This window comes from Homo sapiens, chromosome 1 (assembly GCF_000001405.40).
Source record: "Homo sapiens chromosome 1, GRCh38.p14 Primary Assembly".
NCBI lineage: Eukaryota > Metazoa > Chordata > Mammalia > Primates > Hominidae > Homo > Homo sapiens.
Window position 1 is genome coordinate 110,999,958 of NC_000001.11, and position 271,825 is coordinate 111,271,782.

Consider the following 271,825-nt stretch of genomic DNA (forward strand, 5'->3'; position numbering starts at 1 on the left):
ATTTTTGTGTATATGTTGTATGTTTTTTTATTTGAGGTTACCATTAGGCTTGCAAATACTATCTGGTAACCCATTATTTTAAACTGATGACAACTTAACATTTATTGCATAAACAAACAAACATGCAAAAAGAAAACTAATACAAACTCTACACTTTAATTTAATACTCCCACTTTTTAACTTTTTGTTGTTTCTCTTTATGTCTTATTGTATTGTCTATGACTTGAAAAGTTGTTGTAGCTATTTTTCATTGGTTAATGATTTAGTTTTTCTACTTAAAAGCAGTTTGCAACCGCAGTTAGTGTTATACTGTTCTGCATTTTTCTGTGTGCTTACTATTCCTAGTGAGTTTTGTACCTTAAGAGGATTTCTTTTTTTTTTTTTGATGGAGCCTCGCTCTGTCGCCCAGGGTGGAGTGCAGTGGCAGGATCCCGGCTCACTGCAAGCTCCGCTTCCTGGGTTCATGCCATTCTCCTGCCTCAGCCTCCTGAGTAGCTGGGACTACAGGCACCCACCACCATGCCCAGCTTTTTTTTTTTTTTTTTTTTGTATTTTTAGTAGAGATGGGGTTTCACCGTGTTAGCCATGATGATCTCGATCTCCTGACCTCGTGATCCACCAGCCTCGGCCTCCCAAAGTGCTGGGATTACAGGCATGAGCCACTGTGCCCCGCCTACCTTAAGAGGATTTCTAATGTCGTTTGCTTTCTGACTGAAGTACTCCCCTTAGCGTTTCTTGTAGGACAGCTCTGGTGTTGGTGAAATCCCTCAGCTTTGTTTGTCTGGAAAAGTCTTTATATCTCCTTCACGTTTGAAAAATATTTTTGGTAAATATACTATTCTAGGGTAAGTTTTTTTTTTTTTCCTTAAGCACTTTGAATATGTCATGTGATTCTCTTTTGGCCTGTAAGGTTTCCATGGAAAAGTCTGCTGCCAGACATATTGATACGCCATTGTATGTTATTTGTTCTTTTCTCTTTCTGCTTTTTTCTTTATCTTTGACCTTTAGAAGTTTGATAATTAGATGCCTTGAGGCAGTCTTCTTTGGGGTGAATATACTTGGTGTTTGATATGGTTTGGCTGTGTCCCCACCAAAATCTCATCTTAAATTGAAACTCCCACAATTCCCACGTGTCACTGGAGAAACCCAGTGGGAGGTGATTGAATTATGGGGGTGGGTCTTTCCTGTGCTGTTCTCTTGATAGTGAATGAGTCTCATGAGATCTGATGATTTTAAAAATGGGAGTTTCCCTGCACAAGCTCTCTATTTTGCCTGCCACCATCCATGTAAGACGTGACTTTCTCCTCCTTGCTCCTCCTTACCTTCCATCATGATTGTGAGGCCTCCCCAGCCACTTGGAACTGTAAGTCCATAAAACTTCTTTTTCTTCCCAGTCGTGGATATGTCTTTATCAGCAGCATGAAAACAGACTAATACAATGTTCTATAACCTTCTTGTATATGGATATTGATATCGACATCTTTCTCTAGGATTTCTCTATTATTATCCCTTTGAATAGGCTTTCTATTCCTTTCTCTCTCTCTCTACTTTCTCTTTAAGGCCAACAACTTAAATTTGCCCTTTTGAGGCTATTTTGTAGATCTTGTAGGCATGCTTTATTGTTTGTTATTCTTTTTTCTTTTATCTATCTCCTCTGACAGTATTTTCAAATAGCCTGTCTTCAGGCTCACTAATGCTTTCTTCTGCCTGATCAGTTCTGCTATTAAAAGACTCTGATGGATTCTTCAGTATGCCATTTGCATTTTTTTTTCAGAGTCTCACTCTCTCACCCAGGCTGGAGTGCAATGGCATGATCTCAGCTCACTGCAACCTCCGCCTCCTGGGTTCAAGCAATTCTCCTGCCTCAGCCTCCCAAGTAGCTGGGATTACAGGTGCCTGCTATCATGCCTGGCTAATTTTTTGTAATTTTTAATAGAGATGGGGTTTTGCCATGTTGGACAGACTGGTCTCAAACTCCTGACCTCAAGTGATCCACCCGCCTTGGCCTCCCAAAGTGCTGGGATTACAGGCATAAGCCACTGTGCCCAGCCTGCCATTTGTGATTTTTTTTTTTTTTTAGACGGAGCCTTACTCTGTCGCCAGGCTGGAGTGCGGTGGCATAATCTTGGCTCACTGCAACCTCTGACTCCTGGTTCAAGCAATTCTCTTGCCTTAGTCTCCTGAGTAGCTGGGATTACAGGCACGTGCCATCACGCCCAGCTAATTTTTGTATTTTGGTAGAGACGGGGTTTCACCATGTTGGCCAGGATGGTCTCGATCTCCTGACCTCAGGTGATCTGCCCGTCTCAGCCTCCCACAGTTCTGGGTTTACAGGCGTGAGCCACCGTGTCTGGCCACCATTTGCATTTTTTAGCTCCAGAATTTCTCCTAAAAAATGTGATTTTTAAAAATTATTTCAATCTCTTTGTTAAATTTATCTGATAAAATTCTGAATTCCTTCTCTGTGCCATATTGAATTTCTTTTAGTTTCCTGAAAACAGCTATTTTGAATTCTGTCTGAAGGGTCACATATCTCTGTTTCTTCAGGATTGGTCCTTGGTGCCTTATTAAGTTAGTTTGGTGAGGTCATGTTTTCCTGGATATCTTGATGTTTGTAAATATTCATCAGTGTCTGGGCATTGAAGAGTTAAGCATTTATTGTAGTCTTCACAGTCTGGGCATGTTTGTGCCCATCCTGTTTGAGAAAGTTTTCCAGGTATTCAAAGGAACTTGGGCCCTAAGTCCAGTAATACTCTTGTTGATGAAGACTTGCAGAGGTACTGCCTTAGTGGTCTTGGATAATATCCAGAATACTTATCTATATTACCAGGCAGAGACTTTTGTTCTTTTCCCTTACTTTCTTCCAAATAAACAGAATCTCTGTGTGTACTGAGCTGCCTGAAACTAAGGGAGTGGTAATGCAAGCCCTCTGTGGCCACCCATCACTGGGACTGTACTGGGTCAGACCTTGATATGGTTTAGGTGTGTCCCCAATCAAATCACATCTTAAATTGTAACTCCCATAATCCCCATGTGTCATGGGAGGGATGCAGTGGGAGGTAACTGGATCATGGGGGTGGGTTTTCCCATGCTGTTCTCATGATAGTGAATAAGTTTCATGAGATCTGATGGTTTTATAAAGGGGAGGTCCCCTGTACATGCTCTCTTGCCTGCCACCATGTAAGATGTGACTTTGCTCCTCTTTTGCCTTTCAACATGATTGTGAGGCCATTACTGGATATATACCCAAAGAATTATAAATCATTCTACTATAATGACACATGCACATGTATGTTTATTGCAGCACTATTTACAATAGAAAAGACTTGGAACCAACCCAAATGCCCATCAATTATTGAATTTGAAAAATGTGGCACATATACATCATGAAATACTATGCAGCCATAAAAAGGAATGAGATCATGTCCTTTGCAGGGACATAGATGGAGCTGGAAGCCATCATTCAAGCAAACTAACACAGGAACAGAAAACCAAACCCCGCATATTCTCACTCATAAGTGGGAGTTGAACAATGAGAACACATGGACACAAGGAGAGGAACATCACAACCCGGGACCTGTCGGGAGGTGGAGGGGCAAGGGGAGGGAAAGCATTAGGGCGAATACCTAATGCATGTGGGGCTTAAAACCTAGATGACAGGTTGATAAGTGCAGCAAATCACCATGGCACATGTATACCTTTGTAACAGACCTGCATGTTCTGCACATGTATCCCAGAACTTAAAGTAAAATAAAGAAAAATAATTAAAATAAATGTGTTTTTCCTGTGAGGGGGATGAATGATGTAAGATTCTATTCTGCCATTTTGCTCCATCCTCTTCTAAACTTTGTATTAAGACAGCTCGCATAAACTTTTACCTTTAATAACTTCTCCCTTGCATAACTAACCTCCTCACATATGCCTATGATCAATGATAGCATGCATATCCCACATTATAACCTCCTGCTTATTCCCAAATAAATTTTTTCTTTGGAGAGCCACTCTCTGTTGTTACTTTAGGTTAACATAATGTGGTGTCAGAAGTGAGATCCAAGCAAGCTCACCTTGCAAGAATCGGCACCCCCTGGAATTGTGTACAGTATCCACCTGAACTTCTTAGGCTCTGTGCATCTGTTGAGTTGCCTTTTCACCTTAGTGAATCTCCTCTTGGATTCTTGAACTTCCTCCTTTTGATTAGGTTTTTTTTCTTTATTTGGTATCTGATTTAGATAAGGCTGCTTTAGTAAAGGACCTTAAATCCCTCTTGGGACTGTAAAAGACTTTTATGTCTTTTCTGGTAAATCTTTTCTAGTATAAGGTTGGTTTATCTTTCTGGTAAGTACACTTGGTTTAAGTTTTGGTTATTTATGCAGGTCTGTAAATGATTTTGTCCTTTTACTTTTCTTCTCTCTTTCCTCACATGTTTCTGAACATCTTTCAAAAGCAAAGATAAGCATATTAAGCTGATAAGATTTTCTTTTGGCACATGAGTGATTAATAAGAAATGAAATGAGATTCTTCAATTCTAAAGCATATGATGCTTTCAGGAACTCCAACTGATTATATGTTCAAACATTACGGCCCTTCTTAGTGCACATTTTTAAAGCAATGAACAAATTACACCAAAAATAACTCAGAATTTCCACGTCCATATGAAAAATCATTCAAACTTTTCAAAATTGTTTTTCTTAGAGCTATATTAGAAAATTATGTCTATAAAGTTAAACAGTCCAAATGAGATATACATTTTTAATTGTCATCCTGAGGTTTCAAAATGCATTTAGAACACAAGCATTACTTCACTGCAAAATACTGTCTCAAAGCTGACTGAGTCTCTTTCTTCTCCAAAGACTTCCTCTTCTCTTCCTACAACTCCTCCTCTTCTTTTTTCTTCTCTGGCAGAAATCTTATTTTTTTCAAAACTTCTCAGGTACTAACACAATTCTCTTCACAGCCACCAACTCAGATTTGTATATGTGAAATTTCTAAGACGTTAAAATATGCTGTTCTGGCATATTGACTATTTCAGTTAAAGACACTTGAGGGCTAGGTGTGGTGACTCATGCCTGTAATCCTAGTACTTGGGAGGCCAAGGTGGGAGGATCACTTGGACCCAGGAGTTCAAGAACAGCTAGGGCAACATGGAGAGACCCCATCTCTATTAAAAAAAAAAAAAAGAGAGAGAGAGAGACTTGAAAAACAGCAGGTACATAAAGATCACTTTGACCTTCACTCTTTTTTTAAAAAAGCAGAAGATAAACTTCCCATGTGAAAGTCAGCCTCCCTATACTGGAAGAAAAGGCAAAATCCTTATCTTCAAAAAGAACACATATACACCTTATTAGAATGACACAACTTTTAAGCCTCCTTATATTATTTAGTCACATTTTTAGAGTTTACTATTCTTTATCCAATCCAGCACATTGGTAACTGACTCTAGCTGCTTCTTTGGGGCCTTTACTTCCTTATGTGGGCTCCCACGCCACATAAAATTTATATTGGGTTTTTCTCCTGTTAATATATCTTATGTTAATTTAATTTTTGGACCTAATTGTGACCCTAAAGGCTGGGACATTTCACTCACTCTAGAGCCCTCACATGAGATTCGGGAGCCAGTTACAGAGGCTCATACTTGGCTTACTCTTTTTAGACTTTCTCCAAGCTACTCAGAAGACTGAAGCAGAAGGATCACTTGAGGCCAGGAGTTCAAGATCAGCCTGAGCAACATAGTGAAACCCTATCTCTAAAAATACAAAAAAAAAAAAAAATGTGATCCTGAGAAAAGGAAACAAAAAGTAAGAATTCAACATTCTTGAATCTTTATCCATAATGCCTGGTTGAGAGAAAAAAAGTTGTTTAAAGTTTTGTCTTTATTTTTCTAAATTTGGAATAAGAAGAAAGAAATACATTTGTAGAATTTTTTTTAAATTTTGACTGCTGTTAATAGGATTTTGGGTGTCCATTGGTTATTGATGAACAGCCTCCCAGACATAGTCCTTGTTTTCCTTGTCTCTATTTTTTGTGTGATTTTTTTTCTAAAGAAAAATTATAGTATACCTATTACCATATTGTAGCCCCGTTTATTGTTTTTGAGTTTTTGTTATTTTACAATCTGAACCAAATCCCAAACTCTTCTAGTTCCCTCTAATTTCTCACTACCATAGGTCTCACCCAGTTCTCCATGGCCATTCAATTTGTTTAGTTGGTTGCCTGTAAACCTAGATCCATAGTTCAGAACCATTATACAAACTTGAGTTATCATACTGTGGTTGTATTATTCTTTTAAAACTTTGTACCTGTTGTTGGTCAAATTTCTACAGACATACAACACCTAACAGAGTAATGTTGTCAAGCGCTTCAGAAGAATACTTTCAACACCTATGGAATTGACAAAATTGAACTTGCCAGGGAACTCCAGGAAAACTTAGCCTGACAGCCACTCCTTTAGACCTCCTTGTTGCTCAAATGTGACCAGAAGAATCTTGACATTGACTCGGAATTGTTAGCTATCACCCCTCCCTCCCAATGTGGGACCAGACCAACCAGGACAGGTCGATTCCAGCACTGAAGGACAATTAAAACCTAACTGCAGATTGATTTAGCAGCAATGCTTTCAGAGAAAGGTCTTGATCAAAAGGGGAAAATATAAAAGCTGCCTATGGCAAAATTGAGTCACTTATATTAGACCCAAGGCTGCACAGCTGGCAGGTCATGAAGGAGGGGTCCTCATGCTTGTATGTCTGAGATAAGAACTATTACCAAGACTCTCTGAAGGCCTGAGGCACATATGCCCATGGTAAGAACTATTATAAGAACTCTCTGAAAGCACAAAAAATTCCAGATAAATTGCTTCTATGAAGACATCTTCCCAACGGCAATTAGTGTTACCAATGAGTAATCACCAGTCCCTGCAATGGGCTTCTGTGACTGATCAACTTTAAGACAGCTTGCATGAACTTCCCCCTTTTGCCTTAATAGCTTCTCCTTGTCCTAACATCTTTGAATATGCCTATGATCTGTTCTAGCACTCATATCCCAGATTATAATTCCCTGCTTGTTCCTGAATAAATGTATGTCTTTGAAGAACCACTCTCTCTGTTGCTCTTTTAGGTAGACAAAACTTATAAATGAATTAAGTAAAGTTTCAGAATACAAAATTAATGTTAAAATATCACTTGCATTTCTTGCATCAATAACAAACTATCTGAAAAAGAAATAAAGAAACAAACCTATTCATGAAAGCTTCAAAAAGAATAAAATACCTAGGAATAAATTTAACCAAGGAAGTGAAACACCTGCACATTGAAAAAAATCCATAAAGATCCAGTGTTTATGGATTAGAAGAATTAAAATTGTCAAAATGTCTATACTACCCCAAAAGATCTACAGATTCAACACAATCTTTATCAAAATTCCAAATGCATTTTTTTTTACAAAAATAGAAAAAAAAGTCTAAAATTTTTGTGGAATCATAAGATACCTAGAGTAGTCAAAACAATCAAGAGAAAGAAAAACATTGTTGGAGAAATCATACTTCTTGATTTCAAATTATATTATAAAGCAATAGTAATCAAAACAGTATGGTTCTGGCACAAAAACAGACACATAGCCCAATGAAGCAGAATAAACAGTGCAGATATAAATTCCAACCTTACACGTCAACTAATTTTCCACAAGGACAGCTCTTCTTTATTGGTGCTTTTATCAGTATGTGGTACTAAAATCCATAATTTCAGTCCTGCACATTAAGATCAAGAGTTTCTAGCTTACATTTTTTTTCTATATTTATCTGAAGATATTTTCTAAGGAATTATTCTAAGTGTAGCAGAAATTGGCCCATGGTGTTTACTGCTGCCCGCTTTATGAGTATAGTCTTGCTTAATAGAAGAATGATTAGAAATTTTGTCAGGTCTGTGATGTAATCCTGAATGCAGTAATATAGAAGGTCCTTGTTGTAAATTGATGTAGTACTGGCTACTAGACAAAAATATCTCCTGCTTCTGTGAATATATCTGTTCTGTCCTTGCTGATTCTTGATGTTGAGGCCATTCCTTGTGTGATGGCAAATGTATGAGATATTTGACATTCCTGTTGCTAACATTGACAAATTATCAGTATATGACTGTCTTTTACAGAAATATTGCCTGAATTTAGAAGTACTAGCCTAGCCTGACCCTGACCCATCCTTCCTCACTGGACAGGGCCTTCCTGCAGGAACTCCACCAACTCCAGCCAGAGGCTCAGGAACAAAACCCTGATCTCCTAGGGCCTGAGCCCCTAGGGGGAGAGGTGGCCACAGTCTCTGCAGACCAGCAGACTTAGCCTTTCCTGCTGGTAGTTCTGAGGAATCCAGGCAGCCCAGATGAGCGGGTTTCCCCCCAGCGAAGCACACCCCCTCCACTAAGGGACAGTCAAGTGCTTCATTAAATGGGTCCTGTTCCCCCTGCCACCCAGCTGGTTGAGGACCTCCAACAGGGGTTGTCAGACACTTTATACAGGAGCAATGCTACTGGCATCAGGTTGGTGCCCCTTGAGGTCAGAGATCCCAGAAGGAGCAGGCACCCATTTTTGCTGTTATCCAGCCTCCTTGAGTGACAACTCCAGGCATGGGAGTGAACCAGATGAATAGGGCCTGAAGTGAACCCCAGCAAATCGCAGCAGCCCTACAGAACAGGCACCTGACCATTGAAAGAAAACCAAACAGAAAGCAACAACAACAGCATCATCAACAACAAAAAAACTCCACAAAAACCCCATCCAATGGTCAGCAACCTCAAAGATCAAAACTAGACAAACTCATGTAGATGAGAAACAATCGATGAAAAAATGCTGAAAACTGAAAAGGCCAGAGTGCCTCTTCTTCTCCAAATGATCACAACATCTCTCCAGCAAGGACACAGAAATGGACAGAGGATGAGATGGATGAATTGACAAAGATAGGCTTCAGAAGATGGGTAATAAAAAAAACTTTGGTGAGCTAAAGGAGCATGTTCTAACCCAATGCAAAGAAGCTAAGAACCTTGATAAAAGGTTAGAGGAGCTGCTAACTAGAATCACCAGCTTAGAGGGGGACATAAATGACCTGATAGAGCTGAAAAACACAGCATGAGAACTTTGTGAAGCATACACAAGTATCAATAGCCAAATCGACCAAGCAGAAGAAAGGATATCAGAATTTGAAGACCACTTTGAGTTTGAAACAAAGCATACAGACAAGGTTCGAGAAAAAAGAATGACAAAAAAACAAACAAACAAAGCCTCCAGAAATATGGGACTACGTAGAAAGACCAAACCTATGATTGATTGGAGTACCTGAAGGAGACGAGGAGAATGGGAACAAGCTGGAAAACACACTTCAGGATATTACTCAAGACAACTTCCCCAACCTATCAAGATGGCCAACATGCAAATTCCCAAAATGCAGAGGACACCACTAAGATACTCCACGAGAAGGACAACTCCAGGACATATAATCACCAGATTCTCCAAGGTCAAAATGAAGGAAAAAGTGTTAAGGGCAGCCAGAGAGAAAGGCCAGGTCACCTACAAAGGGAAGACCATCAGACTAATAGTGGACCTCTCAGCAGAAACTCTACAACCCAGAAGAGATTAAGGGTCAATATTCGACATTCTTAAAGAAAAGAATTTTCAACCCAGAATTTCATATCCCACCAAACTAAGCTTCATAAGCAAAGGAGAAATAAAATATTTTTCAGATAAGCAGATGCTGAGGGATTTTATTACCACCAGGCCTGTCTTGCAAGAGCTCTTGAAGGAAGCACTAAATATAGAAAGGAAAATCTGGTACCAGCCACTGCAAAAATACACCAAAATAAGAAGATCAATGACACTATGAAGCAACCGCATCAACTAGTGTGCAAAATAACCAGATAGCATCACGATGACATGATCAAATTCACACATAACAATACTTACAAATGGGATAACTACCCCAATTAAGAGACACAGACTGGGAAATTGGATAAAAAGTCAAGACCCACCAGTGTGCTGTATTCAGGAGATTCATCTCACGTGCAAATACACACATAGGCTCAAAATAAAGGGATGAAGGAAAATTTACCAAGCAAATAAAAAGCAAAAAAAAAAAAAACCAACGAAAAACAAACCATGGGGTTCAACCCTAGTCCCTGACAAAACAGACTTTAAACCAACACATTTCAAAAAAGACAAAGAACGGCATTGCATAATGGCAACAGGATCAATTCAATGAAAAGAGCTAACTATCCTAAATATACAGGCACCCGATACAGGAGGATCCAGATTCATAAAACAAGTTCTTAGAGACCTACAAAGAGACTTAGACTCTCACACGATAATAGTGAGAGACTTTAGCACCCCACTGTCAATATTAGACAGATCAATAGACAGAAGATTAACAAGAATATTCAGGACTTGAACTCAGCTCTGGATCAAGTGGACCTAAGAGACATCTACAGAACTCTCCATCCCAAATCAACAGAATACACATTCTTATCAGTGCCACATGGCACTTATTCTAAAATCGACCACATAATTGGAAGTAAAACACTCCTCAGCAAATGCAAAAGAACTAAATCATAACAAACAGTATCTCAGACCACAGTGCAATCAAATTAGAACTCGGGATTAAGGAACTCACTCAAAACCACATGATTAACCACCCTGGCTAACACGGTGGAACCCCGTCTCTACTAAAAATACAAAAAATTAGCCCGACGTAGTGGCGGGCGCCTGTAGTCCCAGCTACTCCGGAGGCTGAGGCAGGAGAATGGCGTGAACCCGGGAGGCGGAGCTTGCAGTGAGCTGAGATTGCACCACTGCACTCCAGCCTGGGTGACAGAGCCAGACTCCGTCTCAAAAAAAAAAAAAAAAAACAAAAAAAAAACCACATGATTACATGGAAATTGAAAAACCTGCTCCTAAATGACTGCTGGGTAAATAATGAAATTAAGGCAGAAATCAAGAAGTTCTTTGAAACCAATGAGAACAAAGAGACAATGTACCGGAATCATTGGGATACAGATAAAGCAGTGTGTAGAGAAAAATTTATAGCACTAAATACCTACATCAGAAAGTCAGAAATAACTCAAATCGACACCCTAACATCACTATTAAAAGAGCTAGAGAACCAAGAGCAAACGAATCCAAAAGCTAGCAGAAGACAAGAAATAACTAAGTTTAGAGCATAACTGAAAGAGATAGAGACACAAAAAACCCTCCAAAAAATCAGAGTCCAGAAGTTGTTTTTTTGAAAAAATTAACAGGATAGACTACTAGCTAGACTAATAAAGAAGAAAAGAGAGATGAATTAAATGACACAATAAAAAATAATAAAGGGGATATCACCACTGATCCCTACAGAAATACAAACTACCATCAGAGAATACTATAAACATCTATACGCAAATAAACTAGAAAATCTAGGAAAAATTGACAAATTCCTGGACACATACAGCCTCCCAAGACTAAACCAGGAAGAAGTCAATCCCTGAATAGATAAACAAAAAGTTCTGAAATTGAGGCAGTAATTAATACCCTACCAACCAAAAAAAAAAAAAAAATCCCAGGACCAGATGGTTTCCCAGCTGAATTCTACCAGAGGTACAAAGAGGTGATGATACCATTGCTTCTGAAACTATTCCAAACAGGTGAAAAGGAGGGACTCCTCCCTAACTCATTTTATGAAGCCAGCCTCATCCTGATATCAAAACCTGCCAGAGACAAAACAACAAAAAAAGAAAACTTCAGGCCAATATCCCTGGTGAGCATCAATGTGAAAATCGTCAATAAAATATTTGCAGACCAAATTCAGCAGCACATCAAAGAACTTATCTACCATGATCAAGTCAGCTTCATCCCTGTGATGCAAGTCTGGTTCATCATATGCAAATAAATAAATGTAACCCATCGCATAAACAGAACCAAATACAAAAACCACATGATTGTCTCAATAGATGCAGAAAAGGTCTTCAATAAAATTCAACGTCCCTTTATGCTAAAAACTCCCAATGAACTAGGTACTGATAGAACATGTCTCAAAATAATAAGAGCCATTTATGACAAACCCACAGCCAGTAGCATATTGAATGGGCAAAAGCTGGAAGCATTCCCTTGGAAAACCATTACAAGAAAAGGATGCCCTCTCTCACCACTCCTATTCAACATATTATTGGAAGTTCTGGCCAGGGCAATCAGGCAAGAGAAAGAAATAAAGGGTATTCAAACAGAAAGAGAGGAAGTCAAATTGTCTCTGTTTGCAGATGACATGATTCTATATTTGGAAAATCCCAATATGTCAGACCAAAACTCCTCAAGCTGATAAGCAACTTCAGCAGATTCTCAGGATACAAAATCAATATGCAAAAATCACAAGCATTCCTTGACATCAACAATAGACAAGCAAAGAGACAAATCACGAATGAACTCCCATCCACAATTGCTACAAAGAGAAGAAAATACCTAGAAATACAGCTAACAAGGAATGTGAAGGACCTCTTCAAAGAGAATTACAAACCACTGCTCAAGGAAATAAGAGAGGGCACAAATGGAAAAACATTCCATCCTCATGGATAGGAAGAATCAATATCATTAAAATGGCCATACTGCCCAAAGTAATTTGTAGATTCAATGCTATTGAATTGAATGCATCAAACTACCATTGATATTCTTCACAGACTTAGAAAAAAACTACTTTAAATTTCATATGGAATCAAAGAAACCCCCATATAGCCAAGACAATCCTAAGCAAAAAGAACAAAGCTGGAGGTATCACACTACTGACTTCAAACTATACTAGAAGGCTACAATAACCAAAACAGCAAGGTACTTGTATCAAAACTGACATATAGACCAACGGAACAAAACAGAGACCTCAGAAGTAACACCACACATCTAAAACCATCTGATCTTTGACAAATCTGACAAAAAAGAAGCAACAGGGAAAGGATCTCTTATTCAATAAATGGTGTAAATAGTGCTGGAAAAACTGGCTAGGCATATGGAGAAACTGGACCCCTTCTTTACACCTTATACAAAAATTAACTCGAGATGGATGAAAGACTTAAATGTAAAACCCAAAACCATAAAAACCCTAGAAGAAAACCTAGGCCATACCATTCAGGACATAGGCATGGGCAAGACTTCATGAATAAAACACCAAAAACAATTGCAACAAAAGCAAAAATTGACAAATGGGATCTAATTAAACTAAAGAGCTTCTGCACAGCCAAAGAAACTAACATACCTGCAGAATGGGAGAAAATTTTTGCACTCTACCCATCTGACAAAGGTCTAATATCCAGAATTTACAAGGAACTTAAACAAATTTACAAGAAAAAAATAAACAATCCTATCAAAAAGTGGGCAAAGGATATGAACAGACACTTCTCAAAAGAAGACATTTATGTGACCAAAAAACAGGAAAAGAAGCTCAACATCACTGATCACTAGAGAAATACAAATCAAAACCACAATGAGATACAATCTCACACCAATCAGAATAGTGATTATTAAAATGTCAAGAAACAATAGATGCTGGTGAGGCTGTGGAGGGAATGTAAATTAGTCCAACCATTGTGGAAGACAGTATGGTGATTCCTCAAGGATCTAGAACCAGAAGTACCATTTGACCCAACAATCTCATTACTGAGTATATAACCAAAGGAACAAAAATCATTCTACCATAAAGATACATGCACATGTATGTTTATTGCAGCACTATTTACAATAGAAAAGTCACAGAACCAACCCAAATGTCCATCAATGATAGACTGAATAAAGAAAATGTGGTACATACACACTGTGGAATACTATGCAGTCATAAAGAAGAATGAGATCACGTCCTTTGGAGTGACATGGATGAAGCTGGAAGTCATAATCCTCAGCAAACTGACACAGGAACAGAAAACCAAACACCACATGTTCTTACTCATAAGTGGGAGTTGAACAATGAGAACACATGGACGCAGGGAGGGAAACAACACACACCAGAGCCTGTTGGGGGATTGGGGGTGACAGGAGGGAATTTAGAGGTTGGGTCAATAGGTGCAGCAAACCACCATGGCACATGTATACCTAAGTAACAAACCTGCACATTCTGCACATGTATCCCGGAACTTAAAGTAAAATAAAATGAATTTAAATTTTCTTAAAAAAGAAAATGTGGTACATATACACCATGGAATACTATGCAGCTGTGAAAAAGAATGAGTTTATGTCCTTTGCAGAGACATGGATGAAGCTGGAAGCCGTCATCTTCAGCAAATTAACACAGGAACAAAAAGCCAAACACCACATGTTCTCACTCATAAGTGGGAGTTGAACCATGAAAACACATGGACACAGAAAGGGAAACAATGCACACCAGGGCCTGTTGGGGGGCTGGGGAGGGTGAGGGGAGGGAACTTAGAGGATGGGTCAATAGGTGCAGCAAACCACCATGGCACACGTATACCTACATAACAAACCTGCACGTTCTACACATGTATTCTGAAACTCAATTTAAAAAAAAAAAAGAAAAGAAGTGGCCTAGGGAATGCCAATGTAGATCATTTCTGAAAACGTGGGTTTATAGGTACATCAGTGTTACTATCTATTAAAATGGAATTCTGGACCAAAGATAAAGAAATGGTGTCTCTGATAAATATCATCTATTTTTGGTTTATTAAATGCCTGATTGGTCTTTGAGCTTCTAATCCTTTTCAACTTTAGAAACTCATATTTTAGCTCATCTAATAATTCTAGAGTAACTGTAGAATCCACATATTACCACCAAGGCTTTCCATCAATTGATGCAGGAATCTCTCAATGGGATCATTTGCAAGTCAAATGAATGTATACATATGCTATCACTGTTGGTTTGTACTGAAGAGAGAAGGTTGTGAGATGCAGACTGTTTATAGCCATCAAATAAGATGTCTGTGTCAAATCCTTGCTTGCCCTTACTAACTTGGTATGTTTTACCACATCTGATTGTGGATGTTCAATGCTGATCTCAAAATCTGGTGTTTGTAGGGTTATGGTTTCAATTAAAACCAGTTCTTGAGTCTGTTGAAAGTAAGTACCACATTTAGTATCCAGCACTGTAGGGAGTGAAGACAAGCATGTGCTACTTTAATAACATGTTCAAGTTTCTGAGCCTGTTCCTCCCCTTTCACTGCCAAAGAATTACATGGTTGACAGTATTACCCACACTCCTCACAGAAGTATTTGTTTCCTCTAAAGAGAGCTCAATTTTCATCTTCCTTTAGTGCAACACTGATACCCAGCACTCTTCCAAAGTTTCTGGTGAAATCCACTAATTCATTCACATTGCCTCCTAGTCAGTCTGCAGACATTTTACTCCATCAAGGATTCCTACTGAATTTAGTGAAAGAATAGTACATACAAACAATTGCAGTGTTTACTGTAAGCTGAGAGACATTGAGATGCTATCCAATGTCTTGGATGAGGTTGGCCACCTGCTGGCAGTATGGGACCTCTTTATCGACCTGCACTTCACAGTGGCTACTTGGCCTGCTTTCCAGCTGTTCCCTAGTAAGAGCCAATGAGAAGAAGCTCCACGCCTGGCACCATGACACTTCTTCCTCCCCACAAATTATATCTTTTTCTTTTAACTGGCATACAATAATCGTACACATTCATGGGGTACATAGTGATATTTCAATACATATAATGTACAGTGAGCAGATAAAGGTAATTAGCATAGCATATTCACCATCTTGAACATTTATTATTTCTTGAACATTCAGTTCTTGAACATCTTGAACATTCAGTTTTTTTATTCTAGCTGTTTGAAGCTATATAATATATTATTGTTAACTATAGTAATTCTACAGGGCTATAGAACACTAGAATTTATTCCTCCTATCTAACTACAATTTTGTATCCTTTAGGAAATTTTCTCTATTCTCCTCTTTCCCCTACCTTTACCAACTTCTAGTATCTTCTGTTCTACTTTTCACTTCTATGAGATCAGCATTTTTAGCTTCCATTATATGAGTAAGAATATGCAGTGTTTTACTTTCTATTCCTGGATTACTTCACTTAATATAATGTCTTCTAGTTCCATCCATGTCATGGCAAATGATGGAATTTTATTCTTTCTATGACTGAATAATATTCCATTGTGTGTATATATACCACATTTGCTTTATCCATTAATCTTTTGTTGGAAATCTAGGTTGATTTCATGTCTTGGTTATTGTGAATAGTGCTGCAATAAACATGGGGGTGCAAATGTCTCTTCAGTATTCTGATTTCCCTTCCTTTGGATAAATGCCCAGTAGTGAGACTGCTAGATCATATGGTAGTCCTATCTGTAGTTGTTTGAGAACCCTCCATACTGTTCTTTATGGAAGCTGTAGTAGTTCACATCCACACCAATAGTGTACAAGAGTTCTATTTTTTCTGCATCTTCACCAGCACTTGTTATTTTTTGTCTTTTTGATAATAGCCATCCTAACTGGGGTGAAATGATACCTCACTGTATTTTTGTTTTTGTTTTCCTGAGATGGAGTCTCACTCTGTCACCCAGGCTGGAGTGCAGTGTGGCACGATCTGAGCTCATTGCAGCCTCCGCGTTTTGGGTTCAAGCAATTGTCCTGTTTCAGTTTCCCAAGTAGCTGGGACTACAGGCACGCACCACCATGCCCAGTTAATTTTTTTTATTTTTAGTAGAGATGAGGTTTCATCATGCTGGCCAGGCTGGTCATGAACTCCTGACCTCAGTGGATCCACCTGCCTCGACCTCCCAAAGTGCTGGGATTGCGGGCGTGAGCCACCGCGCCCAGCCCTCACTGTGGTTTTGACTTGCATTTCTCTGATGCGTAGCGATGTTGAGTGTTTTTGTATATTGATTTATTAGCCATTTGTATGTCTTCTTTTGAGAAATGTCCGTTCATATTATTTGCCCCCTTTTTATTGAATTGTTTGTTCTTTTGCTGTTGAGATATTTGAGTTTCTTGTGTATTCTGGATATTAATCCCCTATTGGGTGAATAGTTTGAAAATATTTTCTCCCATTTTGTAGGCTGTCTTTTCTTTATGTTGATTATTTTCTTTGTTATATAGAGCTTTTTTAGTTTTATATAGCCCCATTTGTTTTTGCTTTTGTTACCTGTGTGTTTGAAGTCTTATTCATAAAATCTTTTCCCAGACCAATGTCCTGAAGTGTTTCTACTATTGTTTTTTCTAGTGGTCTTACAGTTTGAGGTCTTAGATTTGGTTATTTGTCCCATTTGGAGCTTATTGTTGAATAGGGTGAGAGGTGGGAGTTTAGTTTCATTCTTCTGCACATAGGTATCCAGTTTTCCCAGCACCATATATTAAAGAGACTATCCTTTCTCCAATGAGTGTTCTTGGTGCCTTTAATTCAAAATTCAAAAATCAATTGGCTGGAGATACATGGATTACTTTCTGAATTCTCCATTCTCTTCCATTAGTCTATGTGTCTGTTTATATGCTGATACCATGCTCCTTTTTGTTGTTCTTGTTACTACAGCTTTGTAGTACATTTTGAAGTCTGGTAGTGTGGCACCTACAGCTTTGTTCTTTTTGCTCAGTATTCCTTTAGCTGTTTGAGGTCTTTTGTGATTCCATACAATTTTTTTAAATTTTCTAATTATGTGAAGAATGTCATTAGTATTTTAATATGGATTGCATTGAATCTATAGATTGCTTTGGGTAGCATGGTCATTTTAACAGGATTAATTACTTTGGTCCATGAGCATGGAATCAGTGTTTTGTAGTTTTCCTTGTAGAGGTCTTGTATCTGCTTGGTAACATTTATTTCTAGGTATTTTTCTTTTGTATCTATTATATGTGAGATTTCCTTCTTGATTTCTTTTTCAGGTAGTTTGTTGTTCATGTATTGAAACACTACTGAGTTTTGTATCTTTATTGTGTATTCTGCAAGGTTACTGAATTCATTTATTACTTGTAAGAGTTTTTTGATAAAGTCTGTAAGTTTTTCTATATACAAAATCATGCTCTCTGAAAACAAGGACATATAGATATCTTCCTTTCCAATTTGGATGCCCTTTATTTCTCTCTCTTGGCTAATTGCTCTAGCTAGGACTTCCAGGACTATGTTGAATAAGAGTAGTGACAGGTGGCACCTTTGTCTTATTCCAGTGCTTAGAGGAAAAGCTCTCAGCTTTTCCCCATTTACTATGATGTTAGCCGTGGGTTTGTCACATGGCCTTTATTGTGTTGAGTTACTTTCCCTCTAAACATAATTTATTGAGAGTTTTTATCATGAAGGGATGTTGAATTTTATCAAATACATTTTTTTCTTCTATTTCTGTGACAAATGTCTGTGGTATTTTGAAAGGGATCATATGGGTTTGTCATTCGTTTTGTTGATATAATGTATCCTGTTTATTGATTTTCACATGTTGAACCATCTTTGCATTCATGGGATAAATCCCACTTGATCATAGTGCATTACCTTTTTTGATGCAGTGTTGGATTCAGTTTGTTAGTACTTTCTTAAGGATTTTTGCATCTATGTTCATCGGGACATTGACCTGCAGTTTTCTTTTTTTATTGGGCCCTTGTATCTCACTGAGTTTCCTGAAGATTGCTATTTCAAATTCTTTTTCTGGCATTTTGTATTTTTCCTTATGATTGGGGTCTGTTATTGGAGAATTGTACGTTACTTTGGAAGTGTCATGTGTCCTTTTTTCACATTTTACCTATTCCTATGTTGATAACTATGCATCCGATGAAACAGTCACCACTTCCAATTTTATGAAATAGGTTTTATAGAGAAATATTTATTTGTTTAGGTGGGTCTTGGGATGTTGATTCTGTAAGGTGCATTGGCTTTGGTTCTAGGTGGATGTAGTAGTGTGGTCTCTGTGTAGTTTCTTTAGCTGTAACCCATGTTAGTGACATTTACAGGTGTCTCAGTGGCCCATGCTGAAAAGAGTGTGGCAGTGGTGGTATGGCTTTGCTGGGGGTGGACTTATTGGTCTGTTTCTCAGATTAAGGGTGCATGCATGTACACAGCGGACTGGCCAACTTGATGTCTGGCTCACTGGGGTTGGAACCATGAGGCTATTATTCTAGTCAGGGGTACCATGTGTGATTGCTCACCTGGCCTGGGGACATGTCTGCCAGGGATGGTCCTCAGGGCTGCTTCTCAGGCCCAGACCATGGGCACATAGCTGCTTGGTGGCCTAGGGAAATATCTACTGAGGGTGGCCCACAGGGCAATTTTGCAGGCCTGGGACATGGCCACATGCCTTTTTGGCAGGCCTGGATGTGTGTCTGCTGGGGTTGGCCCTCAGGGCTGTTTCTCAGGTCTGGGATGGAGGAGCCCATACTCAAAAAAAATTGAGAGGGTTTAATTGCACAGGTGAACAGGCTAGTGTGAGACCTAGGTTGGACAGGTTGGTCCAGTAAGGATGTAGCATCAGAGAGGGCTCCCCCAAAGCCCATCGGCAGACCTGGTGAGGGAGTGATCTCTCTCATCCTTAAACCACAGTACACAACTGCAAATGCAAAGATGCACAAAGGAGCCATGTGGCTGAGTAAGAGCTTATCTACTGCTCATCACCGTCAACTGCCATATACTAAAACACAGCCCAAACTACAAAGTCAAAAATCACTTTACTAATTTTACCCCCTATGAAACCAAGAGCAAGAATTCTACAACAAAGAAAGACCCTGTACAGAGCCTTAGTCCTCTGAAAACTTCCAGAAATGAAGTCAACAGATGAAACTCAATTTACACCTCAATTAAAGGAATATCAGCCCTCCCAGATGAGCAAGAATCAGCACAAGAACTCTGGCAATTCAAAAAGCCAGAGTGATCCCTTACCTACAAATGAGCCCACTGGCACCCCAGCAATGGTTCTTAACCAGTTTGAATTGTCTGAAATGACAGACAAGGAATTCTGAATCTGGATGGCAAGGAAGTTCATTGAGATTGAGGAGAAAATTGAAACTCAATCCAAGGAAGCCAAGCAATCCAGTAAACCAATTCAAGGCTGAAAGATAAAATTCCCATTTTAAGACTAAACCAAACTGAGCATGAGTGAAATATTGGCTACAAGAATTTCATAATACAATTGGAAGTATTGACAGCATAATAGACCAAGCTGAGAATGAATCTCTGAGCTAAAGTATGAGTTCTTTGAGTCAGCACAGTCAGACAAAAATAAAAATAAATAAGAAAAATGAAAAAATTCTATGAGAAATATGGGATTATATAAAGAGACCAAATGACTTAGCATCATTTCTGAGAGAGAAGGAGAGAGAATAAGCTACATGGAAAATATATTTTAGGATACAGTTCATAAAAATTTCCCTGTTCTCACTAGAGAGGTCAATATGCAAATCTAAGAAATACGGAGAACCCCAGCCAGATACTATACAAGATGACCATTCCCAAGGCACATAGTCATTAGATTCACCAAGGTCAATGCAAAACAAAAAACTATAAAAACAACTAGAGAGAATGGGGCAGGTCACCTACAGAAAAAAAACCCATCAGGCTAGCAGCAGATTTCTCAGCAGAAATCTTACAAACCAGATAAGATTAGAGGCCTATTTTTAGTGTCCTTAAAGAAATTCCAACCAAGAATTTCATGTCCTGCCAAACTAAGCTTCATAAGTAAAAGAGAAGTAAAATCTTTCTGTAACAAGCACGTGCTGAGGGAATACATTTCAACCAGACCAGCCATACAAGAGGTCCTTAAGGGAATACTAAATATGGATTCAAAAGAATGACACCTGCTATCACAGAAGCACACCTAAGCCCATAGCCCACAGGCCCTATAAGGCAGCTATGCAATCAAGTTTATATAACAACCAGCTAACAACACCATGACAGGATCAAAATCACACATATCAATACTAATCTTGAATGTGAATGGGCTAAATGTCTCACTTAAAAGACAGAGAGTGGCAATCTGGATTAAAAGACAAGACCCAATCATCTGTTATCTTCAAGAGATCCATGTCACATGTGGCAATACCCACCAGCTCAAAGTAAAAGGGTGGAGTAAGAACTACCATGCAAACAGAAAACAAACAAACAAAAGCAGGAGTCACTATTTTTACATCAGATAAAATGGACTTTAAACTAATAAAAATTACAGACCGTAAAGGGCTTACATAATGATAAAGGATACACTCCAACAAAAAGTTTAACTATCCTAAATATATACACGTCCAATATTGGAGCACCCAGATTCATAAAACAAGTTCTTTTAGACCTACAAAAATACTTACACAACCACACGACAATAGTGGGAGACTTCAACACCCCACTGTCAGCATTACATATGGATCACATCAAAGCAAAAATCTAAAAAAGAAACTCTGAGGTTGGGCACAGTGGTTCACACCTGTAATCTCAGCCCTTCAGAAGGCTGAGGTGGGTGGATCATTTGAGCCCAGGGGTTTGAGACCAACCTGGACAACATAACAAAGCCCTGTCTCTACAAAAAATACAAAAATTAGCAGGGCATGGTGGCATGCACCTGTAATCCCAGCTGTTGAGGAGGCTGAGGCAGGAGGATCAATTGAGCCTGGGAGGTCAAGGCTTCAGTGAACTGTCATCAGGCCACTGCTCTCCTGCCTGGGCAGAAGAGTGACACCCCAGCTCAAAAATAAATATATAAATAAATAAAATAAACAAATAAATAAGAAACTTTGGACTTAAACTCAACACTTGCCCAATTGGATCTAATAGACATATACAGAACACTCCACCCAACAAACACAGAATATACAGTCTTCTCTTCTGCACATTGAATATATTCTAAGATTGACCATATGCTTGGTCATAAAGCAAGCCTCAATACATTCAAAAAAATTCAAATCATACAAAGCACACTCTCAGACCACAGTGCAATAAAAATAGAAATCAATACCAAGAATATTTCTCAAAACTACACAAATACATGGAAATTAAACAACTTACTAATGAATAACTCCTGGGGAAACATGAAAATCAAGGAAGAAATAAAAAAAAATTCTTTTAAATCAATGAAAATAAGGACACAAAAATACAAAAAAATCTGTGGGATGCAGCCAAAGCTGTGTTAACAGGAAAGTTTATAGAGCTAAATGCCTTCATCAAGAAGTTAGAAAGGTGCAATCTAATTTTGCACCTTAAGGAAATATTTTTTTAAAAAAAGAGCAAACCAATCCCAAAGCAACCAGAGGAAAAGAAATAACTAAAATTAGATAATAACGTAATGAAATTGAGATGCAAAAATCCATACAAAAGATCAATGAAACCAACAGCTGGGTCTTGAAAAAATAAATAATATCGATAAACCCCTAACTAGATCAACAAAGAAAAAGAAAATCCAAATAAGCACAATCAGATGTAACACATGTGATATTATAACTGATCCCACAAAAATACAAAAGATCCTCAGAGAAACTATGAACCACTCTATGCAGACAAATTAGAAAATCTAGAGAAAATAATAAATTCCTTGAGGCACACAATCTCCCAAGATTGAATCTGGAAGAGATTGAAACCCTGATTAGACCAAAGTCAACTTTTGAAATTGAATCAGTAATAAAGAACATGACAACAGCAACAAAAAAGCCCCATACTGGATGGATCCACAACCAAATTCCACCAGATGTACAAAGAAGAACTGATACCAATTATACTAAAACTATTTCGAAAGAATGAGGAGGAGGTCCTCCTCCCTAATTTATTCTATGAAGCCAGCATCACCCTGATACCAAAATCTGGCAGAGATGCAACGAAAAAATAAAACTCTAGACCAACATCCCTCAGGAACACAGATGCAAAAGTCCTCATCAAAATACTAGCCAGTCAAATTCAGCAGCACATTAAAAAGTTAATCCAGCAAATAAATTGGCTTTATTCCTGGGATGCAAGCTAGTTTAATATACACAAATCAATAAATGCCAGTTACCACATAAACAGAATCAAAAGCAAAAGCCACATGATCATCTCAATAGAAGCAGAGAAAGCTCTTGATAATATCCAACATCTCTTTATGATAAAAAGCCTCAATAAACTAGACATTGACAGAACATACGTCAAAATACTAAGAGCCATCTATAACAAACCCACAGCCAACCTTATCCTGAATGAGCAAAAGCTCAAATCATTCCCCTAGAGAACTGGAACAAGACAATGATGCCCACTCTCACCACTCCTATTTAACATATTACTGAAAGTCCTAGTCAGAGCAATCAGACAAAAGAAAGAAAAAGCATCCAATTAGGAAAAGAAGAAGTCAAACTATCTCTCTTCACTGATATTATTGTATACCTAGAAAATCCTAAAGACTCTACCAAAAAGCTTCTAGAGTTGATAAAAAGTTTCAGGATACAAAATCAATGTACAAAAATTAGTAGCATTTCTATATACCAACAACACCCAGGCTGAGAGCCAAATCAAGGACAAAATTTCACTTGCGATAGCCACACAAAAAAGAAATACCTAGAAATACACCTAACAAAGGGAGTGAAAGATCTCTAAAAGGAGAACTACAAAACACGCATGAAAGAAATCAGAGAGGCCAGTGGCTCCCACCTGTAATCCCAGCACTTTGGGAGGCCAAGGCGGGCAGATCACGAGGTCAGGAGATCGAGACCATCCTGGCTAACACAGTGAAAACCCGTCTCTACTAAAATTACAAAAAAACTAGCTGGGCGTGGTGGCGGGTGCCTGTAGTCCCAGCTACTCGGGAGCCTGAGGCAGAAGAATGGCGTGAACCCGGGAAGCGGAGCTTGCAGTGAGCCGAGATCAGGCCACTGCACTGCAGCCTGGGCGACAGAGAGAGACTCCATCTCAAAAACAAAACAAAACAAAACAAAACAGAAATCAGAGATAATGATGCAAATAAATGGAATAACATTTCATGCTCATAGATTGGAAGAATCAATATCATTAAAATGGTCATTCTGCCCAATTTACAGATTCAATGATATTCTTAACAAACTACCAATATTATTCTTGACAAAATTAGAAAAACTATTCTAAAATTTATATGGATCCACAAGAGCCTAAATAGATAGAGCAATCCTAAGCAAAAAGAGTAAAGCCAGAGACATAACATTACCTGACTTTATACTATAAAGCCACAGTTACCAAAACTGCTTGGTAGTAGTACAAACACAGACATAATGGGACAAAATAGAAAATGAGAAATAATGCTGCACACCTACAGCTATCTGATCTTCAACAAGGCCAACAAAAACAAGCAAAGGGGAAGGGACTCCAAGTCAATAAATGGTGCTTGGATAACTGGCTAGCAGAAGATTGAAAATGGATCCATATCTTTTCCCTTTCACCAGATACAAAAATTAATTAAAAATAGATTAAGAATGTAAATGCAAGACTTCAAACCATAAATATCCTAGAAGAAAATCTAGGAAATACTCTTTTCAACATTAGCCTTGGGAAAGAATTTCTGGCTAAGTCCCCAAAAGCTACTGCAACAAAATAAAGCAAAAAAGACAAGTGGGACCTAATTAAACTAAAGAGCCTTTTCACATCGAAAGAAACTATAAACAGAGTAAAAAGACAATCTGCAGAATGAGAGAAAATATTTGCAAGCTATGCATCCAAATAAGGTTTAATGTGTAGAATCTATAAGGAACTTAACAACTGATTAAAAAAAAATTAACCCCATTAGAAAGTGGGCAAAGGACATTAACAGACACCTCAAAAGTGGCCAAGAAACATGAAAAAATGCTCAGCATCACTAGTCACCAGAAAAAAATGCAAATCAAAACCACAAGAGATGCCATCTCTCACCAGTAGAAAAACTATTATTTAAAAGGCAAAAAATAACAGGTCTTGTTAAGGTTGCAGGGAAAAGGGAACGCTTATACACTGCTGTTGGGAATGTATATTAGTTCAGCCACTGTGGAAAGCAATGCGGTGATTTTTCACAGAACATAAAACAGAATTACCATTCAATGCAGCAATCACATTATTGGGCATATACCCAAAGGTATATATAAATTGTTCTACCATAAAGATACATGCACCCATATGTTAATTGCTGCAACATTCATAATAGCAAAGACATGGAATCAACGCAGATGCTCATCAATGGTAGACTGGATAAAGAAAATGTGGTAAAAGACATAGGGTGGGGCAAGATGGTGAAACAGAAGGCCCCACTGACCATCACCCTGCAGGAACGCCAAATTAAACAACCATCTACACAAAAAAAGCACCCTTCATAAGAACAAAAAATCAGGTGAGCACTCACAGTACCTGATTTTAACTTCACGTCACTAAAGGCACTGAAGATGGTAAACAAGGTAGTCTTGAATTGTCCATTCCACCCCTCCCCCACTCCTCCTGCAGAGGCCGCAGGTCATGGAGAAAGCTGTGCATGGGGGAGATAAAGAGTGCAGTAATCGAGACTTTGCATTCAACTCAGTGCTGCCCTGTCACAGGGGAAAGTAAAACCATGCTGATCTAAGCTGATACTTGCCCATGGAGAAAGAACTTAAACCAGCTCTAGCCAGGGGGATATCACCCATCCCAGTAGTCAGAACTTAAATTCTGGCATGCCTCACTACCATGAGCTGAAATGCTCTGGGGCTGTAAATGAACTTAAAGGGCAGTCTATGGCACAAAATTTGCAATTCCTGGGCAAGTCCTACTGCAGAGAAAAGCTCAAAGCCAGCGGACTTCTGAGGCATATGATTTACTGAGACACCAAAGAGAACAGCTAAAGGAGTGCTTTCACCACTCATCCCCACAACCCAGGCAGCACAGCTCATGGCTCCAAAGAGAAGGGTCCAATTCAGCAAAAAAAGCTAACTATCCTAAATATATATGCACCCAATACAGGAGCACTGAGATTCATAAAGCAAATTCTTAGATACCTACAAAGAGACTTACACTCCTACACAATAATAGTGGGAGATTTTAACACCCCACTGTCAATATTAGACAGGTAACTGAGACAGAAACTTAACAAAGATATCAAGGCCCGAACTCAGCTCTGGATCAAGTGGACCTGATAGATATCTACAGAACTCTTCACACAAAAACGACAAAATATGCATTCCTCTCATCACCACATGGCACTTACTCTAAAACTGATCACATAATCATAAGTAAAACACTCCTCAGCAAATGTAAAAGAACTGAAATCATAACAAATAGTCCCTCAGACCACAGCACAATCAAATTAGAACTCAAAATTAAGAAATTCACTCAAAACCACACAACTACATGGAAATTGAGTAATCTGCTCCTGAATGACTATTGGGTAAACAATGAAATTAAGGTAGAAATCAAGTTCTTTAATACTAATGAGAACAAAGAGACAACATATCAGAATCACTGGGACACAGCTAAAGCAGTATTAAGGAGAAAATTTATAGCACTAAATGCCACATCACAAAGCTAAAAAGATCTTAAGTTAACAACCTAACATCACAACTAAAAGAACTAGAGAACAAAGAGCAAACAAACCCAAAGCCAGCAGAAGTCAAGAAATAACCAAGATTAGAGCTGAACTGAAAGCGATGGAGACACAAAAAGCCCTTCAAAAAATCAACAAATCGAGGAGCTGCTTAATAATTTTAAAAATTAATAAGATAGACTTCTAGCTAGACTAATAAAGAAGACAAGAGAGAATGATCAAATAAACACAATCAGAAATGATAAAGGGGATAGTACCACTGACCCCACAGAAATATAAACAACCATCAGAGAATAAAATAAACACCTCTATGAACATCAACTGGAAAATCTAGGAGAAATGGATGAATTCCTGAACACATAAACTCTCCCAAGACTGAACCAGGAAGAAATTTAATCCCTGTATAGACCAATAATGAGTTCTGAAGTCGAGGCAGTAATAAACAACCTGCCAACCAAAAACACCCAAGACCAGACAGATTCACAGCAGAATTCTACCAGAGGTACAAAGAAGAGCTGATATTATTTCTACTGAAACTATTCCAAAAAACTGAAAAGGAGGGACTCCTCCCTAACTCATTCTATGAAGTGAGCATCATCCTGATACCAAAACCTGGCAAAGATACAAGAACAAAAAAAGAATACTTCAGGCCAATATCCTTGATGAACATTGATGCAAAAATCTTTAATAAAATACTGGCAAACTTAATCCAGCAGTATATCAAAAAGGTTATACGCCATGATCAAGTTGGCTTCATCCCTGGGATGCAAGGCTGGTTCAGTATATGCAAATTAATAAATGTGATTCATCGCATTAACAGAACTAAAGAAAAATAAACAACACATGATTGTTTCAACAGATGCAGAAAAGGCCTTCAACATCCCTTCATGTTAAAACTCTCAATAAACTAGGTATTGAAGAAACATACCCCAAAATAATGAAAGTCATATATGACAAACCCACACCCAATATCATACTGAATGGGCAAAAGCTGGAAGCATTCCTCTTGAAAACCGGCACAAGATAAGGATGCCCTTTCTCACCACTCCTGTTCAACATAGTATTGGAAGTTCTGCCCAGGACAATAAGGCAAGAGGAATAAATAAAAGTGTTCAAATAGAAACAGAAAAAGTGAAATTATCTTTGTTTGCAGATGACATGACCTACGTGATCATGTTTGGCTCTGTGTCTCCACCCAAATCTCATCTTGTAGCTCCCATAATTCCCACGTGTTGTGGGAGGGACCTGCTAGGAGATGACTGAATTATGGGGGCAGGTCTTTCCCGTGCTGTTCTCCTGATAGTGAATGGGTCTCATGAGATCTGATGGTTTTAAAAAATGGGAGCTGCCCTGCACAAGCCTTCTCTTTGCTTGCCGCCATCCATGGAAGACATGAGTTGCTCCTCCTTGCCTTCCACCATGATTGTAAGGCCTCCCCAGCCATGTGGAACTGTAAGTCCAATTAATACAGGATTTATTAAGAAATAATTTCTAGGCAGCTAGAAAGGGTAAAGGTTCTTGGTGGAAATTTTCCTGTGATAAGAACCTCCGAATCATTTATTTTCTAACAGAAAGGTGGCTTAAAGAGCTAGGCTGACAAGCTTTGATATGCAAATGCCAGCCATTAAAAACTGGGTTCACCCAATATGGCAATTCCTGCCTTCTTCTTGTCACCAGGTGTGCCAAGTGTTATGGCCACCTCCAGATAACACCATGTGTTCAGAATATCATGGTGGCCTGCATTTGCATATTAAAAGGCTAAGGTGGGAGGGTGAGGGTTTTCATGGGCTACACGAATGACACCCCTAGTCAAACCAATCCCCTGGGCCCTATGCAAATCAGACAACGCCTTCTCCAGCCTCCAATATAACCTACCATTTTTCTGCCACACATGGGGTTCCCTTTCTTGGCTTGGAGCCCCCCTCCTTCTGTCTCTGTACAGGGGAGCTTCTTCATTCTTTCTTGCCTATTAAATACTCTCCACTCCTTAAAACCACTCCACATGTGTCCATGCCATTTTATCTAAATCAGTGCAACTCCAAGAACCCTGGTATTCCTCCAGTCATTGGAGCCATATCATTTTGATGCATTGGCTGGGAATTTATTCATCAGAATGGTGAGTATTAGGAGTGAATCTTAACCTCAAATCTGTCCTTTACTCTTGACCCTCTCTTCCTGCTATCTTGTTGCCAAACTTTCTTTCTCTTTCTATCTGTGCTCTCTTACTCTCTCTGTATGACATGTATGGAATTTTTACAGTTCAGGGAAACAGGTCTGTTAGGAAAGATCGCAAATTGTGGCAGGCAGTAACTCAATAAACATCTCTCTCTCTCTCTATGTTTTCTCTGTCAAGAACATGGTATTTCTAAGCCAACAGTGCCTAAATTAATTCATTAGTAAGGAGATTTTAAGTATGGAAGTTAACCGGAACCATGTTTCTAAGGGTAAATGCTTTAGCATGGGCCATAATAAGCAGCCAATCTAGCACATTGCCACATTAAAGGAGCCTTGCCCAAAAGTGACACAGTCTCTCTGGAGATCTGTTTTTCAGGGAGCCAGGCAGATCACACAGGTTTAGGAATTCAAAGGGGAATCACATGAGGCAGATAAACTAAGGCTGCATGGGTAAAGCGTGGTTAGTCTCATCACTCAGTTCATCCAGTTCCATGGCTTGGCGGACCACGCCTTCAACCATGGGCAGCACATTTAACATGGTGCTGGAATCCAGGAACCAGGGAGGGAAAACAGTTGGAGGATGCTCCCACAGTCTCCTTTTCTACCCTGGGTCATATGGAAAGGAAGGAGACTAAGAGGACACTTTTATTCTTGCTTCTTTTTCTAGATGGGTAACAGATTATCTTCAGCTTTCACCCCTCTGGAGTGCACTCTGAAACACTGTAACTTCCTTATCATCAGGACTTTGAAGAGAAAAGCAACTCATTTTCTTTTGCACAAGGGCATGGTATTTTTACTAAACCTTTTCAAGCATTGTAAGATCAACCCAGCTCTTTTAGCAATCATATAGGGCAGACCTGGGGAAAATAGTTCCCCAAAAGTTAGGGAAGCAACTTTCTTGGGAGCCATCTGAGGATCCCCCTTATTTGGGGCCCCTTCAAGTTCCCTTCTCATTACAGAACCTTAGGCAAATAAAGCAAAAACTTAGGCTGATTTTCTGATGACCCCAATAGGTATATAAGAAGTTCTCCAAAATTTAATTCAGGTAGCAATATATCTCCTATAATACACCAAGAAGAAAGAAAGCAGATAGGGAAAGCAAAGAAAAAGCAGGAACACCATTCCCAATTGGGAAGGAAGCAGTTCCCCTTAACAACCCTAAATGGAACCCCAATAACTCAGGAGATGAATGGAAAAGGAAGTATTTTTTAATATGAATTTTAGAAGGCCTACAAAAAACAGGGCCAAACCTCTCAATTATTCTAAATTGTCTATAATAAACCAAAATCCAGATGAGAATACTGTAGCCTTTATGGAAAGGCTGAGAGAGGCGCTAATGGAGCACACCTCTTCAACTCCTGATGCAGCTGAGGGACAGCTCATCCTGAGGGACAAGTTTATTACACAGGCAGCTCCTGATATTAGGAAGAAACTACAGAAGCAAGCTATAGGACCAAATAGCACCTTAGAAAACCTCCTGAAGGTGGCCATTACAGTCTTTTATAATAGGGACCAGGAGGAGACCCAAAAGAAAAAGAGAATGCTCAGGAGAAGGACAAAGTCTCTAGCAGCAGCTTTGCAGGTCTGCAAAGTCCAGGATCCCCAAGGTGCATCCACCAGTTGCTATCGTTGTGGCAATCCAGGGCATTTTAAAAAGGAATGCCCACGCAGCAAGATGAAGCCACCTCAACCCTGTCCAGCCTGTAATGGAAACCACTGGAGATGGAACTATCCCCAGAGATGGAGGTCACTGGGTGCAAGACCAGTCTCACAGATGATCCAGCAGGACTGACGGGTCCCAGGGCTCAAACCCCAGCTCCAGTGGCTCAAACTGCCATTATAACACTGGAGTACTGGGTTATTCTAGAAATTAAAGGAAGGAAAGTAATCCTCCTGCTAAACACTAGAGCCAGTCTCTCTCTTTTCTCCTCTCTAATCAGGCCTCCACTCTTCCCATAGCACGACCCTAAGGGGCATCTCAGGAATAACTCTAATCCAATATTTTTCTCAACCTTAGTTGCAGCTAGGAGGACCTATTGTTTACACATGCTTCGAAGCCATTGTCATGATAGCTTTACTAGTCAGAAAAGCCTCCAAGTCAACCCTAGGAAATAATTTCACTGTTTACACTCCACATGATGTGGCAGGATCACTGTCCTCTAGGGGGAGCTCTTAGCAAACAGCCAATAGAGCAAGAAGTACATAAGGCAGGATAAGTAGTAAGTCACTTTCTCCAAACACAGTGCTCAATTAGCTCAGCTAATAGCTCTTACAAGACCACATGAATTAAGCAAGGGAAAGAAAGCTAACATTTATACTAACTCCAAGTACGCTTTCTAAGTTCTCCATGCTCATGCTGCCATTTAAAAGAAAAAATATTTTCTTACCACCAATGGATCTCCTATAAAATATCACCAGAAAATTAACAGGTTATTATCCTCAGTTTTTGTTCCATGACAGATAGCAGGGATGCGTTGTAAGGAATATCGAAAGGGAACAAATGAGGTAGCCAAAGAAAATAGGTTAGGCTAATCAGGCAGCTAAGTTAAAGGCAAGGAAGCCTTAAGTCATCAACGCACCTCAAGCCCCTTCTAATCTAGGAAGGCTCCATAAAAGAAATTAAACCTTAGTATTCCCCTGCAAAAATAAAATAGGCCACTTGTCGAGGGCATTCTTCCCAGCCCTCAGAATGGCTAGTCAAAGGATGGCAAACTCCATTTGCCAGGCTCCAGCCAATGAAAAGTCCTTAAAATCCTTCACCAAACTTTACACTTGGGAAAGGACAAAACTTATCAATGTGTTCAAAGGTTGTTTTCAGGCAGGAAATCTCTAAATTGGTTAAGCATGTAACCTCTCTAGCTCACTTCCAACAGGAATTAGCACAACTGGCAGAAGCCCAACCCCAGGAAATAGAACAAACTTTATTTAACCCAGGAAATTTGGTATTAGGAAAAATTCTCATCTCTGTCTCCTTCCCTAAGCCAAGCTGGGAAGGGCCCTGAACTGTTCTTCTTTCAACCCCCTAGGCAGTAAAAGTTACAGGAATCAACTCCTGGATACATCGCACTCAAGTCAAAGCCTGAAGAGCTAAGGGAACAACCCCTGACAGCCCAGAGGAACGTCCTGAATATCAATGTTAAGAAATAGAAGATCTTAAGCTGAAAATTATAAAAGGTAAGTAACTGGGTGAGATGTACTCATCTTATTCAGTCCCACTCCTACCTCACCAGATACCTTTTATTATTTCTACCCTTTCCTCTCAAAATTTGCCACTAAATAGTAAACCTTCTTTTTAACTCATATTTGCAGGGAGATTTAATTATACATGGAATTTCATTTGTAACTTTGTAGATCCCCAAAGGGAAATGTTATATCTTGGCAAGTAAAGTTTTAAACAGAAATTATTTACTATGCCACTTTTGTGGTATAGTAGGATTAATAATTGCAAGAAAAATTTAGTAAAGGTTGTTTTGCTATAGCAGGAGTAATAGTTATGGATAAGAAGCAAGCATAAAAGTTTTACTATCATTAAGTTTAATAAGACTTTTTATTGAAAATTAATAATATAATGCACTCTAAATTATGGAAAGAAGGTTATAAAGAAAAAGATTTTATATAGGAAAGAATTTTTTACGGTAAACGCTTGTCCTAAAAGGAAATAACTGGTTGTTTAAAGGATGGATGTTTAGGACAAGTCAAAAAGTTTAAGTGTGTTGTTAGAGGGTCTGTGAAAGTCATAAAAGATTTTAATAATTAAAGGAAAGGAATTGTCCAGATTAACGCTAAAGGTATTTTAGCCACCCAATGACGTATCTCTCCCAAGCATATTGCAAGTTATAAAAATGGCTAAGCCTAAAGTTATTCTCTAATGGCAAGCCAAGGAGAAATGTATGCTTTTCTCAAGGAAAATGTTACTTTTATGTTAACGTTTCTGGTAATGTACAGCGACATCTAGTGGAGGAAAACCGGTATTGCAATTCATTGGTGCAACTAACAGGTGTCAAACTCTACTGTCAGTTATGGCCTATGGGACACCCACTAGCAGTGGTCATCTTAATGCTCACCTTCTAACCCTATCTTTAAACCTTCTTGTGAAATTTATCTCTTTTTGCCTAGAAGCAATAAAAGTCCAAACAGTGCTGCACGCAGAGCCATACATGGACATGCCATTCTTCCAAAAACCCTTAAATCAACCTAAGAGAAGGCCCGACTGCTGTTCCCCTACATGACACCCCTTTTCAGCAGGAAGTAGCCAGAAAGAATCATCATCCAACACCCCCTAAAAGCGATTAGGTTTGCTTCTCTTGAGGGAGGGAATAAGACAGGAGTAATTACGAAATAATTTTTAGGCAGCTAGAAAGGGCAAAGATTCTTGGTGGAAATGTTCCTGTAATAAGAAGCAACCTCCGAACCATTTCATTTCTAACAGAAAGGTGGCTTAAAGAGCTAGGCTGGCAAGCCTTGATATGCAAATGCTGACCATTAAAAACTGGGTTCACCCAATATGGCCATTCCTGCCTTCTTCTTCTTGTCACCAGGTGTGCCAAGTGTCATGGCCACCTCCAGATAACACTATGTGTTCAAAACATCATGGCCCCCTGCGTTTGCATATTAAAAGGCTAAGGTGGGAGGGCCAGGTTTTTCACAGGCTACGTAAATGACACACCTAGTCAAACCAATCCCCTGGGCACTATGCAAATCAGACACTGCCTCCGAAGCCTCCAATATAACCGACAATTTTCCACCCCTCCTTCTGTCTCTATACAGGTGAGCTGCTTTATTCTATCTTGCCTGTTAAACACTCTCCACTTCTTAAAACCACTCCACGTGTGTCCATGTCATTTTATCTAAATCAGTGGAAGACCAAGAACCCTGGTGTTCCTCCAGTCATCAGAGCCATATCACAATTGAGCCGCTTTCTTTTGTAAATGGCCTGGTCTGAGGTATGTCTTTATCAGCAATGTGAAAATGGACTAATAAGTAAACAGTACCAGTAGAGTGGGGTGTTGCTGAAAAGATACCTGAAAATGTGGAAGCAACTTTGGAACTGGGTAACAGGCAGAGGTTGGAACAGTTTGGAGGGCTCAGAAGAAGACACGAAAATGTGGGAAAGTTTGGAACTTTCTAGAGGCTTGTTGAATGGCTTTGACAAAAATCTTGACAGTGATATGAACAATAAGGTCCAGGCTGAGGTGGTCTCAGGTGGAGATGATAAACTTGTTGGGAACTGGAGCAAAGGTGACTCTTGTTATATTTTAGCAAAGAGATTGACAGCATTTTTGCCCCTGCCCTAAAGATTTGTGGAACTTTGAACTTGAGAGAGATGATTTAGGTTATCTGGCAGAAGAAATTTGTAAGCAGCAAAGCATTTCAGAGATGACTTGGGTGCTGTTAAAGGCATTCAGTTTTAAAAGGGAAACAGAGCATTAAAGTTTGAAAAATTAGCAGCCTGACAATGCAATAGAAAAGAAAATCCTATTTTCTGAGGAGAAATTCAAGTCTGCTGCAAAAATTTGCATAAGTAACAAGGAGCCAAGTGTTAATCACTAAGACAATGGGAAAAATGTCTCCAGGCCATGTCAGAGACCTTTGTGGCAGACCCTTCCATCACAGGACCATTGGTTTAACAGGAAAAAAGTGGTTTCATAGGCTGAGCCCAGGGTCCCTGTGCTGTGTGCAGCCTGGGGATTTGGTGCCCTGTGTCACAACCACTCCAGCCATGGCTGAATGAGGCTGATGCAGAGCTTGGGCCATGGCTTCACAGGTGCAAGCCTCAAGCCTTGGCACCTTCCATGTGGTGTTGAGCCTGTGAGTGCACAGAAGTCAAAAATTGAGGTTTGGAAACCTCTGCCTAGATTTCAGAAGATGTATGGGAATGCCTGGATGCCCAGGCAGAAGTTTGCTGTAGGGGTGGGGTCCTCATGGAGAACCTCTGCTAGAGCAATGCAGAAGGGAAATGTGGGGTGGGAAATCCCACACAGAGTCCCTACTGGGGCACCACCTAGTGGAGCTGTGAGAAGAGGGCCACCATCCTCCAGACCCCAGAATGGCAGATCCACTGACAGCTTGCACTGTGTGCCTGGAAAAGCTGCAGACACTCAACACCAGCCCATGAAGGCAGCAGGGAGGGAGGCTGTACCCTGCAAAGCCACAGGGCTGGAGCTGCCCAAGACTATGGAAACCTACCTCTTGCATCAGTGTGACCTGGATGTGAGACATGGAGTCAAAGGAGATCATTTTGGAGCTTTAAGATTTGACTGCCCTGCTGGATTTCAAACTTGCATGGGGCCTGTAGTCCCTTTGTTTTGGCCAATTTCTCCCATTTGGAATGGCTGTATCTACCCAATACCTGTATCCCCATTGTATCTAAAAAGCAAGCAACTTGCTTTTGATTTTACAGGCTCATAGGTGGAAGGGACTTGCCTTGTCTTGGATGAGACTTTGGACTGTGGTCTTTTGAGTTAATGACTTCGGGGGACTGTTGAGAAGGCATGATTGGTTTTGAAATGTGAAGATATGAGATTTGGGAGGTGCCAGGTGGAATGATATGGTTTGACTCTGTGTTCCCACCCAAATCTCATCTTGTAGCTCCCATAATTCCCACATGTTGTGGGAGGGACCTGGTGGGAGATGATTGAATTATGGGGGCAGGTCTTTCCCATGCTGTTTTCATGATACTAAAGGGGTCTCATGAGGTCTGGTGGTTTTAAAAAATGGGAGTTGCCCTGCACAAACTTTCTCTTTGCCTGCCGCCATCCATGTAAGACGTGACTCACTTCTCCTTGCCTTCTGCCATGATTGTGAGGCCTCGCCAGCCATGTGGAATTGCAAGTCCAATTAAACCTCTTTCTTTTGTAAATTGCCCAGTCTTAGGTACGTCTTTATCAGTAGCATGAAAACAGACTAATACACTATATCTAGAAAACCTTATAGTCTCAGCCCAAAAGCTTCTTAAGCTGATAAGCAACTTCAGCAATCTCAGAATACAAAGTCAATGTATAAAAATTGCCAGCGTTCCTATACACCAACAACAGGCAAGCAGGGAGCCAAATCATAAATGAACTTCCATTCACAATTGCTACAAAAAGAATAAAATACCTAGGAATACAGTTAACAAGGGAAGTGAAGGACCTCTTCAAAGAGAACTACAAATCATTGCTCAAAGAAATCAGAGAGGACACGAACAAATGGAAAAACATTCCAGGCTCATGGATAGGAAGAATTAATATTGTGAAAATGGCCATAATGCTTAAAGTAATTTATAGATTCAATGCTATTCCTATCAAATTACCAATTACATTCTTCACAGAATTAGAGGAAAAGTATTTAAAAATTCACGTGGAACAAACAAATAGCCCCAATAGCCAAGACAATCCTAAGCAAAAAGAGCAAAGCTGGAGGCATCATGCTTTCCAACTTCAAACTATACTACAAGGCTACAGTAACCAGAACAGCATGGTACTGGTACAAGAACAGACACACTGACCAATGGAACAGAATAGAGAACTCAGAAACAAGACCAAACACTTACAACCATCTGATCCTGGACAAACCTGACAAAAATAAGCAATGGGGAAAGTATGCCCTATCTAATAAACGGTGCTGGGAGAACTGGCTAGCCGTATGCAGAAAACTGAAACTGGACCCCCTTCTTACACCATATACAAAAATTAACACAAGATGGATTAAAGACTTAAATGTAAAACCCAAAATTATAAAAGCCCTAGGAGAAAATATGGGCAATACAATTCAGGACATAGGCACGGGCAAAGATTTCATGACAAAAAATGCCAAAAGCAATCGTAACACAAGCAAAAATTGACAAATTGGATCTAATTAAAATAAAAAGCTCCTGCACAGCAAAAGAAACTATCACAGTGAACAGACAACCTACAGCATGGGAGGAAATTTTTGCAATTTATTCATCTGACCAAGGTCTAATATCCAGAGCCTAAAAGGAAATTAAACAAATATACAAGAAACAAACAAACCCATTAAAAAGTGGGCAAATGACTAGAACAGACACTTCTCAAAATAAGATATACATGCAGCCAGCAATCATATGAAGAAAAGCCCAACATCATTGATCATTATTTGCAAATCAAAATCACAATGAGATACCATCTCATGCCAGTCAGAATGGTGATTATTGAAAAGCCAAAAGCAACAGATGCTGCTGACATTGTGCAGAAAAAGGAATGCTTTAATGCTGTTGGTGGGAGTGTACATTAGTTTAACCATTGTGGAAGACAGTGTGGTGATTCCTCAAAGAAATAGAGGCAGAAATACCATTTGACCCTGCAATCCCATTACTGGGCATATACCCAAAGGAGTATAAATCATTCGATCATAAAGATACGTGCATGTGTATGTTCATGGCAGCATTATTCACAACAGCAAAGTCATGGTATCTACCCAAATGTCCATTAATAATAGACTGGATAAAGAAAATGTGGTACATATATACTGTGAAATACTATGCAGCCATAAAAAGGAATGAGTTTATGTCCTTTGCAGGAACATGGATGGAGTTGAAAGTCATTATCCTCAGCAAACTAATGCAGGAATAGAAAACGAAACACTGCACGTTCTCACTTATAAGTGGGAACTGAATGATGAGAACACATGGACACATAGAGGGGAACAACTCACACTGGAGTCTGGGTAGGGAGGGTTGGAGAAGGAAGAACATCAGGAAGAACAGCTAATGGATGCTGGACTTAATACCTAGGTGATGGGATGATCTGTGCAGCAAACCAACATGGCACACATTTACCTATGTAACAAACCTGCACATCCTGCACATATACCGCTGAACTTAAAATAAAAGTTGAAGAAAAAAAAAGAAAGAAAATGTACATATGCATAATGGAGTGCTATTCAGCCATAAAAAAGAATGAGATCCTCTCATTTACAACAAAAGGATGAAACTGAAGATCATTTTGTTAGGTGAAATAAGCTAGGCACAGAAAGACAAACTTCATGTTCTCACTTATGTGTGGAAGCTAAAAATTAAAGCAATTGAGCTCACGGAGATAGAGAGTAGAAGAATAGTTACCAGAGGCTGGGAAGAGTAGTGGAGGTGAGGGTGGAGGTGGAGTGACTAATGAATATAAAATTAGTTAGAAAGAATAAATAATACCTAGTATTTTCTAGTGCAACAGTGTGATTATTGTCAAAAATAATTTAGGCTGGGCACGGTGGCTCATGCCTGTAATCCTAGCACTTTGGGAGGCCGAGGCGGGCAGATCACGAGGTCAGGAGATAGAGACCCTCCTGGCTAACACGGTGAAACCCCATCTCTACTAAAATTACAAAAAAATTAGCCGGGCGTGGTGGAGGGCACCTGCAATCCCAGCTACTCAGGAGGCTGAGGCAGGAGAATTGCTTGAAATGGGGAGGCGGAGATTGCAGTGAGCCAAGATCGTGCCACTCACTGCACTCCAGCCTGGGCGACAAGAGTGAGACTCCATCTCAAAAAAAATTAATAATAATAATTTAATTCTACATTTAAAAATAATGCAGAGTATATAGAATTGGATTATTTGTAACACAAAGGATAAATGCTTGAGGTGATGGGTACTACATTTACCCTGATGTGATTAGTATGCATTCCATGCCTATATAAAAATATTTCATGTAACATACAAATGTCTACACCTACATTTGTACCCACAAAAATTATAAATAAAAATTAACTTAAAAAGTTAAACACACATACAAAGAAAATGTGGTACATATACACCATGGAATACTATGCAGCCATAAATAGTATGAAATCATGTCTTTTGCAACAACATGGATGCAGCTGGAGGCCATTATCCTAAGCAAAGTAATGCAGAAAGAGAAAACCAAATACCACATCCTCTCACTTATAAGTGGGAACGAAGCATTGTGCACACATGGACAATGAAATCGAGGGCAAAAACTATATCATTATTTCAAAAGACTCAGAAAAAGCACTTGATGAAATTTAACATCTTTCATGATAAAAACTCTGAACGCATTAAGTTAAAGATTGCACAGGGGGAAAAAACCCTATTCGAGCTAACAAACAAATTTGGTAAAGTTGAAGGGTACACAATCAACATACAAAAATTAGTAGTATTTCTATATGCTAATAATGTACGATCTGAAAAAGAAATTATGAAAACAATTCCACTTTTAATAGTTACCCCAAAATACCTAGTAATAAATTTAACCAAGGAGGTTAAGATATCTGCAATGAAAAAGATAAAACATTGATGAAAGGCATTGAGAAAGATACAAATAAATGGAAAGATATACCATGTTCATGGTTGGAAAAATATTTTTAAAATATCCATACTATCCAAAGCGATCTACAGATTTAATGCAATATGTATAAAAATACCAATTACATTCTTCACATAAATTTAAAAAATGTAAAATATATATGGAACTATAAAAGACCCCAAATTGTCAAAAAGATCTTAAGCAAAAAATACAAAGTTGGGGGCAAAACCTCAAAATATTCTACAAAATTATAGTAATTAAAACAGCATGATACCAGCATATAAACAGACACATGACCACTGGGACAAAATAGAGAACCCAGAAATAAATCCATGCATTCATAGTCAAATAATTTTTGACAAAGGCACCAATAAGACACATTGGGGAAAGGGACAGCCTCTTTAATAAATGGTGCTAAGAAAACTGAGTGCAAACTACGTGCAGAAAAATGAAACTAGATTCCTATCTCTAACTACATACGAAAAAAGAACTCAAATGGATTAAATACTTAAATGTAAGACCAAAAACTATGAAAATACTAGAAGAAAACATAACAGAATTGCTTCATGACATTGGTCTGGGCAATAATGTTTTGGATAAGAACTCAAAATCACAGGCAAAAGCAAAAATAGACAAATGGGTTCATATACTAAAAAGCTTCTGCACAGCAAAGAAAAAAATCAACAGAGTGAAGAGACAATCTATAGAATGAGAGAAAATATTTGCAAAGCAAGTCAGTAACTAAAAAACAAAAAATCTTATTACACATGGGCAAAAGATCTGAATAAATATTTCTCAAAAGAAGCACACAAATTGCTAATAGGCTTATTTTTTACGTGTTCAACATCACTATCATCAGAGAAATGCAAAACAAAATAAAAAGTCACAGTGAGTGTCACCTCACCTCACTTAGAATGGCTAACCAAAAAAACCCACCAAATGCTGGCAAGGATGTGGAGAAAGGACGCACCGTTGGTGGAAACATAAATTAATACAGCCATTATGAACCATAGTATGGAAATTCCTAAATATTAGAAATCAAACTACCATATGATCCAGCAATCCCACTTCTGAGTCATTCCTTCTGAGTATATATCCAGAGGAAATGAAATCAGTATGTCAAAAAAAAAATCTGTAATCCCTTGTTTATTGTAGCACTATTCTCAATAGCCAAGATATGTAATAAACCTAAGTGTCCATCAATGGATAAATGGGTACAAAAAACGTGGTAGTTATACACAAATAAATACTATTTGGCCATAAAAAAATAAAATGTTATTTGCAACAACATGGATGAACCTGAAGCCATTATATTAAATGAAATAAGCCAAGCATAGAAGGACAAATACCACATGTTCTCACTCATATGTGGAATTGAAAAAAGTTGACATTGAACAAGTAGAGAGTAGAATAGTAGTTACCCGGGTCTTGGGAGTGTGAGAGAGGAGGATGAGAAGGAATTGGTAAATGCGTAGAAAGTTGCAGTTGGCCGGGCGCGGTGGCTCATGCCTGTAATCCCAGCACTTTGGGAGGCCAAGGCGGGCGGATCACGAGGTCAGGAGATCGAGACCCTCCTGGCTAACACGGTGAAACCCCGTCTCTACTAAGAATACAAAAAATTAGCCGGGCGCGGTGGTGGGCGCCTTTAGTCCCATCTACTCAGGAGGCTGAGGCAGGAGAATGGCAAGAACCCGGGAGGCGGAGCTTGCATTGAGCCGAGATTACGCCGCTGCACTCCCGCTGGGGCGGCAGAGCGAGACTCCGTCTCAAAAAAAAAAAAAAAAAAGTTGCAGTTAGGCGGCATAAGTTCTAGAGTCCCATTGAACGGTAGGGTGAATATAGTTAACAATAATATATTGTATATTAAAAATTGCTAGAAGAGGTGTTTTTTTTTTCTTTGAGACGGAATTTCGCTCTTGTTGCCCAGGCGGGAGTGCAATGGCGCGATCTCGGCTCACCGCAACCTCCGCCTCCCGGGTTCAAGCGATTCTCCTACTCAGTCTGCAGAGTAGCTGGGATTACAGGCATGCACAACCATACCTGTCTAATTTTGTGTTTTTAGTAGAGATGGGGGTTTCTCCATGTTGATTAGGCTGGTCTCAAACTCCTGACCTCAGATGATTCGCCCGCCTCGGCCTCCCAAAGTGCTGGGATTACAGGCGTGAGCCACCGCGCCTGGCCAGTGATTTTTAAATATTTCACCACAAAGAAATGGCAAATGTTTCAGGTGAGGAAATATGCAGTTAATCTGATTTTATCGTTACACGATGTTTGCATGTATCAAAACATCACACTTTATTCCATAAATATGTAAAATTATTATGTATCAATTAAAAATAAAATAAAACTTTAAAAAGATGTGGCTAGAATAGAAACTCCTTGGTACTCTTTCCCTAGTTTAGCCTTCAGAGAAAAAGCTTCACATAAATTGAAACATACAACTATATTAGCTCTTGCTTGTTTAGCTCAAAATTACTTTGTTAGATTCACCCTTGTGGTTCCATGTAGCTCTAATTTATTTGTTTTCATTTCTATATAAAAAATTCCATTGTGCAAATTATTGGTAGTACTGGATGGTTTTAAATTTTTTGTTGTTTTGAAGTGTGCTATTGTGAGCATTCCTACACATATATCCTGCTGCACAGGTACATGAGTTTCTCTGCATATATAGCTAGGAATAAAATTGCTCAGGTTTAAAATATACGTATGTTCAGCTTTACTAAATAATGCCAAACAATTTTTCAAAGTTATTATACCAATTTCTACTCTGCCAGCAGTGAAATAGTTCTTGTTATTCCACATTACCAACCCTGATATTGTCAGACTTATAATTTTTAATCCATTGATGTGTAATAATATCTCATTATGGTTTTAACTTTCAAATCTCTGATTACTAATAAGGATGAGCACTTTTAATGCATTTTTGGCCATTTAAATTCCTATTTTATAAAATGTTCATTTTTCTGTTTCTTCCTATTGAGTAGCCTGTATTTTTAAAATTGATTTGTAGAAATTCTATGTCAGTGTCATTTGTCAGATACGTGTTGCAGTCTACAGTCATACCACCCTGAACACACCTGACCTTGTCTGATCTAGGAAGCTGAGCAGGGTTGGGCCTGGTTAATCCTTGAACGAGAGATATGTGTTACAAATATATTCTATCATTTCACAACTGACCTTTTTCTTAAATATGTCTTTTAATGAAGTATGTACTTAAAATTAATGTGGTTGAATATATCAGTCTTTTCCTTTATAATTAATGCTTTTTGTGTGTTATGCAGTAAATTCTTTCCTATCCTGAGGTCTTGAGGATAGTCTTCTATGTTATCTTCTAAAACGTTTGTAGTTATTTTTCACAGGACTTGGTGAAACCTGAAATTTTATTTTTGTGTATAGTGCGAAGGAAATGTAAATTTCCAAATTATCTATGTGAATACTCATCTGCTGTAAAATAATTTATTGAATAAAGAATATTTTTACAGTATTCTGCAATGCCTCCTCCAGCATACAGCACTAATCCATGTGTTCACATGTCAAATTCTAGATCTCTATTTTTTCTTTTGGTCTGTTTTGTTTATTCCTATTTTAATAACACTGCCTTAAATACATAGCTTCATTTAAAATTTTGATATCTGAAATAGCAGATACTAATACATCTTGTTTTTCTTTTTCAAAACATCTTGGTTATTCCTAACTCTTTGTACTTTTACATATATTTTTGGCAAGTTCACAACATACTCTCGACATTTTTATTTGGATAATATTAGCTCTACAAATCAATTGGAAGAGGATCATCATCTTTACAACACTATGTCTTCCAATTCGTCAACATCCTATTTCTTTTGATTTATTTAGGTATCTAGTAAGGTTTTACAATTTTTTCCATGAAGATATTTGCATTAGTTCATTCTTGCAGTGCTATAAAGCAATTTTTAATATAAAATATATTATTGTTAACTATATTCACCCTACCGTTCAATGGGACTCTAGAACTTATGCCGCCTAACTGCTCTTTTTTTTTTTTTTTGAGACGGAGTCTCGCTCTGCCGCCCCAGCGGGAGTGCAGCGGCGTAATCTCGGCTCTGAGGCTGAGTAATTTATAAAGAAATTTAATTGGCTCGTGGTTCTACAGGCTGTACAGAAAGCATAGCGGCTTCTCCCTCAGAGAGGCCTCAGGAAACTTCCAATCATGGCAGAAAGGGGGAGCAGGCATGTTACATGGCCAGACCAGGAGCAAGAGAGAGAGTGAGAGGGGAGGTGCTACACACTTTTTTTGAGACGGAGTTGCTCTCTGTCACTCAGGCTGGAGTGCAGTGGCGCGATCTCGGCTCACTGCAACTTCCGCCTCCCGGGTTCAAGCCATTCTCCTGCCTCAGCCACCCGAGTAGCTGGGATTACAAGCATGCACGACCACGCCTGGCTAATTTTTGTATTTTTAGAAGAGACAGTGTTTCACCATGTTGGCAAGGCTGGTCTCGAACTCCTGGCCTCAAGCCATCCACCTGCCTCGGCCTCCCAAAATGCTGGGATTACAGGCGTGAGCCACCATGCCCTGCCATTGCTACACACTTTTAAACAACCACATCTTGTGAGAACAGCACTACATATTCATGAATGGTGCTAAACTCTTCATGAAGAATCCACCCCCATGTTCCAATCACCACCCATCTTGCCCCATCTTCAACACTGGGAATTACAATTCGGTGTGATACTTAGGTGGGGACACAAATCCAAACCATACCAATATTGAATTTTTTTTTCATTTATTACTGAGTATTTTTAATTTGCCACTATTAAACAAAAGTGAAATAATTTTTGAATTTGGAAAACTTCCTAAATTTTTTTAGTTCTAATAATTTGGCTATAAAGACCTTTGGATTTTCTATTATGATGACATAATTTGTGAATAATGACAGTTTTGAGTCTTTCTAGTCCTTAGACCCAACATTCTACTTGTACCAATATGATAGCAGATATTGTTGTCTTGTTCTTGATTTTTAAAAGCTTGTTTCACCATTAAATATGTTATGGTTATAGTTCTACTTTTGTTTTTTATACATATCTTGAAATTTTCCACCTGTGGTTTATTCAGGTTCAACTATTCCATTTTAAAAACTGTGCCACTGTGCTTTGATGAAGACTCATGTGGCTGGCAACAGCTCTTGCCTTTTGTCTCTGGGGTCCTGGCCTGGCTAGGATTCCTGGGTGTTCTGTTGGCTCATTTGGGGCCATCAAGTCACTTTGGACCACTCACTGTCTGCTCTGCCTCCACCAATCAGAAACTCTTCCCAGGAACAGTGAGAGCCAAAGCCAAAAGAAGACTTGTTCCATATTTGGTGATTGAGTGACAATGGGTGAAATATTCTCTCAAACAGAACTAGAGAGAATTCAGTACTTGTACTCCACAGTGAGTAATGTCAGGGCTGACCCATCCTAAAGCCTATCTTGCCATGCTCTTACAGTGTTGGAGGCTTCTACATTTGGTACTGGCAGTCAGTAAATTTTAATGATGACTGTATATTGGCTGTGAGTTTATAAAGCAATGGAACATAAGAAAAGCAATTGTACTTAACTATGCCATATGTATGTATCCACTGACCAAAAATAAAACCAACCAACCAAAAAACAAAACAAAACAAAACAATCACAGTTAATCCTTAGATTTACTCAAAAGGATATGGACAAGCATCACAGCTTGCCTGACGTTTATCTCCTATAAAAGTAGACCCCTACAGCAGTCCCTGCAGTAGTCCCACAGCCACATAGGAGTTATTTTTTTCTGACTCTCCAAGTAACAGATCAGTTTCGAAGTAATAAGATTCACATTGAACAAAATGTGAAAGCTGCAATGGCTTAAAAGCCTCATGCTCCTTAGAAGCTTAATATAACTCCATAGGCATACCTTCCAGGGTTCTCACAAGGGACTTGCTGAGTTACAAGAAGTCCACACAAACGATATCTGAAAGATACGACTTCTTGTGAGGTATTTCTAGCTCTCTAAGTCCAGATGGAATTTACCAATCAGAGTTCATTTTAACCGTAGTAAATATTGCTTAATTATATGATTGACACATGTAATCTTTATTTCCAGAGCTGGTAAGCTAACTGAAGGTAAAAGTCTCATTCAGAAAATAATTTATCCCCAGTCTACCTTCCCATGACCTTTCATTAACATCTTCAATATAGTAAAAACCAAATTAATACATTTTATAATCACCAGAATTTTAATCATTTAATGAGACTTATTTGATATCCTTTCTTGTCCCTTAGCCAATTGGACTTTTCTTTGGCCAGTTAGTTTTCAGAGTGATCAGGGATCTTTGTATCCTCAAGATCAAATGTAAGTTTACTTCAAAAAATACAACAGAACATTTAATAGAGCAAACATGGTACAGTGTCATTTAAGTGTTCCTTTTATATACCATCAGTAAATTAGGAATTTTATTCATTTTGAAAGTACCTTCTTAGTCACTCAAAAATAAGGGTTTGTACATATCCTTTGGCTTAGATTTAAAAAAAAAAAAACTTAGTCAATTGAAGTCTAAGATATGTTTGCATTCCTCTCAGACCAATGCCAGCAGAGGACTTTGGTCAGACTCCAGTAGAAGGTCATGCTATGCCAACATGCACAGGCTGACTTCGTTGGAATGTTGTTTCCAGCCTGGCTATGGTTACCCACTCCCACACATACTGGAAATTTTGTGAAGCTTTTTGCTTGTGACTGTGTCTTTAAGCTGCTATAAGTATGTCTTGCCAACACACAGCAAGGGCTACCCTTGCCAGGGATTTACTCAGAAAGATATATAGCAGGAGCCACAGCTGCCAGCGAGACAACCAAATGTATACCTCTTCTGTGTGAGTAGAGCTTACAGTAGTCCTTGCAGTAGCTCACACTGCCAGATAGGAGCTAGTTTCTCTGGTTCCTCTGGTGTCCATGCAGGTGTGAAAAAAAAGAAAACCAGTCTCATATCAGGTGTATCTAGGAACCATCCTAGTTTAAAAACTTCATGCCCTTCAGAGCAAATATCACTTTAGAGATGTCATTTTTTATTGTAGATATTAAAAATTTATGTTTTCTCTCTCCTTGTTTCCTAAATAAGGCTTGCTAGGTGATTAATTTAAACTTTTCAAAGAACAAGCTTTTATTTTTTCCACTGTGTTTCTTTTTTCTGTTCACTAATTTCTGCTCTTGTCTTTATAACCTCCTTTAGTCTATTTTTCTTGGGGTCTAATTGACTTTCTAGTTTTCTTAAGGTTTAATTCACTTTCCTACTTTTCTTATTACCTATGTACTTAAAGCTTTACATTTCCCTCTTTAGATGTGTTCCAGAAATTTAAATTTTTTTATTATATTAAATTTAAAATATTTTCTATTTTCTACTGTGAGGTCTTCTTGGACCCATGGTCATTAGAGCATGTTGTTTAATTTCCAAATGTTTAAGTATTTTTAGGAGCTTTATTGGGGGTGGGGAAAGGACAAAGACCAAATGTATTTTTTATTGTACCACAAATCGCTATGGTATTGTAGTGAACATATTCATTTATTTGCTTCCCCTTCTGGACTGTGAACTTCTTGAGGACAGTTTCTTATATGTTTTTCTTTTTGCCTCCTGATTCACAAAACAGATACTCAAAATTTTTAAATAAATGAGTAACTGCCTGAATGAAGCAAGCAAGTTGCAGTTTATTAGCCCATAACATTGCTCAGTAATAAAAATTTGATAGAACTAGACATTTCAGTAAAAAGAAAACTATCATAAATTTGGGGGTACAGATGCAGGTTTGCTATACAGGTAAATTGTGTGTCACAAGAGTTTGGTATACAAATTATTTTGTCACCTAGATGATAAGCATGGTACCTGCTGGGTAGTTTTTAGAATCACATCCTCCTTCCACCCTCCACCCTCAGGTAGGCCACAGTGTCTGTTGCTCCCTTTTTTGTGTCCATGTGTACTTAATGTTAAGCTCCCACTTATAAGTGACAACATGCAGTATTTGATTTTCTGTTTCTGTGTTAGTTCACTTAGGATAATGACCTCCAGTACCATTTATGTTGCTGCAAAGGATATAATCTTGTTTTTTATGGCTGTATAGTATTCTGTGGTGTATTATGGCTATCTAGTATTCCATGATGTATATATTCCATGGTGTATATTCCATGCTATATAATATTCCATGGTGTATATAGTATTCCATGTCGGTCTATTCAGCCTACTTTTGATGAGCATTTTGGTTGATTCCATGTCTTTTCTAGTGTAAATAGTACCACAATAAACATACACGTGCATTTGTCTTCATGGTAAAACAATTTATATTCCTTTGGTTATATACTCAATAATGGGACTGCAGGGTTGAAAGGTTACTCTGTTTTAAGTTTCTTGAGAAAGTGCCAAACTGCTTTCCAAACTGAATTAACTAATTTACATTGCCACTAGCATTGATTAAGTCTCTTTTCTCTGCAAACTCACAAGTATCTGTTATGTTTTGACTGTTCATTTGAATTTCTCTAATGATTAATGATGTTGAGGATTTTTTTTTATTATTATACTTTAAGTTCTGGGGTACATGTACAGAGTGTGCAGGTTTATTACATAGGTATACATGTGCCATGGTGGTTTGCTGCACCCGTCAACCTGTCATGTACATTAGGTGTTTCTCTTAATGTTGTCCCTCCACTAGCCCCTCACCCCCTGACAGGCCCCAGTGTGTGGTGTTCACTTCCCTGTGTCCATGTGTTCTCATTGTTCAACTCCCACTTATGAGTGAGAACATGTGGTGTTTGGTTTTCTGTTCTTGTGTTAGTTTGCTGAGAATGATGGTTTCCAACTTCATCCATGTCCCTGCAAAGGACATGAACTTATCCTTTTTTATGGCTGCATAGTATTTCATGGTGTATATGTGCCACATTTTCTTTATCCAGTCTATCAGTGATGGGCATTTGGGTTGGTTCCAAGTCTTTGCTATTGTGAACAGTGCCACAATAAACATACGTGTGCATGTGTTTTTATAGTAGAATGATTTATAATCCTTCGGGGATATACCCCATAATAAGATTGCTGGGTCAAATGGTATTTCTGGTTCTAGATCCTTAAGGAGTGGCCACACCGTCTTCCACAATGGTTGAACTAATTTATACTCCCACCAACTATGTAAAAGCATTCCTATTTCTCCACATCCTCTCCAGCATCTGTTGTTTCCTGATTTTTTAATGATCGCTGTTCTAACTGGCGTGAGATGGTATCTCATTGTGGTTTTGATTTGCGTTTCTCTAATGACTAGTGATGATGAGCTTTTTTCATATGTTTGTTGGCTGCTTAAATGTCTTCTTTTGAGAAGTGTCTGCTCATATCCTTCACCCACTTTTTGATGGGGTTGTTTTTTTCTTGTAAATTTGTTTAAGTTCTTTGTAGATTCTGGATATTAGCCCTTTGTCAGATGGATAGGTTGCAACAATTTTCTCCCATTCTGTAGGTTGCCTATTCACACTGAACATATTTTCATGTGCTCTGCAGAAGCTCTTTAGTTTAATTAGATCCCATTTGTCAATTTTTGCTTTTGTTGCCATTGCTTTTGGTGTTTTAGTCATTAAGTCTTTGCCCATGCCTATGTCCTAAATTGTATTGCTGATGGTGAGGATTTTTATATGCTTTTTGACCACATGTTTGTCTTCTTTTGAGAAGTGTCTGTTCATACTATTTGCCCACTTTTTTATAGGGTTGTTTGTTTTCCAGTTGTTAATTTTTTTAAGCTCCTTATACATTGTGGATATTAGACCTTTGTCAGATGCACAGTTTGCAAATATTTTCTCCCGTTCTGTGAATTCTCTGTTTACTCTGTTGGCAGTTTATTTTGCTGTGCAAAAGCTCTTTACTTTAATAAGGTCCCATTAATTAATTTTTGTTTTTATTGCATTTGCTTTCGGCATCCTCATCATGAAATATTTGCTAGGACCTGTATCCAGAATGGCATTTCCTAGCTTTTCTTCTAGAGTTTTTATATTTTTAGGTTTTACATTTAGGTATTTAATCCACCTTTAAGTTGATTTTTGTATATGGTGTAAGGAAGGGGTCCAGTTTCAATCTTTTACATATGACTAGCCAGTTAACTCAGCATTAATTATTGAATAGGGAGACCTTTCCTCCTTGTTTGTTTTTGTTGATTTTGTTGAAGATCAGATGGTTATAGGTGTGTAGCATGATCTCTGGGCTCTCTATTCTGTTGCATTGGTCTAGGTGTCTGTTTTTGTACTAGTACCATGCTATATTCATTACTGTAGCCTTGTAATATAGTTTAAAGTTGAGTAATGTGATGCCACCAGCTTTTTTCTTTTTGCTTACGATTACTTTGGCTGTTAGGGCTTTTGTTGTTGTTGTTGTTGTTGTTCCAAATGAATTTTAGAATAGTTCATTCTAATTCTGTGAAAAATGTTGGTAGTTTGATAGGAATAGCATGTAACCTATAAATTGCTTTGGACAGTGTTGCCATTTTAACAAAATGTATTCTTTCCATTCATGAGCATGGGATATTTCTCCATTTGTGAGTGTCATTTCTAATTTCTTCCAGCAGTGTTTTGTAATTCTCATTATACAGATCTTTCGCTTTCTTGGTTAGCTATATTTGTAGTATTTTATTCATTTTGGGGCTATTGTGGATGGGATTGCATTCTTGATTTGGCTCTCAGCTTGGTTATTATTGGTGTATGGGAATGCTACTGATTTTTGCACATTTACTTTGTATCCTGAGACTTTGCTGAAGTTGTTTTATCAGATCTAGGAGCTTTGGGGCAGAGATTATAGGGTTTCCTAAGTATAAAATTATATTGTCTGCTAACAGAGATAGTTTTGCTTCTTCTCTGGTTGTTTGGATGCCTTTTCTTTCTTTCTCTTGCTTCATTACTCTGGATAGGACTTCCAGTACTATGTTGAATAGGAGTGGTGAGAGTAAGTATCCTTTTCTAATTCCAGTTTTCAAGAGGAATGTTTCCAGCTTTTTCCCATTCAGTACGATATTGGCTGTGGGACTGTCATAGATGGCCCTTATTATTTTGAGGTATGTTTCTTCAATGCCTAATTTGTTGAGGGTTTTTATCATGATGGGTAGTTGAAATTTATCAAAAGTATTTCTGCATCTATGGAGTTGATTATGTGGTTTTTTAGTTTAGTTCTGTTTATGTGATGAATCACATATATGGATTTGCATATGTTGAATCAAACTTGCATCCCAGGGACAAAGCCTACTTGATCTTGGTGGGTTAGCTTTATGATGTGCTGCTGGATTTGGTTTGTTAGCATTTTGCTAAGGATTTTTGCATTTATATTCATCAAGAGTATTGAACTGAAGTTTTATTTTTTAGTTGTGTCTCTGCCAGATTTTGGTATCAGGCTGACACTGGCCTCATAAAATGAGTTAAGGAGAAGTCCCTTTTTCTCAATATTTTGAAATATTTTCAGTAGGATTGGTACCAGCTCTTCATAAATCTGGTAGAATTTGGCTGTGAATCTCTCTTGTACAGGGCTTTTCCTGGATGGTAGAATTTTGTTACTGATTCAATTTTGGAACTCATTCATCTGTTCAGGGTTTCACTTTTTTTCCTGGTTCAGTCTTGGGAAGTTGTATGTTTCCAGAATTTATGAATTTCTTGTAGGTTTTTTATTTTGTATGCACAGAGGTGTTTGTAATCGTGTCTGAGGCTTTTTTTTTTTCTCCTGTGGGGTGAGTGGTAATGTTACCTTTCTTATTTCTGATTGTGTTTATGTCGATCTTCTCTCCTTTTCTCTTTATTAGTCTAGCTAATGGTCTACCAATCTTATTTTACAGAACAAATTTCTGGTTTCATTTATCTTTTGTATGATGATAGGATCAAATCCACACATATTATTATTAACCTTGAACATAAATGGGCTAAATACCATACTTAAAAGACACATAGTGGCAAGTTGGATAAAGAAGCAAGACCCAACTCTATGTCTTCAAGAGACCCATCTCACATTCAAGGACACACATAGCCTCAAAGTAAAGGTATGGAGAAAAATCTGTTTCAATACTCAATTTCTTTCAGTTCCACTCTGATATGGTTATCTATTGTCTTCTGCTGGCTTCAGGGCTGGTTTGCTCTTGCTTTTCTAGTTCTTGTAGGTGTCATGGTCAGTTATTAATTTGAGATCTTTCTAATTTTTTCATGTGGGCATTTAATGCTATAAACTTCTCTCTTAACACTGCTTTATCTCTTTTTCAGGGATTCTGGTATGTTGTGTCTTTGCTTTTATTAATTCCAAAGAATGTCTTGATTTTTGTCTTAATTTCATTATTTACCCAAAAATCATTCTGGAGCAAGGTTTTAAATTTCTATGTAATTGTATGGTTTTGAGCAAACTTTTTAGCCTTGGTGTTCATTTTTATTGCACTGTGTTCTGTTAGTGTGGTTGGTATGATTTTGGTTTTTCTGAATTTGCTGAGAATTATTATATGGCCAATTGTGTAGTTAATTTTAGAGTATGTGCCATGCACAGATGAGATGTATATTCTGTTGCTTTTGGATGGAGAGTTCTGTAGATGTCTGTTAGATCCATTTAGTCAAGTGTCAAATTCAGGGCCTGAATATCTGTCTTAGTTTTCTGCCTTGATGATTTGTCCAATCCTGTCAGTGGGGTGTTGAAGTCTCCCACTATTGTTTTGTGGTTATCTAGTCTCATTGAAGGTCTCTAAGAACTTTCTTTATGAATCTGGGTGATCCTGTGTTAGGTGCATATATATTTAGGATAGTTAAGTTCTTCTTCTTGAACTGAACCCTTTACTATTATATAATACCCTTCTTTATCTTTTTTGATCATTGTTGTTGTAAAGTCTGTTTTCTCTGAAATTAGAATAGCAACTGTACTTTCTTTTTTGTTTTTCATTTCCTTGGTAGATTTTTCTCCATACCTGTACTTTGAGGCTATGTGTGTCCTTGCATGTGAGATTGGTCTCTTGAAGACAACATAGATTTGGGTCTTGCTTCTTTATCCATTTGCCACTATGTGGCTTTTAAGTGGGGTATTTAGTCCATTTATGTTCAAGGGTAATAATGATATGTGTGGATTCGATCCTGTCATCATGGTGGTATTCAGACTTGTTTGTGTAGTTGCTTTTTATTGTCAGTGGTCTATGTACTTAAGTGTGTTTTTGTGGTGGTCACTAATGGTCTTTTGTTTTCACATTGAGCACTCTCTTAAGAACCTCTTGAAAGCAGGTCTGGTGTTAATGAATTTCCTTAGCATTTGCTTGTCTGAAAAGGATCTTATTTCTCCTTTGCTTATAAAGTTTTGTTTGGCTGCATATGAAATTCTTTGTTGGAATTAAAAAAAAATACTGAATATAGGCCTCCAGTCTCATCTGGCTTGAAGGGTTTCTGCTGAAAGGTTCACTATTAGCCTAATATGGGTCCCTTTGTAGGTGACCTTACCCTTCTCTCTAGCTGCCTTTAACGTTTTTTCTTTCATTTTGACCTTGGAGAATCTGAAGAGTCTGTGTCTTGAGGTAGTCTTCCTGTGTAGTAAAGTTCTCTGCATTTCCTGAATTTAAATGTTGGCCTCCCTAATGAGGTTGGAAAAATTTTCATGAACTATATATCCTCAAATATGTTTTCCAAGTTGCTTCCTTTCTCTCACTGTCTTGCAAGAATGCCAATGAGTCATAGATTTGGTCTCCTTACATAATCTCATATTTCTCAGAGGTTTTGTTCATTCTCTTTTTCTTTATTTTTGTCTGACTAAAATGATTCAAAGAATCAGTTTTCAATATTTTAGATTCTTTTCTCAGCTTGTTTTATTCTGTTATTAATACTTTTGATTGTATTATGAAATTCTTGTAGTGACTGTTTCAGCTCTATAGCTCAGCTTGGTTCTTTCTTAAAGAAGAAAGCAAGTCTGAATACATTCAAAGTCTTTAAGCAAGTCTGAATACATTCAAAGCAAGTCTTTAAGCAAGTCTGAATACATTCAAAGGGCCAAAATTTTGAAAGATACTCACTTTGACAACAGTAAAATTAAGCTATTTGCCATTACTTTCAATGCCAAAAACAGCAATTTATTTTGCACCAGTCTAATAGAAATCAGTGACAAAAAAATTAACTTAAAAAATACTCTAGGTGCACACACTCTTCCACACTGCTGCTGCTGCTAATGCTCCATCTTTCCATCTTTCTCATTTCACCTCTTGTATCATTTTATTGAATTCTTAGGTTGTGTTTCAACTTTCTCCTGAATCTTGATAATATTTGTTTCTATCCAGATTCTGAATTCTATGTTTGTCATTTCAGCCTGGTTAAGAATCATTGCTGGGGAACTAATCTGATCATTTGTAGGTAAGAAGACATGCTGACATGTTTTTATTATTATTCAATTTTATTTGAAGTTTGGGAATACATGTGCAGGATGTGCAGGTTTGTTACATAGGTAAACATGTGCCATGGTGGTTTGCTGCACCTATCAACCCATCACCTAGGTATTAAGCCCCACATGTATTAGCTATTTATCCTGATGCTTTCCCTCCCACTACACTCCCAACAGGCCTTGGTGTGTGTTGTTCCCCTCCCTGTGTCCATGTGTTCTCATCATTCATCTCCCACATATAAGTGAGAACATGTGGTGTTTGGTTTTTTGTTCCTGTGTTAGTTTGCTGAGGATAATGGCTTCTAGCTACATCCATGTCCCTGCAAAGGTTGCACTGAGCCAAGATCACACCAATGAACTCCAGCCTGGGCAACACAGTAAGATTCTGTCTCAAAAAAAAAAAAAAAACAAAAAACAAACAAACAAAAAAACTGTAGTCTTTATCTCTGATAATACTTCATATCTTAAAATCTGTTTTCCCTCAAAATAATATTGTCCCACTGGCTTTTCTATAATTAACATTTTTATCATGCATCATTTTATCCTTTTTTGAAAATCTATGTCCTTATGTTTAAAGTGCATTTTTTAAAAACACAATATAATTGTCTTATATTTTTGATACAAGAAAAAAGTCACAAATTTTTAATAGGTACTCTGATCAATAAATTATGCATATTTCCCCACTTTTTTCTACTAGGATAAATTTTATTAAACATTACAAGAAAAAAGTTTCAAATATGCACATCTTTATTCACACAATAAAGTACTTTTGCTCTGATGCACAATTGTATACATAATTTTAAATCCTCCCAAAGTTAACATACTTACCAGTATTAAAAATAATTACCTTGTGCCCTACAATCTCTTTTGAGCTATAAGTGTGTGTGGCTGTGTGTGTGTAATTTAGGCTAAATTCTAAGAGTAGTCAGTAACCCTGATCAGAAATTCACTTTCCCATTTTTGTCAATTAACATTTGATCAGAAAGGTTGCATTCCACAAGCAGTTTCGGCAAGGCTTTAACTAACTTTATCTTAGATAAACACAAAACATTTGTTTAATTAGCATAATGAATAGTAGAAGTATTTTTCAAATAATGACTTGTTAGCATAATAGATGATAGAAGTATGGATCAAATGGTAGATCTACTTTTAGTTTCATAAGGAATCAACATACTGTTTTCCATAGTGGTTGTAATAGTTTATATTCCCACCAGCAGTGTAAAAGTGTTCCCTTTTCACCACTTCCATGCCAAAATCTATTATTTTTTGAGTTTTTAATTATGGCTATTCTTGCAGGAGTAAGGCAGCATTGCATTGTGGTTTTGATTTGCATTTCCCTGATAATTAGTGATGTTGAGCATTTTTTCATGTTTGTTGGCCATGTGTATATCTTCTTTTGAGTATTGTCTATTCATGTTCTTAGCCCACTTTTTGATGGGATTTTTTTTTTCTTGCTGATTTATTTGAGTTACTTGTAGATTCTGAATATTAGTTCTCTGTAGAATGCATAGTTTATGAAAATTTTCTCCCAGTTAATGGGTTGTCTGTTTGCTCTGCTGATATTTACTTTGCTGTGCAGAAATTTTTTAGCTTAATTGAGTCCCATCTATTCATCTTTGTTTCCGTTGCATTTGCTTTTGGGTTCTTCGTCATGAAATCCTTGCCTAAGCCAATGTCTACAAGGGTTTTTCTGATGTTATCTTCCAGGATTTTAATGGCTTCAGGTGTTAGATTTAAGTCTTTGGTTCATCTTGAGTTGATTTTTGAGTTGATTTTGTTGAGAGATGAGGATCCAGTTTCATTCTTCTACATGTGGCTTGCCAACCATCCCAGCACCATCTGTTGAATAGGGTGTCCTTTCCCTACTTTATGTTTTTGTTTGCTTTGTTGAAGATCAGTTGGCTGTAAGTATTTGGGCTTACTTCTGCATTCTCTATTCTGTTGCACTGGTCTATGTGCCTATTTTTATACCAATACCATGCTGTTTTAGTGACTAAAGACTTATAGTATAGTTTGAATTCGGGTAATGTGATGTCTCCAGATTTATTCTTTTTGCTTAGTCTTGCTTTGGCTATGCAGGCTCTTTTGTGGTACCATATAAATTTTAGGATTTTTTTTTTTTTAGTTCTGTGAAGAATGATGATGATATTTTGATGAGAATTGCATTGAATTTGTAGATTGCTTTTGGCAGTATGGTCATTTTCACAATATTGATTCTACCCATCCATGAGGATGGGATGTATTTCCCTTTGTTTGTGTCATCTATGATTTCTTCAGGCAGTGTTTTGTAGTCTTCCTTGTAGAGGTCTTTCACCTCCTTGGTTAGGTGTATTCCTAAGTATTTTAATTTTTTAGCAGCTATTGTAAAAGGGGTTGAGTTCTTGATTTCATTCTCAGGTTGGTCACTGCTGTCGTATAGCAGTGCTACTAATTTGTATACATTTATTTCCTATCCTAAAACTTCACTGAATTCATTTATTAGATCTAGGAGCTTTTGGATGAGTCTTTAGGGTTTTCTAGGTATACAATTTTATCATCAGCCAACAGTGACAACTTGACTTCCTCTTTACTGATTTGAATGCCCTTTATTTCTTTCTCTTGTCTGATTGCTCTGGCTAGAACTTTTAGTACTATGTTGAATAGAAGTGGCAAAAGTGGGCGTCCTTCTTTTGTTCCAGTTCTCGGAGGGAATTCTTCCAACTTTTTCCCATTCAGTAGAATGTTGGCTGTGGGTTTGTTATAGATGGCTTTTTTTTTTTTTTACCTTAAGTTATGTCCCCTTTATGCTGATTTTGCTGAGGGTGTTAATTATAAAGTGATGCTGGATTTTGTCAAATGCTTTCTCTGTGTCTGTTGAGATGATCATGTGATTTTTGTTTTTAATTCTGTTTATGTGGTGTATCATTATTTATTTACTTGCTTATGTTAAACCATCCTTGCCTCCCTGATATGAAACCCACTTAATCATGGTGTATTATTTTTTTCAGTGTGCTGTTGGATTCAGTTAGCTAGTATTTTGTTGAGGATTTTTACATCTATGTTCATCAAAGATATTAGTCTGTAATTTCTTTTTTTATTATGTCCTTTCTTGGTTTTGGTATTAGGGTGACACTGGCTTCACAGAATGATTTAGGGAGTATTCCATCTTTCTCTATCTTTTGGAATAGTTTCAGGAGGATTAGTACCAATTCTTCTTTGAATATCTTATAAAATTCAGCTGTAAATCCATATGGTCCTGGACTTTTCTTTTGTTGGCAATTTTTATATTATCATTCCAATCTTGCTGCTTGTTATTGGTCTGTTCAGTTTCTATTTCTATTTCTTCCTGGTTTAATCTAGGAGGGTTTTATATTTCCAGGAATTTATCCATCTCCTCTAGGTGTTCTAGTTTGTGTACATAAAGTTGTTCATAGTAGCCTTGAATAGTCTTTTGTGTTTCTGTGGTATCAACTGTAATATTTCCCATTTTGTTTCTAATTGAGTTTATTTGGAATTTCTCTCTTGTTTTCTTGGTTAATCTCACTAATCGTCTATCGATTTTGTTTATCTTTCAAAGAACCAGATTTTTGTTTCATTTATCTTTTGTAACTTTTTTATTTTAATTTCATTTAGTTCTTCTCCAATCTTTGTTATTTCTTTTCTTCTGCTGGGTTTGGGTTTGGTTTGTTTTTGTTTCCCTAGTTACTTGAGGTGTGACCTTAGATTGTTTATCTGTGCTCTTTCAGACTTTTCGATGTAGGCATTTAATGTTATAAACTTTCCTCTTAGCACCACTTTTGCTATATCCCAGGGGTATTGATAGGTTATGTCACTATTATCACTCAGTTCAAATAATTCTTTAATTTTCATATTGATTTTATTATTGACCCAGTAATCATTCAGGAGCAGATTATTTAAGTTCCATGTATTTCCATGGTTTTGAAGGTTCTTTTTGGAGCTGATTTTTAATTTTATTCTGCTCTGGTTTGAAAGAGTAGTTGATACAATTTTGATTTCCTTAAATGTATTGAGACTTGTTTTGTGGCCTATCATATGGTCTATCATGAAGAATGTCCCATGCGCTGATGAATAGAATGTATATTCTGAAGTTGTTGGGTAGAATGTTTTGTAAATATGTGTTAAGTCCACTTGTTCTAGGGTATAGTTTAAGTCTGTTGTTTCTTTGTTGATGTTCTGTCTTGATGACCTGTCTAGTGGTATCAGTGGAGTATTGAAGTCCCCCACTATTATTGTGTTGCCATCTATCTCATTTCTTAGGTTTAGTAGTAATTGTTTCATAAGTTTGGGAGCGCTAATGTTAGGTGTATATATATTTAAGACTGTGATGTTTTCCTGTTGGACTGTTCTTTTTATCATTATATGATGTCCCTGTTTGTCTTTTTTTATTATCTGTTTTTGCTTTAAAATCTGTCTTGTCTGATAGAATAGCTACTCCTGCTTGCTTTTGTTTTTTTATTTTATTTTATTATTATTATACTTTAAGTTTTAGGGTACATGTGCACAATGTACAGGTTAGTTACATATGTATACATGTGCCATGCTGGTGTGCTGCACCCATAACTCGTCATTTAGCATTAGGTATATCTCCTAAAGCTATCCCTCCCCCCTCCCCCCACCCCACAACAGTCCCCAGAGTGTGACGTTCCCCTTCCTGTGTCCATGTGTTCTCATTGTTCAATTCCCACCTATGAGTGAGAAGATGCAGTGTTTGGTTTTTTGTTCTTGTGATAGTTTACTGAGAATGATGATTTCCAACTTCATCCATGTCCCTACAAAGGACATGAACTCATCATTTTTTATGGCTGCATAGTATTACATGGTGTATATGTGCCATATTTTCTTAATCCAGTCTATCATTGTTGGACATTTGGCTTGGTTCCAAGTCTTTGCTATTGTGAATAGTGCCGCAATAAACATATGTGTGCATGTGTCTTTATAGCAGCATGATTTATAATCCTTTGGGTATATACCCAGTAATGGGATGGCTGGGTCAAATGGTATTTCTAGTTCTAGATCCCTGAGGAATCACCACACTGACTTCCACAATGGTTGAACTACTTTACAGTCCCACCAACAGTGTAAAAGTGTTCCTATTTCTCCACATCCTTTCCAGCACCTGTTGTTTCCTGACTTTTTAATGATTGCCATTCTAACTGGTGTGAGATGGTATCTCATTGTGGTTTTGATTTGCATTTCTCTGATAGCCAGTGATGGTGAGCATTTTTTCATGTGTTTTTTGGCTGCATAAATGTCTTCTTTTGAGAAGTGTCTGTTCATGTCCTTCGCCCACTTTTTGATGGGGTTGTTTGTTTTTTTCTTGTAAATTTGTTTGAGTTCATTGTAGATTCTGGATATTAGCCCTTTGTCAGATGAGTAGGTTGCGAAAATTTTCTCCCATTTTGTAGGTTGCCTGTTCATTCTGATGGTAGTTTCTTTTGCTGTGCAGAAGCTCTTTCGTTTAATTAGATCCCATTTGTCAATTTTGGCTTTTGTTGGCTTTGCTTTTGGTGTTTTAGACATGAAGTCCTTGCCCATGCCTATGTCCTGAATGGTAATGCCTAGGTTTTCTTCTAGGGTTTTTATGGTTTTAGGTCTAATGTTTAAGTCTTTAATCCATCTTGAATTAATTTTTGTATAAGGTGTAAGGAAGGGATCCAGTTTCAGCTTTCTACATATGGCTAGCCAGTTTTCCCAGCACCATTTATTAAATAGGGAATCCTTTCCCCACTGCTTGTTTTTCTCAGGTTTGTCAAAGATCAGATAGTTGTAGATATGTGGCGTTATTTCTGAGGGCTCTGTTCTGTTCCATTGATCTATATCTCTGTTTTGGTACCAGTACCATGCTGTTTTGGTTACTGTAGCCTTGTAGTATAGTTTGAAGTCAGGTAGCGTGATGCTTCCAGCTTTGTTCTTTTGGCTTAGGATTGACTTGGCGAAGCAGGCTCTTGTTTGATGCCATATGAACTTTAAAGTAGTTTTTTCCAATTCTGTGAAGAAAGTCATTGGTAGCTTTATGGGGATGGCATTGAATCTATAAATTACCTTGGGCGAGCTGGTACCATTCCTTCTGAAACTATTCCAATCAATAGAAAAAGAGGGAATCCTCCCTAACTCATTTTATGCGGCCAGCATCATCCTGATACCAAAGCTGGGCAGAGACACAACCAAAAAAGAGAATTTTAGACTGATATCCTTGATGAACATTGATGCAAAAATCCTCAGTAAAATACTGGCAAACCGAATCCAGCAGCACATCAAAAAGCTTATCCACCATGATCAAGTGGGCTTCATCCCTGGGATGCAAGGCTGGTTCAATATACGCAAATCAATAAATGTAATCCAGCATATAAACAGAACCAAAGACAAAAACCACATGACTATCTCAATAGATGCAGAAAAGGCCTTTGACAAAATTCAACAACCCTTCATGCTAAAAACTCTCAATAAATTAGGTATTGATGGGACGTATCTCAAAATAATAAGAGCTATCTATGACAAACCCACAGCCAATATCATACTGAATGGGCAAAAACTGGAAGCATTCCCTTTGAAAACTGGCACAAGACAGGGATGCCCTCTCTCACCACTCCTATTCAACATAGTGTTGGAAGTTCTGGCCAGGGCAATTAGGCAGGAGAAGGAAATAAAGGGTATTCAATTAGGAAAAGAGGAAGTCAAATTGTCCCTGTTTGCAGATGACATGATTGTATATCAGAAAACCCCATTGTCTCAGCCCCAAATCTCCTTAAGCTGATGAGCAACTTCAGCAAAGTCTCAGGATACAAAATCAATGTACAAAAATTACAAGCATTCTTATACACCAATAACAGACAGAGAGCCAAATCATGAGTGAACCCCCCCTTCACAATTGCTTCAAAGAGAATAAAATACCTAGGAATCCAACTCACAAGGGATGTGAAGGACCTCTTCAAGGAGAACTACAAACCACTGCTCAATGAAATAAAAGAGGATACAAACAAATGGAAGAACATTCCATGCTCATGGGTAGGAAGAATCAATATCCTGCTTGCTTTTGATGTCCATTTCCATTGAATATTTTTTCCCACTCCTTTTCCTTAAATTTATGTGAGTCCTCATGTGTTAGATGACTCTCTTGAAGACAGCAGATACTTACTTGGTTGATGATTTCTTACTCATTCTGCCATTCCATATCTTGTAAGTGGAGCAATTAGGCCATTTATATTCAACATTAGTATAGAGATGTGATGTACTATTCTATTCATGGTGCTAGTTGTTGCCTTAATACCTTGGTTCTCTCTCTCTCTCTCTCTCTCTCTCTGTATTATTGTTTTATAGGCCCTATGAGATTTATGCTTTAATGAGGGTCTATTTTGTTGTATTTTGAGGTTTATTTCAAGATTTAGAACTCCTTTTAGAAGTTCTTGTAGTGCTGGCTTGGTAGTGGTGCACTCTCAGCATTTACTTTTCTAAAAAAGACTTTATCTTTCCTTCATTTACAAGGCTTAGTTTCACTGGATACAAAATTCTTGGCTGATAGTTGTTTTGCTTAGGGAAGTTAAAGATAGGACCCCAAATCCCTTCTAGTTTGTAGGGTTTCTGCTGAGAAATCTGTTAATTTGATAGGTTTTCCTTTACAGGTTACCTGATGCTTTTGCCTCACAGCTCTTAAGACTCTTTCCTTTGTCTTGACTTTAGATAACCTGATGATTACATGCCTAGGTGATTATCTTTTTGTGATGAATTTCGTGGGTGTTCTTTGAGCTCCTTTTATTTCAATATCTAGATCTGTAGCAAGGCCAGGGAAGTTTTCCTCAATTATTCCCTCAAATAAGTTTCTAAACTTTTAGATTTGTCTTCTTCCTTGGGAACGCCAATTATTCTTAGGTTTGGTCATTTAACATAATCCCAAACTTCTTGGAGGCATTGTTCATTTCTTTTATTCTTTTTTCTTTGTCTTTGTTGGATCGGGTTAATTAAAAAGCCTTGTCTTCAAGCTCTGAAATTCTTCCTTCTACTTGTTCAATTCTATTGTTGAAACTTTCCAGTGTATTTTGCATTTCTCTAAGTGTGTCTTTCATTTCCAGAAGTTGTGATTGTTTTTTATTTGTGCTATCTATTTCTCTGTATAATTTTTCACCCATATTCTGTATTATTTTAAAAAATGTTTTAAAGTTGAATTTCATGTTTTTCTGGTGCCTCCTTCAGTAGCTTAATAATCAGTCTTCTGAATTCTCTTTCTGGCAATTCAGAGATTCCTTCTTGGTTTGGATCCATTGCTGGTGAGCTAGTGTGATCTTTTCAGGATGTTAAAGAACCTTGTTTTATCATATTACCAGAATTTATTTTCTGGTTTCTTCTCATTTGGTTAGACTATGTCAGAGGAAAGATCTGGGGTTCAAGCACTGCTATTCAGATCCTTTTGTCCCATAGGGTGATCACTTGATGTGGTGCTCTCTTTCTTCCTCTAGGGATGGGGCTTCCTGAGAGCAAGACTGCAGTGATTGTTATTGCTTTTCTGGGTCAAGCCACCCAGCAGAGCTACCAGGCTCTGGGCTGGTATGGGGGAGTGTCTGCAAAGAGTCCTGTGATGTGATCCATCTTCAGGTCTCTCAGCCATGGATACTGGCACCTGCTTCAGTGGAGGAAGCAGGGGAGTGAGTGGGCTCTGTGAGGGTCCTTGGTTGTAGTTTTGTTTAGTGTGCTGGTTTCCTCGCATGCTGGTTGTGCTAGCAGAGAAGTGGTCATGTAGACAGACTCAGGACTTCTGGTTAGCCAGGATGTTACAGACAGTGAAATTAGCTGTTGTTTTCTCCTTTCTTTGAGCTGGGTTGTTTTTTCATAAGTTGCTGTAATGGCTTGAGTAGGTTGGCCTCCAGCCAGGAGGATGTACTTTCAAGAGAGGATCAGCTGCCATAGTATGGGGGCATATAAGCTTGCCCTAAGGTCACCTAGATAAGTATTCAGGTTTCCCAGATGATGGGCAGGGCCATAGAACTCCCAAGAGATTCTGTCTTTTGTCTTCAGCTAGCAGGGTAGGTAGAGAAAGACCATCAGGTGGGGGCAGGGTTAGGCATGTCTGAGCTCAGACTCTCCTTGGGCAGGGCTTGCTGCAGCTGGTGTGGGGAATGGGGGTGTGAGCCTCAGGCCAATGGAGTTATGTTTCCAGGGAGATTATGGCTACCTTTGCTACATCATACAGTCACCAGGAAAGTGGGAAAAAGTTGGCAGTGACAGGACTCACCCTGCTCCCACTCAGCCAGCAAGGCCAGTCTCACTCCCACCATGCCTCACCAGCAGCACAAAGCCTATATCCAGGAAGTTGGTAAGCAGGGCTGAGAGCTTGTTCCAGGCTATAAGCCTCCCTATTGAGAATGCAAGCAGGGCTTTCAGGTCCCACCCGTCCCCACCTGCCATGGCTTCTGTGCTCATATCTGCACTTCCTGTTCATCCCCCCCAACCCCAGATTCAGCCCAGAAAAATTCATGCTCAGTCAAAATTATTACAAAGTTCAGCTGGGAGTTTTCTTCTTTCTGTGGTCCTTCCCCAATTCCACTGGCAGCCCTCCCCCGAAACTCAAGTGAGATAAAGCCAGAAATGTCTTCCTTGGGCTTCCCTAGGGATTAGTTCTCACAGGGCCCTTCCCACTGTTTCTTTTACTTTTATATTTCACTCGGGTTTCTAAAGTTATTTCAGCTCTAGGTGAGGTTACATCCCTGTGATCTGGATTTTCAGGTTCCCCAGGGAGGATGTGTGTTCAGAGGTGAAATTTCCCCCTCTCACACTTTGGGCACTCACAGTTTTTTGGCTGTCTCATGGAGTTTGCAGTGGCAAGCCACTTATCTCAAAGGGTCCATGAATTCTTTTGTTTTCCTGGTATGTTCCTGCAGTAGTTCTTGGAGCAAAAGTTCACAATGTGAGTCTCCGCATGCTGTTCTGTCCATCTGAGTGGGAGCTGCAAGTTAGTTCTGCCTCCTGTCTGCCATTTTTTTCTCCCCCTAAAACACTTTCTGAATCTGGGCCACTATCCTTTGTTCAATATAGTGTGTCAAAAGTGAAATATTGAATTTTCAAGCCTTGGCTTCAAGATGCCTTGCAGGTTATGCTCTTGCATTTTGGAATACATAGAGCTATAAAAAGAAGCTAGATAACTTCAGCTGCATGAAAGAACCCGTTGAGATCAGTGCAAGAATATTCCAACTAATCTTCATACAAACTAATGACCCACAGAACTTTTGAGGATATAAAATTTTTGTTGTTTCAAGCTAAATTTGGGAGTCATTTGCTATGCAGACAAAGATAACTGAATCAGAAAATGATATCTGGAAATTGGGTGCTGCACAACAAAAAGTAAAATGTTTCACGGGCTTTGGGACTAGGCAATAGGTAGAGGCCAAAATGTAGTGAGGAAAATGCTATTGGGACTGGGAAAATAGTGACTCATATATGTAATATGAAACAATTGGCAAAACTGGGCATCTGAGTCAAGTGCAAATTGTTACATCACAAAATTGTAATCATATAAAATAACTGCTTTTTGAAGCCATTAAGTTTGGGATGGTTTGTTATATAGCAATAAAAAACTAAGACTCATTTTGACATTATCTTTTAATTGGCATATTTAGTCCATTTACATTTAATGTAATTACTAATTTGGCTGGGTTTCTATCATCTTGTAACTTTTTAATTTATCCAATCTATACTTTGTTACTTTTTTTCTGCCTTTCTTGTTTTCTTTTGGATTAATGAGTTTGTTTAGCTTTTCATTTTATTCCCTCCATTGGGTTTTTTAGTTCTACTTCTTTGTGTGAGTGGGTAGAGAAATGAAGAGAGGTTTTTTTTCTGTTGCCTACAAAATCTTGGAAAATAGAAAATACACCTAATAATTTGTGAATCTAGGAGGATTTATAGAAAGACCATTGCAAGAATCAACTGGCTTCTTACATCTTCACAAAAGGTACAGAAACAGAGAGATGAACTAAGAAAAGAATTATTTTGTTTTCAAGGAGAAATCAGAGAAAATATAGAGTTCCAAGGACTTACTGTGCTGGAAAATAAAGTAATTTCTTATCTTTTATCTATTCAGCTGGTAAACTCTTCTCAAAGTGAGAAATAGACTCAGGATACATATTCAATCAAGAGTGTGATCCTTTGCTAGAACCTCTGAGAGATTAAGCCAGTTCTTAGTAGATGTTTTTGGCCACTCAAAGTGTTCCTAAGAATTTAAGGTCATGTTTCAACAGCAACCTGATATACCTACACTAAAGAGTAGTCTGTCTCAGAAAAAAAAGTATGGTTATTGCTATTGGGGTATAGAATAAACCTAGTATGACTCATTGCAATCTACTAAAAATTTTTTTTAGACACACTACTAGAAAAGACATTATCAGTTTAGATTAAAAGGGACTAAGATGGTTCAAAATGAAAAAGGGATCTCAGACCCCCACATTTGTATGAACAGAAAGCAAACTAAGAAAACTATTTAGCTGCAAATATAGTCAATTTCTTCTAGAAAAAATGTCTCAGATGACAGAGCCCAGAACCCAGATAAGAGAACCAGGTTCCACAGAGAGCTATGGAATAAGGAACCACTCCAGAAGCAGAACCAGACCCCAGTGACAGAACATCTCTGGCTCAGTGTAGGGAAACCTGACAGTATTTGCCTAGTGGAATTTCAGAATAGCTATGGGACAGCAACTGCTATAGTTTTCTCATTTTATTGGCAAGTGTCTATTGCAGTTATCATCTCCCTGTCTCACTATTGTAAATTGGTAGTGTGTATGGCACATAAGTTGTCTTTTTAGTTCAAAATTCCTGTAATTGAGAAGAGCCACACTTGAGGAGTTATGCCCAAAAAGGCTCAATGATATCTAGACTCAGTGCGAATCACTAGATCATGGATTTTGAGCCTGATGCCATAATCAGATGACACCTTGTGTTTACTTGGACCAAATATGCATATTTTGCATGTGGGATATAGAAATTATTTGTAGCCAGAGTACAGACTGTTACAGTTTGCAAATGGCTACAAATTCTTTGTAGCATCTCCTATCAATAGATGGAACATATTTCTCTACTTTTTAAAGCTGAGATTTTTTTCTTTAAGACGTGGTCTTGCCCTGTCACCCAGGCTGGAGTGCAGTGGCACAAACAACCACTGCAGCTTTGACCTCCAGGGCTCAAGCAATCCTTCTGTCTCAGCTTCCCAAGTAGATGGAACTACAGATGAACACCATTAAACCCAGCTTTTTTTTTTTTTTTTTTTTTTGGTAGTGATGAGGGTCTCACCATGTTGTTCAGGCTAGGCTTGAACTCCTGGGCTCAGCAATTCTCCTGCCTCATCCTCTCAAAGTGCTGAGATTACAGGCATGAGCCACTGAACCTGGCAAAAGCTGAAATAATCTTATGATTTGCCTTGACCAAGAGAAAGTGATATACGTGACATGGTTAGACTCCTAAGCCTACTTCTCAAGAGGCCTTGTGGCTCTTGTCTATTTTGAATAATTCTGCATTTCAAAGCAGCGTGAGTCTCAGAAAGATATAGCCCAATTGACAGCACCAACTGCCAGATATGTAAGTCAGTCCATATTAACTCATATAGTCCTAGCTCAGGTGTGAAATGTCTGCAGCTACATGAATGTCCACAAGTGAGACCAGTATAAGAACCAACCATCTGAACCCAGTACAAATTGTTAAGTCACAGAATTGTAAGCATATAAAATAATTGCTTTAGAAGCCACTAAGTTTGATGTGGTTTGCTATATACAGCAATAGACACCTAAGACTCATTCTGACAATATCTGTCCTGTAATTGGCATACTCAGTGTATTTATATTGAATGTAGTTATTAATTTGGCTGGGTTTGTGTCTATTAGCTGTTTGTTTATTTAAAAAAAAATTGTTCCACCTGTATTACTTTATCTTTCCTTAATGATTTTTAAAATTATTTTATTTTATCACCCTCTATTGGATGTTTTTAGTTCTAGTTCATTGTGAAATGGACAGAAGGCAAGAAAATACTGGGTAGAAGAGGGCGGTTCCCTGGCAAAGGCCCCATCCTCAAGCCTGAAAACCCGTGGCCCTAAATGGGAAGAGGCATTCCTGTTTTCATGCCCAAAAGTTGCCTTTTGGCCTACCTATCCTGTACACAGATAAACCCCAAACCCTTTTCTGTTCATTTCCATGAGATATGAACAGAAGAACAGAAGAGCAGAGGAGCAGAAGAACAACATGGCAGAGAAGAAAAGAAAAGGAGCATCTAAACGTTGAGAGGAGTTCAGCTGGGGACAATCAGAGAGGAGATTGGCCTCAGGATGGCCAAACTCCAGGGGAAGATCAACTTTCCATTCCATCCCCTTTCAAGCTTCCCATCCATCCCACTGAGAGCCACCTCCACCACTCAATAAAGCCCCCACATTCATCATCCTTCAAGTCAATGTGTGACCTGATTCTTCCTGGATGTCAGACAAGAGCCCAGGTGCCAAGAGGGCACTGAGCTGGTTAACACCTAAGCCATCGGCAGGTGGCAAAGCTAAAAGAGCTCGCTTTAACACATGCCTACTTAGGCTTTGGGAGTTGCCGGTACCCACCCCTAGATGTTGCCATGGGGACAGAGCCCATAAGTGCTCGCCCTGGTTCCTGCACCTGCCATCTGCGTGCTCCCCCTCTCATAAGGGGTTTGAGTGCAAGGCAGTTGAGCAGATGAGCCACACCCCTGTCATACATCCTGAGAGGGGGATCAGGGAACTTTCCTGTTTCAACTGTATTTTTAAAAAAATTTATTGATACATTATATTGGTACATATCTATAGGGTACATGTGAAATTTTGTTACATACTTGAAATGTGTAATGATCAAGTTAAGGTATTTAGGGTATCCATACATCAAGTATTTATCATTTATATTTGCTGGAAAGACTGCAAGTTATCTCTTTTAGCTACTTTGAAATATATAATACACTCTTGTTAACTATAGTCACCCTTCTCTGCTATCAAACATTAGAACTTATTCCTTCTATTTTATTGCATATTTGTACTCATTAATCAATCTCTCTTCATCTCCTTACCCATGCATCCTTTCCAGTCCCTGCTATCAATTATTCCATTCACTATATCCATGTGATCAACTTTTTTATCTCCCATACATGAGTGCAAACATGTATTTGTCTTTCTGTGCCTGAGTTATTTTACTCAACATAATAACTTCCAGTTCCATCTATCTTGATGCAAATGACATGATTTCATTCCTTTTTATGGATGAATAGTAATGCACTGTGTATATACATGACATTTTGTTTATCCATTTGTCCATTGGTGAGCACTTAGTTTGGTTCCATGTCTTGGCTATTATGAATGGTGTTGTAACAAACATAGGGGTGCTGGTATGCCTTTGATATGCTGATTTCTTTTTCTTTGGATAAATACCCAGTAGTGGAGTTGTTGAGTCACATGGTAATTCTATTTTTAGTTTTTTGAGAAATCTCCATACTGCCTTTCTTTCTTTCTCTCTCTTTCCTTCCTTCCTTCCTTCCTTCCTTCCTTCCTTCCTTCCTTCCTTCCTTCCTTCCTTCCTTCCTTTCTTCTCTTTCTTTCTTTCTGAGACAGTCTCGCTCTTGTCGCCCAGGCTGGAGCGCAATGGCGCAATCTCGGCTCACTGCAACCTCCACCTCCCTGGTTCAAGCAATTCTCCTTCCCCAGCCTCCCAAGTAGCTGGGATTACAGGTGCCTGCCACCATGCCTGGCTAATTTTTTGTATTTTTAAAAGAGATGGGGTTTCACCATGTTGGTCAGGCTGGTCTTGAACTCCTGAACTCAGGTGATCCACTCACCTCAGCCTCCCAGAGTGCTGGGATTACAGGTGTGAGCCACCAAACCTGGCCCTCCATACTGTTTTCTATAGTGGTTGTACTAATTTACTAATTTACATTCCAAACAACAGTGTATAAGAAAGAGTTCTCTTTTGCCTGTATCTTCACCACAACCTGTTTTACTTTGTCTTTTTAATATTAGCCATTCTAACTGGGGTAGGATAATATCTCATTATGGTTTTTATTTGCAGTTTTGATTATTAATGATGATGAGCATTTTTTCATATATCTGTTAGCCATTTGTATGTCTTTTGAGAAATGTCTATTTATGCCCTTTGATTATTTGTTTTTTTATTTGTATAAATTGAAGGCAGTACAGGTGTTGCTTTGTTACATGTATAAATTGCATGGTGGTGAGGTCAGGGCTTTTATGGGATCCGTAACTCAATGTACATTGTACCCATTAAGTAATTTCTCAATCATACCCCATTCATCTGCTCACCATTCCAATTCTCTTACTATCATTGCACATTCTACCTGCATGTGTGCTCATTATTTAGCTCCCAGTCATAAGTGAGGATATGTGATATTTATTTTTATGCATGTGAATCTTTCACTTAAGATAATGGCCTTCACTTTGGGAGGCCGAGGCGGGCGGATCATGAGGTCAGGAGATCGAGACCATCCCGGCTAAAACGGTGAAACCCCGTCTCTACTAAAAATACAAAAAATTAGCCGGGCGTAGTGGCGGGCGCCTGTAGTCCCAGCTACTTGGGAGGCTGAGGCAGGAGAATGGCGTGAACCCGGGAGGCGGAGCTTGCAGTGAGCCGAGATCCCGCCACTGCACTCCAGCCTGGGCGACAGAGCGAGACTCCATCTCACAAAAAAAAAAAAAAAAAAAAAAAAAGATAATGGCCTTGAGTTCCATCCATGTTGCTGCAAAAAGCATGATTTCATTCTTTTTTATGGCTGAATAGTATATCATTGTCGATATCACATTTTTTAATCCAATCATCTTTTTAAAAAACTTTTATTTTAGGTTCAGGGGGTACATGTGCAGATTTGCTATATAGGTAAATTGCATGTCATAGGAATTTGGTGTACAAATTATTTCATCACTCAGGTAAATAAGCATAGTATCTGATAGGTAGTTTTTCAATCTTCACCATCCTCCTACCCTCAATGATATCTAGACTTGCTGCAAAGGCCATGATCTCATTCTTCTTTATGGCTGCACAGTATTCCATGGTGTATATTTACCAAATTTTCTTTATCCGTAGTACCATTGGTTAGCATTTAGGTTGAATCCATGTTTTTGTTATTGCAAATAGTTCCACCATGAACATACACATGCATGTGTCCTTATGGTAGAATGATTTAGATTCCTTTGGGTACATTTCCAATGGGATTACTGAATCAAATAATTCTGTTTTAAATTTTTTGAGGAATCACAAAATTGCTTTCCACAATGGCTGAACTATCTTACATTTCCACCAGCAGTGCATAAGCATTCCCTTTTCTCCATAAGCTCACTAGCATCTGTTATTTTTTGACTTTTGAAACAGTAGCCATTCTGACTGGTGTGAGATGATATCTCATTGTAGTTTTTATTTGCATTTATCTCATAATTAATGACATTGAGCATTTTGTCATGTACTTGTTCGTTGCATGAATGTCTTCCTTGGAAAAATGTCTGCTCATGTCCTTTGCCCACTTTCTAATGGGGTTGTTTGTTTTCTGCTTGTAATTTAAGTTTCCTATAGTCTGGATTTTACACCTCTGTTGAATGCATACTTTCCAAATATTTTCTCCCATGATGTAGGTTGTTTACTCTATTGATAGTTTCTTTTGCTGTGCACAAGCTCTTTAGTTTAATTAGATCCCATTTGTTAATTGTTGTTTTTGCTGCAATTGCTTTTGGCATCTTCATCATAAAGTCTTTACCAGGTCCTACAGCCAGAAATCTATTTCCTAGGTTATCTTCCAGCATTTTTATAGATTTTGATTTTTGATTTAAGCCTTTACTCCATCATGAGTTATTTTTTGTATATGATGTAAGGAAAGGGTCCAGGTTCAATCTCCTGCATATGGCTAGCCAGTTATCACAGCACCATTTATGGAATAGGGAGTCTTTTCCACATTGCTTGTTTTTGGTAAATTTTATGAAATATCAGATGGTTGTGTGTGGCATTATTTCTGGGCTCTTTATTCTGTTCCTTTGATCTATGTGTCTGTTTTGTACCAGTACTGTGCTGTTTTGTGTATTGTAGCTTTGTAGTATAGTCTAATAATGTGATGCCTGCAGCTTTGTTCTTTTTGGTTAGGATTCTCTTGGCTATTCAGGCTCTTTTTTGGTTCCATATGAATTTTTAAATAGTTTTTTTATACTTTTGTGAAAAATGTTGGTACTTTGATACAAATAGCATTGAACCTATGAATTGCTCTGGGCCATATGGCCATTTTAACAATATTGATTTTTCCTATACATGAGCATGGAATGTTTCTCCATTTGTTTGTGTTGTCTCTAATTTCTTTTATCAGTGTTTTGTAATTGTTATAGAGGTCTTTCACTTATTTGGTTAGCTATATTCCTAAATATTTTATTCATTTTGAGGCTATTGTGAATGGGACTGCATTCTTGATTTGGCTCTTAGCTTGGATCTTGTTGGTGTATAAAAATACTACTAATTTTTTTTTTCTAAATGAAGTCTCGATTTTTTGCCCAGGCTGGTGTGCAGTGGCATGATCTTGGTTCACCACAACCTCCACCTCCTGGGTTCAAGTGATTCTCTTGCCTCAGCCTCCTGAGTAGCTGGGATTACAGGTGTGTGCCACCACACTTGGCTAACTTTTTTTGTATTTTTAGTAGAGACAGGGTTTCACCAGACTGGCCAGGCTGGTCTTGAAATCCTGACCTCAAATGATCCGCTGACCTCAGCCTCCCAAACTGCTGGGATTATAGGTGTGAGCCGCTGCGCCTGGTGTATGCATTACTGATTTTTGTACACTGATTTTGTATGCCAAAACTTTGCGGAAGTTGTTTATCAGATCAAGTAGCTTTGGGGCATAAACTATGGAATTTTCTAGGTATTTAATTATATCATCTTCAAACAGAAATAGTTTGTTCTCCTGGCTTACTATGTGGATGCCTTTTATTTCTTTCTCTTGCTTGACTGTTCTGGCTAAGACTTCCAGTACTATGTTGAATAGGAGTGGTGAGAGAGGGTATCCTTGTCTTGTTTCAGTTTTCAAGGAGAATGCTTCCAGCTTTTTTTCATTCAATATGATGTTTGCTGTCAGATAGTCATAAATGGCCCTTACTATTCTGAGGTATGTTCCTTCAATGTCTAGTTTGTTGAGGGCTTTTAACATAAAGAGATATTGAATTTTATAGAAAGTACCTTCTGCATCTATTCAGATTATCGTGTGTTTTTTCTTCTGTTTATGTGGAATAACATTTATTGATTAACGTGTGTTGAGCCAACCTTACATTCATGGGTAAAGCCTACTTGATCATGGTGGGTTAGCTTTTTGATGTGCTGCTGGATTTGGTTTGCTAGTAGTTAAAGATTTTTTGCATTTGTGTTCATTAAGGATCTTGGCCTAAAGTTGTTTTGGAGCTGTTGTGTCTCTGCCAGGTTTTAGTATCAGGATGAGTACTCATAGAATGAGTTAGGAAGGATTCCCTCCTCCTCAATGTTTTTTTAATAGTTTCAGCAGAAATGGTACCAGCTCTTCCTTATATATCTAGTAGAATTTGGCTGTGAATCTGTCACTTCCCGGGCTTCCTCTGATTGGTAGAACTTTAATTACTGATTCAACTTTAAAACTCACTATTGGTCTGTTCAGGGATTCAATCTCTTTCTCGTTCAATCTTGGGAGGTTGTATGCATCCAGGAATTTATCAATTTCTTTTAGGTTTTCTAGCTCGTGTTCATAGACAAAACCTTATTTTCATTATTGCCTTTCTAAGCCTTTCATGGTAGTTTTTTTCTAATCACTCAAGTGAATTTTAATACCACAAATATACTGTACTTTGTTTATATAGTGTATGTATATTTTTGACGCCTAAGAACCAATTATTTCCTGAGTGGTGGCAATATCATTTCCATTGATAATGCATATAAATATGTGATTTTTATATTAATGACATTGGAGCTGATGGAATCTTTGATACTTTCACTATTTTAGGACACTTGGTAATCTTTAAATAACATTTAATTTTGTATGTTTTTTACAATTTGGTGTGACTTAGGGTCACAGCTTATAGCATTGTTAATTCTACTCCTTACATCTTGAGGTATAAAGTGCCTTCTGATTGATGTATTTATGTATCCCATTTATGTATTCTTTTAAAATAAAATAATTGAATTCACAGTCATAGCATGACTAACAAAATTGAATTATAACAAAAATATTCTAGTTAACTTTATTAAAGTTATGCAATTATATTTGCAGAATGACAAGTTTCTATGTAACCTTGGCCAATCCTACACTTTACCCTCTTGCTTGCAAGTCTTGTGTAGGATGTACCAAGAATGCAACATCGAGTGATAAGGAGGAACTGTACAGAACAGCCCAGTCATTGTCCTCATCTCTCCTAGAATAGGATGTCCACAAAGCTTTAGCACAGCAATCCCAGTTACACCCAGAATATAAAACCCAGAGCAAAATGCTTTTGGGGTCTCTCACCTGTGGTACAATGTGGCACACAAAGACAAGACCCTATCCATCCTGGGCAGCTTCCTTGATCCATGGGGCACTGGCTCAACTTATTTTCATTCTTACTGCCTACCAGGGAGTAATGGCTGCGTGACTTGTGAGAGTATTCGGTTTTAAAAGACTAGGCTTCAGAAGGAAAGTGGTAGCAGTGTGACTACTATGCATCTGGGTCTTCTATGAGCCCCCTGCCAGAGTCAAGAACACTTGCAGATCTCCGGCAGATTGTTTTGTACAAAATTTTCTGCCAAACATAAGAATCTTAGAAGAAATTAGTGAGGTATTTAGAGTCCTTTCCTCAGATTAGTGACTGCTATATGGTGCCTCTATCCCAGAGGTGGATACCAGTGCATGGTATTCTGCTTAACAATGTTTAGTGCTTCTCTCTTTCTCTCTGTTTTATTCATTTATTTATTTTTGTATATTTCAATAGAGACTCGTGTATTTTCAATATATTTTAATCAACCACAATCAAGTTTTCTTCTTTTGATGCTCAAATGGTAAAAGCTGGTCACTTAGAATTTCCTTTAGGTTAGGTCTTGTTTTGTTTAGACATCACTTAAATTACTGTTTTTCTTTCTATCACAAAAATTATTTAAGGGTCTTCTTGTTCCTTCCTGGTCCAGACATAAAATCAGAAATTTCTTAAAGTAGCCATCCTTTCAGTAGAAAAACAAAGTATTAGAAATCATGATTTGGGCAACTTTAATGTTTATTAAAGATGACAATTTGCTCTACACCAGTTCGAAATTAAGAGCTATAAAATAAATACTGTGAAATTTATATTTTAAGGTCATAAATTTATATTGACATTTCCAATTTACTTTTAACATTGTAATGTTACCAGTTAAATTTTTTGATCCAATATTATTCCTTTTTTTTATTATACTTTAAGTTCTAGGGTACATGTGCACAACGTGCAGGTTTGCTACATATGTATACATGCGCCATGTTGGTGTGCTGCAACCATTAACTCGTCATTTATATTAAGTATATCTCCTAATGCTATCCCTCCCCATTCCCCCACCCCATGACAGGCCCTGGTGTGTGATGTTCCCCTTCCTGTGTCCAAATGTTCTCATTGTTCAATTCCTACCTATGAGTGAGAACATGCAGTGTTTGGTTTTTTGTCCTTGTGATAGTTTGCTAAGAATGATGGTTTCCAGCTTCATCCATGTCCCTACAAAGGACATGAACTCATCATTTTTTATGGCTGCATAGTATTACATGGTGTATACATGTGCCACATTTTCTTAATCCAGTCTATCATTGATGGACATTTGGGTTGGTTCCAAGTCTTTGCTATTGTGAATAGTGCCACAATAAACATATGTGTGCATGTGTCTTTATAGCAGCATGATTTATAATCCTTTGGGTATATACCCAGTAATGGGATGGCTGGGTCAAATGGTATTTCTAGTTCTAGATCCTTGAGGAATTGCCACACTGACTTCCACAATGGTTGAACTAGTTTACAGTCCCACCAACAGTGTAAAAGTGTTCCTATTTCTCCACATCCTCTCCAGCACCTCTTGTTTCCTGACTTTTTAATGATTGCCATTCTAACTGGTGTGAGATGGTATCTCATTGTGGTTTTGATTTGCATTTCTCTGATAGCCAGTGATGGTGAGCATTTTTTCATGTGTTTTTTGGCTGCATAAATGTCTTCTTTTGAGAAGTGTCTGTTCATATCCTTTGCCCACTTTTTGATGGGGTTGTTTTTTTCTTGTAAATTTGTTCGAGTTCTTTGTAGATTCTGGATATTAGCCCTTTGTCAGATAAGTAGATTGCAAAGATTTTCTCCCATTCTATAGGTTGCCTGTTCAATCTGATGGTAGTTTCTTTTGCTGTGTAGAAGCTCTTTAGTTTAATTAGATCCCATTTGTCTATTTTGGCTTTTGTTGCCATTGCTTTTGGTGTTTTAGACATGAAGTCCTTGCCCATGCCTATGTCCTGAATGATATTGCCTAGGTTTTCTTCTAGGGTTTTTATGGTTTTACATCTAACATTTAAGGCTTTAATCCATCTTGAATTAATGTTTGTATAAGGTGTAAGGAAGGGATCCAGTTTCAGCTTTCTACATATGGCTAGCCAGTTTTTCCAGTACCATTTATTGAATAGGGAATCCTTTCCCCATTTCTTGTTTTTGTCAGGTTTGTCAAAGATCAGATGGTTGTAGATGTGTGGCATTATTTCTGAGGGCTCTGTTCTGTTCCATTGGTCTATATCTCTGTTTTGGTACCAGTACCATGCTGTTTTGGTTACTATAGCCTTGTAGTATAGTTTGAAGTCAGGTAGCATGATGTCTCCAGCTTTGTTCTTTTGGCTTAGGATTGTCTTGGCAATGTGAGCCCTTTTTTGGTTCCATATGAACTTTAAAGTAGTTTTTTCCAATTCTGTGAAGAATGTCATTGGTAGCTTGATGGGGATGGCATTGAATCTATAAATTACCTTGGGCAGTATGGCCATTTTCATGATATTGATTCTTCCTATCCATGAGCATGGTGTGTTCTTCCATCTGTTTGTTGTCCTCTTTTATTTCATTGAGCAGTGGTTTGTAGTTCTCCTTGAAGAGGTCCTTCACATCCACTTGTAAGTTGGTTTCCTAGGTATTTTATTCTCTTTGAAGCAATTGTGAATGCGAGTTCAGTCATGATTTGACTCTCCGTTTGTCTGTTATTGGTGTATAAGAATGCTTGTGATTTTTGCACATTGATTTTGCATCCTGAGACTGCTGAAGTTGCTCATCAGCTTAAGGAGATTTTGGGATGAGATGATGGATTTTTCTAAATATACACTCATGTCATCTGCAAACAGGGACAATTTGACTTCCTCTTTTCCTAATTGAATACCCTTTATTTCTTTCTCCTGCCTGATTGCCCTGGCCAGAACTTCCAACACTATGTTGAATAGGAGCGGTGAGAGAAGGCATCCCTGTCTTGTGCCACTTTTCAAAGGGAATGCTTCCAGTTTTTGCCCATTCAGTATGATATTGGCTGTGGGTTTGTCATAAATAGCTCTTATTATTTTGAGATACGTCCCATCAATACCTAATTTGTTGAGAGTTTTTAGCATGAATGGCTGTTGAATTTTGTCAAAGGCCTTTTCTGCATCTATTGAGATAGTCATGTGGTTTTTGTCTTTGGTTCTGTTTATATGCTGGATTACGTTTATTGATTTGTGTATATTGAACGAGCCTTGCATCCCAGGGATGAAGCCCACTTGGTCATGGTGGATAAGCGTTTTGATGTGCTGCTGGATTCAGTTTGCCAGTATTTTATTAAGGATTTTTGCATCAATGTTCATCGGGGATATTGGTCTAAAATTCTCTTTTTTTGTTGTCTCTGTCAGGCTTTGGTATCAAGATGATGATGGCCTCATAAAATGAGTCAGGGATGATTCTCTCTTTTTCTGTTGGTTGGAATAGTTTCAGAAGGAATGGTACCAGCTCCTCCTTGTACCTCTGGTAGAATTTGGCTGTGAATCCGTCTGGTCCTGGACTTTTTTTGGTTGGTAGGCTATTAATTATTGCCTCAATTTCAGAGCCCGTTATTGGTCTATTCAGGGATTCAACTTCTTCCTGGTTTAGTCTTGGGAGGGTGTATGCGTCCAGGAATTTATCCATTTCTTCTAGATTTTCTAGTTTATTTGCATAGAGGTGTTTATAGTATTCTCTGATGGTAGTTTGTATTTCTGTGGGATCAGTGGTGATATCCCCTTTATCATTTTTTTGCATCTATTTGATTCTTCTCTCTTTTCTTATTAGTCTTGCTAGCAGTCTATCAATTTTGTTGATCTTTTCAAAAAACCATCTCCTGGATTCATTGATTTTTTTGAAGGGTTTTTTGTGTGTCTATCTCCTTCAGTTCTACTCTCATCTTAGTTATTTCTTGCCTTCTGCTAGCTTTTGAATGTGTTTGCTCTTGCTTCTCTAGTTCTTTTAATTGTTATGTTAGGGTGTTAATTTTAGATCTTTCTTGCTTTCTCTTGTGGGCATTTAGTGCTATAAATTTCCCTCTACACACTGCTTTAAATGTGTCCCACAGATTCTGGTATGTTGTGTCTTTGTTCTTATTGGTTTCAAAGAACATCTTTATTTCTGCCTTCATTTCGTTATGTACCCAGTAGTCATTCAGGAGCAGGTTGTTCAGTTTCCATGTAGTTGAGTGGTTTTGAGTGAGTTCCTTAATCCTGAGTTCTAGTTTGATTGCACTGTGGTCTGAGAGACAGTTTGTTACAATTTCTGTTCTTTTACATTTGCCGAGGAGTGCTTTACTTCCAACTATGTGGTCAGTTTTGGAATAAGTGTGATGTGGTGCTGAGAAGAATGTATATTCTGTTGATTTGGAGTGGAGAGTTCTGTAGATGTCTATTAGGTCCGCTTGGTGCAGAGCTGAGTTCAATTCCTGGATATCCTTGTTAATTTTCTGTCTCATTGATCTGTCTAATGTTGACAGTGGGGTGTTAAAGTCTCCCATTATTATTGTGTGGGAGTCTAAGTCTCTTCCTAGGTCTCTAAGGACTTGCTTTATGAATCTGGGTGCTCCTGTATTGGATTCATATATGTTTAGGATAGTTAGCTCTTGTTGAATTGATCCCTTTACCATTATGTAATGGCCTTCTTTGTCTCTTTTGATCTTTGTTGGTTTAAAGTCTGTTTTATCAGAGACTAGGATTGCAACCCCTGCCTCTTTTTCTTTTCTGTTTGCTTGGTAGATCTTCCTCCATCCCTTTATTTTGAGCCTATGTGTGTCCCTGCATGTGAGATGGGTCTCCTGAATACAGCACGGTGATGGTTCTTGACGCTTTATCCAATTTGCTAGTCTGTGTCTTTTAATTGGAGCATTTAGCCCATTTACATTTAAGGTTAATATTGTTATGTGTGAATTTGATCCTGTCATTATGATGTTAGCTGGTTATTTTGCTCGTTAGTTGATGCAGTTTCTTCCTAGCATCGATGGTCTTTACAATTTGTCATGTTTTTGCAGTGGCTGGTACCAGATGTTCTTTTCCATGTTTAGTGCTTTCTTCAGGAGCTCTTTTAGGGCAGGCCCTGTGGTGACAAAATCTCTCAGCATTTGCTTGTCTGTAAAGTATTTTATTTCTCTTTCACTTATGAAGCTTAGTTTGGCTGGATATGAAATTCTGGGTTGAAAATTTTCTTTAAGAATGTTGAATATTGGTCCCCACTCTCTTCTGGCTTGTAGAGTTTATGCTGAGAGATCAGCTGTTAGTCTGATGGGCTTCCCTTTGTGGGTAACCCGACCTTTCTCTCTGGCTGCCCTTAACATTTTTTCTTTCATTTCAGCTTTGGTGAATCTGACAATTATGTGTCTTGGAGTTGCTCTTCTCAAGGAGTATCTTTGTGGCATTCTCTGTATTTCCTGAATTTGAATGTTGGCCTGCTTTGCTAGGTTGGGGAATTTCTCCTGGATAATATCCTGCAGAGTGTTTTCCAACTTGGTTCCACTCTCCGGGTCACTTTCAGATACACCAATCCGATGTAGATTTGGTCTTTTCACATAGTCCCATATTTCTTGGAGGCTTTGTTCATTTCTTTTTACTCTTTTTTCTCTAAACTTCTCTTCTCACTTCATTTCATTCATTTGATCTTCAATCACTGATACTCTTTCTCCTAGTTGATCGAATCGGCTACTGAAGCTTATGCATTCATCACGTAGTTCTTGTGTCATGTTTTTCAGCTCCATCAGGTCATTTAAGGACTTCTCTACATTGATTATTTTAGTTAGCTATTCATCTAATCTATTTTCAAGGTTTTTAACTTCTTTGCAATGGGTTCAAATTTCCTCTTTTAGCTTGGAGAAGTTTGATCGTTTGAAGCCTTCTCTCAACTCATCAAAGTCATTCTCCATCCAGCTATGTTCCATTGCTGGCGAGGAGTTGCGTTCCTTTGGAGCGGGAGAGGCGCTCTGATTTTTAGAATTTTCAGGTTTTCTGCTCTGTTTTTTCCCCATCTTTGTGGTTTTATCTACCTTTAGTCTTTGATGATGGTGACGTACAGATGGGATTTTGGTGTGGATGTCCTTTCTGTTTGTTAGTTTTCCTTCTAACAGTCAGGACCCTCAGCTGCAGGTCTGTTGGAGTTTGCTGGAGGTCCACTCCAGACCCTGTTTGCCTGGGTGTCAGCAGCAGAGGCTGCCAAACAGTGAATATTGCTGAACAGCAAATGTTGCTGCCTGATCGTTCCTCTGGAAGTTTTGTCTCAGAGGGGTACCCGGCCGTGTGAGGTGTCAGTCTGCCCCTACTGGGGGGTGCCTCCCAGTTAGGCTACTTGGGGGTCAGGGACCCACTTGAGGGGGCAGTCTGTCCATTCTCAGATCTCAAACTGCATGCTGGGAGAACCACTACTCACTTCAAAGCTGTCAGACAGGGAAAGTCTGCAGAGGTTTCTGCTGCCTTTTGTTCTGCTATGCCCTGCCCCCAGAGGTGGAGTCTACAGAGGCAGGCAGGCCTCCTTGAGCTGCAGTGGGCTCCACCCAGTTTGAGCTTCCTGGCCACTTTGTTTACCTACTCAAGCCTCAGCAATGGCGGGCGCCCCTCCCCCAGCCTCACTGCCACCTTGCAGATCGATCTCAGACTGCTGTGCTAGCAATGAGTGAGGCTCTGTGGGCGTGGGACCCTCTGAACCAGGCACGGGATATAATCTCCTGGTGTACCATTTGCTAAGACCGTTGGAAAAGCGCAGTATTAGGGTGGGAGTGACCCAATTTTCCGGGTGCCATCCTTCACCGCTTCCCTTGGCTAGGAAAGGGAATTCCCTGATCCCTTGTGTTTCCTGGGTGAGGCGATGCCTTGCCCTGCTTCGGGTCACACTCGGTGGGCTGCACCCACTGTCCTGCCCCCACTGTCCCACAAGCCCCAGTGAGATGAACCTGGTGCCTCAGTTGGGAATGCAGAAATCACCTGTCTTCTGCGTCGCTCACGCTGGGAGCTGTAGACTGGAGCTGTTCCTATTCGGCCATCTTGGAACCACCTCCATATTATTCGTTTTTAAAAATAAAAGCCTTTATTCTTAACTAATTTTTTATTTGATAAATGTTTCAAAAACATGATGTTTTTAAAATTTATGTCTTATTTTTAACTAACAAATAATAATATACATTTATGGGGTACAATGTAATATTTTGAAATATGTATAATACACTGTGGAAAAATTAAATCAAGCTAATTAATATATCCATCACCTCATCTAGTAATCTTTTTTTCTGGTGAGAACATTAAAAATCTACTCTTTTATCAACTGAAATGTATAATACATTAACTATGATCAATATGCTGTGCAATAGATCTCTAAAAGTTATTCCTACTGTCCAACTGGGACTTTGTATCCTTTCATTAACATTTCCCCTTTCCTCCTTCTCCCCCTTTCCACTAGCCCCCACCCGTGCCAGCCTCTGTAAACCACCATTCTTGTAAAAAGTTGATTGGCTTTAAACACGTGGGTTTATTTCTGAGCTTTTATCCTGTTTCAATAGTTAACATCTTTTTTTTTGCCAGTACCATTCTGTATTTATTACAACAGCTTTATAATATATTTTGATATCAAAGAGTGTTATGTCTGCAGCTTTTTTTCCCTCAAGATTACTTTGGCTATTTGGGCTTTTATCTTTCTGTGCACATTTTAAGATTATTTCTTCTATTTCTGTGACAAATGCCATTGGAATTTTGATAGGGATGATGTTAAATCTGTAGATTGCTTTGGGTAGTATGAACATTGTAACAATATTAATTCTCTCAATCCACGAACATAAAATACCTTTCCATCTATTTGTGTCTTTTTCAATGACGTCGTCAATGTTTTACAGTTTTCAGTGCGGAGGTCTTTCACCTCCTTTATCAAATTTATTCCTAAGCATTTTGTAGCTATCATAATGAGATTGTTTTCTTGATTTCTTTTTCAAATATTTTATTGTTAGTGTATACAAACACTACTAATGTTTGAATGTTGATTTTGTATCCTGCAACTTTACTGAATTCATTTATAAACTTCATTTCTAACTTTTTGTTGGAGCCTTTAGGGTTTTCTATATACAAGGTCATGTCATTAGTAAACAGAGACAATTTCACTTCTTCCTTTCCTGTTTGGGCACCTTTTCTTTCTCTTGTCTAACAACTCTAGCTAGGTCTTCTAATGCTATACCTTGAATAGAGTGGGCATTTTTGTCTTGTTCCTGATCTTAGAGAAAAGTCTTCCAACTTTCTACAATTGGAGTGTAGTGTAAGATGTGGGCTTATCATATATAGTCTTTATTCTGTTTGGGTATGTTTCTTCTTTTTTCTTCCCAGCATTTATTTTCAGTTCAAGGTGTACATGTGGTTTGTTTGTACATGCAGATTTGTTACATGGGTAAATTGCATTTCTTGGGGATTTGGTGTACAGATAATTTTGTCACCCAGCTATTGACATCATACCCAATAGGTAGTTCTTCAGTCCTCACTCTCCTCCCAGCCTCCACACTCAAGTAGGACCCAGTGTCTATTGTTCTCTTCTTTTTGCCCATGTGTGCTCAATGTTTAAGCTCCCACTTATGAGTTAGAATATGTGATATTCGGTTTTCTATTCCTGCATTAACTTGCTTAGGATAATGGCCTCCCACTCCATCCATGTTGCTGCAAAGGACAAGATCTCATTATTTTTTATGACTGTGTAGTATTCCATAGTGTATATGTACCACATTTGCTTTATCCAATCTACAATTCGTGTGCATCTGGGTTGATTCTACATCTTTGCTATTGTGAATAGTGCTATTTAGTAAAGACACATATGTCTTTATGGTAGAATAATTTATATTCCTTTGGGTATATTCCCAGTAATGGGATTGCTGAGTCAAATGGTACTTCTATTTTAAGTTCTTTGAGAAATATCCAGACTACCTTCCACATTGGTTGACCTAATTTACTTTGTCATCAGCAATGTATAAGTATTCCCTTTTCTCTGTAACTTTGCCTGCTATTTTTTGACTTTTAATTAATAGCCATTTTGACTAGTGTGAGATGCTATCTCACTGTGTTTTTGATGTGCATTTCCCTAATGATTCATGATATTGAGCATTTTAAAATATGCTTATTGGCCACGTGTATATCTTCTTGTAAGAAGTGTCTGTCCATGTCCTTTTCTCACTTTTTAAATGAAGTTGTTTGTTTTTGGCTTCTTAAGTTCCTTATACATTCTGGATATTAGACCTTTGTCAGATGCATAGTTTGCAAATATTTTTTCCCATTCTGCAAGTTGTCTGTTTACTCTGTTAATAGTTTCTTTTGCTATGCAGAAGCTCTTTAGTTTAATTAGGTCCCCTTTATCAAATTTTGTTTTTGTTGTAATTGCTTTTGGGCTCTTTATCATGAAGTCTTTGCTAGGGCCTATTTCCAGAATGGTATTTCCTAGTTTTTCTTCTAGGGTTTCTATAGTTTTAGGGTTTACATTTATGTCTTTAATCCATCCTGAGTTTATTTTTGTATATGGAGAAAGGTAGGGGAGAGATCCAATACTCTGCTTATGGCTAGCCCATTATCCTAGCACCATTTATTGAATAGGAAGTCTGTTCACCACTGCTTGTAATTGTCAGTTTTGTTGAAGATCTGATGATTGTAGGTGTCTGGCTTTATTTGTAGGTTCTTTGACCTGTTCCATGGGTCTATCTGTCTGTCTTTGTACTAGTGACATGTTATTTTTATTACTGTAGGCTACCAGTATACTTTTAAAGTCGAGTAATGTGATTCCTCCACCTGTCTTTATTTTCCTTTGGATTGATTTGGCTATTCAGGCTTTTTTTGTTTCCATAAAAATTTCAAATAGTTTTTTCTAATTCTGTGAAAAACATTGTTGGTAATTTGGTAGGAATAACAATGAATCTATAAATTGCTTTGGGCAGTATGGCCATTTTAGCAATACAGATTCTTCCTGTTCATGAGCATGGAATGTTTTTCTATTGTGTCATCTCCAACTGCTTTCAGCAGTGTTTTGTAATTCTTATTGTAGAGATCTTTCACTTTCCTGGTTGGCTGTATTCCTAAGTATTTTACTTATTTTGTGGCTAGGAAAATAATAATGTGAATAGGATTGCATTCTTGATTTGGATCTCAGCTTGGAAGTTATTGGTGTATAGGAATGCTAATAATTTTTATGCATTGATTTGTATCCTGAAACCTTACTGAAGTTGATTACCAGTATCTGGAGACTTTGGGCAGAGACGATGGGGATTTTAGGTATAGAATTAAATTTGTGAAGAGATATAGTTTCACATCCTCTCTTCATGTTTGGTTGCCTTTTATTTTCTTCTCTTTACTGGTTGTCTTGGCTAGCACTTCCAGTACTATGTTGAATAGGAGTGGTGAGAGTGGTCATACTTATCTTGTTCTGTATCTCAAGGGAAATGCTTCCAGGTTTTACTCATTCATTATGATACTGACTGTGTGTCTGTCATGAATGGCCTTTATTATTTTGAGGTGTATATCTCCAATGGTTAGTTTGTTAAGAGTTTTTATCCGGAAGGTATGTTGAGTTTTTATTTAAAAACTTTCTGTGTCTATTGAGATGATTAGGTGCTTTTTGTTCTTAGTTCCTTTTATGTGATTAGCCAAATTTTTGCTTTGTGTATGTTGAACAAACCTTGCATTTCAGGAATAATACTTAGTTGATCATGGAAGATTAGCTAATAATGTGCTGCTGGATTTGATTTGCTTATAGTTTATTGAGAATTTTTGTATCTATGTTCATCAGGGATATTGGCCTGAAGTTTTCCTTTTTATTGCGTCTCTGCTGGGTTTTGGTATCAGAATGATGCTGACTTCATAGAAGAGTTAGAGAGGAGTCCTTCCTCCTTGACTTTTTGCAATAGTTTCAGTAGAATTCATACCAGCTCTTCTTTATACATCTGGTAGAATTCAGCTGTGAATCTCTCTGGTCAGGGATTTTTCTCATTGGTAGGTTTTTTATTGCTGATTCAATTTCAGAACTTGTTATTGTTCTGTTCAGGGTTTCAAAAGTCTTCCTGGTTCAGTCTTTGGAGTTTGTAAGTTTATATGCAATCAGGAATTTATCCGTTTCTTCTAGATTTTCTAGTTTGTGTGCATAGAAGTTTTTATAATAGTCTCTGAGGGTTTTTTTTGTATTTCTGTATGGTTGATGGTAATGTTTCTTTTGTCATTTCTGATAGTGTTTATTTAGATCCTCTCCCTTTTTTCCTGTATTAGTCTAGCAAGTCATCTATCACTCTTATTCATTCATTCAAAGAAAAACCTCTGATTTTCTTGAGATTTTGTGTGGTGATATGGTTTGGCTCTGTGTCCCCACCCAAATCTCATCTCGAATTGTAATCCCCAAAATCCCCATGTGTCAAGGAAGGGACCTAGTGGGAGGTGATTGGATCATGGGGCCAGTTTCCTTCACGCTGTTCTCATGATAGTGCGTTCTCACAAGATCTGATTGTCTTATAAGGGGCTCCTCCCCCTTCATGCTTCTCTCTCTCCTGTCAGCTTGTGAAGAAGATGTTGGCTTCCCCTTCTGCCGTAATTGTAAGTTTCCTGAGGCCTCCCCAGCCATGTAGAACTGAGTCAACTAACTATCTTTCATTTATAACCCCAGCCATGTAGAACTGAGTCAACTAACTATCTTTCATTCATAAATTAGTATCTCACAGAGGTTCTTTGAATTTCCTGAATTTGAGTGTCAACCTGTCTAGTGAGGTGGGAAAATTTTTTGTAGGCAACATCCTCAAATATGTTTTCCAAGTTGCTTACTCTCTCTCCCTTTTCATTATGCCAATGAATCATGGACTCAGTGTCCTTACATAATCCCATATTTATCAGAGGTTTTGTTCATTTAAAAAATTCTTTTCTCTTTATTTTTGTCTCACTCAGTTAATTCAATGAACCAGGCTTTGAGCTCTGAGATTCCTTTCTGAGCTTGGTCTATTCTGCTCTTAATACTTCTGATTGTTTTATGAAATTCTTGTAGTGAGTTTTTCAGCTCTATCAGATCAGTTTGGTTCTTTCTTAAAATGGCTATTTTGTCTTTAATCTATGAAATCATTTTTACTGCATTCTTTAGATGCTTTACATTCGGTTTCAACTTTTCCTGAATCTCGATGATCTTAATTGCAAGGCGGATTTGAATTCTACACTATTTCAGCCATTCCATTCTGGTTGAAAACCATTATTCAGGTACTATGATCATTTGGAAGTAAGAATACACTCTGGCTTTTAGAGTTGTCAGAGTTCTTGTGCTGGTTCTTTCTCATCTGTGTGCAATAATGTTCCCTTAAGAGTGGTATAATTTGAGTATAGACAGTTGGCTTCATTTTTGCAGGTTTTTGGAGGCCTGGGGCTTTTTTTGTGGCTGAAATCTTGTCCTTGGTTTCACAGGGGAGTATATTCATAAAGTATTTTTGGTATTGAAGTTTGGGCTGTGATCCAGTAGATGGTGCTTAATGCAATGGCCAGTGATAGGCTCTTATTCAGCCATATGAGTCCTCTATATTTCCTCGCACTTGGAGCTGTGCTCCCTCTCAGTGCTTTAAGAGTTTGAGCTCCTTTCCCACTTAAGTGCTGTTTACAGATCTTCACTTGGCACTCCCAGGGTGCACACCACAGCACTGGAGAGTTCAGGCTTTTTATTGTCAACTCAGCTTGGAGGCAGCAGGTCCAGGCACCTTGGTAGTGGCAATGGCAGAAGGCCTTTCACTTGTCTCTTGGGGCTCCACCCCAGAGAAACGTAGAGCCATTGCCAATCAGAATAATCAGCCCAGGTTGGGGTGTCTGCATATCAGGCCCAAGCTGGGAGGCCCTGCCTGGTGAAGGGCAAGGGGGACAGGGGGAACATGGGGAAGATAGTATGTCCTCTTCTCCACAGGGCAGCAATGGCATGCTGGAGGTGTGAGTAAAGCACTCAGGCTCTTTGTTCCTTCCCCAGCCTGATGGCGGCAAGGGCATACACTGCAGCAGCAGCTGTGACAGAGGGGCTGTTAGTTGCCTATGTGAACTCCATCTCAAAGAGACACAAAGCCACTGCCAATGGGAATGTTCAGCCAGGGATAAAATGGCTGTGCTGTGGGCCCAAGGCAGAGGTCCTGCCTGGTAAAGAGTAGGAAGTGGGGGCTTACAGGGTAGACAGATTGGGTTCCTCTCTTTATGGCAGCTGTGGAGTGCTAGAGGTGCAAGCAAACATCAGAGGCTTTACTCTTTCCCCAGCCTGAGGATAAAAGGGGAAGTACTGCTGCAGCAGCAATGACAGAGATCCTGTGGGTTGTCTCTGGGATTTCTTACACAGAGAAGCAAAGAGCCCCTACTGACTGATCAGGATGGGGCAGGGCAATTGTCCTGTCTGGGGTCCCAGATCAGGAGTTCCTACCCAGTGAGAAGTGGCATGGTCAGGGAACCACATGGAAAACATTCTGACAGCTTTTCCTTAAGGCAGCTGCAGTGTGATATAGGCCGGTGATAGTTCTTTAAAAATGTTTTGGCTGGATGCAGTGGTTCACGCCTGTAATCCCAGCACTTTGGGAGGCCGAGGCGGGTGGATCACCTGAGGTCGGGAATTCAAAACCAGCCTGATCAACATGGTGAAACCCCATCTCTACTAAAAAAAAAAAAAAAAATTAGCCAGGCGTAGTGGCGCATACCTGTAATCCCAGCTACTTGGGAGGCTGAGGCAGGAGAATCACTTGAACCCGGGAAGCAGAGGTTGTGGTGAGCTGAGATCGTGCCACTGCACTCCAGCCTGGCCAACAAGGGCAAAACTCCATCTCAAAAAAAAAATTTTTTTATATTTAATTTTTGTGGCATATATATATATATATATATATATATACACACATATATACAGAGAGAATGTGTGTGTGTGTGTGTGTGTGTGTGTATATATACACACACACACATATATGGGTTACATGAGCTATTTTGATACAGGCATGCAATGTATAATAATCACATCACTCACATTCTGTGTTGTCTTTTCAACTTGCTGATCATTTCCTTTGTTTTACAGAAGCTTTTTAACTTGCCGTGATCTCATTTGTTCATTTTTGCTTCAGTTTTCTGTGCTTATGGCATATTACTCAAAAAATCTTTGCTCAATCCAATGTCCTGGGGAGTTTTTCCAATAATTTCTTTTAGTGGTTTCATAGTTTGAAGTGTTAACATTTAAGGCTTCAATCAATTTTGATTTTTTATTCAAACTTTTTTTTGGGTCTTTTTTCTTTTGGTGGTCTTCCTATGTTACCCAAGTAGGTCTTGAACTCCTGGGCTCAAGCTATCCTCCCACCTCTGACTACGTAAGTAGTGAAATTACAGGCATGAGAAACCACACTCAGCCTGATTTTTTTATATGGCAAAAAATAAGTGTCCAGTTTCCTTCTTTTACGTATAGATATCCAGCTTTCCAAGCACCATTTATTGAAGAGACTGTCCTTTCACTAACACATGTGGCATCATTGTCAACAAATAAAAGTTCACCGTAGATTTATTTCCGGGTTCTCTAGTCTGCTTCACAGTTCTATGTGACTGTTTTTATGCTATTATTATGATGTTTTGGTTACTATAACTCTGTGGTATAATTTGAAGTCAGGTAAAGTGATTCCTCAAGTTCTGGGGTTTTTTGCTTAGTTTAGCTTTAGCTATTGTGAGTTTTTTATGGTCCCATATACATTTTAAAACTTTTTTTTCTATTTTTATGAAGAATGTCACTGGTATTTTTGATAGAAATGGCATTGAATGTGTAGATTGCTTTGGGTAGTATGAACATTTTAACAACGTTGATTCTTTTAATTCATGAAAATGGAACATCTTTCCATTTTATTGTGTCCTCTTCAACTTCTTTCATCGATGTTTTATACTTTTTATTGTAGAAATCCTTCATTTCTTTGGCTAATCCCTAGGTATTTAATTTTATTTGCAGCTATTGTAAATCGGATTACTTACTTGATTTTTCAGACTACTCACTATTGGCATATAGAAATGTTACTAATTTTTGTATGTTGATTTTGTAACCTGCAACTAAACTGAATTTAGTTTATCAGTTCTAATAGTTTTTTTGGTAGAGTCTTTAGTTTTTTCCACCTGTAAGATCATATCATCTGAAAACAAGGATAATTTGACTTCTTCTTTTCCATTTTGGATGCCCTTTATTTCTTTCTCTTGTCTGATTGCTCTAGTGAAGACTTCCAGTAATATCAACATTGTACAACAGTGGTGAAAGTGGGCATTCTGGTTGTGTTCCAGATCTTAGAGAAAAGACTTTCAGTTTCCCCATTCAGCATGATACTAGCTGTGGGTCTGTTGTATATGGTCTTTATGTTCATCAGGAATATTGGCCTGTAGTTTTCTCTTTTTTTAAAAAAAAAATGTGTCTTTGGTTTTGGAAACAGAGTAACAATGACATCATAGAATTAGTTTGGAAGTATTCCCTCCTCCTCTATTTTTCAGAATAGTTTGAGTACGATTGGTATTAGTTCTTCTTCAAATATATGGAAGAATCCAGCAGTAAAGTCATCGGGTCCTGAGCTTTTTTTTACTGGGAAACTTTTTATTATAGCTTCAATCTCATTACTTGTTAATGATCTGTTCAGGTTTTGAATTTCTTCATGGTTCAAGCCTGGTGCATTGTATGTGTGCAGAAATTTATCCCTTTCTTCTAGATTTTCCAATTTATTGCCACATAGTTGCTCATAGTAGCCACTAATGATCCTTTACATTTCTGTGTTATCAGTTGTAATGTCTCCTTTTTCATCTCCGACTTTATTTGGGTCTTGTCCCTTTTTTTCTAAGTTAGTTTGGCTAGAGGTTTTTCAATTTTATCTTTTCCAATAGCTAACTTTTTTGTTTATTTTTTGTATAATTTTCCTCATTTCAATTTCATTCATTTCTGCTCTGATCTTTATTATTTCTTTTCTTCTACTAATTTTCATTTTGGTCCTCTCTTGGTTTTCTACTTCCTTAAGATGCATTGTTTGGTTATTTATTTGAGGCTTTTAAAAAAATATATAGGCACTTATAGCTATAAAGTTCCATTTAGTACTTCTTTTGCTGTATTCCATAAGTTTTGCTATGTTGTGTTGCATTATCATTTGTTTCAAGAAAGTTTTCAATGTTCTTCTTAATTTCATTGACCTAAGAGTACATTGTTTAATTTCTATGTGTCTGTATATTTTCTGAAATGCCTCGTTATTTTTAGATTTATTCCACTATTGTCAGAGAAGATGCTTGATACTATTTCAATTTTTTGAATGTTTTAAGACTTGATTTGTGACCTAACATATGTTCAATCCCTGAAAATGACCCCTGTGCTGAGATAAAAGTGTTCTGCAGCTGTTGAAAAAAATGTTCTGTACATATATATCACATCCATTTATTCTATAGTGCAGATTAATTCAGGTGTTTCTTTATCTTCTGTCTGGGTGCTCTAATGCTGAAAGTGGGGTGCTGAAGTCTTCAGCTACTATTGTATTAGGATCTATCTCTCTCATGGTCTCTAATAATGTTTGCTCTATATATCTGGGTGCTACAGTGTTGAGTGCATATATATTTAGAACTGTTATATTCTCTTGCTGAATTGATCCCTTTATCATTACAAAATAACCCTGTCTCCTTTTATAGTTTTTGTCTTGAAATCTATTATTTCTACAAATACACAAAAAACTCTAATAACACAATTAAAAAAACTGTTTAAAAAATGGATGAAAGACCTAAAGAAGCAGCACATCAGAGAAAGTACACATAGTAGAAAAACCATCTGAAAAGATGCTTGACATCATGTGTCTTTAGGAAATTACAAATTAAAATGATGAGATTCCACTACTACTACACAACTATTATAATAACCAAATCCAAAAATACTGACATCAAATACTGTGAGAACGTGGACCAACAAGAACTCCCATTCACTATTGGTGGAAATGGAAAATGGTACAGCCAATTTGGAAGACAGTTTAGCAGTTTCTTATAAAACTGAACACACTTTGACCATAACATTCAGCAATTGTGCTCCTTGGTTTTTACCTAAAGGACTTGAAAACCATGTGCACATAAAAACATCCACATGTATGTTTATAGCTCTTTTATTTATAATTGACAAATTTTGAAGGGTAACATGATGTCCTTCAGTAGATAAAAGGCTGAACTCTAGTACATCCACACAATGAAATATTATTCATTTCTAAAGAGAAATGAGGAAGCAAGTCATGACATGAATAACCTTAAAAACATATTACTAAGTGAGAGAACCTGATCTGAAAAGGCTACATACTGTATGATTCCAAATATAGGACATTCTGGAAAAGGCAAAATTATGGAGACAGTAAAAAATTGAGTGGTTGCCATGGTTTAGAGGAGAGGAGAAATGAATAGACAGAGCAGAGAATATTTAGGGCTGAAGAAGTATTCTCTATGGCAAGGGTCCCCAACCCACAGGCCACAAACTGGTACTGGTCCATGGCCTGTTAGGAACCAGGCCACAGGGCAAGAGGTGAGCTGCTGGGGAGTGAGCATTACTGTCTGAGCTCCACGCCCTGTCAGATCAGTGGTGGCATTAGATTCTCATAGGAGTGTGAATCTTATTGTGAACTGTGCATGTAAGGGATCTACATTGCGAGCTCCTAATGAAAATCTAATGCCTGATGATCAGAGATGGAACAGTTTCATCCTGAAACCATGCCCCACCCTAGTCCATGGAAAAATTGTCTTCCACAAAACCAGTCCCTGGTGCCAAAATGGTTAAGAACTGCTGCTCTATGGTACTATAATGATAGATACATGTCATGCATTTGTCAAACCCCACCGAATAAATACCAAGAGTGAAACCTAATGTAAACTATTGACTTTGGGTAATAAAGACGTGTTAGAGTAGGTTCGTCGATTTTAACATAGATATCATTCTGGTTAGAGGTGTTGATAAATAACAGGGCAAGCTCTAAAGGTGTGAGGACAGGGAGTATATGGGAAATATCCGTACTTACCATTTATTTTGTTGTGAACCTATAACCACTCTAAAACATAAAATATATTATTTTTTAAAAGCCAGTTAACAAGTGTTGGTGGGCACATGGAGATAACAGAACATTCACACACCACAGAATGTAAAATGGCCTAGCTGACTTGGAAAACAGTCTTACATTTCATCAAATAATTAATATAAATTTACTATATGATCTAGTAGTCCCTCTCTTAGGTAAATACTTCAGAAAAATGAAAATGTATATCCACATAGAAACTTACACACAAATGTTTATAGTACTACTATTCATTATATCTAAAAAGTAGAAATAACCCACATGTCCCTGAAGTGATGAATAAATTTAAAAAGAAGTGGTATAACTTATAACCATGCAATTAATTATTCAGCCATAAAAAGGAAAGAAGTACTGATGCATACTACAGCTTGGATAAACTTTGAAATATTATGCTAACGAAAAGAAGCCATTCAGAAAACACCACACACTGTATGATTAAACTCATATAAAAGTCCAGAATAAATAAATCTAAAGAGACAGAAAGTAAATTAATGGTTACTTAAGGCTGAAGTGGAGGTAAAGGAAATGAGATGTAATTGTTAAAAGATACAGAGTTACTTCCTCAGGTAATAAAGTGTTCTAAAATTGTAATTCCTTACATACTATCTCCAATATACATTTAATAATTACAAGACGGCCAGGTGTGGTGGCTCACATCTGTAATCCCAGCACTTTGGTAGGCCTAGGCGGGTGGATCATGAGGTCAGGAGTTCGAGATCAGCCTGGCCAACATAGTGAAACCCCATCTCTATTAAAAATACAAAAAATTAGCCAGGCATGGTGGCAGGTGCCTGTAATCCCAGCTAATCGGGAGGCTGAGGCAGGAGAATAGCTTGAACCTGGGAGGCAGAGGTTGCAGTGAGCCAAGATCACACCACTGCACTCAAGCCCAGGCAAAAGTGTGAGACTCTGTCTCAAAAAAAAAAAAAAAAAAAAGAAATTACAAGACATTCTAAGAAAAAAGACAATGTCACCAATAGTTCAGGAAAAAATAGACAATATAAACAGATACACAGTTGATAAAGATGTTGAAAACAGGAACGATAAAATAAATATTATAAACACAGTAAGAGAATAAGAGATGGATAACATGGATGAAATATGTAAAGACTGAACCAAGGTGAATCTTACACATATTAATTAATGTATTATGTCTACCTAAAATATTTAAAAGCAAGCTGTATCCTGAACATTTGGGCACATGTTGTCAGGACCTCCTGAGGCTGTGTTAAAGGTGAGTCCTTAACCTTGCCAAAATAAACTTTGTAAATTGAATGAGACCTGTGTCAGATATTTTGGCTCACATAATAAAGGTACACTTGAGACTACATAATTTATAAAGAAAATAGGTTTATTTGGCTCATGGTTCTGCAGGCTGTACAAGCCCATCTCACGTGCAAAGATGCAGATAGGCTCAAAATAAAGGGATGGAGGAAGATCTACCAAGCAAAGGGAAAGCAAAAAAAAAAAGCAGGCATTGCAATCCTAGTCTCTGATAAAACAGACTTTAAACCAACAAAGATCAAAAGAGACAAAGAAGGCCATTACGTAATGATAAAGGGATCAATTCAACAAGAAGAGCTAACTATCCTAAATATATATGCACCCAATACAGGAGCACCCAGATTCATAAAGCAAGTCCTTAGAGACCTACAAAGAGACTTAGACTCCCACACAATAATAATGGGAGACTTTAACACCCCACTATCAATACTAGACAGATCAATGAGACAGAAATTTAACAAGGATATCCAGGGCCTGAACTCAGCTCTGCAACAAGCAGACCTAATAGACATCTACAGAACTCTCCACCCCATATCAACAGAATGTACATTCTTCTCAGCACCACATCACACTTATTCTATAATTGACCACATAATTGGAAGTAAAGCAGTCCTCAGCAAATGTAAAAGAGCAGAAATCACAACAAACTGTCTCTCAGACCACAGTGCAATCAAATTAGAACTCAGGATTAAGAAACTCACTCAAAACTGCACAACTACATGGAAACTGAACAACTTGCTCCCGAATGACTACTGGGTAAATAACAAAATGAAGGCAGAAATAAAGATGTTCTTTGAAACCAGTAAGAACAAAGACACAACATACCAGAATCTCTGGAACACATTTTAACACTGCTTTAAAAGCAGTGTGTAGACAGAAATTTATAGCATTAAATACCCACAAGAGAAAGCAGGAAAGATCTAAAATCGACACCCTAACATCACAATTAAAAGAACTAGAGATGCAAGAGCAAACACATTCAAAAGCTAGCAGAAGGCAAGAAATAACTAAGATCAGAGCAGAACTGAAAGACATAGAGACACAAAAAACCCTTCAAAAAAATCAATGAATCCAGGAGCTGGTTTTTGAAAAGATCAACAAAATTGATAGACCACTAGCAAGACTAGCAAAGAAGAAAAAAGAGAAGAATCAAATAGATGCAATAAAAAATGATAAAGGGGATATCACCACTGATCCCACAGAAATACAAACTACCATCAGAGAATACTATAACCCCTCTATGCAAATAAACTAGAAAATCTAGAAGAAATGGATAAATTCCTGGACACATACACTCTCCCAAGACTAAACCAGGAAGAAGTTGAATCTCTGAATAGACCAATAACGGGCTCTGAAATTGAGGCAATAATTAATAGCCTAATAACCACAAAAAGTCCAGGACCAGACGGATTCACAGCCGAATTCTACCAGAGGTACAAAGACGAGCTGGTACCATTCCTTCTGAAACTATTCCAATCAATAGAAAAAGAGGGAATCATCCCTAACTCATTTATGAAGCCAATATCATCCTGATACCACAGCCTGGCAGAGACACAACAAAAAAATAAAATTTTACACCAATATGCCTGATAAACATTGGTGCGAAAATCCTCAATAAAATACAGGCAAACCGAATCCAGCAGCACATCAAAAAGCTTATCCACCACGATCAAGTTGGCTTCATCCCTGGGATGCAAGGCTGGTTCAACATATGAAAATCAATAAATGTAATCCATCACATAAACAAAACCAATGACAAAAATGACACGATTATCTCAACAGACACAGAAAAGACCTTCGACAAAATTCAACCGCCCTTCATGCTAAAAACTCTCAATAAACTAGGTATTGATTGAATGTATCTCAAAATAATAGCTATTTATGACAAACCCACAGCCAATATCATACTGAATGGGCAAAAACTGGAAGCATTCCCTTTGAAAACCGGCACAAGACAAGGATGCCTTCTCTCACCACTCCCATTCAACATAGTTCTGGAAGTTCTGGCCAGGGCAATCAGGCAAGAGAAATAAATAAAGGGTATTCAATTAGGGAATGAGGAAGTCAAATTGTCCCTGTTTGCAGATGACATGATTGTATATTTAGAAAACCCCATCATCGCAGCCCAAAATCTCCTTAAGCTGATAAGCAAATTCAGCAAAGTCTCAGGATACAAAATCAATGTGCAAAAATCACAAGTGTTCCTATACACCATTAACAGACAAACAGAGACCCAAATCATGAGTGAACTCGCATTCACAATTGTTACAAAGAGAATAAAATACCTAGGAATCCAACTTACAAGGAATGTGAAGGACCTCCGCAAGGAGAACTACAAACCACTGCTCAGTGAAATAAAAGAGGACACAAACAAATGAAAGAATATTCCATGCTCATGGTTAGGAAGAATCAATATTGTGAAAATGGCCATACTGCCCAAAGTAATTTATAGATTCAATGCCATCTCCATCAAGCTACAAATGACTTTCTTCACAGAATTGGAAAAAAACTACTTTAAAGTTCATATGGATCCAAAAAAGAGCCCACATCACCAAGACAATCCTAAGGAAAAAGAACAAAGCTGGAGGCATCATGCTACCTGACTTCAAACTATACTAAAAGGCTATAGTAACCAAAACAGCATGGTACTGGTACCAAAACAGAGATATAGACCAATGGAACAGAACAGAGGCCTCAAAATAACACCACACATCTACAACCATCTGATCTTTGACAAACCTGACAAAAACAAGAAATGCGGAAAGGATTCCCTATTTAATAAATGGTGCTGGGAAAACTGGCTAGCCATATGTAGAAAGCTGAAACTGGATCCCTTCCTTACACCTTATACAAAGATTAATTCAAGATGGATTAAAGACTTAAATGTTAGACCTAAAACCATGAAAACCCTAGAAGAAAACCTAGGCAATACCATTCAGGACACAGGAATGGGCAAGGACTTCATGACTAAAACACCAAAAGCAATGGCAACAGAAGCCAAAATAGAAAAATGGGAACTAATTAAACTAAAGAGCTTCTGCATGGCAAAAGAAACTACCAACAGAGTGAACAGGCAACCTACAGAATAGGAAAAAAATTTTGCAATCTACCCATCTGACAAAGGGCTAATGCCCAGAATCTACAAAGAACTCAAACAAATTTACAAGAAAAAAACAAACAACCCCAACAAAAAGTGGGCAAAGGATATGAACAGACACTTCTCAAAAGAAGACATCTATGCAGCAAACAGACACGTGAAAAAATGCTCATCATCACTGGTCATCAGAGAAATGCAAATCAAAACCACAATGAGATAGCATCTCACACCAGTTAGAATGGCAATCATTAAAAAGTCAGGAAACAACAGATGCTGGAGAAGATGTGGAGAAATAGGAATGTTTTACACTGTTGGTGGGAGTGTAAATTGGTTCAACCATTGTGGAAGACAGTGTGGCGATTGCTCAAGGATCTAGAACTATAATTACCATTTGACCCAGCAATCCCATTACGTGGTATACACCCAAAGGATTATAAATAATGCTACTATAAAGACACATGCACATGTATGTTTATTGCAGTGCTACTCAAAATAGCAAAGACTTTTAACCAACCCAAATGTGCAGCAATGATAGGCTGGATTAAGAAAATGTGGCACATATACACCATGGAATACTATGCAGCCATAAAAAAGGATGAGTTCATGTTCTTTGCAGGGACATGGATGAAGCTGGAAACCATCATTCTCAGCAAAGTATCACAAGGACAGAAAACCAAACACTGCATGTTGTCACTCATAGGTGGGAATTGAACAACGAGATCACTTGGATACAGAGCGGGGAACATCACACACTGGGGCCTTTCAGGGGCTGGGGGGCTGGGGGAGGGATAGCATTAGGAGAAATACCTAATGTAAATGATGAGTTGATGCTGCAGCAAATCAACATGGTACATGTATACCTACCTATCAAACCTGCACTTTGTGCACATGTACCCCAGAACTTAAAGTATAATTAACAAAAAAAAAAAAAAGAAAGAAAGGTGAAGGGGGAGCAGGCATGTCACATGTCAAGTGAGGGAGTAAGAAAGTTTAGAGGAAGGGCAAGTCTGCTTTTTATTTGTATTTATTTATTTTTTGAGACGGAGTCTCACTCTGTCACCCAGGCTGAAGTGCAGTGGCACAATCTCGCCTCAGTGCAACCTCTGCCTCCTGGGTTGAAGCAATTCTCCTGCCTCAGCCTCCCGAGTAGCTGGGACTACAGGCACGTGCCACCATGCCTGGCTAATTTTTTGTATTTTTTTTTAGTAGAGATGGGGTTTCACTGTGTCAGCCAGGATGGTCTGGATCTCCTGACCTCACGATCTGCTTGCCTTGGCCTCCCAAAGTGCTGGGATTACAGGTGTGAGCAACCATGCCCTACCGGGCAATACTCTTTTTAACAATCAGATCTTGTGGTAACTAATGGAGTGAGAACTCACAGATTACCACAAGGATGGAACCAAGGCATTCATGAGGGATCCACCCCCATGACCAAAACATCTCCCACTAGCGCCCACCTCCAACAATGGTGATTAAATTTCAGCATGAGATTTGGAAGGGACAAACATCCAAACTGTATCATTCCACCCCTGGCCTCCCCAAATCTCATGCCCTTTTCACACTGCAAATTCACACTGGGGGACTATTCTCAATAGTCCCCTAGTTTTAACTCATCCCAGCATCAACTCCAAAGTCCAAAGTCCAGTCTTATCTGAGACTCAAGGCAAGTTGCTTCCACCTATGAGTCTGTAAAGTCAAAAACCAGTTATTTCAGTTATTTACTTCCAAGATACAATGGTGCTACAGGCATTGGGTAAACATTCCCATTCCAAAAGAGAGAAATTGGCCAAATAAAACTAGCAATAGGCCCCACAGAAGTCCCAAACCCAGCAGGGCAGACACTAAACCTTAAAGCTCTAATAAAATCCTTGACTCTATGTCCCACATCCAGAGCACTCTGGTGCAAGGTGTGAGTTCCCAAAGCCTTGGGCAGCTCTGCCCCTGTGGCTTTACAGGGTGCAGCCCTTGTAGCTGCTGTCACCACAGGGTTGGAGTTGAGTGCCTTTAGCTTTTCCAGGCTCAGGATGCAAGCTGCCGGTGCTGGATCATTCTCAGGTCTAAAGGGCAGTGATCCTCTTCCCACAGCTTCACTAGGCAGTGCCCTGGTGGGTACTCTGTGTGCTGACTCCTTGGGGAAATGGAAATGTGGAATTGGAGCCCCCACACAGAGAAGCTGTGTAGAGACACAGCAGAGGCTCTCTTGCAGCAGGCTTCTGCCTGGGCATCCAGACTTTCCGATACATCCTCTGAAATCTAGGTGGAAGCTGCCAAGACTCCACCACTCTTGTGCATGCTTGCATTCTGCACCCCTGCAGATACCACCACATGGAAGCTGCCAAAGCATAAAATGTGTGCCCTCTGATGCAGCAGCCCAAGCTGTATCTGGGGCCGTATAGCTATCACTGGAGCTGGAGTGGCCTGGATTCAAGGAGCAGTGCCCTGAGGCTGTGCAGGGCAGCAGGGTGCTAGGCCTGGCCCCTGAAACCATTCTTTTTTCATAGGCCTCTGGGCCTGTGATGGGAGGAGCTGCCTGAAAGACTTCTGAAATGACTTCAAGGCCTTTTTCCCACTGTCTTGAATGTTAGAATGTGGGTCCCTTTTAGTCATGCAAATCTCTCTAGTGAGATCTTCCTCTGCAGCCACTTACATTCTGAAAATACTCTTTCCTTCTCTAACACACAGACTGGAAACTTTCCAAACTTTTATGCTCTGCTTCCCTTTCAATTCTAAGTTCCAACTTTAAGTCATTCCTTCACTCCCAGATCTGATCATAGGCTGTTAGAAGCAGCCACACTACTTCTTGCATGCTTCACTGCTTAGACATTTTTTCTGCCAGTTACCCTTTGTCATCACGCTTAAGTTCAACCTTCCACAAATTACTACAGCATGGACATAATGCAGCCAAGTTCTTGGCTAATGGGTAACAAGGGTGACCTTCATTTCAGTTCCCAGTAAGTTCTTAATTTCCATCTGAGACCTCATCAGCATGGCCTTCACTTTGCATATTTCTATTAGCATTGTAGTTACATTTAACCAGTCTCTAAGAAATTCTAGACTTTCTGTCGTTTTCCTGTCTTCTTCTGAGCCCTCCAAACTCTTCCAACCTCTGTCCATTACCCAGATCCAAAGCAGTTTCCACATTTTCAGGTATCTTTATAATAATGTCCCATGCTTTGGGACCAATTTTCCACATAAGTCCATTTTGGACTGCCAGGAAGAAACACATGAGACTGGGTAATTTATAAAGAGGTATATTTGGCTCACAGTTCTGCAGGCTATACAAGTGCAGCACCAGCAACTGCTTCCTGTCAGGACCTCAAAAAGCTTCCACTAACAGTAGATGGTGATGGAAAAACACACATTTTACAGGGCAAGAGAGGGAGTGACAGGGTGAAGAAATGGTGCCAGGCTCTTTTTAACAATAAGATCCTCCACTACCACAACAATGGCACAAATCCGTGCACAAGGGATCTTCCCCCATGGCCCAACACTTCCCACAAGGCCCCACCTCCACCACTGGGGAAGGTTATGATTCTACTTATATTACATTCTTGAAATGACAAAGGACATGGAGAAAAAAATAGTGTTTTCAAGTATGAATTGTATTGCATTTATGAAACAAGTTGTTCAAATATTCTGTACTTTTTTGTCCACTTGACATATCATTAACTAATATTGAATCTATGTAAAGCAGCTCACTTTTCCAATCTGTTGTTCCATCTCAGGCAAGCGATGTTAAAAGTTTTGCTTATGTCCCATCTACTCAATAGAGTCCCTTTGTGTGAGACAAACCTTATGATCAGTTCATGACCAGAATCAGTGAATAACCCACAGGGTACAAAATGGCAATTACAAGGTCACTCTCTTTCTGGAATTCCAATTGTTTCAAAATCCATTGTCTTGACAACTTTCCAATTTATTTAAAAACATAATTTTTGAAATTTTTATTTTTTAAGTTGTTGATGTGGGAGCATTGGGCTCCCATGGTCTAAAAGATTATACTCAGAAATGTAAGTTTATGATCTATGACATCGACATTTTTAAGAAACAGTGCCAGTTGTTTTGCTTAATATACCAAATTAAGAATTTTTCTGTTATCTCATGGTCATTTAACTTTTTTCTCTAACTTCAATATTTTTGGTAAAGTGAAATTTAGTATAGAGTGGTGGGAGAAACTATAGAAAAAGGAGCAGGCCTTCTGAAAGGTCAGAAGGCTCTGCATAGCTTTGGGGGATAATAGCTGAAGGCAGCTGTTTTCTGACCCTGAGGCAGAGGGCAAGGAGTAGGTACAATGGAGTGTAGGGGAACTTATCCTGATCAAGCTTGTTTACTTATATTGACCAGGAAATGACCTGTGTGTGACATTTCCTGAAAGGGGAACAATAAATGTTAATTACCTGCAGGTTGTGTTGGCTTCAGGTTTTTGGCATTGTGCCTGCACTGAATAAAAGCAAACAGCGCTAGCTTCTCAGGGCTGCATTTTGACCACTTGAGCCAGGCAGTCCCCTAGCTGCTCTTACACTGCATACCTGTGTCTGAGTACTCCTTTCAGTCTTTTTGATGTCACTGTTTAGGGCTATGAACTTTCCTCTTAGCACCACCTTTGCTGCATCCCAGAGGTTTTGATAGATTGTGTCATTATTGTTGTTAAGTTTGAAGAATTTTTAAATTTCCATCTTGATTTTGTTTTTCACCCAATGCTCATTCAGGAGCAGGTTATTTAATTTCCATGTATTTGCATGGTTTTGAAGATTCCTTTTGGAGTTGATTTCCAGTTTTATTTCACTGTGGTCTGAGAGAGTGCTTGATATAATTTAAACTGTCTTAAATTTATTGAGGCTCGTTTTATGATCTACCATATCGTCTATCTTGAAGAAAGTTCCATGTGCTGTTGAATAGAATGTGTATTCCATGGTTGTTGGATGAAATGTTCTGTATATATCTGTTTAGTCCATTTGTTCCAAGGTATAGTTTAAATCCATTGTTTCTTTATTGACTTTCTGTCTTGATGACCTGTCTAGTGCTGTCAGTGTTCCTATTATTAATTGTTTTATAAATTGGGGAGTTCCACTGTTAGGTGCATATATGTTTAAGATTGTGGTGTTTTCTGTTGGACAAGGTCTTTTACCATTATATAATGTCCCTCTTTGTCTCTCTTAACTGCTGTTGCTTTAAAGTTTGTTTTGTCTAATAGAAGAATAGCTACCCCTGCTCACTTTTGGTGTCCTTTTGCATGAAATACTTTTTTCATCCCTTTACTTTATGTGAGTCCTATGTGTTAGGTAAGTCTCCTGAAGGCAGCAGATGGTTGGTTGGTGAGTTCTTAGCCATTCTGCAGTTCTGTACCTTTTAAGTGGAGCATTTAGGCCATTTACATTCAATGTTAGTATTGAGATGTGAGGTACCATTGCATTCATTGTGCTATTTGTTGCCTGGGTACTTTGGTTTTTTTGTTGCTTGTTTTTGCTTTTTAACTCATATTTTTGTTTTATAGGTCCCATGTGATTTACGCTTTAAAGAGGTGTTTCTGCTTTGATGAGTTTCCAGGATTTGTTTCAAGATTTAGAGCTCCTTTTAGCAGTTCTTGTAGTGGTGGCTTTGTAGTGGTGAGTTCTCTCAGCATTTGATTGTATGAAAAAGACTGTATCTTTCTGTCTTATATAATGCTTAGTTTCGCTGGATATAAAATTGTTGGCTGATAATTGTTTTGTTTGAGGAGGCTGAAGGTAGAGCTCCAATCCCTTCTTGCTTGTAGGGTTTCTGCTTAGAAAACTGCTGTTAATCTGATAGGTTTTCCTTTATAAATTACCTGGTGCATCTGTCTCACAGCTCTTAAGATTCTTTCCTTCATCTTAACTTTGGATAATCTGATGACAATGTGCCTCGGTGGTGATTTTCCCAGGTGTTCTTTGTGATTCTTATATTTAAATGTCTAGATCTCCAGCAAGGTCAAGGATGGTTTCCTCAATTATTCCCCCAAATATGTTTTCCAAGCTTATAGAATTCTCTTCTTCCTAAGGAACACTGATTATTCTTAGGTTTGCTTATTTAACATAATCCCAGACTTTTTGGAGGCTTTGTTCATAATTTCTTTTTCTTCTTTCTTTGTCTTTGTTGAATTGGGTTAATTCGAAGACCTTGTCTTCAAGCTCTGAATTTATTTCTTCTACTTGTTCAATTGTATTGCTGAGACTTTCCAGAGCATTTTGCATTTCTATAAGTGTGTCCAATGTTTCCTGAATTTTTTATTATTCTTTAAGCTATTTCCTGGAATATTTCTCCATTCATTTCTTATATCATTTTTTTAGACTTCCTTGCATTGGGCTTCACCTTTCTTTGGTGCCTGATCAGCTTAATAATCTCCTGAATTCTTTTTCAGGTAAATCGTGGATTTCTTCTTGGTTTGGATCAATTGCTGGTGAACTAGCGTGATTTTGGGGGTGGGTGTTAAAGAGGCTTGTTGGTTTTCTGATTCCTTCTCATTTGGGTAGGCTGTCAGAGAGAAGGCCCAGGACTGAAGGCTGTTGTTCAGATTCTTTTGTCCCACAGCATGTTCCCTTGATGTAGCACTCTTCCCCTTTTCCTATGGATGTGGCTTCCTGTGAGCAGTACGGTGATTGTCTCTTTTCTGGGTCTAGCCACCCAGCAAGTCTACCCAGCTCTGGGCTGGTACTGGGGGTTCTCCGCACAGAGTCCTGTGATATGAACTATCTATGGATCGCTCAGCCATGGATACCAATGCCTGTTCTGGTGGAGGTGGCAGGGAGTGCAATGGACTCCATGAAGGTTCTTAGCTTGGTGGTCTAATGCTCTTTTTGTGCTGGTTGGCCTCCTGCCAGGAGGTGGTGCTTTCCAGACAGCATCAGCTGTGGTAGTATGGAGAGGAACCCATGGTGGGTGGGGCCCTAGAACTCCCAAGGTTATATGACCTTTGTCTCCAGCTACCAGGGTAAGCAGGGAAGGACCATCAAGTGGGGGCAGGGCTAGGTGTGTCTGAGCTCAGACTCTCCTTGGGTGGGTCTTGTTGCAGCTGCTGTGGGGGATGGGAGTGAGGTTCCCAGGTCAATGGAGTTGTTTCCTAGAATTATGGCTGCTTCTGCTGAGTCATCCAGGTTGTCAGGGAAGTGGGGGAAGGCCAGCAGTCACAGGCCTCACCCAGCTTCCATGCAAACCAAAGTGCCGATCTCACTCCCACCATGCACCCCCTAACAGCCCCGAGTCTGTTACCAGGTGGTAGGCAAGCCAGGCTTGAGAACTTGCTCCAGGCTACCTGCCTCCCAGTTGCGAAAGGGCTTGGTTCTTCCCCTGCCTGTGGAGTCTGCACACTGGATTCACACCCTTCCCCCGAGTTCTGGCCAGGAAACTTCTCAATCCATTCAAATTATTACAAAGTTCAGCTGGAAACTGCCTTCTCCCTATGGTGCTTATCTCCCCACCTCGCCCCACTCCTCTGGCCACCCTCCTGATGGATTCCTGTGGTGCCAGGTAGGACTGGCCTGCTTGGGAACCTGGCAAGCTCCCAGGGCCTTTCTGCTGCTTCCTCTACCCCTGTATTTTGTTCAGCTAAGTTGACTCACCCCCAGGTTAAGGTAGGAAACCTTCTGCAAACAGACCTTCAGTTTCTCCAGTGGGGGTGTGTGTTCAGAAGAGGAGACTCTCCCTTTCCCACTTCCACAGTTGGGGCACTCACAAGATCTGGAGTGTCTTGTGGGTCTTGCAGGAGCAGTCTGCTTCCTTCAGAGGTTCTGTGGGTCCTCTCAGGATTGCTGGTTCATTCTTGCAGTCAATCTGGCACTAAAATTCACAATGTGAGCCTCTGCACACTGTTCTGTCCATCCGAGTCAGAGCTGCAATCTAGTCCTACCTCCTGTCCGCCATGATGACCTGCCTCTCCCTTGCAATTTTTAGACCCAAAAATGTCTTCCTATATATTTGACTTACAGATTTAAGTTGGCAATATCTTCTTTTAGGTCTCTGAATGAATCACTACCTTCATTACCTTCTACTTTCTGCTATTTCCGTTAGGAAATCACTTTTGAGTCTTATTTTCCTCTCTTAATGATAATGTATCTCTTCTTCCATTATTTTAAAGAATTTCTCCTTGACATTGATTTTTAGTAATTTTAGTATGCTGTAACTCAGTATGGTTGACTTTCATTGACATTACTTTATAACATTTTTTTGAATTTTGGGATTTCTTTCTTTGGTCTTGTATCATTCTTTAGCCAGTATTTCTTTAAGTACTGTTTTACCCTATTCTGTCTCCACCATCCTTCTTCACTCCACTTCTTCAAATTTTATATTCAATTAAATATTCTTCAAATATTATAATGAGAAATAAAATATTTCTCATTATATCCAATGCATCTCTTATAATGCTTCATTTAAAATCATTTTTTTGTCTCTCTGCAACTCCACCTAAATATTTTCCCCAACAAATCTTTCACTTTACTACTACTCTTTCCTCTATGTCTAATGTGTTTTCAAATGGATACACTAGTTTCTTAATTTTAATTGCCAAATTTTATTTCTAGAATATCCATTTGATCGTTTGTACGACCTCCAGTTCTCTGCAAAACGTATTTGTCAATCTTGTTATTTCATTTTAACATCCATGTTTATTAATTCCATTATTTGGGTTTCCTTGGGGGTATAAAATGGTTCTTTGGGTAAGTCTTGTTTTCCCATATACTCAAGTGGTTGCCAGATATTTTATTATCAGATGAAATGCAAAAACGTATAGATCAACTCTAGATGACTTTATCTTCCACCAGAGATAATTTACTCATGCTTCTGTTAGGCAGATGGGCTACAGAAACTAGAAATCCAGGAGTACATTGATTTATTCAAGAAATAATATCTGAAGTTGGAATTCATACTCTATGAAGAAATAATATACAACCACTTCAGCCTTACACTTGTTAGGAGTCCCAGCTGAAAGTTGGGCTTGTTTGCCAAAGTCTCATCTCCTTCCCAATCATTTCAACATTTGTAATTCTACCATGAGTCTTCTGAAAGTGGTGCATGGTTTTGCATCCTCTTAGCATCTGCTTTCAAAACTGGCATTGCCACAAGTTGAGAAAAAAGCTGCATCAATGATAGGCTCACTTCTTTGGGCTTCATTTATTTGTAAAGGTTGGCCTCACGATTCACCAGTACCTGTGTAGCTCTTTGATGCCTTCTAAAAGACTTTTATATTTCAACACAAAGCTAATTAAAATAAAACTCACAAAAAAAGCATCTATCATAAGTAGAGTTACATTTTTTCTTACAATACGAAAATGTAAGCACTATCACAATCAAGAAGTAAAAGCAAGCCATAACTCCAAAAATTTCCTTTGCAGTCACTTCCCCCATTCCCAGGCACAAACACTGTTTTACCTTGTATAATTACAGATATTTTTGCCTTTTCTAAAATATCATAGGAATGAAATTACATATATAATTTCTAGCTACATTCATTACATTTTAAAATTTCATCCATGTTTTTAAAATTTCATTTTACTTTTTAATGTTTAATTCTTATGAATACTTTTGATATAAGCATACAATATGTTATAATCAAATTTGGGTGATTAGGATATCCACCACCCAAAACATTTATTTCTTTGTGCTGGGAATATTCCAAATCTTCTCTTATAGTTATTTAAAAATATACAATAAATTATTGTTAACTATTTCACCTTGTTGTGCTATGAAACACTAGAAATTATTCCTTTTAATTGTTCTTTTCTACCCATTAACTGACCTGTCTTCATTCAACCCCCCCCACTACTACTCCTAGCTTCTGGTAACCACCGTTCTATTCAGTGCCTCCATGAAATCAGTTGTGTTAGCACCCACATGAGTGAGAACATGCAATATTTGTCTTTCCGTGCCTGGCTTATTTCACTTAACTTAGCGTCATCGAGGCTCATCCCTATTGCTGCAAATAACAGTTTTTTTGTTTTGTGTGTGTGTTTTTTTTTTTTTCCCAAGACCAGATCTCACTGTTGTCACACAGGCTAGGGTGAAGTGAGTTAATCATGGCTCACTGCAGCTTCGACCTCCTAGGCTCAAACAATTCTCCCACTTAAGCCTCCCAAATAGCTAGGACTACTGGAACATGCCACCATGCCCGACTAATAATTAACTTTTTGTAGACACAGGATCTCACTGTGTTGCCCAAGTTGGTCCTGAGCTCCTGGGGTCAAGTGATGCTCCCATCTCAGCCTCCCAAAATATTGAGATTACAGGAAAGAGCCACCAAGCCAGAACAATTTTTCTTTTTAAGGCTGAATAATATCCCATTGTGTATATATACTGCCTTTTCTTTCTTCATTCATCCACTGATGGAACACACAGGTTGATTCTATATCTTAGCTATTATGAATAGTGCTACAATTAACATAGTGGTGCAGGTATCTCTTCGGTATGCTGATTTCCTTTCTTTCAAATATACACCCACCAGTAATATTGTTGGATAGTATAGTAGTTCTATTTTCAGTATTTTGAGGAAGCTTCATAGTATTTTCCATAGTGACTGTACTAATTTACGTTTTCAACAGTGTATAAGCATTTTCTTTCTCCACATTCTTGGCAGCATTTATTTTGTTTTTGATAAAAGCCATTTAACTAGGGTGAGGTGATATCTTATGGTGGTTTTGATTTGCATGTCAAATCAAATTGATTTCATTTGATTTGATTATAAGTGATGTTGAGCATTTCTTCATGTATCTGTTGACAATTTGTGTTTTCTTTTTACAAATGTCTATTGAAATCTTTTGCCTATTTTATATAGAAATATTTGTTTTTTATTGCTATTGAGTTATTTAAAATCCTTATATATTCTGGTTATTAATCCCTTTTTGGATGACTAGTTTTCAAATATTTCCTTCCATTCTGTAGGTTGTCTATTCACGTTGTTTCTTTCTGTGCAGTTTTTTAGCTTGATGTTATCCCATTTTTAAATTTTGGCTTTGGTTGCCTGTCAGGTCTTACTCAAGAAATCTTTGCCCAGACAAATGTTCTGAAACATTTGCCCAGTTTTCTTCTAGTAGTTTCGTATCTTATGTTTAAGCACCATCCTTTCCCTAATGTATGGTCTTGGCTTGTTTGTCAAAAGAGCTGACTGTAAATGTATGAATTTATTTCTGGACTCTCTATTCTATTCTACTGGTTTATGTGTCTGTTTTTGCTCCAGTACTATGCTATTTTGTTTACTATAGCCTTGTAGTATATTTTGAGGTAACATAATGTGATACATCTGACTTTGTTACTTTGTTACATCTGACTTTTGTGACTTTTGTTCACAATTGCTTTGGCTATTCAGGTCTTCTGTGAGTCCATACAAATTTAAGGATTGTTTTCCCACTATAAAGAATGACACTGGTTTCATTAAATCTGTTGATCACTTTGGTTAGTATAAACATTTTAACAATATTAATTCTTCTAATGCATGAACATGTGATATCGTTCAATTTCTTTGGTATCTGCTTCAATCTCTTTCATCAGTATTTTATAGTTTTCATTGTAAATTCTGTTAACCTCCTTGGTTAAATTTATTCCAAAGTATTTAATTTTTTGGAGCTATTATAAATGGGACTGCTTCCTTAGTTTTTCAGATAGCTCTTTATTGAAATATAGAAATGCCATTACATTATTCACGGACATGCATGTTGATTTTGTATCCTGCAACTTTATTGAATTTATCAGTTCTAACAGATTTTTGTCAGAATCTTTGTTTTTCTGAAAATAACATCATCTGTGAATAATGAAAATTTAAGACCTTCCTTTTTAATTCTGATGTCCTTTCTTTCTTCTCCCTCAATAATTACCCTGGCTAGAATTTCTGGTGTGATACTGAATACAATTGTTAAAAGTGGGTATCTTGTCTTGTTTCAGATCTTGGAACAAAAGGCTTCCAATTTTTCTGTTTGTCAATATCATGCTGTGAGTTTCTCATACATGGCCTTTACTGTGTTTAAGTATGTTCCTTCTCTACCCAGTTTGCTGTTTTTATCATGAAGGAATGTAGAATTACATCAAATGCTTTTTTTTTTGGCATCTATTGACATGATCTATGGTTTTTGTCCTTGATAACGTTAATATGATATTCAATTTTATTGACTGGGCCAGGCATGGTGGCTCACACCTGTAATCCTAGCACTTTGGGAGGCCGAGGTGATCAATTGGGGTCAGGAGTTTGAGACCAGCCTGGCCAACATGGTGAAACCCTGTCTCCACTAAAAATACAAAATTTAGCCAGGCATGGTGGCACATGCCTGTAATCCTAGCTACTCAGGAGGCTGAGGCAGAATTGCTTGAACCCGGGAGGTGGAGGTTGCAGTGAGCCGAGATCATACCACTCCACTCCAGCCTGTTCTTGCTTGTCTAGTTCTTCAAGGTATACCATTAGGTTATTTATTTGGAGTCTTTATTGATTTGGCATTTATTATTATAAATTTCCTTCTTAGTACTGTTCTGCTGTATCCTCATAGTTTTGGTATGTTGTGTTTCCATCATCATTGGTCTCAACAGATTTTTAAACTTCATTTAAAATTTCTTCACTGACCTATTGGTTGTTAGGAACATGTTTAATTTTGATGTATTTGTATAGTTTCCAATGTTTCTCTTGTTATTGCTTTCTAGTTTTATTCCAGTGTGGTCAGATACTTGATATTAGTTTGATTTTTTAAAAATTTGTTAAGGTTTGTGTCATAACATATAGTCTGCAGAATTCTGCTTGTGCTGATGAGAATGTGTATTCTGCAGCTATTAGAAAAAATGTTCTATAAATGTCTGCTAGTTCCATTAGGTCTAGAGTGTAGTTTACTGTTTCTTTTTGTCCTAATGACATGTACATTGCTGAAAATGGGACACTGCAGTCGCCTTTTATTATACTGCAGTCTACCTCTCCCTTTAAACCAATTAATATATGTTTTATATGTTTAATTACTCCAATAATGGTTGCATATATATTTACAGTTGCTAATTCCTCTTGGTAAATTGGCCACTTTATCCTTACATTGATGTTGTCTCTAATTTTTAGTTTTTGACTTGAAGCCTAATTTATCTAAGCATAGTAGCTACTTCTGAGATTTTTGATTTCCTATTGCATGAAATATCTTTTTTCAACCATTCACTTTCAGTCTATGTGTGTCCTTATAGATGGAGTGAGTTTCTAGCAGGCAGCATATACCTGGGTCTTTAAAAAAAAAATTCAGCCACTCCATTTCTTTCAAATCGAGAATTTAGTCCCTTTAAATTCAATTCTAATATTATTAGGAAAAATTTACACCTGCCATTTTGTTGCTTTCTGGTTGTCTTGTAAATCATTTCTTCCTTTCTTACTATCTTTTCTGTGTAAAAGTGATTTTGTCAAGTAATATATTTTAATTCTTTGGCTTTGATATTAATGTATTATGAGTTTTTGCTTTGTGGTTATAAGGCTTTAAAAAAGTGTTTTATAATAAGTTACTTTAAACTGATTACACCTTAACTTTGGTCAGTACAAGGAAATACTAAAAAACTCTAAGCTCTAAGTTTATTACCCCTACTCTTAGACTTTTTGTTGTCTCTGTATCTTTTTATATTGCCTATTTCTTAAGCAATATTACTTTTGGTAGGTTTATGTTTTAGTTTTCATGCTAAACTTTCTAGCATCTTATACACAATTACAGCATTAGAGTGCTCTGAATGTTGTGTGCTTAGATTTACCAGTGAGTTTTCCATCTTCAGATGATTTCTTGTTGCACATTAGAGCCCTTTTCTTTCAGAGTAAAAAAATCTTTAGGTTGTCTTGTAAGATAGGTCTAGTGGTGACAAATATCTTTCAGCTTCTGTTTGTCTGGAAAGTCTAGTTCTTTATGATTGAAGGATATCTTTGCTGGATACAGTATTCTCAGTGGAAGTTTTTTTGTTGTCCTTCAGCACTTTAAATATGTCTTCCCACTTCCTCCTGATTGATAAGGTTTCTGTTGAGAAGTCTGCTTCCAGATGTATAGGAGTTCCCTTATACATTATTTACTTCTTTTCTCTTCCTGCTTTTAGGATCCCTTTTTTTGTCCCTGAAACAGAGTTTAACTATATGCCTTGTGGTATTCTTATTCAGGCTTAATTCTCTTGGTGTTCTCTGATCTTCTTGTATCTGAAGATTCATATCTTTATCTAGGTTTGGAAAGTTCTCTATTATGTCTGAATAAACTTTCTACCCCAATTGCTTTCTCTATATCCCCTTTAAGACCAATAACTTGTATTTGCTTTTTGATGCTGTTTTCTACATCTTATAAACATCTTTTTTTTCCATTTTTCTCTCCTCTGTGTATTTTTAAATAGCCTGAGCTCATTAATTTTCTCTTCTGTTTGATCAATTCTGCTGTTGAGACATAGAGGCATTTTTCTGATGGTCAACTGAATTTTTAGCTCCAAGATTTGTTTAGTTTTTGATAATTATTTCAAACTTTTTTACAGTTCTCTGAAAGAATCCTTATTTCCTTCTGTTTTATTGTAGTTTACTGAGTTTCCAAAAAAATATATGTATATTGAATTCTCAGTCTGGAAGGTCACATATCTCTGTCACTCTAGGATTGATCACTGGTGCCTCATTTAGTACATTTGGTGAGGCCATATTTTCCTGGATGTCTGTGATGCTTTTGGACATTCCTAAATGTCTGCGCATGCACTGCAGATTTATGTATTTATTCCAGTCTTCACAGTCTGACCTTGCTTATAACTTCTTTTTCAGAGGGCTCTCCAAGAGTTCAAAGTGGCTGTTAACTGCATCCACTTCAGCAGTAGAGGGTACCCTAAACCTAAGTGTGCTGTGACACTTGCAGACTCCTAGCCCTAATGAATTTAGAAATGAGGGAGAATTCCTTGGGTTCTCAGAGAAATCCTTACTCTCTTCTGTCTTTCCTCCAAGCCAAATGAGTCCCTCTCTAGGCCTGGCTTCTTGGTGTTGGGGGAGGGTTAATGCAAGCACTGTCAGGGCCACCAAAGCTGATACTGCATAACAACCGAGGTCCAGTCTGCCAGACCAGTACAGTACCTGGGTTTGTGCAAGGCCAACAGCTGCTACTGTCTGATTGCCACTGAATTTTATTCAAAACCCAAGGATAATTTAGTCAAAGGAAGGTGAAGCATGGAGGGACTTGGGTCCCATCAGGGCAGTAGATTCTCTTCTGGCCTCAGATGAGTGTAGAAGCACCATCCAGGAGTAATGGTCTGGAATCAGAAGCTTCAGGATTTCTGCCATTGCTTTATTTTACTGAGGCTGGGCTGTCACTCTCCTTCCCCAAAGCAGGAGTCTCTCTCCTGTGCTGCACTTCCTGGAGTTGGAGGATGGGTGATCCATGTACTCCCATGGTCACTGCAGCTGGTCCCTTGCTGAATCAAGCCAAAGTAAACAGCCTCTGAAAGCAGTACAGCACCAGGGCTTGCTCAAGAACTGCAGTTAACATGGCCTAGCTGTCAGAGAAATTTATCCAGGGCCTCAGGGAACTTTAGTCAGTTGGTGGCAAAGCAGACCAAGTCTTGGGTTCCTGCTACTGGGGTAGTGAATTCTCCTCTAGCCCAGGGCTATTTTAAGTGCTCCCTCCATGGGCATTGGTAGAATTTTGCCTGGTGCCGTTTCATTATTACAAGGCAGCACTGAGTTATTATGCAAAGTTCCACTCATGTCACTCTCCCCCAAGCACAGAGATTCTCTCTTCCTGCTATGCTGCCTGAGTCTGGGGAAGCAGTGTTATAGGCAATGTTAAGAACATCCTTCCTACCTTCTTCAATGCATTTTTCCTCATTATTATGCTAAAACTGTGATCCATCACCTCAATTATTGCTGGTGAGGTACTGGTGAACTCCCTCACTTGAATTTCTCGTTCTTATGAAGGTGCTTTCTTGCTTGGATAGTTGTTCAGTGTGACATTCCTGCAGGGTGAACAATTGCTAGAGGGTTCTATTCAGCCATCTTTCTCCACCTCACATCCATGTTTTTGCATGTTATTTCTTTCCTTTTATTGATTAGCATTTGATTCCATGAATATAGCACAATGTATATAACCACTATTCTTTTCTGGAAAACTTATGTCCAGGTTGGGGTTATTATGAATAAGGCTATGAAATTTCAGGTACATGTCTTTGTGTGAATTTCTGTTTTCATTTCTCTTAGGTAAAAACATATCCTATGGAATTGCAGTTAATTTGGTAATTCTAGATTTATAGTTTTTAAAAAAAAAAAAAAAAAAAACCCTGTCAATTTTTCAGAGTGACTCTATGACTTTACCAACCAGAAATGTATACAAATTCCAATTTCAAGTCATGTTTTTAAAAAAGACGATCAATTGACTATATGCATTTGTCTATTTCAGGACTCTATTGTGCTATTGGTCTATTTGTCTATCTATGTTAATACTATATTATCTCTTTTACTGCAACATTATAATACATCTTGAAACCAGGTACAGTAAGTCCTCCACCTGTTTGAAGATTCCTTTGGCTATTCTAAATGCTTTGAATTTCCAGATTTTAGAAACAACTTGTCAATTTATTTAAAATATACTGTTGGAATTTTGCTTGGGGTTACAATGAATTCATAAACCACCAAGCAGAAATTGAAAATCCTAACAATATTGAGTCGTCCAATATATTTAGTGACATATCTTTCCATTTATTTAGGTATTTTAAATTTCTTCTCAACAGTGTTTTGTAACTTGTAGTGTAAAGGTCTTACAGGTCTTACATGTGTGTCACTGAATGGTTCCTAAGTATATGGCTGTTTTATGCTATTGTAAATATGTTATGTTTCATTTTCCAATTATTCATTAATATAGAAATGCATATTATCAATTGTCAAATTACTTTTTTATATCTGTTGACAATAATCACATGGTTTTTCTCATTTTGCTATGTGGTGAATTATATTGCTGGGTTAAGCCTAACATATATACAACCTTTTACACTGCTAAATTCTATTTCTTTTTAAGTATTTTTTGCATCCATATTCACATGAAATACTGATTTTTAAATTTCTTTTATTGTACTATTTTGTCAAGTCTTGTAGTGGGATTGATATGGTTTGGATTTGTGTCCCCATCCAAATCTCATGTTCAATTGTAATCCCCAGTGTTGGAGGCTGGTCCTGGTGGGAGGTGACTTGTTCACGGGGGTGGATCCTTCACGACTGGTTTAACACCATTCCTTTGGTGCTGTTCTTGTGAGAGAGTTCTCATGAGATCTTGTCGTTTAAGAGTGTGCAGCACATCCCTTCTCTCTCTTCCTCCTGCTCCAGCCATGTAACATGTAACTGTTTCCCCTCCGCCTTCCACCAGGATTGTAAGTTTCCTGAAGCTTCCCCAGAAGCAGAAGCCGCTATGCTTCCTGTACAGCCTGCAGCATCAGGAGCCAATTAAACTCCTTTTCTTTATAAATTGCCCAGTCTGTTATTTCTTTATAGCAATGTAAGAATGGATTAATACAGGGGTTATACTGGCCTCATAAATTCAAAATTGTTTTGTTTTCTAATGTTTGAAAGAATCTCTGTAGAGTTTAATATTATCTCTAACCTACACATTTGATGTAATTCTCCATTGGAGCAATCAGGAGTTGGTGTTTTCTTTTTGGTAACATTTATGTTTACCAATTCACTTTAATAAATATGGAGCTTTTTTCATATTTTGTATCCTGCATCATTTTTGAGAAGTGTGTTTCAAAAGGCATTTGTCCATCTAAGTTATTCAATTATTGGCATAAAGCTGTTCATAACATGCAATTATCTTTAATGTTAATAGACTAATGTCCTTTCTATTCTAAACATTATTAATTTGTGTTTCCTCTTTTTAATTTGATCAGGTTGTTTCCTAGGCTGCTATAACATCGTAAACTAGATGGCTTGAAACGAGAGAAATTTATTCTCTCACAGTTGTGTAGACTAGAAGTCTGAAATCAAGCCTCCCTCTCAAGGCTCTAGAGAAGGGGTCTTCTTTGCCTCTTCCTTACTTCTGGTTGCAGGCAATCTTTGGCTTAAAGTTGGCATCACTCCAATGTCTGCCTTTATTTTCACATGGACTTTGTATCTCTGCCAAGGCCTTCTTATAAGGAAACTAGTCATTGAATTTCGGGATACCCTAACCTAGTATGATTTCGTCATAACTAATTACATCTGCAAAGACCCTATTTTGAAATAAGGTCACATCTGAAGTTTCAAGTGAACACGAATTTTGGAGTGATATTATTCAGCCCAGTATATGTCTTACCAGGTGTTTATCAATCTTATTTCAAAAAACTCACTTTCAACTTGATTTTGTGTGTGAATTTCCATCAACTTTGAAAAAGTTCTTAGTAAATATCTCTTCAAATATTTGTTCTGTATCATTCTTTCAATCTTCCCTTTCTGAGACTCAATTACAAGGATGGTAAGCCATTTCACTTTCCTTCAAATTTCACACACTCTATAATTTTACTCCCCTTTTCTTTGCTTTTCCATTTGTATATTTTCAATTGCTTTGTCTTTATTGATTTTTTCTCTGTGTACTTAGATCATATTCATTTCTAGATTTCTGTGTTTTGTTGTTTCCATATTTCTGCTGAAATTCTCTATCTCTTCATGTATGTTTTCCACTTTGTTTTACTAGATCTTTAGGCACTTTTATTGTTATGATCACCCTCTGATAATGCAAACATATGGACAATTTCAATTTGCTTCTACTGACTGATTCCTCTCTGGATCAAACTTTTTTCCTCCTTTGCATGTCTTATAATTTTTAACTGTGTGCTGTATATTTTTTATAAAAGGACAGTAAGTATGAAAAGAAGTAATAGTTAACACCAGAAAACAGCATGCTCCTTTTGTTAGGTTCAGAATATGACACTGAATCAATCTGATGTACAGTTGAGAGCAGCTGGGCTTTGTTGCAGCTGTAGTTTGATTCACTTCCTCCCTCCTTTCAATTATATATATAAAATTGTATTTTATATATGTGTGTTATATATATATACACACACACACACACACATATATGAGACAAGGGCTCACTCTGTTGTCCAGACTGCAGTGCAGTGGTGTGATCACAGTCCTGGGTGAAGGGATCCTCCTGCCTCAGCCTCCCAGGCAGCTGGGACAACATGCATACACCACCATGTCCTGCTAATTTTTAGTATTTTTTTTTGTAGAGATGCAGGTCTTGCTATTTTGCCCAGGCTGGTCTCTAACTCCTGGCCTCAAGCGATCCTCCTGCCTTGGCTTCCCAAAGCCCTGGAATTACAGGTATGAGCCACTGTGACTGGCCATTTCAAATATTTTGAGTGAACAAAGTTTCCTTTTAACAGAAATCTGGATATCAGCCCTGGTAAGATTCTAGTGTTTCTGTTTTTTTGTTTTGTTTTGTTTGCTTTTCAGCTAAGCTGCCAGTTATTGAAAGAACAGATTTTTCTTTGCACTAATCACAATAGCGTATTTTAGAATTTCTGGGGCATTTTACTTGTAATCTGTTGATGTCCGTGGCTTTCTGTGCCTCAGGTGAACTCTCAGTCATATTATCATTCCCTTTGGAGGACACAGTTCTTAAACCATAATGCCTCAGAATGACTTTTCCTTTGTTTCAGGTCTGTTATTTTTCTTAGCTTCCCAATAAATGAACACACCCTTTCTAAAATCAGCACACTGGTTGTTTAAAACCAAGAAATATTTTCAACACTAGACTTACAAGGGTACTAATAAGCCACTATTTACTGAACTTTCATTTTCCAGCAAGTCTTTACTGGACAATGAAAGATAAAAGTTATCTTCCTCTTTCACAAATTCATTGAGCACTTAAAATATATGACATCTTACTATAAAATACAATATAATCTTAGTAACTTGGATGAACGAATATCAAGTTCCTAAATTATATTAGATTTCAGGTTTGATTTTCTAAAATCTTATTAAAAGTAGACTCGTTCAGGGTCCTTCTACCTTGTGATTCCACCTTTTTTTTTTTTTTTTTTTGAGACGGAGTCTTGCTCTGTCGCCCAGGCTGGAATGCAATGGCACGATCTCAGTTCACTGCAACCTCCGCCCCCCCGGGTTCAAGTGATTCTTCTGCCTCAGCCTCCTGAGTAGCTGGGATTACAGGCACACACCACCACGCCTGGCTAATTTTTGTATTTGTAGTACAGACAGGGTTTCACCATGTTGGCCAGACTGGTCTTGAATTCCTGACCTCAGGTGATCTGCCCACCTCAGCCTACCAAAGCGCTGGGACTACAGGTGTGAGCCACTGTGCCCGGCTGATTCCACCATCTCTTACAAGCTTGTAATCAATATCCAATTGGTACAAAGAGAAAAAACTGGGAGAAAACATTATGAATTCTCAAAACCTTAATATAAAAATAGCAAATACATCCACTCCACTTTCTAAAATTCAGTTTTGCATCTACATCTAACTGCACATGAGGCTAGGAAATATAGTCTTGCAGTATACCCAGGACAAAAAGGAAACAGATTTTTCACTATCGGTTCACAGTATCTGCCAATTTTGTTAGCTTAAGACCTCTTACTTTAAAAGTTAAATATTCAACTCAAAAATGTTGATGGAATTGAAGAGAAATGCCTTATCTGTTCAATCAAGCTATTGTATCTGACAATGGAGGCAAGGTATATTTTGATGGTATGATTGTCTTCTGTCACTTCAGCATTACAGTTAGGGATGAACACACATTCCAAATTCTCTTATAATCCCTCCACAAGCCTACAGCAGTGTCCGCTTATCAGTAGGGATATATTCCAAGACCTCCAGCGGATTATTTGAAACTACAGATAGTACTAAACCCTCTATATACTGTTTTTCCCTATACATACATATATACTTATGATAAAGTTTAATATATATATATCTATGATAAAGTTTAACATATACATTAGCCATAGTAAGACGTGAACAACAATAATAAAATAGAACAATTATAATAATATGCCAGCATACTACCCTTGTGCTTTTGGGGCATTAAATAAAATATGGGCTACTTGAACACAAGGACTGAGATACTGCAACAGTCCATCTGATAACTGAGATGGCTACAAAGTGACTAATGAATGGGTAGTGTCTACAGCACAGATATGCAGAAAAAAGAGATGATTTACATCCTGGGCAGGAGGGCAACAAGATTTCATCACACTACTCTGAAGAGCCTATAATTTGAAAATTATGAATTGTTTATTTCTGAAATTATCTTAATATTTTCAGACCATGGTTGTCTGCGAATAACTGAAAATGCAGAAAGCTAAGCCATGGATAATGCAAGCCAACTGTATTAACATTTTTAGCCTATGTTATTTCTAAGGGTAAAAGTTAACTAATGGGATTCAAATATTATGAAAGTATTTTTTTGTCTTAAAATAATTTATTTAATATGTTGGTATGTATCGCTAAGCCTCGTGTTCTAGGAATGGACAAAGTCTATGTTTTTCCCTGAGCCACTTTCCCCATACAAATTTTATAATTTTATAAACTTTGACTCTGTCAATTTCCTTCTCCCCATACTATCATGCTTCATAACTTAAATAATAGTTTCCTTGATACGGGAATCAGGACTAAATGACATTTTGCAGGTGTGTTACACCGTGCTTTTCAAAGGCATGATACTTTTTTATGGTTTGTATCCAAATTATTTCTAGCAATGTCAGCATTTAGTCAATCAATGCTTATGGAAATGTCTCCCAGGTTTATTGCTGTTTAATATAGGCATAGTATTTTATTCCCTTTCTGTCTTATTAGTCCAGAAGACTTCAGAAATATTATTTACTGATTCTTGTATCTAGCAACTAATTTATAATTGAGGTCTCCATCACATAAGCATTATTCCTTGAATTGCTCCAACTGACAGTTTAAATGTTTTCTCCCCACCTTTTCTTCTGGCCAGGGAACCATCTCTTCTAAAAAGATAAAAACCTGATTAATCTTCTTCAAAGATTATTCTGCAAACCAGTTCATCACTGGGCACTTTCCAAATGAGCATTTTTTTCTTTTTAATTTCAGCAGGGATCTGTAAACTATTCTTTACCTGTACATACAGAGATCCAAGGAGAAACAATCCAATCATTTGCATACCCAGAAAAAATGAGAACACTGTTTTTGTAGATGCATGTATCACACTTATTTTGCATGTAGTTTAATTGGATTGCCAATTTTGTTCTTTAGAATTTGGGCTCTACAAAGGTTACATCCTATTAAAAAGGCTCAATATTTACCTGTTCAAGACTACTTTTACATGTAATTATAACTTGCCATAAATGAAAATCTAAGAAGCTCTTGAGTATGGTTATGACTTTTATTAATCATATCTGCTGTTATTCCCAAACTTCTCAATGTTACATGAATACTAACCCTTGTTTTATATAAAATATGACTAAAGTAAATTTACCTACAGGTGCCTCTCTCCTTCATTGGTGATTAAAATTTCACGCCAGAGACTAAACTTCATGAAACTACTGCAAGCATGTGTATGATAGACCAATTAGCTTAGTATCTGGCATTGTGGCCAGAAAAAAAAAAATCGTTACCTACAAAATCTCTTGGGCAACACTTAAGCCATGGAAGAGCCCACATGAATCCAGGTCTACTTTCCTTTACAGGTAGATTCCAGAACAACAACAAAAAATGTAAGACTACAAGAAATGATTTAATATGATAAAACTCCCATTTCAAAACCCAGTTCTAAAGGATTTACTGACTAATGCTGATTATTTAGTCATGGAAAATGTCTCTCATAAAAGTGCTCCTAACAAAACATGATCTACAATAATTTATAAAATGTGAAGGGTTGGGATGTGCAGACTGATTGGTGCACGTCAGGTTGTTTCTCTTAAATAAGGTATAAAAAACTATGATATCATAGTCTTTTGACTTTATTTTCTGAGATAAAAAAGTATAGGCATAGGTGTTTTTAATAGTCTTCTTGATGATATCCTTTAGAATAATCTATCAAATGGCTTCTTTCATGTTTCCTGATTATCAGCATTCATCAGTGTTACTGTCAGCCTTGATTAAGTGGTTGAAAATTTCAGAGAAGAATAAGCAACTTCTGTGAACCTTTCCCCAATCCCTGAGAATCATAATCATTACAGAAATATTTTATCCTTTCATCAAATATCTCTGGAAAGTAGCCGTGTTCGTTCATTGTTAATAGGGCAAGGTGCAGTGTCATAGAGGGTTAATCCATGTAAATTGGCTTCCACCCGTAAAGAAATTTTCTGGAACAGAAAAGAAAATTATATATAGAAGTTTGCTCCTTAAAGAGAGATCACTCCTTCAATATGTTCTATAGGCTACCTTGTGATTATGAATGTAAATCAATTCTAATGGTAGTGAGACAGCTGTTTTACTGTCAAAGGTATCCTCTTTGTACCAATTAAAATCTGGAAAAACCAAGCTTCTCAATTCATAAAGTTCCCTGTTTTTCTTTGGTTTCTACTAAGAATCAGTAAAACTAAATGTTGAGAATGACCTATGTAAAAGTACACAGAATCGATAACAAATTCTATGTAAGAATTTCTGAAATTTATTTTATAGCCCCATTTTCAAGGCTAAATCTTGCTAGCAATACACTACTTCTTTAAACACAGAAACAATTCACCTGAAAAGTTACATCACTTGTTTATGATACCAAATCACAAACAGTTAATTTTCAAAAAGGCGGGAGAGTTGCCTATGGAAAGTTCTCTTAGTCTACCTTCCTGGACTAAGAGAAGGAAGTCTGACTGAATAAATCTAATATTGTGCCTTCTTACCTGAAAATCACGAATGTAAGTCAGGAAAAAACCAAAGAAGGAAAATGACATAGACCATTCTGCTGCAGTAGTGATCATGTGAAGCACATAACCCTGAGTGATGGGAAAAAAAGAATAGTTTTGTGAAATTTCATTTAAACGATCTATATACTATGTTTCAAATAAAAAACACACAATTCTTATAAAATAATGGAGCTTCTGAAAATCAACCCTTGACTTACCAGGCATATAATATCTCTAGAATTAAAGAGCCAGCATTAGGAAATCCTCCTAAATGACACTCTATTTGTTTCACTGGGAGCGAATAAAATTTCCAATTAAATAGCTAAGATAGAACAGGATCATTTTTACTCTACAATCGAGAAATTACTATTGCCTTACCCAAAGCCATAAGATTCATAATATGCAACTAAGAAAAGTTTAACAATGCTCAGAATAAACTTAGTAAGTGCTGTGTTTACGATATTAAATAATATATGGGTTACAATTGGGAAAATCTAGTAAATTATTTCATTCATTCATTTTCACAAACATGCCCAATTTGGGGCTAATTCTTATATAAAACACCACCAAGTGGTTTGTGAAAACAGATGAACTCATTTTATTCTTTAGTATATGTTCCTCTTCCTCTATTCTCAGAGTCCCAGATGTTATATCTACATTCAGATATCCACTATATTGAATCCTAAATGCAGAGTCCATAATCAATTTCCAGATAACAAAAAGTGGGAGAAGATGTCTTTTCAATTCAGAAAACAAGTATTCAAAACATAAATGATCTCGGTTGGCTATATTATATACTATACCCACATTTAGGGGAGTCAATTTCTCAGAAAACTCTTCTGCCATCGCAATGCTCTTCATATTTTGACAATATCTACAGATCACAGGTGACAGGAGAATATGGAAGGTTCTACATAAACCCTACCATATCAAGAAAATAATTTTAATACAGAACTGATTATTCTACCAGAAGACTTTCATTGTTACTGATGAAATGAAAAACATATCAAGATCAATCAAAATAACCATCTTTAATATAAAACTAAGTTTATAGACTGTAAGTTCTTACTTTGTCCTCGGGGTTCCAATGGAGTTTCTGTTCTAAATCAGTCCCAAAATTGCCACTGTGCAAAACTGATGAGCAAGTCAGCACTATAAAAACATAAGTCAAGGAAGAATCTCAGAGACGATCTCAGAGAACAAAAATCACTTTACAGTCTAAAAGGATTACTCACACATTTATTGCTAAGGTCTAAACCCATTTTCTTAAAGACTTAATGTTACACAGCAGTGGTACTGTAAAACTAAAAATGTGCTGCTCAGAGGGTCACAACAAAATGGTTCTCACAGTCAAACCCCACCTCTTTGCTCAGAAAATTAGCAGTTCTATCATAATCTTTAACTAGATAATGGTTCTCAGAAAGGGCATTTACTCATCCCTCATTTCTTTGAAGTGAGTATGATCAGGCTCAACATTTTTGTTCCTAGCTCAATTACTGAGGCACTATGTACAATCTGAATTCCATATTTCAAATTCTTTAGTTTAGGATTGTGAACCTAAGAATCTCTCCTACAAAAAAAAAAAAAAAAAAAAAAAAAAAAAAAAAAAAAAGACAAAAAGGCTTCTTATACTGCACCAATAGTGTTTACTTAAATCTTGTCATTCAATTCCTTTCCAAGTGTAGCCACATTGTACAGTGAAGGATACTGCTAAGTGCACTTACTCCACACCAGATAACCAACAACAGTCTGATCCAGAAGACTTGTTTGCCATGGATTTTGGGCTGCATTTGGTAGGAAAGGATGGTCTGAACAAACATATATAATGAGCCCATACCAAAGGTAAGCACAGCTCCACTTACATGTGCAGCAAAAAGGGTTGTTTTCTGAGAGATAGAGAGAAGAAATACGTCAATAAAAGAAACTCAGAACACATTGGCAACACAACATTTAAAAGCACAACCCAGAGATTTCAATAGGACATTCACTGAGTAGAGAAGCTCGGCCAATTCTACAAACAAATTACTTTCTGAAGTAATTTTCTCTCATAATACTCAGTTTAAACCTAAGGATTATAGTAATACCAAACTATTTCATATACCTCCACTGAAAATATAATAGGAATTATTCATTTATTATTTTCTTCATTTAATAATATGTTTACTTGGTGCCTATTAGGTGCTAGGCACTGTTCTAAATCTTCAGATCCATTAGAGAACAAAACAGGCAAAAATCCAGCTCTGAGTTTAGTAAAGGTACATAAACAATAAATATAAACTTCAGAAATAAGGAAATTCCAGTGTGTCTGATGGTGAAAAGGGTCATAGGAAAAGCATAGTGCAATAAGAAAAGATTAGGATGGACTGCAGTGCTGGGAATAGGGAGTTTCCATTTAAATTCAATTTAACTGTAAATAAAATTTAAAGACTCAAGAAATTAAAATATTCTCCCTTGGCTCTAGCTTGATTGGTTATATATAGTTACACTGCTATAAGCCAAGGAACACCAAGGATTACTGGTAATCACCAGAAGCCAGGAACAGATTCTCCCTCTGAGCCTCCAATAAGAGAATCAACCCTACCAACACCCTGATTTCAGACTTCTGGCCTCCCGAACTTTGACAGAATAAATTTCTATTCAGTCACCCAGTTTGATATTTTATTATGGCAGCACTAGAAAATTAATACAGATTTCTGCTTACTAAAGTTTTACTACTCTCCTTTGATAAATTTCGTATGAAGAAAAAAATTCCTCTAAGTAGGTAGTGAAGACACTTACCATGTAGTTATTTTTCTGAACAACATATACAAATTTGTTTTAAAAGAAATTCAATTTTTATTTTTTAAGTTAGATTTTTCAAATACCATCTTATAGCAATTATTAGGCATCTCTTTAAATGCAGGCAACCACAGCAATAAGAGAATTTTTTCCAATCCTGCATAGTCCCTTTAACCTCTCTCAATAAGTTACTAAATAATTAATGAAAGCATGTTTGTCTTAAGTACTAAGCTAGGTGCTGGAGATACAATGGTGAACGTTTCGAAACCATTGTGCTTATAATTAATAAAGAAATACATCAACTAAAAAATAAAAATAATAAATTTACAACCATGGATATAAAGGGCGTTATGGCCTACCAAACAGAGGAAACAGTATGTGAGAGGAAATTAAATAAGCTTGTCCTATTTAAGGAGCACAAAAAGGCTAGTGATATATATAATGGAGATATTAAGAAGGGGGACAATGCAAAATTAGGCTTGAAAGGTAGACATCAGCCAGATTATACAAGATCTTTGAGTTAGTTAGGCAGTTTGGTGGTTTAGCAAATTATTTTTTTCTCTCTTGAATTGTATCTCTTTTCACATAATTTTTAAACCTGTAGAACTTTAAGCAAGGACACAGGGATGCAAAATGAGATGTATATACGTTTCCAAAAGATCACTTTTACTGCAATATGAAGAAATGATTCAAGGAATGTAAGAGTGAATGCACAGGAACCATTGAGGAGGCTATGGCAGTAGTTCAGATGAGAGATGATGAAATCTAAGCTAGTTGAGAAGAAGACAGTAAGGAGGGAAGTAAAGACAGAAATGGAAAGAAGTGAATGTCTTCAAAAAATATTCAAGAAGTAAAACCATTAAGTCCTGACTCCATTTAAAACACAGTGCTAGCCTCTCTTCCAAGCCAATACCTGCAAGGGTAAAACCATTTATAGACCTGGTTTTGTAAAATTTTTCCCGTATAAATCACCTAGAGTTTGTCTCCATAAAAGAAAAGGGGGAAGTGGAGGAGGAAGCAGTGCACTCACCACTTTAATTAAGTAGTAAACGTTTACTCTGGAAAGGAAGGAGATCCTCATTAGTATAGCAGTGGGTAAAAAAAAAAAAAAAAGAAAGGAAAGAGAATTGTTTGATATTTGGGTAATGCTACAAGGTCTGGTTATAAACAGGGCCCAGCAATAAAGCCGTCAGTGAAAGATGAAGAGGGCATCTAAAGTTGCATGAAGAGATGTTAACAAAAGAGAAAAAGTAATTTAGTCAAAATTACACGGCCATAAGTACTCTTGTGAAGGTAAATTAGAATAAAAGCTAAAAGCAAAACAATAAAGAAAGTATATAGGCTACCTTAAGTAATTGAGATAAAAGTGGAAAGGCGGCTTGTGTGGGTGCTATCAAGAACTGCTATTGGAATTTGCTGGGCTGTGTAAACAAATACTGGAGATTCATGTTTACCATAAAAGTGATGAGAAACATTGTTAAATTGACCAAGAGACAGACAATCACCATCCTCACACTGAAATTCTCCAAAACATTTTTTAATAATGAGCTACAGAAACTGATTAGGGAAGGCAGAACTCTATTTGTGGCACAGACAGCTAGCTAGTTGTCCACCCAAATTGTTGTTATCCTTTCATAGTATAAAGTGGCTGCTGGGAACTAATGTCCAGCAAAACTAAATTTTCTCCAGGGTCCATTTTTTCTGACCTGTGCACACCCGCTGCACCCCCATATCTAGCAAACATGAATGTCAGTGGAATTACATGAGTTACTGTCAGGTGACAAAAATTCTGTCCTTCACCAAACCCAGCTCAGGTTCCTCTGAACTTTCTTGTCAACTAGGTCCTGACTTCTGGGTTGCCATGTTCATCTCTGCATTGTCCAATTTTAGCAAGAATCTTGTTCAGTTTAGCCGTAATCATCCATTCTCAGTATCTGATCACCATAAATATATCACCTCTACCATCCCTCAAGTGATGTCTAATCACCCTGGCCTGCCTTCACCAAGAATCCTATTAGGTCAGTGCTATGGTTTTGACTATTTGACCCCTCCAAATCTCAAGTTGCAATTTGATCCTCAATGTTGGAAATGGGGCCTAATGGCAGGTGTCTGGGTCACAGGGGTGGATCCCTCATGAATAGACTGATGTGGGGGGTTGGGGGTGGTGAATGAGTTCTCACTCTATTCATTCCTGTGAGAGCTGGTTGTTAAAAAGAGACTGGCACCACCACCCCCTTGCTTCCTCCCTTGCCATGTGAGCTCTGCACACACCAGCTCCTGCTTTGCTTTCCATCATGTGTAAGCTTCTTGAAGTCCTCATCATAACCAGATGCTGGCATCATGCTTCTTGTACAACCTGCAGAACTATGAGCCAAATAAACCCCTTTTCCTATAAATCACCCTGCCTGAAGTATTCTTTTATAGCACACAAAACAAACCAAGGCAGTTTAACCAGAATCCCTTCTTAACCCTTACGTTTCCAGCTTAGTAATTTTCCATCCACTAACCACTACACCCTGCTCCACAGCTATGAATTCCCACTTTTACTTGTATTCAGAGTTGAGCCCAATGTTTCTTTCCTACTGCTCTCTCTGTGGAGAATTGAAAAATATTTGATAAAGGTTGACCACTACTTTAACATTAAGTATTTGACATTATTTTTCCTGAGAAAAAGCTAGAAGACCTACAGTTCTTCCTTTCATTTCCTCATATACAAGGCAGGACACCTAGGAATGCAGGCAATCAATGAAAACATCCAAACAAGTAGATAAAATAGGTAAATGATTATAAATTGTTAGGCATATTAAAAACAAAACTTTTAAAATCTGTAATTGTGTCACTTCTAATTTATATCAATTTTGTTTCAGTAGTGAGTTGAAGTAATCTCCAACTAAGTAGTAATGAAGACTCTAATAATTGTCCTGTGGATCCTAAAAAAGTTAAAATAATTTGTATTTGTTCAGACTTTTAAATATGAATTTTTCTAGTTGTGCAAGTAGCTATTTCTAATAGGGTCAAATAATTTAAAGGAAGTGATTTCTATTTTGCTAAGGTAAAGAAATAACAACAGCATGTAACTGAATGCTTCAGGTTTCCCTTTTAATATATATATTTATGTACTTAAGGAAAATACCTATGCTGGGCTAAAACACAAACCTGGAAGTTTGCCACAATAGAAAGTCCTAAACAACTCAGTATTCCAAGTACAAGGCCAGCCTTGTTTAATTTGATGATAACGTTCTCTTCAGGACTCAGAGCATGAACTTGCTTATAACGAACATAAATGGTAGCAATGCCTGGGAAAAGATAATCCAAAAAACAACAAAGTAATAAATAATCAAGAAATAAAGTTGCCAATGAAGAGTTCACAAAGGTCACTGCTATCCAGAATCACAGATTTTCCTTTTAAAATTAATCAGAGAGAATAAAAAGAAAAAAAAAAACAAAATAGCTGTAGTTTTGTTTTTGCTTTTAAAAAATGGGGTCTCTCTATGTTGCACAGGCTGGACTCCAACTCCTGACCTCAAGTGATCCATTAGCCTCAGCCTCCCAGATAGCTGGGACTGTAGGCACATACCTGTGTGCCTGGCTCATGCTGTGGATGTTGGAGAACCTTAAGGTTGTATTATGGAACTACTGATCCCTCCAGTGACTAAGCAAATCATTTGCCTTCCATGGGTCTCATATTTACAAACAGTTATATAAAACACAAAATGTTTTTATGATTAGCATCAGAATCAGCACTAGTTATAGAATATAGATAAAATGGGCGTAGGCAAAAAACCCAAAAGCTTATTTGTGTCACTCTCATATCATTTTATTTCAAATTACAACTTGGCTCAGTAAGACATAGTAGCCAATTACACAGGGGGAAAAGCCCACCTTACCATATTTATCAGTCAAGAACTAGCTAAATCAAATTTTCCACTGCAGAAATATTGCCAGACAATTCAACAGTGTAGAAAGCAATACAAGAGATATGCTTGTAAAGACATGTTTCTGAAGAGTTTGGTCATGAAATGAACTTCTTTAAGTTGAATTATCTTCCTGATTTCTATTTTTGACCTAAGCAAATAATAAACATACAGAAGAATGCAAATATTTAAAACAATCACACTTGATGGAAAAATATTATGTGAGTAAACCATTAATAAAAATTTGGTTCAAAATAAACAGGGATATGAAATACTTCAGTAGCAACTCTATCCCTTTAGCATTAGAATGTTGCTCAAAAATCAAAACATGGTTCCATCTTTATTCTCAAACATCTAAACTGTTTATCCCAAAGGAATTTAGTTAGGATTAGCGGTGGTCAGCTGCATCCACAACTCTTTGTTCCTTACTGGTTGCTTAAGAAGTCCACTACAGTCCTCAAGGAATATCTGGTTAGACTTAACAACTTCCATTTGAATGAATAGTAGAATAATCCGACACATATTTTTTTAAAGGTTTATTCCCATAAGTCCGCATTTCTAGAAAAGTGTTTTTCTTTTAAAAGGAGCATAATTATGATCAATTATTTAGTGATAACATACTCTCAAGTATAACTAGAAAGTAAAACAAGTAACACTCCAGTGTTGAAAGAAGAAAATACTGTAGCAATTTGGCTATTATCATGTTAAAATCACTTTCATTACTTACATAAAACTGCCGCAATATTTAGCATTGCCCCAAATAAGCATTTTTCTGGAGCTACTGTACCAGTGTCACTGAAAGAAAAAAAGGAAGGTATGTGGATTTCTCATACTAGATAAACACATATATTTCTTCTAAGGGATAAGAATATCAGGAGTTAATTCAAACCTCTTATCTTTTATAAATCCATGAGTTCAACTCATATCATTTTATACAGAGAACATGACAATTTGAGTTCACAAATATCTGCCTACTTCACCTTTTACTCACATCATTTTAAGATTATTTCTCTTCCACATAGTAGAAATCAATATATATTGATTTTTAAAAAGCTGTCCTTGGTATGTTAAGACTATGTTATTGACCTACCATCATTCAGGCAGATGGATTTATCTGTCCCACCAGAATATTCCCTAAACACCACAGGCTTTTCACAACTGCCTTTTTGCACCTTTTGTTGACTATGTCTGTATTCAATTAACGCCTATTCACCTACTGATCAATTTTTAAAAGTATTATCAAGCACTTACCATGTGCCAGACACCATTTCAGAAACGGGAACACAGTGATAAGTAAAATAGACAAAGCCCCTGCCCTCGCGGAGCTTACATTCAAGACAGTTTTGAGTCTCTTCCTCTCTATAACCTTGGATAACTCCTCTAGCAGATAGTGACTCACATAGCATGCTTTCTGAACTTCTATAAACTCACTTACCACACAGCATTGCAATGTATCCACCTGCATGCCTGTCTTTCAGGGCAGTATGCAACACACCGGGGCAGATTAAAACCCCACCATTTACTTACTGCAGGACCTTAGGTTCATCCTTTTATCTCCCTAAAACTGTTCCCTTAATTTGCAAAATGGAGCTATTCATTCCCTCCCAGCTCATCATATCACTGTAAGGATGAAATGTAATGGTAATGCATGTTAAGTATCTAGCACAGTAGCAGGCTAATGGGAGATACCCATTAAATATTAGTTCTTTCCCCTTCTTAAAACTACTACAAAGATTAAAAAGACAGTGTCTTTGGCCTTGAATTGACATACTACAGGAAAGAGATAATTAGGGTCTCAACTAAGACAATGCATGGGGATAAAAAAGAAGTAGAAAGTTATAGCTGGTAAGAATCCATAACATATAGTAAACATTTAGATTAGGGGTGTTAGGAAATGGAAAGTATTAAACATGAATTGTAAGGATTGCTCCTTCTAACTTTCCAATTCCATGAGTCTTTCTCTTAAAAAAAAAAAATCTGCAGTGAAAATAGAGAAACAAAAAATAATGTATTTGTAAAGAAACAATTATAAAATAATAAATTTATCTTTTACATACAAAAGATTTTGGTACTCTTTGACCATCTTCAGGAGGAGGGAATAAAGGGTTTTTTGTTCCTGCTACTTTTCAAATTTTCCACAATGTATATGTATTATTCTTAGAAAAATCCATAATTTTCATAGCTATACTTCAAATGATACATGTAAGTTAACAAAGGCATGCATTTCCAAGATGGTTGGCTAAGAGTGTTCCTTCCTTTGGCTCAGGAGAGAATGACATACACTGGCCTACAAATGAAAACAGCCATGCCCATCACCTCATTATCATAGCACTTCATCTCAGTGGTCACAGCATCACCAAAAAATATCTGATCATCTAACATCAAAATATATGTTATCATTATTCTGTACGTTAAATATTGGCAAAGTTTAAATGTTTTTAGATTAAAAATATACATAGATGTTGTAATATTTCTTCTCTTACCCCAGTGGCTAGTCACTCCCTTGGGCATCCACTACTTGAACCAACTAAGAGAACACCTGAAGCACACTTATAGCAAAATTGTCTTTGAAGTGAAATTTACATTTGGTTATGTCCACTGGGGCTGTTAACAGCTAAACCATTTTCTTCGTTTCTTTTTTTTTTTTTTTTTTTTTTGACAGAGTCTCGCTCTGTTGCCCAGGCTAACAGCTAAACCTTTTGGATAGGATCTAGGAACTGAAAAGAATTTTGCAGACTTGCTAGTTTAACTTAATCATTTTGCAGATGAAGGAAATGAGCCTACAAGAAATAAAAATAAGTACTAGAGTTTAAATATGTATGTCAGAATGTTGGAGAAAGACCTCAGGGTAATACTAAGTTCATTAGCAGAAAAATCAAAAAGCAGAAGAGGCAGAACAGAAAAGGAAGTGTCTAGGGTGCTTTTTAAAGAAAATCACATGCAGTACCACCAAGGAAGTGAAACTCAGAAAAAGAACTAAGTGGCCTCTTATATTACAGTAGTCCCTCGGTATCTGTGGGGGACTGGTTCCAGGACCTCCATCAGATAACAAAACCTGGGGATGCCCAAGTCTCTTAACATAAAATGGTGTAGTATTTGCATATAACCTATGCACATTTTCCAATATGCTTTAAATCATCTCTAGATTACTTATAATATCTAATACACATCACTTCATTCCTGTGGATTCAACGAAGTACTTGGCACCTGGCAAACTCAAGTTTTGGAACTTGATGGAATTTCTTTCCCCAGAACATTTTCAATCTGTGGTTGATTGGATGTATAGAAGTGGAACCCATGAATATAGGGGGCTGGCTGTATTAAAAGTTTTTCAAAACGAAAGCAGACAAGTTCTCAGATGGAGAAAAAAAATACTGTGAAAGACCCTCATGAATCTTAAATATGTACCTTCCGGAGTTACTAAAGAATGGTGTGGCTCCTTAGGCTACATATTCCACTAGCAGAGTGGTAATTATTTATCAAATTATTTCTCGAATTGGAACCTTAAATTCTAAAACATTTTTGGGTTCTGTAAATCTTCCCAAACTGCATCCAATTTGTTTATATCTTTTGTGCCACGCCATACCACTGTGGAAACAACATGTAGATAGTAATGCCCAGATCTTTTCTTGACATTTTTAAAAGATAAATTTAATCTTCCAATTTATCATTCTTTAAAAGATTACTATTTTCTGTGTTGGAAAGGTTATTTTTCTGAAGGTAAACAAATGAATAAATGAAACAACCACAACAGCAACAAAACAAAAAATATTACTCAACAATAGCAACAAAATTTGGCATCTCTGTGAAGAGACAGATGTTTCAAAAGCATCATATAGAGGCTGAATACTTTCAGGGGTGGACCTAACTATATTCCAGGTGAAATCATCTAGATTAAAACACTAGTAGTTGCTTAATCATATTTAATAATAACGTTTTAATAATTATGTTTCCTTCATCTCCCTGCCCTATGTAATTTATTTAACTTTTATAGAGAAGTTTAAGTCTCAATAGCTCAGAAACCATTCATATAATTATGATTTCCTCATATCCTTTTTGTGAATGCATAAACTGATGCAACAATTCTAAAGATACATTTGGAAATGTCAAATGAAAAATGTAGATGCCCTATTACCTATCTAGCAATCTCACTTCTAGAAATCTACCTCATATCAACATCAGTATGTAAAGTTGTATGTAATGAAACCTTCATTATAGTACTGTTTGTAACAGCCAAAAAAAAGGGAAGGAAGAATAAGTAAGCAATTTCTTTATCAACATCCTATCACTTTTTATAAATGAAACAAAATAAAAAACCCAAAAAAGTGAGAAAGAACGAGAAAAAAAGAGAAAGAGTTTTGTACATACATGATAACAAGATAAACCAAACTCTGGAAGGAAATCTACCAAACTATGAATTGTCTCTAGGGTGTAGAAACTGGAAGGTGTCAGGAAGGGATTTTTGCTTTTCATTTTTATAATCACTCTAGTATTGTTTAAAATTTGTTGTAATAATTACGTTTTGCTATTGCAATTTTAAAAAAAGAGGGTTATTATAGCTTCTTGGCCTTTTGGCTAAGATCAAGTGTAAAAAAAGAGGGTTATGAACATAGTATATGCAACTGACTACCCATTCTTCATTCGTTGTGAGATTTCAAAAATGTTATCAATAAATTTTGATACTTAATACGTCAAAAATATCTAGGCAGCATAAAAAGTAAGAGCCTAGCTTCTAGAGTCAAACTGTCCAGGTTTAATTCTTGGTTCCAACACTGAGTTATTTGCCCATGAGCAAATAACTTGACCTCCCTGGACCTCATTTCCTTCTCTCTCAAATGAGGATCATAGTTTCTACCTTATCCAGTTGTTGTAAGGATTCAACTATTTAGGACATGAAGAATGCTTAGTAAATTACTTTCTACGAGGCTGGGCACAGTGGCTCACGCCTGTAATTCCAGCACTTTGGGAGGCCAAGGCGGGCAGATCACGAGGTCAGAAGTTCAAGACTAGCCTCACCAACATGGTGAAACCCCATCTCTACTAAAAATACAAAAATTAGGCGTGGTGGTGTGCGCCTGTAATTCTAGTGACTCAGGAGGCTGAGGCAGGAGAATCACTTGAACCTGGGAGGCGGAAGTTGCAGTGAGCCGAGATTGTGCCACTGCACTCCAGCCTGGGCGATAGAGTGAGATTCCATCTCAAAAAAAAAAAAAAGTTTGGGTGCAGTGGCTCACACCTGTTAATTCCAGCACTTTGGGAGGCTGAGGTGGGCAGATCACAAAGTCAGGAGTTCAAGAGCAGCCTGACCAACATGGTGAAACCCCATCTCTACTAAAAATGCAAAAAAAAAAAAAGAAATCAGCTGGGCGTAGTGATGCACGCCTGTAATCCCAGCTACTCGGCAGGCTGAGGCAGAAGAATCGCTTGAACTCGGGAGGCGGAGGTTGCAGTGAGGTGAGCTGAGATCATGCCACTGCACTCCAGCCTGGGTGACAGAGCTAGACTCCATCTCCAAAAAAAAAAAGAAAATTACTTCGTACGCAGTAAGCATATTAAGACATGTTTGTCATTTCCATTATCTTTTCATATCATTATTATTGTTTGTAGCATTTATTTTTTAATTTTAAGCGGCGAATAATTCCAATTCTATATTCTGAAACAACTTCAAATACTTACTTAGAAAACAAGGCACTAAAGAGTCACAGTTCAAGAACCAGTTCACAAACTGAATCTTATTGGGCTGTCTCTACATTTCTCTATCACAAAGAAAAAGCCAAATTCAAGTTCCTTTTTATATTCCCTTTATTGTTGTAATGCCAATGTAAAATCTGATTTTTAAAAGGTTGACATTAAATGTTGACTTCAATGTTAAAATAAGAATGAGACATAAAGAGTCTCCTATACAAAGAATACATTTCACTTACCTGATATAAGGTAAAGCCGGGTCTATATGGTGGAGTGTTACTGCAGTAATGTATGAAAATATGAAAGCAGCAGATGTCCAAATTACAAGGGCTGAAGGAAGGAAACTGAGGCCTTGCTGAAACCACCACATTTCTAACAGGTTTTCTGAAATAGAGAAAACATATTAGAAAAGATAATTCACAAGAGTTTCCTCATCCTACTTTAGCCATCCATGCCCACAGCCTTGTACTTACCACCCCAAGCTGTTTCACCTCTGAAATCATCCCTCATGCCATACCCCAATACTCGCTCTCCTTCCCTTTCTTAGTGAGCGCAACCAAGATTCACCCACGTGACAGAGCTAGAAACTTGCTTTCTTGTCCCATCTTCCCATGGAAAGTACCAAGTACTGTTTATACTACCTCCCAAATTTATTTCAAATCTACCCTTTTTCTCCATCTTCACTGTCACTACTTTACCCAAACCACCATCATCTCTTGGTCAATTATAACTTCCTAAGGGGTACCTGTGATATTGTGAAATACATATGTATTTGGTCTTCATCCCATTTCCTGGCAAAAAGCTCTTAAAACGCTTGGAATCTCCAGGGTAATAGGAGTGTCTTTTATATGCTAATAAGGCTTGCAGTCCATATAGTTTTAGGATGGGAGCTGGTCACAGGAAAGACCAAGGCATAATTAGAGGGTTGGACGTTCAGTCCTCCATCCCCAATTCCAGGAAGGCAGAGAGAGAGGATGAAACTTAAGTTGATCATGCCTGTGTAATGAGGCACCCATAAAAACCCAAATGGACTGGGTTCAGAGAGCTTCTAGATAGCCAAACATGCGGAGGTTCCTGAAGGATGGCATACCCAGAGAGGGCACAGAAGCTCCGTGCCCCTTTCCATATCCCTTGCCTTATGCATCTGGTAAATATAAGCATTTCCCTGAGTTCTGTGAGCCACTCTAGCAAATTAATCAAACACAAGGATGGGGTAGTGAGAACCTTAGTTTATAGCCAGTCAGTTAGAAACATGGGTAAGACAACCCCAGCTGGTGATTGGTGTCAGAAGTTGGGAGGTAGTCTAGTGGGACTGAGCCCTCAACCAGTGCGATCTGATGCTATCTCTAGGTAGATACCATCAGAATTGAATTAGGGGATATCCAATTGGTGTCAGCTGGTGGAGAGAAATCTCCATACTTCTTGATGATCAGAGAAGTATTGTGTTGATTATTGAGTGAGAGAACAGGAAAAACACTTTGGGTGGTTTTTCTTCCTCTTTTTTTTTTTTTTTTTGAGACAAGGCCTCACTCTGTTGCCCAGGCTGGAGTGCAGTGGTGCAATCACAGCTAACAGCAGCCTTGACCTCCCTGGCTCAAGTGATCCTCCCACCTCAGCCTCCCAAGTAGCTGGGACCACAAGTAACGCACCACCATGCCCAGCTAACTTTATTATTTGTAGAGATGAGGTCTCATTATGTTGCCCAGGCTGGTATCAAACTCCTGGGCTCAAGAAATCCTCCCACTTCAGCCTCCCAAATTGCTGGAATTATAGGTATGAGCCACCCAGCCAGCCTAGTTTTTCTATTATTACTCAATCCTCCTCCAGTCTTGACCAAACCAATCTAGACTCCACTCTAAAACCAAAGTAATCCTTCTAACTTCAAAATACCAATCTGATCCCCTTATTCTCCTACAATGGTTTCCCCTATACCCTTAGTCTTTGCTCCTTAACGTGGTCCATAAGGTCCTTGCATTGTCTTGTCTTTACTTACCTTTTTTTTTTTTTTTTTGAGACAGAGTGTCACTGTGACACCCAGGCTGGACTGCAGTGGCACAATCTCGGCTCGCTGCAACCTCAGCCTCCCAGGTTCAAGAGATTCTCCTGCCTCAGCCTCCTGAGTAGCTGGGATTACAGGCATCTGCCACCACGTCCGGCTAATCTTTGTATTTTTAGTAGAGATGGGATTTCACCACGTTGGCCAGGCTGGTCTCGAATTCCTCACCTCAAGTGATCCACCTGCCTTGGCCTCCCAAAGTGCTGGGATTATAGGCGTGAGCTACCATGCCCGGTCTGTCTTTACTTATCTTTCTATATTCACCTCTGGGCCATGCTTGGTTCTCAATTCTTTGCTCTAGCTATCATTATCTCATCATTACAAAAGCAAACACCTAGCATTTACTATGCCTTAGCAGTGTTTACTAAACACCTTAAATACATGAAATAATGTACTTTCCTCAACAGAATTAGAGGTTAAGACAATTGCCCAAGGTCATAGAGCTGGATGTGGTGGAGATACGATTCAAACTCAAGCAATTTGATTCTAGTGCCCAATCAACTATGCCACAGTGCCAGAGCATATTTCTTATAGATCTTCAAATGTGTCATGCTCTCTAGCACACCTTCAGACATTCATGGTGACTAGAACACTACCTACCCAGTTAACTTTTATGTTTTTCAAGGCTCAATCTTTCCAGCTTCAGCTGAGTGTCCCTGCTTTGTTTTTAACAGCACCCTTTACTTCCCCAACCAGGGCACTCATTACATTTAACTTGCTTGTTTGGTTTTCTCATCCTCACTAAACTTTAAGTTCTGTGAGAACAGGAAACAACTGTTCTGTTCACTATTATATTTCCAGCTCCTACATTGGGGCAGCAGGAGCAGGGGCGGAGACAGAGGGCCTAAATACACTCATACCCCACATCACCACTTTCTTCCTTGAATTCCAGATTAAGGATGTTGTTAAGTAATAATGAGTCAATAATGTGAATTAAGAAACATTGGTACAAATTCATGCTTTTAATTTTTTTAATTTTTAAAAATATAAGAATACTTTTAAATTAGAATACTCCTATGAATGTGAGAATAATTTCATGTTTGAAGGAGTATCTTCTCATATTTTTTTGATGACCTAAAGAAATTTAGTGTTTTCCATGAACTTTGTGAATACTTACAGCTTCCTCATCTGAGACTGACTTTCCAAAGAATGAAATCTCAGCCATTTTTTATTGGTATTTGTCATTTACTCTGGCCATCTGATTTGTTGCTAAATATACACATTTGCATTTCATAATCTTCTCTTTTCTCTTCCTTTTTCCTTGTCAGTCCTTAACATCCCATCAATATCTTTTTTCTTCATCTATTCAGTTAATCATGACAAGTCCTTGCCAAATCCTATTGGTGCTTTCCCCAGCATAGGTTTCCAGGACAAGAGTTCTTAATTTACATAATTTTGAATCATTTCTAAGATCTTTAATTTTTTCATTTTTCATCTCTTTAAATGTTAATTTGTTTCTGATCATTCCTATAAGTCCTTAGGAGTCTATGTCAGTTTAGCTGTCCCTTACACATATGTTTTACAGTTTTTGACTCTGAGCCTATATTGGACAATCTTAAAATCTGGGAGTATTTTAAAAGGCTTAACTAAGGGTGAGTCATTACAGAGAGGATCCGTATTTGTTTTTTCCAGACAGTATGGCACATTACCAACCCGGGCCAACTTTATGTTAATTTCTTGGCTTCTGGTTTTTTAGATCATGTAGATATGTAAATTTGAACCTTGAATGAGTGATGGCAGACCCTCCAGTTTCAAGTTTTCAGGTGGTATCTTTATTCCCCCACCTGGAGCTGTGATGAAAAGGAACAAATTTCTCTGTGATCTCCCTTTGCCAGGAGGGAGACATTTTTCTGGCCCACCTATGACTGACTGTGTAGACTTTTGTGGGTCCTGGCTGAATGTGGGGCAAGGTGCTTCTCCAATACCATGAGTTGTACAATTTCAAGTGGAAATACTTAAACTTTATTCTATGAAAACATCACCCCCTGAAACACAGGTACCATTTACCTCAACTACCATGGAATGGCACCCATTGACATTGAAGCATGTGCCTGGGAGGTTACAGGGATATGAATTCTATCTCTCTGCTTTGGGTAGAGAGCAGCCTGTCACCTGTCCCTGATTGTGCTCTACTTCTGCTATCAGCCAAATGCCCCCAAAGGAAACACACTGCTAGTATACTACTCTAGTTTCAGCTTTTTTATTGTTGTTGTTTAACTTTTTAGCCCTGGAGATTTCCCTGTCTTTCGTAGAAGACCTGTCATGAATTTAATGAGCTAATGTAATTTATTCAGCATTTAGGTGTATTGGTAAAAGAGATTTTCAAATATTTTGTCCACCTCATTGCTAGTAGCAAAACCTCCTCCCCCTTTGTTTTACATGTCTAAATCCTTCTTTTTCTTCAAAAGCTCAAATGCTATCTTCCACAGATAACTTTACCTAAGCCCTTTGTATGTAGAAATAAGCACCCCTTTCTCTGAGAACACTTGACTTTCACATCTTTTAGAGCTCATTGTCTCTACAGTATGAAAATTGAGGACGGTGTCTTTAGGGAATAAGATCCTTCCACTTCTCTACCTAAGCATAGCAGAGGACCTTACCCATAGTAATCACTCAATTATTTGTTGAATGAACAGCCAAAGCAAAATCCTTTTATTTCCCAAAACTATTCATGATTTTTCTATTTCAGTAAACAACATTACCATTTTTTTCAGGTTATGAGGATTCTAAGACTTCAGAGGAATCTTAGGTTCTCTCTTATAAAGTCCTCACATGCTGTCACCAAGTGATGGCAATTCTATTTCTACAAGTCATTTAAACCATTCTTCTTCCCAGTTCACACTGTAACCATGTGATTCTGACTTTCAATTCTCTTGGCCTATCTGCTTTTCCTTCCCCTTCACCCATTCCACCTGCATTACCTAATTAACATTCCTAAAGTATTCCTCTGCTCAAAACTTTTTTTTTAATAAAATTGTGTGAACTTCAGCAAGCTTCATAACTTCTCTGAACCAGTTTCTCCTTTGAAAAATGGAATAATGTGAGGCTGGGTGCGGTGGCTCAGGCCTGTAATCCAGCACTTTGGGAGGCCGAGGCAGGCGGATCACGAGGTCAGGAGTTCTGAGACCAGCCTGGCCAGCACGGTGAAACCCAGTCTCTACTAAAAATACAAAAATTAGCCAGGCATGGTGGCGTGCGCCTGTAATTCCAGCTACTCGGGAGGTTGAAGTAGGAGAATGGAGGCTGAGGTAGGAGAATCGCTTGACCCAGGGAGGCAGAGGTTGCAATGAGCTGAGATTGTGCCACTGCACTCCAGCCTGGGCAACAGAGCAAGACTCCATCTCAAAAACAAAAAAACAAAAAAAAACAAAGAAAAATGGAATAATGTTATCAACACAGATTGTACCATCTGCTATAGCAACCACTGCTACATGTAACTATTTAAATTAAAATCTCGATAGATTAAAATTAAATAAAATTTTTAATTCCTCAGTCACACTACCCACATTTCAAATGCTCAAAAGCCACGTGTCACCATCCTGGCCAACACGGTGAAACCCCGTTTCTACTAGAAATACAAAAAATTAGCCGGGGGTGATGGCAGGCGCCTGTAGTCTCAGCTACTTGGGAGGCTGAGGCAGAAGAATCACTTGAATCTGGGAGGCGGAGGTTGCAGTGAGCTGAGATCGTGCCACTGCACTCCAGTAAAAATTTAGAACATTTCCATGATTGGCCGGGCACGGTGGCTCGCGCCTGTAATCCTAGCACTTTGGGAGGTCGAGGCAGGCGGATCACGAGGTCAGGAGATCGAGACCATCCTGGCTAACACGGTGAAACCCCGTCTCTACTAAAAATACAAAAAATTAGCCGGGCGAGGTGGTGGGCGCCTGTAGTCCCAGCTACTCGGGACGCTGAGGCAGGAGAATGGTGTGAACCCCGGGGGGCGGAGCCTGCAGTGAGCCGAGATCGCGCCACTGCACTCCAACCTGGGCGACAGCGAGATTCCATCTCAAAAAAAAAAAAAAAAAAAAAAATTTCCATGATTGTGGAAAAGTTCTATTGGACTGTGCTGAGTAGTCTTTGTACAGCTTATACTGATAGCACAAGCAAAGAACCTAACAGATTGCTGGTGCATAATAAATGGTAGCTTTTAGTATTATCTGTTAAATAGTATAAAATAATACCCATTTCATAGAGGTTTATTCAAGGATTAAATAAGATACTTATTTTCAGAGATGATCAGTATGTACTTGTTCCTCTTATAATGTGAAAAATGAATTACCTGTTTTACAACTTCACAAAATGTTAGTCTTCAGACCTGCTCATACCTGCACCTTTTGTAAATCCTAAAACCGACACAAAGAAAATAAGAAGTTTTTCTCTCAATCCACACAATTTTAAACATGTACAGTTTTAAGTCAACACGCCAATATTGTTCATGGGCAGAATACTAGGCTACAGCATTGTTAACAGGTTATTTTTCTTTGATGAGTTGACACTTGAGTTTTTTACAATGATGTTGTACCATCTGGAATTAAATAATGTTTTAATTCCAGGATATAAATTTTCATATGCATTCTCACATCCAACACCTTCACTATCTTAAAGAGGAAAAAAGAAATATCATTGCGTCTTCTCCTATAGAGAGACATGAGGAAAAAAATAATAGATTATTAAGCAAAATAAAGCAATTGCAAGTCCATGTGATGTAAAGAACACAGCTGTGAGATGAGATATCTCTAAACACAAGTCCTACCTTTACTACTACCCAACTCTATGATTTCAGGCAATTTACTTAGCTTCTGAGTTACAGTACTCAAACAGTTGTTCCTTGGAGTGGAGTAGAATAAGCATACAATATAATAATGATAGCTGATTTATTAATTATGTAGTCATAAGGCCACAGGTATGGAGTACAACTTTATGTATGATTTTTTTCTATGTACGAATTATCTTGGATTCGTATCTCCTTAGGCTTTGAGAGTCCCAGTTGTTTAAACTGACAGTTTATAGAAGCAGGGCTTGAAATGGTTTACCAGTTTGCGAATGACAACTGAGGAATTTAAATGCATGGACTAGGTGAGGAAGACTAATTGTCAATGTGTTTTTGCCTTTGAAACCTGAAAGCATTGCTGAGTAATTGCCAAACCAACAAAATTAGAATTTCAATGATTCATAATTCAAAAAGCCTTTCAAAATAATTGAGAGTATGCAGGAATAAATTTCACAGGGCAGTAAGAATGTTTATAAAAATGTTCTTGCAGGCCGGGGGCGGTGGCTCTCGCCTGTAATCCCAGCACTTTGGGAGGCCCAGGCGGGCGGATCACGAGGTCAGGAGATTGAGACTATCCTGGCCAACATGGTGACACCCTGTCTCTACTAAAAATACAAAAATTAGCTGGGCGTGGTGGCGGGCGCCTGTAATCCCAGCTACTCAGGAGACTGAGGCAGGAGAATCACTTGAACGCGGGAGGCGGAGGTTGCAGAGAGCCAAGGTCGTGCCACTGCACTCCAGCCTGGCAACAGAGCGATACTCCATTAAAAAAAAAGAAAAGAAAAAGTCTTGCATCTCTAACCTAACCTATCTTCTCTGCTCTCTTTGAAGTTCTATGAATCAAAACTGTGATTACAATTTTTTAACAAATATTTAAATACCCGTGGTAATAAAATGAATTCCTCATGCTGTCTTCGCCAAGTGGTGAATGCTAAGAAATAAGAAAGGAAATTCTGGAAGTTCCAAGTGAACGGTCAGAAAGCCCTAAGCTGCTTTTAGAGATGCACAGAACCATCAGGCTCAAATCAAAATATAATTTAAAAATACTTACTTTTCTAAACTCTAACTTGGCCTCCTGACAAACATAATATTCTCCTAATGGTTAAATCCTAAAGAGTCTAGAAAATTAAGTTTTTTTATAAGCTGCATCAAATGTTACATTAAGAGAAATGAGGACAATCCGATAATGCAATGCAAAATACAGAGTTGCATTTGGTTACTGATTTATAAATTAAAATTTGGGAGAACTGGAAAGATTATTTCTACAGTGTTTTGTGTTTTTCAGATGTATCCTACTTGAAAGCACGGTTGTGAAGATACCCAGGACCAGCAATTTCCTTTCTGTGTGGGACCCACCCGCTGCGATAGAATTGAGTGCAGAAGACTGAGCTTCGTGTAAACACAAGGTCACCAGGGATCGTAATTTCAAACTCTCCCCTCCCCCTCGCTCCCTCCAGCCACCAAAGTATCTGAACCCAGAACTCACAACAGGAACGTGTACTCAACAGGAACGTGTACTCAATTAGCTTTTGTGGGAAAGGGTTGAAGATTCTTGGTAACTGCTTCAACAAACCAGAGGAATTAATTAGACCGCTGATTTTCTCCGGAAGCGCGAAGCACTAGGCCGTTTGAGGATCTCCGCTCCGCTTTGCCTGGGACCAGGAAAAGACGCGAGAGACGGAACTCGGCATCAGGCACTGCTTGGGGCAGGAGGAGAGTAGGGGAAACCAAGGAAGAGAACAGAAAGGTAGGGCACGGGGAGCTGAGCCCAGCTGCACTCATCCCCGCCCCCGGAAACCCCCGCAGCTCCCGCCCCAACCAGCCCCCCTCTGGCGCCTGGCATAAGGTAGCCCCCGGAGGCAATGAGGGCCAGCAGGAGTCTCGCGCGCCTGCGACGCGGGTAAGGGGGCTCCAGGCTGCGCCCACTTCCCCGAGCTGCCAGATCCCACCCTCTGACGCACCCTTCTAGAGGGAGCGGGCTGCAAGCGCTGGGGCCTGTCCCTTCTCCCCTACTTCGACTTACCTTACCAGACCGACTAGCGCTGGCCGCTGGCGCCGAAGCCCCTATGCTAAAAGGAGACAGGGCTGGGCCACGGGGCGCGCTCCCGAGCAGACCGGCCGGCCCCGGGGCGCGCTCACGGCACCGAGGAGCGCGCCTGCGGCGCTGCTCGTTCAAACCTTGTTCCCCTTTACGGCAATCGCGAAAGTGTCGTGAACGTGCTGCCGCCGATCAGTCACCCAGTCGGCTGGAGTCGGAGGCGATATTTCTAGGGGTGTACTTGTTGGGGTCAGGGTAAGGCTGCGGAGCGCGGTCACCGGACGTGAAGGATTTGAAGGGCGTTGTAGGGGCCAGTGGAGAGAGGACTGGATGCTCTGGGGCGGGTCATTAGGATATAGCTGTGTATGGACTCGCGCGAGGCGAACGCCGTCCTTCTTCCTGGCGCAGGGTGGCCTCGCGCGCGGGGTTGTGGGGAGGCGAGGGGCGACTGCCCCCTTGCCCCTCTGTGGAGACTGCCCCCTTGCCCCTCTGTGGAGACATTGGGGTGGCGGAGCGCCGGCGCGGGAGCCGGGGGGCTGTTGTGTGGGAGCCCAAGGTAGGGGTGGGAAGAACCGTGGAGGGCCAGCGCTGAGCGGGCCGAGGGCTGGGAGCGCTACCCGTGCCGAACGGACCTTGCTTGTCAGGTCCACACCCTCCTGCCCGAATGCTGGCAAGTCCACACACCGTGTGGCATCCTCTGCCGGGTTTGTCTCCCCTTAGGAATGCGGTGCTGATGTTTGTGGCTGGGACGCGCTTCTGGTCAGCAACTTTTCTGGAAATTTCAGCCTATATTGATAAGCTGTGAGATTGCTAGCTGGCGTTTATTTCAGCAGCATTCTTGCAAGGAGAAATAACCAAAAGAGTTGCTGGTGTTTGCCAGTATTCCCAGAAACACTGCATGAACGGGATCTTTAGCCATGTTTAACTTGTTTTCTCCAATTCAGTGCTTGGCATTTTGGTGTCATTTTTGCCATTTTGCATCATTAGTATTGAATATATAATTTTGCTTGAAGTCTTTTAATCAGTAAATCCATAGTATGACAGTAGGCAAATTCATAGTTGTCTTTCAACAAATGTTAGTGTCTCGTCTTGTATGTGGACAAAGAATAAAGATTTATTTCCTACTCGAACTATTAGGAATATGTCCAGTCCGTAGATGTTGAGTTGAACGACTTATAACACAAGTTAGACTTTGGTAAGGGCATTTAGAGCATTACTAATTTAGAGCCATTGCCATTCACATAAAATTCGAGATTGAGGTTCTAAAAGCATTTAGTTTCCTCTTCGTTTTATGCTGAGAAAAACTAGTTAAGGCCCCCTGCACAACTTGTCTTTCCAACACATTTAAGAAATAAGTTAGTAAATCTACCTTATATTAACACCAATTACATTTTATTGCACAATTTCTTTGTTTTCTAGGCTTTAGATTTGTTTTTTAAGCTGGTTAAAGGTGCTGATGTTCTTTTTGAGGGTCATGCTGTGTTTATTTTTAAGGGGCTAGAAAAATAACCTATAAAATACCAAGCTTTTGCTGATTTTTATGTTGTGTGTGTGTGTTTTTTTAAGGGGGAAGAAAGTGATTTCCTCTTTTAAGGAGTGCAATATTTCACTTCAGCAAAACGCTAAATCTAAGTTGTGTTACACAGCCCTGTTTTTGCTTCCAAGTCTGCTGAAAAGGCTTTTGTTTTTGTAAACTTGCTCTATGTATCACTTGTTAAATAATGCTGAACTTAATCCTGTGATCCTATTAGTTTTCTTTTTCTTTTTTTTCTTCCTTTCTTTCCTTGTTCTTTATAATTTGCCCTTCCTTTCTGCTAGTGTAGCCATGAGTATTTTTCTTTAGGTAGCCAATTACCTGTGAAAAGACTGTAAACATACTGCTGAATCAGTGCAGATCAAAACTTGGCACCCTTAGACATGGCGGGGATGGAAATTCTGGAATTTCACACAACAGGTTGTGTATTGTGTAAGCTTACCTTATGCACTGCTCAGGAGTTAGAGATTTTTTTTTTTAATGTGATACTTGTCAGACATTCCCCATGCTAAAGTCCACACAGGAATAATGTAGCCCATATGCCATTATCCTCAGCTGATATAAATGCAGCCGTTTTGCATGATAGACTTTTTTAGTAAAGGTATTAATTAAATATCTCTGATTATACTTTTTCTACCTTTGTTGGATTTTCCACATAAATATTTATGCTTGCACAAAGAAAATTCTTTGTCAGACCGTATGTGTTTTCCTAGTTCTCCTCTGGACTTACAAAACAGTTTGTTGATAGCATTCATAACTTAGCTGTTTCTGAGACCCCACCCTCCCCTTTTTGAGTTTCTTAAAGGTATGGAATGTTATATTTCAGCCTTTCTGTTTCATCAGAGTCTGGAACCACTAAGTGTTTATTAAATACTAGACGAATAATATTTGTTAATTGTTCAGTAAGTACTGATTACCTACTAGCAGGGTGTGGTGGCACATGCTCGTAATCCTAGCTTCTCTGTGGCTGAGACACAGGAATCGCTTGAACCCAGGAGGAGGGGTTTGTAGTGAGGCAAGATCTGGTACTGCCTCCAGCCTGTGCTACAGAGCGAGATCCTGTCTCACTAAATTAAATTAAATTAAAATAAGTATTGATTATCTACTTAGTGCTAAGTATGGTATGAGCTTGTGGGAAAAGAATGTTAACAAGACAGGCTTGGCCCATGCACTTGTAGAGTATACACAACAGTCTGGGGGAAAGACCAAAAAAACACAAACAAACAAAAAAAGTTCAAAGTGTGATGAGTGCTTTAAAGGGAGCAGAGCACTAGAGCCAGATTTTAACAGAGGAACGGAGTTACTGATTACAAGTGAAAAGGCTACAATAGCTATAGGACTGTGACAGTATTATAGGACTTTGACAGTATTATTATGAACTGACAGCATTACAGCTGATGGGAATTTTATACAGTTTAAAATATTCACTTTTACTATTATGGTACATGAAAACGTATTCTCAGTTAACAAATAATTTTGGCTGTGTTCTAAAGTTACAGGTTTCTTTATAAGCACATCAGTTGCTTTCCATTACATCCAAGTAAAATGACAACTCTGCGTTAATTCTCCAAACTTCATTTTATCCCATTCTTCCATCTGGTTTACTCCTATCCATCCATGGTGATCTCTCTCGTACCTGAGCAAGACAAACTCTTTACTATCTCAGGGCGTGTTCCATTTTCTTGGATTATTCTTCCTCCTCCCCTAAAACGTCTGGCTCCTTCTTTTCCTCTGAGCTTGGTATAGAAGCTACTTGAAGACTTCACCCTGTTTAAAATGTGTAACCCCAGCTATTTTCTAGCTTAGCACTTTGTTTTCCTCATTGTGCCTATCACAGTGTGTAATTTTTTTATTTGCTTGTTTACTAGTTTTTATTTCTTTTCCCACTGGACATAGGAGCTGGGATCATGTCAGCCTCATTCACTGCATTTATATGTTGGCTGAATGCATTGGAAACTGGTAATCTATTTTCTTATAACTGTTAAGACTGGTGGCTAGGTTTCTAAGCCAGCAATAATTTTAATTTCTTACTTTTTTTTTTCTTTTTGTTACTTGTACTGTGGTAAGAAAAGGACATTTTCTGCTCATCCTTTTGGTCATAGGCCTGATTCCATATAAAAATTTCAGGTGGCTACAATAACTTTTGGGTTTTTTTGTTTGTTCCTTTTTGAGACATGGTTTTGCTCTGTTGCCTGGGCTGGAGTACAGTGGCGTGATCATGGCTCACTGCAGCCTCAACCTCCCGGGCTCAAGCAATCCTCCCAACTCAGCCTCCCAAGTAGCTGGGAATGCATGACAGGCCAGCATGCTAAGCTAATTTTTTTGTATAGATGTGGTTTTGCTATGTTTCCTAGGCTGGTCTTAAACTCCTGAGCTCAGGTGATCCACCTGCCTCAGCCTTCCAAAGTGCTGAGATTACAGGCAATGAGCCACTGTTCCCAACATAGAATAATTTTTTAATATTCTACCTCCTTTCTGTATTCCCACCCCACATCCATTTTTCCTTTCTCGCCACATTGTCCTGATCTTCCTGTTGTAGCCACCTACCCTATGCGGCTCCATTGAGATATGCTTGCTTTTCATTTGCTAAAATTCAGAAGTTCCTGTCTTTTCTGTAATGGTTTTCATGGTCATAGCCCCTGGATCTCAGATATGATGGAAGGAAGAGTAGAGATGAACCTGTGGTAGTGACTGCAAACTCTGTATCTATATGAATGTGTTGAAAGTAAAGTAGCCATCTGTAGGTCAGAGACTACATGTATCTGAATTTATATTTGCAGTGTTGTTGCTAATAGCTTCACAGAGACATTGTTGCTGCAATGTTGGCAAAGAAAGCCTTCAAAAACTCATTGCCTCTTTTCATGTATAAATTTGTACCGTGGGCTAGATCTGGAAAGGTTTGTCAAAATGTAGATGTTTATAAAAGAGAAATAGAAGGTTAAAAAACAATCTAGGTCGCAGAGGGGAAAAACTGAGAGGGAAAGTATCAGTTTATCAACTAGTCCTGCCAAATGCTCAGACTTAAAACCATTAGGATCAGTTGCTTATAGCTATTTAGTGCCAAAAGCAGGCTAGCACTCATCTTTTTTTCTTTACAGTAAGAGAATAGAATACTGCAACAGTAAAATACAAATGGAATTGACTGAATTTTTAATTCCCATTTCAAGTGGAATTCCGTAAGAGCTATCATTTACCAAATACGAAAATATATCATTGCTCGACTATAGAAAATTTGGCTACTATGAAGCTAAGTGTATTCGTGGTTATTGGTCTCTCATTTGATCTAAAGTGATCTCGTCACCAGTTATTTAATATTATATAAACATTACTTTAAAACAGTTTTAATCAGTACCTTTGTGATACAGTTGTGTGAAAGAATTCCTCAAAATGTAAGAAATTAGCTTTGATTTCTCTCCTTGATTTGAAATATTAATTTTTTTTTTTTTTAAGACAGAGTCTCGCTTTGTCACTCAGGCTGGAATGCAGTGGTGCGATCTCGGCTCACTGCAACCTTCGCCTCCTGGGGTCAAGCAATTCTCCTGCCTCAGCCTCCTCAGTAGCTGGGATTACAGATGCCTGCCACCACGCCCATCTAATTTTTATATTTTTAGTAGAGACGGGGTTTCACCGTGTTGGCCAGGCTGGTCTCGAACTCCTGACCTCAGGTGATCCGCCCGCCTCAGCCTCCCAAAGTGGCGTGAGCCACCGCGCCTGGCGAAATATTAAATATTTTTATTTCAGGGCATCTCAGTTGGTTAAATTGTGGCACTGATGAGTCTCTTGAGATTTTTGAAAATTTATTTAAGGGCATTAACTTGACTATAATGACTATTTTCTAAACCAAATATTGAGATACGTGATTGACAGAGGTTTTGGATGCCACCTTAGGTCATTAGTAACATTGAAATTTTGGAATTTGATATTTATAGGGATATAGGAAAAAAGTCCTGTTCCATTGTGTTCACATGTCCATACCAGGCTGTGGGGTGAGTGTCCCCCTGGCTGGTACCTACTTGTCCATGTGGTTACTCATGAGCTGAGTGCCTACATTTCATGTTTTGTGGCATGTGACCCTGTGCTCCACTTCCCAGAATGCACATGTGGCCTGGGTTCATAGTCCTCTAGCCATGGCCGGGTCTCAGTTCAGTGCCTTCCATCCTGGGCAGCAGGAGCACCATGTTGCAGTCTACCACAGCTGCCTCTGGGCCTTGGCCTGGCTTCACTGCATTCCAGCGCTGCCTCCCCTCCACCCCAGACAGGGGGGAACCTGCCACTCTCAGGACCACCCTGCAAAGGCAGAATAAACCAGATCCTCTCACAGCAAAAAAAAGTTAAAAGGGACAACTGAGCATGTTTTGATAGTAGATCTATTGTCGAGATGTCCTAGACCTATACCATTTCTGGGACTTTGATTCTGCTTTGTGGATAGTTTCCAACCAGAAGATCAAAACATACCTATGCCACTAATCTTTTTTGTTCTATTAAGATTCTTTCTTTTTTTTTTTTTTTTAAATGGTCTCTGTTCCTCCTCCTCCTCACTATGGTAAGTTTCTCACAAGGTTCTTTATTCATTTTTTTCTTTCAATGCTTAATCCCTTTGAGAACTTTTCTACTTTCTAGTTTTTAACCAGACTTTAGCTTTTAAGTTGATGACCTGAACTTCTCACTCTTACCAAAACTCCAGTTTTTTGATTTTGTCTAAAACATCTCTACTTAAAAGTCACATGTATATATTCCATTCCTACCCTCATCCCTAGTTCCCTTTCACCCACTACACCCCAAAAGCCAAAAAATAACAAACTGATTTTCTTTTCCAACTTGCCCTTTTGACAACAGTACCAGTAATCTCTAGCTGTTGACTCTTTTTTTCTTCTGTTTCCTCACCTCTCATATCTAATTCTTAAGTACTTTCTGCTGAATCTTCCATCTAAATAGAAATTACTTATAGATTTGACTGTCTTTCATATTTTCATTTTTACCATCCTACTATAGGCCCTCACCACTTCAAACCATTGAGATCACTGTACTTACTAATTTTTAATTGTTCTATTTTCTCCATTCTGATTCATCTTGAAAATACTCTTGTATTTCCTCATGCTACTTGATTACTTATAATTGTTATCTCTAATCTTTTCTAAATGAAATACAAATACTTCAGGGATTAAACTCAAGGTCCTTTATTAGCAGTCATCACTTAACCCACTTTTACTTTTTTTCCTTCTACTTCCTCAGTTCATCAGGACACTCTGCTAATACATATATACTGTCTTAAAGTTAATTTTTTTCATTGTTGTATATCTCCACCGAGAATACCGTCTATATTCGTTTTTACCAATAAGAAGTTTTGTCTTTTGGTTTAATTTAAACAGAAACCCTGTGTTTGTTTGAATACTACTTGGTTTAGTTTAAACAGAAAACCTGTGTTTGTTTGAATGCTACTTACCAGCTGTGTGATTTGGACAAGTTAATTAGCCTCACTGAGCCTTAGTTTATTTTTCTGTAAAAATGGGGATAATTAATAGTCCTTGCCTTCTAGGGTGGTTGTGAGGATTAAAGGAGTTAGTATATAAAATGTGCTTAAGTTTTGTAATATGAAGGGCATGCCCAATAAATGTTAGCTATTACCATTAAATAAAAATCTAGTTTAAGACTCATTGAAGTCATTCCTCTGATACTAATACTAATTTGCTAGCCTTGGGACCTCAGTTTCCGTATATGTGTAATGATGAGATGATTTCTAACATTTGTTGCATTATACAACTGAAAGCAGTGTGGGATGGAAAAAGAATATGAGCTTCAAAGTCAGACAGACTATCAGATAATAGGAAGCATACTACTATTAAAGTCTCTTACTATTTTTTGCTTAAAGTTGAGGTTATACACTTTCAATAAGAACTAGAACCAAAATCAGGTCCCTCCTTTTCTGGTCCTGTTTGATACTTACTACTTTATTGACAATTTGATTTTTTGTTTCCTAATTTGTTAATATTGGCATAAGATGTAAATAGTGGCCAACAAGTGTATTTTTTAATTTTTATTTTATTTTATTTTTTAGGTAAGCACCAGCCACAAAAACCTACAAAAGAAGGGAAATTACTGTCTTTAAATATTAAAAAAAAACAAGATCCATGAGTGGGCATCGATCAACAAGGAAAAGATGTGGAGATTCTCACCCGGAGTCCCCAGTGGGCTTCGGGCATATGAGTACTACAGGATGTGTATTAAATAAATTGTTTCAGTTACCAACACCACCATTGTCAAGACACCAACTAAAGCGGCTAGAAGAACACAGATATCAAAGTGCTGGACGGTCCCTGCTTGAGCCCTTAATGCAAGGGTATTGGGAATGGCTCGTTAGAAGAGTTCCCTCCTGGATTGCCCCAAATCTCATCACCATCATTGGACTGTCAATAAACATCTGTACAACTATTTTATTAGTCTTCTACTGCCCTACAGCTACAGAGCAGGTAAGAGTTTCTTAACAGATCTCAACATTTGCTATATACCAAAAACGTTGTAATTGGGATCGTGGGGTCATTTTAACTAAAGATAAAGTAATCTGACAGCTGTCAACTATTTTAAAATATCACACACACTGTGATAAAGCTTGTAAGTACAGCCTACACACTTGCTTATTGGAAACCAGAAGCAAACGGTAGACTGTGATCCTAGTGCTTAAATTAATGTTAGCAGGGATTAACATGTAAAATGTTCCTTTTAAAGTCACTAAATCTCAATTTTTTACAAAAAAGTTTTTCATTTTTTTAAATGGTAGAATAAAGTCTTAGCAAAAAAAAAAAAAACAGTGAGAAAACTCTCTGGTATTTAGTATGGCATGACTGTAAACTAGCCTTATCAAAAGGTTTTTTTTCCATTCTAGTGAGAAGTGTTAAATTTCCCTTCTCTCTTCCTTTAAACATGTATGCCTGAAGACTTCGGGTATATGGCTTATTCTTCTAACAACTGTGGCAAAGGAAGTGTAAGAAAAAGTCAATACAATGTATTTCCTATTCTGTATCCTGCTCTGGCTACCATTAAGAAAGGATGCATGCTATTGCTTACAAAGACTCACACAGGCCTTCTCAGATCCAAGCCTCTCTTCTACCGTTACCCTCTATTACCCTCTGTACTCATTACTTGAAACCAAAACTAGAACTCTTTATCAGAATAGATACATTGATATTTATTTCTTTGGTTTTAAAATATCCTTACCAAAACATGAACTAAGCTAGTTAGGTAGATGAGAGAATTACAAGCATTTGTTCTGCCTAAATAAGTTAGACTGATCAGTTTCTGGTAATTCAGGACAGTAGAAGGTAATTCTAACTAAACATTTCAGAGTGATTCTGAGCTAAATGAGATGGTAATGGCCACAACATTCCTTACCTTGTTTTAAGCTTGAAGTAATTTTTTTTAAGTAATCTTCTCAGATTATTTGTCCTTTGAGATAAAATTACCACCATTCAACCCTCTATTCTTTTCTGTTTTCATCAATTTGTCTGTTTCCATAGGTTAAATAAAAGCCATTAAAGTGAATGGCTATTGAGGGTCACCTTTACCCCAGAACATGTGATTTCTGTTATTTTCCAGGTTTTCATTTCCCATCACCCTTAATTCCTCTTCTACTATTGCAAATACAGTCCATACAGATTTTATAGATGTAAAATCTGGTTTCTCCTCTTTTTTTTTTTTTTGAGACAGGGTCTGCCTTTGTCACCCAGGCTGGAGTGCAATGGCACTGTCTTGGCTCACTGCAATTTCCACCTCCAGGGTTTAAGCGATTCTCCTGCCTCAGCCTCCCAAGTAACTGGGATTACAGGCCCGCACCATCACGCCCGGCTAATTTTTGTATTTGTAGTAGAGACAGGGCTTCACCTTGTTGGTCAGGCTGCTCTGGAATTCCTGACCTCAGGTGATCCACCAACCTTGGCCTCCCAAAGTGCTGGGATTACAGTGAGCAACTGCGCCCAGCTCCCCTCCTCTTTTTAACTCTCTTCCTGTTGCTCAGTTAGGATACTTAAAAAACACAAACCAGTACATTATTTAAATGTGTCCTTGGATTCTTTATCACATATCCTTTAAATTGTTTCACTTGGGGCTTGTCTGAGAATTTGACTGCTACTCCCAGAAGGGTTTGGTCCAAATCACACAAATCATTAGAGATATAGTAGAACAACAGGGAGGTGGATTGATTCCAGTGGAAGACCTCCAGTACTAAACTAGTTCTAGGATGGGGATCAAGGAGTGAGAGCAGGTTCAAGGATAGTTCAGCCACTAATAGTCATTTATGGAACACCACAGAGTATATCAGGTAATGTGTTCCCCTGTAATACTTTTTCTTGGCCTCTGTTCTTAAGTGATTTGGAATGTATGAATAACCCAAGAATTAGTTAAATCTTTAGGGAGACTTCCAGAATGGAAGCTATTCTTTTCACTAGTTGTGATGGTTCAGAATGGCTGCTAGGAGGAATCAGAATATGACTGAGCTGCTGCTTGTTGTTCTGCAAGGGAAGATAATGTCCTACAATGGAGATGCCTGGATGCATTTTTAGCTACGAGGTAGCTATCCTTATTAGGCTCAAAGCAGAATGCATTTAAATAGGTCTTGGTTGTTTTCTATGACAAGCTGTTATCTCTGTGATCTTCAGTAAGATAAGTAAATTTTCTAAGTCACCCTCTTTAAATCTTATTTTGTGGTATGATGATCATACATTCAGGGTACCTAGCATATAATGTTCAAAATAGTAGATGGTTATTGTTTCATTGATCAAAAAGATTAGGTATATAATCTATTCTTCCACAGCCCCCTTCCCATTCGTGATTTCCTCTAATGATACATAATATTTCCAGTTACAAATTCATCTAAGTCCTTATTTCTTTTATATTTTTCTTTATCATCATGTTGGAGTCAGAGAATTTCGTAAATTTTATCACCCAGGGAAATTCTCCTTCATTGTATCTCTGATTCTTTTGGGCCTTATGCCAGTGGATGATCATTAAGTTTCATGTCTACATGTATAGTATTACGAACTTCCCATATATTTTTTATGTTACTGATTTTTTAAAAAATGTATTAGAGTTTCAGACACCAATCTTTCTGGTAGAAAGGAAGGTCATTATTATAATAGTTTAAGCTCAGTTTGTTTCTTTTCTTAGAAAAAGCAATCCTCCTAGTAGATAAGAAAATAAGTTAGCTTTTATTTTTCACATTCTTAGGGTAGAAATACAGACTTCTCTCTTTTTATATGGAGAGCCAAAATTTCCCTTTGATCTGTTCATTACTCAGTATTTAAACTTCATTAGCTAGTAGCTTTGATTTTAGTGTCATAAGTTAATTTGGAATTTGTCTTGCAACTTGGTATATGTTAATATACTTGTGTTCACCTTGCCTCCATCCACAAAAAGAGTTGGACTCTGTAAAATATTTGAAGAGATTTATTCTGAGCCAAATATCAGTGACTATGGCCTGTGACACAGCCCTCAGGAGGTCCTGAGAACACGTGCCCAAGGTAGTCAGAGCACTGCTTGTTTTTTTTTGTTTGTTTTTTTTTTTTTTTGAGACGGAGTCTCGCTCTGTTGCCAGGCTGGAGTGCAGTGGCGCAGTCTCGGTTCACTGCAACCTCCACCTCCCTGGTTCAAGCGATTTCTCCTGCCTCAGCCTCCCGAATACAGGACTACAGGCGCACGCCGCCACACCCAGCTAATATTTGTATTTTTAGCAGAGACAGGGTTTCAACATGTTGGCCAGAATGATCTCAATCTCTTGTTCTTGTAATCCACCCACCTTGGCCTCCCAGAGTGCTGGGATTACAGGCGTGTGCCACCACACCCGGCCAGCTTGGTATTATACATTTTAGAGAGGCATGAGACATCAATCAAGTACATTTAAGAAATACATTGGTTTGGTCCAGAAAGGCGGGACAACTCAGAGTGGAAGGGCTTCCAGGCTGTAGTTGAATTTAAACATTTTCTGGATAAGTTTGTCTAAAGATCTGGGATTGATAGAAAGGGAATGTTCAGGTTAAGATAAAGATTGTGGAGACCAAAGTTCTTTTGAAGTCTTATAGTGGCTGTCCTTAGAGACAATAGATGACAAACGTTTCCCTTTCAGATCTTAGTTAATCTCTTTAGGATTGGGACAGTCTGGAAGAAAAAGATCTAGCTATGTTAATAGAGGTTCTTTACAGATGCACATTTTCCCCCACAAAGAACAGCTTTGCAGGGCCAATTCAAAATATGACCAAGAAACATGTTTTGGGGTAAAATATTTTGATTTTCTTCCTTGTCTTGTATTGTTATGCCAGAGTCAGGTTGGAAAGTAAACCAAGATATATAGGGTTAAATAAAACCCATCTGATGAGAATTTATGATTTGTAGGGCATGACTCCCCAGACCCCTTAGATACGAATTTGGGCAAGGTAAAAATCAACAGTTTAGTCCTCATCACGTAAGACAGAAAAAGGAAGTTGGTGTTAACCTGTATTATACCCATGAAAACCAGAAATGCCATTATCAGAAAGAGTCGTGTCAGATTTCAATATAACTTTTTGAAATATCATGAGTTGTTTAAACACTCATTTGTTTTTGTTTTTATATTGCTAGTTTTCATGCTTTTGATTCACCTCACTAAAAAATAACTTGTTAGATTTTTTTTTGGCATAGAAAAGTGAAAAGAAAATTAAAACGGCACATTGACCATAATTTCACTGCCCAGTTAACTTATGTTGACATTGAAAAGTGAAGGGGGAAAAAAATTACAGAGTTAAAAAAATGCAAAGAGTGGCATAAAACAAAAAGTAAAATCTTCCCTTTTTTATCTGCCTTTCCTTCCTACCCCTCACCCTAACCTCTCTCCTCAAATGTAATAAAGTTTAACAGTATTTTTGTCTGACAAATCACACCCTAAATTTTATTGAGTAGAAAAAGCAACATGTGGAACACACAGTACACCATTTAGAAATTGTTTAAAGTATGCAAAATAAGTCTTTATTGTTTAGGATTGCATATATATGTAATCAAGTCTAAAGGCAAACATAGGAATAATAAAGACTAAATTCAGGTTAGTGGGTACTTTTGGGGGAGATTGCATGATGAATTGGAGAGAGCTGTTCATGGAACTCCAATTATGCTTTTTAAGCTGAGAGGTTTGTCAAGGGTGTTCATCAGATTTTTAAAAACTTTTTGTATGTTTGAAATAGTAATAAAACTCATATTGTACCTGCCCATATATATGCCCGCCAAAATCTTAGGAGTATTTTTTTCCTTCTGATTGACACATAATAATTATATATGAGATACAGTGTTATATTTTAAAACATATATACAGTGTATAATGATCAGATCAGGGTAATTATGTCTGTCACCTCAAACATTTATTTCTTTGTGTTAATATTCCAGATCCTCTCTTCTAGCTTTTTGAAAATATACAATGCATTATTGTTAGCTATATTCAGCCTACATTGCTGTAGAGCACTAGAACTTACTCCTCCTACATAGCTGTAACTTTGCTTCTGTTAAACAACCTGTCCCTATCCTCCCCTCCTCCTTACCCATCCCAGCCTCTTGTAACCACAATTCTTCCCTTTACTTCTATGAGCATTTTTTTTTTAGCTCCTGCATATGAGTAAGAACTTGCAGTATTTATCTTTCTGTGCTTGATTTATTTCACTTAACATGATGTCTTCCAGGCTCAGCACACTGCAACCTCCGCCTCCCAGGTTCAAGTGATGCTCCTGCCTCAACCTCCCAAGTAGCTGGCATTACAGGCATACACCGCCATACCTGGGTAATTTTGTATTTTTAGTTGAGATGGGGTTGGTCAGCCTGACCTCAGATAATCCACCTGCCTCAGCCTCCCAGAGTGCTTGGATTACAGATGTGAGCCACCACGCCCTGCTGTCTCTACTTTAGTTTTTCTTGCCTGTGCTTTTGAGATCTTAGCCATAAAATCTTTGCGTAGACCAATGTACTGAAGCATTTCCCCTGTGTTTTTTCTAGTAGTTTTATACTACTAGGTCTCACATTTGTAAGTCTTTAATCCATTTGAGTTGATTCTTGAATATAGTGAGAGATAGGGGTCTAGTTTCATTTTTCTGCATGTGGATATTCAATTTTCCTAGCACCATTTATTTATCCTTTCCCCACTCTATGTTCCTGGCATCTTTGTCAAAAATCAGTTGGCTGTAAATACATAGATTTATTTCTGGGTTCTCATTTCTTTGGGTCTGTATGTCTTTTTATACCAATATCATGCTGTTTTGGTTACTATAGCTTTTTAGTGTATTTTGAAGTCAGGTAGTGTGATGCCTCCAGCTTTGTTCTTTTTGCTCTAGAGTGCTTTGGTTATTCTGAGGTTTTTGTGATTCCATACACATTTTAGGATTTTTTTTCTATTTCTGTGAAGAATGTCATTGGTATTTTGATAGGGATTGCATTGAATCTGTAGATTGCTTTGGGTAGTATGGCCATTTTGACAATATTAATTCATGGACATGGGATGACTTTTCATTTTGTGTATATGTCCTCCTCAGTTTCTTTTATTAGTGCTTTGTAGTTTTCATTGTGGAGATCTTTCAACTCCTTGGTTAAATTTATTCCCAAGTATTTTATTTTATTTTATTTTATTTTATTTTATTTTATTTTATTTTATTTTATTTTATTTTATTTAGCTGTTGTTAATGGGGTTGCCTTCTTGATTTTTTTCCAGCTAGTTTGTTATTGGTGTATGGAAATGCTACTGATTTTTGTATGTTGATTTTGTATCTTGCATCTTTACTGAATTTAACAGTTCTATGAGTTTTTTGATGCAGTCTTTAAGTTTTCCCATATATAAGTTCATATAATCTGCAAAGAGGGACAGTTTTGACTTCCTCTTTTCTAATGTGAATGCCCTTTGTTTCTTTCTCTTGTTTAATTACTCTAGCTGGGACTTCCAGTACTATGTTGAGTGTGGAAAGTGGGCATCCTTGTCTGGTTCTAGTTCTTAGAGGAAAAGCTTTGACCATTTCCCCATTCAGTATGATGTTAGCTGTTGGTATGTCATATATGGTCCTTGTTGTGTTGAGGTATGTTTCTTGTATGCATAATTTGTGGTGACGTTTTATCTTGAAGAGATGTTGAATTTTATCAAATGCTTTTTCTGAGCCTATTGAGATGATCATAGGATCTTAGTTCTTCGTTCTGTTGATGTGATGTGTCACATTTATTGATTTGCATATGTTGGACCATCCTTGCATCCCTGAGTTAAATCCTCCTTCATCATGTTGAATAATCTTTTTAATGCGCCGTTGGATTTGGTTTGCTAGTAGTTTCTTGAGGATTTTTGTATCTGTGTTCATCAGTAATACTGGCTTGTGGTTTTCTTCTTTTATTGCATCCTTATCTGGTTTTGATGTCAGGGTAATGCTGGTTTCGTAGAATGAATTAGGAAGAATTTTCTCTCCAGTATTTTGGAATAGTTTCAGAAGAATTGGTGTAGTTCTTTAAAAGTTTGGTAGAATTCAGCAGTAAAGGCATTTGGTCCTGGGTTTTTCTTTGTTGGAAAACTTTTTAATATTTATTCAATCTTGTTATTTGTTATTAGTCTGTTAAGGTTTTCTATTTCTTTTGGTTCAATCTTTATAGGTTATACGTGTCTAAAAGTGTATCTACTTCGTCTAGGTTTTCCAGTTTGTTGGCATATAGTTGTTCATGACAACCTCTAATGATCTTTTATATTTCTGTGGTATCAGTTGTAATGCCTCTTTTTTTGTGTCTGATTTTATTTATTTGGGTCTTCTGTCTTTTTTTCTTGGTTATTCATAGCTAATAGTTGGTCAATTTTATTTCTTTTCAAAAAACCAACTTTTCATTTTATCATTTGTGTGTGTGTGTGTGTATACACACAACATATATGACACATGCCATGTGTGTCATATATGTATATATACATATATATGATATATATATTCACTTTTTTGGGGGTTTTTTTTGAGATGGAGTTTTGCTTTTATTGTCCGGGCTGGAGTGCAATGGCATGATCTTGGCTTACTGCAACCTCCGCCTCACCTGGGAGGCGATCCTCCTGCCTCAGCCTCCCGAGTAGCTGGAATTACAGGCATGCGCCACCACACCCGGCTAATTTTGTGTTTTTAGTAGAGATGGGGTTTCATCACGTTGACCATGCTGGTCTCAAACTCCCGACCTCAGGTGATCTGCCCGCCTTGGCCTCCCAAAGTACTGGGATTACAGGCGTAAGCCACCAAGCCTGGCCAGATTTTCATGTACATATATAACCCACACATATGTGTATATGTGTGTGTGTATATGTATATATATATTCTATTTCATTTAGCTCTGATCTTTATTTCTTCTAATTTTGGATTTGATTTGTTCTTGCTTTTCTGGTTCTTTGAGGTGCATTATTACGTTGTTTATTTGAAATCTTTCTACTTTTCAGATGTGGGCATTTATTTTGCTTTATTCTTTCCTCTTAGTACTTCTTTTGCTGTATCTTGTAGGTTTTGGTATTTTGTGCTTCTGTTTTTATATTTTTCAAAAAATGATTTACTTCTTAATTTCTTCATAGATTCATTGGTCATTCAGGAGCATGTTTGTTAATTTTCATGTATTTGTACAGTTTGCAAAGTTCCTCTTGTTATTGATTTCTAGTTTTGTTCCATTGTAGTCTCAGAAGATACTTGAAATGACCCCAACGCAAATATTTAAAAATTTGTTGAGACTTGTTTTGTAGCCTCACACATGGTTTGTCCTGGAGAATGTTTCGTGTGCTGATGAGAAGAATGTGTATTCTGCAGCTATGGAATGAAATGTTCTGTAAATGTCTGTTAGGTCCATTTGGTCTGTAGTGCACTCTAAGTTCAATGTTACTTTGTTGGTTTTCTGTTTAAATCAGGGGTGTCTAATCTTTTGGCTTCCCTGAACCATGTTGGAAGAAGAATTGTCTTGGGCCACACATAAAACACTAACGATAGCTGATGAGCGGGGAAAAAAAAATCTTATAATGTTTTAAGAAAGTTTACAAATTGATGTTGGGCTGCATTCAGAGCTGTCCTTGGCTGCATGCAGTGCAGCCCACGTGCCACAGCTTGGACGAACTTAATTTAGATGGTCTGTCCAGTGCTGAAAGTGAGGTAACATTTAATAGTTTTTCTGATGTATCCTCCCAGAAAAAGAAAAAAATTACTCTTGTACTAGCATGTATATATATATTTGTATGTATGTAAAATCTTCAGTTCTGTTTCAAAAGTTTAGTAAAACCATATGTTTCTTGGAATTTTTTACCTGAGTTGACTCATATAACATCTCTGCAAGATTTTACAAGTTGGTTAATTGCTACATTGTGATAAGATTATTTGTTTATGTCAGTTCTTTCCCATACACTTATCAGGACATAATGAGTTCTGAATGATGCATGAGTTCCTTCATTCATTCAGTATCTCCCCCAGGGTCTTACGGCAACTGGGATCATATTTATTCCTGAATTAGGCTTTCATCTTAAAATACCTCTGAGAAGTATAAAATAATGTGCACAAGGAAGAAGTATATAAATATTAGTGTATCATTGTGCAGATTCACAGGAAGAAAGGAAAATCCAAAGTCAAGGAAACTTTTTATGTCTGTGATTGTTATTTTACTATTTCCTAGGATTGTGTATATACTAGTTATCTTTGCTCCGGAGCAACATTTTGCCCCATTAAAATCTTAAGCTTGGACCCCAAGAAACCCCTAGATTTCTTGTCCCCTAAAGCAGAGGTATTCAGCAGAATTTTCTATGAAGATGGGCATGTTCTATGTCTGTGAGGTCCAATATAGTAGCCATAGCTACATATGGCTATTGAGCATTCAAAATCTACCTAGTGTAACTGAGGAACTGAATTTTTAATTTTATTTAATATTAATTAATTTCAAATAGTCACAGATGACTGATGGCTGCTGTGCAAGATAGCGCAGCTCTAGAGAGTTACTGGATTCCTTTAGGAGCAAGAAGCAGTAGACCCAAAGTCCAGAAGACAGAGTTCTTAGTCATACAGGATTAATTACTCAGTTCAGTGTGCTTGCATGTAAAGTATGGTTCCATAATCATATTTATTGCTTTCAGGGTTTATAACTCTGGCTTAGTGGAGGTATGTGCTAGCTCCTTTGGATAATCTCAGTGTCTTAAAAGACGGAACTCAAAAAAGGTTTATGAAAAGATCCTTACCTTTTAATAACTGGTACTAAATAGATCTCTATCAGAGAGAAACTCCTTTGCAGTACAGAATATACTGAATGTTATTTGCATCTCTGAGTGTTTAATATTCACAGTGTAACTTGATAACCAATATACAGTAAACTACCTTGTGATTATAAAAAGTATTTTATAGCCTGGGAAGGGGAAAATAATGAAAAGTGATACAATATACTCTTCCACATTCTTAAGGATAAATCAAATAAGACCTCTTCTTTTTGAATATACATTTAAATTCAATACCAGGCTGGGTGCGTTGGCTCACGCCTGTAATCCCAACACTTTGGGAGGCCGAGGTGGGCGGATCACTTGAGGTGAAGAGTTCGACACCAGCCTGACCAACATAGCAAAACCTTGTCTCTACTAAAAAAAATAAAATAAAATAAAAAATTAGCCAGGCTTTGTGGCACATGCCTATAATCCAGCTACTAGGGAGGGTGAGGCAGGAGAATCTCTTGAACCCAGGAGGCGGAGGTTGCAGTAAGCCAAGACTGCACCACTGCACTCCCAGCCTGGGTGACAGAGCAAGACTCCATCTCAAATAAATAAATAAATTAATTAATTAATTTAATACCAGCAGTTCAATTTCTGTTTGGGAAAAGAGAAGCTATTCCTTGAAAACGTGACTGTGGATTTGAAAAATAGTATTCTGAACACTCTATGCACTGGATATCATTTCCTAGTGTTATTTAATGGCCCATTGAAGAGATGTTTAAAAATGTTACAAACTCAAATAAATTTGGAAAATGGCAGGACATTATGTCCCCCTCTTGAATATTCACAGGATGTATTAGCAATATTAAGGACTAGAAGAAGTCCTGTAGTAAAGAAATCCATTTAACATTGTTTAGTGTTTAACCCAGTGTTTCCCATATGAGGTTAGCATGGAATTTTTCATGTAATACCTGCAAACATTTTGAAGGATATGATTTTGGAAAAAATTCAATAATTGACCCTTCTAATCTAAAGAATCTTATGGAAGACACCTAGTCCAATCTCTTGGGATTTTTGTAATCTCCCTTGTAAGTTGTTATCTAGCATCTGCCTGAACACCTCTAAAAGCAGGAAATTTAATTCTTTTACAATTCTTTTTTTTTTTTTTTTTTTTTTTTTTTTTGAGACGGAGTCTCGCTCTGTCGCCCAGGCTGGAGTGCAGTGGCGCAATCTCGGCTCACTGCAAGCTCCGCCTCCCGGGTTCACGCCATTCTCCTGCCTCAGCCTCCCAAGTAGCTAGGACTACAGGCGCCCGCCACTACGCCCGGCTAATTTTTTGTATTTTTAGTAGAGACGGGGTTTCACCGTTTTTTAGCCGGGATGGTCTCGATCTCCTGACCTCGTGATCCGCCCGCCTCGGCCTCCCAAAGTGCTGGGATTACAGGCGTGAGCCACCGCGCCCGGCATTCTTTTACAATTCTAATTGTTTCAGTGAGTTCTTCATTATGTAGCACTTGGATCTTCTCTCCCATAGCTTCCAACTAGCTTTCCAACCTGCAGGTAAAAATATGTTAGTCAAACATGGTAACTGTGTGTCTGAATACTCTTGCCTTTCTTATTTTATTTCACAGGCACCTCTGTGGGCATATATTGCTTGTGCCTGTGGCCTTTTCATTTACCAGTCTTTGGATGCTATTGATGGGAAACAGGCAAGAAGAACCAATAGTAGTTCTCCTCTGGGAGAACTTTTTGATCATGGCTGTGATTCACTATCAACAGGTATTGTTGATTTTTTTAATGTTATTGATTATTAACAATGGTTAAACCAGTGTGCTAAGCAGTGTTAGAATACATGTTTAGTCATGAGAATAAGTAATTTTGTATTAAATTTTAGTATTTCTCAAAAGACTATGAACCTAGTTAATATTTGTTCATTATTGGTAGTGTTAGGAAATTTAGAAATTACTTTCTGCTTGTTATTTTTAGCCCCAAATATTGTTTTGGCATCTTTTGTTTTTAAAAGCTTGGGGCATAATTGTCACCATCAAAACTCTTATGAACTAAATGAGAGTACAGTGGTGGGAGACTAGTTAGGTAATTTGTGGTCTTCATATATTTAAATGAATGTTATGTAGACATTCAGAATTATGTTAATGGACTTGGATTATAACTACGTCATAAGAAGCTCAGAGAAAGACTATGACAAATTAGGAGTATCGTTAATATTGCATTGTGTACTGGAAATTTGCTAAGAGAGTACATTTTAGATGCTTTTACCACAGGAGAAAAAAGGTAACTATGGGACATGATGGATAGGTTAATTTGCTTAACTATAGTAATCATTTATATATATGGCATGTTTTACACCTCATATACAATTTTTAAAAGAAACACTAAAGTGCTAGCAATAACTGAGTTACTCTGTTTGGATTATAAGTGATATCTCTTTATTTGCACTGTTTTGCAAGTTTTTAAAATAGTAGTTTATTATGTTTTTAGAGAGGAAAAAGACACTTAAAATCTAAATGACAGTTTTTCAGCTAGTCTTTCTGACAGGAACTCATCCCTCCCCTCTTTTATTTTTGTTTTATTTAGTTTCTCAATTATTTTCTTGTTTGACATGGCACTTAAAATATTTAAAAAGAAACTAACAAAAACCCCTTATAGTTTTACCTCCTGAATCCACATTTACAGGTATAGGTGCATATCAAAATCATTGCTTCATTGTATCCCAACAGCAGCTTATTTAGTAGAGGAGGAGAAGCAACTAAGGTCATATAATTTTTTAAGAGTCAAATCAAGAAATACTCAAAACTTCTGTTGAATAAATGGTAGTTGGCTGTCTTGAAAGGCAACAACCAGCTGACTGCAGGATGGCAGGATGGCAGGCTTCCTATTATTTATTTTAAATTGCAGTCATTTTTGCGTTGTAGTTTGAGGTCTAGACTTTTATAGGAAGTCTTTTTCTATGTATGTCACCCATAACAATATCTGTTTAAAAAAAAAAAGACAGTTATCAATCTGAAGCAAGTAAGTCGGTCCGTCTGGGGATTATATAGCCCCTTTGTTTTTCTTTTTTGGCTGTCTGCCTTGTAATGATTTGCTGATCATTAGTACTAGTGTCTCTAAGTCAGGAAAATACTCGAAGAAATGTTGAAGTATTTTAGTTGCCTTCAAGAACTTTGCTTCCACTAAGTGATTTGGTAAAAAAAAAAAAAAAAAGAGAGATTGAAATTATGGGGTAAGAGATTATGTAACAGATTATATCCTACTTTTCTGTTACAATAGATAACTGAGAGAAGATTATGCATTTACAGCATATCTTTTTGTCTCATCTAAAATCATTTCCAGCTCAGTTGTTTGCTATTCATATTATTTGGTTTTCATCGTGATCTTTCTTCTGCAGTTTTTGTGGTTCTTGGAACTTGTATTGCAGTGCAGCTGGGGACAAACCCTGATTGGATGTTTTTTTGTTGTTTTGCGGGGACATTTATGTTCTATTGTGCGCACTGGCAAACGTATGTTTCTGGAACATTGCGATTTGGAATGTAAGTAATACTTAATGGTAATTTTTGTTTTCTCTTTCACATATGGAGAATGTTGCCTTATAAGTATTTGAGTATTAGAAATTGATCAAATCACTAAGTTAGTTTAATAAATTAAAAAATTTATGCTTCATTATTATAGCTATTTCCTAATAGTCTCTGCATATGTCCCTCTATTATACTTTTTTAAAAGGAGATATCAGAACCTCCCAGCCAGTATTTTAAAAGCAATACAAAAAGCAGTAGCCCCTCATCTTTGTCTTTCCCACAGAAAAATTCACTTTTTTTCCCCACCATTATTTACCTTAATTCCATTTTTATTTTCACATATAAAAATGCATTTCCAGGAAAAAGAAGATGGTTTCTGAGAGCAGCGCCCTAATCCAATATTAATTTTTAGTGTTTCTACTATTTTCAAAAATGGCAGAATTTATAATATCTGGATTTCACATAGTTTATGTTTCGTTGGTTATTATCTCACAGTTCACTTTCAATACCTATTTTGAAAGCTTATTTATCTGTCAGCCCTAATGTATTCTCTTTCCCTTTCAAATAATACATCACCAACCATATGGTGTGGGAACTGAAGGAAGGAAAGAAAATTAACCATGGATGTAGGAGAAGAGTAAATAGTGTTTTTAGAAGTGATTTGATATCACAGCTTTCTGTCTTCCAGTCTTTGAATTTCCCTCATGATGTTGTCCTGTGATGAAGTATGTATTTAGAGAACTGTAAACAACTCCATATGGTTGGATGATAAGATGCCTGCCTGTAGGGAGTGGCAGGAGATAAGGCTGGAGAAGATCCAGAAAATCAAGGTCCTGTGCTCTGCCAAGAAATATGAGCTTTTACCCTGAATCTGCAGGGAACTTTTGCAGGACCTAAAGCAGGGAAATGACAAAAGTGCCTTTTAGAAAGATCAGTCTGGCAGTAAGGCAGAGGGTAAATTGTAGTAGGCTGTGACAGAAGCAAGGAGACCCGTTAGAGGAAGCATCAGCATAATTAATGTGAATGATGAAGCATGCACTAACACAATGGCAGTGCTATTGCAGAGCAAGGAATAAATTGGAGAGAGACTTTTGAGGTAGAAACTATAGGACACAATGTGTGTTTGGATGTGGGGAATGAATGAGAGGGCAGAGACTGAAATGACTCCTAGTTCCCTTCCTTGGGTGGCTGGATGAAGGTAGAGAAAGGCACTACAGGAAGAGGAACCTATTTAAAGAGAGCAGTCTACCCAGAAACATATGTGAGGGATTTTAGACATCCAAATAAAATGAGAACAGGAGAAAACTTAGAGAACAAGCTTAGAAAGAAGCCCATGAAATTTATTGAACAGCCAGAGTAGTAGGAGGCGTACTGGAATATAAAGCCAGAAGGATGCATTTCACAAAAGAACATTGCTAAATCCTGCCAAGACTCAAAATGAGGACAGAAAAGTGTACATTGAATTTGGCAGTGTGAACTATTCATAGTAATTTCTGTGTAATGGTGAGACAGAAGCCAGACTGTAGGGGATAAGAAGTGAATGGAACAAATAAGTAGACTACTATTTATTACACATTATATATCGTTACTTATAAAATGTGTGACTGTGATGTGAAGGAGAGAAGCATTGGTTAGAGGAGAGAATATGGGCTCAAAGGAAGGAGGGTCTTGTATTTTTATGAGAAAATTTTGAGCATTCAGAAGAAATCTGCTAGAGAAGAGATTGAAGATACTGAATAAAAAGAGGGAATGATTTATAGAACAATAGCTAAAGATATAGGAACAAAGGAGTTCTAGGGTAAAAGGCAGAGGCATTAAACAGGAGGAAACTCTGCCACTGACACTAGAGTGCTTGCAAGGCTTGGGGTTGGGGGCGGGGGGAAACACTAGATATATTAAGATTAGTTTGAATTTAATATATGAACTTGAATTTTAGTATTACAAGGGATTAGTTTTAATTTGGGAAATTGTATCCAATTTTCAGAAATTCTACATTTGCATTAAAGCAGCACCAAATTTGTTTTTTAAATTAAAAGCAGGCTATAATGTTCATAGAAATGTGCTATGGCCAGGCACAGTGGCTTATGCCTTTAATTCCAGCATTCTGGGAGCCCGAGGAAAGAGGATCACTTGAGCCCAGGATTTCAAGACCAGCCTGAGCAATATAGACCTGGTCTCTACAAAAAAATTTTTTAAAAATTAGCCAAGCACGGTGGCGCATGCCTGTAGGAGGATCACTTGCGCCCTGGAAATAGAGGTTGCAGTGAGCTGAGATAGCACCACTGTACTCCATCCAGCCTGGCAACAGAGCAAGAACATGTCTCAAAAAAAAAAAAGAAATGCAGGCTAAGTGCTCTACACTAGGGAGCCATTTATCAAAATAACAATGTAATGGAGGCATATAGAATAAATAGAGATATACATATAGATACATAGAATCTATAGAATACATATAGATATCCCTAAAGACTTATTGCAGTTTGTATGCATGGAGGAGAAAGTCAAAATTTATTTTGCTTAATAAGGAGGGAACAAGGTCAGCTCTGAAATGTAGTTTGAGTAAAGAAATTTTTTAAAATCACTTGCATTTTCTTACTGTTTTCTAGAAAAAAGTGAAAGCAGATTTAAGTACCTTAGGAATCTTATTTTTAAACATGCTTATTTATTTGAATTGTTTTATTTTGATGTTTACATACATAAGTGAAAATAATGAGAATTTCTTTTTTATTTATAATTTAGGTTGTTATACTTTTAATAACTTCATAAAATAGAATGTTTGCCAGATAAGAATTTTTTGTTCCTTAGCCTCTTTATTATTACTGTTTTTAATTGCTATTAAGTTTGCTTATAGTATCTTGAACAAAAATAGTCACAGGATTTTAATTCATCTGTAACTAAATAATTCTCATTAAAGTCTAGCCTTTTGAGAAAGCAGATGTGCTTTGGATACATCTTCCCTGAAATTATGAGCTACGTCTTCCAGCAGTTTGCTCTGATCACAGCTAAAAGCTACCTTGCACAGAGAATATGAGTGCCTGTCATGTCTAGACAGACTCCTGTTCTCACAGTGCCGCTGGATTGAGCAAGTAGAGATCTGACAGAGATGACTAGCCTGGATAGGAAAGACTGGGGAGGAAAATGGGGTTAGAGGCTAGAATTTCATGGGAGGATTGGGTTGTAGAAGATAAATATGAATTGAAGCTCATCTTTGCAAAATACTCTTTAAGATATTTATATCTTAAATTATACTGAATATCTCCCATTATACTGAATGGGAGAGTTCACATTTTCTCCCTTAAGACCTAAACTATCTATATTAGGATTTTTTTGGATTGTTTTGTTTTGTTTTGTTTTGTTTTTGAGATGGACTCTTGCTCTGTTTCCCAGGCTGGAGTGTAGTGGCACAACCTCGGCTCACTGCAACCTCCGCCTCCCGGGTTCAAGCAATTCTGCCTCAGCCTCCCGAGTAGCTAGGACTACAGGTGCGTGCTGCCACCATGCCCAGCTAGTTTTTTGCATTTTTAGTAGAGATGGGGTTTCACCGTGTTAGCCAGGATGGTCTCGATCTCCTGACCTCGTGATCTGCCCACCTTGGCCTCCCAAAGTGCTGGGATTAGGTGTGAGCCACCGCACCCGGCCTATATTAGGTTATTTTTAATTCTATAACTTGTAGACATATATATATAGAATCATTTCTATAAGTTAAATGCTTAGAAATCCTAATCAATCTTTAATAAAACTATACTTACATAAAACATCGGTCTTTTTTTTTTTTTTTTTTTTTTTGAGACGGAGTCTCACTGTGTCGCCCAGGCTAGAGTGCAGTGGTGCGATCTCGACTCACTGCAACCTCCGCCTCCTGGGTTCATGCCATTCTCCTGCCTCAGCCTCTGAGTAGCTGGGACTACAGGCACCCGCCACCATGCCCGGCTAATTTTTTGTATTTTTAGTAGAGACAGGGTTTCACCGTGTTAGCCAGGATGGTCTCCATCTCCTGACCTCGTGATCCGCCCGCCTTGGCCTCCCAAAGTGCTGGGATTACAGGCGTGAGCCACTGCGCCCGGCCTAAAACATCGGTCTTAAAAAAAAAAAAATCTATGCTGTAAAGGCAGAACTCACTTAAATTATTTCAGGAGCAAAATACTCTTCAATTATTTTTTCCAAGACAAAAAATAATAAATTGAACTTGGGCCAATATATGTTGGCTCAAATGTTAATCTCTAAGTTATCTTTTTTATATATCAGCTTGGGCAAGGCTCGTAACTTTCATGGGCCTCATTTCCTAATTTGTAAAATAAGCTTTAGATGATCTATAAGGTTCTTTCTGTTTATAAAGTCTGTGAGTCTACTAATTCTACACAGATATTATTACAAGTGTACTTATTTATAATTACAGTAGGCAGAGTATTAATTTTTGCTTTTATTACATTTTTCAATTCATGCTTCTAAAGTTTCACATTTATATTAGCTAAAAACCCTGTCACCAAATGTTTATTTCTATGTAAGTAAGTAGCTTCCCACTCTTTCTTTTCTATAGTTAAATGAAAAAAGTTAATAGGCTATGTATTCCACTAGGTAGTCTGACAAATTTAGTTCATCTTTTTGTCCAGGTGATTTTTAAAGAATAATTATTTGAAGACCTCTTGATAATAAAAAACTGTTGTTTGTTAATGTATAATCCACTTTCTATGGATTCAGAATTGGGAAACTTTCTAATCCCTGCGTAGAATCTATTTATCTTTAAATGTCTAATACTTATCACATGAATTATTAAATACCAGAGGTTTTCCTTTCAGTTTCCAACTTCCCTGTGTAGCTTTTTTTCAGCAATGATTTGTTCATTTGGGCCTCAGCTCCGTTCGTTTAATTTTATCAGTTGCCATAGATGATGTCCTAAAACAACCATTTGTATTAATGTAAAACCTAGATTGCAGTTTGGCCTCTCAGATCACCAGGTAAAATCATGGACATCTATCTATCTCATTAGCATTCCTCAGTTCTTAATTTTTATTTAAGTAGTTTTTATTTGAAGCCTAGTCTATACTGCTACTGTTTTGTGTGTTATCTGTGTTTCCAAACTTTTTAAGTGATTGAACTGGATGTTTTACTTACTTTTATCACTAGTAAACTAATCCAATGTAGTAGAGTATTATAATGCTGGTGTGGAATTAGGGAAGAGAAAGAGGAAAAAGGAAAACTTCTGGACTAAAGATTATCAGGAAATAGGATAAGGAGATGGCCAATTTGATTTTTGCTCTAACCATATCCAAATAGAAGTTACTCTTGATTAGATTCTTTCCCACTTACCCTTTCCACATATATGCTAGTTTTTTTGAGATAGCAGAGGTAGGAGTGTGGTGAGGCTTGGGACAGGGAAGGAGCGTAAGATGGATTAGTGTTTTTTCAAAATGTACATTGGGACTTCTAAGAAGAATTCCTATCTACAGGGAAGTCTAGATCAGTTCTGGTGCTAAAGGGATTTATGTCATAGTGTAATTATTTGGCAAGTAATATTCACCACTACTAGGTAATTAGAGTTGATTCTGTGATTTTAGTATTAGTGTTTCCAGCTGCCTACTTAAAAGTCATTTTTTCAGTATATTACAGTTTTAATTTTTTTAACTTCTATCTTGATTTGGATAAGAACTATGTATGTATGTATAAGGATAGTATAGTACTGTATAAATTGTATCATTCCATCTTTAGGTGTCTTTGCAAGAAGAATGCTACTTTTTAAATCTATTTTTGTTACCTGTGTTAGTAGGGCTCTTTAGCAAAAGTTCTGAGTAAAGTTATTTTGAAATGTTTGTTTCCTTATGCATAGATTCGATGTTACAGAGTCCCAGATCATAATTATAATATGCCAGCTTCTCACAGGAACCCTGGGGCCTTGGTTCTGGAACTTCACGGTAACTGCTAGAATATTCATGCTATCTGATGTACAATGGTGTGAATTCAATAAAGACAGCACCTTTGTCATGCACAGAATAATTAAAACATGAAAAATCAAAAGTCTTCCTGTTGGTATGTCACAAACAGGTTATTAGAAAACATAATTTTAATATATTAGGGCAATAAAAATCCACCCTATTAAATAAAATTTTTAAAAAGTGGTATTTCTGGTGATTTGATGCTAAAGTCAATTCTCCTGTTTGCCTATTGTGCCTATTATTTTTATTCTATGTACTATTTTTTAAAACAAATACCTTTCCACCAGTAAATAGAATTTTTTTTATATTTCTATTTTGAAAACAGAATAAAGCAAGCAGAGTTTTTCTTAGGTAAGGAAGTTGAGATGATTCTATATTAATGTAGGAAAGATTCTGCTTATTCTGTTAACTTCTTTAGCATATACTTTAAGCAGTCTAGTACTAGTTCTGCTTGAGTTTACAGCAGTCTTGGTGTTGTATAATATTTATGCTGGAAGCTATTCTCATTTCTGTTTGTTTTGCTTAATGTTTTTCACTCTTAGTTGTGCTTTTGAAACTAAATATCCTTAGCTTTTCATGTTACTATAGTCATTCTTTGAATACTTTCCTTTTTTGTTTTGTTTTCTTTTCAGTAAATACATATTTCTCTAATGTACTGCTAAAAGTAATGTATCTTTTTCCTTTTTTTTTTTTTTAATTGAGATAGAGTCTCATTTTGTCACCCAGGCAGGAATGCAGTGGCACAGTCATAGGTCACTGCAGCCTTGAAACTCCTGAACTGAAGTGCTCCTCTCACCTCACCTTTCTGCACTGTCACACCTGGCTAATTTTAAATTTTTTTTTTGTAGAGACAGGTCTTGCTGTGTTGCCTAGGATGGTCTTGAACTTCTGGCCTCAAGTAGTCCTCCCGCCTCAGCCTTCCAAAGCACTGGAACTACAGGCATGAGCCACTGCATTCACCCTTCTTTCTTATAACTGCAGTTTTGACCTTATGACTTTTAAAAACATTGTTAGGAAATGTTTTCCCAGTAAGATAGTCCAGAATCATTCACACTTTAGCATAAGAAAAAATAGGGCTTAGATTCAGTTTATTTGGCAGTTCAGAGAATGTTGGAGAACTGTTCAAATGAAAACCTGACAGATCATTATATCAATGCAAGGGTTTATTAAGTTTCCTACATTAGGTCGCCTGCCCTGAAAAAAAAAAAGAATTGTAAACATTTTAATATTGCTTCAATAATACAGAAATAGTGAATTCCTTGTTGGCCAAGTTCTTTGGTTCTTTTTTTTTTTTTGAGGCGGAGTCTCACTCTGTCACCCAGGCTGGAGTGCGGTGGAGCTATCTCAGCTCACTGCAAGCTCCGCCTCCCAGGTTCACGCCATTCTCCTGCCTCAGCCTCCCAAGTAGCTGTCACTACAGGCGCCCACCACCATGCCCAGCTAATTTTTTGTATTTTTAGTAGAGACGGGGTTTCACCATGTTAGCCAGGATGGTCTCGATCTCCTGACCTCGTGATCTGCCCACCTGGCTGAGTTCTTTCTGAAAAGTATATTTCAGTGTTGTAAATCCAGTTATTCAGTGGCAGTAATGATGGCTTTGAGGACAAATTCATAGGGAGGGATATTCTGCATCTTTTTTCAAAATAACCTTGGAATGTGGAAAATACAGTTGTCCCTCCATATCTGTGAGGAATTGGTTCCACAATCTGCAAATACCAGAATGCAGGGATACTCAGGTTCCTGATATAAGGTGGTGTAGTATTTGCATAGAACCTATACACAGCCTCCTGTATACTTTAAGTCATTCTACGTTACTTATACCTCACACAATGTAAATGCCAAGTAAATAGTTGTTATACTATAATGTTTAGGGAATAATGACAAGGAAAAAAGTCTGTACGTGTTCAGTACAGACACAACTTTTAATATTTTTGACCTGTGGTTGGTGTAATTCCTGGATGCAGAACCCACAGATAGAGAGGGCCGACTGTACTAAGAAGTGTATCGTTAGCCTCCCTTTACCCTTACACTGTCTTCTGGTACTTTCTCCAAAGACCTGTAGCTTTATGCTCATTGCAGTTGCCTAGATTTATAGATTTATAATTTTTGATAGCCCCTTTTTTATTGTTGATTATACTTAGCAAAGGTCTTTTCCACCAATGTTCTTAATGAAATTAACAGTCAGAATATTGACTGTATCTACTTTCACCTTGTTTGTCTATGATAACAAAGTACCCGATATCTACTTTCACCTTGTTTGTCTATGATAACAAAGTACCCTATATTTATAGAGCCCTTTCTATTAAAATGTTTCTAAAAACTAATGCATTTTAACATCATAAAAAAAGTTTTGAAAATACTTTGTTTTCTCTGTATATACTGTATTTTCTTTTACCAGTTGCTAACTTGCAGAGATTTTCTTTTGCTTTTAATACTTATTGCTTAAACTGATTTGATAATTAAAATGAGATTGTCAAATATACTTTTTTTATGAAGTTTCGAAAAAAACTTCAGAAAGAATTGTCCTTAATAATTTGTTTCTAAGTGAATTTGATTTATTAGCATGTAAACTATCTATAAGCTATTTCCTGTTGTATTCTAGCATTTTTGGTGAAATTGTATTAGAATACAAAGAGTTTTAGCACTACAGAGGAAAAACACTCCGGTTTCTCTTCAAGGTTATTTTCTTTATAACCTTGGAAAAGTCACTTGACCTTTCTAAATGTTCTCATCTACAAAATGGTGATATTTCCTACCTCCTAGGGTGGTTGTCGTGATTAAAAGGGTGAAGAATGTAATGTGCTTACTGTAGTGCTAAGGATATAATAAGTCTTCATTATTGCTATATTAAGACCTGTTTTAGCTGACTCCCCAGTGGTTGGCAAATTTTGTATTGTGCCAGTTAGAGAGGAAGAATAAGTTCATGATCCCTTTATTTAACTCAGAGATTGTGAGAGGATTCTCCTTTTGGGTCTTATTGTTTTCAAAGGTGATAAAGATAGACTGCCCTTTAAATTTAAGACCTATACTCTACTTCTTTTTATATTAGAGGGCTTGTTCTATTCTAGCCTTTGGCTATATTTTTCTCTTCTTACTCAGAGTTATTCAATGGGCTTTTTCTTTTTAGTCTTCTCAGAAAGTCTGAAGATCCATATAGTCATTCATGTGGTAGGTAATGTGTTTTTAATAATTAAGCTTAATTTCAAAAATAGACTTGTCTTGCTGTCTGTTTTCCCAATTTATAACACTTGAATTAAAAATACTCCAAGTTATCTCTCAGTTGTATGGTTAATGTTATTTAATACTAAGATTACCATGTCCAGTTTGTCCCTTATCAAGGGTAGAAAGTAAAATATTCAAAGTCAGTATATTGAATTTCTAGGCTAATCTTTATTTCAGTCCACCAACAGTTCACCCCACCCATGGTATTTCTGGTAGAATCTATAATGAATGTCATGCTCTGGTTATCCATAAGTTACCTAGAGCTTCAAATCCCTTTACAGATAATTATAAACCTGGAGTTAATAGCTATCTAATCCTTGAGTAAGAATCTAGACGTCTTCAAATAGATGATTTTTTTAAACAAAATCCTTCTCTTTAACAATAGCTCACAGGTCAAATTGTACAAATTGGGGATTCTTTGACATTGTGAATTTATCCCTAGTGCATATCCTATGTTAACCAAACTAATATAAACAATTGTGTTGCCAAACTACAACACAATTAAATTTACTATTTATAGTTTAACAAAAATACTTACAAAATAACTGCAAGTGTATCTTTGAAATGCATATGTCACATGTAGAAGAACAATAGATTGTTTCTGATTTTAGAGGGGAAAGACATTAAAAATTTGTGGGAGAGATGATTAATGTGCTTAGCTTTCATAGAATGCCATTTAAATCCCTTCACATCCCTCAATTAAAACTGAGTTCTGGTATTCAAACCAAATGCATTTGTCAGGCGTCTCTCTGAACACTGATAAACAAAAATGGAAACTTTCAAAATAGAAATTTTTCTCATAGTTAGCTAACTTACTTTGCAGTTGTTCTACCCCATTTTAAAAGCTATTTTGCACTTCTGATGTAATAACTGCCTTGATCAGGGAGTTTTCTAAGCTTTTTGTAGTGACGAAGACCTCCTGAGATAGTCACTCCAACTAAAGAGATGCTCTGTTCCCTTGTTTAAAAGTTTAAATTATTCATATTCATTTAGTACACTTTATTCTCTTAATCAGTTGACCATTAGGGTGTTGTAAGGAATGATTGGCCTAAAGTTTATTACGGGCGTTGAAGGTTATTTTGACCTCAGACTGTCAAATTTATAGCTTCCACATCAGATGAATGGTTTGCTTCTTTTTATTTATTTTTTGTGACAGCCATCAAAACAGTGTTTGTTTCTGGCTTGTCATAGTAATTTAAGTGTATCCTGATGAGAATATTCATTATGGGTTATCCCCAGTAACTGGGAGAATTCTTTTTTGTCTTTTGACGACCTATATTAAAATGAAGTAGAAATAGGAAATTATTTATTTATTTATTTTTGAGACAGAGTTTTGCTCTTGTTGCCCAGGCTGGAGTGCAATGGCACAGTCTCAGCTCACCACAACCTCTGCCTACCTGGTTCAAGTGATTCTCCCGCCTCAGCCTCCTGAGTAGTTGGAATTACAGGCATGCGCCACCACACCTGTTAATTTTGTATTGTTAGTAGAGACGGGGTTTCTCCATGTTGGTCAGGCTGGTCTCAAACTCCCTACCTCAGGTGATCCGCCTGCCTCGGCCTCCCCAAAGTGCTGGGATTACAGGCGTGAGCCACCACGCCCAGCCAGGAGATTATTTTAAAGCAGCACCAGTCAAGATGTTCATGTACCTTCATAGATATAGAAAATTGTGGTTAGTATCATTTAATTTTCTCCCTCTACAACTTTAGGCTGTAGAAATCTAATGCGACACATAAGAAATTTGTTTTCCCATATGTTTTGTTAAAAAATCACTGGCATTTGGGTCCTCTTTGACCACATACCCCATGTGTCTTGAAGGGTTTTTTGGTTTTGTTTTTTGTTGTTTTTTTCTTGGTGTGGTAGTAGTGGTCAGTTTCTTTGTTTTGGTTTTGAGGAATAGTCCCAACACTTGGGAATATTACCACTGACGATTCTCCATTTTTAAAATAATAATAACAATAAAAAGGAAGTGATTACAGACATGCCAAATCCCTGCCCTTATATAATATTCTGTCCTCTAAATAACTGTATTTCCTGTATGATCAAAAAGATTAAAATGAGCCTCTTTGTAGTATGTGTTACAGTAAATTGAGCCCATACTGAGACTTCTTAGTGGAAAGGTGGAAGAATGGATTGTCATGTAACTAGCTGTCTTCTAAACAAAATCATAAACTCTTGTTTATCATTTCTACCACCTGTCCCTCTTAGCTTGCTTTAGTTCCCATTCCTGGGAATGACTTTGCACTGCATGCACCCTTTTTCATTGACAGTAAAGATTAGAACCACACTTCCAGGAGTGATGATAGGCAGTTCTCATGATTCAGAGCAGAAGATTCTCATCCTGGAGTTCAGAATATTCTTCTAAATCAGATAAGCAAATAAAAAATATTCTTAACTAACTACCAACTGGTAAGTAAGTTTTCCTGGCCCTCTCTCCATAACAGTAAGACATTATTCATCTAATACAATGTCAGTATTAGAATGGTTAAGAAAATTCTGTCAAAAGTTTCAAATGACTATTCTATAAAACTTGCCCTAAGAATCCCAATTTGAGACTTTGTAAAGATCTTTTATGTTTCCTGTTCTCTTTTATATTCATCCATGGTACAAAGATTAATTGCATGAGGTTCCCTCCATTTTTATTTTGTAATTCTATACTTCTGGCCCTTCCCCTTCCAAAAGGCTACTTCATATATCCAGCAAAATGTTCTAAGATGTCTACCCTCCTCCACCCAAGACAGAATCGATCATCTTTGACACCTACCTGCTTAGTCTCCTGAATCTGCTACTGAGTGTAATTCCCCTTATTGGCAACACCACTCACCAGGTCAGCTCTACAGATTCTTTTTAGCCTAATTCAGTCCATTTTTTTTTTCAATGTGTATATCAAGATAACTACATCACTGTATGTTTGCAGCTAAATAAGCTTCTGTTTAAAAAACATTCTTGGGCAAACAAAGACCCATTTTTTTTTAGTTGCAAGACATTAGTTTCAACCCAGTTATTTATCACAGCATGACAGCTTATGTATCTTAAACTCACATTACAGATTATCTGCTTTACATATTTTTAGAAATGGAGGCTCTGTTCTGTTCTGGGAATTGAATCCCTTTGCTGTTGTTACCTACTTTTAGACTAATTACTTTTAATAGATAAATTATTCACTTTGTTGAAAAACTAGCATTATAAAAAGGTATACAGTGAAAAGTCTCCTCATTCTTATTTCCCAGCTCCCCAGTTTCTATACTATACTCCCCAATAGGTAGCCACCACTCTTAGTTTGTAATGTGTCTTTCCAGAAATTTGTTATGCAATTACTGGCAAAAATAAAAGTAGAATATTATTTGTCTCTTTTTTTACACAAAAAATAGCCTGTACACATTCTGCAACTTATTTTCACTTACTATATCTTTGCTACTTTTTATATCAGTATATAGAGAGCTGCCCTACTCTTTTTAAAAGCTGTAAAATATTCTATTTTATGGAAGTACCATAATTTATATAACTATTCCCTCTGAGGGAATTTTTTTAAATTATGCTATTATAAATTTATAATTCCATAGTGAATAACCTTGTACAAACATCATTTTGTGCAAGTATATCTGTAGGGTAAGTTCTCAAAATAGAAGGCATTTGAATCCAGTAATCTAAGAATGATAATCTCAAAATTGTAGAAGGTGCTAAGTTTACAAGAGGAAAGGAAAAACAGCATATGTTTTGCTTCTCAATCTTTTTGCCCATGTTCTTTTTTTTCACACTTTCAGGCTTCTAATTTCTGCTGCCCTGTTGTGCATGAGGTTTGTCTCTTCTTGACTGTAAAATTATTTTCAGCAACCCCAAAGCTAATTCTTGGCTGCTTTCAGTATCTTCTTTGCAGAAGTCTCAGAGTAGTTAACCTAGTAAGAATAGGAATTTGAGAACTGGAGGAGTTTTTTTTTTCACACCTATACAATGGCAGACATTAAATGAATATATCTAAAGAACAGTAAGTTTTACAGAGTCTTAGTGATTTATGTTAACTTTAATTAAAGCACACCATTTATTTCATCTGATACTACAAAGCACTTATTTCAAGATTTCATATTTTATAACAGTGCAATGTAATCCTCTGCTTGATACTCAAAATTTAATACCTCCTCAATTTTTTTTTTTTTTGGTGGGAAAGGTTAACCTATGGTTTCAGCCCAACTTCAATGAGTCAGAAATTTCCTTTGGAAAGGAGGGGTTTTTATTGCTCTTTGAAATTCATCAAATTAAATTAAAAGGCTTTGGATTTTATATGATTTTGCTCATAACAAATTTTTGATGCCTCCTTTTCCCCTTTCCTCAATATTTGAGATTTTTTTTTTCTATTGTGCATGATAGAGGAATGCTGCTAAGCTTGCAAGTAATTAACTTGAAATTGTTGTGACTAATTCTGCTCTTTTGGCTTTTTGTACCTAATCAGAATTGATGTGACTGAAGTGCAAATCTTCATAATAATCATGCATTTGCTGGCAGTGATTGGAGGACCACCTTTTTGGCAATCTATGGTAACTTTGTTCACATTGTGTATCCCATGTAATGCATGTTGTCTTTTGCTTGTGTTTTCTAATATGGGATAATCCAGTTAAAGGGTAATGTGTGAAATTCTTTTATTTTTTTCCAAACAGTAGAACACAACTTCTCTTTAGAGGATGGTGAATTTTACTACTTGAAGTTATGTAGAACGTTAGGACTATTCCAGGGCTATTATTTTTGAAGGCCATTGAGAATCTGAATTAGTATTGTTATCCCATTTTACAGATGAGGAAACAGCAGACAGTATAACAAGTTAACCAGTGACAAGATTAAATTAGACCTTTTATTCTCTTTCTTAACTACATGAGTCTACTAGTTTTTCTGTCATATACTTAAAGCTGAATAACAAATTTGAGATTGTAAGTTAACTCTGGTTCCAAAACAGGATAAATACCTGTTGAATGAAATCAGTGCCATGGGATTGTTTGAACGAGCTTGGACCTTGATTTCCAGGTCTACCTGAAATATAGTCACTCTTACAAACACAGATTCTTTTCCACAAACCTCTGAGGTAGGGAGTAAAATATGGAGGCCAAGAACACAAGCTCTGGAACCAGACTGTGTGCGTTTGACCCAGGTTCCATGGCCTACTGTGTGAACTTAATCTGTTGCGTAACTCTCTCTGGCTTAGTTTCCTCCTCTGTAACATGAGGTCATTAGTAGTACCTGTCTCATAAAGTTATTTTATGCATTAAAGGAGTTAATATATTGTGTAAAGCACTTAGAATAGTGCCTGTCAAATAATAAGCACTCAATAAAAGTTGTTGCTGCTCTTATAGTTTTAATGTATTCTTTCAGATTTGGGTTGTCATGGTATGTACTCCCCTGGTCATCAGTTAATTGCCGATTTCTACCATCACCCCTTCAGAATACAGTATTTATCATTCATTTGGTGAAATCTTAACAAAGAAAAGATTTACTAGACCTAAATTAATGCAATTCTTAAAAATCAGATTAATTTTAAAGTATAAGGGAAATTTACTGAGCAACATTTTTCCCTTACCTAACTCACTTTATGATGGAAAATTAGGTGCTTGAGGAAGTGTAATTGATACACTACCCACAGTATTTATTGCCAGAAATGAATTGTTAAGTATCTTTTGTTGGGAAGATGAATCTGTGAAGGGGGAGGAGATGAAGGAATAAAAATAATCCACAGTCAACTGGGAAAATTCTGAAACTATTCAGTTATGTACATAATATCATTCAGTTATGTATCTTAGATTTCACTATAGAGACCCTATTGGCTTTTGAGACTAATGTGTAGGAAATACGAATTTTATTACTTTTGCTCTTCAGTAGACTAGTTCTTTTTTTTAATAACAGTTTTGCCTTATGGGAAGGAAATAATAGTTTTTGTTTTCCTGAAAGCAGATCATAAAGCCTAAAGCTTACCCCCATTCCTAAAGTTTTTATATCCCTTGACTATGGTGATTATTATTTTTATAAGCCTTGTATACCAAAGTTTTCCCCCCAAAATTATTTGTAATATGTTGTACATAAAGTTTCAGCATACCAATATCCAAAAAGTGGGATTTCTGGCTTGATTATTGGAAAACAAGTCAGTGTTTGGTTTATACAGGTTAAGTATCCCTTGTCTGTAATTATTGGGACCAGTATTTCAGATTTCAGATGTTTTCAAGTTCTACAATATTTGCATATACATGATGAGATATCTTGGTATCTTGAGATACCAAGTCCAAATATGAAATTTATTTTCATATACACCTTATACACATTGCCCAAAGGTAATTTTATACAATATTTTTAATAATTTTGTGGATGAAACAAAGTGTGTGTATTGAACCATCAGAAAGCAAAAGTGTTACTATCTTAGCCACCCATGTGGATAATCTGTGGTTTGGCATCAGTGTTACTCCTGACTCTGAATTTACATACTACTGTTAAGCAATCATTTTCTAACACTTATTTACACGTAGATATATTTAGCAAAAAATAAGACATATCAGTGAAAAGATAATGTATTCAGGGTAGTGGAGCAGCACAATAGCATCACCAGAATACCTGTATGTTATCACTATTAACCAAAAAAGTATCTGCAGTCCTTTTTGACATTTTCAACAATATCTTTATACCACACAGCAGAGAATAAGCAAAAAACAAAAACAAAATTGAAAAGCAGTAATGCACTTAGTTCTTGGCCCCATGTCGGGCATTGGGGAGAACCTGTTGTTGGAATGTCCAGCCTGCACAATGCCATTTTATTACCCTTTGTGGGTGTACTTACGTGACAGGATATGGGTCTGTGCACAAAGATATATTGCAGCTATGAAGGGGGCTGGGAGGGTCGTTTTTCCCTTGGGGATGCTGAATAAACTTTTGTGCACCTACGTTTTGACCTCGACCTGTCACATAAGCTCAAGTGTGGAATTTTCCACTTGTGGCATCACATTGGCACTCAAGAAGTTTTGGGATTTGTAGCATTTTAGATTTTGGATTTTCTGATTAGGGATGCTCAACCTGTGTGCCTAATTATTTGTTATAAATATGGAAATGCATAAAACATTGTAAATGAAGTTGTCTGTGCACGTTATATACATATCCTTATTTCTTAGGTGATGCCTGGTAGTAAATTCCTTCAGGTATACTTTTTACCTTTTTCCATTATGATTTATACATATAATCTACACATGTACATAGTAGATATAATTTTTTCTTTTATAAAGATCAAATGTTTTGTCCTGTCTTGTAATTAATATAAACATCCTTTTTAAATTATATGTTTTATCTGAGGAACTCTCAGATTCACATCTGAAATGGAGTTCCCAGACCCAGTAAACTAGCAATCTAATTTCAGGATTCATGAGGTGAGGTTGCAACGGGAAAACAGATTCTCCCCCTGCCCCTTCATCCTATTGTTAGCACTTTGGTCCTACTGTTAGCATCATTAAACCAAAAGGGAACAACCCGACTTCTCTGGTGATATATTTGGAGACTTAGTGAAATATTCTGTTTTTTCTTTTTTAACAACTCCCAATACGGATTCCCATAATTGACCCCAGATCACTATATTATTTTTTTCTTTTTACTTAGCATTAAGGGTTCATTACTGAATATGCTGTTTTGAATTGCATTCTGTTAATACAGGAACAAATACTACATATTGAGCTCTCACATTTTTGTGTGCCAAATGGAGAAAAGATATTTACTTAGGGTTCAGGTATGAAATTTACATCTCTTCTGAGATTGAGGCCATAAAATGGAAATTGCCTTCCAAATCCTCATTAAGTTAGAAGGCTTTTACTGACATTTAGAAAGCAAGTTTATGGTCAGAACAAATAAAAACAGTGCAGATGTCTTCATAAGGCTGATTCCAGAAGATCAGCTGTTTTGTAAAGGTAAGTGATTTGCATCTATTACATATGGATTACCCATTCTTTCCCAAATTTTTTCCCCAAAGAGATGAATTTTTACCAAAGATTATAGTTATTGTTGTTGTTGTGGTTTTCCTTTTTTTTTTTTCCAAAGGAAAGCAGTTGTCTTCATGCATAAAAGTCAGTGCTTGTTTTATACATTGCAAGAAACAAAAAGCATATTTTTTGTTTGTTGCTTCCCCAAAAGACATTCCTTTTAGAATGCCTTGGAACTATGTTCTATCATATCACTCTTTAAAAAAAACAAAGAAGAATATATTCTTATTTGGAAGAGACTTAATATAATCAACTCATGGTTACTTTTACTGATGCTTGAGTCTTTTAAATGTAGTAATTGATCAAATTGTATTAAGCCATAAGGGACTTTCTGGAATTCAGTTAAGGCAACTAGGTGAGTGTTACTACTGCAGGTGAGGTTTCAGGATTCATTTGGTCAGACTGAAGACGTTCTATGTAGTATAAATTGATTATATCTCATTCTTGAACTACAAGACTTTAAAATGCCTTTACACTTAAATAATTCTGATAGGGTGATTTTCCTTTGTAGACACTGTAATTATGTTAACATTTGCTGTATTTTGGTGGAATTCATTTACATTAAAATGATTTACAAACAGGCATTCCCACATTCTTTGGAGGAAAGTGTCTAATCTCAAAATGGTACTTTTTATTTCTGCTCTGATGTACAAAGCCTGTAAGGACATTTTATCATGCTTATAAGAAAACTAGTCAAAATTTACTAACTGATATTAGTCTGCATTAATACAAACTATTGAACCAAAAAACATGACCTTTGTAATCTGGTAAAGATACTGATAATTTAAGATTTTCTTTTTCTATGTCTAACCTTTTTAAAAGTGAATTTCATTACATTGTTATTATTTGGATGCATACCTTCATGGTATGAGTCTGGAGAGTTTTCACCTGGCTGTAGGACAGACACCATGGTCCAAAGGAATTCTTACTCTTCCCAACTCTTAAAGACTTGAAACTTCAAGCAGACCTGACATAAAGATGTCTTTGGTATAGCTCTTTGGCTATTTCTAAAGAGTGGATGCACTTTGGCCACCTTTGATAAGTTCCAAGATGATGACAGAAAGAAAAAGATTGGGAAAGACAGAATGTGCCTGTTCTTTTTGACTTGAGGGAGAGAGAGAATGTGCCACCCTCCTTGATCTTAAGCGTGGGGTGAGAATGGCAACACTTTGTGTTTTTTATAAGTAGTGCCAATTTTTAAAGGATCACCTGGTGAGACTTGGGATTCCTTTGACTCGAGCTTTTCCTTCACTTTGCCTCATATTTTCTTGGTAGCTCACTTTCTTTTTCATTGCTAATGTGGGGGCTAGATGTTTCTTCATACTCTCCCAAAACAGGAGTTCTACATAGAAAGGAAGAGAAAGGGAGATTTTAATCTTCATTTAACAAATGTGTATTGAGCCACCTACAATAACCAGGGCTCTAGAGAGTGTACAAAATCAATTCAAACAAAATCCAACACTCAGGAGCTTATGTTTTGGTGTATATAGCTAACATATATGACAAAAGTGATGAAAACCTTAAGAATCTATGATACTTTGCGCCTAGGTCAATAGCTTGCTTCCTTACTTTGTGGTCCAAGCCATGTACTAATTTTCCTGGCTTTTCTAATGTTTGTGTTTATTCTTCTTTCAAAGGGCAACAATTTTTATGATCCCAAAGCAATTTCACCAAATTTTAAATACAGTTATGACTCTCATTCAGTTCATTTATGACACAGATGACTATTATACAGAGATGGTACTCATTTAGTACCCTGGCCCTAATACAGGGCTGTCCCTGTAATAGAATAATGCTTTGCTTCTTTTGGAATCTGAGGGAAGTATAGTATTTTCCCTTTTGCCAGAGAGATCTTTTGTCTCTATGGAGTCAAAAGTGGGAGGGGTGGGAAGAGAGGTTGGGAACCAGGAAACTAGCCACAGTATTGAGTTTCAGCCAGGTGCATCAGATTGAGAATGTAATGTCCCTAGTTTATTGAACAAGAGCAGAAAAATCTCTTGGAGTTCAAAGCAACCATGGTGTTGATTTTCTCCTTTCTTGAAAACAAGTTTTGAACTTAGACTGTAGAGGTTGGAGATTTAGGGGGAGAAGATAACCATTTAGGATAATCCATAAAGTTTAGGACTTGACTTAGTTGACCTAGTTAATTTTAGAACTAGGTTGACCTAGTTAATTTTAGAAAATTTAACACTGCTACAGTACAATTTAAACTTGAACATTTGATTTCAATTTTTTTTAGAGCTGCATTTTTGCAAGAGGTAACAGAGTTATCTCAACAAAGTGAGTTCTTGAGAGTTTTGAAGAAATAAAGTATCCAACCATTAAGATTTATGTCTTCCAGTCTTAACTGAGGTTTTCTATATAGTAGGAAGTGCCACATTTGCTATTTGATTTTAAAAGTGTAGATAGATGTTAGCCATACAAAGTGTAAACAGCCCTAATTAAAATGCTTTCATTGTGACCGGGCATGGTGGCTCACACCTGTAATCCCAGCACTTTGGGAGGCTGAGGCTGGCAGATCACTTGACGTCAAGAGTTCGAGACCAGCCCGGCCAACATGGTGAAACCCCATCTCTACTAAAAATACAAAAATTAGCTGGGCGCAGTGGCACATGCCTGTAATCCCAGCTACTCAAAAGGCTGAGGCAGTAGAATCACTTCAACCCGGGAAGCGGGGGTTGCAGTAAACCAGGATCACACCGCTGTACTCCAGCCTGGGTGACAGAGCAAGACTCTGTCTCAATTAAAAAAAAAATTTTTTTTTTCATTGTAAGAACTCATGGCTTATTAAACCACTGGGGGCTTTTGGAATCTTGTTTCTATAATCATTTGTTTCTATTACTAGACTACGTCATTTATTTTACTGTTGCTTTCTTTTCAATCCATATTGGACAAAATTTGAGACCAAAATTTAAAGGGAGGGGTGCGAAAAAGAAGAGACTCTTAAATGATTTTTAAAATTCAGTACAAGTGTATTTCATTTTAAATGATAGATATTGTGTTTGCAAAAATGCATGACATCAATCCACTCTGTCCCCCATACTTCAGGTAAATAAACACATTTTCAGTATACTTTATGAATATATTATTCACTTTTCTGAAAAGTACATTTAAACTTCAAAATTTTGTATGCACAATAGTAGAATCTGTTTGAATGTACTTGACCTGTTTTTTCTTCTGCATTGTGAATGCCTTCTTAATTGCCTTCTGCTTTTACTAGCTGCCTGTATCCTAACAATTTGGAGTTGGGAACTCTTCTGAATAGAAATTTTATCTTCCATTCTCTATACTCTGCAGATTTTTATATCTAGTCGCAACATTTCTATTATGATTCATACTTCCTCACAACAATTATGAATGTTCTACAGATTTAGAGGTAGAATTCAAAAACATATACAAGGAAAAAGGCAGGGTGCACTCCTTTTATTAAAAGGCCAGAACACATCCTGGTTCACTGTTGCAAGACCACTGGGATGCATTAGGTGAATCTAACTTAGCTTGTGACACAAGTTAATAAAGTTGAATCTGGTTTTTTTGTTTTTTTTAAGGTTGATGGCTGAAGTGAGATTAATTTCTAAATAGTCTCAACTCTTGAGACTTGCTATATTGCTTATAATGAAGAGGAAAAGGACACTTTCATTACTTTACGTATTTATGTAATTGGAGGGAATGGAAAGTTTTTGGGAATATGAATCAAATATTAGACTGTTTTCTTATTTTAGTTTGTATATGTTTTAATTGTTTTCTCTCTCTACCCATTAAAGATTCCAGTGCTGAATATTCAAATGAAAATTTTTCCTGCACTTTGTACTGTAGCAGGGACCATATTTTCCTGTACAAATTACTTCCGTGTAATCTTCACAGGTGGTGTTGGCAAAAATGGATCAACAATAGCAGTAAGTATACCTTAAGATTTTCAACACTTGTTTACACTAGGACTTGGTTTTGTTGTCATTTTGTTTTTTATTTCAAATGTATAAAATCATTTGTTAATTTATAATTTATACTTAGCCTTTAAAGAAACTAATGTTCAAAACTTCAATTTTATATATACTTACCCACATTTATATGCTTTATATATTCATACTTTTATGCATACACACACACAAACACACTTATTCACATGTTTTTTAAAGTATGAGCTGCTTTGTAAAAATAAGCCTGGTCTCTTAAGTGAAATCCTCAGTTTGTGCCTAATGAATTTATGCTGCTACTTTTCATTAGCTCTTCTAGTTTGTGATTTATAGAAATTGCTGCCTATCAGGCACCATGAGGTTCCTGAAAGTTTGAGTTGAACTGTGAACTGTTCTGCAGCAGATCCATGTAGTATCTGATGAGTACTGAATACTATTAACTCTTCTCTTCACTCTGTACAGGGAACAAGTGTCCTTTCTCCTTTTCTCCATATTGGATCAGTGATTACATTAGCTGCAATGATCTACAAGAAATCTGCAGTTCAGCTTTTTGAAAAGCATCCCTGTCTTTATATACTGACATTTGGTTTTGTGTCTGCTAAAATCACTAATAAGCTTGTGGTAAGCACCTGAGTTTTTATTTGCTGTGTTTTTCACTTTCATCTTATTTTGGATTTATGGCTATAGTTCTCATTCTGTAGCTTCATAAATGGTCCTAGAGTTTGCCCTCTTCTAATCAGAATCTCTTGATATCAACATGGGAACTATTTTTACTCTTTTGTGAAGCTACAATTTGAAGTTACTGGAAGTTCTTGGAAAACATACAACTTTTTACCCTTTTATCCACTGTTTAATTTGGTTATTCAGTTTATTTACATTCTCAGTCTCAATCTGGACACTCAAATTAAGGCTTCTTGTGAAAAGCATCTTTTGTAGGGTTAGTTGACATGATACATCCCTTTCTTTCTCAGACGCATTTCATATTGTTGGGTTTTTAGTTTTGGGAATTCAACAGCTATTCCTAAATAATTATTGGAAGTTGATATCTGAGCACAATATGATTTACTGTGTAGTTCACAATTGTCCTCTTATGAAAATGCCTACGTTATTCTGTTTTATTCATAGGTTGCACACATGACGAAAAGTGAAATGCATTTGCATGACACAGCATTCATAGGTCCGGCACTTTTGTTTCTGGACCAGTATTTTAACAGCTTTATTGATGAATATATTGTACTTTGGATTGCCCTGGTAAGTATTGTACTAAGTCTTATTTCATGGTTTGAGGGTTTGAAGGTTGCTTGTTTTCTTATTTTGATGACCCAGTCATGAAAGATCGTTCATATAATTGTAATGATTTGGAATGTCAGAAATCCACATAAATGGGGCTGTGTGAGAGTTCTATGGCTTTATATTTGAGCCTTTTATTTTTTGCATTAATCTTACTAGTCCTGCCTACATCGGGCAGGGCTCATAAATTGCAAATTTCTGACTGAGTAGAAAAGCATGAATCAGCATACTACACCCTGTGGGCCCATAGCCTGTTTTGGTAAATACAGTTTTATTGGAACACAGCTATGGCCACTCATTTATATATTGTCTGTGGCTGGTTTCATGGTACAATGGCAGAGTTAAGCAACTGTGACAAAGACAATAAGGCCCATAAAGCTTAAAATATTTGCCATCTGTCTCTCTAACAAAGAGTTTGTATGTGAAGGAAAGATTGCAAGGAAATTGAATTATTTTATGGAATGGAAGGTGAATCTGTAGAGAGAACAGAGTCCAGTCCTCTTTACTTTCAGGAAGCTTAGGGAGAGCCTAAACGGGTGCTGAGAATGTCTCTTTTCTTTCCAGGTTTTCTCTTTCTTTGATTTGATCCGCTACTGTGTCAGTGTTTGCAATCAGATTGCGTCTCACCTGCACATACATGTCTTCAGAATCAAGGTCTCTACAGCTCATTCTAATCATCATTAATGATGTAATTGGTATATAGGAACATCATGTTTTCTGCAGGAAAGAAAGTAACATATTAAGGAGAATGGGGGTGGATAAGAACAAATATAATTTATAATAATCAATGTTGTATAACTTTTATTCTTTATTATTGGTAACACGCCCTAACTATCCTGTGTGAGAATGGGAATTTCAAGTCCCATCTTGTAAATTGTATATGTTGTCATGCAGGGTTTGGGCCAAGAAAGCATGCAGAAAAAAATGCCATGTGATTGTAATTATCCTGGATTCAGAATAATACTGTGATGGGGAGCCAGATCCGCAGTGGTGGAGAGTTCTAATGTTGACTGTTTGCAGGCCAAAAGATGATTGCTTTATAATTTTAACAAATCATTGTCTTTTAGTAACATCCTTGTTTAGTGTCTTCTCAAGCTTTCTTTACTGAGGAATTCAGCTTGTGACACAGATACATCCCACTAGCTTGTGAGGTGGAACTAGTAATAAAGACCTTGAATTTGGATTGAAAAGTTTCCTATCTTTACATTGTTGAGGAAGTCCTTTTTTTTTTTTTTTTTTTTTTAATTGCTCAAGAAATGATTCTCTCACAGGCTTGGGAAATCCTGTTAGCATGCAGAATAATGTGGTAACTTTGTCAATTTCCCATTTTATTTTTTTAAATAAATATATGATCTAAAAGCCAACTTTTTCTCAGTTTTACTCAGTGGAAAGATAAACTAAGTTTTAATGTTATTTTTTTAAATTTAAGCAAAATTTATTTCTGTTCTTTAATAAATAAGAAAATGTGGTCCACTGCATTGTTGTGATGTGTCTTGTGACATTTCTATTTTGTAGAAACTTTAAAAAGGAGAACTATGTTCATTTTTCCTGTCAATGGTTTTTTTGTGTTGTAGTTGTCACCTGTGTGATTATCAATCATTTAGAAATCTCATACCCTTCCCCTAAATTTTCAGCAAGTGCCTGGGCCTCTCTAAGAGGTCACTTTGTACTCTCCTTTTCTGGCAGTCTCCTCTTTGGTATCTGTACTATCGTTTGAAATGGGAACCAGATATGTTTCCATTTTATACAGATAATTCAGTTGCTTGAAGAAGAGGGACACAGGAGAAAAGATTTAAACTATTGGCTAAAATGAGGTGTCTTATTATTGATTTTCATCTATATCTTGTCCCATAATCAGGAATAAACAGTAGCTACACTGCCTTGTATGGCAGCCAGAGCGCTGCTTGCTTGCACTTTTAATGATTCCATCAATACCATGTAGATTGAATTAGCAAGGAGAAGTAAACCTTTCATTTCTTTGCCAGACTATATTGGGAAATGAAAATCCGTCATTACTTTTCCTTGCTAGCAATTGTTCGAATATCTGGGATAAAGAAATACATACAGGAAAATGTTAGGGCAGACCAAGTATTAAAAGCTAGGACAGAGCAGGACAAAGGAGGAAGGATAATTCTACTTGTTTGGCAAAGTTACATCAGTTGTCTTACTGACACATCAGGTACTATCTATAGTGGAAATTGAGGCCCGGAGAGGTTAAATGGCATGCCAGTGTCACTTGCTATTTTTCAGAACAAAAATTAGAATCCAGATCTGAATCCTGGTGCAGTGTTCTCTCCTATGCCCTACTGGGCTTTAGTGGGCTAAAGTTCTGAAGCAAGATGTTAAGGGCTAATTGAAATGTGTTTATTCTCCTAGATTCTTTTTCAGCATAGATGGAATCTGAAAAGCACTCAGATATTTAGTGTGTGCTTCCTTCAGCCCTAAATACAGCATTAGCATCAAATCAAGGGTACATTTGTAATAAACCTCAGCAAACCTTACCTGAAGAACCTTTTAAGAAAGTACAGATTTCCAGGTCCTATCACTAGAGATGATTTGGTGTATTTGTGATGAGGCATAAGAGGATATTTTCACAAGATTCTCAGGATTCCAGTTCCTGTTCTGAAACCTTTGGAGGTACAACTATATTTAGGCACCACTGCCATAAACTACCAAAAAAAAATGTAATTCCTAGAAGCTGTGAAGAATAGTAGTGTAGCTAAGCACGGTGTGTGGACAGTGGGACATCTGCCACCTGCAGTAGGTCTCTGCACTCCCAAAAGCAAATTACATTGGCTTGAACTTCAGTATGCCCGGTTCCACCCTCCAGAAACTTTTGTGTTCTTTGTATAGAATTTAGGAACTTCTGAGGGCCACAAATACACACATTAAAAAAGGTAGAATTTTTGAAGATAAGATTCTTCTAAAAAAGCTTCCCAATGCTTGAGTAGAAAGTATCAGTAGAGGTATCAAGGGAGGAGAGACTAGGTGACCACTAAACTCCTTCAGACTCTTAAAATTACGATTCTTTTCTCAAAGGGGAAGAACGTCAGTGCAGCGATCCCTTCACCTTTAGTTAAAGAATTGGACTGTGCTGCTCAAAATAAAGATCAGTTGGAGGTAGGATGTCCAAGACTGAAGGTAAAGGACTAGTGCAAACTGAAAGTGATGGGGAAACAGACCTACGTATGGAAGCCATGTAGTGTTCTTCACAGGCTGCTGTTGACTGAAATTCCTATCCTCAAATTACTCTAGACTGAAGCTGCTTCCCTTCAGTGAGCAGCCTCTCCTCCCAGGATTCTGGAAAGCACACCTGACTCCAAACCAAGGACTTAGATGCCCTGTGTCCAGTGCTGCTGCTGCTTTTACCAGTATCTCTTACCCTTCCGGTTAGAAGAAGTAGAGCTGCTGCCCCCCATGATTCTATCACTCCAAACATATCCCCATGGCCAGGTCTTCCACTTGTAGTCCACTTGATTGTCATATTCATTGCCTTATTTTCCACGAGGAAAATACTTTTACCCATAGTAAAAGCCAAAGACACATATAAAAATAAGATTTTCCTCTTTACTCTCGTCCTTACATGTCCACAGACTTCATGTAGAGAGGCTGAGCCTTTCGACCACAAAGTGTGTTCTGTGTTGAAGATGTTATAATGATGGGAGAGGGCAGTTGCAGCAGCTTCTAACCAAGTGTCTACAACACATGTACTACTGTTTCCTACCTGTGTCACCTCTGCAAAAAATGGAGCTCTGAGCCCAGTTCTGTGAGCATGGTGTCAGAGCCCTCCAAAGTCCTGAGAAATCAATACCAGGGATCCAAATCTCAGACACCAGTTTGAAGCAATACCTGGATACCAAGACTCAGAGTGAGGATATGGATTTTGGGAGCTGACAGTTTTGCTGATCCTGCCACACTGGCAGGGGCTGAAGTCCAGAAATGGTGTGTAGCTCTAGTCATTCTTATTCACCACAGCTCTTATTTCACAGTTTTTTCCCTTGGTTTCTTCTGTTTCTTCTGTTCCTCATATTCAAGTATTTTCTGTTGGAAATAGCCTGTGGGTTCAAATACAGGTGTTAGAGGCATCTGATCTGGTCAGGCAGATTATAATGAGCTCAGGAATAAGGATCAGAAATATCCTGTCTGCTCCCCATACTGCCATCCCTGCCAGGATGTCTCTGGCCTCACAGGTTCTGGAGATCCAGACATTCAGTTTTGTCCAAAAAGGAGCCCATAAACAGAGGATACTTAGCAGGAATTAGCTCTAGACTAAAACAGAGGAAAGGGCTCAGTCCTGTTCACTAATGGGTAAACCAACTTCCACAAAATGGCAGCCCATTAGACATTTTCTTAGGTTTCAGGTTATGTCATTTCAACTCCACTAATAAAAGTCTACCTACAGCTATTTTGTGGGTTTCTAAAGAGAAGTATTCTTTCTTTCCCCTCCTCTTTATTCTAGAGGTAACCCTCTATGGGCTTAGACTGATGGGGACTGTTACTGTACCTGCAGGAGGATTCTTGCTCTTCTCGGCTTCCTGGATGAAAAGTGAGAAGAGCTGTGTCTTCACAAACTTCTTCACAAATCGGCGGTTGGTCTTGGAGGTCAGAGCCTTACAGAAGGATCTTTCTTGGAAGTGGCCTTGCCCATTTGCCTCCCGCTTGATATAGGAAGCATAATGGCCCACAATCTTGACAAAGAACTGCACAAAGGGGCCTGAAACATGCTCGTTGATTTGTTCTGCAGCTGCAGGAGATATAAAGGCCATCTCAGAGGGTAGCAGAAGGATGAAATTACCCAAACTCACCTTCAAGAATGGCTTTCTTGCAGGCGGAAAGCTCCTGGGGAAAGCCATAGGGTAGGGTTCATAATTACTGACTGAGATGGGAATCTGGGTATGAGTTCTCTGCCATTGCTTAGGAAGAATACAATCCCAAATTCAGACTTGCCCTAGGTTCTAGGCCTCTAGGGCTGGTCTAGGACTACTGAATGAGTTCATTTTAGTTCTGGAAGGGAATGATTGAGAAGCATGCCCTTGCACTGCCTGGAGAGACCCAAAATAAGAGTAAGGACTTACTCTTTAACTCATTGATCCCCTGACCAAGAGAGTCTAAGATGTCATCCTGAAGCTTCGGTGGCAGGATGTCTTTTTCATCACCAACCTAGAAGAGGACAGAGCTCCGAGGTCAAGCAGGAAGGAAGTGTGGAGTGAAGGTGGTTGGCAGAAAAGCATAAGGAGGGCATGAATTCTACACCCCCACTCCACCCGCAAATAGCCACATAGGACAGAAACAACAGAAGCTGTTTCTTGGCCTTTAGTTTGACTCTAGACATTAGCAAGGGATCCTCTCCATCCCGGTGGTACTTGATTTATATCCCTTGCTTAAAAGGCACTATCACTGATTGTCTTATAGTGAAGTCATCTGTGTTTATGTCCATGGGCTCCTTGAGAGAGATGTGGTCTTTTTAGCACAGATTCTCACTCAACAAAGAACTTAAATGTTTGTTTAAATAAGTGGAACATGGATGAAACTAGAGTGGTAGAGTTGTTGATAGGCCTGCAGGGGATCTGAACCCAGACACTTACCGACATTAAGAAGGTTCCTTCACAAAGATTGACCAGCAGGACCTGAAATAAACATAGACTGGCTTTCTCTGGTCCTCTTTCTTCATAGACCCCCAGAGGATTTACCGTCTTGATTTCTGCCTGTGGCTGTATCTTTCAGCCCAGGTAGCAACAAAATCAATATCTTCAGTTCTCATTTCCTATCTAGCATTCTCCTTTCTCACCATTCCCCTCTGGAGATCTCAGTTCCATTCCTGAGGAAAGGGTGTGGGTGTTTGTAGGAAGGGAGTAGGAGAAAGAGCTAAGGTAGAAGGGAAATACAAGATGGAGAAATCACAGCCAGTCACTCCCTTAATAAAACATTGACTGCAGAAATTGCTTCTACATGGAGCATTTAGTACATTGTTCACATAAGTGCTTTACACGTTTGATCTCAAGCAACAGTCCCGTGAGGCAGATACAATCTCCATTTTGAAGATGAGGAAACAGACCCAAAGAAGCTGCCCGAGGTCATACTATGCTGCTAATAAGAGAACCAATTTTTTTCCAAGCCTAGACTGATATTCTTGAGATTGCATTCCTCTCTCTACAATTCCCCTTCAACTCCCTGCTCTCTAGAACAGAGACCAACATCTTTTTATTTTTTTCATGCTTGCAACATCTTATGTACAATTTTCTATTAGAAAAACTCCTGCCTCTCGTGGTGGCTCACGCCTGTAATCCCAGCACTTTGGGAGGCCGAGGCGGGTGGATCACGAGGTCAGGAGATCGAGACCATCCTGGCTAACACGGTGAAACCCTGTCTCTACTAAAAACGCAAAAAATCAGCCGGGTGTGGTGGCGGGCGCCTGTAGTCCCAGCTACTCCAGAGGCTGAGGCAGGAGAATGGCGTGAACCCGGGAGGCGGAGCTTGCGGTGAGCCGAGATCGCGCCACTGCACTCCAGCCTGGGCGACACAGCGAGACTCTGTCTCAAAAAAAAAAAAAAAAAAAACTACCTCACAGCTTTGGGCCTTCCAGCAGGAAACAGCAAAGGAAGAAAATGAGCCCAGGGTCAACAGGAAGAGGAAAGGAAAGGAAGTGAGGAGACCATGTGTCTACAGTCCTCAAGTGAGATAAGCACTGGGCTGGAACTTGGGGGACCTGAGTTTTAGCACTGGCCCCATCACTGCCCAGGGAGCCTTCAGTCTAGACCAGAGATTACAAATAGGCATCCTGCTGGCTGATTCCAACCAGCAGATCTGTTTCTTTGATCTTCACAGTATTTTTAAGTAATTGATTTGGTTTCCAATATTTAAACTGGACTATCTCACATAAAGTTTGGATTTGGGGCTTCTCCTGAAAAGTCAGGAGATCTAACACTGGGTCCACATTTCTAAAGGACAACACTCAGATGGAACTGAGTAGCAGTTGCCTGCTTTAGGCAGGGCATGTTCCCACCAGTTTACCGTAACTTCCCAAATCATGTATTGGTCATTTAAATGCCCGCTGGGCCTCTCTTTTCCATTTGTGACCCTTGGTCTTGATAGAGAGAATGATCCCTCCATTGTCCCTTCTTCCAAATACAAGGAGAGAGTGGAAAGTATGCCAAAAAATAGAGCATGCACTGTAATTATCTGTCATCAGGGGAGAAAAGTTGAACTAGTCCAGGCCTGAAACCACTTGTATACATAGGCTCAGATGCCTTCATGAAGGGAAGACTGTTCCTTTGAGGGATTGGGGGGAGAGAGTGTGTATAAATAATTTGTTTTTCAAGATTGTTCCCAGAAATCTTTCCAGTATTTGGGCATATTATTGTCTGTGGAGTAATCCCTTACCAAAAGCCAGAGTCTGACTGGCCATCAGGAGAGGAGCCACGGCTTCCAGGGAGCTGGAGCTGCAGAGTCAAGAAGTTTCATAATTTCTGGGGTTGGAACATTTAAATGTTTATTGCTAAACATGGGGCTAATACTCTGTCCCAGTTAGTCACAAGGCTAAAGCTGGTTCAAAGGGCATGTGTACTCAGCAGTCCTAAGGAAGGATGAGGGGGCCGGTGGAGCAAAGAAGGGAAACACAGCCTTCTTCTTTACTTTGCAGCAATGGTTTCTATAGGAGAGGATTTGGTTTTATCTGTGCTAGGTTCCACTGTTGTCTATGTGGCCTTGGATAAGTCTCTGGAGCTCAGTTATCTCTTGGAGTGAGTCAATGGTTATGGCCAGGGCAGACATTCCCAAGTCCCTCTTCTGGCTTGAGATACAGTAACATACTATCTTTTGAAAGTCCCTATACTGACAACTCTAAAGCACATGTTTTGAGTTATTTTTCCAACAGCGGGGATAGATTTACGCTTTTAATGCCCATTTTCACAACTGAGTTCTCTGGTGTGTCTGGTGCACTGCCAAGATGTAAGAAGCTAACAAAATCAAAGAGGATTCAGACCTATATCCTCATTAGCCACCTTAGCTCTGAGCTACTCAGAAAGATGACTTGCTGCAAAAATCTGCATTTTTAAGACTCATAGTTTGCCAGAGGGCCATGTTAGCTCAATTCCAAGGAATTCAAATACATTCCAGTGGGGTGTGTGTTGTATAGACCAGCTGTGTCATACATTTGGATGAGATGGGACACCCCGAAGACTGCTCATTAGGGCCAGCTGGCACAGAACAGTCTGCTCACCCCTGAATAAGCTATCCACTGCCCCTTATGCCTAAAGGGGAATCCTTCAGAAGGGAACCTGCATTTATTGAGCATCACCTGTGTGTCGGGTGCCAGGTTAGGAGCTCTAGGCAGGTGGTTTCCCCCAGAATCCTTAGGAAGTGAACACTGTTATCCCCATTTTAGAGATGAGAAAGCTCAGGCTTAAAGAGGTAAGGTAACTTGCCCCTAATCACACAGCTGTAAGCAGCAGAGCTGGGATCTGAATCCCACTCTACCTGGCTCCAAATCATGCACTCTTCTTGCCACATCATACCTCTTCCATAGGGCTGTCCATGACCTCCTGCTGGAAGCGCATTTGTACTCCAACCATGAAGGGGGTGGGGCAGCAGACGGTGGCCAGAAGGCTCTCAGGGACAACAGGGATGTAGGTGTGCGCCCAGCTGAAGGGGTAGAGCAGTGCGGCAGCAGCATGGATGCACTGAGACAAGGTGCTGGGACAGAGCACAGAGGATGAGAGTCAGGGGGCCCCTGCACCACCATGCTACACACCCCTCATCGCCCACCACCAACAGCAGCTAGAGCAGTGCTGCCCATGCCCATGGGCAGAAAGGCAAGTCTGGGGGCCATGCTGGTCACAGAGCTTGAACGTACATTGCTGGGAGGGAGGGACAGAAACTAGAGAGTCTGAGGCTTCACTATCAAGAAGGGCCTTGATTTGACCCTTCTTTTCCCAGTTAGTCTTCTCAACTTACTACTGGCCAAAAATAAAAGTGACTCTGAAGAGAAGAGGGAAGAAGAGTTGCTTTCATTCAAGGAGATAATTGATTGAGCCCCTAGCCTGTGCTCACAACTGTGAGCATACCTCACAGATGTGGATACCAGGAAGAGTAAGACACTGACCCTGCTTTTAAGGAATTCACAGTGTAGTTAAGAGACAAACATGTAAACAAGCACTGGAGGCTCAGCCGAGAGGCAAAGCCTTTTTACCTCGCTATGTCTATCCACCCTCATCCCCAGCCTTTGCCCCCACACAGCCCCCTCTGGGCACACTCGAGGTTATTAAAGATTACCAGGTTGCTGCCTGAGTAGCTTGGGAAATTCCCAGGTTCTAGGAACCTCTGCCCAGCAATTCCTACACGGAAAGTCCCACAAAGGTGCCTCCTCAAGACTTTCCAGTGAAGCATTTCTCGTCACTCCTGCCCAAGTCACAACTTGGACCCTACTCCTCTCGCCACCACATACACACAGTCCCACTCTCTGTCTTTCTCTTTTATCCCCTGGCTTTCATGGCTCTTCTTTACTCCAGCCAAATTGCCTCAAAGTCAAGGCCAATAAAAGCACAGATGCGGGAATCCTTGTTTCAGTTCTGGGTTTCAAGCTGGCACTTCCTGAATTAGCAAAATTGAGTCTCTGAGAGGCTAGCTGACTGGAAGTCCCCTCCCTGTCCGAGCTTCAGGGAGCTGAAAAACTCAGTGTGGGAAGGAAGTGGGGAGTGGTGGGATTTCCCTGAAGAAAGTAAACGTCTGAGAGGTGAATCCTGCCGACCTCCACTTCCCAAACACTGATCTGAGGAGGAAAGGCAGAATCCCAGCTCTAGCCACACAGGAATTTCTGGTTTCCATTCAAGGCTGGGAGTGAAAGAGCTATTTCCAAAGCAAAAGATGATGCCACTCCCTTCAAGGATTACCTACAACTAGTTCCTCTTTGGTTATCACCCATTTTTACAGAATCTTCAACACAGAGACCCCACTGCTTGCCCAAGTTTCCTTTCCTCTGAAACCCATGGCATTCACCTGCCCCTCTGACTTCTGTTGAGTCCCTAACATCCTTTTCTTCTTCCCTAAAAGATAAAAGCAGGGTTGTCAACCTAAAATCACTGGTTTTCTCCCTCCCCAGATATGAATAGAAGGTCTACCCCTACCCCTACTGTTTTATGACTTCTTTCATTCTCCATTCTATTACATCTCCCCACGTCCTTCTCAGATCTGAAGCCCCTAAAAGGTAGAGACCATGGCACAATAGTACCCTGCTTCCACTATACACAGGGATATACTCAACTGTGAACTTAAGAACAGAAGCTAGCACTCAGCAATATGTGCTCAGCAGGGTGTTAGGTACCTAATGTGCATTATTTCATTTAATCCTCACCACAACCTTATGAGGTAATCACAATCATTATTTCCATTTTTAAGAAGTTAACAAACTAACTTAATGGGAACCTCATAGCTAAAGGTAGAAGAACTGGATTTAAACCTCCTAATTCTGCTGATTTCAATCCCTGTGCTTTCAACCAGTATGTAATTCCGCATCCCCTTCAGGTGAAGGACCTTGTCCTGTTTGTATCTTCCCAATGCTTGGCATCTGGCAACCAGTTGACACACAATAAATGTTTGTTGAATGAGTATCTACCTCCTGCCCTGTTCTCCACCCTCCCTCAGCCTTGCAAGGGCAGAATCATGTCTGCATCCACCCTAACTGGTCCCACCCAGGCTGTCCCAGGAATACTTCCTGTCCTTCCCCAAGCTAAGTCAGGAGCATTCCTCAGGCCCAGGCAGCAGTCCTGTGTGGAGGAAGAGGCAGTGGGGGTGGTTCAAAACAGCTGTTTCTCTTGGTTTAAAGAACAAGGAGCTAGAAACAGGAGGGTGGGCGCATGGACCCTACAGCCCATTTTCCTTGGATAACCTCCAGTCTGTTCCCTTGAACCCAGGGATGCTGGGCAGTTCAGGTGAGCCGTCCAGGGGCTGGGCCCACCTGAGACCTTCCGCCAGGAAGATGATTTTTCTCTCCAGCACGGCAGAGGCAAAGATCTGAAGTATCTGTTCAAAACTGAGACAGTGCAATAGAGAACTAAAATCCACATGTTCTAGGTGGGAGTCCAGGGGCCGTGTCAGTGAAATGAACTGTGGGGAAACCAGAGAGAGAGAAGGTGTCACTATACTGCAAGATCATGCAGACCCCGAGGTGCTAGGCCTCTACCAGCCTCTATTCCTTCTGCCCCCAGGAGTGAATCTGGCCCTGTCTCTCTGTCCCCCTGCTAATTGGCTGGAGGACAGCACTGATGTGATCTTGAGTATGGCCCATAATGTCCTGCACCCTCCCTCACTCGCCTCCCCGAGCACACGCCCCTCTCTCACTGTGCTTCACCACATGGGCTTCTGTTCCTTGAGCAATCCCATCTTTCCTGCCTGCAGCCTTCACAGTGAGGGCCCTCCTCCTGCACTGCTCTGCTCCCTTCATTCTTACCCTCTTTCAGGTCACAGAGGCCCCCCTTTGGCCATGTGATACTTTCCCATCTTCTTATGTAGCACCCTGTTTTGTTTTTTTTTCTTTCATCACAGTTACATAATTTCTAATTCAACATGCACTGGTGTGTTTATTTAACATCTGTTCTCCCCACTGGACTTACAGCTCCAAAAGGTCAGGGACCACATTCATTTTGGTCACCACTGTATTCCCAGAAAATAGTATAGCTTGGCACACAGCAAGCATTAAGCACTTATTTTTTGAGAAAGTGAAAATTTCTAGCCTCTCCCCTTATTTTCCTGTGGGGAAGCCAAGGTTCAAAGGGGCACACAGACTATTCAGAGTTCCAGAGGACAGGACTGGAATTCTTAGAACAGTGTTCTACCTGCTGCCTCAGTGTGCTTGGTGCCTTAAAACGATAGCATTCCCCTGTGCATGGGTGGAGACTCGGAGGTGGGGATGGATGATAAGAAATGGACAGATGGACGCTGTAAGGTAGAGACAGGACAAACAAAGGAGAGTGGAAGGGGGGTAGCGGCAAGTGGCAGTCTGAGGGCTGAGGGAAAAGTCCTTTATAGCACCAGAAGCCTCAACTTACATGGTTTATTTATTATAAATAAAAGTCTTGGTGGCTTGAGCAGTAACTAGGTGCTTGTGGGTATCAAGTTAGAAGGATCAGAAAATCTGGGTTTGATTTCAGCTTTGTCCATTCTAACCAAGTCCCAGTCCCCATCTGGCTCAGTTTCTCTGTACTTTAACCTGGTTAATGGAAGAACAGTGGTGAGAGGTGCCACAGATGCCTACCCTCTCCAGCTAGGGAAGGTCTCACCCATTTTGCTAACCCACCTCAGTGCCTGAGTCGGGGATGAAGCTCTTGAGAGTGACAGTCTTCCCAGGAGCAGGGAAGGCTGCCTCTCGGAGGCCCTGCATGAACGGGTAGATGACAGCCATGGAGATCTGATGTCTCTTCTCCACTTCATCCAGGATCTGCAGGGAAAAGAACCACGGGAGGCACGGCTCAAAGGGACACTACCAGGCAGGTGGAAGAGACTCTACTTGCCCCTGAGCGTCATAATGTTCTCATACTGGTTCAGCTGATCCTCATGTATCTTCTAGGGCCCTCCACGAACTGGTCCTCTCCCTCCCTGGCAGAGGCTGGGCTCATGCTAAATAATCTGCAGTTTATCTCCCACATAAGACCTGCCTTCTTCCAGCTTCCTTTTTATTATCTCTCTACACATCCATATTCTTCCCCTCTCCTAACACCAACATAAAAGCACCTCCCTGGGAAGTCATCCCGGAGTAAACTCATCACCCATGATGGTACCATGTCCACTCATGCTGGTTGGAGCAGGAGGCTAGAAGGCTAAGCCTCTTGGTACCACTCTGTCCTCCAACTCCCACTGTAGATTCCCGAGGTCAGAGACTGCCTCCATCCCTAGGAGCACTGCACAAAGGAATGCTCTGCCCAAGCAAAAGCTGACAGAGTTTCCTCCCCTCCTCCTCCAAAGGTCCTGCTGGGGTCAGAGCATAATGAAGTCCTTTCTGGTCACCAGTGGATGGCATGGCCCCCATGGATTCTGCTCAAATTCTGTCTCAGATGCACTGGCACTCAAATTAGCTCCAAGAGAAGTCCTGGGGACCTCAACTGTTCTTCTACCCTTGAAGGAGTCAGAATGGGTCTTATAACTCCTTCATATTTGTTTAGTGCTCTGCCTTTTATAAAGAGTCTTCTCATATATCACCTCATTTAAGCCTCACGCCACCCAGTGAGATAGGAAGGTGAGATTATTATATCCATTCGACGGATGAGGAAATTGAAACTCAGGGCAGAAGTTTCTTCTGCTTGTCCTACTTCAACTACTTTCTTACTTGGCTAGAGTGGGAACAGTAGCTGTCTCTGCAAGAGGTCCAGTCCCCTAGATTCAATTTCCACTTTTCCCTTAAGTCAAGTGCATGCCCCTTTGCCTCAGTTTTCCCAAGTGTGCTTTAATGCTGACTCTGGCTATGGGAGAAGAGCTCCACTAAGAGCTTAGTTGCACAGGCAGGGTTGGCAGCCAGAGACAGCCTGGAATATGGGCAGGCCCTGAGGAATCCTATCCCTACCTTGGAGAACAAGCCGAAGCAGCCGATGCAGCTGATGATGCAGTACACTTTGGGAAGGCGAGGGCCAGGGCCGGCAGGCTGGGGAGGGACAGAGAGGCTCCTTCAGTGCTGCAGCCTCCCCAAGGGCTTCTCCCAACTGGGTATGAAGGAGCACAAGGCTGAGGGCTGGGGAGGGGGATTTATGGGGAATGGTGGGTGCAGCAGGGAGGTCAGAATGGCCACCAGCATCAAAAGAAGAAATCCTTGAGGGTACTGGGTGAGTTGGTGGGCAAGCGCTGCCACCTTCAGTGCCAGCACAATCTGGGGTCAGCAAAGAGGGGTAGCAAGTGTGCCTTAGAGATGAAGAAATGGCTAAGGAGGAAAGCACTGTAAAGGTGACTTGGGGAATCCTCCTGAGACCTAAGATTTGAAACTAATTGTCCAAGTCCCAGCCTCTGCTCTGGGAGGCTCCAGGGGCCAAGGTAAGCAGGCCTGGATAGAGCAGGCAGGGAGAGGAGTTAGTTGTATTGAAAGCCAGAGAGAGCACAGACCAGAGCCTGACCAGCAGCGGGAGAAGGGGCATCAGGTCCTCGTGCTTGTGGGGCTGCAGAGGGAGCACTAGCATGGCAGCAGGTCCTGGGCTGTGCTTTTTCTACAACCAGTGCTGCCAATAAGCCCGGAGTTTTGCAGCTCAGGCTTGAGCAAGCCCAGCCGTGGAGCTGAGCAGACTGCAGAAAGGAAGGGGCAGTTCTGAGCTGCACAGACCAAGAGGCGCCTGCAGTATCCAATCTTTCTGCTCCCATCCACATTGGTCAGAACGAAGGAGAAGGTCTCCCTAAGAAAGAGCAGACAAGGCTTGATTTGTATTGCTCACTGAATCCTAAAACAGGAAAGTGGTCAGCACTAGAGGGTGGAGAGGAGGGCAAAGGGGAGTTGCTGATTAATCACAGGAGTAAGGGCTCACTGGTGTCAGGCCCTAAACACATCATCTCATCTAATTGTCAAAACAACTCTTTGAGGTAGGTTCAGTAATTATTCCCACTTTAAAGATGAAGGAACTGAGGCCAGAGGGTGCTTCTTATTCAAGGTCACTCAACTCATAAATAGTGAAGTCAAAGCTCAAGCAGTCAAATTCCAGGGCTCATGCTAGAAGGGCCTTTGCTACGTCGCCTTCTTGGAGGCTAACTGCTTTCTGCTAAGTCCAGCTTGGGCCAGTAGCAGAGTTAAAAGCAGCAACTATTGCTTCTAGGACAGGTGGGAGAATCTGGCTCTTTGGACAGAAGTGACTGATCAAACTGATAGCTCATATTCTTGGCCTTGAGGGACCCCAGGCCAGATGTTTTCAAACAAATCAATTACACTCCCAGGCCGAAAATCAACAAATGACAGCAGTGAGGGAGGCTACAGGAGCCACAGAACTCACACATGTTCCTTCTCCCCAAATCCAATACCCTTGCCCAGGGCTGAGCAATTACCTGGGATACTCGGTGAGTGATGCCCACTCATTCCCATCTGGGAAGCAGAACAAGGGGATAGCTTTGAGCAGCCGCTCCTCCTCCTCCTGCTGACCCCGAAGCAGGTTCTCCCGCTATAAGGCAAAGGAAAAGACAAGTGGATGTGAAGCTGGGGGCAGAGATAGCAGGAGACAGCTTCAGAGCTGGTGGGCTTCCTTTGAGGCTCTAAAGCAGTCTAGGGTTAAGCTTCTCCACTAGCATAGGGGCGAAGGGTGCCTTTGCCCATGACTCTGCACAGTTTGCATTCTGGGTCCAGTTGGAACAACTCCAAAGCTGAAACAGCCCCTCCTGGGTCAACTCTACATAAGCTTGAGTTCGACCTCAGTATCGAGATCTACATAGAAAGGGGACAGGGCCATGTTGAATATAGAAAGGCCCTGAAATGGCCCAGGCCCCTGGGAGGACAACATCAGAGAGGTACCACATCAGAGAAGAGAAGCGGCCAGCTCAGTTGGCACACCTGCTAATGAGAAGGCTTCCCAACCCTCTACCTGGTGAAGGATCAGACAAGGAGTCTAATGCTTGGGCTCGGGCAGAGGGCTGTGCCTGCCCACCAGTTACAAGGCTGCCCCACTCTTTCCTTCCCACACATCCCAGAGAGGGGATTCATTCTAGGAGTTCTGGCAGAAGGTAAGCTTCTCTGCAGAGAAGGGTGACTGAAAATGGGATTTGGAAGACCTATCAGGTCCCCTAAAAGGCAAAATGTCTAGCCTAGTTTCCCTGCTAGGAAGCCTAGGTCAGTCCCTCACAAAGAAGTTAGACCTAGATTCTGTGGGTGATAACAGAGAACTGGGGCTGTGCTAAGAAGGAAATGGAGAGCAGTGAGCTCAGAGCTCAGGGCAGCTCCAGGCTCAAGCCCCGGTAGGGTAGGGAGAAGGAGGTGGAACCCCCACCCCTACCACCTTCCAAACACCCCAGTCCTCTGGCTGGCCCTGCCCCTCCTTCAGTCCTTACCTTGGGAAATTGGTAGGTGATTATAGGCTCGTAATCATCCTCTGAACGCTTCTTTTTGAGAGAAACCACAAGAAGGTATTCAAAGAAGTGCTGCCCCCCAGCAAAGTTGGGCAAAGAGTGCTCCTGGGCCCTTTCTGGTTCCTTTAAAGCTTCCCCTGAATTGTCCTGGGGTGGTCCTGAAATCAAGCCAGAGCCCATTTAGTATAATCTCATTGATCCATTCCTGGAGTGGAGTCTGTGAGAATCCGGGTGACCTCCACACCTCAAGGCCGCCTTGCCAATGCTGAGATACCTGGATACTGGCCAGAACCACCAGTCACTCAGGATCAGGGCCAAATGGGCAGTTTCCACACCTGCCCTGGTAGACTTGAAACCATGGGGAGCCAAGCAGAGGAAAGAAACCACTGACACAGAAGCCACGGAAATGTGCTGGAGAGGCCACATGGAGGCCAAGGCCCCAGGGTACCACAGAGACTGCCTAACCTGTCGGGTGCTTCTGGCAGTCCTGGAACAATATGGCCTGAGAGTTTAGTTCATACTAAGTGAATAAGAACAGGCTCAAAGGGCATGTGACTGTGACCACACTAGCCCCAGAGAGGGCATGACCAGCTCTTAAAAACCAGCAGAGGAAGCCTCCTGACCCAGTCACATGGGGAACCATGTGGAGGCCGAGATATAAAGGAAGAGGAGGAAGGAGCATTTCAAGGAAGAAACAGTCCCGCCTAAGAGGGTCACCCTAAAAACAAGGAAGTAGGCAGTCCAGTCCTGACCTGCTCGGAGTTGAAGCAGTCGGCGTTGGAAGAGCCTGAACACCCGGCCTACCACTTGTCCTTCCATCTCTGGGCCTTCAGGACAGAGCGGACTCCCCTCTCCCCTAACACAGACAGACTGGTGACAGTAAGCCTGAGAAAGGGGCTGCTTCGGTCTCCAGCCACAACTCTGTGAAGCCAAGCCACGCGCTGTCTTCCAGAGAGGGAATAGAAGTTTCCATCCTGTGCACCCAGTGGTTGAGCAAGAAGGATGTGACGGGACCCAGGAAGGCAGCAGAAGCCAGCACCAACAGAGTCAGCATCCTGGCACTGCAGCGCAGATCTCAGCTCCTCCCAAGAGCCCCAGGGTGTGGCGAGAGAAAAGGTCATGAGCAAACACCTCTGGCTGAAAGTAGCCGGAAAGGCCTGGCTACTTATGGGCTAAGGGTTTTGAATCTGGGCTGCAGATTGTGCAGAGAGTTAATTTACAACCTTAGAACAGTGGACAATGCTTGATAGTGTCAGACTGTGGGCACTGGAAACCGGCTGGTCTCAGGATAGGGATCCTATACCTCCAACACTTGGATTGCTGACCTTTCACTTCTCAACTTGGTCAACGGAAGTCAAAAACCCCAGCAAGGCCACCTGCTGAATTCTAGAACTTCCAGGACTTCCCGACCTAGAGCACATGGCCAAACACTTTCTGCAGCCAGGATGTCACTGCCCTCCCCTGATTAAGATAAATAGACTTGGCCTAATAATTATCCAAATAGATTAATTCTTCCAACAAAAGAAAGAGTTCTGGAAGTCAATACCCAATAGCCTTCTTTCCTGATGGTGCAGTAGAGAGCAAAATCCATCTCTAAGCCCAGAGTTCGTGATATTTTGGAAATAGCTACAATGGTGAATTTCACCCCCTGGAGAGTTCTGTCACTGGCACTTGTTCCAGGGTTCCAGCAGAGTCCCTCTTCTCAAATAGGAAGCACTGGCTCAGAAGACTGTCCCCAGCATAAGGTAGGGGACTGATTGCACCAGCAGCCTGAGGGTGATTCCATGGCAGTGGAAAACATCTGGGTGATCTCCACCCAACCCCCACGCCTGCTCAGCCTTCCTCCGGGTCAGGCCAGGTCAGCTGTTCTGCCCAAGCTACAGGCACAGCTGCTAGCCCACTGCTGTGTCTGGAGACTAGGTAAGAGAGAAGGAATAGCAAAAAAATCACCTTGGATTCTCACAGAAACCCCTGAATGAGTAAATACAGGGAAGGCTTTTACCAGGAAGCTGCCTCAAAGGGAAAGCAGGGGGCAAAAGGGTTTGACGCCAGTGTTTGCCACTCCTGCTAAGAATAAGCACCCCTCTGGAAGAGAGTGGGGTGCTAGGATAGGGAAAACAGCTGCTTTGCTCCTAAGAGCTCTAGACCTGGCTTCTGTGGGACTAGAAAAAGCCAGGACTCACGGCCAAACTCATGTACAGTAAAGAAAGATGTTCAAATGCTGTAATGGGTGAGAAGAGCGAACTAGAACACTTGGAGCTGGCACCACACCTTACTTGCAAGCTGCACAGACTTGTTGCACAAGCCTTACCACCTGTTTGAGGAACAAGCATCTTCCTGATACAGATGGGGAAACTGAGGCATAAAGTAATTCAAAGGCTATTAAAATTGACAGGATTTGTTGGGAATGGGGATTAGGAAAGCTCCAAATCCATGCTCCTGCCTTCTGGATGCATTTGACATCAAATACCCCACAGAGGTTTTCAAAGGACATTGAGAAACAGAATCTTATCACTGATCATTCCAGATTCTAATGAAATTATGCCTTTCCCTAAATCCTTTGGGCTGCGTTTTCAGATCATTTTCTTCTGCTTTATCAAGCAAGCCAAGAGAATAGCAAAATTAATAAATCATTGACAAAAGAAAGTAATTAGACTTTTGGGATGAGGCCCAAGAAATGCAGCAAAAGACTGTTTTCTCCCCTCTTTCAAAAGGTGTTATCCACAGGAGAGAAAAGCGTAAGAGAAAACTAACCTCCATCAAACTCATGTTTCATATAAGGCATCTCATTTAATCTCCAGTGCCCTAGAAAGGAATTATTATTCAGAGTTTTAGTTGAGGAGGGAGCCACCCTTTCTAGGGAAGTCAGGAATCTGGTTACACTTGTTCCTCCACCAGAAAGCCTCTCCCACACACACCTGACTGAAGTCCCAGATCTGTCTAGAACATAGGTGAGGGGACCTTCTGGAACCTTGATCTGGGAAGCTGGCCCATCCCTTCCAGCTCAGCTGCTCTCAACCCAGGACCACCACCACATCACTCCTTGTCACCAGGATACACACACACACACACACACACACACACACTCCCTCCTAATACACAACTGTCCTGGGGCCAGAAAGGCAAAGGAGGAAGGGGGAGAATCCCCAGGCAAGTGGAGGATGGTATGGAAGATGAAGAGGGCATATGCTCCTGGCCCTACAAGTGTTAGGCCTCAGTTCTTACAGTTCCTCAGTATCAGGAAGCTCCTCCAGGCACAATCAGGAAGTGCCTGGTGTTGGGGCAGGGGTGGGTGGGAACAACTGGAATGTCTCCTCTGGGCTGCAGGGGGCAGACCCCTTCCATTCACACAGATGTCCCAGGGTCTGGGAAGACCAGGACAGACCAGGCCAGTGCTCTCCAGAGAAGAGAGAATGTCAGCCTCATCCTGCCTTCTGCTCCCACCACTGCACGGTCCCAGGCCTCTGCCCCAAACTGTGGTCTCTGACCTCTCCCTGATGGTGCAGATGGAATGGCCAGATATTGGAGATCTGTGTCTAGAGAGGACACTACAAAGAGGGAAGGAGCAGGGTGTGGCAGGAGGAATGGCAACAGGAGGAAGAGCAGATCACTCAGAGGTCACTGCAGTTCAAAGAAGGGTGCACTGACCTCACTCCCTGAGGTCCCCCCAACTCTGGGGCTTGGGCTAAGAGAGGGGCTCACTTGGCCTCCTGGCGTGCCAATGTTGGAAAGGGCAGGTTGTCTGGGAATGGCCCCTGCTCTTTGCTCCTCAGACAGTAGGACCTCTGGGCAAAGTATCTAAGGGTCACGGCTGTTCAGCCATAGGACTGGCTAGTGGTAAGCCACACAAATATTTGCCGAGTGAATGAATAAATGAATGAATTTCTAACTGCCCTCCTTCCAACCCCAGGGCTCTGCTAAGAAAGAAAAGAAGGTGCTTCTTTAACTTAGAAGTTGACTTCTAATTTAATCCCCATAATCCTGGACGGGGGAATTATGTCCATTTCACTGTTGCGGGGCTGAGGGAAAGGGAAGGGGTGCCCTGTCTGGGCGACACGCTGGAAAGCAGCAGCTGCGCAGGTTCTACCGCCGCTCCGCTGGAGGCCACACTCTGAAGGGCACCTGGCCGAGGGTGGGTGGGGGTGGTAACGTCATCGGGGAGACCTGTGTTTGTGGCCGGTGGCTATCTGCTGGGCAGGGGCAGGGGCGCTGGCTCCGAGGAACTGGGCAAAGACCACGGAGGACTCCCAGGGCGGCGAGGTGGGGCGGGGCGGCGGGCACGCCGGGAGCTGAGGCAGTGCCTCTGGGAGGACACCACAACCGGGGCGCTTTCAGGCACACTGCGGTTGCACCACAAGCTTCCTGGATGGAAGGACACGTGGCCCCGGGGCCCCACAACGGCTTCCTGTGTCCCGCCGCCTCCCCCTCGCCCCCTCAGGCCTGGCCTCGCCGTCCCCGCCCCCACCTGACCCTCTTCCCCTCTCCGCGCGCTCCTTCCCGCTCACCTGCCCCCGCGCAGCCTCCTGAGTCCCCTTCCAACTGCTCCCGGATCTCGACGCCCCGTGCCGCCCTCCACCGGGCCCCAGCCGCCAGCCCTAGCCCCGGCTCCCCGGTGCCCACGCCGTCCCCCCGCGCTCTCCCCGGCCGGCACTAACCCCCATGGCCGCGCTTCAGTCTCAGGCTGGCTCGAAGGCGGCGGCCGAGCCCATCCATGGCCCCTGGAGTGCCCGGCTCCCGCTCCCAGCTCCGCGCTGGCCCCGCCCCCCTATCCTTGACCTCCGCGGGTCCGACACTTTCACTTTCACGCGGGGGGAGGCCTAGGGGACAGGTTCGGGGCGGCGCGGCGCACCTTCCGGACTCCGGCCCAACCCCCGGGCGCACCTGGGCGGGCCCGCTCTGCCCTCGCCCTGGGCAGGGCAGCGTGGGGTGGAAGAGGGCGCTCGACGCGCGTCCGGGACTGGGCGGCGCCACCTCGTTCCCACCCTCCGTGGGGCTCCCGGGGAGGCTTGACTTAGCGAACACCCTGCAGTCCGCAAAAGCGCATGTCCTGGCTGAAATCACCGTCTTCCAGGTGGCCCCAAACGAATCCCAAAAGGGGCAGAGTTTTCAGTCCTCACACCTCTCCAACCCCTCCACCTCTCCCTTTGCAACTGCTTTAGCCCTTCGACCATCTCCAGGTCTCTTGCCCTACTTGTCCTCTCACTCTCGGAGTTCCTGAGGAGGAACTGGAGATGCGGATTAGGGACCTGTCGCTGCCTTCCATTCAAACTTGGCCTTGAGCAGACCAGCAAAATGGGGGTAACCCCTGCCATTCCACAGAAATGTGAAAGTTCAGGAATAGAAAACTCTTTGTAGGTTGTTACATAATACAAATTTAAGGGACTGTTATTGTCATAATTGTTGCAGCTGTCCCCTCTCCCCTTCTAATCCTGAATTTCAATGCAGCCTTTCCGCTCCTCCCTTTTCACATCTTCATTGACTTCCAAATACGTCCAGGCTGTAAACTTCAGGTATCAACCATGACATTGTGGGTCTGCTCAGCCCACTTCCTCCTGGGAGATCTGCCCTAGTTCCCCGCTCCCTCTCAGGACATTATCTGTAGGGCTGGGAAGTGCAGAGTCCATCTGGGGTTGCTTGGTTTACAAGGTTTTAGGGTCCTTTTCAGGAGAGGTAGGCAGAGGGAAGAAGGGACTCTGGCAGAAATACGTCTGGAATCTGTTGGCCTGACTCCCAGACCTACAGCCCTCTTTCCATGGCCTCCAGGTGACTCTCCAGTCACCATGGGAGAGCCGGAATTGGGAATCCAGCCCTAGTATTAACTGTCTGGTCTTAGCCCAGAGGTTCTAAAAGTTGACTTTACTCCGGCCGTATGCAATTTTGCACTTAATTACAGTCTGTTTCTGTTCCCTATTCTTTGTGTATTCCCTCACACAAGTACACTTCCCTTCCCCAAGTACCTTTTCTGGGCTGAACCCATGTCTTATGCATCTCTGTGTAAGAACAGTCGTTGCTCATGATAAACTTGTCCAATTGATTGAATATTATTGTGCCTTAACTTCCCCGATCTATTTTGTGGTATTCCCAACCAAACTAACTTCCTTTCTTTAAAAACAGATGAGGAAAACTGTGTACATGTGCACCAAAAAGATAAGTACAAGAATGTTCAAGGGAGTCTTATTTGAAACAGACTCACGCTGGAAATAACCTCAAATGTCTATTAATAGTAAAGTGAGTAAATCGCAGTATATTCACATAATGAAGTACTACATAGCAGTAAAAATAAATAAACCACTGCTGCATGCAATAACATGGCTACATTGCACAAACATCATGTTGAGAAAAGGAAGCCAGACACAAAAGAGTACATTATGTAAGAGTCCATTTGTATAAAGTTTAAAACAGGTGAAATTAATCTATGGTATGAGAGGTCAGAATGGTGTTACCTTTAGGGAGGAAGGAGGAAATAATGATTGGGAGAATACCATAGTGTTTCTAGGATGCTGATAATGTCCTGTTTCTTAACCAGGTGATAGATACATGGATGTATTCACTATGTGATCGTTCTTTGCAGTGAACACTTAAGCACTTCTCTATATGTATATGAGACTTTAAAAAGATTTTTAAAGTATTCGTTAGGATGTTAGGGTGACATTAATGAAGGTAATGAAACAGGAAGAAGTTAGTTCAGAATAAAACTAGAAATTATTGGGATGGGAGGAAGTGGAGCTAACTAAGTATAATCTGCATTTTTGAGAAGTGTGGATAATAATAGGAACAAGTTAATTGATCCATAGTGGAAAATTTGGGTTTAAAGTGATGGGTTAAGATGGCGAAGATGAGAGCATATTATGGGTATAGCAATGAGAATTAGCAAGGGTAGACATTTAAAGTATAAGAAAGAGGGTGTGCAGATGGAGCAGCGTCTGAGAGAAGGTGGGGGGCAATTAGAAGCTTAGGTAGAAGTTTGGCTTTAAATGGGAAAAGGAAACTTTTTTTTTTTTGAGACAGAGTTTCGTTCTTATTGCCCAGGCTGGAGTGCAATGGCGTGATCTCAGCTCACTGCAAACTCCACCTCGCGGGTTCAAGCGATTCTCCTGCCTCAGCCTCCTGAGCAGCTGGGATTACAGGCGAGCACCACCACACCCGGCTACTTTTGTATTTTTAGTAGAGACAGAGACGGGGTTTCACCATGTTGGTCAGGCTGGTCTCAAACTCCTGACCTCAAGTGATCTGCCTGCCTCAGCCTCCCAAAGTGCTGGGATTACAGGCGTGAGTCACCGCGTGTGGCCGGGAGAAGGAAACTTTATCTGAGGGAAAAAAAAGATGAAAATGGCTATAGATGTTGATAAATGTGTAGATAAGGTAGCAAGAAGTTAAAGGATACCACAGGAGGCCTCAGTTTCTGCTAAGACAAAAGGTTCTTTTTCTTCTTGTAGCTGCCATCTTCCACTGTCCCCTGGGTCATTCTCCTAGTCTGGCTGTAGAGTGGAAGTGAACGACCCTAGCCTTCCTTTTTTGAAGGTCTTGAAAGGAAGCACACTAATAAGTTGTATTCAAGGAGGCAGTCAGTATGACATAACAGAATGAGCCTGGGCATCTGACACAGACGAACTTGGACCTGAACCCACTCTGCCTCTTGTTTGCCCTGTAGCCTTGGGTTAGGCTTTGCACTGAGCCTCACTTTTCTGATATAATAAAATCACCTTGCAGGGCAGTTGTGAGGATTAGAAAGAATATATTTGTAATAAAAATGCCAAACTTCATACATACCTTTAATCCTCAAATCACTGTAGTCTCAGCTCCATTTCTTTTAATTGCAGAAAGCACTGTCTATTACCAGGCTTGTATCTCCAGGAATTTCTGAGAAACCTCAAGAAACACACACTCCAAAGACCAATTCTGATATTCACTGGTCATTAGGGTCCATCATGGGAATTCAAACTATTACTTTCCCTTCCACAGTTATACCCATTTGTCTGAAGACATACTGCTATTGTTCTCCCCTGTGCCACACTGCCCAACTTGGACAATGATTCTATCTTCAATTCCATATAGAGATAGCTGAGGTCAGAAGAGGTTTTGTTAAGACTTAGCTGAAGGTTTGTTAAGACTTTGTTTTATGATAAGAGAAGCACGTTATAAAAGGAAAACTTAAACACAAAGTATCACCACTCTTGGGGTCTGTATGAGGGTCCTCTTTGGAGTACTTCTCTCCCTACCCCTAGAGCTGCCCCCATCTTGCAGGGATCAGCTAACCTGACTCCAGTGGGAATGCCCTTGAACGCAGCCCTGTCTCAGTATTCGCATATTCAAGAATGACTGACAAGAGCGATGTTTATTACATTCACGGGGAAACCCTGTCCCATACTTAGAACCTAATATCTTTTGGCACAGAGATACCAGAACAACAACAAAAACAAAAGCAACCCATATTTCCCCAAGAATAGGCCCATCAATACAGAATGCCACCATCAATTGGCCTGCACAATTCCTCTTCCTTTGAGATGAACAAAAGCTCAAGCTGTCTCAAACTGTGTATACTGCAAGCCATCTGAAATTTGGCTTCTCATCTCCTGTGAGAAATGAGTTGAATAACCTACCCATCTTCCAGAAACAAGCAATGATATCCAGGATTAGGAAAGAACATCTGTATATTAGAAACAAAGATAGCCTTTTCTGTTACCACAAAGAGTTCCTGGAGTTAAAAAGTTCTCAAATCTCTGTCTCCTATAAAGGGTCTCTGCTCTATATTTGATAGCCAAAATCTTCTTGTATTCTCTTTCTTCCCAGTCTTCTAAAGTGCTAAGTTTTCAATCCCAACATTTTGTGTGTGTTGATCCCTCTGCTTGGAATCTTCTTCCTCCCACTCCTCACTCTACTAACTTCTACTCATTCTTTATATCTTGCTTAAACGAACTTTTCTGAAAAGACTTCTTTGACCACCTCCCCTTTCCATCTAAATCAGATCCTCCTGTTACAACCTCAATCACACCGTTTCCTTAGGAGCATTTATAGCCATTTGAAGTTACATATATGTATTTCTGAGATTATTTGTTCGACTACTCTCTCCCTTTCTAGAGTCATCCCCAGGAGGCATGAGTCTTATCTCTTTCACTTACTTCTGTGTCCCCATTTCCTAAGCACAGTGCCAGGCATACGTTAGATAAACAGTAAATATTTGTTGAGTGAATAAATGTATGAATTAATAGATGGGTAGTATGCAGAAAGCTTCTATCTCTAAGGAGACAGAAAATTAATTTAAACATTTTTTTATTTTCTGGGTTCTACTCAGGGCAAACACTTTGGGTGCCTAAGACTCATTTCCCCTTTTACCCTTGCTGGATATATGGATATATTTGCTCAGAGGTATATCAGATGGTGGAATCTGATCGTGGTAGTCCTGGTCTCCTTCCCCCAGGTTGACTCATGGTGGCCATGTGATCCAGGTGTGGCCAGTGAGAGGTAAGGAGGTATCTAATCTAGTAAGGGAGGCAAGAGGCAATCTCCTAGGGACTTCTGGGATAGGATTCTCCAGAAGTGATGCTGTTTCCCTGCCTCTGGGCATCACTGGGTTTGGATATGATGACAGGAACTGGTGAGATGAAGCCAGCTTGTATAGCAGAACAGGGACAACAGGCTCTCAGGGTAATGGGGCAGGAGTCAGGGATGGCATGTCAGGCCTGAAGCTGCCTTCACTCTGCACTGCTTGTTACCTGAGGTAATAACTCTCCTTATGGTTTAACACAGTGAGCCTTCTAAATACATTTTACATGGCATCTCAGTGCCATGTAACATACACACATGTAATATACAAATAAAAGTTTCACAAAACAATACCATTCCTACTATGTGCAAGGTATGCTGATATTTCTCCTTTTTCTTCCATTCTACTATTGCGCTTTTAAAACCATCCTTGTTTGAGGCACCTTAAAATTATTTCACCCCCAAAATGTGTTGTGACCCACAGTTTAAAACATCTTTGGGTTTTCTGGTACTTTTTCTGCACACTCTGAAGCCAGACTATCTGAGTTGGTGTCTCAGGTCTGCCAGTTACTAGTTTGGTTACGTCAGGCAAGTTTCTTAACCTCTTTGTGATTCAGTTTTTTCATAACTGATAGAATAATAATGGCATCTACCTTACAGGGTTGTTTTAAGGATTAAATGAGCTAATATATCTAAAGCGCTTGGAATGGGAAGCCATTGGCAAGTCTGAACACAAGACTTACATGATCCTACAAAGATGAGTAAGGCATGGTCCTTGTTCTCACAGAGTTTGCATTCTTGCAGGAATAATATAATGCAGAGATACTGGGATTAAGATAAGCACGGGTAGTTCAAGATCATGAAGGAGAAACACGCATTTTAGCTTAAGAAATCAAGTCTGATCTCCAGTAGGTAAGTCTGGGAGATAAAATCTCACTCACTTTTTTTTGTTAACTAATAGACTAGTTTTAGATTTACAGAAAAATCGAGCAGAAAGTACAGAGAGTTTGCACATATCCCCTCACCCCACCCCCATATATAGTTTTCCCTATTATTAACATCTTGCATTAGTGTGGGACATTTGTTACAGTTGGTAGAACAACATTGATCCACTATTAACTGAAGTCCATCATTTACATTAGGGTTCACTCTTTGCTTGTACATTCTATGGGTTTTGACAAGTGTACAATGACATGTATTCACCATTACAGTATTATGTGGAATAGTTTCATTGCCCTAAACATCCTCTGTGCTCCTCCTATTCACCCCTCCTTCCCCTGTCCCACTCCAAAACACTGATCTTTCTACCGTCTCCATAGTTTTGCCTTTTCCAGAATGTCATATAGTTGGAATCATACAGCATGTAGCCTTTTCATCATACAATATGAAGCCTTGCGTCTTTTAATTAGAAATGTGTATTTATCTTTCAAAACCCTCTCTGAATGCAAAATACATTCATAAGCAAAAGAACAAAGAGTAATAATTTTTAAGTGTGTTTTCAGCACTGTTCAGGGGATTGAGCAGCCAATAGGTGTAACCAATTTCCTTAACAAGCATCTGCTTAATAAATATTTGTTGAACAAATGAATGAATGAATTCCCAGCATGATGACTACATTAGCAGATGGTCAATGCATGCTTGTTGAATTGAACTCTAGACCTAACATTTTGATTGCATTTGGGGGTTCCCAGTTCTCCTTGACAATAAACTTAAGAGGAACAGATAGTTCTCATGGCTTGGTCACTTTATATGTTTCAGGCAGTATGCTAAGTATTTTACAAATATTAACTCAAATCAGCATTATCAATAATCTTTTGAGCTAGCTATTACTATTCCCAATTTATAGATGAAGAAACAGGCTCACAGATGTTAAGGAACTTGCCCAAAATCACACAGCAGGTAAAGTGAACTTTTAATTCACACTCAGATGGAAACTTTATCCCCAGGAGCATCCTGATGAGCCCACCAGGACATGTCGTGGAGTCTTCCATGGAGCTGACAAGTGACCCAGCACTCCAAGCCTTCCATGATGGTCTCAAATAGATATCCTATGAGACTACACTCAGGTCTGTGTAGTGCTCCCAAAATGCCCTACTCTGCTTTCTACACTGAACAATGCCCCAAAGTGGTGGAATTTTTTTTTTTTTTAATGGAAGCCAGAGGTTCATCATAATAGGTGTCATGGAAGTCCTCAGAGATGTAAATAACCCCCTAGAGATAAGGCTGACATATAAAAGTCTACCTCAGTCCTGGGGAAATGAGCACACCATTCACCACTGTAGGAGAAAAGAAGGGGACAGAAGATCATGTAGGGCTTTGTAATTCATCAAAGATTCTTAGACATTTCTTTTTTTTTTTTTTTTTTTTTTTTGAGACTGAGTCTTGCTCAGTCGCCCAGGTTGTAGTGCGGTGGCGCGTCTCGGCTCACTGCAAGCTCCGCCTCCCGGGTTCACGCCATTCTCCTGCCTCAGCCTCCTGAGTTGCTGGGACTGCAGGCACCCGCCACCACGCCCGGCTAATTTTTTGTATTTTTGTAGTAGAGACGGGGTTTCACCATGTTAACCAGGATGGTCTGGATTTCCTGACCTCATGATCCGCCCACCTCGGCCTCCCAAAGTGCTGGGATTACAGGCGTGAGCCACCACGCCAGGCCGATTCTTAGATATTTCTACCTACAATTGGAAATTTAAATTATCTCCAACACTTCAAACTTCTGACAGATAAGATTTATAAATCTAATAAGCAGAATCTTTGTAAGCATATAACTAAGTCTTGTAAATCGAACATACCCACCCGCTAAATGTGCTAAGCAGAGAGAGCATCGTCAAAGCAGCTCATGAGGACAAATCAATTTCCTTGAATGAACACAATTTACCAAAAGTATTGATCCCATTTTTATCTTTTTATTGTCTCTCTGCTTGCTTGTACAATTTCCCAGAACTACACATTTTTCTTATCCAGATAAGGGAGACTTTAAAACTAGGTCAGTCACATGAGTACAGTAACTGACATTTCAGAATCAGGGTTTGGTCTGAGACTCTGGATGGGAAAGCAAGGCCTGAGCATTAGTTCCAAGTTCATTCTAGATGAGCCATGAGTTAATAAACTGAACACTTCTTGTAGGAATACAACTTCCTAATCATATACCTTTTCTTGCAATATAGTGCATCCTTTATTACTTTTTGGCTTTTTTGAACAGTAACCTTTTATAACACTTTACCAAGATGTCTTTTTATAAATTTTTATTGAATAATTTGAATTAAAATTCTCTTCTTCTTAACTGAATTGCAGTGAAATCTTTCTATTGCCCACCTGGGTCCTACACTCTGTTCCTCTGAACCTTTTGTGTTTATTAACCACTGCTCTCTGGCCATTTATTGACAGAAAGAATCTGGAATTTTAGAGTGTCGAGTTAGAAGGGACAGTATCAGAGGCACTCATGTGCCCACCTGTCCACCCCCCGCCCCTGCCCCCACCACTGTTCCTGCTAAGTGCTGGGAACTCTGCCTAGCAGTTTCAACAATGGGAAAATCCTGCCTTGAGAAAATATGAAGCCTGCCGTTCCCTGGCCTCCCTGGCTGGGGTGTGAAAGCTTGTGATTATACAGCCAGTTAGTGGCTGTCAGGACCAGAATCCAGGAAATGTCTCTCCAAGCCCCTATCTTCAACACAAGAAGGAGATCTGATGGATAACTCTTTTCTATTTTCTCCCCCGCCCCCCCCCCCTTTTTTTTTTGCTTGATGAGCAGAGATAGACAACAGAGAACAGTGAGCCCTTAGCTCAATCCTGAAACTCAGAAATCAGAACATACTTGTTAACAGACTGATTAACACCACCAACCCCCACCTGTCCTGGTTGCCCTAATCACAAACTCCAAGAAGGAATGATGCCCACACCCCCACAGTTCTTTTCCTCTTCCCTCACCCCTGCACAACCCAGGAAGGTGCTCAGCTGAGCAACCACAGCAGGCAGAAGGGCTGCCTGCTAAGTGACCATGGCATTTAAGGGAAGCCAAGAAAGTGACGAAAGGCTTCGAAAGACAACTGCAGGAAGAAAGAAAGAAGGTCATGGTGGACAGGATCCTGGGGGGAAGAGAGACATGGTCAGGTGGAGAGGTTGGGGGCGGATTGCCATCACCCTCACCATGTTGCCTACTTGAGTCTCAGAAACAACTCTCTTTTCCTTCCCTTTGTGCTCCTGCAGAGAATATCATTCCATCTTACATCTTATTGTTAGTAGTGGCAAATCCGTACAGGTCTGCAGCAACCTCGATTCTTGCCTCCTCAGAAGAAAGATTTTGACTGAGGGGAATAAGGCAGAGAAAGAGACTGAAGCAAGTTTTAGAGCAGGAGTGAAAGTTTATTAAAAAGTATTAGAGCAGAAATGAAAGGAAGTAAACTACACTTGGAAGAGGGCCAAGCGGATGACTTGAGAGGTTAGAGTGAATGGTTTGACTTTTGACTTGGGGTTTTATATGTTGTCATGTTTCCGAGGTCTTGCATTACCTCTCCCCTGATTCTTCCTTCAGGGTGGGCTGTCCGCATGAGCAGTGGCCTGCCAGTACTTGCGAGAGGCCGCATGCACAGTGTGTTTACTGGAGTTGTGCAAATGCTCACTTGAGGCGTTCTTCCCTTACCAGTTGAGTATTCCTAGAGGAAGGTCATATACCAGTTAAACTCTGCCATTTTGCCTTTTAGCGTGCATGCTTGGGCCCACTCGCCCAACTCCTGAGATCTTATTGGGAAGCTGCTGATCACCAAATTTTGATGTTTTCTATCTACTGGGAGATTGCCTTTCCCTGGTGCCAGCTGCGACAAATTATTATTTTAGAGAGATAGTCAACAACCGCCTGACCATCACCTCATGGTCACCTGGCATTCCTGGTTTGGGGGCCCACTCCTGCCCTGCTCATGTCTGCGTAACTACCTACTGTAACATCATGTTTTATTTAAAGAGATAGATGCACAAAGTGTATATATGTGTAGGTGCCCACATGTCTATTTAACTGTATGTACTAAATTAACATCTGTCCCCAAACTGATCTCTGCTGAACAGAGCCAATCAAACTTGGTTCCCTTGTTGAGCTTGCACTCTTGGTATTACATACGGACTAGGGGAGAGGGCCAGCCTCAGCACTGATGTTACAGTCTCACCAATGCACCACAAAGTAGCAGTCTCTCACTGTGAGTTATCACCTGGAGTTCTTTTTCTCACAACTAAGAGAATTAGGGAGAGTGAGCACAAAGGGTGAAGTTGGAGCGAAAGTTTAATAAAAGAAAGGAGAAAGCTCTTGGCTGCGGAGAGGGGACCCAGAAAAGGGTTACCATTTTTACAGTTGAATGCAAAGGTTTTTACAGGAAACCAATAAGGGCTGGGGATCTCATTTGCATAGGTACGAATTTCTGGTAGCTCTACCTTGTTCTTCTAATGCACATGTGGGCCCTTAGCTTGAGTTACTCCGTATTGCTTTGTTCCCCTTACTGTGCATGTGTCAGGGGATGGAATTGTCCGTTGTGGGCATGTCTGGGCAAGCCACCTGTATAGCCTTTCTTATCTGTGTGGCTGTGGGCATGTCTTAGGCAAGCCCCCCTGTGCAAATTCCTTTATCTGTGCCTGCAGCTTCATTTTTCAGGCTGTTCTTTTGTTTGAAAGAGAACCCACCCTAACTACCTGCCTGACCAGTTTCTTCCTTTCTCCTCCCTCACTAGGAGATGCTCTTATCAGACTTTCCTAAGTGTCAAAAAAAAAAAAAAAAAAAAGCCACAGTCTACTCCATCTTTTCTCCACTTCTTTGTTCACTTATCATCTTACTCTAAGAAGTCTTTATGTAGCTATCATTTCCTGAGCGTCACACTGCTTGGTTCTGGGAATCAAACCACACAAAACTGAACTCAGCTCATAGGACATACCATCTGTAACCCAAAAATAAAATTCTAACCCCCGCCGCCGCCGACCATCTGAATGGACCCCTTTTCTCAGCAAGGGCATTCCAAGAGTTACCTGAGGGACTGGTTCAGGCCATGATGGGGGGTGGAGTGTGGACATGCCTCATCGTACACGCCTCCCTCTCAGAACAGACTCTGAAAGTTTGATGAGAAACAGTTACAGTCAATTCTTTCTGAAGCCTGCTACCTGAAAGCTTCATCTGAATGGTAAGACTTCGGTTTCCACAACCCCTTATTGTAACCCAGACATTCCTTTCTATTAATTCCAGGTCTTTAGATAATAACTATTTCAACCAATTGTGAATCAGAAAAATTTAAACCTGCTTATAACCTGGAAGCCCCCATTGCAATCCCCCCACTTCAAGTTGTTCCCCCTTTTCAGACCAAACCAAGTACATCTTACATGTATTTGATTGATGTCTCATGTCTCCCTAAAATGTGTAAAACTAGGCTTTGCCCTGATCACCCTGGACACATGTTCTCAGGATCTCCTGAGGGCTGTGTCACAGGCCATTGGTCACTCATATTTGGCTCAGAATAAATCTCTTCAAATATTTTACAGAGTTTGACTCTTTTCCATCGACATGTTTCAGCCCTTTGAGTTTTCACAACCAACGTAATTTGCAGGGTACTTGCAAACACCAACAGATATTTTAGATATAAAAATGCTTTAAATAATTGGATTATTTGAGCTAATATTATTGCCATATACTCCAAAGGTAAAACAGAGCTCACTAGTGTCCTTGCAACTGACAGGAAGCAGAATATAGTGGTAATCAGCACCCGATGGGATGCCTGAGAGATGTGAGGTCTGAGCAGCCATCACGTTGTAGAGTTGTAGAGAACGTGAGAAACCATGGGCACCAAGTTCCCAGGGTGAATGGGGCTGTGCAATCACTGCTTCATTTTGCTTTTGCTTTCTTCCCCAGCTCTTCTCTCTCTCTCTCTCTCTCTCTCTCTCTCTCTCTCTCTGTCTCGTGACACAAAGGAAACCAAATGCAAGTTGATACTTATTCTATAGGGCCCAGATACTAGTCTCCTTCTTCACAGGAAATGGAAAGTCTCAGTAAATCTCTCAACAGAGGCCTGTTTGCAGGAGGCCGGGGCCTAGGAGGTGGAGCTAAGTTTGTTTATCAGCTTGTTCTGGGGACAGAGGTGGAACCATCACCCACAACCAGAGGAAACTGTCTGGTTCCCCAAGGTCATTATGGGACTTCCTGCCAGAGCACCTGATGGAACAGTTCATGACTGAGGTGGGCCCTCACCTTAAACTCTTTCCGTAGACAGAAGTGGGGGATGAGAGAATTCGTAAATGACCAACTAACCACCTCTCAGGTCAAATCTGAACTCCCTGGTGACTTGAGGGAGGTTTTGTGCAGAAAAAGCACCAGGCCTGCCAGGCCTGCAATGCAGTCAGAAATTGCTGCATGTAAATCCTGGCCCTGCCATTTGAAAGTTGCTCAACTTTTTCCCTGTAAAATGGGGAAGGCTATAATGTGCACTATACCCCGGTGATAAGGGTTATGTAACTTCCTCTCCTATCCATTTTCATTTCTCCCCTTTCCTTCCCAGTTCCCAAGATCCCATTATCCTTCCTCTTACACTGACAGCCAAAACTTAAAATTCTGCTTGCTTTATTTTGCAGAGCAATTTAGTTTTCTTTGTTTCATTTTTTCCTTTCAAGACAAGATTCTGGGAACTAATTTTTCAGAATTAAACAACCACACAAATGTTTTGCTAACACACACACACACACACACACGAGTCCCCCAAAAGGACTTCTGCCTCCAGCTTTAAAACACGTGCATTTTCTTTTCTCACTGTATTAGTTTTTCAGTCGATACTTCCCTTGTTTCTCCAGAGAACCTAAAATGAGCAAGACCACCAAGCTGGTCCACCATCCTCTACATGGACTTCGAGAGTCCCCAGAACACTGCTTTTTATGGCCATTTGTATAATCTGAAATGGTGCCCCCTCCATGCCCCTCCCATGTCTTTCAATCAGCTTATTTGTAAAGTCTTCCATAATCATAGTGCCATTATGCCGATATCTTATAAAAACATGTTTATTACATACACCTGCCAAACATGGGCAGCAGGTATTTTGCAATAAAAGTGAAAAAAGCAATCAACAGTTGAAATTGTTCATCACTAGCCCAACATCTTTCCTATCACATGCCCCTTCTTCTCTGCTAATAGAACCCCTATTTGCTAGGTATCGGTAGAAATCCTTTGACTTTAAAGAGAGGAGGCCTCCTACCCTCACCATAATGCATGAATTGTAATTCACCTAAACCACACATAGTAATTTCATTCTCTTATAATTGGTCATGTGACCCAATGAGCTATGAGGGGAAGTTTGCTGAATGTAGTGCCCAGGAAAGCTTTTGCTTTCTGGGCAAAAAAGGACAGACTCAACTGGTAGGGTCCCTTTTGCTCCTCCGCCATTTCTTCTTTCCTGTAATACTGACATTACGCATGGAAATACTGCAGCAATCTTGGAACCATGAAGCACAAGGAAAAGAACAAAGAAGCAATCTATGAAACTATGGCTTAGCAGAAAGATAGCAAGAACCTGGGATAGTTGAAAACTTTGAGTAGCTGACCAGCCTTGGTCTTACCAGTTATGTGAAACGGCTAAGCCCTCATTTGTTTATGTCACTGTAGCTGGGTTTCCTGTTATTTATACTTAAATGCAGTCCTAATAGGTACATAGTGCATCCTCTCAAAAATGGTTAAAGGCTCATTATATACACCTTTGCGTCAGCCTTGATTCCACATCTAGTGCATGAGCAAGTCCTGTCTGCTCTACCATCAAAAGTGTATCCCAGATTTCAACTATTTAGTACTTCCCACCACCCCCACTGCCATTAACCTGGCTGAAGCCACCATCATCTCTCACTCGTAATGCAGCATTCTCTTAATGGGCCACTTGAGTCTACTCTTTTCTTCCTTCAGTCTTTTCTCAACATGGCAGCCAGAATGATTCCATTAAAATGTAAATCAGATGGTATCATTTCTCTTATAAAAGCTCTCCAATGGTGCCTCTGTTACGCAGATTAGAAGCCAAGGTCCTTAAAATGGACTATGGGGCACCTACCTGATTGGGCTCCTCTCTGTTTTTTTCATTTGTTTTGCTTTTTTTTGTTTGTTTGTTTGTTTTGGTTAGATACTTTCTATTACTGTCTTCAAGTTTGCTTGTTCTTTTGCAGGATCTAATCTATTAAGCTCACTCAGTGAATTTTTAAATTTTAAATCTCATATTTTTTCAGCTTTTCTTCACTTTTTGTTTAATTTTTCATAATTTCTACTTCTGTCTTCATTATACTCATGTTTTCCTTTAAACCCTCGAATGTACTTTTTTTTTTTTTGAGATGAAGTCTCACTGTGTTGCCCAGGCTGGAGTGCAGTGGCGCGATCTTGACTTACTGCAACCTCCGCCTCCCAAGTTCAAGCAATTCTCCTGCCTCAGCCTCCTGAGTAGCTGGGACTACAGGCACCTGACACCATGCCCAGCTAATTTTTGTATTTTTAGTAGAGTTGGGGTTTTATCATGTTGGCCAGGCTGGTCTCAAACTCCTGACCTCAAATGATTCGCCTGCCTCGACCTCCCAAAGTGCTGAGATTACAGGTGTGAGCCACCGTGCCTGGTTTTGAACATACTTATAATAGCTGCTTTAAAGGTCTTGTATATTAATATCTGTCATTTCTAGATCTGTTTCTATTGACACATTTTTCTCCTGGTTATAAGTCACATTTCCTGTTTTTTGGTATATCTAGTGATTTTTTTTTTAATTGGATGCTTGACATTATAAATGTTATGTTGCTGTTGAATGTTTAGATTTTGTGGCCAGGAAGTCAATTTATTTGGAGATTGACAAGAGCTTTTTTTTTTTTTTTTAGACAAGGTCTTATTCTGTTGCCCAGGCTGGCGTGCAGTGGTGTGATCATAGCTCACAGTAGCTTCGACCTCCTGGGCACAAACAATCCTCCTGCCTTAGCCTCTCAAGTAGCTGGGACTACAGGTGTATGCCACTATGACCAAATAATTATTTAAATTTTTTTTTGTAAAGACAGAGTCTCTATGCCGCTGAGGCTGGTCACAGACTCCTGGCCTCCAGCAGTCCTCCCACCTCGGCCTCCCAAGGTGCTGGGATTACAAGTGTGAGCCACTGTGCCCCGCTCAACTTGAACATTTTGAAGCTTGTGTTTAAACTTTGTTAGAACAAGTCTAGAGTCACCCTTACCATGGGGCTAGTGAGGCCCTTAACTAAAGTTTGACGCTTCTGAGGTTTCTATTAAATTTCCAGCTGCTCAAGAAGGACTTTCCACTCTAGCCGGTCTTATCAAATGTCTCCCAGCCCAGTGCAAGCTTTAGTGGTTGTTCAGCTTCCAGATCTCTGGTGGTGCTTATTTCCTTGGTACTTTTGGTTGTTGTTGTTTTTGCCCATTCTGCTGTAGTCTCACCCTCTGTATGAGAGCTTTGTATTCAGCCACAGATCTGAGAGAACCCCATGCAGGTTTCTGAAGCTCTTTTTCTGTACTGCTCCCTTATCTCTGGCATTCTATTGTGAAGTTTCCAAGCCTCTCAGCCTCTTCAAACTCCATTCTTTGTCTCAGTGGGACTTGCATGCTCTCCATAGGCCCCCCTCCTTGTGTTGCAGTCTGCACAAGGCACAGTTGTGGGAGGGCTCACCTCATTTGTTTTCACAGCCCTGCATTGCATGTTGCCTAATGTATGAAAACAATCATTCTGTATATTTTATATCATATTCTAGTTTACCGTGTGAGAGTTACTCAGTCGTTACTGGAGGAGGCCACAAATACTTATTAAACGTGTGAAGTATTTTAGTTTCCATGCTGGTTAGTAGGCTGTGAAGATGAGTTAGTGTGCATAGAGGAGGTAGAGGATGTGAAACTCAGGGTGGGTGGGTGAGGAGGAATTTGCCCAAGACAAAGCTATTGTTAGACCTAGGAGGAGAGGCCTGGTGCTTTGCATCCTCGGGCTGTGCTTTCACACACAAGCCACATCATCTCTTCCCTGGCTTAGCTGCTCTGAGCACTGCCTCCTCCTCAGTCGTCTCCTCCTCTTCAGTTATGTCTTCCAGCATTTGGGATGCTGACTTCTTCAGCCAAGCCCCCTCCAAGCCCTCCCCATACCCACATTCAGATAAAGTGGAAAGAGGTTTTCTATCCCAAGTGTATCAGATCATTTGGAAAGATCAAGACCCACTAGCTCCATCATGAGCCAGTGGATGAGCTTTCTGATTGTCCCTGCTTTGACTCCCACTTCCGATTTGCCCAAAGCCCCTCTCACCACCATGCAGCCTGCAATATGAGACCATGTCTGTGAAACCGTGCCATGAACAGCAACACTTAAGGAAATTGGATTATTTAATCAATAATTGGAGCAATAAGCATCTGCCTCGGTGTGCCAGGCCACAAGAGGCACAGGTAAAAGGCCTGTCTTCTCAAGAAGCACTTATTCTAGAGACTGGCTGCCCACTGTGGGGTTCAGTTAGCAGAAAACACCCTGCTGCCAGTGGTTTCAGGGTCTGCCTCAGGTGCAGATAAGGCAAAGGATCCCTTTGCCCAAGGTCATGACTTACCAGGGAAGCCCATCACTTGTGGCTGAATGAGGAGGGCGTATAAAGACCCAGGCATTTTAGTCTGAAGTGAGGCAACTCTGATGGACGTCACTTCTTCTGAATCTCATGGCTAGGTTGGCTGAAGCTTTGTCGGAGCTGCATCCAAACTCAGCCTCTTCCTCTGCCCAATCTTGCTCCCTCTTTCCTTTCACAACAGATAATTTCTAATTAACAGCTTGTGCCCACACTTCAATTCCACACCTGCTTCTAGGGGGCCCAACTCGTGACACAGGGAATGGCCGTGACCATGGGCTTTGGCAGCTACAGTCCAGTCCACTTTCCCTGCAGACAGGGAAAGGTCAGGTCAGGCAGGGGATGATGACTCCACAGAAGAGTCACCCTGATACCACAGGCTTCAGCTTCTCAACACTTTTTACCTCCCTTCTTTTTTTTTTTTTTTTTTTTTTGAGATAGAGTCTTGCTCTGTTGTCCAGGCTGGAGTGCAATTGCACAGTCTTGGCTCACTGCAGTCTCTGCCTCCTGAGTTCAAGTGATTCTCATGCTTCAGCCTCCTGAATAGCTGAGTTTACAGGCACCCTCTATGCCCAGCTAATTTTTGTATTTTTAGTAGAGCTGAGGTTTCACCATGTTGGCTAGGCTGGTCTTGAACTCCTGGCCTCAAGTGATCCACCCACTTCAGCCTGCCAAAGTGCTGGGATTACAGCCATGAGCCGCTGCACATGGCCAATCTCCCTTCTTTATCAATGTGACAGAAAGTTGAAATGAAGATGAATTACTGGGACATGAGATCAGATTATGTTTATTGAGTGTACACTCTGAGCCAGGTACTAAGCTAAGTCCTTCACTTGCATTATCACGTTTCATTCCCTCAAACAACCTCCCAGGGAGGTAATCTCATTATCCCCACTTTATAAAGCCCTTTGCCTCTGTCTTATGAGAGTTGGGGCAGGCCTGAGGGCAATGAGTGATGATCTCAGATGCCCTCCAGGGTCCTGGCCTGTCTTCTACAGCATGAATCCCTGTGAGCAGCTTCATTCTCATTGCTGGCTCCTGCTTATCTCCTCTTTCTTCTCCTCCCTCCCCAGCTCTCAGTTCTGCAGATCTGGCAGCACTGCTCAGACCCTACCAGCAAATCCGAGGCACTTTCAATGCCCATCCCCCACCCTCAAAAATAGGAAGAGGAGAAACTCTCAGACCACATCCTGCATTTGAGCAAAGTTCCCACCAGTGGTTCAATGCAGGCAAACATTTATGCGACATCTTCCAACTCATAGCCAACCTAGCAACCACAAAAGCTGGGCTCCCAAGAGGTCACTCTTTCACTTATCAGCAATGGACTACCAGTGATCGACCTGCTGTGTGTGGGGGAAACTGGAAGTGTACAGATGAGTGATTCATTCATTTATTCTTATACTTTTTCACCTAACAGTGACTTACTGCGGTCTTATTTTGTTTGAAGCACAGGTCCTAAAGATGTGGTGGGTAGCAAGAAAGAGTCTTGATCTTATGTTCCACTTAGTGGAAGAAATAAGATTTACAGTCCATTATCAAACAATTTCGTAACAGTCCAGTCACATGCACACAAAGTCCAGAAGAATGTACAGGAGATTTGTAGTTTGGGATGGATCATAACATCTCACACATAAAGGGTCTCAGGTAAGGTGAGTATTGAGGTGGCTGCTGCAGTTCGTTTTCTTCCTCCCTGGTTCTGCACTGGGCCCAGGTCTTTCTATTTAGGCTCTCTGGGTGCCTCACAGACCCACTGCTCTCCCCAGGGAGCACATACCTCTCTCTGAACCTGCTACCTCTTCTCCCCCACGCCCCGTCCCAGTGGACACTTGGCCTCTTTAAACCTCCCTCCAGTGTCCTCCCTTATTGATGGCCACACTGAGCAAGTGTGGTCCATGTGTCCCATGCTGAGATATGCTAAAAGAGCCTGGCTCTTCCTCAGCCTTGAAGCACATTAAAGAAGTCCCTTTCTGTTACACCAGTTTTAGGCCTGAATCCGGCCCCAGAAAGCAAGATGGGACAGTGCCAAGCCTCAGGAATGCAAGCATGTTAGGGCAAACAAGAAAAATCCACTTTGCTGTATTTAGAACAGAGCATTTCTCCTTCCTTTATTTTTATTTTCATTTTTCCCTTTGATCTTCCCTGGTGTTCTCCCTCTGCATTCTCTTTTTTGGGTCATACTTATTTCTGCAGTGAACAAGGTTATGACATCATCCCTCTGTCCCCACTCATCCTTCCAACCTTTCTGAGACAATCCCGGGGCCAAGAGGAGACTGAGAAGCTGGGGGAGGTAGGATCTTCCCAGGACACCTGCCCAGCGCCAACTAGGTGTTGAGCTGCCTACCAACAACCACGAGAGGGCGCCCCTTCCCCATGCCTCTCCTGCGGAGGCTCCCTCGGGAGTCCAGGTTTGGGGTGGGTCAGAAGTGCTGCAGGCCCTGGACACAGGCTTGTATCTGGAAGGTGACAGTGCCTCTGCCTCATCACTGACTAATAGAAGGCCAACCTTCATTGTTATTTCCTCCCTGTGGCAGAACTGGGTTCTGAATTTCTCCTCAAGCAAATCCCCAAAGCATATTTTTAACCTAACCTTGGGTTAATAAGTATAGTTTTTCCTATCTTTAGGGATTCAAGTTCTCCCTGGGGTTTGGAACAGAGCTAGATCCTGCCTTCACAGACCCCTGTAAATCAAGGTGAATCGAAAGTGGCATTTAAATCTGGCCTTATATGCCAAGAAATGGACATCTTCATGCTTCCACCCCGCTGGTGATCTCGGTTCCCATGACACACCTACACTTTCATTAAGTCACCCTTGTTCCCACGTCTGCCATAGAGTTACGGAGTCCAACTCTGAGACTTCACTAAGACTGGTCTCCTTGTGTGTTTCCTATTCTTCTCCTCCTGGCAATGCCCAGATCCTCCTTCTAATCCCTTCTCAAAGCTTGCTTTCAGGAGGAAGCCAGCCGGGTCCCTACCAGGGCAGTGTGGCCCTTCTATTCTCTGCAGTCCTCCATTCTTTCTGTACCACTGTGGTGTTTGTGTTTAATTCTCTGCTCCTTTATCCTGCCTCTTACATATCTCTTTCCTGAGCTAGATGCAAAAGCTGTAAATGAAGATTGGCAGACATAAAAATATTTTTAAAATTATGTAATGAAAACAATATAAACATAATAGGAAGTAAAAAATGAAAAAATACAATAAATATGATAATGGATTAATTTCTATAATACAGAGAGAATTCCTAAAAAGCCATACCAAAGAGATGGAGAATCCAATAGAAACGGCCAGGCAACTCAGAGAAGGAGAAAAAGTATTGGCCAATAAATATATACATTAAAAAGTTGCCCAACCTTTAGTTTTAACATAAATTAAAATAAGAAGGCATAATTTTAATATAAAAGATAGACTGATAATACCCATTATTTATTGTTTACTAGAATGGGGGTAATAAGCATGCCTCATACGTAGTTGGAAGGAGTACACGTTAAAGCACAATTTGAAAAGTAGCATAAAAATAGTGTGTGGATGTCTTTTATACAAAATCATCTCATTGCAGAATTATCTGTGACTGTGAAATTTGAAAATAACTGAAATGTCCATCAATGGGGGATGTAGTAATTTAAAATTGCATATAAATTGATATTCTCTATTTTGATTATGTGAAAGGATGCTTTGCCATAAATTGTTGAGGGTAGGGGAGAAAAAGAGAGAGAGAGTGTATGTGTGTGTATGTGTGTGTCAAGAAAGAGGAGAGAGAGAGAGAGAAGGGAGTTAGGGATGATGTATACCAAAATTGTTAACAGTAGTTTCTTTAGAGAATGAATAGGTACTTTCATTTTCTGCTTTATATATTTTAATATTCTTAGGGTTTTGCTACAATGTAAACTTGCTACAATTAAATTTTTTAAATTTCTTTTTGAGACAGAGTTTCGCTCTTGCTGTCTAGGCTGGAGTGCAATGATGCGATCTCGGCTCACTGCAACCTCCGCCTCCTAGGTTCAAGCAATTCTCCTGCCTCAGCCTCCCAAGTAGCTGGGATTACAGGCATGTGCCACCATGCCTGGCTAATTTTTTGTATTTTTGGTAGAGACGGGGTTTTTCCATGTTGGTCAAGATGGTCTCGAACTCCCGACCTTAGGTGATCCGCCCACTTCGGCCTCCCAAAGTGCTGGGATTACAGGCGTGAGCCCCTGTGGCCAGCCCAATTTTTTAAATTTCAAGTTTGAGGAAAAAAGGAATAATTTGTTTACATGTTTGTCTCTCCCACTAAAAACATAAGTCAATAGAAAGCTGAAATCAAATTATATTTGGTTCATATTTGGTTTACTGTATAAATTACATTTTTGCAGTGACTGACAGAGTAAACACTCCATTAATTTTTTAAATTACTTTTCTTTTATACATTTTAAGGGTGGATGCTTTATTTAGCACATACTTCATTCCCCCTAATGTTATATTTACCTGTATTTATACATTTGCCTTCCCAAGTAGAGTACAAGTTTCTTGAGGCAGATCAAATAGGGACTCTATAAGCTCTTATCAGTTCTTTACAAGGTGTAGATTTTCCATAAGTGTTTGCTGTATTTGTCAGATGCTGAAGGATTGAAAGCCATTTTTCCTCCTTGGGCTCCAACCCCCACACCCACATTATCTTCCTCTTCCATGGTGGGGTTTGAGTTTAGAACATACTAATGTCTCTTGTGACTTTGAAAGATTAGGAGTCTAGTAAGGAATGTCTCCAAGTTAGGTTCTCAGTTGGAATAGGCACTGGAGCAGATGAAGACCTTGCTTAGGAGAGAATCCACAGCTTAAGCCTGGAAGGAAACTTGTTTAAGAAAAAAATCTGCAAATAATTGCCATGACCTTGACCACGAAAGTCAAAATCTGATTGACTAAGCTTTCTCTTTTAGTCCTGGGGACAAGTTTATCATTTTCTAGAATTAAAATGTCAGGAGAAAAAAGATACATCTCTCCATCCACCAACATAATAAGGCGTAATGTCAGGAAAGCAGAGATAAAACATTAATGCCTTTCTTTACTGTACTCTCAGTGCCAATCTGGTCATCTGATTGAAGTACGGAGATAGACAACTGCAAAGCAATGCCAGCGAGAGCGAATGCACAGGCACACTGTGAAATGCTACATTTACCTTCTTCAGCAGGGCAGGAAATACCTACCAAAAGATGAAAAGATCTCAGTTCAAACTAACAAAGAATACCATGAGTGCTTTCTTTTTCTTTTTTCTTTTTTTTTTTTAGATGGAGTCTCGCTCTGTCACCCAGGCTGGACCATGAGTGCTTTTTTAAACCTCATTTTAAATCTGAAAGAAGAATGAATACATTGGTATGCATAAGAAGTTTAGTATGAACCCATACTGTGTTTTGTTATCAACAAAGAAACAAGAACAAAATTGGCACCCTTTCAGTAAGCTCAGCTGAGGTATTTTCACACTGAAGGTTCTGCAGGCTTCTGGAGCCCTTGAGAACTGAGTAGGTAGGTTCAGGCAGCTGTAACAAAATACCACAGACTCGGTGGCATAACAACAAACGTCTATTTCTCACAGTTGGGAGGCTGGGAAGTTTAAAATCAAGCTGCACACAGATGAGGTGTCTGGTGATGGCCCTCTTCCTGATCTGCTGAAAGCCACCTACTTGCTGCATATTCCCATGGTAAACAGAGATCATCTCTTCTGTGTCTATTCTTGTAAGGGCACTAATCCCATTCATGAGGACTCTACCCTCATGATCTAATTACCCGCAATGCCCCTTCTCCATAGACCATCACACTGGGACTTAGGGCTTCAACATGTACATTTTGGGTGACACCGAGGAGTCAGTTATGAAAAAGGCACTGGGAGATAGGTAGGGAGATGTGCAAGGCCCTGAGGATCTGAGCCTTTGAGTCTGGAGTGCAAGTCCATTCTCACAGGTTAAGGCAGGATCCTGAACAAACATTTGTTGAGGTTTTTCTTTTTGTGTTTCACATAATTCTTTATTTTTATTTTTTATTTTTTTGAGATAGAGTCTTGCTTTGCCCAGGATGGACTGCACTGGTGTGATCGCAGCTCACCATAGCCCCAACCCCTGGGGCTCACTCAGGTGATCCTCCCACCTCAGCCTCCCAAGCAGCTGGGATTATCAACATGTGCCACTACTCCTGGCCAATTTTTCCTTCGCATACTTCTTGTACTTGCACAGTGGAGACACAGACACCAATACATCACAATACACTGTGAAGGAATGAAAGGAAATAGAATGCACTGTAGGCAGAGGTGCCAGCTCGTCTCTGCTTGGGGGACAGTGGGAAGAGCTACAGAGAAGGTGTCATTGTAGGTGCCTGGTAAACAATAGCTGTTGTCGGGTGTGGTGGCTCACACTTGTAATCTCAGCACTTTGGGAGGCCAAGGCAGGAGGGGCGCTTGAGCCCAGGAATTCAAGACCAGCCTGGGTAATGTAGTGAGACCCTGTCTCTACAAATTTTTTTTTTTTTTTTTAATTAGCAAGGTGTAAGGTGCATGCCTGTGGTTCCAGCTACTCTGGAGGCCAAGCTGGGAAGATCCTTTGAGCCCGGGAGGTTGAGGCTGCAGTGAGCCATGATGGTGCCACTGCACTCCAACTGGGGTGATACAGCAAGAGCAAGATCCTGTTTCTAAAAAAATTAAGCAAGCCAGAGGTGGTGTGAACACAGAGAGAGGTGGGGGCAAGAAGAAGGAGACAGATTGGGATGATGAGGAAGGAGATTCAGGGCCGAGGGTGATACCAGGAGGCAGAGCCTGAGTATCACCTCCTTCCCTTCTCCAGGACCGGGTCCCTTTTAGGTGAGACTAGATGAAAAGGGCTCTTCAGCAGCTGACTTCACAGCAACTAATTTCTGACAGGTCAGAGTTGGCATTGCTCAAATCTGGGCTTCATTTCCAAGAAGTTTCACAAGTCTGCCAGGGGAAGTCCCTGGACTTCTTGCTTCTTTCGTGTAGGACAGGCTGTCGAAACCTCAGTGGATAAAAGACCTAGAGAATGTGTATCCCAGAAGAAGCTGGCCAAGGATATGGGAGCAACCACCATGGACCAGAAGTCTCTCTGGGCAGGTGAGCATGGGGTTGATAATTCAGCAGGAAATTTGGTGAGGAAGGAAGAGGTAACAGGTCTGTAGAAGAAGTAATCTTCCTCCTTTCCTGGGACTTCAGTCTTTCCGTTGACCTTAGTGTCAAAAAATTTCAAGCCAATGCAACTGTTGTAGGGGAACCACCTGATCTTTCCTGAATGGACAAAAATGCAGCAGTAGCCAGAACCCTTTGCACTGGCAGGATGTTCTCAGTTTGTGCAGAGGTCCTTCTTGTCCACATTAGAACTGGAGCTAAGACAGGAAAGAGGCCAAGCTTTCTTAGTCTCTTGGTGTATGAGCGTTGTATTGCGAGTCACATCTTTCTTGGGCTCTGCTGTGGTTATATTTTACAACTTTTGGAGAGCCCCACATTTCTCATCTGCAGAATGGTTTATTGAATTTAATGTTTTTTAAACTCTCCCTTTCAACTCTAAAGTTCTGATCCAAAACTCTGGCTTTTGTGGTGGCTGGGAATTGGGATGAGAGTGGGGATGAGGCTAAATAAACAAGGCTATGAGTGAACGGGGGACGTTTACCAGGAGGGGAGGGGAGGGAATATGTCTGCTGGAGGAAAGAAATCATTTATTTGTGTCCATACCTCTTTCACCTTGTCTTACCCTCTCAAGCCATGAAGCCCCCACTTGGCAAGAGCCTTTTGGGTTCCCTGTTGAACTTAGCTGAGCCCTGGACTGACCCTTGACAGGGTAGAGCCCGTAGGGAGGCCACACTTTGGAGAAGGGCCTGGAGGCTGACCTGACAGTGGATGTGCCACAGAGAATTTCTCTGACCATTTACTTAGTGAGTGTGTGGAGAACCAGGGCCTAACCTCCCTGCCTAAAAAAACATGTGAGTCATCAAGAGAGAACAGTAGAGCCCTGTTTTCCAGCCCTAAGCTCTGCAGGGGAGGAATCAGCTCCAGCAGCTGTGTCATTGAAAGTTTTCTCTCCTTTTTGGCTGCCCCTTTCTTCACTTTTGGACCCGTAAAGGTTTCAGAGTGAACAATATCCCCAGGCTGGGGGGATTGCAGTTCCAGGAGTCTTGTCCATTGGGCAAAGTTTCTAGGATCCAGGGGTCTGCTCTTTTTTTCCTTTAGGAGGATGTGTTAAGTATAGAATAATCTCACCAGTCTTCCTAGGGTAGATGTCCTATGGAGAAGAGACTGGGCATAATTTCAAACATATAAGTTTAAAGCACTACCAGGGCCAGCTCACACTGCTTATCTTGTTCTAAGAGTTAATTGTTTATACATAGTGGGACCATCTCAATTTGCCTGAGATAGTTCTGGTTCAAGCTATCGTCCTAGGGAAATTATTAATAATGTTCCTTTTTACTCTTTGAAGGGTCTCATTGGACAATAAACTATATGGTCACCCTACCTATATTCAACTCCAGACTGGACTATGAGCTCCTTGAGTGCAGGGAAGGCATTAACTGCATTATAATTTCCCCAGTGTCCTGAGCAATGCTTAGCACAGAGCATATGATTCAATAAAACTTTGTTGGATAAATGAATGAAAAAATAAATTCCCAGCTTGGAACATGTTTCTGCCTAGGAATGTAGAGACACAAGGCACCCCAGGGCTGGGGACCTCAAGGTCCTATAAAGAAACCACAGGCCGGGCGCGGTGGCTCACGCCTGTAATCCCAGCACTTTGGGAGGCCGAGGCGGGCGGATCACGAGGTCAGGAGATCGAGACCATCCCGGCTAAAACGGTGAAACCCCGTCTCTACTAAAAATACAAAAAATTAGCCGGGCGTAGTGGCGGGCGCCTGTAGTCCCAGCTACTTGGGAGGCTGAGGCAGGAGAATGGCGTGAACCCGGGAGGCGGAGCTTGCAGTGAGCCGAGATCACACCACTGCACTCCAGCCTGGGCGACAGAGCGAGACTCCGTCTCAAAAAAAAAAAAAAAAAAAAAAAAGAAACCACAGCAGCTGTGGCTGGGGAGCCCAGATGAAGTGTGGCTCTATCTTGTATGTGAGCACACCCACATTTTCACTGCCATTATCTGGGACAGCAGAACCAGGTTTGGCTCAACAGATTTCTCTTTCCACCCATCTATTGCAGGTGTAGTGGTCTTGCTGCTTCTCCAGGGAGGTAAGTAGTCAATAAGTCACTACCGCCTGGATCTCCTGGCTTGGGTGCTTTCATTTTTGATGTACAGTTTCTTTTTCTGCTACATGCTTTTTCTCTTGATTACTCTCTCCGGTTCTGCCACTGACATATTTATGACACTGAGTTTTTATTCTATCTTTTTGTGTATCCCTTGTTCTAGTTCTTTTTGAGCCACTCTCTCTCTCACCCCTCCCCCATAGCTGGCCTCAATATGTGTGTGTGAATACAAACATACACAATGTTTGTATTATCTGTTTCTCTACTGATCTGTGTCATCCATCCATACATACATACTGAATCTTAGTGCTCCATGGGTGTTTCATATGTTGGTGGTATCTCTGTCTCTCAATGTATTTTTTTTTAAATTTTTTTGAGACAGGGTCTCACTGTAAGGTCCAGGCTGTAGTGCAGTGGTGTGACCATGGCTCACTGCAGCCTTGACCTCCCAGGCTCAAACAATCCTCCAACTTCAGCCTCCTTAGTAGCTGAGACTACAGGCATGAACCACTACACCTGGCTAATTTTTAAATTTTTTGTAGAGATGGGGTTTTGCTATGTTGCCAGAGCTGGTCTTGAACTCCTGGGCTCAAGAAGTCCTCCTGCCTCAGCCTCCCAAAGTGCTGGGATAACAGGTGTGAGCCACTGTGCCCAGTCTCAGCGTATTTCTTAACTGGGGTCTGGGTACTCAAGAGCCAGCACTAAAGGCCCAGGCTGAATGACCCTCAGAGGCTCTGGCAGAATGAGCAAATGATGCAATGGCTGTCTTGGGGAGAAAATTGTGACTTTCTGGACTCTAAGGCAACAGCCCTAGAGTCTCACTGGCTCTCTTCACTCTACTCCAGGATCTGCCTACAAACTGGTTTGCTACTTTACCAACTGGTCCCAGGACCGGCAGGAACCAGGAAAATTCACCCCTGAGAATATTGACCCCTTCCTATGCTCTCATCTCATCTATTCATTCGCCAGCATCGAAAACAACAAGGTTATCATCAAGGACAAGAGTGAAGTGATGCTCTACCAGACCATCAACAGTCTCAAAACCAAGTGAGTAAGATGGGGGTGGAAGCATCCTGCATGGATTTTAGAGGAGGGAAGCTGGTCTTAAGCTGACACTAAGACATACTATCTCATTCATTCATTCATTCCTATATATTTCTCTGGGTGTATTTCTGATCCTAACTGTTCTCACCAGTGCTTCATCCCTTCACTGAACTTCACTTTAGTTCAAACAGCCAGGCCCTAATTGTCCATTTTCTCTACACTTAAGAACTCTGTTCTTTAGACAAAGGCTTCCCTGGCAGCCAGAAAATAAATAATCATCTTATTCTTCTACTTCAGGAATCCCAAACTGAAAATTCTCTTGTCCATTGGAGGGTACCTGTTTGGTTCCAAAGGGTAAGACTACATCTTTATTTTTTGTTCATTTCCCCATGTAATTTTTGATCATCATCATTTTTCCTCCTTCTAAGAAGAGATATTAAACTAGGCTTTAAGAGGTTTTCCCTTGGCCAGGTGGCAAAACTGATCTGAGATTTGTCATAAGCAGAGGAACAGCATTAGGTTTCCTGGGGTCTTTGAAGGAATTCTTCTGGAGCTTAATACAAGCCCAGACACTCAAGGCTTGAGAGAAAGTGGGCCATGAACAATATTCAGAAAATTCTGAATTATTTACATGAATGTTTTTCACTTTATGGATTATAGAATTAGTTTTAATTGGAAAGTGCAATTTTTTTAAAAATCACTTGAGGGTTTGACTTTGTGCCCCGGGGTGGGTTGGATGGGTTGCTTCCATTCAGAAGCCCCACCATGGCCCATAGCAGTCAGTGGAGTACAATGTCTGGGATCATGGCTGTGCAGCCAGATGGCCTCAGCACCATCAGAGCAGCAGAGGAAACAATCAGTCCTGCTTTGCTTAAAATCAAAATAGCTATTGATACAAAGCACACATTCGAAATAATATTTTCTATTCCCATGGAAATGATATCCCATTTACATCAAGAGCTAAATGAAAATACATAAGGATAAATATCACATTTTTTCAATCTTCAGCTACAGTTTATCTAATTTTGAATTTCTTCTGCTTTATTATTTAAAGTGCTAACATCTTAAAAAGTCCAGAGATCTTAAATTTGGCTGAGAGAGTCTTGGAGTTTTTATAGAAATCTGATAGTACAACTTGTGCAACCTGTCAGAAGTCAGTTACAGCCAGAGTAGGCAGAGAGAAGAAGTAGTGTTAGAAGACCTATGTAGATTTCTGCACACAGAAAGAAGGAAGAAAGATCAGGCTACCTAACTTTTTTGGTTCTGTGTTAACTCCTCCGTGAACACCCTTCAATATGAATGGGCTTCCATGGCACCCATCCTTCTAATTATCAAATTTTCTCCCCTTCCTAATACTTGCTTAGGTGTTGATGCAAATAAAAATGTCTTCATTTATTCATTCATTCTTGCATTCATTCATTCATTCATTCATTCAGTAAATTCATTCAGTAAGTAATTGTTTACCAGTTTAGTGGTTGAAAGTAGAACTTTGGAGATAGACGTGTTTGGTTTGGATTTCCCTTTAGATGCATGCAAGCTATGTGACTTTTGTCAAGTTCTTTATGTCTGTATGCCGCAGTTTTCTTTAACTATACAATAAGAATAATAACAGAATTTACCTCAGGGTGGTGTTGTAAAGGCAGGCAACGCAAGCAAACTGTTTAGCATAGTGCCCCTGTGCAATAAGGGCTCAATGGTTGCAGTAATCATTGTTATATGATTATTGTTGTTATTATTAGGTAAATGCCAGGCTTTGTGCCAGGTGCTGTGCAGAATAATTATATATGTGTAATATACAAACTTGCTTCTAAGGAACAAATTAGTAAATTTCTATTGAATGGGCAGCTCTCCTAAAATTGGAGGCATCTGCCCAGAGGCTCAGGTGCAATGGCTTTCTAATCATTGTAAGCACTTTCAAATGCAAGAGAAAAGCTAGAAAACTATTTCCACCGTAGTTTTCTGATATCAGGCCAGTTTCTTGCTATCTCTTCAACTTCAAAGATGAGATACATGCAGGAATCAAAATCTCAATTTAATATTGAGTAAAACAAAATTAATTCAAGGCTCTAAGAAAGCCTGGGTGTGGGAGGTATTGTAAGAGGTGAAAAGTGACACAACTTAAAGGTTATGTCCTCAGGAAAATACCAGTATCTCATCTACAGCTTTGGGTTTAAAATGCTATTGGTGCCCTTGGTGTGGGCATCTGAGAATCAACTTCATGGCTTCAGAATTCTAGTTCAGATGAAGCCCTTGAGGAGCTGCTGATTTCAAGTCCTGTTTTCATCAGAAATCCCGGGGGTGGGGAGATCTGCGTTGCCTATTTGTGGCCGGGATGCTTGTTTGGGGACCATGAAGTCACTGGAGTCCAGTTCTTTTTCCTGGAACTTCCCTAAATGTTATCCCCTTGAGGCACATGAAGCAGGATTAGTACCCTCAGTCCCAATTTAGAGGTGGCCAGACTGGAACCCAGAGAGCAGGTTAATGACAAAGTGGCCATCAATCAGAAAGGACTCTAACCTTGGACTTGAATCTAGTTCTCCTGACCCTAAGCCCACCACATTGCAAACTGCTTTTCCAAGGGTGTAAAGTGTTAAAGAAAACCAAAGCTGGCATCCAGGAGGGAGGTGGGGGGGGTCAGCACCCCGCCCGGCCAGCCGCCCCGTCCGGGAGGTGAGGGGCGCCTCTGCCCGGCCGCCCCTACTGGGAAGTGAGGAGCCCCTCTGCCCGGCCACCACCCCGTCTGGGAGGTGTACCCAATAGCTCATTGAGAACGGGCCATGATGACAATGGCGGTTTTGTGGAATAGAAAGGGGGGAAAGGTGGGGAAAAGATTGAGAAATCGGATGGTTGCCGTGTCTGTGTAGAAAGAAGTAGACATGGGAGACTTTTCATTTTGTTCTGTACTAAGAAAAATTCTTCTGCCTTGGGATCCTGTTGATCGGTGACCTTGCCCCCAACCCTGTGCTCTCTGAAACATGTGCTGTGTCCACTCAGGGTTAAATGGATTAAGGGCGGTGCAAGATGTGCTTTGTTAAACAGATGCTTGAAGGCAGCATGCTCGTTAAGAGTCATCACCACTCCCTAATCTCAAGTACCCAGGGACACAAACACTGCGGAAGGCCGCAGGGTCCTCTGCCTAGGAAAACCAGAGACCTTTGTTCACTTGTTTATCTGCTGACCTTCCCTCCACTATTGTCCTATGACCCTGCCAAATCCCCCTCTGCGAGAAACACCCAAGAATGATCAATAAAAAAAAAAAAAAAAGAAAGAAAACCAAAGCTGGACAGTATTTAAAGCAGTAAAACAGATTTTATTCAGGAAATATTGAAACGGGGAAAAAGACCTCAGTATGGTACTGGGTTCTATTCCAAAGGCAGCAAAGGCAAGTGAGGAAATATAGCCAAAGAGCACGCTAGGGGCAATCAGTGGATGGAAAATCATAAAGAGGAAACACTGGGGCTAGAGGGATGGATTCTTGCTAAACTGATTCAACAGGATTCCTGCCAAAGGATGCCAGAGCGATGAGATACCACCTGGGGGATGGCAGGGGGTGAGTAATCAGGTACCAGGTCTGGGGGTTTCTGGCTAAACTGACCTAGCAGGACTTTTTCTGGAATCGGACACTGCAAAGACAGACACAGAAGCCCAAGATTGAGGTCCAGTTGAGAAGAGGGCTCAGAGAAGCCTACCTAAGTTTGGTCAAGGCAAGAGTCTTAGCCAAAGGCAGCTCCGTTACCCTTAGGAAGGTCTGCAGAGAATCTAGTCTTCCTTTACCTGGCTGGATCAATGTTCCGGCCCAACAATCCTTTTTCTCTCGTCTGTTCCAAAAGGGGAAAGCATTAGAATAGACAAATTGTAAGTGAATATTGGGGAAGAGAAGACTGCTCAGGATTTCTGTGAAAAATGTGTTACACTACAAGTGTTACTTGTTCTTTCCAAAAAGACACTCGTATTGCTTCTTTCCAGGTTCCACCCTATGGTGGATTCTTCTACATCACGCTTGGAATTCATTAACTCCATAATCCTGTTTCTGAGGAACCATAACTTTGATGGACTGGATGTAAGCTGGATCTACCCAGATCAGAAAGAAAACACTCATTTCACTGTGCTGATTCATGTAAGTCATGAATCAAGTAATTCATGTGAGTCAGATGCCACGGTGTACTCAGTACTCTGATATCCAGAATCCATGGCCACATTGGGAGACAAAAAGGAGGAGATTGAGTCTAACAGCCCCAGCCTTTCTGAAGCTCCCACTAATGAGAGAAAAGCCCTGATTCCTATTTTAAGGCAGTAACAACATGAAACAGTGGAGCCCCCTTGCACATTTATTTTGATGTCCTTCTTTTTGATGAAGAACATCAAAATAAAGCAACATCCATATGAAAGAGGGTGTAGCCATAGGATTTCCTGAGTACTGAGGTGGCCTCACAGAAGATCTATCAGATAGATCTGAAAATCTATCAGGTAGAAACCAAGATAGTTATTCCTGGGTAGAGTGAGGCTGGGGTTCTCCTGCCTAATGTGGAGACTTCCTGAGCAGATACAGGCACAAGGCATCCCCATGTGGGGTGGGGAGGAAAGGGTTGATCCTTTCCATCTAATGTGGTTCTAGAAACCTCATAGATTCCAGGCAAGAAGCTTAGCACTGTACTCTGGGAAGGGGAATATTGCACCTCGTTTCTTTGTTTTTCCTAGGAGTTAGCAGAAGCCTTTCAGAAGGACTTCACAAAATCCACCAAGGAAAGGCTTCTCTTGACTGCGGGCGTATCTGCAGGGAGGCAAATGATTGATAACAGCTATCAAGTTGAGAAACTGGCAAAGTGAGTACATCAGAGCAACTTTCCATCCCTCTGCTTCCAATTTGGTCCATGCAAATGATGCATCAGCATGTTTGACGGATGAGGGGAGGAGGAAGAGAGGGAAGGTCATTGTCCTAACCCTGCATCATTCAGCCAGGAACAACTTCTTTACAGAGACTTTCAATCCTTCTAGCAGCATCATTCAAAGCCAAAACAATTACTTACAATTGTTTCTACCACTGCTCGTCACAAAATCTCTCCCATTGCTTTTGGCACTTTAGAGATCTGGATTTCATCAACCTCCTGTCCTTTGACTTCCATGGGTCTTGGGAAAAGCCCCTTATCACTGGCCACAACAGCCCTCTGAGCAAGGGGTGGCAGGACAGAGGGCCAAGCTCCTACTACAATGTGGTGAGTAGGCCAGGGGAACCGCAGGGGTACTGGCTGTGGGGGTGGGGCTGGGGAGAGTCCAGCATGTCTAGAGTTACTTCTGTCTTGAACTGAGGAAGAGCTATGAGCCCAAGAGGGAATTGGGTAGCCCCAGGAGCAAGTGAGTGCAGGAGAAGTGCTTTGACCAGGCACCAACAAAATGTCACCTAGAAAATATCAGAAGTGCTGATAGCTGAAGTGCCCTAAGCTCTGTCTCTGGCTCAGAGTGTCCCCCATCCCAGTCTTCTCTGGATTCTCCATCTTTCATACATTTCTTGGCATCTACACAGGAGAACAGAACTTGTACCTTCCTGTGTCCATCTATATTCCCTATTTAATTCTATCTTTAAAAAAACCCCATGAGGTCAGCTGGGTAGGAAATGTTACTCCCACTTCACAGATGATGAAACAGAAGCTTGGCAGATTCCATTGACTCTTCAAGGTCGTGTGTTGTGAACTTCCTGGTGATGGGAAATGAAAAGTAAAAAAAAAAAAATAATGTTGTTGATGTTGTTCTGGAACATAACTTATCCACCCAATGGGTTCTCCTTGCCCATTGATTTATCAAGATAGGAGAATTGCAATAGAGAAAGAGTTAAAGTCATGCAGAATCAGCTGTATGGGAGACTGGAATTTTATTATTACTCAAATCAGTTTCCCTGGAAATTCAGGGATCAGGGTTTTTAAGGATAATTTTGTGGATGGGGGACAGAAAGTGGCGAGTGCTGATTGGTCAGGTTGAAGATGAAATCATAAGGGTTCAAAGTGGGTTTTTCTCGCTGTCTTTTGCTCTTGTTTGGGATCACAGAACTGGTTGAGCCAGATTCCTGGGTCTGGGTAGTGTCAGCTGGTGCATCAGAATGCAAGATCTGCAAAATATCTCAAGCACTGATCTTAGGTTTTGCAACAGTGATGCTATTCCCAGCTGCAATTTGGGGAGGCTTAGAATCTTGCAGCCTTTGGCCGCATGACTCCTAAACCATAACTTCTAATCTCATGGCTAATTTGTTAGTTCTACAAAAGCAGACTGGTCTCTAGGCAAGAAGAGAGTTTGTTTCTAAAAAGGGCTGTTAATCATCTTTGTTTCAAAGCTAACCTAGAGACTAAATTCCTCCCAAATTGAGTTGGCTTACACCCAGGAATGAACAAGGACAGCTTGGAGGTTAGAAGCAAGATGGAGTCAGTTAGGTCAGATCTCTTTCACTGTCATAATTTTCTCAGTTACAATCTTTGCAAAGGCTGTTTCATATATATGGATGTATATTCCTAAAATTTTGGGAGAAAAAATATCTGTGTTGCATGTTTCCAGGCCTTCATATTCAAAGTCACAAAATGGATCGGTCCAGAGCTAGATATGATTTCTGGTTGGGGTTTTCTAGGCCTTCATGTGGCTAAGTCACATCAGCCTCCTTCACTCCTTCCTCTCTATCAGTTATCTTTAAGGATAAGGAGACATATCTTTGTCTTCTCTAACCCTTTATTTTGTTCTGAGAGCAGGAAAGCCAAAATCAGCCTCTTACCTCCCAATCTGTCTATAAACCAAAAATAAAATTCTAAGCCCCCCAGACATCTGAACAAATCCTTCCTCTTGGCCAAGGGCATTCAAAGTTAATCTGAAAAGTTAATTCAGGTCATGATGGGAAGTTGGGTGTCAGACATGCCTCACAGCTGACCAGCATTAACATCAATACAGAGACCTTAAGACTGATAGAAGAGAATTTCTAAGTCTGATGAGAAACATTTACAATCTAGTCTTTCTGAAGCCTGCTACCTGGAGGCTTTATCTGCATGATAAAACCTTGGTCTCTACACCACTTATCATAACCCAGACATTCCTTTCTATTGACTCCAGGCCTTTACATAATAACTCTTTCAACCAATTGCCAATCAAAATATCTTTGAATTCACTTATGACCTGGAAGCTGCAGCTTCTAGTTGTCCTGCGTTTCTGGAGTGAACCAATGTACATCTTACATGTACTGACTGATGTCTTATGTTTCCCTGAAATGTATGAAATCAAGCTGTAACCTGACCACCTTGGGCACATGTCCTCAGGATCTCCTGAGAGCTGTGTCATGGGCCATTCGTCACTCATATTTGGCTCAGAATAAATCTCTTCAAATATTTTACAGAGTTTGACTCTTTACGTTGACATGTCCCATTGGGTGCAAGGTCATTGTGAGGCCTCATGGACTAGGAATCTGACAGCCACCTTTGTCAGTATTCACAAAGAGCCATTGTGTAGACAAGTTCCACAGGGATTTTGAGTTGACTCAAAAGGGGAAGGAAGATGGTGACAACCTTGATTTCATGTTTTCTAGGTTCCTTGACTGATTTCTTTTGTGATCCACTGTCTAGTTCCTTTCAGAAATTAGAAAAAGTTGCATAAGCCTCTTGCTGCTAAAGAGCATATGTGCATTACAACAAGCACTCTGGTCCGGGGGGTCTGGTCTGTTCACACTCGGATGTAGAAAAGAAACCAGGCAGTCACCTCTGTGAAGTTTGGGATAGAGGCTAAAAAAGGTCTGACACCTTTCTTTCCCCACACTCTGAGCCTCCATCTCTCTTCCCATTCTAGGAATATGCTGTGGGGTACTGGATACATAAGGGAATGCCATCAGAGAAGGTGGTCATGGGCATCCCCACATATGGGCACTCCTTCACACTGGCCTCTGCAGAAACCACCGTGGGGGCCCCTGCCTCTGGCCCTGGAGCTGCTGGACCCATCACAGAGTCTTCAGGCTTCCTGGCCTATTATGAGGTACCTGGAAACCCCCTGTACCCTCAGCTCCCTGCCATGTCTGGGTAGATGTTCCATCTTCAATTTGACAGCAGAGTAAAGCATCCTGAGTGTTGCGAAGGGGAAAGGGCAGAGTACTACTGAACATGTGAGGGGATCTCCTAACTCTGGGTTGGGAGAGGGTCAGGGAATGCTTCCTGGAGGAAGTGAAATAAGCTGGACTCTGAAGAGGAGATGGAGCTAGCCAGGAATGGGGATAGGCAGAGGAGAGTGCGAGAAATTGAAAAAGGAAGACTACCCCAAGTTCTTGATTTGAGCAGCTAAGTGGATGGCAATGCCATTTACAGAGATAGGGAAGACTGGAGGGAGAACAGAGTGGACATTGGTCCTGCTCATGAGATCAGTTTTGGACGTTCTGAGTGTGAGGAGCCCGTGGGACATACAGATAACAGGTGAGTCATTGAATATATGGGTTTGGATCACAGCAGGCCAGTCTGCACTAGAGAGGTAGATTCAAAACTATCAGCATAAAGCTGGTACCTGAAGCCAAACCATACAGTGAGAAGTGAATGAGGCCCCAGACACACCCAAAAACCTCCTACACCTGAGGGACATGCAGAGGAAGGGGAACATATTAAGGTAACTGACAAGGAACTACAAGAGGGATAGGAGGAACCCACCCAGATCTGTGCCAAAGACCTTAGAGAAGTAGGTGTTTCAAAAAGGAGGGAGTGGTCAAATGTGTCAAATTCTGTGCAGTTGTCAGATAGATCATAGGGATAACAAAATTGTTCTGCTAATTATACCATCATTCCTCTCTGCCCTCCAATCTGGGAAAATTTATTTAAAAAGCATAGGGGAAGATATAAATCTAACAATAGGTCAACCAACAGAAACTCTTTGGACACTCCCATATCCCAAACACTGGGTACTGTGAAAGCTAGAAATAAGTAATTATCCATCCTTGTCTCTAAAGGGGTTATTGTCAAGGTGGAAAGAATGTGAAATACAGACATAGCTAGTTAAACAAGAGTTCAAAAACAAGATAACTATAACATTTAATAAAATCAGAGAGGTATTGTAAAACAATATGGGATTCAATGACCAATGAATGGTGTAGAGTGACATGAGATCAGAGATGGGTGACTGGGGAAGGCTCCATGGAAGAGGAGAAGTTTATGCTGGGCCTTGAAGGATTAGTAGAAATTTGATCAGGTAGAGAAAAAAAAATATCATTCTATATCCTGGTCTATCTTTGGAGTCCCAGCCTGACCTCTCATTGTGAGTGTGAACATGCCATCGGCCCATGCTGAATGACTTGGCACCCACCAAGGTACCCATTCAGTGTAATGCTCAATTTTTCCCTTCATCTTACACATAGGAATGATTGGCACATCATCAATTCAATTGGCAACAAGAATGGGACATGGGTCATTGTGAGAGTCCTCATTGAATCTCAGGGTGCCTGATACATAGGAAGTGGGAGAGAGGCTGACCCATCCTTGGGTAGTTCTAGGTTGATAGCAATAACACTCTTAATATAAGGGAGAAGAGAGGTCATTGCTCAGAATCTCCTGGTAGGGTTATAATATCAACCACTAGATATGCACTTCCCATCTCATGGAAAGTTTGATTTGATTGTTCAGTTCATAATGACTCTAGGTCATTATAACTTTGACAGGTTGATATTTGCTTAAATATTCAACTTTCATTTTCTGCCCTCATTGTAGTAAGCACGAATGTAGTTCATCCAAAAAGAGTAATCCTAAATGGATTTTCTATGTGATGTTGAAATGCATTGTTTAATTGAAGATTTATCTTTTTTAGAGCTCTTCCTTATGCTAACAGAAAGAATATAGCTAATGATAGAAGGGGAGCCCCAGGACAGGGCATATTGGATATGGGACGGGACAGAGGAGGAGTAATAAGATTTAAGTGGAGATGCTACAAGATGAGGAATAGTGGTGATGGTCATGATAATACTTCACTTTAGAAGTAGAGCACTTTACTGTTTTCAAAAAAATTTTTTAATGTGTATTAGTTCATTTGATCCTAACAACAACACTGTAAGGTAGATATGTTGAAAGCATTATTATAATTATTTCCATTTTGCAAATGAAGAAATTGGAAGATTTATTGGTCGGTGCTGGGGTCTGATCTGGAACTCAAGTATTTTCTGATTTCTAGCTGCTGTGTCTCCTCCTGATGAGACTTTAGCACAGACACTTCCTAGAGGTTCACCTTGGAACACCCACTTCATATGATATATGTGGTCATTTCTCTCATTGTCTGATCCTTGGGATAAAGGTTCTGATATTTTCCCCAAGTCCCTAGTGGCTCACCTGCCCTGTCTACCCCAACCAAGTTTCAAGAATAACCCATTACTGACCCTCTCGTTTCCCTTTCCCCTGCCAGATCTGCCAGTTCCTGAAAGGAGCCAAGATCACGCGGCTCCAGGATCAGCAGGTTCCCTACGCAGTCAAGGGGAACCAGTGGGTGGGCTATGATGATGTGAAGAGTATGGAGACCAAGGTAGGTGGGCCACAGGCAGATACTCCTTTAGGTGGGGAATGGTGATATGTAGTAAAATGCCTGAATACTCTATGTTCAAAGAGAGAAGCTTCTGAGGCCCCAGACTCTAGGATGGGATCCAGCAGCCTTTATAGCTCAAGTCTAGTAGTGACTCTATGTCACACCCGCGAGCAGCTGTGGTACAGGTAGAAGAGTTGGAAAGGACGCAAAAAAGAATTGAGAACAAGTAAGTTTATTCTGATAAGTGAGGAGTGGAGAGAAGAGTAAGGCAAGGAGAAGGGAGAGGGAATAAAGGAGACGTTGGTGCCTGTATAGATAATCTACTTTGTTAATTATCTCGGGACAAACTGTTCAGTCCTTCTCATGGATTACCTAGCTAGGAGGCTCCAGATTCCTGAGCCTACCAGTTCTTAGACCTTGGTAAGACATTTGTGTTCCTTTCATGGTTAGAACAAAAAGGAGGCTTGAGTGTAATTGACAATCCTGGCCACTTGTCTTGTTAAGGGCTTCCTAGTTTCTTCCCTTATTATGGAGAGTTTTCTCAGCCTCCAAGAATGCCGGACCTTGAGTGTGGTGACTCAAGTCAGAATGAGATGTAGCTAATGCTGATTTGGTGGCTCTCTCTCCCTGAGCAATCTTACCCCTCAGGAAGTCTCTAACTCCAGAAAACCAGTTAGTCTACTGCTGTATTTTAAGCTTAGTCCCTCATCTGAACCTGATATGGTCCTGGGCATTTAGGGGCCACCCTTCGAATCTCTGTGTATCCTTCTGTGTCTCCCATAGGTTCAGTTCTTAAAGAATTTAAACCTGGGAGGAGCCATGATCTGGTCTATTGACATGGATGACTTCACTGGCAAATCCTGCAACCAGGGCCCTTACCCTCTTGTCCAAGCAGTCAAGAGAAGCCTTGGCTCCCTGTGAAGGTAACAGTCCAGGCTGGAGCTGGGAGTGGGCAGACAGCTGGGCAGAACAGGGCACAGGAGACTGGGGGAGATCATCTTCACATATTTGGACTAATCCTTTCTCATGCTCCTTTGGCTCTTCTGCCATGTTTTCTTAGCAATTAGGCTGGTTCTGCCCTTTTCATAGGCTTCCCATAGACTTTTAAAGTAATAATAATAATATTGATAAATTTTGGCTACCATTTATTGAGCATAGTATGAGCTAAAGACTTTCATTACATATATATTAGGGATAAATATTGACACCACCACAATTCTTGGTTACAAAATCATCAGCCTGTCTTAATTTTCTAAATCACAATAAATCTGACTCTATGTCCTCAATTCACTGGACTGATGATAATTTCCATCTCACTCATTACCTGAGGCTCTTTTCCCCCACCCACAGTTGATCTTACTTAGTCTAGACATTTGGGAGCTCCCATGGTCATTATTGCTACGCCTTTACCCAAGCCTCCCTATTACCTTGAAGGTCGGTGGCTTTGCTGCTGCTCCATCCCTGGGCCCCCAGTTCCCTAGGTGCGTTGTATATCCTCCTGTGCAGATGAAGGCTGTTGCTGACCAAACAGTTATGCTGTGATACATTGGTTCTAGGGCAGAGGGTGGAGAAGCAGGGCGCTGGGGCTCACTGCAGACAGACAACTAAAAGACTGGCTCTGCTATCCTGGCAAAGGGCCTAGAACCATTTGAAAACTCCTGATTAGATAATTGGGTAGCAGCCTTCCAACTCTGAGCATCCATTGTTTAGTAACTTGACTTAGGCCTCAGTTTACTGAGTTGGGCTTTGAAATATTTTTCCTTTTGTTTCCAGGATTAACTTACAGAGAAGCAGGCAAGATGACCTTGCTGCCTGGGGCCTGCTCTCTCCCAGGAATTCTCATGTGGGATTCCCCTTGCCAGGCTGGCCTTTGGATCTCTCTTCCAAGCCTTTCCTGACTTCCTCTTAGATCATAGATTGGACCTGGTTTTGTTTTCCTGCAGCTGTTGACTTGTTGCCCTGAAGTACAATAAAAAAAATTCATTTTGCTCCAGTAAGTATGGCCTCATTTATTCAGTCCTTGACCCTGTGATATCAGGTTGTTCTGTCCCTGCTATTTGTGGGATCCAGAGCTAGGGTGAAAACGAAGTTTTGCATATCATGTTTAAATATTAAAAACAGCTAACATGCTGTTAAAATATGACTTATGCTCCAACATTAACACATACAACTTTGCAACCACCTAGAAGGTCAGAACCTGAAAATTTAAAATTCTCAGACTCCTTAGAATACCACACCAGAATTCCCATCTTTGCCTCTGTCTCTCACAGTAGGAGCCTCATGGGCATACTTGTGGACATTGTAGGCTTTGTATCCAAGCTTCATCTGCACTCTACCCTCTACCCTCAACCTCCAACACACAAACCCACCCACACACACATACACCTGCCTCTGGGCTATGCATGTGCACACCGGCGTTGTGGTCCACTCTCAGTAAAGATGGGCCCAGGGAAAAGTCATGTGCAGGCTCTGAGAGAGCGCACAGGCTCTTCTGGCTATTTGGGTAGAAATGCTGGATGTCTGGATCATGATTTAGAAGAGGAGGTATGTGAGCTTTAGGTGAATGTGCTCCTAGCCTGGCAGTCTCCTTACCTTGTGGGGAGGGGTGCAACTGGAAGAGGGCCCAAGTGGGACCCTCCAAAGGAGGGTCAGCAAACTATGGCCCATGGATCAAAGCTAGCCCACTGCCTGTTTTTGTAAATAAAATTTTATTGGAAGACAGCCACACTCAGTTTTTTTTACATATTGTCTGTGGCTACTTTCTCCCAACAATGGCAGAGTTGAGAAGTATGACAGAGATGGTATGGCCTGCAAAGCCTAAACTATTTACTCTCTGGCCCTTTACAGAAAAGTTTGCCAACCCCTTTTCTAAAGCACGGTGCTCACAGCACCAGGTCTAAGACTGATTCCGGTGTCAGACTCCTTAATTTTAGGATGAACTGTTTTCCCCCATTTTCCCAATTTCTTCCAATCTTTTCCGTCTAGAAAAGCCACTTTTATCCTGACCTTTGAACAACAGTTTCATGCACATATTTAATTCTCATGGCTTGTGAAGTTAGTGATAATAAACCCAATTTTCAGATGAGCTAACTGGGGCATCATTGTAAGGGTACATGTCTGATAAGTGGTGGCAACTAGACTGAATCCAAGAAGGCGGCTGCACCAGAATGTCCGTGGAGGAGGGCATTAGAGGTGGCTACACGATCAAAGCAGCATAAGGTGGGAATACTAGGAGACTTTTTTCAAAACTGCTTTGAATATCCTATTATGATGGAAAACCCCAGACGTACATACCAAAGAATGGGAATGGCAAGCACTGACAGATACTAAGGGAAGTTAGTCCCCAAGGTCCCCTTGAATGCTGCTCCAGTGCTCAGATCTTCTTACTACAAGGTAGAAATTGCTTGGGCACCTCTCTGGCTTTCTAACTCTGGCTTTCTAACTTTGCTTCCTATGGTAATTGAATTCTCAAGAAGCAGAAGATCAGAGTAATTAAGAACATAGTCTGGAGCCAGATCTCCTGGGTTCACACACAGTGGCTTTGTTACCAACCTAGTGGCTATGTGACCTTGGGCATGTTATTTATCTTTTATGTGCCCCCAGCTTTCTCATTTTTAAGGTGGGGATAATAACAATATCTACCTCTCAGGGATATGATAATGGTTAGGTAAGTTAATATTTGTAAGGCATTTGGGCAAATGCCCGACACATCACAAATACTATTTGTGTTTGTTATTATTTCCATTAAAAGGAAAACATTAGATAAAACAAATCCAACAGAGTTTATTTGAGCAAAGAATGATTCAATGAATTCGGCAACACTCAGAACCAGAAGAGGTTCAGAGAGCTGTCCTCTGCAATATGGAGAATGAGTATTTATAGACAGAAGAGAAAGTAGAGAAATAGTCTAATTGGTCACAGCCAGGAGTTTGCCTTATTTAAACATGGTCTGATCAGTTGGCTGCCTCTGATTGGCTGAGATCTGGTTACTGTTACAAAAAAATATACTTCTAAGTTAGGTTTCAGTTTATGTACATACTACATTAGGTTCTAGATCATTAGGAGGGACTCAAACTACAGAGATAACCTCAGGCCAAAGTTAATTTAACACTTCCATTATCCAGCTGCTGTAACGGGCACAAGAGAGAGTATGGGCAGCTGCCCAACACATTAACCTTGGCCTTGCATGGAGCCTAAGAGCCCATTAAAGGTCTATGTCTTGGGCTCTAAGCCGTGAACTCATGGAGCCCTCTCTCATGCTTACTGTGAGGATAGAACCATTTGTTTTGCAAACATCCAGGAGAAGATTAAGGAAATCAAGGCCCCTTGTTTGGCTGGGGTTGGGGATGGATTCTGGTCATCCTTTCCTTTCCTCTCCTCTCCTCTCCTCTCCGCTACTTTCCTTTCCTCTCCCCTACACCCCTACCCACTACAACCCCTTTGAGGAGATCTTTGTAGGCTAAGAGTCTTATGCCAAGGAGGAACCATATCTTAGACTTGCTCAGGGGCAGTATGGGTGAGAGTCAGGAGGTCGTAAGAACCCAGGCCCCAGTTGGTCTCCGCTTGGATTACAGCTCTGCTACTTCTCGGTGTGATCTTTGGCAGTTTGCTTAGTCTCCTGTCCCTCAGTTTTCCTAATACGTAGAACAGATGACAGTAATAGCATCTTCCTGAAGGGATAGTTTTGAATAAACGAATTAATACATATGAAGCGTTTAGCACATCGTAAGTGCTGAATGAATGTTCGCTATTATTGTGTTCAACACTGCTCCAGTTCTAGTTAGTCAATGCCTCCAGTTTTTGACATTCTTCTAGTGTTCAGACAGAAGCTAAACAGTCAAAAGCCTGGGAAGGATGGGGACAGATTTTAGGTAATAAATAGCTTTGGAAATGCCATCAGCTCTGCACAACCATACACATGTACTAAAGTTGGTAGGACCCATTTCTGTTTTCTTTGTGAATCTAATTTGCCTTTAAACGGATCCGGCCTCAAAGATCCCAATGGTCTGAGTAGCATCTCCCAGAAAAATCTTGAAAATGTACCTGGCAGATCTCTTAAGAAGGAGGTATCTTGGCATATACTGGGAGTGGAGCCAGCAGCAAGACTCTCTCCTAGATGGGATTTCATTTAAGTTAGGCTATGTCGATGCCTCGGGGCTAATGTCAATACCAAAGGTTTTTTTAAAAAGGCCTGCCTTGGAGGACAGCAGATCACATCTTTGGTACTTTCGTTGTCTTCTGGGGCAGAGGGACCCTCAGAAATGGTCTAGAAACCTATGATGTGGCATCATGGTGGGCTTCCTGTAGGTGGCATCCCTTTATGTATGGGTAGTAAGACTGGGGAAGGAGTGGAAGGAGGTGGGTCCTAAAATATTGTGATTTTCAAAGCCTTGATCCCTGGGCATTTTTGCAGCTGTCTTTTCTCTGATATACATTGTTCCCGGGATCTGTCCCAGGGCTTGCTGCCTCTCCTTTCTGAGTCAAAGCATAATTAGAAATGTCTGTCCCAGGTGAATTTTCTCTGTCCTCTGTAAACCAGACAACATTTGAATAAACAGAAACAACCTTGGAAAATGATGCTTTCTCATGCCAAACTTGATAGAACTCACAAACTTCTTGTAGCCACTACCCAAATCTATTGCTATAATAGAATCAAGGTATTAGGGCCTGGGCAGGGATAAACCCACCCAGGATGGTTTATCCAGGAATGCGGTCAAATGGTTATTTGATGTCCTTTGTCCATACTCCTCTGCTAGCATCCATCTGGTCTCTTTGGACACATGGGACCTACTCTGACCCCAAATGACTTTGGACTCTAGGTCAGCCTCATACGTGTGCCAAATATGCCATTTTCCTCAAAGAACTTTCAGTCAACAGCCTTTTAAAGCTGCCTTCCCATGTGTCCCTGGGTTGGTTACCCAAGATGGAAAACACAGATAAGATTCAGAGAGCTAAGGGGAGCCGTATGCCACCCCTATCCCTTTATTCCTGATCTCCCATCATGCCTGCTGAAGGGGGTCAGGTGCAGGATGAGAGGGCCTGCATGCTCCCTATAAAAGCTGTTGAGTACCCCACTCAGACCTGGAACTTGCATTTAGGACTTCCCAGAAAAATGGGCAAGCTGCTGATTCTTGCTGATGAGTCTTTCCCAGGCAGGCTGAGTTTAGCTTTCAGAGCAGCTGCCTGTTCTCCTCAGTTCACTTGCTGTCTCCTCCCCTATCCTATGTTCCAAAGGCCTGCACTCTGTCCTTCCTCCGTCTCTTGCAGCCTTCTTGAGTTCATAACATGGTGGGGAAGTAAGGAAGAGTTCACTGAGCACCTTAGGGCTTCATACTGGAGGGAAAGTGGATAACTCTGGCAGACCAGGACAAGGCCATTTCCACCACGTGAAATAATAGAAGACTTAGGCCAGCCCCCACCCCAACCCCTTTCCAGTGTTCTGTGATTCCCGCTCAGTGCCAGCCACAGAGCAGGAGCCCAAGACACTCACTTAATCAAAGATTAACCAACTACCAGGAGCAATTAGTAGAAAAATGAATAAGACAGATGTTTCTCTGAATGTAGAACTCTGGGAGCAGGTGCATAGGAGGGGGTTTGGGAGAGAGGAAGAAAAGGCCTCAAAGAGTTAATGCAGCTCCCCCATGGCTAACTTGTTTCCCAGAGAGAGTGACCAAACTGTAGAAAGAAGCCCAATAAGGGTGATCACTGGGATGGCACAACAGCACATCCAGGGTGTGTTTGGGTGGCTTGGAAAAGGATACAATTTAAAAACTTCATCTGAGTTGAAAAGCAGAGTGTAGTTGTTCCTGGAAAAGATGAGTTGTAGCTCTAGGGTGAAGAGACTGCTATGGGAAGGGGCCCTCTGCCTGAAATCTCCCTTTCTTCACCTTCTATGCCTCCTGTGCCCCTCCCCACCAATCTGGCTTATCTTTAGGGTCCATTCATTCAACACATATTGATAGAGAGCTGACTGTGTGCTGGGTAGTGGGGACTCAGCCGTGTCAGCACAGTCTTTGCCCTCACAGAGCTCACAGTCTGATGGGCAGACCAATAAACAATCATCTTTCAGTGTGGTAAGGGCTGTGATGGGGATAAGCACAGATGTCAAAGGGGCCTAGAGGGACATCAGGGAGTTCCAGTCCCAAGGTCACCTCTCTTGGGAAGTCTTCCCTGACCTCTGTGTCTCAATTTTATCACTTGTCATATGGCATTGCACCTATGTGCTTACAGGTGTGACTTTCCACCAGGCTGTGAGCTCCTTGAGGGGAGGGACCCTGCCTATGTAGTTTTTTGATCTCTACCACCCAGTAATTAATATAGGTTTATTGAAAGAATAACAACACATCCTCCTGGCTCCTGAGTCACACACCATCACCTGAGCTTCCGGGTAGCCAAGTGAATGCCTACATTAGCCACCTGCTCCAAATATGTCATACAGTAGCCTATGTTGGGAAAGGGTTTATAGAGCAGAGGGGGCGTCAAGCCCCATCTCCCTTTCCCCATTTACTGGCCATGGCTGCCATAGGCTTGCCCCTTCCCAGCCAGAGACAGGATGACCCTGGCACCCTCTGACCAAGATCTTTTTGTCTTTAGGTCTGGCCCTCCTGCTGCAGCTGGGTAAGTATCCCATGAGAGGGTTCCCCAAAAGATACCAACAGCAGAATGTTTAGCCTTTGAATGCTGTCCACAGTCACTCTCATGCCGTGCTTCATTGGTAGAGCCTTCAGCATCCTTCTCCCCAGGAGAGGCAGGTTGCTGTCATTTTTCTGGATTCTTTTCTCCAAGAAATTCAACTCCCCAGCATCCTATTCTGTGTGTCACAGGAGGTGCCATCCACAAAGGATTCTCTGTGAATAGTATCCCCTGAAGTTTGCCATGTTGCTGTACAGCCCCACAACAACCTATCAACTAGCTGCCAATTTAACCTAAAGTTTAACCTAAAATTGCACCAGCTAAATGCTTAGCATATTTATTGGGTAACTACTGTGTGCAAGGTGCTTTTCATTTATTATTTTATATACCCACACATTAAATGCAATGAAGTGGGCATATTAAAACCATGTTAAGGTTGAGGCAACTGAGTCATAGGGAGGTTAAAAGCTTTCCCTAGCCCACAGAACCCAGGAAGGCCAGATCACCTTATCAGCTAAGTTGATGCTTTTGTCCCATCAGGAATCCAATGGGTAGGTTTTATAGTCGAGCTCACAGGACCATGGTATAAAGGACTTAGGTGTGAGTCCTGGCTCTGCCACCTTACGAGTTGGATGATCTCGGTCAAGTTGCTTCATCTCTCTGAATACCACTTAAAGGTCAAATGATATTAACAGCTTCTGCCTTGTGGGGTTATAAGAATTAAAGAAGCAATGCGTGTAAAGTACCTGGCATTTAGCAGGCACTCAGTAAATGGTAGATGCTTCCACTGCCGGTGTTCCTTGCTCTCTCCTAGACTCAGACTTCCAGCTTTCTGGCCTTGTGTATCCCGGAAGCTCCAGCCAATCTACTTTCTGTGCTGAGGGGTTGATATCTGGCTCCCTCATCCTCCCCAGGATGCCCTGTCTTTTCTTCCCTGAAGTTCCCTTCTGCACCAGGGTCCATCAGCCCACTGGCAGAGATGGGAGCAAGAACCTACTCAATGAGTTATTTATAGCGTGCCCTGGAGGACTCATGGCACAAGGGCCCCTTGATCCTACAGAGAGCTCTGTTCCCAACACAAAGGCCTTGTGTGGAATGTGAGGGTGGAGGGACCGACTGGCAAATGACAGCTCGTTTCAAGTGGAATTTCTTTACACTAGTATCTTTTTATCTCCAGCAACACAGAACTGAAAACCTCGCTGTCTATTGGTGGCTGGAACTTTGGATCCCAGGGATAAGACCTAGCATTCAGGATTGAATCATTTCCAGATTAATCAGTCTCTTCCAAGCTCCAAGGACTGTAAGTTTCTCTAAAGTGAGTGAACCCCGGGCCTCAGACCCCAGTGTAGACATCCCAGAACTCTTCTCTGACCAGGTCTCCCTGAAGTCTGCTCTTCCTTCATCATAGCTCTTACCACACTATTTTTTTAAATTGGACATTTCATGATTTTTTGTTATATTATTTTTAACTTAGTTTTTTAATTGACATACAATAACTGTACATATTTATGGGATACATAGTGATGTTTCAATATGTATAATGTAGAGTGATCAGATCAGGGTAATTAGCATATTCATCATCTCAAACATTTGTCATTTTTTTGTGTTGACAACATTTAATATCCTCTTTTTAGCCCTTTGAAACTATACATTATTGTTAACTATATAGTCATCCTATACCACACTGTATTTTAAGTTCCATTTACTTATCTATACCTTCCTCTATATGAGCTCCTCCAGGGCAGAAACTATTTTATTCACCACTCTATCCCAGCAATGTTAATAAATGACAGAATAACTGAATGACAGTAAATGACAATAGATGACAGAATAACTGAATGTATGTCCAGGCAAATAGTAAGGCGGATAAGTGGCAAGACAGAGTATTCAGGAGCTTAGGCTACTGTGATTTAGGCTACAATGACTTATTGACTCCAGATTCTCTGATGTGGCGGCCACTGCTGAGAACCGCCAGACCTTCATGCAGTCAGCCATACAGTTTCTGAGGAAGTACAACTTCGATGGGCTGGACATTGATTGGGAGTATCCAGGCAATCGTGGCAGCCCAGCTGACACCCAGCAGCTCTTCACCATCCTGTTGAAGGTGTCTCACCCTCACTGTGTCCAAAGAATACATGATCTGGCCCACAGCGGGCTGGGAGTTCTGGAGAGGGGTTCTGAGAGAGGCTGAATATATGCTGGCCAGGGGTGTGGATCTCACCCTTTCTGGCTCACAGCCTCATCTCTTTAGTGTAAGAGCAGATCTCTCTTTTGGGGAAAACTCCGACTGGCAGTGAGAAGTATATCTTTGAGCACCAATGTTAGCTTCGATGCTCTTATTTCCCCTTCTTCCATTTTTTCTGATGATTAGATGCAATCACATATACAGTTTGCAGTGCTGGAGGCCATTTTTGTCTCTTTAATACAATCTCCCTCCTTTTAAAATAAAATTCTACTCTGGACATTATTTGTTTATTTTAAAATTTAACTTTCAGAGGATGACCGAATTTCCCTCATTTCCAAGTTTTCGGAAGACAGCTTACTGTTATCCCCAGATACCAACAACAGCTTTTGGATCAAAGGACTCTAAACCGAGCACGTTGCAGCTTTCTTCATAAGAGCTGTGACCTCGTCACATGCCCACTTGTCCCTCTAGCCTGTGTTCAGTGTCTTCTGTTTCACAGGAAATGTATGAGGCTTTTGAGCAAGAGTCTACCCGCAGCAAAAAGCCCAGATTGTTGATGTCTGCTGCTGTGTCAGCTGGCAAAGGTACCATTGAGACTGCCTGCCAGATCCCTGAGATGTCGAGGTAAGCAAACCCAGGAGCTCATATTCAGAGCTAAGTGACCCTTAGACCTTCCCCGGGCATTGTCAAATGCCCAGATACCAGTGACCAATGCTCAGGTACCCAGGATAGAGAGGACTCTATCTCAGAGGAATGAAATGACCTCAATTCCTGAGGAAGAGGCAGAGGGAGACAGTATGAATGCTGGCCTTGTTTCTAAGTCTATCTCCAAGGTTCTCTAGGGCAAACGGCCATTTGGAGAAGGTTAATTGAGTCTCAAGCTTCTACAAGTCCTGAAGGTCTGAGTGTAACCAGATAGTGATCATGGAATGGGTGCCTTTTATATTCCAGGTGCTCTTGAGATGAAGGTGAGGGAGAATGGAATAAAGAATAACAATGCATAAGGGAAACTTTATTGCATAGTGGCAAACAGCAGATTTGGCTGTTTGTCAAATCTGCAATCAGCCGATTTGGGACTAGGAGTGTTAGGGGTAGTGGGTTAGAAAGAATGATTTCCCTTGGGTCATTTATTTCCTCTTGCTCTCTCTCCCAGCTACCTAAGGTACATGGACCTCATCAGTCTGATGACCTATGACCTAAGGGGCTCCTGGGAGGGCTTCATAGGCGAGGACACCCCCACTTGCAGGACCTAATGACCAGGGAGACTACAAATACTTTTATATGGTGAGTGAGGAAGCCAGTCCTAACAGACATCTTCAAAGCCTGTCACTGGATCCCCTGCCCCAGACTGCAAAGGAGACCAAGAAACTTGATGGACAGCTCATGTTCTCTACCTCCCTGTCCCTGTGACTGATTGTATCCATTCATCTTTCACAAAAAAGGAAGCAGAATAGTGGCTTGGGATAATCCCAAACATTGGGGAATTTTAAAAAATATATTTTCCATTTATGCTAGGAGCACATCTCATGATCCATCTTCTTCCCACTCTTCCTTCCCTCCCTTCCACCCTCTTTCTTCCTAATTTATGTGGTTTAGGCAGCTGTAATAGTTAGTCTGCCTAATGATTAGTAGGTGAGTAAATGGGCTAGATGTCATTTCAGTGGAGATTTCAACCAGGGATTTAAAAATTGACATGGGAAAATCTCCCAGTCGATGCTCCATGCACGAACAATTCTCAGCATTGTAGTAAGCCCATTTGGAAGACAAGTGGATGCATGGCTGAACACCAGTCATGCCCCAGATGAACTCCAGTATGAGGAAAAAGAGGATCTCTGGCTAACACTGGGCCCTGCTACTAAAGCAATGAACCTCTCTTAACACCCATTCTAGAAGGGGCAGCACTCCTTTCCTTTCAATGAGATTGGACTGTGGAAGGGGTTTGACTGGATGCTGTACCTGGAGATACTAGGGAATTAGGCAGAAAACCTGGCTGTTCCAAGGCCTCTGGGTACATACTCAGCTGCTTTCTCATGATATCTTCCTCATCTTGCCTCCAGGATTAGGCAATGAACTACTGGAAGAGCCAAGGTGCCTCTGCTGAGAAGCTGATGGTGGGCTTTGGGGCTTATGCTCACACCTTCACTCTCAGTAATCCTGCCAATCATGGCCTGGATGCTCCCACTTCTGGCCCTGGGACTTCTGGGCCCTATACACAGGAGGCTGGAACCCTTGCCTACTTTGAGGTAATGTCCTCAGAGGGCCTAGAGGACCCACTCTCTCTGTTCTCAAGGTTGAAGATAAGTCAATGGAGAGAGTCTACACTCTGATTTCCAGTAGAGGGTACCCTGTTGCTGACTGCTCTGAATATATGTGGCAGTGAGAGGAAGGAAGAGTGAAAGATTGATAAAACATCTTAAATGTTAACCTTTTAAAGTAAACATGCATCTTTAATATTAGAACTAGCTAATGCTTACTGAGTGCAAATGGAGAGCCAGGTTGTGCTCCAAGTGACTTTTATATATCATCTCATTTAACAAACAATAAGGTACTGCATTCTCCCCATCTTATTCAAGAGGTGACTGAGGCACAGAGAGGTTAAGTAATTTGCTCAAGGTCACAGAATTAGTAAGTGGCAGAGCTGGGATTCAAACTTAAGTTGTCCAGCTCCAGAATCTCAGACCTTACCCATTATGCTATACTGTCCTCTTATTAGCTGTTTTGAGACACAACTCTTTCAAACGGAACAAATTCATTTCAAAAGGAAACCAGGACACAAGGCATAAGGAAGCTGCTTGTTCATTGTTGCACATGAGGTTATTGGCAGACAAAGGACTGAATTCATGTCTCATCTCTCTAGCTAGAGCACTCCACTGTCCCATGGGACAAAAGCAGGGCAGGGAGCTGGGTGACACTGGAACCAGTTTCTATTATTTCCAGCAAAGGGGAATGGGCTGGGATGAGGATCTTAGAAAAGAAATGGAGGGAGGACAGAGAATTGGCCTGAGTACAGCAGGGCCAATCTGAGTTATGACTGCTCCTTCTGTACCTGCCCCAGTTCTACTCCTTCCCGAAAGGAGCCACCTAGGTGTGGAATGCCCCCTGGGAGGTGCCTTATGTCTACAAGGGGAACCAGTGGATCAGGTACGACAACTCCAAGAGCTTCACCCTCAAGGTAAGGCCCTCCACACTCTTCCTAATGCATGGTTGGGGAGAGTTGGGGGACCTACCCTCCAGTTGCCCTTGAATTGCAATCCCAGGAGACCCCTGAGGGAGGTGAGGAGAGACACAGAGAGGTTGTGAAGTTTCAGGGTGAGCCAGTGACCCAGCCACGGAGCCTGACAGTTGGAGCAACCCCTTCACCTCCTTTTCCTTCCTTTCCTTGACTCCTGCACTTTCTCCTTCTTCCCACCCCTGGAGACTCTCCTTTGGCCCCCTCCCCTGCTCTTCTCTGGTCCTCATGCAGCTCTTTGATTCATGCTTCCTGCTTCTTGATACAGGTGTTCTTCCCCACTCCAAAGACAAAGTGTAGACCACAGAGTTTTTTGCTCTCCTTTGCCTATCTCCTGCCCATGGCAAATTCACACAGGCTGAGCCCAAATCGGGAGGCGATAGAGCCTCTGGTCTGTGAGGTTATGCTCAGGTCTGGGGAGGACATAATTGCTGTTTATCAATCCCAGGGCCCTTCACCCTACACCTTCCATCTAGAGCCCTCTCACTTTGCCCAGGTACTTTGCTTTGTGAAGGGCCCTATATCTCTATAGCACTCAACCCACCCAAACTCCAGCTCTGAGGTGCCTTCTCAGAAGGTGGTTGGTGATAACAAAGGGCAGGGGGTAAGAGCTGCTTGGGGCCAAGACTCATTCTCTGTGACTTAGTCCTACAGTCCTGTACATACAAATATGTTCATGAATTCCTCAAAGTTGCCTCCTCAAAACCCACCCCCAGTCTCTCCTCTCCATGACTAGATCATGGTCCTCCTGCCATCCTGCTGGAGTTACTCCCTGCATTTGTGCAAGGACAGCCCAGAATCCCCCTGGTTCTCTTCCTCTGGTTTAGTGGCTCCTAAAGAACAGATTTGGAGGGGCCATTGTCTGGGCCATTGACCTGGATAATTTCACAGGCACTTTCTGTGGATGAGGCAAATACCCTCTCATGAATGCACTCAAATCCGCGCTTGGTGTCTCCGCACCCAGTAAGTAGTGATGACCTAACAGCCATGAGATAACAAACTAGACATGGTTAAGAGGAAGAGAAGACCAGAGCTCCTCCCAGTCTCACCTCAAACAAGGCCTCCTCCAGATCTTCCAGCTGTCTTAGTGTGTCCAGTTGGAACTTGCATTTAGGACCCAGAAAGCAAGACCCAGTGGACTTACTAAAGGGCAGGCCATGAGTGAGAGCCCTGGCAAGTAAAAGGGGACCTATCAATATTCTGGAGGATTCTCCTCTGTAGAGCTACTCAGGGAAGCTTCTATAAAGTAAACTGAACATGCTGGAGCCTGGGTAGGGAAGGGGACAAAAACACCGTATTCCCTGTCACTGCTGCTCGGCTCCAGCTTTTATGAACTTTGTGGGTCAGAGGAAAAAAAAAGCAAGGGAGGGATTAAAAACTTAGAAGATGAGGAAAGGAATGAGAGAAGGAGAACTCTAAAGGGGCTCAGCTAGCATCTTTCCTGAAGTGGGGAGCAGAGCTACAGATGGTCTCAACACATGATTCTATCCCAGCCCCGAGAACAGGGCAAGTCCAGGAAGAAAGAGGGGCTGGGAAGCTGCGGAAAAAGCTAGTGCTAATGATTGGATCTTTATTCCGTGTCAAGCCTGCTGGTTCTTTTAGATTTCGTATAATTCTCATAGGCACTCTTGGTGCCAGCTGTATTAGTTTACTTACAAATAAAAGCTAATAATTATGTGGTACTCACTATGTTATATAGCGTGCACATTGGAAAATGCTTTACCTAATAATTCTAAGAGATAATACAATTATGCCATCATTTCAGAGAGGAAATTGAGGCTCAGAGAAGTGTTAATGAATTTCTCATGGTCACATAGCTCATGGCAGAGCTGGGCTATGAACTTGGGTATCCTCGATTCAGGCTCAGAGCATTAAACCACTGGTTTAGGTAGGATGTGTACTGAGAGAAACCCACAGTGACCTTACAGACATGACACTCATCCTGGGAAAGGAGTCCTCTCCTGAGCTTATGGGGACCATTTTCCTTCTCTCTTCAGATTGCAGAGTACCCACCTCTATCCTGGGCACCAGCTTGGCCCCCATCATCACTGCAGCACCTGGGGGTGGCAGCACAGGTGGCAGTGGATTCTGTACTGGGAAGTCCAAAGGTCTGTATCCTAGTCCCACCAGCAAGCATGCTTTCTACAACTGTGTGGATGAGCACACATACGAGGAGGCTTGTCAGGAAGGCCTGGTCTTTGATACCAGCTGCTCTTGCTGTAACTGGGCATAAGCTATTCACCTGCTGGGTCCCTTGGAGATTGTAAGACTAAAGGATGATTAAAGGGAAGTTTTGCATGTGAATGCCAAGTTGTCTGTTTTGATTTATAAATCTGTGTGATACTATCCTGCAAGTAAAAGACAACCTACTGCCACCCCCTAATCCTCGTTGTCCACAAGCTCCCAGGAGATGCCCAAACATTGAGGCTGAGAGAGAAGGAGGAACAGGTACCTGGGACCTCTCTGAGCATCTCTATGGGAAGTTCTGGCACTCTGGCCCCTCCTGAAGCAGGACGAGAGAGGAAATAGGCTCTAAGGAACAAGAGAAAATAAAGCCTCATTCTTTCTCACAAATATGCCTTCAAAGGGTCTTGCGGAAGGACCCAGAAGAGTGGCTGGACTTGGAACACTTAATTTACGGCATCCACCCTCTTTAGGAACTCTTCACGAAGTTTACTCATTTCCCAACTCCATGGCAAACAACCCTAAGAAAGCCTGTGTTTTAAAGACAAAGCATGATGGGCTAACCACAGGCTAGTTTACACACACCTCTTCCACACCTATGAGGTTAGGAAAAAAGACCATCGCCGATGATTTCAAGATTACTTCATTTCCAAAACAAATTCATTTATTATCATTTTATTGCCACACCATGCTGCAACGTACCCTTTGATTCCCTTAGGGAAGGCAATAAGAAAGCTAGAAGAAAAACCACATTACAGCAGGAGTCAGAGGTCCTCTTTCTCCTACCACCTCCAGAGCCTGGCCTTGGCTTTTTCCCCAGTTACCATGCTGCAGAAGGCAGGAAAAATGCAGCTCACCAAGCAAGGGAGACACCTCTTTGTCCAGCCACCTTAACTTGTTTATTGGTGGATAGGGAGGGAGTCTGTGGATTATACGCTTTTGACAAAACTGTCATAATCAGTCATAAGCAGAATCCCCAGAAGTTTATTTTGTCCCTCCCATCTGGCTAGCTGGAGTATAAGCAGGATGTCTATACATCTCTGTTTGCTCGGGAAAGTCCTGGTTAACTATTGTTCCAGTGTCCAATTCATTTAGCAATTGTGTGGGTTTAAAATTTTTATTATAAAGTATTTTTATTACTATTGTATTGAAGTTATATGACATGAATTTATACACTTCCACTTTATACTACTTTTTGCCGTGTTTCATAAACAGAGTTCTTTAATATGTGGTTAAATCTGAACATTTACCAGAGATAACCCCTCTCCTTTCCTGGCCCTTTTCTGACAAAACAAATTACAGCCCCCTTTCAATGACTACTTGCTGGGTGCTTGCTAATAAACTGATGTGCACTAGGACGGAAGTAGCTAGAGATAGCTATCACCTCTGGTCTCCAGGACTGGTGAGGGACTGCTGCTCCTGCCAACCCCTTTGTGGACCAGCCAGTTGTGCCATGGCCTGTGAGATGCATAAAGCCATCAGGCCACATGTCAGTAGGATGAGTGGGTAATTATAGGTTAAGAGTATGTGGAATATAAACAGGGAAATATTAATAGAAACTAAGAAGACATTCCACTGAGTTTGTAGAGAGTAGTCTGAATGCTCTTCCTACAAGGGCTTTATCATCTATTGTGTAGTATAAATCTACAACCACTTATTTATTTTATTGTTTGGTAACACTTTTTATTTTGCAAATAAATGCTTTTGTCAGCAATGAGCTTTAAAATTTCAAATGTCTAGATAATAAAAAATTAAGTAATGAATTTCCATTTTCCAAGAAAGTTGATGGTGAATGTATAACTTATGTACAACTTGCATAAGATGTTGGTTGACATTTACCAACCACCATGGGGTTGTTTGATATAGCATGAAAACCAAAAGACATGAATCTGCTGAACAAGCATCAGCATCTACTTCAAAGAAATCATTATTTTAAGAGGATTTTGCCTAAAGATGATGATTTCACAAAAGTAGTTGCCAAAGGTATTATTTATATCACTAGGTGCCATGGTCTGAACGTTTGTGTCCCTAGCCAAATTCATTGAAATCCTAACCCCCAGGTGATAGTATTGGGAAATGAGGCCTATGGGAGGTGCTTAGAATTAGGGACCTTATAAAGAGAACCCAGAGAACTAGCAAACCTCTTCCACCATGTAAGGACACAGCTAGAAGCTTTTATGTATAAACCAGAAAGTGGGTCCTCACCAGACACTGAATCTGCCCACTTCTTCATCTTGGATTCCTAACCTCCAGAACTGGGGAAAATAAATGTCTGTTGTTTATAAGCTACCCAGTTTATTGTATTTTGTTACAGCAGCCTGAGTGGACTAAGACACTAAGTGAAACATAAATTTTCATTTAGGTAGATCAAGTGACTGATGCTTCAAATTAACTTTTCTCTTTTTCTATTCCAAGTTTTATATCTGTGTGTGTGCATATATAAAAGTGAAGTTCTATTTGCAGAACAACTTTCCAAGCTTTTAAATAATACCAAGTTAATATCAATGTCATCAGATATTTCAAATAGAAAATCAGATAAGATAGTTATTCAAATAATGATGGGATAGTTGGATTTTTTTTTCACACAGCTTATGAAATAAAAATAAAGCTTTTTGGTAGTTCATTTCGTTAAAGGAGAGACATTGGATGTTACCATAAATGCTATTTTAAATTCAGTTAAATAGTTCAACACTAAAATTAATTATTTTGTAGTGATATGAATTCAAATATTGATGGAACATAACATTATGTAAAAACAGTATTCCTTCTAAATGTCTTAGTCCATTTATGCTGCTATAGCAGAATACTGCAAATTGGGTAATTTATAGAAAACAAAGATTTATTTCTCACATTTCTGGAGGCTGGAAAGTCTCAGATCAAGGTGACTGTATCTGGTCTCTGATGAAGACCTTCTTGCTGCATCCTTATATGGCAAGAAAGCAGAAGGGCAAGCTAGCTGAATTGCTGCGTGAAGCCACTTTGAAAAGGGCCTTCATCCTAGTTGGAAATCATCATTCTCAGCAAGCTATCACAAGGACAGAAAACCAAACACCACATGTTCTCACTCACAGGTGGGAATTGAACAATGAGATCACTTGGACACAGGGCAGGGAACATCACACACTGGGGCCTGTCAGGGGGTGGGGGGCTGGGGGAGGGATAGCATTAGGAGAAACACCTAATGTAAATGATGAGTTGATGGGTGCAGCAAACCAACATGGCACATGTATACCTATGTAACAAACCTGCACGTTGTGCACATGTACCCTAGAACTTAAAGTATAATAATAATGATAAAAAAGGGCCTTCATCCTATTCATGAGGGAGGAGCCCATATGGCCTAATCACCTCTTAAATACCCCACCTCTTAATGCTATCACATTGGCAACAGCTGAATTTTGGAAAGGACACATTCGAACCATAGCAGCATGAAACATCTGACATCATTGTAAAAGCTATTGTAGATTCAGTTTAGAAGTTCAGCATTGAAAATCAATTATTTTTATGGTGATAATATGAATTCAAATATTGATGGAAGCATAACATTATGAAAAGCAATAAAGTGTATTTTCTTCTAAATTAAAACAATATAGGGCAGAAGTGTTCTAAAAATTGGTTGCAGGCTATAAATCACTCTATATGTCCCCAAAACTGATATTTTACCATTCAAAATAAAAATTGTCAAATTTTTAGGTATTTTTATATACATAGAGTAACTGATCTATAAAATTTTATTAACAACACTGATACTGAATACAAGACAACACACATCACGGCACTATGTGCTTTCTCTCCTTGCTGCCTATTGTCAATAGGATTTTAGAAATGTTTGAGTCATGGAAGAATTACTTTTTAATTAATTTGAAGTGTCCCACGATAGTATTGAACTTTTTTGGTACACAAGTCTTCTAAGTTTGGTTGCATTTTATTCAAAATTATTATAAATTTTTCTTCTTTAATTTCTGTAGGCACATAGTAGCTGTATATATTTAGGGGTACATGAAATATTCTGTTACACGCATATAATCATAATAATCATCTCAGGGTAAATGGGTGTCTATCAACTCAAGCATTTATCCTTTGTGTTACAAAAATTCAATTATACTCTTTAAGTTATCTTTAAATGTACAATTAAACTATTATTGACTATAGTCACCCTGTTTTGCTATCAAATACTAGATCTTGTTCATTCTTTCTATTTTTTTGTACCCATTAACTATCCCCACTTCTCCCTCACCCACCCACTATCCTTTCCAGGGTCTGGTAACCATCATTCTACTCTCTATCTCCATGAGTTCAATTGTCTTAATTTTTAGCTCCCAAAATAAGTGAGAACATGTAAAGTTTGTCTTTCTGTGTCTGGCTTATTTCACGCAACATAATGACCTTCAGTTCCATCCACATTGTCGCAAATGACAGGATCTAATTATTTTTTATGGCTGAATAGTGCTCTGTTGTGTATATGCACCACATTTTCTTTATCCATGCATCTGTTGAAAGACCCTTAGGTTGATTCCAAATTTGGGCTATTGTGAATAGTGGTGCAATAAACATAGGGGTGAAGATATTTCTTTGATATATGGATTTCCTTTCTTTTGGGTATATACTAGCAGTGAGTTTGCTAGATCATATGGCGGCTTTATTTTTAGCTTTTTGAGGAAACTCCAAATTGTTATCCATATTGGTTGTACTAATTTACATTCCCACAAACAGTGTATGAGCATCCTCTTTTATCCAAATATGTGCCAGCATTTGTTCTTGCCTGTCTTTTAGGTGAAAGCCATTTTAATTGGGGTGAGATTATATCTTATTGTAGTTTTGATTTGTATTTCTCTGATGATTGATTATGTTGAGCACCTTTCATACACGAGTTTGCCATTTTTATGTCTTCTTTTGAATTTCTGTCTTTTGCTCATTTTAATTGAATTATTAGTAAAAGACTTATTTCCTATAGAGTTGTTTGAGCTTCTTCTATATATATATGCCAGATGGATAGTTTGCAAATATTTTCTCCCATTCTGTGAGTTGTCTCTTCACTTTGTTAAGTGTTTTTGTTTTTTTTTTTTTGCTATGCGAAAACTTTTTACCTGGATATGATCCCATTTGTCCATTTTTGCTTTGGTTGCCTGTGCTTTTGGGGTATTACTCAAGAAATCTTTGCTCAGTCCAATGTCCTACAGAGTTTCTAAATGTTTTATTTTAGTAGTTTCATAGTTTGAGTTCTTAGATTTAAGTCTTTAATCCATTTTATTTGATTTTTGTATATGGTGACTGATAGGGGTCTAGTTTCATTCTTCTGCATATAGATACCCAGTTTTCCCAGCACAATTTATTGAAGTGACTGTTCTTTCCCCAGTGTATGTTCTTGGTGTCTTTGTCAAAAAGGAACTCACTGTAGATGTACGGATATGTTTCTGGGTTAGATATTGTATTCCATTGGTCTATGTGTCAGCATGCCAGTATCATGCTGTTTTGGTTACTATAGCTCTGTAGTATAATTTGAAATCAGATAATGTGATTCCTCCAGTTTTGTTATTTTTGCTCAGGATAGCTTTGGCTATTCTCAGTCTTTCGTGCTTACACATAAATTTTAGCATTTTTTTTCTATTTCTGTGAATATGTCTTTGGTATTTTGATAGGGATTGCATTTAATCTATAAATTGCTTGGGGTAGTATGGACATTTTGAACAACATTGATTCTTCCAAATCCAGGAACATGAAATATCTTTCCATTTCTTATCTCCTCTTCAATTTCTTGCATCAATGTTCTACAATTGTCATTGTAGAGATGTTTCTCTTTTGGGGTTAAGTTTATTCCTACATATTTTATTTTATTTATGGCTACTGAAAATGAGGTTACTTTCTTTATTTCATTTTCATATTGTTTGCTGTTAGCATATTAAAATGCTACAGATTTGTTATGTTGATTTTGAATTCTGCAACTTTACTGAATTTGTTTCAGTTTTAATAGTTTTTGGTGGAGTATTTAGGTTTTTCCAAATATAAGATTATATCATCTGTGAAGAAGAATAGTTTAACTTCTTCCTTCCCAATTTTGATGCCCTTTATTTCTTTCTTTTGTCTTATTGCTCTAGCTAGGATTTCCAGTACTAGGTTGAATAACAGTGGTGCAAGTGGGCATCCTTGTCATGTCCCAGATCTTAGAAGAAAGGCTTTCAGTTTTCCCCATTCAATGTGATACTAGCTGTGGGTCTGTTGTATGTGACTTATATCATGTTGAGGTCTATTTATTTTATATCCAGTTATTTAGTGTTTTTTTAATCATGAATGGATGTTGAATTTTATCAAATGCTCTTTCAGCATCAGTTGAAATTATCATATGGATGATCACATTGATGAATTTGTATATGTCAAACTATCCTTGCATCTCTGAGACAAATCCCACTTGGTTATAATGATCTTTTTAATGTATTTTTGAATTCAATTTGCCATTGTTTTGTTGAGGATTTTTGAATCAATGTTCATCAGGGATATTGACTTGCAGTTTTCTTTTTTTGATGTGTCTGTCTGGTTTTGTTATTAGGGTAATACTAGCTTCATAGAATAAGTTTGGAATTATTCCCTCCTCCTCTGTTGCTCAGAATAGTTGAATAGGATTATTATTAGTTCCTCTTTAAATGTTTGGTAAAATTCAGCAGTGAAGTTGATATCATTTGGATCTGTGTCCCTGCCTAAATCTCATGTCAAATCTTAATCCCCAGTCTTGGAGGTGGTGGTTGGTGATTGGATCACGGGAGCTGATTTTTCTCATGGTGCTGTTCTCATGATAATGAGTGAGTTCTTGAGAGAGCTGGGCAACTCCCCATCACTTTCTCTTGGTCTGGCCATGTGATGTGCTGGCTCCTCCTTTGCCTTCCACCATGATTGTAAGTTTCCTGGGGCCTCTTCAGAAGCTGAGCAGATGCCAGCCTCATGCTTTCTGTACAGCCTGTGGAATCATGAGCAAATTAAACCTTTTTTCTTTATAAATTACCCAGTCTTAGGTATTTCTTCATAGCAATGTGAGAACTGACTAATACAGAAGCCACTGAGTCCTGGGCTTTTCCCTGCTGGGAGACTTTTATTACAGCCTCAATCTCAGTACTTCTTATTGGTCTGCTCAGGGCTTTGGATTTCTTTATGGTTTCCCTCTGTAGGTTGTATGTGTTTAGAAATTTATCCATTTCTTCTAGGTTTTCCAATTTATTGACATATAGTTGCTCAAAGTAGACTCATGATGCTTTGAATTTCTGTGGTATTTGTTGCAATGCCTTTGTTTGCATCTCTGATTTTATTTATTTTTGTCTCTTTTTCTTAGTCTGGCTAAAAGTTTGTCAGTTTTGTTTATCTTCTCAAAAAAACAACTTTTTATTGTTTCACTGATGTTTTGTATTTTTTGTTTCAATTCCATTTACTTTAGCTCTAATCTTTATTACTTTTTTTTGCTTCAACTAATTTTGGGTTTGGCTTTCTCTTCCTTTTCTAATTCTTTAAGATGCATTGTGAGGTTGTTTATTTGAAGTTTTTCTACTTTTTAAATGTAGGCACTTCCATATTAGTATTGCTTTCACTCTATCCTACAGGTTTTGGTATGTTGTGTTTCCATTATCATTTGTTTCAAGAAATTTTCTAATCTCCTTCTTAATTTCTTCATTGACCTAATGTTCATTCAGGAGCATATTTTTAAATTTTTATGTGTTTATATAGTTTCCAAAATTCCTCTTGTCATTTATTTCTAGTTTTATTCCATTGTGCTCAGAGACGATACTTGATATTATTTCAATTCTTTTGAATGTTTTAAGACTTGTGTCCTACCATATGCTCTACCCTTGAGAATGATCCATGTGCAGAGGAGAAGAATGTGTATTCTGTAGCTGCTGAATGGAATGTTCTATAAATGTTTATTAGGTCCATTTGGTCCATAGGACAGATTAAGTCCAATGTTTCTTTGTTGATTTCCAATACTGAAAGTGGGGTGTTGAAGTCTTCAGCTGTCATTGTATTGGGGTCTACCTCTCTCTTTAGCTCTAAGAATATTTGCTTTTCATATCTGGGTGCTCCAATGTTGGATGCATGTATATTTATTATTGTTATAGCCTCTTGCTGAATTGACCCCTTTATCATTATGTAACAACTTTCTTTGTCTCTTCTTATAGATTTTGTCTTGAAATATATTTTGTCTGATACAAGTATAGCTACTCTTACTCTTTTTTTGGTTTCTATTTCCTTGGGATATCTTTTTCCATCTGTTTATTTTCAGTCTATGTATATCTTTATATGTGAAGTGTGTTTCTTGTAGGCAACAGATAATTGAGTCTTGTTTTTTAATCTACTCAGCCATTCTATGTCTTTTGATCTGAAAGTTTAGTCTATTTACATTGAATGTTATTATTGATAAGTAAGGACTTACTCTTGCCATTTTGTTATTTATTTTCTGGCTGTTTTGTGATCTCCTCTTACTTCTTTCCTTCCTTCCTGTCTTCCTTTTAGTGAAGGTCATTTTCTCCTGTGGTATTTTTAATTTCTTGCTTTTTATATTTTGTGTATCTGCTGTATTTTTTTTATTTGAGGCTACCATGAGGCTTGCAAGTAATGTCTTAAATCTCATTATTTTAAACTGATAACAACTTAGCACTGATTATATAAACAAAACTAATAAATAAGCAAAGGGAAAATTAACAAAAACCAGACTTTAACTTCATCTTCCTGCTTTTTAACTTTTTCTTGTTTCTATATCTGTGTTATTGTACTGTCTGTCTAGAAAAGTTGTCGTTATTGTTTTTGAAATGTTCATCTTTTAGTCTTTCTACTCGAGATATTAGTAGTTTATATACCACAATTACAGTGTTATACTATTTTGTGTTTTTCTGTGTACTTAATATTACCATTGAGTTTTGTGCTTTCAGATAATTCCTTGTTTTTTTTAATGCCCTCTTCTTTCAGATTGAAGAACTCCCTTTAGCTTTTCTTGTAGGACAATTCTGGTGCTGATAAAATTCCTCAGCTTTTATTTATGTGAGAAAGTCTTCATTTCTCCTTCATATTTAAAGGATTTTTTGCTGGATATACTATTCTAGGATAAAAGTGTTTTTTTTTGCCTTCAGCACATTAAAGATATCATGCTACTTTCTCTTGACCTATTAGGTTTCCATTGAAAAGTCTGCTGCCAGATATATCAGAGCGCCTTTGTATGTTACTTGTTTCTTTCCTCTTGCTGTTTTAGGATCCTTTCTTTACCCTTGATCTTTGGGAGTTTGATTATTCAATGTCTTGAGATAGTCTTCTTTGGTTTAAATCTGTGTGGTGTTCTATAGCCTTCTTGTACTTGAATATTGCTATCTTTCACTAGGTTTGGGAAGTTCTCTGTTATTGTCCCTTTGAATAAACTTTCTATGCATTAATATACATTTCTCTCCACCTCCTCTTTAAGGCCAGTAACTCTTAGATTTGCCCTTTTGTAGCTATTTTCTAGCTCTCTTGTAGGCATGGTTCATTCTTTCTTGTTTTTTGTTTGTTTGTTTTGTTTTCTTAATCTCCACTGACTGTGTATTTTCAAATAGCTTGTCTTCAAGCTCACTACTTCTTTCTTCTGCTTGATCAGTTCTGCTATTAAGGGAATCTGATCCATTCTTCCGTATGTCAACTGCATTGTTCAACTCCAGAATTTCTGCTTGATTCTTTTTAGTTACTTCAATTTCTTCACTAAATTTATCTGATAGGATTCTGCATTCCTTCTCTGTGTTATGTTGATTTTTTTTTTAATTTCCTCAAAACAGCTATTTTGAATTCTCTGTATGAAAGATCACAAATCTCTGTTTCTTTGGGATTGGCCCCTTGTTCCTTATTTAGTGTTCATGTTTTTGGTGAGGTTATGTTTCCCTGGATGATCTTGTTGCTTGTGGATATTTGTCAGTATCTGGGCATTGAAGAGTTAGGTGTTGATTGTAGTCTTGGCAGTCTGGGCTATTTCCCACCCATCCTTCTTGGGAGGGCTTTCCAGGTATTTGAGGGGATTTGAGTGTTGTGATCTAAGTTTTTGTTCACTGATGTCACATCTGCATTGGTGGGCATCCCACACCTAGTAAAGCTGTGGTTCTTGTAGACTTGTAGAGGTATCATCTTGTTGGTCTTGGATAAGATCCAAAAGAATTTCCTAGATTACCAAGCAGAGATTATTTTCTCTTCCCTTACTTTCTCTCAAACAAACAAAGTCTCTCTCTCTGTGCTGAGCTGCCTGGAGTTGCAGGAGGGGGTGACACAAGCACCCCTGTGGCCACCACCGCTGGGACTGTGCTGGGTCAGACCTGAAGTCAGCACAGCACTGGGTATCACCCAAGGCCCATCATTACCACTACCTGGCTACTGCCTATGTTCACTCAAGGCCCTAGAGCTCTGCAATCATCAGGCAGCAAGGCCAGCCAGGCTGTGTTCTTCCCTTCAGGGTGGTGAGTTCTCTTGAGCTCTGCTGTCTGGTAGCCAGAGCCTGGAGTCAGAAATCTTAGAAATCTACCTGATGCTCTGTTCTGCTGTAGTTTAACTGACACCCAAGCCACAAGACAAATCCTTCCCTCTCTTCCCCTTTTCATGGGCAGAGGAGTCTCTCCCCATGGCCACCATCACCACTGGCTTATTGGGAATACTGCCAGGCTTCCACTGATGTTCACTTAAGGCCCTAGGGCTCTTCAGTCAGCTTGTGATGAATGCTTCACTCTGAGATTCACCCTTCAGAGCAGTGGGATCCTCTATGGCCCTGGGGAGGTCCAGAAATGCCATCCAAGAGCTAAGGCCTAGAATTGGTAACCCCAAGAGCCTTCCTGGTGCTCTAGCCTATTGCAGCTGAGCTGGTACCTAACCTGCAAGACAAAGTTCTGTTTATTACTCCCTCTGATTTTCTTAAGCAGAAAGGCCCTCTTTCTTTGTAGCCATAACAGCTGGGAATGTGCTGGGACACACCTAAATTCAGCATGGCCCTCAGTCTCACAAAAGGCCCACAATGAGTACTTGCCTGGGTACCACTGCCAATTATTTAGGGCCCAGGGGCTCTTCAGTCAGTGGGTAATGAATTCTCCCAGGCCTGGGTCCTTCCCTTCAAGTCAGCAGGCTCCCTTCTGGCTCAGGGTGTGTCTAGAAATGTTATCTGGGAGCTAGAGCTGGAAAGGGGGTCTCAGAACTCTGCCTTGTGATCTCTTCTACTGTGGCTGAGCTGGTATTCAAGTTGCAAGACAAAGTCCTCCTTATTCTTCCTCCCCTCTCCTCAAGCAGAGAAAAGGAGTCTCTTTCCGAGCTTTGAGCTGCACTGCCTAGGGTTAGGGGAGGGGTAATGCAAGTATACCCTTAGCTGCCCTGGCTGGTGTCTCACTAGATCACATGTCCCTTAAGTTCACTGGCTCTGAGCCCAGCACAGCACCAGAACTTGCCTAGAAGTTGCAGTCCTTGTGGCCCAAACTGCCTTTCCAGTTTTTTAGGACCCCAGAGAACTTTAGCCCATGGTGGCAAGGTTTGCTGAACTGAAGCTACAATCACTGGGGTGGGCGATTCCCCTCTGGCTGGGGCTTGTCTAAATAAATGTCCCCTTCATGGGTGCCAGCTAAGTTCTGTCCAGTGTTGGCACTAAGTTCCAGTGCAAAGTCCTACAATCACTGTGTTCTTCCTCCACGTGCACAGATTCCATCTCCGCACCATGTAGCCACTGCCAGGGGATGCAGGAAGGGTGGTGTTGGCAATTCAAGACTGTCTTTCCTATCCTCTTCTTGACATGAAGATAAAACCCAATACAGTGATCACTCACCTGATTTTATGGTTCTTATAAAGGCATTTTTTTGTTTAGAGAGTTGTTAAATTTAGTGTTCCTGCAGGGAGGAAAATCAGTGGAGGCTTCTATTTGGCCATCTTGCTCTGCCTTCATCTCAAATGAGCAGTTATACATTTTTTCATCAAAGTATTCAGCAAATGAAGCTCCAAGATGCTCTAAACTTAGGACATTTTAGTAAGTTGATATTGAACAAAGAATGTTGCAAATAGTGAAACTTTGAAAGAGGCAAGAACGAATCAAATAAGGAGTGCTCTAATGCTATACAATATACAAATTCTATAATTGCAATTTATAATGTTTCAATTTTTGGGAAGAATCTTTTCATGGAGCAACTATTTTATAAGATATTATTTTTAATCAGATACATTTTTTGCTATATTAGATTGGAAAGAAACTTAAGAGACCTATGATCTTGCAACATCTAAATCTGGTGAGACATTTCAAAGAGTCATAGAGATAACTTACTTGACAAGTTTCCTCTTGTAAAGATGTTTGTTGAAGCAAGGAGCTCTGGACGGAGGCAAACAGAGCACCTGTGAAACATTTGAGTTGAAATATTTCAACATTTTAATGGAAAAAATAGAACTGAGAATACCCTACATTTGACAGAACTTGCTCTGAGCATCTGTAGAGATATTTTTTCTCGATTAAAGTTTTTGAGTTAAAAATTTTCTGATCTACAAAGACAATCAGTAGAAGGTATTATGGGCTGAATTATGTCCCTCCAAAATTTATATGTTGAAGTGTCAACCTCCACTACCACAGTGTGACTGTATTTGGAGATATGGCTTTTAAAGAGATAAGTGAGGTAATATGAGGTCATTTTGGTGGTCCTTAATCCAGTACGATTGGTGTCTTTATAAGAAGAGGATGTTAAGACACAGACACACACCTAGGGAAGACTTTGTGAAGACGCGTGGAGAAGGTGGTTGTCTATAAGCCAAGGACAGACGCCTTCAGAAGAAACCAACTCTAATCATGGACTTCTAGCCCTCAGAATTGTGAGGAAATAAGTTTCTGTTGTTTAAGCCTCTCAGTCTGAGGTACTTGTTATGGCAGCCCTAGTAAGATAAAATGGGAGGTACCAGCGTTTTTAAATTGATTAACCATAAAAATTAACTTTGAAGAAGATTGCAGGCAATATTATTTAAAAATTTAATTAATAAAATCAAATTGAAAAAACTCTATTCTTCAGAAAAATGCCAGTGGCACAATATTAGAAATAAGGCCAAGAAACGAATTAAAGTTTGTGAATATGTAGCATGAATAATTATTCAGAATTCTACAGTTTTATTTACTGTACAGATGTTTATTTTTACATTTTAGAAACTATATTTTTGGAAATAGTTTTAATAGAACTATTTTGTAGTTATTTTTAAAGAACTACTTATTTTGTTTTATAAGTCCATTAGTACAATAAAACACTTTTTCAATCAAAAATAAATATTTCAAAGATTTCATAATTTTAATGCCCCCTTTCACCCTCCAGTGTGTCTGGCTTTGGATGATGAATCACATGAAGAGACTAGAATTGCTGAGTGGACATTCCATTATTCATTGAATGTTCTCATAAACAATCAGCAGAAAAGGAAAACCCATATGTGCACCAAGTGCTAGCCCAGCCATTTTGTAAACTAATGACAAAAAGAGAACGTGAATTTAATTTCTTGTGAATCTGACATACTTTGCATATATTTCATGGCCATTCAAGTGGATCTGGACAAGGGTTTCTCGATTCCCCTGTGATGCTTGCGGTTTGCACTTTAGCTCTTTGTATATGTGTCTGGATTATCTTCATCTTCAGAATCCCCACACCCTGATGGCTCCTTATCTTATTGCCCTGGCTAGTCCAGGGAGGAAGATAGGCTGGAGTCATCCTTGGTATTCTCCCAGTCTTCTCCCCAACCTCCTTCCTGCCGCTTTACTTATGTAACAACAGTACTCTGAGCAAGCCCTGTCCTGAGCACTCTGTGAACATGGGAATCTTCATAACGACCCTATGCGGTAGTCATGGTTCTTACATGGCCACTTTCCAGGCGAGGAAACTGACGGAGACACTAAGAGATTTGACCAAGGTCAAATAGCTCAAAAATGCATTTCAAAGTTGGCTGTCTGGCTCCGGCGTCCAGGATCTTAGCGCACACTCTGCTGTCCTTTGGCCCAACCGCAACTCGAGGCCACCTCTCATTCCTGCCCAGGCGCCAGCGTTTGGACCTTAGGACCCAGGGAAAGTTGGGTGGAGCAGGTCAGGTGGCACCACCACAAGTTTCAGGATTCCCTCTCTTCAAAGCACCCCATCCATGACGCCGCCCCTGGCTGCCTGGCCGCCCCCGCTGCGCCCCCGGCCCTCTCTACTGATGGATGGAGCATCGCCCCCAAGCGGTGACCCACCGGTGAGTCCCGGGTGGCCTAGGGTAAGGCGGACCGGGAGCCACCTCACACCCACACAGCCTGCGGGAAGGATCCGACAAGGTGAGGGTAGCCCCGCGCGGGGCCGCAACAGCCTATTCCTCCCGTGTGTGACGACCCCAGCCAGAGAGAACCCAACCTGAGTGCCAGCGAGAGCCTGTCCTTGGTCGCTCCGACCCCTCGCCAGGGGATGTCCGGTAGGAATAGCACTGAGCTGATGTGACGGCGCGGAGGCGCCAAAATCTCCACTTAGGGCAATGAAAGGTCATCGGTCTCCCTCTTGCCGGCACTGAAGGAACCGGCGAGGTGCGACAAGGTGGGGCGGGGCAAGGAAGCGGATCTTCATCCATGTCCCTGGATGGAGTAAGGCACACTCTGGAGGTAGCAGCGAGTTTGAAGTGTCTAAGAAAAAGGCCTTCTGCAATTCACAATTCTTATGGCTACCTGCACCTTTCATTTACCCACTCAAAGCTAAAGGTAGCCGACGTTTTTCAAAAACTCTGGAGGGGCATTCAACATTTTTTAGGTGGCCTGAACTGCCGAGGAAAACAAATGCTGGCCAGATTCCAAGTGAAATACTGCACAGGATCCCCCAAGGCACGAAGCTGGCTGGAGGGAGCTGGAGGGAGCGCCCCACCTGCCGCGGGAAACTCACGAGGAAAGTGCAGACCTTCGGTGGCGCTGGCACCCGCGTGGCCCTGATTCCTAAGACGACTTGGCATTGGCCACTAGGGTTCTCTTCTCTCCAGCCAGTACAGGCCACCACTGTCTGGTCAGGGACAGAAGCGGGGCAGTCACCACCGTCTCCAGATGAGCGACACCGGGAGTCTTTAAATCTCCCGACTGAGAAGCTCTTTGTGTCCAGATCGGAGGTGGGCAAGTCTGTGA

The 271,825-nt window shown here is 39.8% G+C and overlaps 4 protein-coding genes and 3 pseudogenes across 47 annotated transcripts, besides 20 other annotated features; 4 read left to right on the top strand and 3 right to left on the bottom strand.

The window, feature by feature from the left end:
* CCNT2P1 (cyclin T2 pseudogene 1) lies at nt 7,680-15,588 on the bottom strand (annotated as a pseudogene).
* RNA5SP54 (RNA, 5S ribosomal pseudogene 54) lies at nt 41,877-41,968 on the top strand (annotated as a pseudogene).
* Nucleotides 101,530-102,729: an enhancer, noted in NCBI's record as "MED14-independent group 3 enhancer chr1:111644109-111645308 (GRCh37/hg19 assembly coordinates)". NCBI's record gives its function as "activates an origin of replication core promoter dependent on BRD2, BRD4, P300/CBP and CDK7 cofactors, and independent of MED14, by STARR-seq in HCT116 cells {active_cell/tissue: HCT116}" and the evidence as "EXISTENCE:reporter gene assay evidence [ECO:0000049][PMID:35650434]".
* On the bottom strand, nt 117,206-140,136 carry DRAM2 (DNA damage regulated autophagy modulator 2). Of its 23 annotated transcripts, NM_001349891.2 has the most exons (11): nt 140,081-140,136; nt 139,544-139,709; nt 137,566-137,629; nt 131,467-131,611; nt 126,270-126,337; nt 124,785-124,924; nt 122,659-122,686; nt 120,559-120,736; nt 119,920-120,002; nt 118,848-118,940; nt 117,206-118,310 (listed from the first exon to the last, which is right to left on the bottom strand). In NM_001349891.2, the coding sequence occupies exons 8-11, from the start codon at nt 120,683-120,685 to the stop codon at nt 118,203-118,205; spliced, it is 411 nt and encodes a 136-aa protein (NP_001336820.1). In that variant the 5' UTR covers nt 120,686-120,736; nt 122,659-122,686; nt 124,785-124,924; nt 126,270-126,337; nt 131,467-131,611; nt 137,566-137,629; nt 139,544-139,709; nt 140,081-140,136; the 3' UTR covers nt 117,206-118,202. The 23 variants fall into 23 exon arrangements, 15 of the variants coding, with proteins under 15 accessions (NP_001336820.1, XP_011539010.1, NP_001336815.1 ...); NR_146305.2 differs by lacking the exon at nt 124,785-124,924 and having other exon boundaries at nt 120,575-120,736; NR_146308.2 differs by lacking the exon at nt 122,659-122,686 and having other exon boundaries at nt 120,575-120,736.
* Nucleotides 128,233-128,382: an enhancer, noted in NCBI's record as "active region_1480". NCBI's record gives its function as "activates an Ori minimal core promoter by ATAC-STARR-seq in GM12878 lymphoblastoid cells {active_cell/tissue: GM12878}" and the evidence as "EXISTENCE:reporter gene assay evidence [ECO:0000049][PMID:35858748]".
* Nucleotides 134,012-134,101: an enhancer, noted in NCBI's record as "active region_1481". NCBI's record gives its function as "activates an Ori minimal core promoter by ATAC-STARR-seq in GM12878 lymphoblastoid cells {active_cell/tissue: GM12878}" and the evidence as "EXISTENCE:reporter gene assay evidence [ECO:0000049][PMID:35858748]".
* Nucleotides 139,542-185,147, top strand: CEPT1 (choline/ethanolamine phosphotransferase 1). 9 transcript variants are annotated; one of them, NR_138485.2, is made up of 10 exons: nt 139,542-139,804; nt 147,685-148,096; nt 159,423-159,570; nt 161,198-161,339; nt 173,157-173,301; nt 174,922-175,006; nt 182,230-182,361; nt 182,842-183,000; nt 183,505-183,630; nt 184,234-185,147. NR_138485.2 is itself a non-coding variant. In NM_001410844.1 (9 exons), exons 2-9 carry the CDS (start codon nt 147,758-147,760, stop codon nt 184,351-184,353), a joined length of 1,251 nt encoding a protein of 416 aa, NP_001397773.1. In that variant the 5' UTR covers nt 139,542-139,804; nt 147,685-147,757; the 3' UTR covers nt 184,354-185,147. The 9 variants fall into 9 exon arrangements, 6 of the variants coding, with proteins under 6 accessions (NP_001397773.1, NP_001007795.1, XP_047285865.1 ...); NR_138483.2 differs by lacking the exons at nt 139,542-139,804; nt 173,157-173,301 and adding exons at nt 140,266-140,350; nt 167,149-167,233; NR_138484.2 differs by lacking the exon at nt 139,542-139,804 and adding an exon at nt 140,266-140,350.
* Nucleotides 140,085-140,344: a silencer, noted in NCBI's record as "silent region_1180". NCBI's record gives its function as "represses an Ori minimal core promoter by ATAC-STARR-seq in GM12878 lymphoblastoid cells {active_cell/tissue: GM12878}" and the evidence as "EXISTENCE:reporter gene assay evidence [ECO:0000049][PMID:35858748]".
* Nucleotides 145,795-145,864: an enhancer, noted in NCBI's record as "active region_1482". NCBI's record gives its function as "activates an Ori minimal core promoter by ATAC-STARR-seq in GM12878 lymphoblastoid cells {active_cell/tissue: GM12878}" and the evidence as "EXISTENCE:reporter gene assay evidence [ECO:0000049][PMID:35858748]".
* Nucleotides 185,148-186,011: 864 nt separating the features above from the next.
* On the bottom strand, nt 186,012-204,621 carry DENND2D (DENN domain containing 2D). Of its 12 annotated transcripts, none has more exons than XM_011542190.3 (13): nt 204,533-204,621; nt 202,438-202,488; nt 199,666-199,841; nt 198,673-198,785; nt 197,963-198,032; nt 197,219-197,296; nt 195,959-196,099; nt 194,621-194,769; nt 192,183-192,360; nt 189,255-189,296; nt 188,745-188,829; nt 188,174-188,413; nt 186,012-187,724 (listed from the first exon to the last, which is right to left on the bottom strand). In XM_011542190.3, exons 2-13 carry the CDS (start codon nt 202,466-202,468, stop codon nt 187,648-187,650), a joined length of 1,380 nt encoding a protein of 459 aa, XP_011540492.1. In that variant the 5' UTR covers nt 202,469-202,488; nt 204,533-204,621; the 3' UTR covers nt 186,012-187,647. The 12 variants fall into 12 exon arrangements, 11 of the variants coding, with proteins under 11 accessions (XP_011540492.1, XP_006710984.2, XP_016857877.1 ...); XM_006710921.3 differs by having other exon boundaries at nt 204,339-204,621; XM_017002388.2 differs by lacking the exon at nt 202,438-202,488 and having other exon boundaries at nt 204,565-204,621.
* Nucleotides 187,348-188,547: an enhancer, noted in NCBI's record as "CDK7 strongly-dependent group 2 enhancer chr1:111729927-111731126 (GRCh37/hg19 assembly coordinates)". NCBI's record gives its function as "activates an origin of replication core promoter dependent on BRD2, BRD4, P300/CBP, MED14 and CDK7 cofactors, with strong dependence on CDK7, by STARR-seq in HCT116 cells {active_cell/tissue: HCT116}" and the evidence as "EXISTENCE:reporter gene assay evidence [ECO:0000049][PMID:35650434]".
* Nucleotides 197,809-197,858: a silencer, noted in NCBI's record as "silent region_1181". NCBI's record gives its function as "represses an Ori minimal core promoter by ATAC-STARR-seq in GM12878 lymphoblastoid cells {active_cell/tissue: GM12878}" and the evidence as "EXISTENCE:reporter gene assay evidence [ECO:0000049][PMID:35858748]".
* Nucleotides 200,321-200,490: an enhancer, noted in NCBI's record as "active region_1483". NCBI's record gives its function as "activates an Ori minimal core promoter by ATAC-STARR-seq in GM12878 lymphoblastoid cells {active_cell/tissue: GM12878}" and the evidence as "EXISTENCE:reporter gene assay evidence [ECO:0000049][PMID:35858748]".
* Nucleotides 200,731-200,890: an enhancer, noted in NCBI's record as "active region_1484". NCBI's record gives its function as "activates an Ori minimal core promoter by ATAC-STARR-seq in GM12878 lymphoblastoid cells {active_cell/tissue: GM12878}" and the evidence as "EXISTENCE:reporter gene assay evidence [ECO:0000049][PMID:35858748]".
* Nucleotides 203,911-204,750: a silencer, noted in NCBI's record as "silent region_1182". NCBI's record gives its function as "represses an Ori minimal core promoter by ATAC-STARR-seq in GM12878 lymphoblastoid cells {active_cell/tissue: GM12878}" and the evidence as "EXISTENCE:reporter gene assay evidence [ECO:0000049][PMID:35858748]".
* Nucleotides 214,005-215,204: an enhancer, noted in NCBI's record as "MED14-independent group 3 enhancer chr1:111756584-111757783 (GRCh37/hg19 assembly coordinates)". NCBI's record gives its function as "activates an origin of replication core promoter dependent on BRD2, BRD4, P300/CBP and CDK7 cofactors, and independent of MED14, by STARR-seq in HCT116 cells {active_cell/tissue: HCT116}" and the evidence as "EXISTENCE:reporter gene assay evidence [ECO:0000049][PMID:35650434]".
* Nucleotides 214,104-214,915: an enhancer, noted in NCBI's record as "H3K27ac hESC enhancer chr1:111756683-111757494 (GRCh37/hg19 assembly coordinates)". NCBI's record gives its function as "activates a minimal SCP1, AML or CMV promoter by ChIP-STARR-seq in naive H9 embryonic stem cells {active_cell/tissue: H9 hESC(naive)}" and the evidence as "EXISTENCE:reporter gene assay evidence [ECO:0000049][PMID:30033119]".
* Nucleotides 214,540-214,879: an enhancer, noted in NCBI's record as "active region_1485". NCBI's record gives its function as "activates an Ori minimal core promoter by ATAC-STARR-seq in GM12878 lymphoblastoid cells {active_cell/tissue: GM12878}" and the evidence as "EXISTENCE:reporter gene assay evidence [ECO:0000049][PMID:35858748]".
* Nucleotides 215,899-216,268: an enhancer, noted in NCBI's record as "active region_1486". NCBI's record gives its function as "activates an Ori minimal core promoter by ATAC-STARR-seq in GM12878 lymphoblastoid cells {active_cell/tissue: GM12878}" and the evidence as "EXISTENCE:reporter gene assay evidence [ECO:0000049][PMID:35858748]".
* Nucleotides 219,561-219,680: an enhancer, noted in NCBI's record as "active region_1487". NCBI's record gives its function as "activates an Ori minimal core promoter by ATAC-STARR-seq in GM12878 lymphoblastoid cells {active_cell/tissue: GM12878}" and the evidence as "EXISTENCE:reporter gene assay evidence [ECO:0000049][PMID:35858748]".
* Nucleotides 220,301-220,360: an enhancer, noted in NCBI's record as "active region_1488". NCBI's record gives its function as "activates an Ori minimal core promoter by ATAC-STARR-seq in GM12878 lymphoblastoid cells {active_cell/tissue: GM12878}" and the evidence as "EXISTENCE:reporter gene assay evidence [ECO:0000049][PMID:35858748]".
* Nucleotides 221,141-221,440: an enhancer, noted in NCBI's record as "active region_1489". NCBI's record gives its function as "activates an Ori minimal core promoter by ATAC-STARR-seq in GM12878 lymphoblastoid cells {active_cell/tissue: GM12878}" and the evidence as "EXISTENCE:reporter gene assay evidence [ECO:0000049][PMID:35858748]".
* Nucleotides 221,851-221,900: an enhancer, noted in NCBI's record as "active region_1490". NCBI's record gives its function as "activates an Ori minimal core promoter by ATAC-STARR-seq in GM12878 lymphoblastoid cells {active_cell/tissue: GM12878}" and the evidence as "EXISTENCE:reporter gene assay evidence [ECO:0000049][PMID:35858748]".
* Nucleotides 223,292-223,381: an enhancer, noted in NCBI's record as "active region_1491". NCBI's record gives its function as "activates an Ori minimal core promoter by ATAC-STARR-seq in GM12878 lymphoblastoid cells {active_cell/tissue: GM12878}" and the evidence as "EXISTENCE:reporter gene assay evidence [ECO:0000049][PMID:35858748]".
* Nucleotides 227,702-243,483, top strand: CHI3L2 (chitinase 3 like 2). Of its 3 annotated transcripts, NM_004000.3 has the most exons (11): nt 227,756-227,812; nt 229,895-229,924; nt 230,785-230,986; nt 231,281-231,337; nt 234,950-235,100; nt 235,682-235,806; nt 236,067-236,196; nt 238,793-238,975; nt 241,370-241,486; nt 242,270-242,409; nt 243,260-243,483. In NM_004000.3, exons 1-10 carry the CDS (start codon nt 227,773-227,775, stop codon nt 242,405-242,407), a joined length of 1,173 nt encoding a protein of 390 aa, NP_003991.2. In that variant the 5' UTR covers nt 227,756-227,772; the 3' UTR covers nt 242,408-242,409; nt 243,260-243,483. The 3 variants fall into 3 exon arrangements, with proteins under 3 accessions (NP_001020368.1, NP_003991.2, NP_001020370.1); NM_001025197.1 differs by lacking the exon at nt 229,895-229,924 and having other exon boundaries at nt 227,702-227,812; NM_001025199.2 differs by lacking the exon at nt 227,756-227,812 and having other exon boundaries at nt 229,779-229,924.
* Nucleotides 234,567-235,766: an enhancer, noted in NCBI's record as "CDK7 strongly-dependent group 2 enhancer chr1:111777146-111778345 (GRCh37/hg19 assembly coordinates)". NCBI's record gives its function as "activates an origin of replication core promoter dependent on BRD2, BRD4, P300/CBP, MED14 and CDK7 cofactors, with strong dependence on CDK7, by STARR-seq in HCT116 cells {active_cell/tissue: HCT116}" and the evidence as "EXISTENCE:reporter gene assay evidence [ECO:0000049][PMID:35650434]".
* On the top strand, nt 251,055-256,759 carry CHIAP1 (chitinase, acidic pseudogene 1; annotated as a pseudogene).

What these genes read in the sequence shown, in the direction of transcription:
- DENND2D (XM_006710921.3), bottom strand. Translation starts at nt 204,396, where the DNA reads ATGGATGGGCTCGGCCGCCGCCTTCGAGCCAGCCTGAGACTGAAGCGC. An exon ending in GATACTGCAGGCGCCTCTTG is followed by an intron (nt 197,297 to 197,962) that starts GTCTGTGCAGCT and finishes GTCCCTCCCCAG; the next exon opens with CCTGCCGGCCCTGGCCCTCG. An exon ending in TCCCCGACTCAGGCACTGAG is followed by an intron (nt 194,770 to 195,958) that starts GTGGGTTAGCAA and finishes GTTTCCCCACAG; the next exon opens with TTCATTTCACTGACACGGCC.
- CEPT1 (NM_001410844.1), top strand. Translation starts at nt 147,758, where the DNA reads ATGAGTGGGCATCGATCAACAAGGAAAAGATGTGGAGATTCTCACCCG. An exon ending in GCCCTACAGCTACAGAGCAG is followed by an intron (nt 148,097 to 159,422) that starts GTAAGAGTTTCT and finishes TTTATTTCACAG; the next exon opens with GCACCTCTGTGGGCATATAT. An exon ending in CTGTGATTCACTATCAACAG is followed by an intron (nt 159,571 to 161,197) that starts GTATTGTTGATT and finishes TTTCTTCTGCAG; the next exon opens with TTTTTGTGGTTCTTGGAACT.
- DRAM2 (NM_001349885.2), bottom strand. Translation starts at nt 131,597, where the DNA reads ATGTGGTGGTTTCAGCAAGGCCTCAGTTTCCTTCCTTCAGCCCTTGTA. An exon ending in CCGGCTTTACCTTATATCAG is followed by an intron (nt 126,338 to 131,466) that starts GTAAGTGAAATG and finishes TTTTTCTTTCAG; the next exon opens with TGACACTGGTACAGTAGCTC. An exon ending in CTATTGTGGCAAACTTCCAG is followed by an intron (nt 120,737 to 124,784) that starts GTTTGTGTTTTA and finishes TCTATCTCTCAG; the next exon opens with AAAACAACCCTTTTTGCTGC.
- CHI3L2 (NM_004000.3), top strand. Translation starts at nt 227,773, where the DNA reads ATGGGAGCAACCACCATGGACCAGAAGTCTCTCTGGGCAG. An exon ending in ATTTCACTGTGCTGATTCAT is followed by an intron (nt 235,101 to 235,681) that starts GTAAGTCATGAA and finishes TGTTTTTCCTAG; the next exon opens with GAGTTAGCAGAAGCCTTTCA. An exon ending in TGAAGAGTATGGAGACCAAG is followed by an intron (nt 241,487 to 242,269) that starts GTAGGTGGGCCA and finishes TGTCTCCCATAG; the next exon opens with GTTCAGTTCTTAAAGAATTT.